The 209,810-nt window shown below is 33.2% G+C and overlaps 20 protein-coding genes and 2 long non-coding RNA genes across 26 annotated transcripts; 12 read left to right on the forward strand and 10 right to left on the reverse strand.

Annotated features, from left to right (window-relative positions):
* Positions 1-3,691: 3,691 nt before the first annotated feature.
* Positions 3,692-9,669, forward strand: LOC110995285. The gene is made up of 5 exons (XM_022262369.2): positions 3,692-4,145; positions 4,721-5,617; positions 5,699-5,977; positions 6,404-6,539; positions 9,453-9,669. The coding sequence occupies exons 1-5, from the start codon at positions 3,759-3,761 to the stop codon at positions 9,587-9,589; spliced, it is 1,836 nt and encodes a 611-aa protein (XP_022118061.2). The 5' UTR covers positions 3,692-3,758; the 3' UTR covers positions 9,590-9,669.
* A 178-nt stretch (positions 9,670-9,847) lies between these two features.
* LOC110995286 (40S ribosomal protein S8) lies at positions 9,848-12,346 on the reverse strand. The gene is made up of 6 exons (XM_022262370.2): positions 12,201-12,346; positions 11,884-11,990; positions 11,690-11,789; positions 11,325-11,500; positions 10,353-10,482; positions 9,848-9,987 (listed from the first exon to the last, which is right to left on the reverse strand). The coding sequence occupies exons 1-6, from the start codon at positions 12,202-12,204 to the stop codon at positions 9,878-9,880; spliced, it is 627 nt and encodes a 208-aa protein (XP_022118062.1). The 5' UTR covers positions 12,205-12,346; the 3' UTR covers positions 9,848-9,877.
* A 1,013-nt stretch (positions 12,347-13,359) lies between these two features.
* Positions 13,360-14,584, forward strand: LOC110995277 (protein mago nashi). The gene is made up of 2 exons (XM_022262356.2): positions 13,360-13,772; positions 14,350-14,584. The coding sequence occupies exons 1-2, from the start codon at positions 13,512-13,514 to the stop codon at positions 14,530-14,532; spliced, it is 444 nt and encodes a 147-aa protein (XP_022118048.1). The 5' UTR covers positions 13,360-13,511; the 3' UTR covers positions 14,533-14,584.
* Positions 14,585-15,052: 468 nt separating this feature from the next.
* LOC110995261 (maternal protein pumilio) lies at positions 15,053-68,967 on the forward strand. 3 transcript variants are annotated; one of them, XM_022262333.2, is made up of 16 exons: positions 15,053-15,906; positions 16,489-16,980; positions 22,873-23,005; positions 23,237-23,383; positions 24,006-24,198; positions 24,818-24,992; positions 25,743-25,815; positions 27,432-27,532; positions 29,109-29,252; positions 62,359-62,869; positions 63,863-64,043; positions 64,683-64,783; positions 65,844-66,036; positions 66,624-66,792; positions 66,982-67,140; positions 67,254-68,967. In XM_022262333.2, the coding sequence occupies exons 1-16, from the start codon at positions 15,694-15,696 to the stop codon at positions 67,884-67,886; spliced, it is 3,618 nt and encodes a 1,205-aa protein (XP_022118025.2). In that variant the 5' UTR covers positions 15,053-15,693; the 3' UTR covers positions 67,887-68,967. The 3 variants fall into 3 exon arrangements, with proteins under 3 accessions (XP_022118025.2, XP_022118026.2, XP_022118027.2); XM_022262334.2 differs by having other exon boundaries at positions 24,009-24,198; XM_022262335.2 differs by lacking the exons at positions 15,053-15,906; positions 16,489-16,980 and adding an exon at positions 21,287-21,578.
* A 1,941-nt stretch (positions 68,968-70,908) lies between these two features.
* On the reverse strand, positions 70,909-76,347 carry LOC110995288 (pre-mRNA 3'-end-processing factor FIP1). Its single transcript, XM_022262374.2, has 9 exons — positions 76,163-76,347; positions 75,858-76,076; positions 75,456-75,636; positions 74,869-75,000; positions 74,622-74,692; positions 74,072-74,186; positions 72,170-72,474; positions 71,485-71,543; positions 70,909-71,133 (listed from the first exon to the last, which is right to left on the reverse strand). Exons 1-9 carry the CDS (start codon positions 76,316-76,318, stop codon positions 70,968-70,970), a joined length of 1,404 nt encoding a protein of 467 aa, XP_022118066.2. The 5' UTR covers positions 76,319-76,347; the 3' UTR covers positions 70,909-70,967.
* A 1,670-nt stretch (positions 76,348-78,017) lies between these two features.
* Positions 78,018-80,410, reverse strand: LOC110995282. The gene is made up of 4 exons (XM_022262366.2): positions 80,032-80,410; positions 79,871-79,960; positions 78,932-79,039; positions 78,018-78,632 (listed from the first exon to the last, which is right to left on the reverse strand). Exons 1-4 carry the CDS (start codon positions 80,260-80,262, stop codon positions 78,492-78,494), a joined length of 570 nt encoding a protein of 189 aa, XP_022118058.1. The 5' UTR covers positions 80,263-80,410; the 3' UTR covers positions 78,018-78,491.
* A 1,420-nt stretch (positions 80,411-81,830) lies between these two features.
* Positions 81,831-82,856, forward strand: LOC110995283 (protein archease-like). Its single transcript, XM_022262367.2, has 3 exons — positions 81,831-82,019; positions 82,141-82,165; positions 82,442-82,856. The coding sequence occupies exons 1-3, from the start codon at positions 81,956-81,958 to the stop codon at positions 82,830-82,832; spliced, it is 480 nt and encodes a 159-aa protein (XP_022118059.2). The 5' UTR covers positions 81,831-81,955; the 3' UTR covers positions 82,833-82,856.
* A 4,440-nt stretch (positions 82,857-87,296) lies between these two features.
* On the forward strand, positions 87,297-102,973 carry LOC110995274 (transcription factor E2F5). The gene is made up of 10 exons (XM_022262352.2): positions 87,297-87,676; positions 88,027-88,232; positions 92,304-92,467; positions 93,249-93,445; positions 95,118-95,362; positions 96,350-96,458; positions 96,765-96,870; positions 97,276-97,421; positions 97,959-98,060; positions 100,032-102,973. Exons 2-10 carry the CDS (start codon positions 88,029-88,031, stop codon positions 100,145-100,147), a joined length of 1,389 nt encoding a protein of 462 aa, XP_022118044.2. The 5' UTR covers positions 87,297-87,676; positions 88,027-88,028; the 3' UTR covers positions 100,148-102,973.
* A 1,141-nt stretch (positions 102,974-104,114) lies between these two features.
* Positions 104,115-109,812, reverse strand: LOC110995275. Its single transcript, XM_022262353.2, has 6 exons — positions 109,636-109,812; positions 105,489-105,581; positions 105,267-105,414; positions 105,000-105,078; positions 104,733-104,913; positions 104,115-104,449 (listed from the first exon to the last, which is right to left on the reverse strand). Exons 1-6 carry the CDS (start codon positions 109,724-109,726, stop codon positions 104,298-104,300), a joined length of 744 nt encoding a protein of 247 aa, XP_022118045.2. The 5' UTR covers positions 109,727-109,812; the 3' UTR covers positions 104,115-104,297.
* A 1,210-nt stretch (positions 109,813-111,022) lies between these two features.
* Positions 111,023-118,588, reverse strand: LOC110995266 (protein takeout). Its single transcript, XM_022262342.2, has 6 exons — positions 118,402-118,588; positions 114,375-114,493; positions 113,796-113,917; positions 112,396-112,529; positions 111,972-112,121; positions 111,023-111,549 (listed from the first exon to the last, which is right to left on the reverse strand). The coding sequence occupies exons 1-6, from the start codon at positions 118,577-118,579 to the stop codon at positions 111,368-111,370; spliced, it is 885 nt and encodes a 294-aa protein (XP_022118034.1). The 5' UTR covers positions 118,580-118,588; the 3' UTR covers positions 111,023-111,367.
* Positions 118,589-119,479: 891 nt separating this feature from the next.
* LOC110995264 lies at positions 119,480-121,991 on the reverse strand. The gene is made up of 3 exons (XM_022262340.2): positions 121,787-121,991; positions 121,332-121,594; positions 119,480-120,600 (listed from the first exon to the last, which is right to left on the reverse strand). Exons 1-3 carry the CDS (start codon positions 121,854-121,856, stop codon positions 119,548-119,550), a joined length of 1,386 nt encoding a protein of 461 aa, XP_022118032.2. The 5' UTR covers positions 121,857-121,991; the 3' UTR covers positions 119,480-119,547.
* Positions 121,992-122,732: 741 nt separating this feature from the next.
* LOC110995265 lies at positions 122,733-125,020 on the reverse strand. Its single transcript, XM_022262341.2, has 3 exons — positions 124,931-125,020; positions 124,312-124,565; positions 122,733-123,906 (listed from the first exon to the last, which is right to left on the reverse strand). The coding sequence occupies exons 1-3, from the start codon at positions 124,989-124,991 to the stop codon at positions 122,854-122,856; spliced, it is 1,368 nt and encodes a 455-aa protein (XP_022118033.2). The 5' UTR covers positions 124,992-125,020; the 3' UTR covers positions 122,733-122,853.
* A 2,509-nt stretch (positions 125,021-127,529) lies between these two features.
* On the forward strand, positions 127,530-132,171 carry LOC110995291 (protein takeout). Its single transcript, XM_045632321.1, has 6 exons — positions 127,530-127,612; positions 128,994-129,136; positions 129,671-129,765; positions 130,113-130,246; positions 130,855-131,004; positions 131,993-132,171. Exons 1-6 carry the CDS (start codon positions 127,546-127,548, stop codon positions 132,145-132,147), a joined length of 744 nt encoding a protein of 247 aa, XP_045488277.1. The 5' UTR covers positions 127,530-127,545; the 3' UTR covers positions 132,148-132,171.
* Positions 132,172-135,585: 3,414 nt separating this feature from the next.
* LOC123689995 (protein takeout-like) lies at positions 135,586-145,504 on the forward strand. The gene is made up of 5 exons (XM_045632323.1): positions 135,586-136,020; positions 136,445-136,536; positions 140,690-140,838; positions 141,445-141,578; positions 144,612-145,504. The coding sequence occupies exons 1-5, from the start codon at positions 135,966-135,968 to the stop codon at positions 144,908-144,910; spliced, it is 729 nt and encodes a 242-aa protein (XP_045488279.1). The 5' UTR covers positions 135,586-135,965; the 3' UTR covers positions 144,911-145,504.
* Positions 136,626-138,681, reverse strand: LOC110995263 (sporozoite surface protein 2-like). The gene is made up of 2 exons (XM_045632320.1): positions 138,581-138,681; positions 136,626-138,224 (listed from the first exon to the last, which is right to left on the reverse strand). Exons 1-2 carry the CDS (start codon positions 138,626-138,628, stop codon positions 136,824-136,826), a joined length of 1,449 nt encoding a protein of 482 aa, XP_045488276.1. The 5' UTR covers positions 138,629-138,681; the 3' UTR covers positions 136,626-136,823.
* Positions 145,505-151,251: 5,747 nt separating the features above from the next.
* Positions 151,252-155,998, forward strand: LOC123689994. The gene is made up of 5 exons (XM_045632322.1): positions 151,252-151,405; positions 152,857-153,097; positions 154,282-154,421; positions 154,888-155,031; positions 155,213-155,998. Exons 1-5 carry the CDS (start codon positions 151,348-151,350, stop codon positions 155,368-155,370), a joined length of 741 nt encoding a protein of 246 aa, XP_045488278.1. The 5' UTR covers positions 151,252-151,347; the 3' UTR covers positions 155,371-155,998.
* Positions 155,999-158,877: 2,879 nt separating this feature from the next.
* On the forward strand, positions 158,878-160,787 carry LOC110995269 (the record flags this gene model as incomplete). Its single annotated transcript, XM_022262344.2, has 4 exons — positions 158,878-159,131; positions 159,596-159,729; positions 160,077-160,217; positions 160,435-160,787. Coding segments are annotated over 4 exons (681 nt in total), but the record flags the coding sequence as incomplete, so codon positions are not given.
* Positions 160,788-161,970: 1,183 nt separating this feature from the next.
* LOC110995276 (circadian clock-controlled protein daywake) lies at positions 161,971-165,324 on the forward strand. Its single transcript, XM_022262354.2, has 6 exons — positions 161,971-162,044; positions 162,440-162,529; positions 162,959-163,106; positions 163,936-164,069; positions 164,497-164,649; positions 165,128-165,324. Exons 1-6 carry the CDS (start codon positions 161,972-161,974, stop codon positions 165,277-165,279), a joined length of 750 nt encoding a protein of 249 aa, XP_022118046.2. The 5' UTR covers position 161,971; the 3' UTR covers positions 165,280-165,324.
* A 1,368-nt stretch (positions 165,325-166,692) lies between these two features.
* Positions 166,693-178,829, reverse strand: LOC110995267. The gene is made up of 5 exons (XM_022262343.2): positions 178,523-178,829; positions 170,499-170,739; positions 168,850-168,983; positions 167,723-167,872; positions 166,693-167,077 (listed from the first exon to the last, which is right to left on the reverse strand). Exons 1-5 carry the CDS (start codon positions 178,620-178,622, stop codon positions 166,926-166,928), a joined length of 777 nt encoding a protein of 258 aa, XP_022118035.1. The 5' UTR covers positions 178,623-178,829; the 3' UTR covers positions 166,693-166,925.
* Positions 169,332-170,240, forward strand: LOC110995270. The gene is made up of 2 exons (XR_002600243.2): positions 169,332-169,496; positions 170,173-170,240. It is a non-coding gene; the product is annotated as an uncharacterized LOC110995270 (long non-coding RNA).
* Positions 175,056-175,932, reverse strand: LOC123689996. Of its 2 annotated transcripts, XR_006750836.1 has the most exons (3): positions 175,723-175,932; positions 175,189-175,390; positions 175,056-175,084 (listed from the first exon to the last, which is right to left on the reverse strand). It is a non-coding gene; the product is annotated as an uncharacterized LOC123689996 (long non-coding RNA). The 2 variants fall into 2 exon arrangements; XR_006750835.1 differs by having other exon boundaries at positions 175,189-175,932.
* An 859-nt stretch (positions 178,830-179,688) lies between the features above and the next one.
* On the forward strand, positions 179,689-201,565 carry LOC110995306 (MFS-type transporter SLC18B1). 2 transcript variants are annotated; one of them, XM_045632372.1, is made up of 11 exons: positions 179,699-179,743; positions 179,870-179,922; positions 184,643-184,812; positions 185,782-185,929; positions 186,369-186,555; positions 187,467-187,588; positions 198,003-198,196; positions 198,426-198,521; positions 199,085-199,253; positions 199,942-200,090; positions 200,658-201,565. In XM_045632372.1, exons 1-11 carry the CDS (start codon positions 179,716-179,718, stop codon positions 200,827-200,829), a joined length of 1,488 nt encoding a protein of 495 aa, XP_045488328.1. In that variant the 5' UTR covers positions 179,699-179,715; the 3' UTR covers positions 200,830-201,565. The 2 variants fall into 2 exon arrangements, with proteins under 2 accessions (XP_022118083.2, XP_045488328.1); XM_022262391.2 differs by having other exon boundaries at positions 179,689-179,922.
* The last annotated feature ends 8,245 nt before the right edge of the window (positions 201,566-209,810 follow it).

Genomic DNA, 209,810 nt, shown 5'->3' on the forward strand with positions numbered 1-209,810 from the left:
ACATCCTACTGAATGAAAACCCAGATGAATAAAATGTACTTTAATATGTTAATATGTTACGTCACCATGGGCTTAAGATAATATCGAAAAATAATTATTGTTTATGGCCTCGTGACAGGGCCAGTATAGTCCGCGCCACCAGTGAATGGCCGATGGACGCGGCGCTAGCGCGGTGTACTAAGATGCTCCTAGTGCTAGACGTATTTTATCCCAACGTAACATAAATAATATGAAATTTGTGAACATTGCTTCAGATGTTTTACCATAAAACGAATAAAATAATATTTCTCTGTCTTACTGGTATAGGCAATGTCTGTCCGAAAATATCGGTGACAATGATTAGGTGTCAGAAACTTAGTTCTTACTTGTAGTAACCTAAGGCATAGATAAAAAATAAGATTTATAAAACAAATTTTATGTGCTTTTCATCAGTGTTTAATACCAGATCTTTTTACAATAAGTATGGTCATCGTGATTTAGTTCCATAATATCACAATCGCTATAATTTATATCCTGAACTTTACTATTAGATTCAGTGTCGCTAGCACTCGCTGTTGATAATAAGAATCTCTCCAATTCCACATCAGTCATTCGTTTTTGAAGTATTCGTCTGGTATATGTTCCACGTGCTTGCACTGAATACGACAATCTTCAGGTATGATGCTTTCAAATGCGGCTTTTGTCAGTTCCATTATTTGCTTTGGGTCTTGATATTTTTAGCCAGACTCCATATTTTTCCTATGGGATTTAAGTCGAAAAGGTAAGGTAGCTCTACCACTTCGTGATCGTGTTACTTTAACAATTCATCTGCTTTATAAACCGGTTGTTCATTGTTGGTTTTATGATAGAAAATAGATTTTCTTTTGTTTGTCTCTGTTTTCGTTGTCCATCACCACCAATGATTTCTCAGGCAAGTTAGATACTACTTCTCAGCCATCCATTTCATAATGTTTTGACTATTCATGTCGTCGTGATAATCGGCTGATTGCGACTGTGAACGAAATATCAAAAGCGCATTGTCAACGAACCTGTGCTTAGAACTGGCATGCCCAATTATAAAATTTTTCGAGCTGATTCGGACACCAACAACCCATCTTCCTCTTTAGTTTGCCAACAACTGGATGCATGGTAAGTGGGATGAATGTAGGTTTCATCCAAGAATATCACAGGTCTCTTGTCCACTACTCTATTTCTTCTCATTCTTTCGATATAGGTATCTAGCACGCCAGGCAGTAATATCGTACCAATCAATTAAAAACCTTACGTTTTGACTGCGGTGCCCGCTTGAATCGGAAACCCATTCTTTTTGATATCCGTCGTAATGTTGTATTGAATTGAAATATATAATTAGTAAATACAATAGTATTTACTAATTATTTATTTATTTACATACGTTACGTACGGTAATAACCGTCGTATATGAAATTGATTTAAAAACACCAAAATAATAATTATTTATTTATTCACACTGTTTAATAATTTTCTTTGTTTCTTTTTCTATATTAATATTTTTAGAAATATGTATTATACCTATTGGAAATTAGCACAAACGGTACATTTAAACTCTTTATTTAATTGCAAACACATTCATTGCATTCAATATTCTCATCGTTTCGGTAGTATGTTTTTCATATGATATAATTACATTATTGTTTATTTAAGTAACAAAACTAAAGTATAATAAGTCTTTCTTATTATAACACCTCTTACTTATTTTAATACAGCATATTTAGTCAACTATACCTCAAAACCTTGTTCTTCAAAATAACGAAACCCATTATTAAGAGCGCGTAGGCTAGCAAAATATTACCAGCCCGAGGGCATTTTGGACGTTGCATGGTATATACAATACATTAACATAAAAAAATATAACTGTATAGGAAATATATACCGAGTGCTTAAGATTAAGATGGAAAGTGTAGCCCCTTACTAAAGGGAGAACCACGTATGCAAACCTACTCGTAGTGGGCATAACTCACCTGGGCCTAAGTGTATTTATTTTTAATTGTCAGACCCAAACATTATCTATACTAATCAGCCTAACGTATTTTCGTTTCAATGGAGCGAGGGCGTCAGCCTGACTAGTGAATCAAACGCCTGAAGTTAGCGAAAGATGAAGCGGGCGAAACAGTGTTTCGCGGAACAAAAATGTAGTAAACGCCAAATGCTATTCATTCAAATATCTAGTACAATTAATAAAATTGAAAATTAAACAAAATTCGCTCGTAATATATCTCGGTCAAACTAATGGGATGTAATAAAATTTTATTTTCTATAAAACTTGCCATGATTGAATTAGATAAAACTCAGAGGTATTGTATTGTGTTTTTAATAAGAGTCAAAACATTTAAAGTATAGTGATATATCAATACATATTTATGGTATTTAATTCAAACATCACATGAAATCTACGATGGGTGTTTCGGTTATATCCCGCTCCTAACGGCAAGTTCTTGAGATATCTAGACGGCTTGTAGCTGATTAGGGATGGTCACTATAACTTACGTCGTGGTCGCTCAGTTGGTGACATTCTCGTTTACCTTACACATAGGCGCCCCTAATGCAGAAGCAATTGGACTCACCAAGGCGTAGGCGTTGGCAGTCAATTCGGAGATAACGATAGACATTGATTGGGTGTGGCAGAGAGCGGTTTGAAATTAGAAATCGTTTATTTGCTAGAATAGTCTTACAATTAGTAACATAAAAAACAAAAATCCGCCACATATGAATAGGCATGCAAATGTCATCTTAATTTTATTTATTTATTTATTTGATCTATTGAATAACAAGACTAGTTATTAAATCTTACATTTAGAAAAATTACAGCATAGAGTTAGTTAGACACCAATATTTGTAAAAATTCTTATCTAAAAAATACAACGATTTAAACGTTAGGCTTCTTTTTCTTGTATTTAATAACATCTGAAGTGATGTTCCCGCGTTAATTTCAAACTTATGATCTAGGTACCTGAAACCTCTGAGGATCTGAAACCTATGAACTCCCTCCCTTATGAAGAAATTGTGCAACGGGACTTTCAGCTTTCTCTCTGATTGGAGCATCAAGGTCGTCAATGATGGAACCACAAGTCTGCGGCCTTTTGCCCGACCTATGTCCCAGCAATAACAATCACATTTTATCGCCGTAGATCTCTTCAAAGGTTTATTTTTTCATAAATCGCTGGTATAATATAATGGAAATTTGCGTTTTTAGTGTAATTAATTACTTGTCATTTTATATATGTACCTGACAATACATGATTTCATTTATATTGATTTCAGATCAATATTAAATATGCGTGATATGTTTTTATTTGAATATATGTACCTAATTAATCCAAAACCATAATATCCTCTTCATCTTTCTCTCTGCATCTTCATATCCTTCAGCATTAGGATACAAAGCAGAAAGATCTCACTTGAGTCATTGTCAGGCAAAGTGTCATGTGACTCATCTGATGTTACGTGATACTGCCGCCTGTGGATATTCACATAACAAGCAAGTCAAGGGTATTTTCTGGAGTTATTGTAATAAGTCGAGAATAACCGTCAAAGCCGGTTAAATAATAATATATTGCGAGTTCAATCAAACAATGTTAAACCTGTATCATCCTTGTGGTTGAAGTTCACACGAGCCTTTAGAGGGCATTCACCGAAGCTCTGTATCTTGCACTAGAGCTACTAAGTAATAATAAGCAAGATCTCGAACCCACCGGCCCTAAGCCTGTAGGCAGCGAACCGCAGACAGAATCGCGTTTACAATGAACTGCACCGGACGTATTAGTTTTGCCGCCACATTCTGGTTTTTAACGCATTTCGTATTTGTTCAAGCATATACCACTTTCACTCCCGGGGCAATTTCGCACCATGGAACTCCTATAGAAGTTGAGTATTGGGATTTTAAAAGAAAACCTATCGATCAGATGGTAGACATTACTAATGAACTTGGTATAAAAGTACTGGCGGAACATAATTATTTGAATTCAAATAACATAGCATTTTCTCCATACGGGTTAATGGGAATCCTAGTGGCTCTATATGAGGGAGTAGATGGTGAATCTTCGTATCAAATACAACGTGGTGTGCCATTACCAAGGGATCGAAGAATTATAAGGATAGGTTTCAGAGATATACATCGCGCACTAAAGGTAAGTTATTACTATAATGTTGAATGAAATATACACTATAGGTTTTTTTTTAAATCCTAATTTTATATTCAGCATAATCAAAAAGTGCAATATGTAATAAAACGTTTTTATGATTTCAATTTATCATTGTACACTTGAGCCACTTAAAATTAAAAGTTTAATAAGTACCGTCTCACGTTTAGAATTTAATTAAATTTACGAAAAAAAAGGTTTTTCCTAACTATTATTAACGTCACATCTATTTTTATTTGCGTATAAGGATTCATAAGTGGTAAGTAACGTTGGTTAATTGTAACTCTATTTTCTTGAAAAATACTGGTTTATTACGACTTACGTTGATACATATTTTTTAAGAAATAAGTATACAGATATTTATTAGTCTGCTAATTCTGATTATTAATCTGTTATAATATAATATTATTTCTACACCAGTCGCTAGAGTAATGTTAATAAATTTTAGCTCCGGCAGTAAATTGTTAAATCTAAGTATGTCATATATTATCTGCTATCAGTAATAATAACACGTAGATATATGTAGTATAGAATTCTCTTTATTTGTTTTAAATATATTTCAGACATATTTTGTTCCTGAAGAAGGATTTTTGGCAGGATTGGCTTTAAATAATGAAAATGTAACATTTACGGAAAGTTACAAAAATACTTTACGATTTTATAGTTTTGAGTTACAAAACGAGCCCAACGCTACAAGTAGTGAAAGCACAAATGTGACATCTCCAATGGCAGACATTCCAGTCACAACAACAGCAACAACTCATACTAATACGACCACAATGAAATCTACTACGAGAATTAAAGAAGAAATTACTACAAATCACGTTTCGGATTCATTGGGTACCACAACTGCAGCTACCATGGAATCAACAACAAATGTAGAGATAGTTACACAAACTGAATCACCTACAACTCAGAGTTCGAGTCAAACCTTTACTACTGAAACTATTACAAAACAAACGGAATCTCTTACCACAACTGAACTGTTAACCACTCGTGATTTAACTACTACCGAGATCGTATCATCACCAATTTCAACGGAAAGTACCTCATCACCAACTACGACTGAAATTGCATCATCATCAACTGTGACGCAAACCACATCATTACTAACTACAACCGAAAGCACATCACCACAAACTACTGTGGGAATAGAATCTTCCTCGACAACTGAAACAATGACATCACCAACAACATTTACAATTATAGAGGATGAGGCAATGTCTACTGAAACGATGCCTTTGATATCTGAACAGGCTGAAAATAACACCGCAACATCTGACAATGATTCCACGCTGGAGACTCTGCAACGAAGGAAAAAATCATTGTTAGATTTTTTATTCACCAATCCACCTGACATGGATGTCTATGAAGAATACAGGTCTTTTACAATCGGACAAGAAGGATCTGACATTGATATAGATACGCAGTTTGTGGTTAATGGAAACCGAAGAATTGAGGTATATAATAAAACTTCTACCTTATACATCTTGTCTAACCAATACGATAAATACAGTTTAACAAATGTATGTATGTTTCAGGTACCGTATATGTATTACGATTCTGTGTTACACCATGCCTACTTACCACATTTGGAGGCATCCGCCATTCGTCTGCCACTGGATAGCGACCGTTATTACTTGCTAGTTGTGCTACCACTTAGAGCAGGGTATGGGGAAATCGAACGACTGCTTGCGCGCATGGCAAGGGAGTCAGACCTTTCTGACGTTTACGGAGCTCTAAGACCTCGGCGTGTCAGAGCGAAAGTACCCAGCTTTGTTGTGAAGGGTCACGTTATTTTAACAACCGATCTACAAAAAGTAAGTTTTTATATCCTTTATATGTCGATGAGCGACAAATGTATGAGTGTGTAAAGAATAAGGTTTATATTTGAAGCGTTTAAAAATCGTTTTCGAATATCAAAGATACGAAGGACACCTTTTTACTGTTTAACCGAAGTTAATTTTTATAACAAAATCGTGAAAATTTATTTTAGGTTGTTTTGACCTACATTTTTATGAACACGGCAAAGTTGTAAAATCAAAATTTTACACAAAAGTTATGTAATATTTCGAGTGTTAATACTTCTAAGGTGGTATTTTAATCACATATCTTGTTCGTTTAAATATTGAAAACAATTGTCATTCATAAGTAATAAATGAATATAATTTACAACCCCGATGACTGGTTTTATATAACACTTTAATGTAAATAAGTAATTATTAATAAATTTAATATCGCTATAGCTGGGAATTCGCGACGTCTTTGAGCCTCGTCAAGGGGATTTTACACCTATGACATCGCAGACTGGGGTTTACGTGCGAAGCATTGAACAAGCGGTCTCCGTCTCAATGAGGAAATATCAACCAGATGAATCTAAGAGTGGGTATTTCATACACTTATATATTTCTATCAGTCACCTACGCAAGTCGTGAAAAATTTATCAGAAAACAGACACAGAAATCCGAAGCCCAGGTCTAAAAGGTTGTGGCGCCAGTTTTTTTATGTATAAACATAACCGCATGCATATAAAGCTTAATTAGGCCAATGAAGCTGTTGTAAGCCCAAAGGCTTTATACTGCCCTATTAAAAAGTAATTACAGAGAATGTTCAACATAGACGATAAACGTAAAGTATTATTCAGCCATACTTAATACAACAAAAAATTTAATTTCATCTTATCAAAAAAAACGTAATAATTGTATTTTGATTAATTGAAATAGCCAAATTAAAATTTAGTAAGCATAATTATACTGTAAATAAATGCTCGGACCTTAACAAGCTGTACCTACTAAGCTCTGGGAACACTTCGAGGTCACGGTGGTAAACCATTTAATTGGCCAAAGGTGCGGTCAACGTTTGCGACGATGTGAGACAGCAAAGTAACGCGATTTATTTTATTAAAACAAACGAGTAAGGACTAATATTCAAATTAATTTATATATGTATGCGAAGATGTAAACCGTAATATATTTTTTTAAATAATTTGAACTACCTATTCCTCGCGGTTACACTAGAGTTAATTTAAAAACTGTGCTTGTGGTGTTTGACCATGATTTTTTTCACATTTATTATAAAAATGATATCCAAATCCAAAATCGAATGCTATGAGCCTTTGATTTCAATTTTGTGCAATTACACTAAAATTAATACTTGTGATAATTAGCTTTTTTATTTGGATTAGGATGAGTATCATGGTTATAAATAAAGAGCAGTGAGGGGCCGCTCGAATCGATCGAAGATTAAAGCGACATATTTTTAGTGAGATTATGACAGATGCACTGTCGGATATGCACTCAATACTAAAGTTATTATTAATTCCTAACCGCTGCACGGCTCTGGCTTCGGTTAGAGCCACACATTGACATTGAAAAATCTAGCTGTGTGTGCCTAAGGATAGGTGTATGTTGATGTTAAGATCAAGAGAGAATATGCCAGCGCCTGAGCCACACCCTGTCTTGAGCCATCGGTATGGGTTAGTTGACTACCACCTGCTACAATGCAATAATTTTGAGATAAGAAAACAATAATTTAATGTTTTATACCGTTTCACCAAATTTTCTGGTTCGAGAGTAAGATAACTTTAATTGCTAAAAGAATACAATTCGCAGTGCAAAGTATGTAAACGTCCGTTGTCTATTGTCTATGAGCGATGTTGCAACGACACGCGCATTTGAATCAATTGATGCGCCCCCGCTGCTCTGCGCAGGCAGTGACGGTAATTAGGTAAATTATTGCACAAATATTACTGGATAATGGAAGTTATGATTCCTCGATAAATAAAGTTTTCAATTACATAAGTGGACCAAACTGAGAATAATTACGAGTTGATTGTTTCCTGTTAGTTGTCACCGCAAATGATTTAGCTATTTTGTTTTAATTTTAATGGTTCGCCGCATTTTCATGACGAGGTCGAATTTTTACATGATATTTATTTAGATTAAGCAAATTAAGCTATTTAAATTTAAAGTCATGCACGCGTGTATTTTACTAAGCATACAAAATTAACGTTAATGTAAATCAAATGTAGCTGAGAAAATATATACCTTTTGTCATCTTAATGTCAAGCGTGAAAAGGGAACAAACGAATCTGATTTTTTTAGTAGGTATATAATTTTTAAGATATTACCCTTATATTATCGGCGCGAAATCCCGAAAGCTTTCAATTTAATGTGCAGCCAAACCTTAAGATTTAAAATCACTTTCTTAAATTGTCGATTTATAATAAAACATTAGTGCGGTCCCATCTATGGGCATCTAAAGTATTACAGATACACTTGCATATTTCCATAAGGACTCTCGTGTTCTTAGCTTGTTTGCATTTTATCGAATTAAATGTTAGATGAATATTAATATTAAAATAGTAGCCATGCCCCGCGGTTTCACGCGCGTAGATACCGATCTCATGGTAGTGGAAAGTCTGTAAAGTCGGACTATATATATTTTTTTGTTATCATGTTAGTTAATTTTTCATTACTTCTATTTAGAATATTAGATACACACTTAAATTCAATAAATAGATTTTACTTTACATTGAGACGAATATAATATACCAAATACATTCGTAACAAACATGTATTTTTCTTTATTTCAAGTATATATTGAAATATTTTATATCTGTCCAGAAATTTTTAGCTTGATTAGCTACAGCTTGATATTCTTTTATTATATTTTTGAAATTGGTAAAAGAAAAACAAAAATTCAAAATGCAATACTTTCTTTAATATTAGGCAGCGAAAAAATTTCATGTTTTGTCGTTCCGACTCGGGATAGGGTAACATACATAATTGCCCATGGGTAAAACATTATACATTTGTAAATAGTGATACATTCTACAGTATTGTACCACATTTTATGTTTTATTATCAATAGTTTCCACAGCGCACGCGATAGATTTTTGATGACTACTTTTTTCACACCTTGGATTATATTATTGAATTTATTGCAGTGAGATGCTGTTTCTTTTTAGATAGAATATTATAAAAAGAATGTTTGAAATCAGTCCAGTAGTTTTTGTGTAAAAACATTACTAAATACATGACAAAAACAAATCTTTCCTCTTTATACATACCAGCACATGTCCATACATGTGATTTGTGAATTTTCTAATTATTCTTGTCTTATTAGAGTTCCAACAATTTACTTAACAAAATAACATACAGAAATTGGTTGTTTGTTGAATAAATTACGTTTTATACACTTTATTTTATTTTCAACTGAATTATAGTTATAGAAGGCATTAGTAGTATTTGTTTTAATGTACTGACTTTTATATAGATATTATATTTATTTCAGAAAACTTATCGAAACGACGCCGACCCATTACTTTCACAGCAACCTACCCATTTCTGTACTTCGTCATGGACTCAACCATACATGTATCTCTGATGGCTGGCAAATTGGTCGACCCATTGAATTCAAGAATTTTATAGAAATACAAAATCATACACGTCATTTACGAGAAGAAACCTGTAAAGATTCTCAGATATAACATAAATGCTCTTTCTGAATACACTCATCATTTATTAGACCCTTGGTATTCATTGAGATTTGAGACCCATAAACAGTATGAGTAAATTGGTCTTATAATTGTGTTTTGTTTTGTACATTCAGAAAATGCTTTGTAGGTTATTTGACCGATAACAGATGTAAAGAAAACGACGCCAATAATGGTTAATAAATAAAACAAGTGATTTTTTTGCGTTATTTAATTACACATATCACTTCGCCCTCTTAGACTTGATCTTTCTTAAGTAGAACTCGAGCTCTTTGCCTTCCAATACGTAACCATCGGCACGTCCACACTGGCCTGGCCGACTCGACACGCAGGCTATCAGGAAAAACATTTCTTGATTACATAGTGAAAGCAAGCAAATTAACATCTAATTAGATAGGTTAAAATTCAGAGTAACTATGACAGATATCATATGACTGCTAGACAGTTCCCAAAACGGTTCCTGTCAATAAATGCAGCCTCACAACTTCTCGATTTCATCATTAATAACCAGTATGGATAACATGGTTCATTCAAGAAAATAAAAGCAGTGCGCATTCTGGTGTCTAGTTAAATCATAACATATTTAAAAAAGTCCTATCTCAACTGTGCATCTGTTTGATGCACTAAAAACTACAAGAATTTTCAATAATAATGATTATATTCATTATAGAGAAATTAAAGGACAGTAAATTTTTTACCTAATAAACGTCCAGTGTGGAATTGTTCTTCTAGACCGGCTTCAACCTTGGAAAGGCGCTGTCTGGACAAATATTTCTTTGCGGTCTTCTTACTCCTTTTCTTATTAATAATGGCTTCCTCAGCTTCAGTCTTTAAAAAACGATAGGTATTATAATAATTTTTTCTTGTGGTTAAATACATTTTTTGTCAAGAATCACAGAGCATAATCTGACAGTGTCTGTATAAAGGTTGATTTACATCAAACAAACGAGCTAAAGCTAGAACATGCCCATTTTTTGTAATCATTTCCTGTAAACGAACACTATTCAGCATTTACATCAAACAAAGAACTAGAACAAATACTAGGATACAAGAATGCTTTAAGAAACCGTTTGAGCTTGGTTTTTTTTTTTTAAATAACTATTTCCGGCGCGTGAAAGTGGTTAGGGGTGATAACTATACCCCTCCTCCCAGCAACCCCCAATTCGGGGGACGCATTTCTTAATTGTTACCTCTGATGTAAATCAACCTTAAGTAGAATTGATATAATATATAAGTTACAACAATTTTAGTGACATTTCGTTATATTTTAACTACAATTATTTTTTAAATTAGGTCAATATTTTAATAGTCAAATTATCTCCACATACAAATACTGTAACTAGTAAAGTTGGAGTGACATTCTAGAATTGAATTTGATGGATGAATATGAAATTTAAGGTAAGTGAACCATCAGAAGATTGTGCTCTAATAACCAAGCAACACAAAACAACATTACACTTACACTACAACAGGTCATTCAAGAATTCTTCAATAAAAAATGCTAATTTTTAAACATCTTTTCTTTAAGGATCTGCTTTTATTTACTAGTGAAATATGTGGACCTAATTTATCTTATAAAATAAATTTACCATATTTGGCATAGGAGAAGGGAAACTACGACATTACTACAACAAAATATTCAATATTTGAGTGAGTTAAGATAGGCTCACCAGTTTAGCACCCTTCTTTCTTCCAAGAGGCAGAAGGTAGTGGGATTCATACCACTGGCGGAATGGGGTGGCATCAACTACCACTATAGCATTCTTTACTAGAGTCTTGGTACGAACCAACTCGTTGTTAGATGCATTGTATACAACATCTATGATACGAGTCTTACGAGTTGCACCTGGAAAACCCAATAATAAATAGTTAGTAATAATGATGTTTATAAGATGCTACATGAATAATAATTTAACCTCGTCATAAAACCGTTTGTATTTGGTTCCTCTTTCACCTGAGAATTTAAACGAACTTGTGATTCAATCATTTACAACTTTAGTTAAAAATTAAGTTTCTGATTTTGGTAGTTACTTACATTCCGAACCCCAAGCAAAGTTACCGGTGTCAAGACGTAGTGCACGGTATTTAGTATTTCCACCACGAGAACGGACCCAATGAATACGTTGTGGGCCAAGCTGAAAGAAATCATTTCACAGTTAAAAGCAGCTCACCAAAATAATCACAATAGCACTATAGCACTAAGAGGTTATATTATAAACACGTTCTTACTTTAGTGTTAGCAGCCGGGCGACCTAACTCGTACTTCCTCTTCTTACGGATTGGGGCGCGCTTACCGCCCGTAGCTCTCCTTTTATGCCAGTGATCACGGCTGATACCTTTACAAAATCAAAATTGGATAAGTTGAAAACTTATGTTCACTCACTTCACATATTTGTTAATTAAGATTTAGTACACTAAACAAAAATAATAACAGAAACAATTTTTCACATCCTTATATCACTTAAATATAATAGTTTTAAACTTAAACGTATCACCAATATATTGATAAAATTTGATTTAATTTCACAAATTACAATTCTACTCACCCATCTTGTCTGGGTCAGAAAGAAAAGATGTGTCAAAAGTACTAAAAGAATCTCGTAACTATTTGTGTCAAATGTCATTAACACTGACATTGACAAAATATCGTAGATGAAATATATATTAGCCCTACCGTTCACACCGCTTGAAATAGAAAGACAGAAACAGTTTAAAAATAAGAGTGAAAGAACTGGCTGTTTAGTAATAAATATTAAGCCATTAAAAATAAAACGCTAATGCTATTTATATTATATGAATTATTACGTATGTGAAGAGCGATTGAAGAACCTAATTCACACTAAAATTATTATCTAAATTAAATTCTGGTGCTGTTAATAGAAAAGCATTTAAAATTAATATATAATATAAACAATGACATAAATTTATTATTATTTCTTAAAACTTTATTTACTTGTTTCTTGAGAAAATATTTCGTGTCTGGCTTGCTCTGTATATCTATGGAGATTATAGCACTATTATAGAGTAGAACCTAGAAGTCAAATCTTTGTGCCGCTATATTTACTTTGTTATTTTTAATAGATATAATAGAATAATCAGTTTAAAATATCCTGTTTTTATGTTTTATCCAATTGTTTAGTATTTGGTTTGGAGTAATATCAAGTGTAGTTTAAATCTGTTTTTGACAAACACCTTTGTTAATAAGGCTTTTGTAAGTTAAAGATCTTTTTAAAGAGATTTTAACAACGTAATGTCGGTTTATGTTTTTAAAATCTCTTTGTTTTATTATTAAATATTTGTTTCTATGCTAAAAAGCTTAATAGATGCTTATACATGTTAAAATTATCAATAAATTGACAAAATTGATGTCAATCAAAAAATATTTGAATGATACAAAAATTTCTTATGTATTGAAATAACAAAATATAAACGTACACATAAAAGATCTTTTTACTTTAATTGTTTGGTTTCAACATATGTGGGATTTCCATTACCCAATTATACAAACCATGTAACAACAACATCTCGTCTCATGATATCACTTAAATAACTACTGTACAAACGACACACTTAATTTCATAAATTTTTACTCACATAAGTCATTCTGTTTACCGCCAAATAGCTAGGTGTCCTCTCATATTTTATAAGCTTTAGTTCCCATAGAGAATACAGTATTCACAAGTTAAAGATATCTGTGAGCAAAATTCAATTGTCAGAAATGTCAAATGCGGGACGCTAGTTACTACCTACTGTTTTCTTGATGGATGCTGTATTTTAACATGAAATATCCAAAAACAAAGTGAACTAAATAGGTTTTTCTTTTAATTCATTGACTTTGTGTTTCTAAGGTTATCAAAATGTCGTCGACAGATTTTTACATTCGTTATTATGTGGGCCACAAAGGCAAGTTTGGTCACGAATTTCTTGAATTTGAGTTTAGACCGGACGGTAAATTAAGATATGCTAATAATTCAAATTATAAAAATGATACTATGATTCGCAAAGAAGCGTATGTGCATCCTTGCGTGATGGACGAACTGAAACGGGTTATAGTAGATTCAGAAATTATGCACGAAGATGATCGATTATGGCCTCAACCAGATCGAGTCGGAAGACAGGTAATGCGAAACTGATTGATCTTAATATTCTGAGATTTTTCTTTAGTACGCTATAGGCAGTCAAACGCACCATGCAGTGCTATGTAAATTGCGCATAAAATAATTTCATATTTTCAGCATGAGGTTATACAAGTTTGATAAGAATTGTAGAATTGTACGGTTCCTGGGTCATCAGGTGGTAGAAATAATAGAAGATTTGTAGATTACCTTATATTCACCACTTCCGTATAATAATAGACTATGAGCGATATAATAAAATTATAATTAAACAATCGAAGAGAGTGCCGACGTCTGGCTATGCTTGGGGTGTAACTCCCATGACTTTAGTTAAATGCAGATGAAGAGAGTGCCTGCGGACGGCTATACTCTCGGGACGTGACTCCGACGATTTAGGAAATCGTCCTGTTTGTAGCTGTGCATGATGTATGAGCCTTGGCATGTATATAGAGAAACATCACGCTTATAAAACTAAGAAAACCTAAGTGAGCAAAATGTACAGCCTTGGCTCGTACATACTCCCACAGGCAAAAAGTGCAAGATGAATATGTAGTGCTTTACAATAATTTGTTTGTTACAGGAATTGGAAATTGTTATTGGGGAAGAACATATATCTTTTACAACTTCAAAGACCGGCTCATTGGTGGATGTAAATCAGTCACGTGATCCAGAAGGCTTGAGGGGCTTCTATTATTTAGTGCAAGATCTTAAGTGTCTAGTATTTTCACTGATTGGTCTACACTTTAAAATTAAACCCATATAAGTTACTATTAATATCTTTGCCAACTGAAATAAAAATCTTTTATACAGAGTAATTGTTGGTTTAATTTGATAAAACTGCACTTCACTTATAGGGTTTATACCCTTAAGTATTCTGTCATTAATTACAAATGCATTCAATCAAGGCTGTTTGGAATTTGCTATATTAAAGATATTACTGTTTACTATTAATTATTTATAGAATGTGTTAATACCACTAAACTTTATTTGTAAATAGTTTATTTTTCTATACCTTTTCACTACAAAACAAAAATAAATATTCAATGCACAGGGTAGATGCAATACAAAAAACATTTTCACAGATAGCTATTTGCAGTATATTAGGTATTTCCTAAACGAAAACTTAACTAAACATTCATACTATATTATAGACTACCTTTTAAATGCTATATAATACAATACTAAATATAAAACACTCAAAAATTTTCTGCATACTAATATGCTTATAAAGAAACGTATGTTGCTGTATTTATTTATGTTTATAGCATAGCTTTGCGCGTTGCGCGCGCATCGCATCTGCCCGACGGCGACTATGGCGGACGAGCTGTGAAGTATGGTCGAAGTCCTTTTAAAATCAGAAAGTATCGACTGTTGCCAATGGCATAAACGAAGTTTTCTGTAAAAATTGTACATTGTAAATAGTCCTGTGTACATATAGTAATTATATTTGTGGTCGTTTTGTTTAGAAATTGTGTGAATAGTGTATTATTTTGAGTGTTTATTGAATACAGTTCTCGACGCCGACAAGTCTAAAATTTGTGTGTTAATACAGTGGCACGTAACATAAAACAACATAATAAGTGATTTCTCTTTATCTCGTCTTAAGATAATTTTGTTCAACCTCTTTGTTTCAAAACTTAACGAATAAAGCCATTGCTGATCCTTGCAATATTTTGGTCCTTTAGCGGCTGTCATCGTGCCCCGATAAAACTAGTAGCTGTCATTACAAAGACAAAAAGAATACAAAAGTCACTAAATGGCTTCTATTTTGAATAACGCTAACCACAAGTAATATGTTTGATGATGTAAATCGACTAATTAGAATATAGATCGATTATTATTAGTAGCTAATCGCCGTAGCTCCCTAAAACAGAGATTGTGATTGTTGTTTACGGTTTGTGGTTCTGAAGCGTGGTAAAACTGAATGCTCGAGCCTCACGATAGCCCAATGAAGTGGCCAGGCACAGGCGGTGAAGAAGAGGCCGGAGAAGGTGGATTGCAAACGGCGCGCGCGTCTCAAAACCGCGCTCAGGACGACGCTGCCGTGCACTATATGTTTCAGCGAGAAAATCAAGAAACCGAACTGTCCTTAGCTTCTAAACAACGGTGGGCCGTTGGTGATGATAATATTGCTGAGGTATGCATATTATGAATAATCATAAGTACCTAAAAACATTCTAATCAATTTGAATACATACTTAATTGTATAACTGTTTTGACATTTTGACATTAAAGAATTTGAAATTGTATATGTATGAAATGCATTCTTGAAGTATTACATTTGCAGTGACATATAACCCTGGTGGTTGAGCACATTGAATTAAATACCAAAAATAATTTTCATTTGTACTGGAACATCCTGAAAGAATTTGTTTATGCTTAGGGAAATATTTAGACTAGAGACAACTTTCAAGCTAATTATGACTCCTGTATGTCAAATTCATTACATTCAATGTAATTCTGATAATGATGATTAACACTCATTCAAATTGAAATCACCCTTACTTATTACTTTCTTGTTATTGCAACTAACACCTTTTGAATTATACAACAACTACCATATCATCAAAATAATATATATTTGTATGAAATGAAAATTTAATTTTCCAAAAACTGTTTGAAAATGTTTTAATGGCCTAAAAATATGTATATTATTAAATATAAAAATTGATCATATAATTTTGAAAGTAAATTAAAAGTTCTGTCTCTTTTATTCCAGAATCAAGATAAATGGAAACACCCTGCACCAATGGCAATGAATAATATGCAACCTCAAGGACAAATGGTGCCTTTAAAAAATGCACAGGTTACACCACAACAATATATTAATCAAAATATTGCATCATCAGTGGGGCCGCTGGCTATCAATCCATCAGTTATTGGTAGTCACCCACATTTAACAACCAGCATGGTTCACACTCAGATGGCACCACTTCAAAATCATGCCTTGGGAAATAATCTTATTCAAAATAGTGCAATGATGTTACCACCATTACAAGGCATGCAAAATGCTCCACAACTTGGACAGCAAGGAATATATGATATGCACCAACATCATGCAAATCCAATTCAGGCAATTAATGGTATAGGGAAAAATGAACACATGATGTACATAAGCCAGGCTGGTATGCTTGCCCCTGGAACTAATCAATTTCTCCAGCAAGGACAAAATCAATTAGGACTCGCACCAATGCCAGCTGTCAGAAATCAGGTAAGTCTATCTAATTACTCCACTGGCAACAGATTAGAATAAATACAATACCTCAATGTGTATGTAATTTTGAGGTGTAGTTATTAATGTAGATACATAGTTATAATGTAACTTAATAACAATCTGTAATGTAAGAGATGTAACATGGTTCAAATCTAAATCCACAACAGCTTTTTTAAACTATGTAGGTAGGTAAATCAAAACATTAACTAATGTTGTATATTTCATTTTGCAATTATTAAATGTTAAGAGGACAATGGCTATGCTGTTCAAGATATGATTATGAGAGAAATCATTAAGTAAAAGGTATTTTTGTTCTCATTAATTATCTCTGTCTATCCTGTCAAAATAATTAATAGTACAAAGAATAGCTTACTTAGGTAAATGATAAATGAAAGTTACACTTATTTCCCTATGCTTTTATATTTACTTTTGTTTGAATTATACTACAACAAAATTAAGATTCATTTGTACAAGCACAAGTTTTTGAAACATTAAAGTTATTTAAATAGCAACTTTCAATGAATTCTCACAATCAGTTTATTCTAACAAAAATAGTTAAAATAGTTTTGTTTAATTTACTAAGTGGCTGATAGTTAATGTTGAAAGCTGTATTGTATTTGAAATAAAAGAGGGTTCTCTGTAAGAAAATTAAGGTACCAATACTAAATCCTGCAATACTGTCAGTATATTATGGACAAAATATGTTTATACATATTTTAAAATTCAGTTGATTAAGTCAGTCTTTTTTGCTAACCAAATGTATGGTTGCTATCATTATATTTTAAGTATGAAATACCATCAACATTATCTTTCATTTGAACACTATATGTTGTTTAGTGAAGAGACCATATTAATCAAAATGTGTGATTTGTTCTCTGGTTCTGTTCAGTTGTGACAAGGATCCCTGGGGTGAATTAGTAATGTGGGATATTTTGTTGTTTATATGATATGAAGTAAAATATGCACACCAACCAGTTATTGTATTATTATAATTAACTAATAAAATATAATCTTAATATATATATTACGTCTCACATTGTTTGTGATTATGAAGTCCTAAACTACTGAACCAATGTCAATCAAATTTGCACACTGTGCAGTTTGACCTAACTTAAAAGATAGCTTATATCTCAATTTATACCCGCAATATTTTTGTATTGCAAATATTTGTTTATTATTAGATACAATTCTAACAGATGGCGCTTTGTTAAAAGTACCTATGTTTCACATAAGCTATCTACCTTTCACATAAGTTCTCCTACGGTTTGAATAATTTACTGCTATGTAATATAACAAACCTCAGCCACAGCAACGCTTGGCCGAGTCTGCTAGTATTTAATAACTAAGAAGTTTATAGAAGAATGACTGTGTCTTCAACAACTATTTTCCCTAAGACTAAAGACTTTGGTTATTATCTCAATGATGGTGACACTAGATCCTTATCCAAAATACAGTTCCTGCCTCAACTCTATTGTTTTAAGGACTGCTATATAATGATTAAAATTGGTAGAGTTATGAGAGATAATGTTGTAACACTAATAAACATGAGTAAATATACCACTGTATACTATGGATATTATAAAATACTAGCTGACCCGGCAAACGTTGTTTTGCCATGTTTTTGTGCCAAAAAATTAAAGTTTATAATTAACAAAAAAAACATAAGGGATGTTGTAGAGGGGTGAAAATTTAGGGTTGCATGTATTTTTGTATGGTGTATCGTAAAAAAATAAAAACGAAAAATTTTGTCTAAAAAATAAATAAAAAAATTTAGGGGTACCACCACCCTTAACATTTAGGGGGATGAAAAATAGATGTTGTTCAATTCTCAGACCTACCCAATACGCACACAAAACTTCATGAGAATCGGTCGAGCCGTTTCGGAGGAGTTCGGTTACTAACCCCGTGACACAAGAATTTTATATATTAGATTAAATTTATATTATAAATTAATAAATATTATATAATAAATTAATTATGAAAATAATAATATTTAAATTGTCAAAAATGTCATAAGTTATTTCAGTTGTTAAAATCACAAGCTATATTTTATTTAAAAAGTAAGAGATTCTAATATAAGAAGAATGATTTCTTCCACATGAACAATAATTGGTTGAGGTACCTGCAAGCAAATTCCTAGGGGGAAAAGAAAGTACTTTTTAATACATATTGTAACATCTGGAAATCTAGACAAGATGCTAGAATTATATATTTTTTTAAATAATAAATATCCAAAAAAAAGTGCGGCAGTGTTTACAAAGTTTTTTAAATCATAACCCCTTCGTAACATGCGATGTTCCAAAGCTAGCATTTAAGATACGTTTTCGTAAAATGGTCGAAGACCGGGTTAAGCCTATTCGTGACTAAGACAAGTTAATAAATTTATATTGAAAAACACTGTTCCTGTGAAACTTCGCATAGCCTGGTTCCTATTGTTTAGTAATTGGCAAAATCATTTAAAAATTTAATAAATAGGCATTTAATATAAAATCAATTTGACAGTGCTCAAAAGTACACACTTTAATTTTTTTAATTAACCAATAAATTCATTTTGATAGTATATTAATATATTAATTGATCGTAGTAAATATTGTAAAGTTTTGTGTAATGTATATATATATATATTACACAATAAAAAAAGTAAAATTATATATGTTGGAAAATTAATATAATTTATGAAATAAAAATATAAAAATTTTAAGAGCTGTCAAACTATTTTTTGTGTATGAAGTTCCCCATATATTTCACAGACGATATTAGTCATCTTGAGCGTTTGAACTTTGAAGCGCGCGAAGACAATTGTCTTGGGATACGAATTATAATCACCATTCACCATCGTCTTGCTCCAGTCGCCCATTTCCATAATTTGACGTACACTACTAGACGTACTAACTCTATTTCGACTACGAGTGTTTCTAAATACAAATATGATCGTGCTGAGTCTTGTCATTGTTGTATTTCTCTTGACTTTTAATGACCAATGTAAGCCAGTCCTAATCAGTCGACGATTGGATATAATATTTTAAATTTGTTTTCATAGTCCAAATTTCTTTTATTTTGCGTTCACTCATTGAATTAGTTTGATCGTGGTCCGTGTGTACCTGGTGCGTCGTCGTTGTTTTTACATACCTTCCCTATTTCTCCATCCAGTATCATTGGCTCTAGAGATTTATTTATCTCTAGTGAGATATTGTGGATGTTTTTGAAGATTACCACCTTAATGTTTCGGTCGGCTAGAAAGCTAGAGATCCAGCTGGTATTTCTCAGGAAGACCATAGGCAGGAATCTTCGGGAGAAGCGCTTTCTGCCATAGACGATCGAAAGTTTCGCTATATCCTACTGTCGCATATATTAAGTTTATAAGACGTAATACATGCGACAGCTACAATAGGACTTAATACTGTCAACCACCATACTGACGTAGGTGACAGTAAGGGAGAAAAGACTAATCGAAAACAATTTAGATATTTCGCAACAACAAGCATATCTGTCATCATTCACAATTACTAAAACAGCAAGAATAAAAAAATCTCTCACTCTTCTTAATAGTAGTAAAACCAGAGGGTTCACATTCCCTCTTGAATCAATCTTCGAAATGATACATTTTAACCCCTATTCTGTGTGTGTGCATAATAGTTTCTCCTGCATCGTTGCTTCATGAATTTCATGTTTCATGAAATGTTTTGGTTATTCATTCTAGCATTCTATATTGGTAACTCTTCATTCTTTGACTACTGAAATTTCTGATTAGATTTTTAATTTCTGAACACCTAGAACTTACATAGAAAAAACTAATCAGATGATAATTTAATCTGCTAGTCTACTGCCTAACTGGTGCCTGTTATTAATTAAGTTTAAATATGTTTGGGAATATTTAAAAATGTGTTATTCCTAATTTATCAGATCTTACTTAATTTTCAACTAGCCATTTTTAAAGCAATGTCAATATTACATAAAGCCCCTGAATAATATATGTACAAAAACCTTTTTGTATTGTCTTAATAAATAATTTGAATAACTTATCTTCATTTTAATATCTGATGTTTGATATAACTTAGATCTGCCGCACACACATGAGACAAATTGTACCTACTTACCTTTTGTGAGTGTATTAAAGTCATTTAATTGAATTGCTGCAAAAGCTTTCAATAACCTTTTGCATACATTCAAAATTAAAAATCAATATATACTGCGATGCTCTATGGTCAAACGATTGTGCAATGTGCGCCATCTATTACACGTTTAGTAAAACTTGAGTCCTTCCGCGACGCTCCCCAGAACGGGGAGAAGTTTACGCAGGCGCTCTGTTCGCCGCTCGGCGTATGTCCTTTGTTCGAAACAAGTCAACATTGTATTTCAAGTTAAGATTTCCTACGTAGAATTTGCAGCAAATAGGCAATTTAGTGTAAGAGATGTGTTGTGTCATTGTTGAAATAAGTATTAATATAATTTAGATGAAACATCAATGTGTAGTGTTTCGTATTTCGATAAGCTTTCGTTGTGGTACATGATTGAGCTTTAGGTGGATTGTACGCATGAAACCTTTGAGTGACTTTTTTTTCGAACCTAATGTTAAGGATATGGGCCCCGACATGGTAAGTCTTTGTGTTTTACTGTGTAGATATTTGATATAACTTTCAGTTTTAAGTCATGAATTCGTGGAAATCTTGATTTTTCACAGCAACAGGTCCGTTTTTGTTTTGTTTACTTGTCACCGGCGTCCGCCATTTCTGAATCGTAGTTGCTCACCGGTCGGTACCTTTGACTAATTTAGAAACCCAATACATTTGAAAGCTAATATTATAAATCCATTGTTAAATAGATGTCATAGTGTGTTTGATTACTCTTATACACTAATTTTAAGTTTCCGATATTAAAATTCTTACAAGTTAGTAAGAAGCTTACAAGGCCATGTTCACTTGATAGGAAGCAACTAGAACTAGTCAGTATTTCTATTGTAAAAAATCACTATTCCAAATAACAAAAATACTTAATAGGTTACTAAATTATTGACTAAAGTATATATTCCAATCTTAAGTATAAGATATTAAGCTGGCTAATGCAACAGTCCACATAGAAATATGTCTAGAACAAAACTGTCAATCCTTATTTCTATATCTACAATTCATAGATATTATTTTTGTCTGTTTATTTTAACTATTTCAACATATATAAATATAAATATGATTATTGTTTTTGACTTATGATCGTTGATGTTCAATAAAATTGCATGAATTCAATAGATAGTGTGTATGTGTTAGGGGACAGTGGCTACATTGGATTCTTCGGCTAGCAGTTTGCTGCTAGACATTATCAAAGCAGAATAAAGCACAAAGTGAGCGGGTAACAAGATTTCTATCACTGCTTCTACTGAATGTTCATGTGCTTTAAATCATTCTAATAATAAATGATGGCCTTATTATTTTGCATTGTTATTCTATCTCTGAAGCAGTAGGATATAGTTATTGTTTTCTTCAAATTTACAACATGGCATCCAAAATGTGCTTCAATTATGTTTAATTAAAAGTTTCAATGCTTTTCCGCACAATTCAATGTGTTTTCTGTTAAAAGATACCTATTTTATTTTAAAAATGTAAGTTAGTTCATCTCTTTGTTGCATGATTTGGTGGAACATTGAAATGAAGCATGTCATGTTATAGCGAATAATCAATAATTTAAAGATAAAAATTTACAAACACTAAGTTAAGCTGTTGTGGGGATTTGAATTTAAGTATAAAATTTATAGGATTATACAGTTATTGTTAAATGAAATTACTATTATTTTTTTTAACCAATATTTGGCTTATCATTGTTATTAGGACCATATGAGTATATATTATTCCTTTAAGATTATACAAAAATAAAAATTTAAAGGTTATTTTTATTTAGATTGCACCTGCTGCAAAAAAGCTATGGGATAAAGGCCCAGGTGCGGGAGGAGACAGCAAGGGTCCTCCTCAACTACCTCCTTTGCAGCTTAATCCTGAACAAATGTGGCGTGACTCCACCTGGTCTGCTCAGGGTAATTTCTCACAGTTGTCTTTCATTCAAATAGAGCCAATATAATTCCTCACTTAAATTTATTTGTATATTATAGCTCCCTTAGTTGTTACTTAATTAATTTCATTCTGTTGATGTATCATCCCTTACAATTAATATTATGTGTTTGTAAACATATTAGCTTATTTCTATTACTCTAATTTGTCACTTTCATTTCATATAAATAACTTAAATATATAAATTGTAATGACAGTGGAACACAATGTTGGTGTACCAATGATGGGTACACGACGTGGTGTGGCCTTTCCTGGTGGAGATGCGAGCAGCATTCTGTCACCAAGGGACACAGCTGGCCTGGGAGTAAAGATGGTTGAATATGTGCTAGGTGGATCACCTACAGGTAATTGGATTACATTAGAACCAGTACATAGGAAGTTGAATTATATTTTTCGGAAGGTTTAGGACAGTTTGAATGATAACATCTAAAGTTGAAATCAGCTATAGTCAAACATATACAGAAGTTATGTAAATTTCTAATCTTTATGCTGAGAGAAGTAACTGTTTACATTTATTGCTTCTTGTTCTTGTATTTTCTTTACTTATAATTAGTAAGTCATAAATTATTTCATACTATTTATTACATGTTTTTATGTGTTTATTTAATGTATTTATTACATGTTTAAGAAAAATGAGTAAAACTAATGAAGTTTTTGGCATCAGATCTTACTAGAACATTTATTTAACTAAGATAGGAATAGTTGAGACTTGAAACAAACATCTAACATAATCATGTTGAACATGATTCTTATAAGAATAAAATAGACATTATAAAAACACTTATTATTATGTACTCTAGTTGATCTCATAGAATTTTACTAAAACTATAGTGTGCGTCCTTTAAATGCTATAACATAAATTGGTAGTGCAAAAAAATTATTTTAGAAACTGGTTTATTTACATATTGTTACTTGACCATTTCAAGTCTGAATTTTTTTGAGAGATTACATGATGTTTTCGAATAGAAGCAGGTGGGGTTGCTTCCGGTGGAAACGAGAAAGTCGCTGGCGTAGTGTCAGGACTGCGAGGCATGGTCCTCGAAGAACGCAATGAGGAGAAATCAGGCTCACCGTTTGACAAAGATCTGCATGAACTACATGACCACGGGCAGTTGCCAAACGGCCTTCATAATGGCCAGGAAGACGACAAAGCTTTTAAGTAAGTGCTCGTTATATATAGTGTCTTATTTTACTATTTCTTTAATTTTTCCATTCACTCATAAGCCATATTTTTGTTCTTGAGGTGAATTTCAATTAGATAAAATACCATATGGCAAAATGAAACAATTTTTATTTTAATAACTATTGTAGCTTAGTCAATGCAAATGCAAGATTCTATATGATGTTAATTAGTAGTCCTAAATGAGCTCGATAAAACGATATGGATAGATTCGGCTCCGCTGACTGCGATGGGGCGAGCGTGAAGGTCGGTGGGAGCTCGAAGCGGGCCGGCGCGGGCAATAACCGCGAGCGATCATGGCCTCTGTCAATGCCAAGCGCCCCACTCTTGTTTAATTTTTAACGTCTGCGCCCGCGCAGCCCTCCCCACTGCATACGTAATACTTTATCATACTTTCCAACATATGATTCGCAAGAGTAAACAGATGTCCTTATATAAACATTTATTGTAATTGTATTATTGTAAATATCAAAAATCATTCATCGATATGTACTTAATATTTTACGAATATTTGTAACGTCAAGTGTACGATTATTTATATATATATATAAATAAATAAAAAAGAAAAAAAAGCTAAACCGAGTCGTACACTTTGCAGTCGCACTCCGGGCTCTCGGCAGCCGTCTCCGGCCGAAGAGGACGGCGGTGTGGGCGTTAACCAGGGCGTTGGGGTGCGCAACGGCGAGGCCGCCTTCCCCCTACTGCCACCGCACGCGTTGCCCGCGCACCAGCCGCAGCCGCTCCACCACCTGCCGCATCTGCAGCACCCGCAGGTCTCGATTCTCAAATTTCCGAATATTAATTTAGGCGCTTCTTACGAATCAATAGTGATAGCACCGTTTTCGTTTACATGGTTACGTTAATAGTGAAATTGTCATAATAAAGATATTGATTGTAGGAACGTAACTTATACAATGTGAACTTGGTGTAATAGTGTTATTAATAAAGCTATATTTTTAGTTTATATTAAAATGAAAATAATAATAATAAAAGCCCGTGTAATTACCAATCTTTAAGAAAATAGAATTTACTTAGATAATCAGAGAAATATTATAATTTACTTGGATATTCATACATATTTTTTTCTCGTCATCCTAACTTCAGTTACATTGATTGGAACCCATTCATGGATATCCAGCCTTTTCCAATTATCTCTGTCCGTTTTTATCTCCATTAATTTTTATGCAAGGCTATTGTACTATTTGTTTTGTAATCTTTAAAATATTAGTCCTAGAAATTTATATCCTTTAACTATCCATTGTCAATTCATATTCACGAACGGGAACATAATTTTCACTTACACACAAAAGCTGTACAATTTTAGGCATTTATGTAATAATAACTGTAGTACCACAACCCCATATGGGCCCTAGCCTAAAATTGCTTCTGTTTTTCTTTTATGAATTATCTGTGTTTTGTATGAGATACAAGTACATCAACAGATTCGCTTATCTAAATCAGTATTCCTATACTTCATATTATTATGTCATAAATCTAACATGTAAATATATTTTGTATTTCAGCATCACCCAGGAATGTTAGGTGTGGCTCCGCTACAGGGCCTGCCCCATCCACAACATCCACAGATACATCCTGGTGAGTTTATTGTGATTTTTGGTAATATTAATTAGAAAAGTCACTCTAATGTTACTATAGAATCAATTATTTTAGATACTACATACAGGATACAATTAAGAAACTAATTTGAAATATAAGAATGTAAATGAGCAATACTCAAAAAGGCAGTGACACACCCGCGAGCCTCTCAGGTTGGACCTGAAGCAAATTCATGGGCGCGGTATCACTTAACATCAGATTAGAGAGCACCCTGCCCCTGATCTATAAAAAAATATGTTTTATTAAATCTTGAACGGTCCTATGTTTTATATGAGAGAGAATATCAATATTAAAGGGCAGAGATACTTATAATTTTTAATTAAACATGGAAAGATTGTTTGATAACACACTATATTTAGATAGAAATAACATACTTACCATGACAGAAAACATGGTACATATAATATATACATATTTTGTTATTGGGTCTCGGACATTTTCACAAATGAAATTTATTTCAATCACATTACAAAGAAAAACGTAAACTAAAAGTTATACGATATAATATATCTTAAAGAATTAAAATAATTTGAAAATGTTTTTCAAAGCGCTAAAAGTATACCAAGTAGAAGATTAAACACGAAAATCTAAATACATATAAACATTGGTAAAACTTACGACCAATTTCGACTAATATTAATATAATATATAGAATAAACAAAATCAAACGTACTCATACGGTTTGCACTTTTTTGTTAATTGAATCCCTCTTAAACACTGGTTGCCTGGGACGGATAAGCCCGTTGAACTCGGCCATTTGATTCATTATAGAATTAAATATATTGTTTTCTTGTGTAAAAAAATGTATGAATACATAAAAAAATACGTGAAACCGGTGATAGGGATTGAAATTTTGTAGCTAATTTTAATATATGACAAAAGTAAAATATTTTAGGACATTAATATATTTGATTTGATAAAATAAGCTCGCTGTTTTTTTGGTATTTATTATATTTTAATGGGCGATTTGAATCTCCTTGGAAGTTGGTTAAATAAACCAGTTGCAAATAAAAAAGTTCTATAAAATTAATATTTATAAGTAAAATAATCATAAAATATTATAAAAAGTTATAAATAATGTTTATAATAAATAAGTGGAAAAATGCTAGTGTGGGTGTGTCATCTTTACTAATCTTAATTTATACATATTTTTAAAATCAGTCTTGCACTTATAGAATTTCTTGATTAGAAAAAAATATTTCATTATTTGAGTTGTTACATAGAAAGATAAAAAGTGACACATAGTATCCAGAAAAAATAATAAAAACAAATTTAAGTATTTGTTAGGTTCTTCTTGTTTTTATACAGACTCACCCAATTATTAGTACAAACTAAATCAGTCTAATTACAATATTTTAACTATATTTCTCTACAACTTCTCTCTTTTCGTAAAATTGTGTTTACACTGTGTGTCATAATTCTCTCTCTGAGGAAAACAAAACCATTCAACTTTTATATTTTTACGGAAATCCGATTAAGAATTTAAATCTTATCGCCTAATGTGTCTAAAATGTATATAAAAAGTTGTTTGAACAAAAAATACACTATTGTATTTGGTTTTTAATTTAAAACTACTTAACATGTTTTGTTTACAGGCATGACCCTGAATGACTCCATGAACCAACACATTGAACTTGTTCTACAAATGGAACAGCATCCTCAATTTGACAACAACAGCTTTGCAAATACACAACAGGTAATAAATAATAAAGTCAAAATTATAACAGTTTATTTATGAAAAACTGCTATTTATCAATTACACATACATGTTACTTATACATTACTTCATGTGTGTTAGGCAACAGTAGGACCACAGACTACAGACTACAGTTAGGACTAACTTTCTAAAGCACATGCTGCGTTGTATTAACTAAACTGACCTTTTTTATCGTCCGTTGAGTGAACTTCTATTACTTGGTGACAATAGTAGTTATTTCTTGTATATTTTTTAGGTAATTTGGTTTTTCCTAATTAATTTTATTATTAATTTCTTGTTTGTTTTTTTTTGTTTAGTGTGTAATTATTTTTCATTTGTGCATTCTTATCGATTTATAGTCGTCTGTTAAAACAGGAATTGTTTCAAAGTCTATTTTAATTTTTGGTAATGAAAATAAATGTTCTTATGAAATAAAACGTTAACCCTGTTTTGATAATACATATCTACGCATAGTAATAATAATAATATATTATTAAAAACGTTTATTATTTGGATTAAGTTAAGAGAATGAACGAAATAAACTCCTCCCTGAGGTCGTGAGTTCGTACCCTTACAATACAAGAAACATACAAGCGCAGTCAGTATAGTCCCACTGTTTTTTCAAGGGGTTCCTACAATACTTTGTCTAAAGAGTTTCTCAGTTAGTGGCTTGCATAGTGGTAAAGACGATGATTGTAAGCGTCTCTTGAATTACAATGTCTTCATTAAATGCCAGGTCTACATCCCACGAGAAAAGGCGGCTCCACTTTCTCCTATATAAAAGTTGTAGCAGTGCCAAGAGTAATAATATGCTAAATGATTATATGCTAATAATGGTATGGATATGTCATAACTAAGTGATTAAGCCGCCTTTTTATAACATCATCAGAATTTTCTTAGTATAGCATTTATCATGAGAGCAAACTACATCAGCTATCAACTAAATATTATGGAATTGTGAGACAATAGTAACTTTTCTTTTGTCTTGTATGCCGTATAAATAGGCTATTTGACTAGGTTTTAAAAACCTTTTCAGTTTATTTATTAGTCAATATATAACAAATTGTTATTTTTAAATTTTTAACTGTTATAACAGTTCAAATAAAACATTCATAATTTTCAGAATGTTAGCCACTAGGCTAACACTCAAAAGTAGATAATAATTTATTGTCTAGTTGGCCTTTCCGTCTGCTGCCTTGTAAAAAAAATATTATTCTGTGAAACTGCCATACAATACAATACCTACCATCACATTTTATCTCTTCTTTTTGTTTCTAATAAAATCATGTGTGTTTGGTTTCCTGATTAATAAATTTATTTTATTTTATTTTTAACAGGCTAAGGATAAGGTTTTAAATGAAATAATTGTTTATAGCTGATTTGCTATACGTCCTTCTTATTGGTGTATTGTAACCCTAGAAATATGAAACCCCGCGTTCTAAGCCGGCGTTTTTTATATACCATTTTTATTGTCTGCTTCACTAATAACGCGCGCTAACTGTCGGCGCCGACGATCAGCTTGGTATCAAGGTCTATCTACCTAAGCTAGTTTACTATAATAGCTTTATTCTTACAGTACGCTGGTGGCGTAGGCGTGGGGGGAGTAGGCGGCGGCGTGGGCGGGGCGGCCAGTGGCGTGGGCGGTGGCGCCCTCGTTAACGGCGCTTCGGTTCAGCCCGCTCCCGACTCCACGCAGCACCATCAGCCCTTTGACGTACAGGTCAGTTGTAGATTTCATTATACTCTTCATGCATGACATGTTTATTTTCAACGTGTTTGAGGTACCAAAGTTAGAACTAACTTCTGGTTTCTAAAAAAAAAACTAATACTTCTTTAAAAAAATGGCATTCAACTTTGCTTTCCATATAAAAAGCTGCGACCGTGATAATCGAAAACTTATCACATTATGCCTTTAAATTTTTAGATTTTGAACGCTGAACTAGATTAATTTGCTATACAAGTTAAATGTGTATCATGACATGTTTATTATCCAAGAAAATACCATAAAAATAAACAGTTTTTGGTTGTTTATCAACTGGTTAACATTGCAGTTATAAAAGAAAAAAATCATTTCTCAATTGTAATAGGCATAATAAAAGAACAAAATTCTTTAGAAAATATACCAATCGTACGCAAGATGAAGAACAGATTCCTATACCGCTATCTGTACAATATATTTCAATCTGCAGTTAACTGTACTCCAAAATCCTTGATTTCTTTCACGTGTAGTTAGTACGAAGTAATTAGTCTCGTGTCAAAATTAAAAATAATCGGGAACCTTGCTCTAATGAAATATCTACAAACTTTTTGATATTCAATTGCGAGTCCATTTCTTTCGCACAATTTACGTGACAGTTTTCATGCTGCAAACATAAACATTTTGACCCTCTTATAAATATGGACGTTTTAAAATCATTTGCGAACCTAAAGCCATCAGTCATTTATCATTAACAAAAATCCTAACGGCCCCAAAGTACTGCCTTGTGTTACACCAGACCTGGTGGAATATTTTTTAAATCTTACTGAAGCGTACTGTTAATATAACTGTACGCCATGCGACATGCTATAAACTTCATTTAAGCGCTTGTGAAACTTACTTCTGAATATTTATCATTGTCAGCCAAAATCAAAATTATTTCTTATGTATCAAAATATTTAATGTCCTCTGCTGTCTACTCCGAAATGTTCGACATGTAGCTAAATATCCCGGTACTTCTTATATGAATGTTAATCGTATCATGCATATGTAAGCATGGAACTTGCACAAAAAACGGCGGGATTGGTATCGCTGTCGGTGTTGGAAGTACAGGCCTTGGTTTTTACGAGTTTTCATAGATGAACACGGGCTAGTGGGGAATCCTGTTTTTTTTTATCTGAACGAAAAATCAAGTTGGTTGTTTGTCGGCCTGGTCTATCCTATAAATCAAGTAAATACTAGTTAGTAGATAGATAGCTACAAAAAATGGAAATATTTTATGCTTAGGTATATCAGATAACGTTTTTAAAGGTAGAAAATTTTAATAACAATACAATAAGATTCCTATATGCATTATTTTAGTTGGTTGCAATGCTTTTTTAAACACGTACAGGCATCTTCATTCAGGCTCTTTTAAGCACGTTGGAACACATAAACAAATAAACATAAGGTTATCGAGTACTAGGAAATAAATTCTTAGCTGTGGTAAAAATTGTTAGCATAAAATCACAATCACATCATCGGTCAAATTTTATGTTTCATTACTTACATAACAATTGTTGCTTACTCCTATATTCTATGCGGACGTTAAATTTTAGTAGGATGACCTTTTTGACGGGATTAAATTGCGGTGTCTTATTACTAATGGGATTTAGTTTAAAAAGAGTGGCGGAGAGTTTATTGCCAGTTCTTCTCTTCCGTTCTACGCCCTTGATTTGAGAACTGGCAGTAAATGTAAAATTAAATTCATTTAATATTTCTTTTTTTGACGTTTATAAGTGTACATTGTTACCTACATGAATAAATAAATTTTGAATTTTTGAATTTGAGTTATGTTCTCTAACTATAATTTTGATAGAATTTTAGCCTTGAAGAATCAAACCTTAATTGATACAAAGTAAATAAATAAAACTAACCGAAGCCGTTAGTCGAATATTTTTTATTTATTTAATGTAATAATTTGTATGTCATGTGTATTTGTATGTTTTGTAGCATTAAAAAAACACAAATAACAATACATCCATATTATAAGGGACGCAACGAGCAGCCTTATAAAAATACTCATTAGATACTTTTATCCCTCTTTATTTCAAAATCCAATACTGAGATATAAAAAATACGCCCTAAAAGAAACACTAATATAACATGTTTCTTTAAATATCATTCTTAAGAGCAGGCTATTACCAAAATCAGTGATCGTAGATATTACGGAAGATTAAATATGTGATGTTTAAATTTAAACAATATGTATGTATTGATCCTTTACTTTTATTTAATGGTTGTCTAAATAATAAAAACACAATATAAATTCCACGATACAAAAAAATCAGAAAGGTTAAAGTAAGTTTTGTCTAATATCGTTTTTATTGAATCATGAGGAGTATTAATTAATATGGAGGCAAAAATTAATTCAATAGCATATTAGTTTGGCCGAGAGATGTTACTAGCGATTTTATGATATATTGTATAATTTACGAAGTATTTAAATAAAAAGCATTTGGCATTTAGTTCAATTTTGTTCCGCGAAACACTGTATCATTCGTCTTATCTCACGCGAACTTTAGGCATTGGCATACCTTTGTTTCACTAGTCAGTCGCCCTCGCTCCATTGAGACGAGAACACTACGCTTATAAGCGCCAGCGCTCTATAATATATTTACCACTAGTAAAATAAAAATCATTCCCAAAAAGTAAACTAAATATGTAATTATTTCATTCATAGAAACAGATTTTATGACTTTTCTTTCATTATTTTTTTATTTTGGCTGAATTAATTATCTAATAAAAATTGTTAAAAATATTAGTCAAAAAAACTCGTTCTTATAATTTTTGCTAGCATATATTAAATAAAACACGGACAGTCATCATTATCGATATAATTTTTAGAGACGACTCTTCAGACATATTTAAAAATATATTAGGTTTAAGTTTTAATAATATTTATTATACTAGATTATTTTAAATTTTTGTGTAACATCTATAATCTTGATTCTATGGCAACGTCTGGTTGGGCCCAAGGTTAACGTCAAATGGTTTTACAGAACATTTACGTAAGGCGTTAGCATTGAATTTAAAGTTTCAGTGAAAAACAATTGTAGTAATACTCTTAACTATAAATAGAGAGGAAAGGTTTTAAAGACTGGCACTCCATTGTTTATGATTGAAGCACATTCGTAACCGACGACGTCAACAATGAAAAAAATTAAACCTCCATACCTCCGTAGAGCATTTCAATTACAATTTTGACATTGGTTGTTTTTTAAGGTTATATTTCATTACATAATAGTTACTATATCGCAATATATGTTATACAGTTACGTAAACAATCTGAGTTTTTTATTTATTCAAATTAGAAGTAACAATTAATGCCCTTATGCCCATCTATAATACCACCTGATATTTTCTACAATAAAACATTATTGTAGAAATTGTTTGCTATTTATTTTCTCGCGTAACTGAAGATAAGAATGGAAATATTATTTTTGTGGATTCTATAACATTACGCAAAACTCTTGTCTTCATGGGTTCCTTTTATAATAAATTTCGTTGTCTTAAACATATACTTATAAACATACGTCATATTTAAAGCTTTCCGCCTTCAGTTTCTTGAAGTGAAAAATACGGTTACTAACAGATTAATGTAATTTTTGGTGTAGTAATAAATCATTAATTAAGGGGCTAATGATCATTTTATAATAAAATAGTTAAATTTTCACTACCCCGTAAAGTATATGAATTTATTTGGGGATTAATTATTATCTGTAAATCACGAGTTTATTATAAGAAAAATTGTTATAAATGTACAGAAACAAAAATATTTTCTGTATGGAAATACGAATTGGTATGGCGTTAGCGTTTGAGTATTTCAATCTGCGTGAGTTTCAATTGAAGAATCTTATTCAAATTCCGAAGCGTTTTTTTTTTGCTATTCTAATGCAATCGATAAGTATCATAATTTCCACCTGTTACTTTCTATTAGCGTCACATAAATTAATGTCGTTAACCTTACGTGGTCACGCATAGAAACCTACGTAATTAAATATTAAGTAACTCAAAACTAGCTACAGGCTTATATTTGAGTAACGCCTAATCGAGCTCGTGAAGCCTCTACGCTCCGCAATTTACATGGAGCGTTTATTCATGTATGTAGGTGTTACCGTTAGTGTTATATAGGAACGCGTGCTTTTAACGAGTGACTATCTCCGGAGCTGTTCTCACGATGACTAGGAAGCAATAAGCGTACACCCTAACTGCACACACCATTACCGATTGTAACCGCGCAAATATGCGATACAATCTTCTCGGATGGAGGCTGGCGCGGCGTAGCGTCCATAAAGCCTTATCGAATACAAACTGCCGAACCAATGCTTTCGTAACGCTTTTGTGCTTCTTGGATTGATTTAGCACGAAGCAACTGTTTCACTAGATTATTCCTTATTTTTACAGTCCAAATGACTTCACGTATAGAGAGATTTCTTAAACTTTCGCATCGTACTCAAGTCTAATATAAAAAATACAAAATTAAATTTATTTATACATACATATATGAACTTACCATATGAAGTTATTAATGGGTTATTTTTACATTAGATCCGTGAATTCGAATAAAGTTCTATTTATTTTTCATTCGCGGTGTCGGCATAAACAAGTAGCACGTTACAAGAGGTGAATGAACGTATGACAATGTCATGTTGTAACTTGGGAGTTGCTCCGATTTGCGAATCGTGTGAAAATTTGCAATATACTGTTTGCACTCTTGTGTACGTATGCTACATGTAAAATAGTAAATGTTAAGAAAGGAATCTAAACTTAGTGTTTTCGCATATGACTCAACTTTTATAATTAACAACTTAAAAGAACATCTTAAGATTTCTACGTGAATGCTACGCGAATCTGGCTTAATTTGTTAATTCGTGTACATCCATACATAATTAACGGATGTTCACTTGACTATTCATTACTGGCAATTAATTCCCGCGGGCTATGCGCGCGGCGCCGAGATCGACCTCGTGGGAAATTAAACTGTGCTCGGCCCGTCTTGCGCCGCCTCCGCCTCTCGCCCTCCCGCCACTTGCACACATATGAAACACTTTCTCTTGAGCATTTTCACATTTTTCTCTTCGTGCACTTTGAAATAGCATACAAGAATGTGTAATTTGTGTACCACAAAGATACTCTTATGAGGAAAAGCTATTGTCTCTAGAACTAATTGCCGTTGTTTTCCTTTTGTTTTACTGCGCGTAACGCATAGCACACTTTATTAAATAATCTAGAGGGTATTGAAATTAGTCTGCCCCTGTAGTGAGCTAACGGTGAGTAGCTCATTAAATATGGAGCTGTAATCAGTATGGTGTGGTGAGTCCGCAAAGTCCTCTACGCTTTGTTATCAAACAAACAACGTGGCTAGCTCACTTTTGTTTAATAAACTTCTAAACACTATAATAAACAATGTAATTTCTTGTTACTTTCGTATAAAATGGTTTTGTTGTAGTTTCACAAATAATTTATCATTGAAGTAAGCGTGGTTTCATTGCGAGTTCACGTAAAAAAACGTTTTTTTTTTGCGGAAGAAGTGAATAGAATAATGTTGTAATCGAAGTTGCTGCCGCGAATCGGATCAGAACCGCTCAGCCGCGCCCGATTGCGCCGATCCGCATGGATGATCGCGGAGAAATTGAAGTATACCTGTAACGGGGAAGCCGTAACGGCTTGCATAAAGTTTCGTGGCTTATTGTCTCCGCCATGTTTTTTTATCATGAAAACCACTGTGAACTTAGCAATTATTTCTAGTAACGTTTTTTTGCCTGTCTATAGAAGATTTACTTCCGATCTATAGAAGTTTCACCAGTGTGAAAAGGTTTTCTCATGTCCACACGATAGTATTATATACTGTATATAGAAAGGAACATATTTAAATTAAATAACTTTATGATTCTTATAGTAAGTATGCATATGAATAAGTTTTGGTATTCTTAATGACAAATATCATGTGATCGATATTATGATATATGTATTCTTATTTGTTCTACACCAAAAGTGTAGGTAAAAGTTATAAACGCTCTAAAATAATTATTCAAACGTAAAGCCTCAGGTATTATCCTTGTAAAAAGTACCTTCTTCTCTCTCTAGGTATAAATAGCGGAATAATTAGCCATTATGAGTACGACAACAACAAAATTTAACGCTAATGGATACGAGGACGAAGCGACGTCGGCTTGGCACAGTGATGTTTGCTCAAAGAAAATCTCACTAAGCCCGAGGGCGCTCAGCTTAAGCTGTCCGCGTCGTCCGGACCGCGGTTATGAGATTACTCTCGCTTTGACGAACCAACGCGGCTGCATACACTACACTGCATTTTAAAGGTTCACCACACTTGAAATCCTAATTTCCTACTGAAATCATTCTTTCTTTGTAGACCCGTAATTCAATTTTTATTTATGTACAATACATGCTGAAATGGAGTTTGTTGTATTGACAGCAGCAGTGTGGTTATCGAAGTCGATAATTCATGTCCTAATTGATACGGCGATGGCGTTAGTGAACGTATTCGATGAATAATAACGTGTCAGCCTGTCTAGTGATTCTGGATAGGTGAGCGATGCGAGAGCAATAATTTGTAGGCTGTAGCCGCGATGCTACCGGAGATAAGTCGCCTTATTGCCAGATGCGCCCCAGCCCGCTAACTAACGCTTATTAAACTTCAACAACGCTCCCGCTGATCACTTCACCTTCTTCTTGTTAGCTCACTAAACTTAGATTAATCGTTCGCTCACCGCCAGTCACCACCCGTACTATCTATTTTTATTATTGAAAGCAATTTTGTTTTAAGGATATAAAAGTTTATTATTATTGATTGTTGTTGTTGTTGTGAATTATGAAACGTACCATTATCATTTTAACAATTACAAGGACTTACGAAGAAAAAAATACATTTCATAAAAAATTAAAATATAACCAGTGGCGCTACGTTTGTAGACCCACTCACATTTCTGGAATATATGTATATATGTATCTGTTTCGTGATCATTTGTTTTTAATTTGGAAAGTAGATATAAGCTGTATGTGTGTAACACATGCCATGCTTTTTGGTCTAAGGAATATTGGTTTCCTCATATTTTTTTGCTGTGAGTGAGTTTTAAATGCGCACATATAAAGTCAATTGATGCACTGCCGAAGTCCGAACGAACCTACGACCTAAAGGAAGGAAGGATTCATGCTGAAATTAGACCAACACTGCAGAGCTGGTTTTTTGTTTAGTGAGACTCATCTTATATTCAATTTACTATTAGCCTAGGTGTCTGTCGCAGGATGATATTACAGGCCTATAATATTAAGTGAAACCACGCGAAATATAGCTTGATTAAATTGCATCGCCGCTGACTGCTACTTCGTGACAATGATGGACGACTTCTTCATTACAAGGTGTTTTCTACATGTAACAATTTACACCATCGTGCTATACATTATAAAAAAGTTATTAATGTCCGTGCTTAATGCTGACGACTTCGTCAAATGGTATAATTAGTTGAACTTACATCCTATTATGATGTAACAAACTTGCTTTCATGCTCAACTGCAACTTAATGTAAATATCATTAATTGCCATGAATTAAATAAAAGGCTTGACGATAAATAATTATTGTAATCAAAATTATTGATAAATAAGCAAATACCATTTAATAAACAAGATGCGCCGACACCACGCGACGCGAAATACGTGAAGAGACAAAGGAAGCCATACAAACGTTTCGCGAAATAGTCACGCAAACCGCCATATGCTCAGTTGTTCAGCCGGAAGGCCCTTCTTACTAGAATTTTATTATCCCCTCCGTAAATTACGAGTGTTAAATGCTTTATATAGCTTGGCAAGTTGTGGAATACTTTATTAGATCATAAATGTTCTAACGTAAGTACAATCGCCCTGTACGCACAATAGCCAGTTTGCCCTGTCATGTATACTGCTACGGTTTTGTGAGAAATTGTTATGAGTTGTCGTAGTGGTAGTAGCTAATTAAATTTCAAACCACACTATAAAATTGGTCTGAGAGTTGGTGAGACACATGATGCAGACACAAAATAATGGCTTGGTGATAATTTTTCCATCCATCCGTTACCATCATTCCTAATGAATTTGAAATTGCGTGACTGAAGCATTAACTGATGCAGGTATACACGCTATGCATTCATAGTCAAAAAAGCATCATTGCACCACATGATTTGTATTAAAAGTTTATCAGCCAAAGTTGTTTTTATGTACTTCAACACAATTCTATTTATATTAACTCAAGTTTCATAAATAAATCTTACCCAAAGTTTCAGATTTCATGAAAGCAGTTATCTGGTAATTAAGTCTATCTACTTTTCGTTCCTCTTTACAAGATAATAAACCTAAAGATATCGCACCAAAAAAAAGACATCCAATGTGTAATTCAGCATAAAGGCTGATTTCTGAATTACCCGATTTATTTCCTGACCTCGGTGACCTTAAAGGCTTGCGAGTGTCACCATAGACAAATTTTGGCTTAGTAACAATCCCGAGATTACAACGGTGAAATCCTTTTGAAATGTGTCCAATATCCATACCGTATCATTTTAATATACCACTAATTACACGTTGTTTATCGTTATTTTTGATTTATCAGATATAGCTTGAACATATTGTCTACCTAATAGGGGTAACCTTTTCGGAAAACTATCCCATTCTTCTCGGCTATTGTGTTGTTGGAAAACCTTTGATTGTTAACACAATCTGGGACAATGTTTACAATGGGGCACGTGAAAATGTGAAACGTTTAGCTTTTACGTGTCAAATTAAGTGGAGAGCTTGAACAATAGCGCCAAGGGTACACAACAAAGTTAACAAACTAGTAACTACAATTCGATGTATGTACATATAAACATGTAGTAGAGACAGCAATAGCAGTCTACTCTAATAGAAAGAGGCTAGATTTCTTGTTTGTTTGCATTGAATATGCTTCAAAAGTATTGATTTGATTTAAAATACAAATAAGATATTGAACAAATCGTGTAACCAAAGGTGTGAAAAAAATACCAATAAAAGTTGGTATATATGTATGTTATAGGAAGATACCATTATTTACAAAAGGTCCCTAATACCTATATAGTCTATGAAATTTAATTAAATAAATATCCAACTCTCATATTATAATGTATATTTTAAAAATTCTTCTGAAATTTAATATTTTAAATCAAATCATATACACATATTATTAATTTAATCATATTGGTAACAATGTACGATTATGAACGTTTATAAAAAAAGACGTAAATTAACATTTCCAAAACAGCTTAAATCAAACTTTTGAATTGAAGATATATCATAGATATCTCTCTAGATTTGTTCTTAAGGCAACGGCTACTTAGGTGTAATGCTAGTCCCTTTTTTCTCATTTGAGCCAGACCACAATAACACACACACATAACACACGTCGGGCTCCATATCCATGTCTCCGACCCATCTATAAAATTATTATTTTTTTGATGGGTCGGAGTCTTTCAATATTTTCTATATTTCATCGTGTCAACAATATTCTATCAACATTTGGCATTTTTAAAAGTCAACTTTTGTTGTTTAGTCTATGAAATATAATACCCCGCCTTTCCAGGAAATTACCCCACTCATTTACGCTGACTTTTAAAGTTCAATATGATAATTTATGGAAGGAACAAGAGACATATCGTTTTTACGCAGTGTATGCATAATTGTTATTAGGTAATAATATCATTTGAGCAAAGACCATCCCATCAACCACAACTTAGGCTAGTACCTACTGGAACAAATTTATCAAATTTAGTATACTAGCTTAACAAGGTGCAGTTTAACTTTTATTTATTATTAGTTTTAATAATAATTTGTTTATAAACAAAGTGTGACTCAAATCGGAAGGGTAAAGCTAAAGCGTTAATTCTGTTGCGGCTTTAGATCCACGTTGCCTAATTAGCTCGCCGTTTGTATCGGTCTAGGCCAACTGGTCAAAGGATTTAGAGCTAATTACTAGCTCCGAAATAGTTGTGCATGGTCTAGTTTACATTATTAAAAGTGAATTATTGGTAAGAAATATGCTGTGTCAACAAGTTGCCAATGTTTTGTGGCTAAATTGGCAATAGTTCCTTTTCAAGACTTTGATTAACAAAATACGTAGTCAATAATTTATGAAAAGATTTATTTTAAAGTTTCTGAGTAACATCGTTATAAGATAGCAGCAGCTCGTCTAATAATGTAGGGAAAGTTATTGCGGAAGAATGTTTGTATCGTGTGATATGTTTAAGTTATTCAAAAAATAGAGAAGAGCGGGCAGCGGCCGCGATGTTCGCAAGCACGATAAGATCGCGTGAGAGGCGTGCCGGGGCTCGCGGCCGGGCACGCTTCGCCGCCCCGTACCGATGAACCCCGGATGATTCGTCACGCTGCGTTAATGGTCACCAAGCACGCTACACTTGACTATCTATTTGCGGGCGATAGCTACGACGTAACTGCTTATCGCTTACATAATACCTGGTTATTGTAATTATTAGTGCGTTTACGTGTTGTTTCGTTGTAGTTACGACTCCAACCTCGTACACACGTATACAACACGTATCGAACGTATAATTATGCCCTTTTCAAATAGCCCTTCTGTTTACATTTTTATTCCTTCTTGCTAGTAAATGAGGTTGTTTTATGTATCAATATCTTTATCCTATTCAATATTAAATTTCGAATTACCATCTTTTCTGATCAATTCCTTTATTGTATTCAATCGGTACATTTTACTGTAAAACAATTAACCGTGTTATGTTTTTCTAATTCGGTGTAAGGTTTCGGTGATAACAGTCCATACAATTTGTAACAGAATATTACGAGGGCGTTACCCGCGTGGCAGATGGTCGTGGCTCTGATTAAAGTTAATTAACTGAAGCCATTTATAGGCGACGGGGACGGGCGCGGCCCACTGTCGTGCTTGATGCGCTGTCGCACCCCTATATGTGACCACCGGCTACGGTTGACATTACATTATAAAGTAGATTAGCTCGTAATACGCTTTTTATAACTCCTTAATTGAATTGACATGAATAAATCGCATTGGAATGTAATTGTACTACCAACTAAGCCTATAGCGGTAAGACACGAGTTCTACCGCAGTTCTATCGACTCCCATCGTGAGTCGTCAAGATTTATCGTGCGCCCACACGCAGCTGGCTCACGGCCCATCGTCCTCGCACCCTTTTATCACCAGCTAAAACACAACGCTTGTGTTAATTTGTTTGCTTTGACGTGGCCAAACTAATGAATCGCCTTGGGCCTGACCCATGTCCGCGACCCGACAGAATTAAACGCTACACCCCTTAAGTCGTTACGAGTGAACAAATAAATCGTAAATCGTCGATAAAACGAGAGCTAATTTAATGAATACGATAATTGTTATCGTTCTCGTAAAAAATATTCACAACTTACACGACACGTTTACGTAATTGTAATAAAATTTTTGTATCTTGTAAAATAGAGCTGTGAGGATTAATGGATGTCTGAAGAGTATGTGGAGCGCACTGATTTAGCACGAGTGAATCAGACTCGTTCAGGTGAGTGCGCATTCCGCACGCTCACAACTCTACCTGCACGCTCAAAATATCTGCGCGTGCGCTCATCGACGCACACTGAGGTAGTCGGCGGTGTGGACTGTTTATTTTTGTAGTACTTACGTTATACACTAGTTCCTTGAATTAAATTGCTCTCATTTCAAGTATTTTTATACTTACACCTGTAATACAAATATCTTATGAACATGGTATGAGCTAACAGCGGATTTATCATATTATGTTTCTTTTATACTACTTTCAAATATTAAATAGAATAATTAACCGCAATTGTACAATCGTAAAGTACGTACTTATCACTACGTAAACGGTTTGTTTTTTTTTGGTTAACCACTTAATTAGGTACTGCTCGTAAAACTGTCTTCCTCATCTAATATTTACCGCGTTTGCCCTTTTTATTATCCGATTACATGAGCCGCGCGGTTTGTAAAGCGTTTCGTTTGGCGAGGGGAAGTCGTTTCATTTGTTTCTTCACAAATTACTTCAAACAATCTTAGACCTTCTCTCGCAGCTTCCTTTATGCATTGTAGAATAAATTATTTGCAAGCATTACAATATCATATAATTAGCGTGGGCTTTTGTGTTGTTCATCGGTCGTGTCGTTTCCAATAATTAATGTTTCGACCGATATCATACTCATAGCTTATCAGCGATGTCCTTTGGGTAAAATTTGTCGTGCCGCGCATTTACTTTGCGTTTATAATTTATTTTTGCTTTAATGTAAAGGTATTGCAACTCGTATGAGTGCCTACATGATTTTATAATCGAGAATAGTAGCGCAAGTAGAGATGTTGAGGATAACGTGGCGTCGCAATTAGCAGGGCACTCGACGCGTCGCCGCCCGCAAACCAAAGCACGGACTCCACTCACATGTCGCCGCGCAAATTAAAACGCGACACTCGACCCGATCACACTCAAACAGATTTGTTCTATCGACTGAATCGTTTTACAACTCTGGCGGCTATAAAAATATGAGCCTAGATCTCTACTTAACAAACACACCATGTGCATTATACAAATTAATAAATTAGCTTAGTGTAATAAGTTGTAAATAAAAAGCTGCTGCAATGTTGAAACTATACGCGAATGAACGGCAAAAAACTGCTATTGTTTACATAAAACAGCAATGGAAGCATTATTCTAAAAACTTTTTTCAAAGGTTCGGAAATATTTTCTGTTTCGTTATTTATTAAACGAGTAGTGTCTATTTCAAATCATAGGTGTAAATTGTTTTATTTCTTGAGTCATAGTATTAGTTAATATTTATTATGATAACGATCATAAAACTTATAATGTAAATTCCTAATCTATTCCTAAGACTGTATAAATAAACACGAATTTTTGAGCATACGCAATATAGCTAAAACCAAATCTTCTCCCACCAAATGAGTCCAGTCTGACATAGTTAAAGGTGCAATCCCACGGGAGAGTCTTGCCTCTTTGTAATTGAGAGCGCCAGCGGGCCGATAATTGAGCCTACCCTACGCCCGCGAACCTAACAGCGGCCGCGCTCCCGACCGCTGAGTCGAGTAAATCAAAACCATTACTCTCCATTACCTCATAATACCAAATTGACTCGCGAGGATTTTGCAGACTCCCTACGGCTTTTCTTGCTTTGCCAAACTATTCTTTTCGTGTTTGTATTCACATCACAGCAAATGAGTGTGAATGTAAACAAAACGTACAATAACATTTTTTGTAAGCTTTTAAAGCGATGAACAACCTGACTCGTTTACTAAAGACTCAAACGTGCCCCATTGCAAAGGGTTTAATAATATGTAAATGTACCGATATAAAATATTGTGTAGAAGTGTTACACCACTCGTCACGACAAGGACGTCTATTTAGTGAAGACATGCGAACTTTTTAAACAAACTTTGTTTTATCTGCTCTATAAAAGAGAAAGAAGGTGCGCGATAAAACGATCGCGTGACTTTGTGGAGAAATGTAGCTTCAGTGAATGCCTTGATTAGGCGGGTGTTATGTAGCTGTAGCTGAATATTTTTTTTAACAAATTCTCTATAAATTACCAAAGTAAATTCAAATAATCGGATCGAATTAAACTGAAAAAATTAGTACGCAGTTTTGTACTAAAATATAGCTGGCACTATTCCCTTATCGGCAATGACGTAACCATAGGCGGTGCCGACGTAGAAGCATGTAGATCGCGAAATTGATTGCATGTTATCAGATAGGGCACGGGTTCTTCGCTAGCGTTTAATACTGGCGTCGGACTAGGCACGCGATCCTTGACAGGAGATCGCCCGCGCCCCCATCGAGCGTGGTAATTACGAAGGGCCGTGTGCTCCGGCGACGTCGCCGCCGTCGACTCCGTAGCACGGCCCGCAATTACCCAGCACACCTAATACTTGTCTGTTTGTCTACCTTAATGCATATCGCTTCGTTTGTTCTCAAACGTGTATTTAACTTATTTCCCGTCATGCTAGCTGAACTGAATTATCGTATTAATATTTTCTTTGTGTACATTTTCATTACATACAGGTTTAAAGAATCGCTGCAAGTATTTACACCGTATACATAATAAGCAATGCTTTGAGTTGTGATTTCATTGTAAAATGCGTAATTGTATATTTTCTTTGTTTTATAGCAACGGCACAACAACACTTTCTGTTATACTTTAACCAGTTAAAAATAATAATTTATGTGCATAATTAAACGTCGTAACGAGCTGGAAATCAAAAATATGGCGAGGAACTCGTTTCTTTTGTCCATTAGTTGAAGTGTTGATGTTGCGACATGAAATTGGAAAAGGTTTGTTAAATGGTTCGGTGGTGAGGGGGTGTTTCTACGCGAAGCCCCGTAATTTGATTGGGATGTTCCGAGAGCCGCTAAGAATCGCGCCTCGTCCGACTTGCACTAATTGCCCCGCGCAATATAGAAAACAATGACAAAACTTGGAACCGCCTCGGTCGATCTCGGCCTTTAACCTCCGCTTTTTATTTAAAATTCGTTTACTCGCCTCGCAGATTGTAATTCAGCCGGGTTAGTACGCCTGACGTTATGCAAACATTGTAGACTTAATTTTGTACCTATTAAATGTTTGATAATAACTTTTTTGTAATAAATAATACGCGGGTTAAAGCGCGTCTAAAGTCCTAATGTACCGAATGAGCGAATAGAGATATATCAAATAACATCAGAAATGGATGGTATAATAAGGTTGGGCTCGGAGTTGGTCGCACTCGGGGTCGCGCGAGTAATTGATTGTGACATTTGATGGACGTGCAGCAAGTGTATATTGCATGTACAGCACCGTTTACTATATCTATGTACACTTGACAACTTCATAATAAAGTTCGTTTATTTTTCACCCCCACTGAATGTAAAAATTTAACATTTAAAGGATAAACATGTTAATTTGTAACATGTACCTGCCTCGATTGTTGAGGTCCGCACTATAGTCAATACGTTGTGGACATTACTAACTAAATAAACTCACCTTTGCAACCTCTGCAAACCAACTCCGCGCTGAAAGTTTTAAGGTCTGCTTAATAACGCAAGCAATTTGAGGGTCGGCTTTTGTTTGCTTTCTTGTTTCACTAAAATGATTTGATGATTTTGACTTTTCAATTCTCGAATTTTCGACCCTTCTATAATATTTCTACGTCGCCGTTTTGATTTGTAATTGTTAAATTACAAGTTGAACAGCAATGAGAAACGAAGCCTCTGATTAAGTAGCTAACATTTTTTTTCTTAGATAATGTCCATGTTTATGTATAACTGTCAACTTAGTTTTTCTCTGATGATAGCAAAATGACTACGTTGGTGAAACTATAAAGGTTTCTCTACACTCTAGAGAAAGCCACTTAACCACTCTCCTAGATAGTACTTTAACGAACAACTTATGTGATATTCAGTATTAATGTCGCTTAAAAGATTAAAACGTATTTCTTATTGCTTAATCATTATTATTATATCATTTTTACGTGTATGTAGTAATTTCTCAGTAATACGACATATAAAATTGCCATAACGTTCACATATAAGAGGCCACCGTTATTGCTAAGTAATATTGATTAGAGTGTCTCTACGAGTCAGAACACGCGAGGTGAGATGTTTTTATTCGAGCAACACGTCCTCGAGTGGCGACTGCCACGATGTGTCGTCCTCCCGCGGGACACGAGCCGCACTTTCGAATGAAGATATTTATAGCCGCCCCAGAAGACGCCGTTACCTAATGCTACGTTTTATGGTAGCCCTTATTACGGTTCTCCTTTAGATTCCCTTATATTACTACACTCCGAACCCATACCACAATAATCCTATTTTATAATATGAACCCAACTACCAGGTTTAATATTTTAGAGGAATTCCGTCTATGGTCACTAGTGACTCACAAAACCGCCACGTGAAAGATATTCTTTGCGGCAATCGTAAATTGGGCAGGTCCCTGGGGTGAACCGAAAGGCTACCTTCTGAGTTTGTGCCGCATATACTAATCGCTCCACCCGTTCACTTCCTTACACCCGCTATAGCCTCTAGATCTATGCATCCCGTCCTAATGGCCGCGAAAAGCCTCCATTGTTGCGACTCCTATTTGTTATATCTCGACGCGCTTTACCAAGACACCGTCTTTGACTAACCTTATTGTTCTTTCAAATCGACTGTTTTGTTGCGCATAAATGCTTTGTCACCTAAATCTGTTAAGATGCTCTCCTTTAATCAAGCTTCATTGTGAGGTAAATGGTGATTCCTGCCGGGATTTATGTAACATTATAACAAAAGCATCAAATATGATGTGCAATGTAAAATAACACTAATTATGTGCATGTGTAGTTTAAAATTATAGTTAAGAATAATTTAGTTGGGAAACCATATATAAACACAGTGTTGCCTTTGCCATGCTCTGTTGCATTTAGTGGCGTTGAACTTGAGATCATTTTATACCTTCTTGATTGTGACTATTTCTTCCGTGGCTTTTTCATTACTCTATTATGGAAAACGTTATTATAAATAATCACTTGTTTTGTAAGATAAAATAATATACGAATTTTTGTTTGTTTCTTTGATTATGGCATTGAGAGGTTTCTATTGAAACTGGTTTTTAAAACGATTTTTGTTCACGTTGAAGGTCAGATGAAGCTTTTAATATATCCTCAGTACATAATATACATATAAATAAAATAAAAACGTAATGTACCATTGTACTTTCGAATACTTATAAACTTTTCTAATGCTTCTTATCTAAAAGCAACATACGTCACACTATCAAAATAATGACCCTGCCTCTGACATACTTTGCTTTATGTCAATTTTCGCTAAGGGGCTACTCTTGGAACCCCATGATGACTGCGGTCCCTCGTTACTATTTCTGTCTAACCAGACGCTAAAACACACAACGTTTGTCACTAATGATGGCGCTATTTATTTCTACTATGTATATTGGATATGTTTTAGCCTTAGCATCAAAAAATAATTTCTTGGCGTGAAAGCAGCCATGTAATTCATGTTTTTCTATTGTTGCCATGGAATATGCATATGAAGTAAATAGACTTTTTATTTTGCGCTACCATTCATCCAGATTCATTGTTCTTTGAAATTGCTCGGCGCTGGGTAGCACACTACGGGTCTCGGTGTTTTGTGTCTATTATTATTGTTGCTAACCGGTCTTGCCAATCGAGGATTTTTCAATATTCGGATACTTAACAATAGAGGTTTAGATGTACTCTCGTCCAGAATGAAAATAGCTAATTTTTTATCAATCTCCACTACTTATAAAACTATTTATTTATTTATTTTACGTTTGCGGTCGGTGAGACTAGCCATATTATCTGTATTGGCAAATAGATAGCCGATAAAATGGTAGTATGTTTTAGTTGTAGTTGTTTACTCGACAGCGGTAAAAGGTTTGTGAGTCCCTCGCGGCGCGGATGCGCTTGTTTTCATTTCGTTATTTACTTTTAATTTGGCAGCAAGCGGATGATGCGGCCGATGTAGGGACGTACCGTGTGAATAATTGAGCCGATACTTGGCTATTTATCAGGCCTGGTGTCGAGGGTCATATTTATATTGTCCATAATTATTTTCGAACCTACACCTTCCAGGATGATTAATAGCAGGAATCGTAAGGGAAGAAAACGTTAATGAATAGGGGAAACCTATAGCGAGCCAAAGGGGCAGCACTTTTACTTGTACATCCCAAAAGCTTGAGCGATAGTAAATATTTTACTACTTAATTAACTGAAGGACATTACAAAAAACAGAATTCAAAAAAAGCAAAGCCGGGCGTGGAAAACGGCGTTCGCACTTTGCGACTACATCGCGTGCTTGGTAACATTACCGGTGACTTGTGGGGTCGCCTTATTGTCTTGACTCTCTTTGTAGCTATCAATAGCTGCTAAAGGGAATTAATTTTCGCTTTTATGTATTTTCTGAAAAGCTTGTAGAAGACCTAATCCAGAAAATCTCTAAATTCACAATTTTTTTCAGCAAATACGTAATGTAACTGCAACAAAGGTTTTTTTTTTTAATTTTCGTAGATAACGTGTGCAGAAGACTGTTCCAAAAATATATCAGAAATTGTCATTGTAGTTTTGATAGCTTTTTTCACAACTTTCATTGTTTCTGTACTTATCTCCAGGGGCCATTCTTGTAAATTGGATATGACTTAGGTTTGTGTAGTGTTTATTTTATTTTCATTGTTGTCTGCAATCATTCTCTCTTACAATTACATATTGAGCGAACAATCTTCCTAAGAACTTTTGCGTTCTTCGGCAAAGTTCACTAATTGTTTAAAAGTTGTTTAGCGTTGAAACATTTGATTTATTCAACGTGGAGGGGTAACTGGATTTATAAAATCATTATATTACGTAATAAATGTCGTAAGCGACAGTATACACAATCTTTGCATTAATACAATTATTAAATGTGGTAAAACTCTCTGCCAAGTCATCATGCAGACTAGGTTGTATGTGTAGTGCAAGGAACCGAGTACTGGCCCTGTTGTATGTATAAAATATAACAATGTTTACGTTAAGCCTATAAATCGATTTAGTCAAGTAGGTACTATTTGGGGAAAGGAGTTGAACTTGATTATAAATAAACGAGATATCATGAGTCGTGGTCGTGAAAGTGGGACGACTGTGGTGGCGAGTTTACTAGATGCAGGTCGACCGCTGCAACAACGGTGTTTGTTGAGGAGGTGGTGGGCGGCACGAGGGGCGCGGGAGCGGACGAGCGCGCTCACCTGCGAGTTGCGACCGCCGCGGCAGTTCCGCGACTATCGCCGATCACGTTTCACGTATGGCTCGATAGACATGAAGCTTTCAACTCGTGTTTTCACGCTCTGTGTCGTGTTATCTCTAATGTCTGTGTTTTAACTGTGATTGTGGTGATAATATTTTGACGATATGGTGGTGCTCGAGGGTGGCGGAGCTCTACTTGAGCCGGCACTAGCCCTCGACGGCGCTACTGCGGCCTGCCTCGAGCGTGCTTATGCCCAAGCAGACGTTTCGCTTAAGCTATTACCAAAACGGTACATTAACCTGCATCAATGGTTGTCTCCGGTCACAACTTCAGTCACTGCGGCCTCCGCTGCTGGAAAAGATCTCAAATTGCAAATCGTAAGTGTATTTACACGATATGTATACAACTTATTTATCACCCTAAAAATGATTGTTTAACGATGTGATGTGACTTGGTTTTATAATAAGTTACGGTAAAATACACCTTTTATGTCTTCTTTTAAATATCTCCTATAGTAAAAAACAGTAACCTTTAAGTTTTTAATAATACTTTGCATATACATATTTTTTTTTACATCGGGCGAAATATTTTATACAATCAGGTTTTGGACAATTGGTTGACTGACTTTGACATTCTTGTTTTAACTACTTGAATCATTATCTTATTGGAATATGTATATAATTATCTGTAATTACAACAATAGAGGCTATCTTGTTAAATGCTATACTTTTATACTTCGGGTCATTCCTGCGATATTTGAAATACCACTACAAGAAGCAAAAATCACTAATTTATACATTAAATAGTAAATTATTGATGAACTTAATGTAAATCAAATATTAAAATTTAAGTTTATCGATAAATTTATATATTATTAGCAGTTAATAAATTGTAATACATTTTTGACATTACATATAATAATTAAATACAAATAAACTTCTAGGACTTATTAACATTATAGCCATATATGTTATTTATTTATTTTATAGGATAATAAATTCTAACTTATGATAAGTTACATTTAAAAGCCACTGTGCTAAACTACAAATGCATATAAAAATAGGTTTTCAACTTATATACTTTGTATTATTCTTAATTTTAGGCATTTTTAGCCGAGGTAAGAAATACGTCAACGTTCTCTTCCCATAGACGTTGTTGACGTTGCTTGTTGATACATTTCGATGTGTTTATGTTGATTAACTGACCACCAAAACCTGATGCGGTTTTCACTATATGTATAAATGTATTCGTAAACATACATATCATTATAATCTCAGTTTTGCAGACATTAATAGACGCTAAAGTCGAATTGGAAAGCGTAGCCTTTTGCGCGTGGAGAGACCGCCGCGGTCCGTCCGTAGTATCTCGCCGCTCGATCTTCCCGCATTCATACCGTATTCCTGAAATACCCAAATGAAAAGATTCGGTTTTACAAACCAACTCACCTACGGCTTTTGAAAGTTCGTGCTCGGTCTAAAAGTTTCATTATAGAGATTGAGTTCGCCTTTTATAGTGCATTTTACAGTAAATTACCATAAAATTTACAAAATTTTGACGAGCTCTCACCTAGAGATTACAAAAAATTGTATTTTACTTTCGCCTTAATAGGCTATTTTACATATGTTCAATAAATTTATAACGGTGCCTTTAAAATTTGTAGTTTCTTCTCAAAGTGGCGTTTTGTTAATTTACCCAGATAAATTATGTCTATGCAATTAAATTATAAGGTTTACGGATATTTTCAATAACGCCTCCGGACCAGATCATTCCTTGTGACTTTGAATAAAATTGGTCTCCTTTATTTAAACTGTAAAAATACATTTAATAATACTATAAACTGTAACTACTATAAATTTATTATAATTTACCACTGTAAAACAATATTTTATACAGATGTAAATTATGCTTAGTTAATACAAGTTGGCTACTTTACTTCCAAATAGTTTGAAAAACAACTTGGACTAGTTACCTTACATTGATTACATTGGTTGACTGCAATTCAATAAACATAGTAAATTTGTCTTCGACTGGCACTTGACTACAAGGGTAGATTTACTGCAGAACTCGTTTGTTTGCGTCTTTTCACCTCTTGTTATATTTTGTTCCTAGTACAGTAGTGAAAAATTGTAATGTGCTAGAATTGTAGAAACGACACGTTGCTATTGTGCTGAGCAACTTTTTCAAGTTTGCCATACATATTATTCTAACCAGATTAAAGTATTGTAATGTTGTGGGAAATTATTACATCAATGTATTATTCATTCTGAATTTTTTATTACTATAAAGTTCTGACCTTATCTAGCTAATAGATTTTGTCGCATTGTTCCTAGCTAATTTACATGTAACGCGTGGTGTATAATAGGCGTCCGTAGCTTGTAGTACTATTACACGCTAAAACAACACAAAGACGAAGGGTAAGGTGGAACATACGAGCCGTGGAATACATTAGCCGCCTCCAACGGGGCGGTTAGTGGAGCGCAGTAATATATTTCACTAGCGGTCATTTTCGACAATTAACCACATAAAATAAGTGAAATTATGCATACGGTCGACGACGGCGTATATCACGTCCAGTTACGGGGCACGATACCCACCCACCTGTTTATTCATTATTCAAAGAAATGTTTCGCTCTTCCATGCCGCGTCCCGGAAGTACTGCCTCTGTTACCGTGATTGATGGAGAGTTCTTTATATTTATTGTTCTTTTTACTTTGGCATTTTGCGTCTCTTTAACGCTATGCTTTCATGAATGTAATTTTATGTCATACATATTTCATAAACATTAGATATCAATATTTCAATGTTATTTAACTCATATAAAAGCCTAAATGGCTCTCCTCGGTAAGCCTTTGCTTCAGCCGGACCTCACAAGCCGTCGGATTCATTTTCTGTTGCAATTTCCTACAATTTCCGGGCAGCGTTTGGTACCCTCGACGTGTTGGAAAATTATTTTCACGCAGATTGCACACCGGATTTAAAGATTCATATTCAAGTTTTATTATCTGTGAAGGTTTCACATACGTTACTTTGCATCTAAAACTTCCGTATAAGGCCTCAATGATAAACGTGGTTCAACGACCTGTTTGAACAAGTTTAGTCAACAGCTAAGTTAGGCATTTTGGTCTAGTATGTCTTCACGTACATTAACTTCTAATTAATTTGCTATATTTGTTTTAAATATGTAGTATTGTTTGATGATTTGCTTTTTGAAGAGTACCGAGAGATTTTTACGCTGGCTTTTTCTCTCGGCCTACACCCTCTGTATTCTTTGCCGATGAGTAGGGATGCCTTCAGGTTCGAATTTAATGACGTAGTGATCCCTTGATGATCTTATGTTCCAAAATAAACGTATTTTTTTTCATAACATAATGTGTATATAAATTCGAGTTGATCGTTGCGAGTAGGGCAATATTGAACACGACGTGCGCTCAATCCCATTCGGCATCACCTTGAGGTGTGAATCAGCAGACGGCTTGCGGCGCGCTCACCGGCACGATCTAACGGGGTAGTTCAAGAATAGCATGCGGTCTATTTAGGAATCTTCTCTGTTTGTTTGCCAGCGATATGTGTCATTGTTAACTAATTTAAGTAACATCTTCTGCCAGCTGTTACGACATTGCAACCTATGATATCACTTAAGAAGGGAACTCCGATATGTCAATACATATTTCTAATTACCATTAAATTTATACGTGAAAGGAACTTTGTGAATATTACGATTCTATTGATTTATGTCCTGACTTAAAGCAGTAACTTGCGGTGTCACATACGTTTTATTGCTCTTACATCTTAAAGGTTTCGTATAGGTAGGTAGTAAGTCTGCAGAAACATAATAGTATTTTTAGAAAAAAGGAAATGTCTCTATCCAGTTTAGAATTATAAAAATCCTCATTTTATTATCCTGATGCCTTTTAATTAGCAATTTATATGCACTTATTCATTGTATCAAGAACGGTTGACGTAATAATGAGCATTTTAATTTTTTAGTGAGGTCGTCTGCGTTAATAAATACTTTATTAATTAACGTGGAGCCCGGGTTTGCAACGTCCGATAGCCGGGGACATTATCGCTGGAGAGTTGCGTAAACATCACAATGTAAAACACGATACCGTTTAGCCAGTTAATTAATTGCTGGGACTGGGAGCCAGGAGCTGCTAGCCTAGCGTCGCTCGTCGCGGGCTCGTTATGGAAATAATGAATGCGATCCGAGCATAACGAACAACCGATGCACAAGTTGTTAGTTGTTGGGACCTCTAATCGGTAGCGCTCTTTTCGATTTTATTGTTAGCAACATTGTTGGTCCATTTTTATCGACTGTAAGTTGTTAATTAAGTTATTATATATTATTTCTACCGCTTTACGGTTTATAATCGTTTCCTTTATGTTCAGCATGTTTGATTTGATGAATTTGTCTTATTTTAGAATTGCTATTGGTTTTATTTTTAATGTTTTATAAAGCACTAAAGCTACGAGAAAGAGCAAGTTCAGTTTAGCGTACGGGTCTTACAGGAGTTATAGGGGTCGTGTGATTGAAGCTACGAACGAGACATGTCACTTGATTTAATTAAGAGTCGCTATACCTACCTCCATATCGTCGCTCCACTACCTAACACCACCGTATAGTACCTTTGGGTTAATTTCCAACCGAGTCATTCTGCACGAGATTTATTTCAATATTAAACCTTCCTGACGACACGTTAACATTCGCCGAATTTTACTAGAGCATGCAATTAATATCCCTCAGTTGGAAATCGTTTTTAACGGTAGCATTAATAATAAGTACCAAACGCATTGCTAAAAAGCGTAAGAGGTAAGATCTTCCAAATCCGTTAGTGATTGCCTCATTTGAAATAAATTGCTCTCATCTCTCATTGTTAGCTCCTGTCAAGTTCAACGTATGTTTCGGCTCTTATCATTTTCACCTTTCAAAATTGTTTTATGCGTGGCAAAGAAAGAGTAAAAAACTTAAACAATTATAACATTTTTAGTACATGTTATCTATTTTTACGACATTTAAATATAAATTTCCAAAGAAAGGATAGCATTAAATAATTAGAAAGAGATTTTACGAATTTTCAGTGTCGACGTAATGGGCTACTCTTGTCGGCCGTCATCACGCGTCGCGGGAGAAGTTTGTTATTAATTCATCGTTTCACAACTCGCTTTTCCTCTATACCTCTATAAGTACAAAATTTCCGTTAAATTTAGAATTATATTTGTTTATAAAACTAAACATATTGTTAACGTTGAAAAAATTTATATATATTTCATCAGTATTGAACTTTCGAGGTCGAGTCTTATACGGCTCGCGTGGTTTTATATGACAAAAACAATAATCTTATATTTTATTTCTAAACTAAGCGAAACACAAATCTTATATTTTTTTTCTGGATGGCCGTAGATTGCAACTAGAAATGAAATCTTTGCCACAATTACGGCGAGTCACAATCGGCAATCACAATATGATGGCCAAAAAGCGTCCACGCGATGTTGATTGTGACATTGTGTGATAAAAGCAAAGCTCGTATTCCGTGGTCGGGCGAAGGGCGAGCGGGGCGCAACACGCTGCCACCCGCATTTGTGATGCAAATTGTTGCGCCGCGGCGGTCGCGACGCAGAGCGCCGATGCGCTTCACGCCTTACCTGCTTCGCCCGACATAATTATTTTTGAAAAATATTCATTTGTTCGCATTTACCGCCTTTACTCTGCATCACAGACATTATGAAACTTTGCGGTAAACTTCACAAAACCAACCTTTGTGTTCATAGCTTACTTTCGTATACCAAGTTAACTAGATTTTTGCGCGAGTAAATCGACACCTTTGTTGATACTTCAATTGTAATAGGGGAATTCAATAGCTAACTGACTGCAAGAAGTCCGTGTGAAGTTTCGTGAGAACTTACGACTCTCGGTGCTCGATTGAACGTTATCATATTTCAAACGATTTCGCAAAACGAATAAGAACGAAGGCAAGAAGCGTGCGGTGAAACCAACTCTAAGCGTGGGTATTAGAAACGCTCCGATTACCACGCTACCTATCTATAAGTATACTCCTGTTTTGTCTTTTATAATGCTGCTAAAATAGCTCATATTGCAAAAGGAAAGCCTTTCTTCTGCATCTATTTGAGTTTTAATTTAGTTTGAGTAAATAACTACGTTATTAGTGTTCTGTTTTCTTATGCAAAGATATAACTAAAATCATAAACTAAAATCTAAAAATGAATAAAAAAAATGCTCAATGTTTTGTTAGATAACATTTACGAAAACGAATTCTACTAGTCTACTTTTCTCATTTGGCAAATATTATAAGTAAAGATATTGTTGAACTTCTTGCGTGCAAGTACATTAACTCAACTAAGTTCAATGTTACAATCTGTGTAATAGCTAAGTCTAAGTTCTAAAGTCATGAATGACAAGTTAAGACCAGTCTAACATGACCTACATTTGTTTACGAAAATAAATTACCTTTATAAGTACCGTTGTTTATTAAAAAACATTAAGATGAAGTGACATTTATTTATTTAAGTATTATTACATTTGCGCAAACATACCTTGAAAATGAATATAGGCTATAGGAAATACAAACGTTGGTTTATTAAAACAACTTTCTTGTAAGCCTCTAAAATAGAAAACAAAATACGATATTCAAGAATGTATGGTGACGTAGCCTCAGCTTAAGTTGACATTGACTTTACAAGATCGGAACACCACCTCTGGTATAACCGCGTTCCAGTAACGGTATCCATTCGAAGGTTTTCGCTGGCGCGTGACACACTTCGTGCGTACATTCACCTCTGCCATCTCAGCGCTATCGTTCTTATGTTTATATCCACTTCAGTTAAATCGTATGTATATAAAACTAGTGTTTTATTAAATAACGAAAAAGCTTATACGGAAAATATATAAAAAAACGAGATCAACCGTTAGAGTTCGACGCACTCGTGTCCGCGATAAGTAAAAGCTAACAGTTTAACTAAATTACTGTTACTATAGTTCAATGTAATAAAATATTTACCGGATTTAAATTATGCGTTCAGTGTCTAGATTATTTGAGTTTGATGAGAATTAAAGAGAAAGGTTTTGTTATATATAGGAAATAAAGTATTCACTTTAAGGTTTATATTAATTTCAATTTCAGTCATATTTTACTTAAGTTCAATATTGATTTATAATTTACATCGTATATTAATATTATATATTTATGTAGATACAGAATAAACTTTTGGTGTCATAGATCTATTCTGTATATAATATTATAATGATGATGTATTTCGCCAAATAAAACAAGTTACAATCTGTTTGGTTCACAAAAAGGTGCTAAATAAATCTATAAAATGACTACCTAATCAAATTTTAAACTTTTAAAGCCCCTCAACAAACAGGTTTTAAAGAAGCTATTTCGCTATCCTTCTACCACTTCGAGCGGTATAATTACATCGCGTTGCTTATTTTCCTTTCGCTCGTTCTATGAAAATTAATTTTAGATTTTAATATAAAACGGTATCTTTTGTTTAGTATTTCGGGGTTCGAAACGTTTATCTATACATATATGGCGTGGTTAGTTTTCTGTTAGCGTAGTTGGTACCTGAGGGGTCGTAGGGTTATGTGAGTAGTTAGCCGAGAAATTAGAAGGAGAGTGGCCCTGGGCCTAACGCGCCACTTCATTATACCCTCTCGTTACCGAAAACTTGTTATGGTATGCGTCGTATCTTATGCATACAGCTCTAAATCAAAAGTTTTGTTCCATGCTACTGAAATATACTTTAATATCTCATCATTAATTTGTAATGCCATATTTTACCCAAATTCTACCTAAATAGCCTGAAATTAACGTGTACGTACGTGAATTATTGGCTTTACAAATAACATTTTTGTACGTGCACAAGGCGTAGATCCCGGTTTCTTGCGTGCGTGTTATTACTTGGCCCGTTTTATTCAGTAATATATTCATATTTTCACCACCTCGGCATCCTTAATATTCCGTTTCCTTCTCTTTGCACCGTAAATCCTATTGTCGGCTATAACGCTATTTTTTATTTAGATAATTATTGCAACCGTATACATTATTTGAGGAAATTATTATCATTTGAGAATCGCTCATGATGAAAATGCTCTCATGTCATCTAAATCCTACGTTCAGTCTTAGGATCTTTATAGTCAGGTTTGTACTTAACATATGAAATAATTAAGTCCTTGACTAGCGTTACATCCGTGACCCAAAAAGATATAAGCTTAGTTAATGACTACTTGAAGAGGAAAAAACTTATAAGTAGCAAGATTGGTAATTATGACGCAGTTTTATTTTGGAAATTTCCATTGAATAAATCCAATAAAACAAAAAAACATCACGTTTTGTGAATAACACATTAAATGATTAATGTGTTACCATAAAACTATTAATTATTTAAAATTGTCAATGTACAACAGGCCAATAATAGATATATAAATATTCCTAGTACCAAACTTAAGCTTGGTATTTCTGATAACAATTAGAAATCTAATCGTGTTTCTTCTGTTGTGCCAGTGTCCTTACTCCAACCGCCTGACCGAATTGATGTGTTGCAAACTGATTTAAAACCATTACCATTCCATTCGTTCACTAAAGCAAGTGCTAAATGTTACGAAATTTATAGTTTAACTAACCCTATTTCACTTTCACTAATCAAACGCCGAGAACCTAAAATATTTAATTGGCAAATGAAATTTGAAACAGAAACAACGACAGCTCTTAAGATGCTTTATCCACAAATACACGCTCCCGACTCCCAGCATCCAAATATTTACTATTCTGTGTTGTGTCTTCAAATGGCACTTGCAAATCTCATCGGACTACGCTTATCCCTATGATGGCCATTTTGGATTATTGTGTGAAATATTTTGTTGTGAAACCCTCTTCTCAATTTACATAAGTTTGGCATTGGATTCGTTGGTTTTGAAGGGTGAAATAAGGGTGATGGGTGTGACAGCTAGGTGTGGCACAGCAGACGTTGATGTGGCGATGTCCGTGCTGTTTTATGACGGGGGTGCGCCGGGACGCGGGCGTGCCACTAATTTTGATAAAAGCCTCGTTCGGCCGCACCCGTGACACCTTCAAAGTCGCTCAAATAACTCTTGATTAATATATAATAAATAATAAATTTATATAAATGAATTGCTGATGAATGAAATGAATGATCGCTGACCGATTTGGCTAATTATGATTTTAAAATATTTGTGGAAAATATAAATGATATGTAACGAAGAAAATAGCTGAGAAATATTTGATTTGTCTTTAGTGTTCTTTAATTACAAAATATTTCTGAAAGAAATTTGTGTTTTTAACACAAATATGTGTGGGTGATACGAAGTGCACCGGATCATTTAGTTATTGTAATGATTAATTCTAAGAGATTGAGGGATACTTATCATGTTTAATCTGAAAGGTATGTTCTACTGGTCCGTAGTGTTACATAAAAACTTTTTTTTAAGTTACATTTTATACACACATATTTTTCCTGTTCATTGTCAAATTACAATATGGAGCTTATAAAGAAAATATGATTGCAGTGATCGCCTTGCGTAAAGTGACGCTTCAAAAGCTTGGTATCAGCCGTATGCTCGTATATCATAAAACATACAATTACGCTTCGTCTGTCAAAGATCGAAAATATTGCTACGGCCGCATGATATTAGAACTACAAAGGCTGGTCATTTTATAAAAGCCAGAATTCATCGAAACATCTTTATGAAGCAAAATAATTTAATATCTAATAACAAGACTTGAAGCTCAGCGCTTATCGGCGTTATACAGGACTTGCCCTAAATCAATCTGTACAATTAAAGAGAATAGATAGATCAAAACACCTGTCGCGATACGATACGATACGAAAAGCACATAAATATCCTCTTTACCAATAAAAAAAATTTCGCGATTGAAGTCCGAACACCGAAATGAAGTTCAAGTGGTCGGAAAGGTACAAACAACGTGGTCATCATCCTGCGTCAGTGATGGTGGGACGTGTGTTATCAAGGAATCACAAAACTACATTTTTGTGAAACAGGAGTGAAAACATCAGCCAACGCGTATCAAGATACAGCTTTGATCATGTTATGAAAGCAGCAATACACTTTTTTTTAATACCGTGGACTTTCCAGCAAGATTTTGCAGCAGGACCTCAACCCTTTAGACTTCAAATTATGGTCAGTTTTAGACGACATGGCCTGCTCTATGACACGGCGATATTAAGTCTCTTAGAAAATATTTGTAACAAGCTGTGACAATTTTCCTTGGAAAAATATTAAAGGCAATATTTCTAATATCTATTATTTATTCTAATATCTTAATAGAATATTGTTTTATTTTTTGCCGAGACTTCAATAAATAAAATCATTAATTTGAATAATTTGTTATTTAGTCGTCTTAATGGTTTTAAAATCTGCTTAATTTCTTTATTTTGTTGTACCTGTAAAGTCTACATAAAATGCTTCATTATCTTGTGCGTTTTGTTTGAGACATAGTTCTTATACGGGTAGAACCTGTTATTGTTCAGACTTGATATTTGATTGGGAATGTCCGAAATATGTAGAAAATATATATGCCCTTGATGTAAATAATGTTTTTTAGTTGTGACTATTATAATATATAGTTTTATGAAATGTTTAACCTCAAATATCTCTTCTCTGGTTAAGACTTTCAATATAATTTTTTACAGCTTTATTTTTCGTAAACCATGTTTAATTTTATTTATTTTGATTTTTTTTTGATTAATCATCCGTATATATCCATAGAAATCACAGTGCGTTTTAAGGTACATCGTTTTCGTTCTGGATGAAAAGTGTATCCTGGACCCAGCCGAACCATCCAAATCGTGCCTCCGATGAAGTTACCTTTAGGCGTTTGGTGGACTAGTAGTGCTGGGCTCGTTCACTATAACTTTCTTAATTCTGGCCAGACAGTTATGGCAGATGTCTTTTGTCGGAAACTGCAAACCATGATGGAACAGCTAGCTGCTTAAACAGCTGTTCAATCGCTCTAGGCGACTGCTGCTTCACGACAACGCTAGACCACACAATGAACAACAGACTCTTAGTATGCTTAGCTCTGAGGAACTTCACTTAGAATGTCTAAGACATCTGTACACCCCCGACCTTGTCGTAACAGATAAAAAGCAACATTTCTCGTTTGAACATTTTTTTAGTAAAGGGATCAATGAACAACCTGTAGTATATACTTTGATTAATTAAATATATTATAATTGTATAAATCTACTTTTTGTTTCGCACATAAATACGGCAAATTTAGATTTGGAATTTTTTGTTTTTATGTACATTAATGGGCATGACGTGGTCAGTAGGTCCAACTGGTTGATCTATAAGGGGAAATTATCGCTATTTCTGTGTATGTTTGATACAGAGATCTGAGGCCTTGGCCATGTATTTGGACTAAAACAAAACTAACATTAGACTTCAAAATATACTTGTTATGGAATTATCTAAGTCAGCTTTTAGTAAACGATGTACATTAGATAGCTGTAATTAAAAATAATAATAATTCACATGTTGTATGTCTAGAGGTCTGAGGCACAAACTTCGAAAATAAATTTATATTATGTTTTGATATGTTAAGTATTCATCAATATATAAAGTTGTAGTAAGTACTGACAGGGCGTGGGCGGAGTAGGCGTGGTCTCGCCCCGCCCAACGTATACCCGCCTTCGCCCTTTGCCACCTTTTCGGTTAAATCTACAGGCTTTCTACTCCAAAGGTAGCTGGCAGGAGCTTTCCAATCAAACAGCCTAATTAAAAGAGGAAAATAACTTTTTTAAGCGGAGTAATAGTTGTATACACCTACACAACATTTTTAATGGGAAAAGTTTAAATATGAAAGAAAATGAGGGGTATATTCACGTGACGTAAAAATGATTTCGTCGAAATTGATTACATTTAGCTCGAGATGACAAAAGAGATGAGTATTAACTCAGCGGCAGCCTGGGGGGCAGATAAACTTGTTACAGCAAGATACACGCTAACCACGACCGAAGACACTGGAAAACGACAAACAGGAAATATCTAATCTTGTTTGGCCTTCCGAACCCCGCGAACATTTGTTACGATATTTATATTTAATAACAATATCATGAATTTATGAGTTCTATGATATCTTTTATTTCATTTATTCATCGTTGTGTTTGCAAATAGTGTAACGTGAATGAGTGTAGGAGAAACAGAATAAATGTCATTGCAGGCCGTACGCGTTGTGCAAAAATTGTATTTGGTAAACAGTAAAAAAAAGTCGTTTAAATTTTACAACAACTTTATAACTATTTTTATAGTAATTCGTTGTTATTGTTCAGGTCGTACGTAGCGGGACCATCTCTTTTCTAGCGCTAAAAGGTTCTTGTTGACGTAGCGTTCGATTTAAGAGGCACGGCTACATTCACGTTCTTATAATTGATTGCTTTGTCGCGTAATTTGTTTGCCGACGCCTGGAAAGTGCTATTCTCGCGGGAACGCAGAGTTGTACCTCCTCTCGTCATCAGGTTTGTAAATAATAAATGCTATCCGACGTCAAAGCGCCACGCTCCTTAGTTGTTCTTACCTACCCAACGTGACTCGACATAATAATAATAAACTAATATAAAATTAATTGCTGTTACGATGACATGAAAACTTATTTAGTTCTTTTTACTATACATAGCTACAATAATTACTCCTTACAATAAACTTTAATCTTTGACTTTTAACCTATGAATGTAGACAAACGTCGTAGCGTGGATATTTGTAGCTTTGTAGCAGCAAGCAATGTAGAGCCGCGCACGTGTCTCACTAATAACCATGTAATTGGTATCGAAGCTCGCCGTAGCCGGATTAGTGAACGTCTAATTGAATGCGAGACGTTTCCTTGCTTCCACCTACCTTACTACGACGGCGACGACTTAATTTTGTTGCGGTCAAGTTGCGCCGTGTACGTGCGGAAGCACAGCACGCCTCACAATTAGAACAACCAGATGAATTAAATTGCCATGGAATCCGGGCCTTAGCTAGAGATCAAAGGCGACACCCCGCCCGAACGAGACTTTGGATTTACCCGCCGCAAAGTTACGACGCTAGATAATCATTTCGTGTCAATTAGCTAATGAAAAATTAAATAGGCAGGCGGAATGTGGAGAAGCTCTGTAATTAAAATTACGACGGTGGTGTCTGGCATCTGTAAGGGAATTTCGTCAACTCCTAACTTACTGTCAAATATAAATTTGATATTTAATTTTTAAGAACGAAGAACAAACGAAGAAGTTCGTCGTCAATAATAATTCTCTTGGACAGTTAATGTTTGGTTTGGGCGATGTGCGCGATTTTGTTCAGAATAACTAGATGTTTTTGAAACATACTGAATTGCTAACGCCATGGAATTTTCACGGTTAAAAAGGACCATGAAAATAAGTTTTTCTGCGTTTTTGTTATAAATACATTGAGTTTCCAATTAGTAGGCCAAATTTTATGTTTAAAAAGTATTAAAACACACGTGAAACTTCGCAGATCACTCTTTTAGCAAAAATAAATATGTACACAAACGGATCGACTAGAGTTTATCATCTATTTAAATAAATATAGTGTGCGTGGGAGTTCACTACTGCACCATGGCCACAGAAACAGTAGCACGAACGATGTATGTACGACCAATGTATCATCGCGTATACTAGACCGCACATGCTTCTGGAAGGAAGCCAAATAACCTCTTCCCAACAGGTAAACCAAACGGCCCCTTTTAGATGACATCACACTCGCATTTAACACCTCAACATGTTGTGATTCATCTGATTGAAAATATCCCATTGACTCGTTAATTTTATGGTTGCATTATGACTTCATATATTGGATCAGAAGATGCATCGCGACAGATTTGTAATTCGAAATATTATTACCAAGATGTTTTTGTAACATATTCCGTATCATTTCAAAATAAATTAATGTTAGGTTCTTTTTAATTTTATCGCGCCGCTGGTGTTGTACCGTTAACGTTAACATAGTTTTCTAATACAATATAATATTCTTTTCCACTGGTTTTTATTTGCGAAAGCTTCAGAGAAGATAATGCCCGTAAGCCGGTCGAGGCACATGCGTCGGACAGCAACGTGCCTTGTTATTAAGTTTTTAAACGATTGTGTTAATTAGCGCGCTTCACGGCGGTCAGCCCTCGAGCGGGCACTATTGAATAAAAAAAATCTTTATGGAATTAATTAAGTTTGCAACGTAGCTTAATGTTTGTATTAAAATATTCTTTTGCAAGCTCGATCGTTAAATGCGTAACAGTAGTTAGTCGGCTAGTAATAGATTTTTATATTGTTACAGCAATTGTTCCGGACTCAACAGGCGGCAGCGGCGGGTGGACAGGCGGCGGCGGCTCAACTTCAGCTCCTGCAGCAACAGCAGCAACAACAGTTCCAACTACAACAACAACTGGCCGCGCAGCAAGCGTTCACACAAGCGCCGTATGTTATAAACGCGGGCCAAGAGGGCGCGCCCTACGTGAGCGCGTTAATCGCAGGCGTGCCGCCGTACTACGGTGTAGCAGCGCCGTGGGGGGTGTACCCCGGGCTGGTAGCACAGCAGCAAGCGCAGCAGCCCCGACGGCCCCTAACACCGCAGGCGGGTGAACAACAGGTGAACGGGCAGGGCCAGTACGTGATCCCCTACTATGACCCGAGTTCCTTGGTCATGGGCGGCCGTAACGGCACACCGCTTAGGCTGGTATCGCCTGGTGGAGTGCTGGCGCCGCGCCAGTACCCACCGGCACCCGCACACGCGCCTGCCACTCCGGCCCCGCCGCAGCCACAACAGCCGCAGCAACAGCCCCAACCCGGTAAGACTATTATCATTCTACAGAAACAATAAGACAACTATTTACATTACATATATATATTTCACCTTCGTCTACATTACATCCTAATCAAAGCAGACTTAGTTGTATTTGTAATGTAGACCGATTAAAACACTTTATTTTTCATTAGGTACTTAACAAGGTTGTACATGTATATTCGAATATTACAACTAGAATAGACCTGCAGTTAAGATTATTTTACGTTTTGATTATTAGCTGAAAGTAATAGTTTTTTTAATTTCTTTTATGAATTTCATGTTTTTGTATATACTATTCATACATTTGATTATAATCACTAATTTACGATATGTTTTGTACATGAATTTAAGAAATATTTTTCTGTATATATTATTGCCTGTATCGCTCAAAAATGTAGTTTTTTTTAGATCCTAGATGATTTCTACAACCGCAGAAATTTAAGCAATGAGTTGTTGAAAATGAGGAATTTCTGTCTTATTTATATTACATTCGCATTGTTTAAGTTCTATGTTGTATAATAACATTCGATACATAGTTATTTATTGTCATAGTGTACATACAAATAAAATATATTGTAAATAAAACTATCGTATTCATTATGCGAGCGATGTATGTTTACTAATCTGCCACATTAACGTTTTCGTCTCATAAGAATATTGTTCATTTTAATACTCCTGCCCCCTTATTATATAAAAAAAACTCGCCTTAAGCATGTAAGGCACTATAAGTACTACTAATAGCCCTCTGTTAATTTTTAAGACCTTTTCTGCCCTTTGTATGTTAGGTAGATGTAATATGTCCATCTTTCATTTCTATCGCTCTATTCCACATCGTCTATTTATACTGATTGTAGTAGCGTATACATCCATATTCATCTGCATCGATCAATTAGTTGGTCGTAGATAAGAACCTACATCGCTAGCTAGTGATAGTGAGTGAAGTAGGCTCGGTAAGGGCCTGGCGACGTTAGTGGAGCGTGGCGGTATGGTGTTGCAGGCGGCGCTGTGGGTGCGCGGCGGGACTCGCTGGAATTCGGCGGCGGCCCGGCGGGTGCACTCCAGGAGTACGCCCGAAAGTGGGGACCCTCTCCACTGTCTCCGCCGCTCGGGGCCGCCTTAGGTCCGGTAGGACTTAGGACCGTGTCAGCTGCGCCCGGCGCTGAAAACGCCAAATACAGGTGCCGACACACATGCACTAAACACACACAGATATTCGTGAAAAAATATCAAATACATTACAGTGCTTTTTTCTATGCGCGACTCTCTATGTGTAAAAATTAACGAATATTAATTCTGTTGTGTATATTCGATTTTATATTAGCATCATACTCCACTTAAACAAAGATAATAATTAATAGTAAATTTTGGAAAGTAAGGAAATATGCTTTAAAAGAACATTGCGTGACGGAAAGTGATTCCAAGTTGAGGAAATAAAAGAGAAATTTTAACTAGTAATTATAAATTTGATTCGCGTTTCTGTTAGTGATATTGTGCGATTTAGTTGAAACTAAAATTAAAGAGAAAAAATATGAAAGTCACTACACTCAAGTACCATTAAACATTATTTAAACAATTCTATAAATAGGAACACAAGCAAGGAGCAATTTTTGATCCTAGTTCCCTCTATCATGTACAGATACACACAACTATAAAAAAGCATAAAACATTGTAAATAGCTTTGTATATTTTGATGCTGTTTGGTAGCCGTGTACAATATTCATTATAGCATGTCCACATTGACCATTGCAATTAATACGTACGTGCTTCAATATTGTCACGTGCTTATTGTATGCTTAAATTCCTTATTTTGATTTCAGAGCCGTCAGCAGTTTAGCACAAGGTTTAACGTCAAATGGCGGCATGTTTGGCTCATCATCTTCGCTATTGAGTAAACTAAGTGGCGTCGGAACTATCTCAGGTTGGTACCATATTGATATACCAACACCATTTCAAACAATATACCGACAGTTCACGCCGTTACATGATAATATCACATTTTCTCGTGTGAACCATACTTTTTCCACTAAACTAGTGCAGTTCTAATCGATCTTATTGCGGTATTCTTGCATCACATTTGAGACTTACGTAAACGATATTCCAATTAATCATAATTATTTTATGCGCCACGTAGCAACTGGTGCATCGCTATGCATAACCGTTTGATAATAACGCATATGATTTTATATTGATTAGGTAATGATACTGTTTAAAAATAATACTAAACTTATCTCGGAACAAAAGTCTCAGTATTTGGCGTTATATGAACAAGTTTCAGCCTTTTTAAAATCCTTGTAATTGAGGTAATACATTAAATACAAAGTTCGAAGTCAAATTTTATTAAATGTCAGCTGTTTCGCTCTAGTTTATTATTTCTATCATATTCAATGATTTATTAGTTTTTATTTAACGCGTATCTCCTAAAACAAACTTTATTCTGTAAATTTTGATCGTTAATACGATCAAAATTTACGCATCCATTCCAGCGCATGTAATCATGCGCTTGAAATTGCTGAATGTTTTTTTTTCACGCGAGTAGTTCGGGAAAAAATAATACCAATTTGGCCTAAGTTGACCGGTTCGGTAATTGTTTTATGACAATTCGCTCCTTAGTCGTCTTCTCGGTGTGAAATGCTTATTAGATTAGATTATATCGATTTATCGCATTGAGTTCCTAACCAACAGATATTTCAATAAAAACACATTTAGACATTATAATAAAATATACAAACATGGTGTCGTCATTCCAGGTAATATAAATGCACGCGAAAAATTAAGATGAGCGTATAAAAAGATTATGATTAAACAGAAAGAAAAAGTTGCTATACCTAATCATAAATACGATTAATTAAAGGAGAATTAAGTATCTCCGTATTCCCCTAATTCTACTTTTAGCTTAATCTTTTAAGGATATATTTAAGCTAAGTGCATTGTTTAGTGTTGAGTGAGTTTAATTTAAAATCTTTGTTATTGCATGGCAGAGCTAGTGGGCGGCGGAGTAGGCGTGGGGGTAGGAGTGGGTGTAGGATCAGTGGGGGCTCTGGTGGGTGAGAAGCCGGCAGCCGGAAGGTCTCGTCTGCTTGAAGACTTCCGCAACAACCGTATTCCCAACTTACAGCTGCGGGAGTTGGCCAACCACATCGTGGAGTTCTCGCAGGATCAGCACGGATCCAGGTATGTCAATTACCTAGCATTTTTTTATAATATACCACTCAAAAGTTATGTGCACTGTGGTTGTAGCATTTGTAGCATTTTATAAACATTTTGTTAAACATAAAACTTAGCGAAAAAAATGTCTTAATTTTTATGTGTAAGATATTATGTTATATGATTTATTCATTAAAATCAGCAAAAGACAAACATAAAATTCAAAATATAATATATCATAAAATTCAAAATATAATGTATCAATACAACAAACACTCATGTAACTTTATTCTGTAATATTTATTATAACCCTTTTCATGATATAATTGACGATTTTAAATAGTAACTGTCATTACACCTCAAACAAATATATTTAAATTTAGACAAATCGAAATTGTTTGCTTAGTACAAAATAAATATTTTCGGATATTGAATACACAATTATTTGTCATAAAAAGTAAATATTTATTTATGTTGTATAAAAACTCGTTCATGCGTTGCAGCAATGAATACAACAAACATAATCTGCTAAAGAAATTGTAGTATATATTGATAAAATAATGTCATAATATTATTCAAATATATTGTTTTAATATTTTACTAATCTATTGCAGATTTATCCAGCAAAAGTTAGAAAGGGCGACTGTACAAGAGAAACAAATGGTATTCAATGAAATTATTGGAGCAGCATACAGTTTAATGACCGATGTTTTTGGAAACTATGTGATACAGAAGTTCTTTGAGTTTGGAACGCCTGAGCAGAAAACGACACTAGCGCAAAAAGTAAGTTTTTAGGTGATTTTTGTTAGTAACGGTTTACTAGAATGTAGTTTATCTATTGAATACTTAGCTCTCATTTTTGTAAAATATCGATTTCGAGGTTATGATATGAGGTGCTTTTTTACACATGTGATCCTTTGTTAGCAATTGTAGAACTGCAAAACTGTAATTATAACAACGTGGGGTTTTCAGGTGCGCGGTCACGTGTTGGCACTGGCACTGCAGATGTACGGGTGCCGTGTCATCCAAAAGGCGCTCGAGTCCATCCCGCCCGAACAACAACAGGAGGTCGTACGCGAATTAGACGGACACGTTCTCAAGTGTGTCAAGGATCAGAATGGAAATCATGTGGTGAGTAGGATTGCATATTTTTTACTGATTGTAAGCTTATAAAATTATATCAACCGGATTAATAAATTCACCGAGAGAATATTGCTGTTTAACATTTAAAATCTTCTCTTCAGGTGCAAAAGTGCATTGAGTGCGTGGAACCCGGCGCGCTGCAGTTCATAATAAACGCATTCGCGGGGCAGGTATACGCTCTGTCGACGCACCCCTACGGCTGTCGAGTTATTCAGCGCATCCTGGAGCACTGCACGGCCGAACAGACGGCGCCAGTGCTGGCCGAGCTGCACGCACACACGGACCAGCTCATCCAGGACCAGTACGGCAACTACGTCGTGCAACACGTGCTCGAGCACGGCGCGCCCGACGACCGCGCGCGCCTCGTGGCCGCCGTGAGGGGCAAGGTGTTGCAGCTGTCGCAGCACAAGTTCGCTTCCAACGTGGTCGAAAAGTGCGTCTCGCACGCCACGCGCAACGAGCGCGCGCTGCTCATTGACGAGTTGTGCGGCTTCAACGACAACGCACTGCACATGATGATGAAGGACCAGTACGCCAACTACGTGGTGCAGAAGATGATCGACGTGGCCGAGCCCACGCAGCGCAAAGTGCTGATGCACAAGATCCGGCCGCACATTGGCTCGCTGCGCAAGTACACGTACGGCAAGCACATCATCGCCAAACTCGAGAAGTTCTTCCTGAAGGCTCCCGAGCTGGGGCCCATCGGCCCGCCGCAGCCCAACCCCGGCTTGTAGTCGGCCGAATGATGACACGACTTGTACATTGGGAGCGATGCGACGTCGGTCGGGCGAGGCGCGGCTCTCCGCCTTTATAAATTTGTGAATATTGCGATTGTACATTTGTAAGTAATTAGGGCCGCGGCCCCGGCGCTGTACATACTGCGGCAGACTGATGTACAGAATACAGATACGATTACTGTGTACCATAGCGGCCCCGCGTCGCATCTCCGCGCCGCGTTCTCGTAGACTTTTAAGTGTTCTAGTATTATTCCTTGTTCGTATGAATCTATGTATAAATATTTGAACGTCTCTCATTCTCGTGTAATTTATGAATCGAAGGAAAGCAGCGGTCCGATGCACCCGTGCGTTTCCGTTATTTTAGCTCGTCGTAGATTTACTGTTAGCTGGGCTAGGGGACCTTGAATCTTGGAACGATGAACGGATGCCGCAGGCAGTTCTGGACAATCGGCACTATAGTCGTGATTTATTTTTATCGTTTGTTAATGTTCGAGTCGAGCTCTCGTTTACGTTAGTTAAACCGGCTACAATCGTACATAGCTTATCGAATATTTTTGCGCCGGTGTGTATAATTTGTCGATTATGATTTGTGAAAATGATATTTTTGTATATTTTTATGTAAGTTAAAAGTTAAGTTATTTAGTGCAAGTGCGTATCGAGCGCCGCTTATGTTTCCGTGTAGTGAAGCGTGCCGTAGGTTATAGTGATGATTGTAAAGTCCTGTACTGATAGTTGTAGTCCGAGGTCTGCCTTGCCGATCGCACGTCACGAGCGTAGCGTAGCCTCATTCCCCCTTTGTAATTATTTTTATAGGAAGCGTAGTTTCCTACGACACCTCAGATTTTCTACGTTTAGATGTAATTGAAAATAAAATTATTGTATATGGCTGTACAAAAATGAAATAAAATGATTTGTAAAACCTGTAATGTGATGGAACGGGGCGGCGCGGGCGCCGTGGTCGGTGTTCGATCGACACGCGCCGCGCCGCCCTCTAGGTTGTACTAGATAACATTTATATGAGGATCCATCTATTTAGACATTAATTAATAAAGCATTTCTGTAATAATATTACAAATGACTTGTTGTTTTATTCAAACATACCCACATTTCCCAGAGAACATTTGTTTTATATGAAAAAAATCTGAGTCGGGATTTATACAAGTTAATCAGTCGTCGAATCACAAGTGATTAACGACTAAACCTAAAAACCTATCTCAATACATTTTTGACCATCTGTGATAGACATCTTAATCCAAATAATAATAGTGTGCCAATCGACGGATTGTAATAGCCATGGTAGGTCGGATCGGTGTAATCTTAAGATTTTGACTTACACCAGTTTTTAAAATAATTAAAAAGCTATTTGATATGTTTTAAACATGGACATGTAGATTTTAATGCTATTTGAACAGTTTTATTTACTTAAGTTTATATTGATTATCAAATATGAGTCTTAAGAGCGAAGAGATCGAATTCTATCCGTCACCAGTAATGGATTATCGTCGTAGGGTTTGGATATGGGGATGTAAATAGGAAATCGATCGACTGACACGATCTGAAATCAATCTGATTATGGATTCATTATTGCTATTATTTAGACCATTCTCATTTTTTACCATATACCACTTATTATACATATATAGCATTTAGTTTAGTATACACTTATCTCGTCTCACGCTTTGAATACCTCTATCATATTTCAAATATCAAACTATGCCAAATTAGTGCATTTAAAAGATTATTGTTATAAAGAATTATGATGGAAATCAAGCATAAGTCAACGTACAAAATATACCCGGGTTCTGGTAAGATTTTTGAACATGTCGCGCTGATTTAGCATTTATGATTAGTGGTGGAAGCCCGGTACTACATCATTATTAATACCCAGGTGTAACTTAAGTTAGATAACGTACTGATCGCTTACGTTAAATACTTCCTTTCGTCTGTGTCAAACAATTCTTAAGTGCCCCTAGTAAATTTTATTTTAATAGATGAGGTCAGACAGTCAATAAATATCGTAATATTGGATCGCGGTCGTACTACACTTTCAATAGATACATATTGATTTCAATATCTTCAGTACCTACTCAGTTCTCAGTAGTCGTAATAGTAGACATGTTTCATAATAATGGTCTATAAAAGGAAGGCCTGTATAATGTATTGCCACAATACAGTCCAATTTATAACTTACCTTAATGCTTTATTAAAGTTAGTTTTGGTAGATTACAATCATTGCTATATTTCTTTAATTTTATACTTAAATAAGAATAAAAACAAAATAGTTTACGTAGGTTTATTTTGTAAAACAGTCATCCCACATCTTACTCCGAGTGCTCATCTAAATCAACACGCACACACACATTCAATAAATATTGACAGATATTGATGGATCACTAAAATCTAGATATTATTTAAATAAACTTCCTGCTGTGTTTACATACTTTAAAATTTAAATATATGCTTATATACTTTAAATATTGACGAGATCTTAAAGATTACGATAGTGACCGCATGAACCCTACTATCTATAGAAGTAAATAATTTAAAAAATTACAGTTGCATTTTCTTTGCATATTAAAAACCGGTATTTTTTAACAAATTCAAATGCAAAAATAATCTTATGTTATATGAAATCTTTTAAAGCAACAAATCGTTTCTAAGACAGATATAAACAAACATGGCACGAGGCACCGCATTAATTCATGCTTAGTGTTTAACTTGCCATGACGTGTTAAACTAAAAAAAATATATTGAATATTTCATTGAATATATTTTTTTTCGCCACGCGAATTTAGTCACGACAGCTATCATAATTCAAAATTTATTAAACTAATTAAAAATCTGAATTGAGTTGGAACAAGCACATTCATTAAAACAAAAATGCTTAGAAAGAAATTCTTAATACGTAATTTAAAGAATATAATTTTTGGACTACGCGTATCCATAAGGAAATTAATTCTATTAGAGTTACGGTTATACCTTTTCATATAATGTGAAAAAATTAAATAAAACGACCAAGAACTCTTAGTACAATTTATTATAAGCTTAAATCGTTATAACAACCACCATAGGCTAGGCCTATTTATCGTCCTCCTTTTCCTTAGATTCCTTAGACTTAGGTTTAGTGCTACGTTCACGGTCGCGTGAGCGGTCACGATCACGAGAGCGCTCACGTGGTCGCGGTGAACGTGACCTCGATTTGTGGCGGCGGGATCTCGATCGGGACCTTTCACGTCTGTAGGATCTGCAATTATGTCAGTGAAGCATTTAGTGATTATTGATTCTACGTTCGATAAAAAGTATAAATACATAATTGTATAAGGGACTACTTCTATATCTTTAAATAAGGTAGTGATTAGATATTAAATAATTAAACTCACTGGAAAATTTAAAGAGATTAAAAATATTATTATTTAAAATAAAATATACTATATACATAATTGTCAAACAGTTGAAGAAAAAAAAATGTAATTTATTATAAATATCGATCGAAACTCTTATAGTTCAATTCGTAAAACAAGTGGAATATATGTGTACGTATTTTATTTATTTATACTTAATTAATTTAAGAGAATGATGGAGAGAGATGTCTTACTTTTCACGAGACCTATCCGGTTTGATTGATCGCGATCTTTCCCGATGTTCTCTTTCGTCCTGCAAATAAATTAATAACAATTACAACTCTATATAGCAATGATGAAGTTGTCTCTTTTCTAAAGCTAAACAATTATGGCCCCTAAGATGTTGCTTTGGCCGGAGAAAGAAGTAGAAATCACTATGAATCTGATGAATCTTAAATGGCAGCCATCGCAACTATGGAATTGTGCGCGGGGTGTCTTTTGGTAAAACAAAACAGTTTTAGCGAAGTTGCCAAGCCATTCCTCATATCAAAATTGTATTTTTTTTTATAGAACAGAACAAAAAATTCGCCATTTTATCTGCTATAATTTGTTTTACGTAACAGTGACACGACGATGCGCCAAGACAAACTTTTGTGATCCTTTCGGTCTGTCACCGCGACCAAAGCTGTGACTGTCGTGAATTCGTGAATCGAAGTTCTTCACACCAACGCGTCACCACCGTAGAATACGAAAGAACATGAACCCTTTCTGTTACTCTTAAGTCTTGATCTACCAGCTCCATATTAAAAAATCTCAGCAGAGATATTTTATTACCCCGCGTACTTCAATTTTGTAATAACACAAATACGCAAACCAATGACACGTATTTTTTAAAAAAACAAAAGAATAAATAACAGGAAAACTAATTGCAAAACGTACCTCCTCTCTTCTATCTCTCTCGCGACGGTCCCTTTCTTCACGTTCCCGAATGCGATCACGGTCACGGTCGCGATCACGATCTCGATCTCTGTCACGATCACGATCACGTTCACGGTCATGAACGTGCATGGGCGGAGGCCTATATGGGGAAAAGGGGGCTCCCATCGGGTGCGGCGGAGCGCCCATATGCGGCGGAGCCATGGTGGGCGCAACTCCTATCGGAGGCACCATTGCCGGAGGAGCCATGGGACCAGGAGTTAGCTCCTTTATTTCAGTTGGCGCCCATCCAGTCTGTTCGGGTGCACCTGGAAATGTTAATGACATGATTTAATGCTTTTCAAATAAATATGTGGCTTGATTAATTATATGAAATTAATAAAATATTTTTTCTACTATTGTTTAACTTACAAATTACAATATTTATTTATTTATAAAAACAATTATCTCCTAAACACAACAATGTATAAGCAATATAAAAAAACTATATTTATTAAGTAAAATAAATTACTTATATTAAAAAAAAAATATGTAAAAAATATACACACAACTGTAGGCACTAACAATACGCATAACGGACTTAGTGCGGAATCGGAGTCTACCAACAAACTAATAATAATAATATAAAAACACAACAAAATAATAGAACTTTTGTAAGTTCACTGAACATATGTAATTGGATACCTAATGTAATATGGCGAATCATATGAACCCTTTTCAGTAGAAACTTCCTATCTGTGGGCACGTGAAGTAACGGTGATGGCAAAGTTGTACTGTCGAAGTATTGTCCTTGCTTTGTACTTGTTTGTAGCCCTCAAAACCACGAATAAATAAAGTTGGACACATGAGTGGGTAAAAACAGTACACAGCCCGGCAACGCACTCGTGAGCTCTCTGCCAGTGTCCATGGGCGGCTGTTTCACTTAGTATCAGGTGAGCCTCCTTCAAGTTTGCCCCATGTTCTATATTAAAAAAAAGAAATATGAGCCTCCAACATTTATTTTCTACCTGCTCAGTCCTTATACTTAATGTGATGGGAGGCCAAATCGCGGCATTACGCTCCATACTTCTGACCAGCGCATTATTAAACACTCACAGAGTAGTTATATTCGTAAAAACCTTTGACTCTCTCCGTTTAAAGCCATATTTTTTATAGCACTTTTGACAAATCTGTCTAGTGTTCACGATACATCAAGTTCAGTGTAAACACAACGCCAAGATCTTTTACTTGCGTCGCCCATTTGATTCTGATCCCAATGTGTAGTTGTATAGTACATATAGGCAAGTTAGAGCGGTTAAAACTCGTCAAGAAACACTTTGCAGCATTAAAACTCAGCATTTAGATGTAAAAACAAGAATCATAAATATATAAATATGTAATAATAAATGTAGTCTAGTGCTACAGTATACATAAAAAATATTTAAAGACCTCTTCACAAAAGACCTGTATCTCTTAGTTAATATAACTCTCTTCTAGTAGTATACCATGAATTCATGCATGAGAAACATCTTAATATTCTTGTCTTACGAGAGTGTAAAGATTGATAAGTATCCAAACCTGATAGTTCAAAGGCTATATTAAAATTATTATGTATTAAGAATATATATAGCGCAAAATCATCTACATCATAAGCACGGCCCACATACACACCATCACGTACACCCACACACCATTACACAACACAACCAATTTAGGTTTAATTAATTAAATTTAATCAGTTAATTGTATTAAATACCTTGTTTGTTTGTTCCCTTTTTTTAAATCTTTTTATTACAATGTATCATGTATTCCGTTTGTGGCTATGTTCTTGGTGTATTTGTTTGTTATTATATGTATTTTGTGTTAGCTGTAGGAGTACTATATAAATAAATAAATAAATAAATAAATAAAATATGTGAAACATACCCCACACTGGCTCCTGATAGTTATGAGGCGGATAAAAGTGTTCTGGCGGTTGGAAGTAATCCGTGGGTGGAGCTCCTGTGCCTCGACCGTACTCACGACGCTCGGCAGTCATCACCTGCGTCAAATGTATCATGTTAATAATAATAAAAACATATTATTCTTAAGACTATAAAAGACGATATAAGTTTGGAGATTCTCAGAAAAATCAAAATATTTTATGATTAAATAAGCATTAAAAAGATTATTATTATTATTATTATTAATCTAAATAATAGTTAGGTTTAATGAAATACTAAATAATAGTTATGTATGTCGTACTCATTAAGATACAGAATTCAATAAACATATATTAAAAAATAATATCTTACCATTGTTGACTTAAAACTGAGATTGTAATGTGGCATATTAAAGATGACGAAAACTGGTGTAATTTATTGAAAAGTTTATATGTTTAAAAAAAATGATTATGTAGGTACTTGGAAAAAAGTTTGATCATCCAAATTTTTATAAATACAATACTAGTATATAAATGTTAATAAATGTTTCAAACCTGAATTGTATTTTCTCTAGATTGATAATTATTCTGCATTGGAGGTGGGCCATCATCGTGTCTTACTGGACCTGGTAGTAAAATAAAACTAAGATAAATCAAAAATTGTAACCTTAGATTAGAACAAGTTAATTTTTAAATGCATATTCCATTTCCATATCTGATCATAAAATAACCTACGATATGCTAATTCTATTATTAAAAGCATGCAAATTTATTTAAATAATAATTTTTAATAAGTAAACACCTGTGGGTCTCCTCATTTCAGGTGCAGTGGGTCCAACATGCAAGCCCACACCAGCTTCATTGACCCGCATTCGCCTCTGACGCTCACAATAAGCACTCCATGTAACCTCATTGAAACCATAATTGAAATAATCTGTAATTAATGTTTCGACCATTACTGACTGCAAATCTTAGACTGATGTCAGTTTAATGTGAGTTATCTGTTTCTACTATGCCCTATGCAAATTCAATATTTATTCTTTAATGATATTCATATGATTAGATATTGTTATGTATCCCATACTATGAGATATATTATAAACCCATGATCACTTACTTGAGCGCTTGAAATGATAATGAGGTTCACCATTTCAAACTCTCAATATTTAAAAGATTTGGGATAGGGACTACTACCATGTATTAAGTTTTTACCCTTCTATAAACATAATACATGATAGTTGAGAAAAATGTCCATTATAACATACATTAAATAAACCACATATAGAGCCTGCAGTTTTTTGCACTCTTATTTTTAAAAGAAATTTTTTGTGAGAAAATTTAAGCATTATCTGTTTCTAGTTATAACAATAGTTTTGATAATAGGGTTACCTGAGATATCAGCACCAGGTTTGTTCCATGGTTTATCTTCAATAGTGTCAATGTTAAACTCAAGTGCTGGCACTCCATTGATGCTACCAGGACCCTCAAGGTCTTCAAGATTGACTTTGCCTCCAGCTGTGGGGCCTGGTCGTGTTTTCTCACCACCTGATGCTACTAATCCAACTCCTCGCTGAAATTATTTAAAGTTTTTTCCTCATCTCACAACTAAATAAAATTTATCTACATATATTACGAGTTAAAAATATTGTTTGTTTGCCTAATTGGTTATTTAGAGGTAGATAACTTAGTTACTGAAACTTTAAAAGAATAAGCTGATTTTAGCTGGAGTCATCATCCGAAAAATTTACCGATTTTAAAAAGAATTGTTATTGATTTTAAAAGAAAAAATACCTTTATATTTAAGCTAGCATACGCCTGAGGACCAGACTTAATCTCTCCAATGGTAACTTTAACATCGTCACTATCATCAGAGTCAGAATCTCCATTGTCTTGACTATCGGCATCTCCATTTGTCTCGCCACCTTCCTCACGTTCCACTTCACCAAAATGCTCATCATTAAAATGTGAATCATCATTACCTTCTTCTTCTGGTTCTTTATCTTCTTGCTCCTACAAATAAATTATTATATTTTATATCAATACACTAGTAAATAAAGATGCATTTTAAACTTAGGTTATAAAAAATCAAAACATACCCCAGTTTCACCTATAGAAGTTGTTTGTTGTTTAGCACTTTCAGGAGCTTTTTGTTGCCCTTCGGCATCTTCATTTTGGTCAGTGTTAGAATCACCGTACAACCACGAATCATCATTTTCATCATTATTTGTTGTTTCAACAGCAGCGTCTGCCATCTTAAAACGAACACAGAATACAATGTAATATATGTACATACATTATGCGACAAAAAAGTCACAGTCACACTATAGAGGCACAGATAACAAACAATAAGAACAGTGTATACCGCTATAAGTCTTTATTTTAAAATAAATGTTTTTTTCAAACTTAAATAAATCCAGTGATGGGTGTGTAGGTGTTGGTGTAATACATTCTAACTACAATATTGTCCAAAAAACTAAACTCCCTCCTGAATCCTCCGTGTTCACTGGCGAATGTATTGGCCTATTCAAAGCTATAGAATACATCCTTCTACTGAAACTTCAAAAAACTGTAATTTTTACAGATTCACTTAGTTCTTTAAATGCCCTGGCCCGGTTCCCATTTGGATCACATTATCAATTCCCTGTCATTTCCGAAATTAGAAACTTACTATTGAAATGTTTGAAAGAAAACTATTCCGTATCGTTTGCATGGATTCCTGGTCACTGTGGAATATCTGGAAACGAAAAAGCCGACCGTATTGCCAATGAGGCAGTGGATAGTGGAGATGTGGATATTTTTGGAAACTATGCGCATGACTTGATGGCTCTTTCTGGGATTTATCTCCGGAATTCCTGGACTGAATCCTGGAATCAAGATCGTTCAAAAGGTCGCCATTATCGTGCTATTCAACCTTCTATACCCATTAAGCCCTGGTTTTGGAGACTGAGATTCGGTAAAAGAGTTACAACAATACTGTCTCGTATGCGTCTGGGACACGTCTGCACCCCAGCTCACCTTGCTAAGTTTAATATTATTGACAACCCTACGTGCGAATGTGGATATGCTGAAGCTGATTTGAATCACATCATTTTTGTTTGTTCTCGGCGCGAACGGTCGGCTCTTATCGACGGTCTCATTTCCCTTCAAATTCCTTTCCCTTCATCCATATCCTGTTTACTTTCAACAATGGACCCACATATATATAAACTTTTAGCAGCTTTTATCTTAAGTAATGATATAAAAATTTAGATCCTATGAATGTGTATATATGTAAATATCTTTTCTTACACTCCTTTTATATCTATCTCTATAAGAATTGATCTTTTATTTTATAGATTATTTTCCTTTCCTTAATTCCGTTTCATCCGATACATTTATTTTTTTACCCGTTTCCCTGTTTTGACCCTGGGCCACAATGCACAAACCGTGCGGGCCATAATAAAAAAAAAAACTTAAATAAAACTTTTTTATATAGGTCTTCCTGAATCACATGCCATAAAACTAAAATAAAAAAATCAGATTTTCATATGCGAATGTTAAGAAAGTATACCCATTAAATCTAAGTACGAGAATTTTTGTTTTTAATGTTTATCGTAAAATAAAGGTGTGAATCAAACTCAATCTCTGATTTTAAAGTGCTTAGTAGACTTGATCTTTTATATTTTCTTCGGTACATAATTGCAACTTTGTAGGGGTTTCCAGTACTACTATCCGGCAAATCGTAGTTGAGGTGCACATCGAATGATAGTGTTTTTTAACACATTATTTGATAATATGAAAAATAAAGTGTTTCTTTTTTATAGAACAGAAAGTAAACGGGCAGGAGGCTCACCTGATGTTAAGTGAAACCGCCGCCCATATACACTCTCAATGCCAGAGGGCTCGCGAGTGCGTTGCTGGCCTTGAGAGTAATTCGTTTAAAGATGGCACAAAATGAAGAAAAAATAATAGGAGGGTAAAATAACTTGTAATTTTTAATAAAAAGGTCACGTTCGGTCAGTCGAATGAACGATGACGTACATCCTTGTAATGTCTTTTTGATCAAATTTTACTGTGCAGTAGGAGAGTTCTAGATGAAAAATAAGATCATAAACGAACAGAAATATGTATGTGTAATTAAACAACAGTAATTAACAGAATAAAGCTTGACATGTGTTTACATTGCCAAGTGAAAAAAAAAATTTCTTGAAATTATAAAGGTTTAAATTGAATTTTTAACGCATTTAACAATTTGTATATTTAATAATAAAATATAATCTTATTTTACAGGGTTACTTCACTTTTTAAAGAACTTTATATAGTACAAATAATAATATCCAGCTTTATATAGCATAATTATATTGCAATTACACTTTTCTAATTTATAACATGAAATAAATAATAATATAAATAATCGCAAAACTTTAAAGCTATTTATAAAATGATTTAATCCAATCCATTTCGTCTCCTGGGAAACAATTTTTGTTCAACTTGCTCAACTTTTTGAGCAACATTAGCCAGTTGCTCAGATGCATTTGAAGCTGCAGCACCACATGTTTCTGCTAATTCATGAACTCCTTGAGATACCTAAATAAAGAGTATAAAACTTAAATTCTAATTTGTTTGTGTAACACTTAATTACAGAATTAAATTTGGAGGAAATACATATATTTTTTTTTAATAGGGAGTAAAAAAAATGCATCATTTAAAAGTCATCTGTCTCTTTTGAGTTACAGTTATAGCAGAAACAATTAGGTAGAAAAGAATGAGATTAGATTAATTTAATTTTGTACTTCACTAATTTCAAAATTGCACTTGCTAAAAGTAAACTACATAACTTAACAACAATACAAAATAAAAATGTAAAACAGAAAAAGTTTACATACAACATCAGCTTCAGCTTTGACTTCTGCTGCTGCAATGTGCATGTTGTTGACCGCTTCTTGAATTTGTGGGACTTGCTGTAGAGCTTCAGATTCCAATACCGGAGCAGCCTTCAAACAAGAGATTAATAATATGAATACTTAATAATAATAATGTCTTCATCTTCTTCGGTGGGGCGGAGGGCGTCCACAGCGAGTCTCCTTCGCGTTCGGTCTTGCGCCTCGTGTTTCACCTCGCTCCAAGTCTTACCAGCCCTCTTTGCCTTGTCCGCTACTGTACGGAGCCAGGTTTTGCTTGGGACGGCCATGCCTTTGCTTTCCTTGCGGGTTCCAATCAAGCGCCAGCTTGGGAATATGATTGGAATCCCTTAGAAGTGTATGGCCTATCCAATTCCACCTGCGTCTTGATCTGCTGACTGATCAGGGTTTCTCAGCAGCGCTCCCAAAGTTGCTTGATGGAGATTTTTTCAGGCCAGTAGATATCCTAGAATATCCTAGACCACAATAAACTATTGTGGCCTAGGATAATAAAATGACAGAAGAACATATGCAGCTGCACAGTTACTTATTTTATCAACTTTATTATTCAATTGTAGTTGTTATTGAGAGTGGGAGTAATGCTATGTGACACCAAAAATATTAGTGTGTTATGGTATGGAAGGCCAGCTAAACCAACCAAAGCCTAAAGCTTGGTAATTGGAGAGCTTTAGGGAGTTTCTCATTAAATGAAGGGATATTACAGGGAGTTTACAGATTATTTTTGTTAATTTTACACATTCACTTTAGAGAATATTTCATATCAGGTGAAGAGGAACAGTTGCTGCTTTTCGTCTAATTTACAACCAGATTAAGTCATTGACTCACTGGCCTGGATACACCAATGACTAAGGTCAAGTACAGTACTTTAAGTAATTAGATAAGATTAAAAAAAAAAATACTTGCCTGCTTACATCTATGCATACAGTGACAATGATGTTTAATGACTGGCTCTGCAGCGACTACCTCATGCATGTTCATATTGTTTTGTTGCATCTGGAATATAAGTACATTTTTTTAATAATAAGTGCAGATGAAATAAGAAATCGAAGAGATGGATAACTTACGTTTTCAACGAAATTAGGGTCAGTATAGTTGTTTAGTTCATTGGCCATGTTTTTAGCTTCAGACAACTTCTCGTGGCCGGCAGTAGCATTATTTATTGCTTGAGCGGTATTTAACAAATTTGCAGTAACTGTATCACCTTGATGTTGGCCCTCCAGTAACGAATTTGGAGCCAAGCCCAGTTTAGCTTCCAACTGCTCTATTCTATTTTGTAAAACTGCAATGGGATCCATTATAATTTCAATAAATTATTATTTGTAAAAGTTTTCAACAAAGTAAAAATGACGTTGTGTAAAAACAAAAGAAATTCAAACGTAGATTTGTTTTCAAATTTAGAACTTATAAGCAAATGAAGTTTTATGTCTAAACAATTATGAGTAATTACATTAATACCTAAGACAAATATCAATATAGGTAAAGCTAAGGATTATAATTTTTTTTTTTTTTTTCCCCTTTCTTGGCCTGCACGGTTTGTGCGTCAGCCATGTACAAAAGTTAGGAAGTGCATTATTAGGTTTATTGGATAGGAAATTAGTACGGAATTTGGAAAAGGATCAGATAATTTTTTTTATAAGTACGTATATACATAAAACATAGGTTATAATTTTATATTGTTATGAAAAATGAAACTAGCTAAAATTTTATATACATCAATATTTATATTAGATAAAAGGACAGAAATAGAAGTAGGAAAAGGAATATTTATGGATAAAAGCGAGGATATAAAAGCGGAACGGTCATGTCTATTACAGGCAAAAAATATATGGTTAAAATCCCCAACGTCATTGCCACACTCACATGTGTCGTCAGGCAAAAGGTTAAGCCTTGCCAAATGCAAGGGTATGCACGCATGGCCCAGCCTCATACGTATAAGGGTCGAAGTAATATCTTTACCAAGCGTCAAAGTAGAAAACCATGGTTTAGGAGGTATATCCCCCTGAATCATGTTGTAATACCGTCCTTTCGTCTGACTTGAAGAACGCCAAATGTTTATCCAAGATTTTATTAACTGGGATTTAGGAAGGAGAGTTAAATCACAAGAAAAATTTTTGTATGGAACCAGGTCTCCGTCATTGACCGCAGCTTTGGCAAGCCTATCAGCCTTGGTATTGCCAAAGATACCTGAGTGACCCGGAATCCAAGCAAAAGATACAGTGTACTTTTTGATGAAGCATTGATATAATAAATCGCGACATGCAATAATTACTGGGTGATTATTTATATTACGGCTAAAAGGAAATCTTTTCAACGCTTGGAGGACACTTTTAGCGTCAGTTAAAATTATTGACTTTTTAAGCTTCATTATTAAAATGTACTCCAGAGACCTCAGCAGACCAAAGCATTCTCCAGTAAATACTGAAGTCTCTGGAGGTAATTTTATTTTCTGTACAATGTCAAACTGTTGATGGAAAACGCCAATTCCCACACACTCCTCGGGACCGGGTTTGGAAGCATCACAAAAAATTAAATGGTAATGTTTCCATTGGCTGTCACTGTCAATAATATCAGTAAATTTGGCATTTGCAGAAAGATCTTGTTTACTTATACCGAAGTCAAACAAAATAGTAGGATCTAATGTTAATGCATCATAGTTAACACAAAATATAGGAAGGAATTGTGATCTGTGTGTTGGAGCTTGAAGAGCTAAGTATTTTTGGAGACTAATAATAAGGCATGGCGGCGATTTATGAGCCCAGTACGGGTAATTCATACATTCCAACAGAGATAAGGATTATAATTTAAGAATAAAGAGTAGGCAGTTAAAATTGTCAATGTCACACCAGACTGTCAACTAGACACAAGTATCAACTATCAATTACAGCTGAGAGGTGTACTATAGATGATTCATAAAAAAAAACATAATTTGAAATTTTGAAATCCCATTGATATTTTAAAAATATAAAATATTTGGAGTAATTGGGAATTATGGATGAAGAGTTAGGAGAACTAACAGAAAATGACTTTATAATAGCTCCAGTAAAATACGAATGTAAGTTTCCTCTTACAGTTATCAGTTATATATATTTTGCATTTTCTATTACCATATATTTAGATATTTTTTAGTTAATAAGTTGTACGAAGGTAAACGTTTATTTGTTTGTTTGTTTCAGATTTAGATCACACAGCTGATGTTCAGTGAGTTTTTAACTTGTAATGTATATTATTTTTTCCTTATCAGTCTATCTAGTATCTACTGTCATCTGGCAACGCAACGCCTTTTCAAAGGGTTAGAAGTAGTTTGATTTGCCTATCTTTAATCAAAATATATAGATATGCCTGAAAATCATGGATGGAGATAATATTGAAATAATATTTTTACTTATGAAATTTATTACATGGAATTTATAATATAGTGAAATTATTAAGTCGAAATACTTAAACCTTAATATTTCATTCTGTATAAAATTTCAGGTTACACGCCTGGGGTGACACCCTGACTGAAGCTTTTGAACAATGTGGTATGGCAATGTTTGGATACATGACAGAACTTCCCTATGTTCAAATAAAACAAGTGCACACAATAGAAGCATCGGCAGATGACATGATGGGGCTCTTATATCACTTTCTTGATGAGTTATTATTTTTATTTTCTGCTGAACCATATTTAATATGTAAAAAGTTAAAAATTATAGAGTTTAATACAGAAGAGTTCAGAATAGTTTGTAAATGTTATGGTGAAGAGTTTGAGATTGGAAAACATCCTCAAGGATCTGAAGTTAAGGCAATAACTTATTCAGCAATGCAAATAATTGAAGAACCAAAAGACAATAAGTTTGAGGTATTTGTGATCATTGATATTTGAGAAATTATTATAAATTTCATAATATTTTTAATTTTTATTTATTATTCTACTTGATCTACCCATATTTTTTAAGTTTGTAAGTGTCATAATTGTAATACATTTTTTAATAATGAAAAAATTGTCTTGTTTAAAACCACTCATCAGAACAATATTACAGTGGATTTCATTTATTACGACCTTTGTTGGTTAGATAAACAATGTTAAATATAGCATTCTTTAGTATAAAATTCATGAGGCTGTAGCTACTTTATATGAAACACTGAGTTTGGGTGTAGAGACTGTTCCTAGAAATCAGATTTTGCAACTGGAGTCAGCCACCAAAGCCACAAAGCTGTATTTCTTTCACAAACATTTCTTACCTTTCATTTATAGATAGATATAGGTACGTAAAGCGTTTACGTTACGGAGTTAAATTTATGGGACAGTTTCAAGGTGATATTCTGGGTAGCAACAGGGTAAACTTTTGAGTAAGTATGGCTACTACGTTTACTGTTAAAGAAAAGGTGGAAATCTTATCACCAAATCAACTGAAAAACGAGGAAAAAAATGCTGATTTGTGCAAAGTTTACAAAGTTTCCCATTCAACAATATCTTCGACGTGGAAAATGATAGCAGAATGGTTTGTATCAAAATTCTTAAAAATTAAGAAAAACCGCAAGCTGACGCATCATGACGTCGAAAATACCCTTCTAATGGTTCAAAGCCCAAAGAAGCCGAAACATACCTTTGAGTGGTCTGTTGCAGCTGCTACAAGGATGGGTAAATCATTTTGCCCCAGACTATTTGAAAAAATGGATTTGTGTGTTCGGAAACCTGGAAATATCGATTTCGTCAACGACCGGATATTGCATCACACTCAAGATGAGGAAAATTAGGAGGAAGAAGATTGCAAAGAAGGGGAGATTTCTACAACTGTGGATGTGTTACGTGTTATTACAAAGCTTAAAAGATATTGATTATATGACGATGGAAAGGATATTATAGATATTAAAGTAATGAATATACCCTACAGTGTACACTAACACAGAAAATAAATTGAAACAAAAAATTTACACAATTTTTTAAATGTACGAGTTTATTTTGTATTTTTTGTAATGTTTTCAATAATAAATTAATATCTATACAAATGTACGTGTCTTTATAAAACTTTGCCTGTAACGACTTCCAGATATCACGGCGAAAGTAGAGAGGTCCCTTCATTGACGTTATACAGGAAATCCACTGACCGTTTATGTTTTCATCTCAAGGAAATTGTGAAAAAATTTAAATAAACATAATTATGCCTGCGTTGCGCAATAATTATGTTTAATAATTATTGGTTACAAACAGCTATCAACATTATGTTTAAAGTAACTCGGGCAAATAGGAACTTCAGCAAAATCTGCTTTTCATTATTTTTTTTAGTAATTATAATTGATTCATTGCATATGGCATACAGTGACAATTATAAGAAAAAAAAAATTTAACCAGTTCAAATTTAATGACGTGGAATAAGTGATATCTTATGTGCCATAATAAACGTATTTTATTTTTACTAGCTCAAGATTACGGAACTAATTTTGTTGAAATTGGAAGTTGGAATATTCCCTAACTTGAAGTATGCATTGGTGAAAAGAAGTTCCACAAGGTGCCAGGCAATCTCACCGAATCCTGGATTTAATCATACTATTCCTCTGAATAGTATGATTAAATCCTTGGTCTCTACCAAGCTGGATTCGACAGTTTGGGTGTTACAAAACGGGTCCGACTTCGAACTTAAAATAAATAAATATATTTTTGAAGTTAAGTTTTTATTCCTCCTTTTTTCACTTTGTATATTTTTACAGTCAATTAATAACGTAGTTATTAGGACACAATTGACGTTATTTTCTTATGATTTTCTGAACACTCTCAAGGCTTAAAAAAACATGAATTACACCTACGTCCGAGGTGTCTACAGAGAGGTCTTTAAAATCGCATGGATTTTCCTCTGGCCGTTTTTGCTTAATTTAAAAGATATACAAAACGAATTTAATGTCGTTGTATCCGATGTATATGCCGCAGACAACTAGGTTAATAAGCCGTTCAATCAACAGCTTAGCTTTTTAACTAAACAGCGCCGTTTAGCTAACGTTCTGAAAGATATTCAGCCGTAGTGTTTGTAACAATAGTCAACCAGTTTGTTGGTTGTTAAATTTTTATTATTTAGGCTATTCGTAAGATGATCACTCTAGATCATGTGGCAGAAATAAAAGAGATGAAACATCTGATATAAAAAATTATTTCTTAAAATACTACCACCATCACCATACTACTCTTCCATTGTATTTGTTATTTTTTATAAGTAACTTTAAATTAACAGACAACTTAAGTCAGTAAATGAAAACCTAACCAGTTCTTGTAAATTTCAAAAATTCAAAATGAGACAAAGTTGCTTTCTGTTTGTGTGCGAGCTTTCTAGGCTTATAACATTAAAATAACTGTAGATCCTTTATGTAATGTAACTAAAATTTCAATTATTCTTGGCTGTAGAATATCTACATATGTGTTATACAACCATTGTTTGTAATTTCTCCTTCAGAAATGATAAAACTGAAATCAATGTTAAATGATTCTCTTAAAGAAATTAAGTGGCAACACCTATTTATAAAATAATATGGCCGTGCCAATGGACTTTGTATCCGGCTAATAAATATTATTAAAAAAATATTATAATAATATAGCCACACCAAAGAAGTAACAACATTAAGAATAGTGTATTGTTCACAATTATTGAGTTTCTAAAAAAATGCTTGTTTAAAAACATTTATACATTAACTTATACTTATGCTATAAAATAGTAAATACAAGGTATTGATTAAATTATTTTTTTAATATTTTATTTTAATTTAAATTCATAAACCATGGTTTTATTAGGGAATTCGGCACTGCAAATTTAATCTCGTACATAGAAAAAAAGTTACCTCGAAATGATACGGTTATGTTGAAGTCGGTAAAAAACCAAGAACTATTAGCCAGAATACTTGTATTCAAATAATTGTTTTTATTTTATTACTTATTGCTTCTATTTATCTCATTATTTTAACTCTTGAACTATTATGTCTGCATCACAAAATTAACTTAGAATATAATATATTATAGTCTATAATTATTCTACTAAACCTCCGAACAATAAATAAAAAAAATTAAACCATAGATTATTCAAGAAAAAATATTTTTAAATTATTACGAATACTTAATTATCTATGTATAAAATATCTCCTCAAGAAAATGTCTTAACTAATCTATGATCTTACTTTGCTTCCGCCTCCGTGAATGCAAGCATTGCGCGCTTAGTTTAAAAATATAATACGTTTTAATGTATAAATCTCAATCATCTTCGAGATCAATATTTATAAAGTTTTTATCAATTGGTTATGTAACGTTGAATTTTCTCTAGTGCTTGCATTTAATGGTGATGGGTAATCCTTTTAACGATGTGATTATTTTGTTGCGGTTATAACTGGTAACAGCGACATAATAACCTGTGTCGTCTATAAGAAAAACAGAGAAAATTTTGAATTTTTAAAACTACACTATAACAAAGATTAATATGTTGAGGTTAAAAATTCTAAATTCTGGAGATAAGTAAATAATATTCCGCATAAACCAAAAATAATAAGAATCGACGTTAACATTAATAACATGTTCTAGACCATTATAGAAACATCTATCGAATTAAAATCATTGCTTGACCAGATTAGATTGTCTGAGCTTGCAGTTAAACTTCCCTACTTCTAAGAAGTTTATCTGCAAGCTCAGTTGTTAAATTATATATATGAAGTATCGTATCTGGACATTAAATAAATGTAAAGTTCAAAAATAATAAAAAACAACTTAATATGAAACTGTAACGTTCATTGACCAGAATCGATTAAAGAATAATTAACCAAATACCATTTTAATATGTTTCATTTTAAAACATCTAACTATAAACAAATTTATTTAGCAACTTTAAACTATGTTTCAGAGAGTATAGGTACTCTAAATTAATAATTATTATAATTAATCAGTTGATATGGAGTATCAGAAACCTAAAATACGGCTCTTCAGTTTATTTGGATTGTCATCTATGCCATGTTTTATCAAAATTCATCTTGATCAGCGGTTTAAATACGACTCGTATATTTTTACATAGTTTTCAATATAATAAGTTTCCTAATTGATTAACAACTTAACTTTTAAGTAGGGAAAAAAAGTAATTCATTTTCCAAGTATCATTAGAATCTTTTGAAAATATGAAACGGTTTCTTGTGTATATTTTTGTATACATATGTTCAAATTTTTCCTCTAACCAGTCTGATTCATTCTTGTCATGCGCAAAGGGCTAAGCTATCTACAAACCGGTCGTGCAACCAAAATTAAAAAATTCGTTATTTTTTTATGGCTTCTCAAGCGAGGGGAGGAATTTAGAAAACGGCGTCTAGGGGTTGCTTGGGCTTGTACGGTCGCTTCGCGCTTGCGCGCGTAGTTCGCGCCACTGCTACGTCGCTTGGTAGCCAGATGTTCTGAAAAGCTTCCTGTCGTCGTTTGATACCTCTGCATTTTTAACTTGTTAAAATATTGTAAAATGTGGACTAGGGACCTTATTTTATATCTTTTACTAGTGATTTATTAGATGTGTAAATTGATTATGTGTTTTTGTAAAGTGTGACAATTAACTGAAAGTTATCGGGCGTCTCGATATCCACGAGTTCACTCGAGAGACGAAACCAACAAAGCGGCGGACATTTTATTTTGAGTACTCGATAATGTAGCGTTTGCGTCGAAAACATTAAATGTCGTTTTATGGTTCTGCATTCGAATATCGTTCGCTTACACCTTTTGTAAGTATAATTTAAATATATTAAGTTAATTATATGAAAAAAATCATGTTTACGCAGTACCTGATATGCGGTTATGATTACGAATTACCGCTAGGTCGTCGATATTTTTGGTAAAATGTCGTTGAAATAATGACGTAAGCTAATTTAGACATTTGCTTACATTTCTGAAAAATATGGAAATGTACTAGAACTTATTAATTTTAAGAAGATTCGTGTCAGAAGAAATTTGATAAGTTGTGATTTCCGCGCGCAAGGCGCCCCTAACCTCTTCCAATTTCATTGAACTGATTACGTTTACTTAAAAAGCAACTAAAACGTGTTGTATAATATTGATGTTATTGGGGTGACAGCGATGCCGAGGGGGGTGAAGCGAGGGCAGGCGGAGGGCGAAGCTGAGGTGGTGGTACGCGTCGGGGCGTCTCCGTCGCAGACCACGCTCCTGGACGACAGCCCGAGCCAGCCTATCAGCTATCACCTGCTAGATCATGGCTATGGAGCCACGCCACAGCATCAAATACGGCGGGAGGCGCCCTCCGCACCGCCGAAGACTTCAGAAGTAAGTCTAAACTTTAATCTTTATAATTTGGTGATTAGTTTGAGGTCATGATGGTGTTGGGTACAGTTTTGAGTTATGCCAGAGTTCTATACTTTTGCCCATTTCCTATACTCTAAAGTAAGTTGTATTCATGTCTTTTATGTTAATGAGATCATGCTCTATATATCAGCTGTTCACAGAATTGTTGTTTTCACAATGATTGGTCATTGAGAATTCTTCAGGAAGAGTTTCACTAAATGAATTTTAATTAAAAAAAAATTAACATTCAAAATTTCATGTAGGTATGAACAGTTTATGAGCAATTTCTACTAAAGTTGATTACAAACAACTTATCACACTAATTAAGTAAGTAGATTTATTAAGGTGTCCTTAGGTTGTAAATTAAACAAAATCAGCATTTTAAGTTATCTGTATGCTGAAACATTATGTTAATACTAATCTTAGAAGTTCATGAAATATTTAACAAAGGACATAATCGTACATCACTTGTATGCTTAGATGCAACTTGACTGTATAGACAATATGTTTAATTGCAGGATGAACGAACATACATTTAATTATTTATCATCTCATAAGTAATCACAGACAATCATTAACATATTTAAAAACAAGAAGGTGTTACTGTGATTTTGGTTATGGCAAAGTTTTTAAAAACAAAACTTAAGATATTTTATTAAAAAAAACAACTCAATATTTGAGAGGCTAGTTTTACATTTGCCAAACATCTTAATTAATCTCAAATCAATATCCTACACCAGGTATTGATTATTGACTGTACATACACTAGGTATGTAGGACAAAAAAAGTTTTTGTAAAATAATTTATTACCCATTTTTGGACATTTTCTTTATGGTCACAAGCATGAGGGTCAAAGACCTAAATATGAGGTCAATGGACCCAATAGTATATGTGGGGTGTATTATTTATTTGTTTCATCATATGTTAAATACTGAAATAAACAAAAGTTAATAAAATTAAGTACTAATAATTAAATATTAATTTATAATATAAAATGCAGTATTACTGCTAAACTGCCAAAATACAAAGCAACATGCAAATGGAATATTGTTTTTTGTATAAAATTGGATAGATTTATTTGGTATAAATAAGACTTTGGAGTCTTATTTAGGAGTTGCAAAGAGATACCATAATGGTTGGAGCTGTCATATTTTTAACAGCAGAAATGTTTCAACTATTTTGTGAGAATTTGGTTACACATTATTGAAGCTGACTTGTGTAACAATAAATAAATTTATAACTCAGATATTCTAGACTCTTGTTAAACTTCAAGACATAGTAGTGTTGATGTTTCTCTATTTAATCATTTAATTTTCTTAATATCTGAAATCATACATGTGCTTTCACTATGTTAAGCCAGTTTAATATTCGGGAAATTATGGAAGAATGTGGTTAGTCAGTCAGTCCATTAAATAACATGCTTGTGTTGAATTTTAGTGTCCAATCTCATTTTATAAAGGTTGTGTATTAATAAACGTACGCCATTTTGTTGAGATTTGATAGAAATTATCACTGACTGGATAAGAAGATATTTCGTGTCGTTTAATTTTTTATAATTATGGATGTTTTCCATTGTACTTTCTTGTCGATTTGCATCTGTAACGACGCATATCGTAAATTTAACAGATTTTGCATATAAGGATATACTTTTGTTAAAGTTTTGTAAGTTGGGTTGGTTTGGTAAATGGGATGTTTGGTAACAAATGGTAGAAACCATGGTCATTAAGTATATTGTAAATATACTATACCAAAACAATAGCAATTTTCGTAAATTCAATTCAGTTCAAGTTTTCTTAGTTTTATTCTCTATGTCTTGGACCTGTAATTATCTGTTTGCTTGATAGACTTTTGATTTCGTCAATATTGATCAGATTATTTGAATTTATTCGAGTAATATACTGTTAAATATGTTGAAACACGTTCACAATTTGTCCCGAGTGGCGATTACCCGCGTGCGACGCCATGTGGGCCAAACGCCATGGGGTCACGTGGGCAGGTACATATTTCCTGCGCTCCTTTATTGCGCAATTCAACTTTTCTGTCACAACCGTTATGGGTACTACAATTTCATATAACTTTCTCTATTCTCCATTACTCGAACTAAAGCCAGCTGTGGTCCTAGATGTTGTATTATTAAGTTATTTCTAACAGATCAGTCGAAAACTATGAATATTTGTCGACACGAACTGTCATTTTCATACAAATTAAGATTTAGACTTTCTACATACACTCCTGTTACTGCATCTTGACTAAGCCCCCAGAAGGGATTTGATTAGTAAATAGTGCAAACGAAAATTTTAAGGCAAGGGTGTCGAATGAGGTTTTATCTTACTTGTCGCGCTTTAAACATCTGCTCTGATTTAGATGATACACAAAGACGAGCGGAGTCGAGACCCCGCAAAAGCGGCAAATTAACAATAGTCTTGTCAGTTGACTATTAATAATAACACAAGTTTTTAAGATAAGAAATTGGCATTCTTTTGCCAGAGGTCCCTTCCGAGAGCTCGGCGCTTTTGTGTTGATTCTAATTTATGTTTTGTATTGTGTACGGGTACCCTCCCCACACACTTCCTTCAAGGGGGCTTTGGCCCCGCGTTGCTTTAAGTTGAATTAGTTGCATCGGTTCATTGAAAAATGCTTCATGCATTTATCCTGTGATCTACTATCCGCAAATTGTTTTACTTCCTAATTTTACTGTTGTGATATTTAATAAAAATGGACGTAAACTATGGAGTTACGATGATTGACTCTGTGATATAGATGTGTTCTGTGTCGTGATTAGGTGTTTGTGCGCTATACGTAATTGAAGAGAGGCGATTAATAATGACGTACCTGAGACCGAATATTCTTAGAGTGAGTCGTGATTTTTGTCACGTTTTGCAGTGGATGCAAGAGTGGAAGAAAAATCTCATTACACCTCAATAATTACGTAATTATCTAGTTATCTGACAATACAATAGCTACTTGTTTAATGTTTGTTGCGGTCCTGCCACAATTGCGCTTAAAGATATGGCTTCATTGACTACATTGTAGTAGCTGGCATATATTTCTCAACTAATTAACGATATAATTTAAATTTTCACATATCATGTCTTGAGGGGTGGGGTGAGTGAGATAGCTGTCATCGCCACTCGCTATGGTATCGACCTAATTTAAAGAATAATTAAGTATATTAAATATTTTATGACTGTCTTTTGATGCCATGGGATGGACATTCTCTGAAATTCCGTTTTATACATGTTCGTACAATTACATTTCGATACATACATTATATTTACAATTGTCTTTCTTGCAATTTGTACATTAAGGGCCTGTTTCACAATGTATAGATAAAGTACCAAATTGCTATGCAACACATAAATTATAAAAGTTCCAAATAAGATACTTCGCGTTTCATGATGAATAGCGCTATCTGACAGTCGTGAAACGCAAAAATACTGTTTATCCTACCAAAAAGTAATAAATAACTTATTTGAAACTTCTTCGGACATTGTGAAACAGACCCTGAAGATAACAATTAACGTGAGGTAATTATGCGTTATGGACAACATATGTATGTCTTCCAACATAGCAGTTTAATGTTTATAGCAGGAACGAATTAATCTCACGACAAACTGACTTCAAGCTGTTAGATACGCCTTTCGTCGAAGAAACAACAACTCTCTTATATACTATTACCTGAGTTCTTTTCCTGATTTTTACAGAGTAAGATTATTTGTTAGGAATATTTTTCAGGTCATATATCGTGTTAGTTCCTCTAATAATATTTCTTATTAAAACGATCGCTTGAAATGTTTACCTACAAATAAAATATGTATTTTGTTCAAACAACAATTCTGCAGGGTCAATTTATACTTTTGACAAGTTGTAGTTTCATATTTAGGTTAGGAACTAAAGAGATGGTCACAAGTCGTGTATTGAGTACAGTAGAACTAATTTTGTACCTACATCATTTAATCTTGATGAATCAGACTTCATTTAAGGAGTTCGTCGTTTTCGTGAGACATTTATAAAGTTTTACTTTCAAAGTTTTAATGTAACGAATTATGACAGACGGTGAAACGGAGACTCAACCTTAGCGAAAGCAGTTCAGGAAGTCAGGGGCATGTGGTGCCCATGAAGGCGGACTTCAAGACACCCAAACAGAAACGAGTGAAGGTCCTCACGCCGTATAGTCGCCCGTCCAGTTCTATGAAAAAATACACAGAACGCTCCAGGTACAAATTTATTGATACAGGTAATTTTGGGTTCGCGATTTTTTGCTTATCATCCCATCTCATTTTGTTGATTCTGAATGGGTTCGAATGCAATTTATGTTCGAATGTACTTTGATGTACCGGAAGTTTCAAGATTTAGTGTGCCCAATGACAGTATTTATTGATTCGTTTGTTGCAGTAATGTTTCATTGGTGAGGTAATATCAATGGTGTTAATAGGTTTTGGAAAAATGCATTCTTGCATATTCTGCATTGAAATGTGTTTATTCGTACAATCACTATTTCACGTATTTTATTGTGAAAGAACCTAAGGTTGTTTCGAATAAGTAGCGAGGCCGTTGATAATGCTATTAATATACATATCGCAATTTCGTTGTTTTGTCCCAATTAAAAATAAGTGAGATAATTCGACGCCCAAGTAAATACCAGTATTTTTGAGCAATACAAACATATGGTATTGATTTTGTTTCTCTCTGGTTCAGAATCTGGTATTTCTGGTTCCTGAACAAGAGCACTAAAACCCTTCGCCAGATTTTTCAATGAAATAGTCTTTATCCTATTGATCATACTATTTAATGACAAATCCTGACGTCTTTAGTGAAAAAGTCGTATCACGAAAAACTATATATCTTTGGTGGTTGAAGATTCATACCTGCATAAATTTCTGTTAGTAATAATCATTAACAAACAGAAATTTATGCAGGTTCTTAAATGTGCAAATATTTGTATTAAAATTTTATTTTATTAATAACGTTATTTAATTGGTCTGTGGTTTGTTCCAGGTTTGACACCTCATTAGGTTTATTAACAAAAAAGTTCGTAGCACTGCTCAAGTCATCGCCTAACGGAGTTTTAGATCTGAACGTTGCGGCGGAATACCTCTCAGTACAAAAACGTCGTATCTACGATATAACAAATGTGCTCGAGGGCATTGGGATTTTAGAAAAAAGGTCGAAAAACAATATACAATGGAAATGCGGTAAGTGCTTTCAACCCCTTGCACAGGGTATTCCGACCGTTAGACTACCTGGCTTAAATGTTCCCAGTATTGTTTTGTTCCCAGTCATTATACACACATTACCATAAAAACCGATTTATCTTTGCTAGAAACTAAATACCTGACACGGGTATAAGTTTGCCATGTTAGAAAATAATAATAAAGACACTTTTATTCCATACTATAAATATTACTTATCAAAATATGTTTAAATGTTTTTTATTTTTCTTAGTCCTAGATCCTAAGTTATTGTTATTTCCATTAATTCGTGTTCTGAAGTATGAATCCCGTTTGGGTAAAGAACTCCCGCTGAACTTTCTGTTTAACTCTGTTCTTGCTTCCATCATCCATTTCTCCACAGAAACCTTTATGATGTCGTAAGCCTATCGCGTTTTTGTTGTTCCTATTTTCCATTTTCCTGGAAGTCTCCTCGGAGTCTTTGGTGGCTTTGGCGATCCATTCTTTATATGCACCTTGCAATATGGCCTGCCCATTTAAATTTTTAGTTTTCGGCCTGATGTGGTCTCTCAGGGAGTTAGTTCAATTCTTAAAAGGTCGGCAACGCACTCGCGAGCCCTCTGGCATTGAGAGTGTCCATGGGCGGCGGTATCACTTAACATCAGGTGAGCCTCCTGCCCGTTTGCCCCCGGTTCTATAAAAAAAAAAAAATAGTCACCATCCACTTCACTCTTTCCGTAATAGACCCGTAGACCAGGCATGGGATTTGCTAGTCTCCAGAACAGGATTTTTTAAATCTAGGCTGTAGTTTCTTTTTAAAACTTTTAATGTTAGCTGCACTGATTATATTCGTTATTTTAGTATTCTATTCTATCTATATAAAAATATTTATTTTAACAATTCGATACCATCTATCTAGCTATATATGATATCATCTAGTATAAATGTAAATAAATAGGACGTGGGTTATATGCAATTAAAAAACATAACTTGGCCTGTTGTGGTCTGTGCTATATTATGAAAAGATGGCGTCCGACGATGGAATCGTTTGAATCTAGGTCCCAATTTCTGTTTGTATCCGACTATGCTATATACTACATAAGTCGAAGTCAATTTTTGGTCTTTCCGGCTTTCTTTGACTCATCTGCTACTGTATGACGCCATGTTTGCTTAGGACGGCCATGCTTCCACAAGTACCTGCTATGGGATATAATTGGAATCTCTTTCTTCTTTCTGTCTTCGTGTATGGCCAATTCAACTCAGCTTATTTATGTAATTAGCTAGTCTTTGTCCGGATATATTTAGTCGCAACCACCAGGCTAACCACGCGATTTTGTTGACGTTGAGGTCGGCTGATATTGAAAACAGACTCGCATGAAAGGGGCATTAGAAACACATGTGCAAAACTATGGTTCTAAGCAGTTATTTAAAAAATATTACCTAACACAAAACTTACATGGCAACAGGGGAATCTTTAATCAATTACGGAGAGGAAATGGCAGAATGTCCTGAACAAACTTAAACACAATACAGAATTGTTAATATTTTGGTGCTTATTAATGGATGCGAGGGAAATGTTAAAATTAAATTTTTAAATATTGTTGTGATGAGTATTGATGAGATGCCTGTTATGAGCAAACATGAAATTTTGAAAAATTGCTTGTATTTTAATTTTTACAACTTGATTTCCTATTAGGTATAGGCGCAGAAGGGTTAGGCGAAGAAAACCGCGTGCGTCGTTTGCGACGGCAAGTGGATGCTCTAGGTGTGAGAGAAGCTCGGGTGTGTCGGGCGTTGGCAGTGGCCGACCACGCACTCAACCGTCTATCGGAGGAGCATGGCCAAAGGGCGTATATAACGTACGCGGACCTCCGCTCTATACGCGAGTTTAAGAACCAAACCGTCATACCTATAAAGGCACCGGCGGATAGCAAGCTTAATGTAAGTTTATATAAGGTTATATAGTCTTAAATATGAATACTTAAATGATCATAATCCTTGGGATTGATTTGCTCCAGTTCAAACAATTTGTATTAAAAACTTGGCGATTGAAAAGAGTGGAGGAAAGTTTCTAACCTGTTCTTTTTGCCCGCTCTACGCCCTTGACTTGCGAACTGGTAGTAAATGTAAATTTACAATTAATTTAATTTTTTTGACGTTCATAAGTGTACTTGTTTATCATATAGGTATTTTTGAATAAAATAATTCACATAAAATGACAAAACATTGTAAACAGTGAAAACTTTGAAGTTCTTTTTTATTTCATCACTTTAGACGTAACTTTGATCATACAAGCGGTAGGTGCTTATGATGGGAAACTGAGTTGCTTTCTAAATTAATAACGACTTAGCGTTATTTAGGAAGTTGGACTTTAATACAAGTGACTTAATTAATTCATATGATTATAAAACAATTTTGAGTTAATCACACTGAGTTAATCATGGCTGTCTCTGAAACTGGGGGTAGATTTAATGATATGATCTGGTAAACAGAAAATGCCTTTCATCTTTCTTGCCCTTTTCAAAGATCTATACTTCTATCTTAAAGAGAAAAGATTAGTATATAAATGACTCAAAAAGTACTGGACCAATTTTAAAATTCTTACACCATTTGAATGCTACATTATCACTGATTTATATCGGCTATTGCAAGAATTATATAAGGATTTCTAAAACTACAATAATGTTCGCCAAGGTGTAAATAAAATGCCTATAAAATATCTTTCGTCGCATGCGCTACGAAAACTATTGATGATGAAACAAAAAATGTTCTACAATATTAAAGAACATATGTATCTATAAAAATGTTTAAAAATTAAATGTCCACCAGTGCGAAGCCGGGACGGGCCTCTAGTTAACCAATTAAGTTGGCTAAATTTAAAAAGTATTACAAAATTAACGCGTCATATCAACATTAACATAATTTCAGGTCCCTCATCCGGATGAGGAGAACGGCTACTCCATCCACCTGAAGTCCTATTCTGGGGAAATAGAGGTGTACCTTTGTTCCAAGGAGCGGTCTTCATCGTCATCCCCGGGTGAGTTTAGTAACAGCAGCAGCTTGGCCAGGAAAATCAATAGTCATTGAACCTGGATGTTAGATGTCCCATAACCTGCTATGGGGTATGGGGCAGACGTGTTATATTAGTTATTTTAACTAACCATGTTACTTTATTATTAAATACATATGAAAACGGAATAAGGCTAATAATATTTGATACGGAGGCGGGTTTGTATCAGCTCAGCTTTTGTTGGTTAAAAGTTAGTAGAAGTCTCTAGAATCGGGTGATAGTACATTGATTCTGTTTGCACACAGATTATTAATAAATTATTTTCGTCAACAGTAATACTACCAGCGGATCCGTTACTGGAGGATAACAAGGCGTTACTCGCGCCCCTCGTCGCCCAAATGCAGGCGATGCCTTCAAGCTCTATTAGCGCTAGTTTTACGTAAGTATATTCATAAATACATATTTAATTTTCCTTAAAACTGTCGTATTTAATTGTAGTAAATATTTGATTTAAAATAAATGTATGTTTTTGTAACAAAGCAGATAACCATTTTATTGTTAACGTTAGTTTTAATAAAAAATCTATCAATACAGTCTTACAAAATAAAAATACCTATAAATTATATTATGCAGTAGTATTTATAAGACTTTTGAGGAATCCATAATATAACTGTTTCAATACTAAAGTGAATAAGTTTCTTTACATTAACTGACAACTAGTCTACTAAGATTTCTTAGTTAAATTATTTAGACATACATTGTAACTTTTCCTTAAGTACTTTTGGTGATATTTACCATTGATAAACGCTTACTCTAATTCGCTATAAAATCGTTATGTTTTTAGAACTCCAATTAAGCGTGAGCCGGACAGCGACGATGATCAGGCGAGCATGTCCCGCAGCCTTCCCGTACAATCGCCCTGCGTTACGGATCCCACTCAGCCCTTGCATTCGAGGGCGTTTACGACGACTGTCGATGTGCCTGCCGATCGTGAGTATAATAAACTAGATATAACATATTTTGATCGCATTTATTCAATTAAAAATATAATGTATTATATACTTTAAACAAGTTTTTTGTTACTTTAGAATCGTTATTTTATTGTAGGAATAATAAGATTTTTACGCTGCATAATTATGAACTAGATAATAATTATAAATTTTAAGTATGTTTTTATTTCAATCTTTGACTGATAAAAACATAATTTATATCGTCAGTTAGTCTAACATTCCTTTTTACTTAATTAATGTAGTATTAATAACTTTTGAATTGCATATTTTCTTATACCTAAAACTTGCAATTTATAAAAGAGACGACAGAGATATGTGTAGCTAACGAAACGGCATTGTTTAATGTATGTGTTTAACGAAAATGCATGGGATGCATGATTTTTAGTTAACAATGAAATAATAAAATGGTTGTTAAAAGCAACATTCCAGAGAAACATATTATACATTATAACATATACATTTATTTACCGGCAAATAAATAGACGAAAATCCACTGATTGTAAGTGAATAATTGCAGATTCCGGAGCCCGAGGCAGACTGCGAAACGCCTTGATCTCAGACAGCGACTTCGCCCCTATGTTAGGTGGAGGACGGCAATTGCTTCACAATGAAGAAACGGGTGAGCTTATCTATTTTAATTATGTAAAATATCAAGCCTTTGATGTTTGTCATGAATTCCATAATTCGGGTATACCGGTGAAGGAATACACTATAACTAGCACCTAACAAAACCAAATATGTATAATATAATTCAATACTAGTTTATTACCTCTTTATTAGAATTTGTTTGTGTATTTTTTATATTTCCTTGGAATTTCCAATTTGTTTCATATTCGGTTTAATCAGGAAACTAAACTAATTATTCTAGTAATTAAAAACGAAATCTTGTTTTGTATGCAATTTGCTATGTAAAATGTGCTATGGTGTTTTTTATTACCCTGTAAATTAGCAAACTACAAAAATTATAATATCTCAGCTTTGAGGGTATTTTGGGCAGCTTCGGTACCGTATGGTTTAACCAGAGTTGTCATTTGCTACGGATTCTAACGTCGTATAGGTCACACATTAAACTTGGCATAGTAAAGGGCTTAAGCTAAGCTTAAAGGATGGAGGGCAGAAGAATGGTCGTTTCGTAGCTAGCACTCGGCCTGTGACTTGTGTTGCATTCACATCACAGTCAGAGTTCTAGCTACGCGGCGTCCGAAACGACGAATTTTTCACATTCTCATCGTGTAAGTCCATTTTCTGCTTAATTGCGGGCGGACATCATCAAAATTGAACTAAAATTTCGATATCGATATGATGATATCGCCTATTAAACACTGTGTGTTCTAATTATATATCTATTAAGATAGATCTAGCAGTTTTAAAAGCAACTTTAAAAATAAATGCGTCTATTTTTGATTATGTCCGCACTAAAAATAACATTGGTCTCACATGCTTCCATTCATTATGTCATCAGTCATTGGGCTTCAAAAGCTTAGTAATGCATAACAAAAAAGAGTTTTCTCAATGTAATTTAAATTGTTTTGTTTCTATTTGATTAAGGATAATAAAAAAGCAGTATTATTACATTTATTAATCACTTAATAACTTTTTTGTTGTGTGTTATCTGTGACTTTTTGTTTATATTAATGGATAACCTATTTTTATGTTTACATGTGTAATATAAAAGGAAATGTTTTTGCTATTAATCGACAGAAATTATGGCTTTATTTCAATGTTGTTATAACAATGCAATTTAATAAACATAAAATATTTAAATTTACAAAAATTAATTAAAATTGTCTTAACAAGTATTCAGCTTGACTCTGGACATAACTATTGCTCAGTTTTCAAAACAAGTCTCCTACAGTTGTACATTACGTTGTACATACTACGTCTTTGTAAAAAAAAATAGATGATGTGTTTCCAATAAAACATTACAAATTATGTTCTTTGCAATACTAATAATTAAATAAATAAATACTAATAGATAATAAAATAACAATTTAATGGTCTAATATTGCTTGCTACAATATACTGTGGTGTTAGCGTAAGTTCATAGCCGTGTGGGTTGGAGCCGGGGTTTGTTGTGAGCTGTATCCCGTGCGGCTGCAGTTTTGCTTGTAGCACCATGGGATTCAGCTCAAACACTCCCCACTAACATCATCTACTAATACCGCATTCCATCGATAACCAGCGCATCTAACCGTACCAGTATGTGTTTTTGTGTGTACCTGTGATAATGCATTCTATCACAGTTGTGATCGCAGTGTGAATTCTAAACGTGTATAAAATAGCGGAAAATACGGACAGTGTATTCATTGTATTCGGTGTTTTTTTTTGTTGTATTTTAGGTTTTATCTCTGTCTTGGAAGATCTTAACTAAGAGGCTACAATTCTTATCTTTATTTTACATCTAAATATTTTTAATATGCCATCAAACATTTGGTTAATAAAGAATAGTAATAATCAGGTATTTTCATATTAGACATTTTACGGTTTTTATGAATTGTGATTCTACCATTTACCATGCAATTGTTATCAACAAGATAACAGGGCAATGAATTACGATACCATTTTTGACGTTGACGTCGTAACATTTCAGAGCCGATGGAGTTGGAGCCATTCCTGGCCTTGGAGCCTCCGATGTCGGCGACAGACTACGGCTTCTGTCTCGATAACGACGAAGGTCTTTCGGAGCTGTTCGACTTTGAATTCTAGGCCCTTTCGAAGACACAATCCTCAATCTATCTTCGAGACCTGTCACTTTGCAGAAATCACTTTCAGCTCTCGAAGCTGGATTATGATTTGAGTCACGGAATGAGCGGTGTTTGTGTCACGTGTAAATATTGAACTATTTTTACCCGGATCGACGAAAAAGTTTGTACTTTTTTACTATAGTAATTTACGGGATAGTTGTGAACTCTTGGAGTATCTCAATCGGAATCAACGAGTGTTTGCGGTTCGAATGGGAATGTAAACGCGCGGTCGTTTGACGCACATTGAGCAATAATTTCGAGGCTATTACGGACGAGGGGTCAAAGCCAAATTGTCAAAAGATGAAATCAATTTATTCCAAGCATTGATAACACGATTAATGCCGATTCTAGATTCAACTTTCATTTTTTTTTAAATATGTAAATAAAATTGTTTTTTTGTAATGTTTAAGTTTGCTCTGTTAACACGCAGCTATGTATTCCAACAATACGTATATTGGTGGAATACATTGCTGCGCTAATATTTATCACGTCCGGCCTTTTCATTTCTTAAAGTTCTCTATAGCGATATCGCTTCGGCATTCAATATATAGTTACCCGATTTTGATATTTTTTGTAGATCAAAATTTTCAAAATCTACATATTGAAGTCGCTATTGGGAGTTATAGAGTACCGCCGCAGGTCAATTGTCCGTGTTAGTTAATGCCACAAGCGTGTATGTTCCCTTCCGCGGCCGCACTGTACATAGTCTCGCTCAAATCGGCCGCGGCTTGTACATATAAAGTAATGAACGGTGATATCTTAGCGGCCTTCGAATTTTACTTGTAAAGCTAGAATAGGAACCCGTCAATGCTACGTTTGTTTGCACGATGTGGGACGCACCTGTTGCACGTATACGCACCAGACATGTTTATATCATTTCATTATAGAATCTATCTTCGACTGACTTACAGAATACACGGGTAAGATGTGAGTTGGGAATTACGTATGTCAAAATCTAAGGGTCATAGCCAAGTTAGACTCCGGTATGTAATGTGTGGGAGTCATACTTTGGACTAAGTTTTGATTCTGAATCTCGCCCTTAGTCGTAATATGTGTAAGTATTTATTGTTTTTTTTTTGATATTCAAAAGTAGGCTAGAAGATAAAGTACCTCTTTGTGTAAAGGGTCTATTTTGGTATGACATGTAAATATTACTTGTGGGGTCGTTAAGTTTGAATATATATTGAGGCCAATAAAAATAAAAAAGTATTCGTAATCTCGCAGCAGGTGCGTCTCACTTCAAAATATAAGCCACACGCGACTTGTTTGCCAAATATTTAGTTAACATTTCGGTTACGTTAAGCTTCACGTTTAGTTGTCACTGTAAATACGGGCGGGGCGGGGTCGTCGCATAGTTTATTATTTGAAGTATCATTTGTATAGTACAAAATGTAAAAAACTGAAACCGTCTCGTAATGTAAGTACATTCGACATTTGCGGATATAAGGTTTCTTTTGTCTATTGGTTTGTGAGGGATGCAACAAAAAGCAAAAGCGAAATAGGCTTTAAATTAATGTATGTAGTAATAGTTGAATATAGTAGTTATATTTCCTTCATTAGCAAAATCAGTGCATCGATAAAGCGTCAAGGCACTGAAGCAAGTATAATCACTAAAGCAGATAGACAAACATACAATGATGTTTTTGATGATATTTTGGCTTGAAATGTTCCGGACTTATATTCGCAACGTCGTTGGCGTGCGACGCCCTCACTCCGATTAGTGTACAGCACAAAATTGTAAAAAAAACTATAAATAAGTGCATATCAAAATAAACTATTTTAGCGGTAAATGCACGTGCGTATGTTGAATGGGTGAAGGCGCTCATGGGACCTGTGCCGCTACTCTTGGAACTTCCAATAGCGGCCCCAAGTTTGCTTGAAATGATGTCACTGCAATGAGGATAGCATACGTTATTTCTGTTGGGATTTACAGAGTAGCGGCGCTGCTGGTGTTTGAACATAACTTTTAGGTGTCTCTAAGCTCGCTATGTTGAGCCAAAAACTCCAAATTGTGGTATTACACAAATTCTGATGTACAAATACTATTAAAAAATTTCGTAGACATAAAAAAATCAGACCGGTCTTTATTTGTCATTAAAACTTTTTTTTAAGTTAGGGTTAGTAACACCCGAATAATAATTTGCGTTAAAAATAAGAATTTTGAGAGAACATCAGAGTTGCTTTCATTAAAAAAAACTGAGAAGTGTTGGCTTTGCATAGCAATCTTTGATGATGAAAAAGGTTGTTTTATATTCCCTTCAGAGGACTAAATGTTACTAGGCCTTAAGTTGACGTCGAAAGCGATATTGGAGATCGTATTACGCGATTATATATTTGTAAGGACAAGAAAATTCGCTTCGGAGTCAACGATAAGTCTGCAAGAGATGTTAGATTTTGTTGCGATGTTACGTTTTGGTTCGGAGTCCCGCCAGACACTTTGTTAAATCATTTGTCTTCATATCTAATTAAATAAGTAATGAATTTCCACTATTGTATATTTCTCTTTAATTAGTTTAAAATTCATTAATTTTATTTATGAGACCTTCGAATTGTAATAGCAAAGATTTCGTTTAGATTTTATTGTTGTTTTAAAATTTTAAGTGATCGAGTAATGGAGGTCACGTATGCGATTTATTATACTTTTAATTTTGTTGAGGAGTTGGGAGATATTATTTTATTGTAGGATTTTTGCAAATCGTTTGTGACACACATTCAGGGGCCAACGATACGAAAAAGGAAGTACAAATTTATTTTTTTTTTGTATTCTAATACTATCTTCTAATTGGTATCACATTGTATTATTTATTACTTTCGGTGTTTTCTGTTGGATTATTTTAGATCAGTCGGAGCAGAAACATTAATGATATTGATCAAATACGATCCGAAATGTAATGAGGATCAATTGAAAAAAAAAATTTAATATAAATAACTTTCGAGTCAATCAAATTTAAAAGCCGCTGAAAATTGATTCAGGAATCTCTTTCGTTTCTAGCTGTTAAATTTGAATGACTTGTCTTCGAGAAGCTTCGTCTCGATTTAGGCAAACTAATATATAACGCACATAATCAGTTAACAATTGGAATATACTGATATAATTTTCTATAGAAAAAAGCACTTTGAAGAGTTCTACGTATAATTCAAGTGCTTGAAATAGTGATTAGCTCGACCGCGCGGGCGACCCTAAGAACCTTTGAATTGAAACTTTTTGTTGTGGTGATTGATTGATTTTGAAGTGGTTAATATTGAGATTAGTATATTTCGAACGATATGTTTGGAGGCAAATTTTGAATTGTCTGTCGATGCACTTATGTGCGAATCTGTGCCTGGTTGTAAAACCGATTGTCGAGGACCTCATACGTTACGCTTATCTAGGATGTATAACAGTTCATTGAACTATCCGTCTGCAATTAACTGGCAGAGAATAAACTAAACAACGATTTCTTGTGACAAATGCCGTCGTGTTGACGATCCACAGGGTCCTAATGTACATCCGATTTGATATTAACTGTTTGTTCAGTTTTTAAACAATTATTTCTAAAACATAGGCGTGCGCGCATTGTCGAATTAAGAATGAACAGTTATTATACAGATCGTTAGTTTGTAACAGTTCGATTTTGTTTACGTCTGACGCGGGATTATCAATTTGTATAGTTTTGTTCACTGTGACAATGTGTACTTATTTCTACTTCCAAAAAGCCTATCAAATGGTATTTAGTTAACTCGCTTAGTGATGGACAGTTTTGGATGGTATGTTTTTGTGTATAATTTTTTTTCTGGTTTATAAATGGTGCAATGTTATACTGTATTTATGGAGTGCTTGTGAGATGTGTCGTGAGACTGATCCCGTCGGTTTTTGTGTTGGAAGACTGAGATTGATTATTCCAGTATCAAACGTGCGAGTTATTTGTTGATTGAATTTAAATATAAAGTCATATATATAGTTAGGTTATATTTTTTAATAAATATAATATTGAGATATGTAATATACACCTGTTTTTTATTTCCTAAACAATACTTAACAACTAAAGACTTAGAACTTAGGTTTCTTAAAATTTTTTTGGGTGAATTTCTTAGCATACATCCTACACTAAATATTCTATGTCTAACAAATGTCAGTCCCGGATGAAGGCCTCTATTGGGAAATCTTTGAAGGACGTACTCCAGATGTCTGTAAACGCAGTGCTGACTAAGTCGTTAATGAGCGGCCTTATTACCGCGAATCCTGGTTTCCAAGATGCATTTATAATACGATCTAGAACACCTTCTGTAAAGACAATTTATGTTAAAGTCAAAGAATGGTTAGAAAATTAACCTCGGTAGGAAAATTTAGCAAAATCTTCTTTAGCTCTAAATACAACATACATAAATTTTAGTGTCTCTAATATTGTTAAGTCAAATTCAAATCCAAGAGTAAACAAAAACAATTGAAATAAAAAAAATGCACTGAGCATTCCCTACTACCCATTTTTATTTACAAAGAATTTATTTAGAATCATTGGTAAGAAAAATTACTGATGGAGTCTGCAGAACTTGGACAACATTCTTACCCATTATACTCCGGCCTTGCAGCAGATTGCCGACATGAATGTCCATATCGCCAATATGGTCGATCTCAACGTGTACAGCTACGCCGCTTCCATTTCGTTTGATTCTTGTTGTCTGAGAGTAATCACGTAGAGTCAAGTTCCAGTGACCAGTACGGAGTACTCCAAGACCGAAGGCATCTCCCTAAAAATGAAGGTTTGTTATTTTCTACAAGGTACATAGGCTTTATAAAGGAAAAAAGGTGAAGCTAAAAAAATGGTCTGACTTACCTTAAATTCGTAATCACCTTCCAGTGACTTTTCAGGAAAATATTGCGAATAAATTATTCTCTGATTGTCCCAATCTGTCCTATAAAAAATAATTTGTCCTATAAACTATATACTATTTAGCATGCTGTTAAAATATAGATTTCTGTTACAATGAAAAACATACCATCGATTGAAATTAAGTGGATCATTTCAATGTTTTTATCTAAACATATAAAGTAATTAAGTAAACGCCACTTATATCATATATATACTAATATATGTACTAACTTGTATTTTGTGACGGTAGATTGCGACCAACCTCGTTCAAAGACATTTTTTAGTTTCAGCGTATATCCCATACCACCGATGGTACGGACCTGCTTTACCTCACGCGCGAAATGAGGATCAAACGGTGCAACACCCATATCTGGTATACCTAGAATTAATGCCATGTGTGTTGTTAGTATTGGAGGTTTACTGCTAAGCAAATTTCTTTAGCCTAATGTTCACCTCTCTTAAAATATGGCTTCAGTTTATTTAAGGCTCGTTTCACGCATCCATCGAACTCAGGCGATTTCTTCTTACACGTTGCAAATATTTTTTCTGTAAAAAAAACATAGAATCTTTAATATGAGACGTCATAACTCTCAATGTATTTATATAATATCAAATATCGTAAGGTGATGTTATTAAAATGCATTATGATAATAAAATAGACCTCAATACGAGGTACCATAAAACAATCCATAATTCATTTAATTAGTTTATCTTCAAGGCTAGTAACATTTCACAAGCGGTTAGTGAATATGTTGCGTCAACTTAACGACTTGTTGTCCATCCAAACGAAATGTGTGTACGCCACATAGTGATATATCTTGACTTTGTCTTTGTTAAAGTCTTAATAAAAGATTAGGTTTTGAATGAGAATCCTTGCCTTTAATTATTGTCACCGATGGTGCCTGCCACTATATCCTTGAACTTTACGCAATATTCTTAACAACATTGTTGAGAGGGTATTAATTCACTCCGGGAACTCCCATAGTCATCAGAATTCAGATCGAGGGATTTCCTCGCGAAGGGATTTCAGTATTAAGACTATAGATGGTGTAAATTGTTCCAATGCGATTTTTTTATTTCTTGGCATACTGATGTAGGAAGTAATTTTGTATTATTTGTAAATAATAACGACAGGTTCATCGTGAAGTTACAAGAATAAAATCGTATGATTGTTAGTTTCTATTTATATTCCAAAAATGTTTAAAGGTGTTATTTCTAAGTTGTAATCGGTTGGCGATTTCAATATATTAAACAAACTGTATAAGTAGTATGTATGATACAAGCTGGATTAGGATAGCATTTCAAAATTTTAGTTGTTATCTATGGTGATCGCTTACTAAATTCATTTCATCACTTGTTTGTGTGGCTGCGTTCAGCCTTCACCTTTCTCATATCTTGAGAAATCTCTCGATTTAAAATGAGTAAATTTTGAAACAGTGAGGTAAACAGAATCCTTCAAATGTCTAATCTTGAATCTTCGCCTAGAAATTACCTAACGTTTGTATGTAAAAAAGTATGATTATGTATTTATCTTCGATGTTCATTGAAACTTGTTAACTGTCAGCGTTTACCTAAATCACTATGACATTTGATTTTTTTTATCAAATACTTTTTATGATATAATTTTCCTTTAAGGCTGCCAGATTATTATTGATTAATAAGTAGCACAAATCTGTCTTCGCCCTGCCTTATTTCGCATTTACGGGACTACCAAAGACTAAACGCAGATCTCATTTAAAAATACCCGGCTGTTGGCTGACGGTTAAACAGTTTACAAACTGACATACATATTGGAATAAAAAATATTTAATGACGAACAGTGTTATACTTGACAATAGATATAGACAGACATGTATTACTAATAAAACACCAAATAATCATAATATAAAATAAAGAAGAATGAATAGTATCATATTTTTTTGAAGTGAAACTTCTTTAGAATCGTTGTGATTTCAAACCGGATGCAACGAAAAAGCGACAGTAAAAAGAGACAGAAACATTAATTCATATGATTTAACGTGGGAGAAAATGAGATAGATAAACTTCTTTCGAATCGTCGTGATTTCAAACCGGATGCAGCGGTAAAGAGAGACAGAAACATCAATTCATCATATGATTTAACGTGGGAGAAAATGAGATAGCAGGCATTATACAGCCTCTCTTTACTGCCGCTTTTTCATTTGATCGAATTTCAAACTTTCGATGTTTTAGTTTTTCCCAAATTAAAAATTTATATTAAACTTATAAATTAAAATTTATCATTAAAATATACTGTTTTAAAAGAACACACACATTTAGATAATGGAAAATGATTAATTTATATATGATTAATAATAAAAAAAATGTTTTTGAAGGTTTCACTTCTACCATGTGTGAATTGCACATATGTTTTTTTCTTTCAAAGAACAAGTTACGTTATAAGTGTGTAATGCGTGTGTGTTTCGGTTGAAACTGGCGCTGGCTCAGCATTATGCTGACGAGCAGACGTGTTATAGCGCTGGTCATACTGCCAGAGACAACTACAGCTAGTTCTCGCCTCAGTCGCAAAAAAAAGTAGTAGAAAAAATAATAATAGTAAAACTTAACAGTGTAAGTAAAGAAGGCTTGTGTTAAAGTATATATAAAAAAGAATAAAAATAATATTAATTGATAAAAAATATATGTATAAATAATAAGTATTTTTGGGTTGATTAAAATCTAGATTTCTTTAAACTAACATTACTTTTTTAACGTTTTGATTTAAGTACATTATAATATCGACAAGTACTGATGTACTGATATGAATATGATAAAACGTCGTTCGTGAAAGTTAACTTATTCTAGGGTGTACCGTGTATGTTCCGGAAATAAACGTCAATCAGTATCGTATTTCTCGTCGTAATATATTACGTATTCATTACGTAAAGTCCCTTAATTCCCCAGTCAAAGGGCACATATTTTGCGTCTGTCACTCAGCAGGACAATCTCTAAAAAGATCTAGGAAAAAGTTGATGCCGGGTGTCAGCAAACAAGGCTACGTTCTTATCTAAAGAGAATAAAAATCCAGGAACGGTGTATGGATCCTGGCCTCAAATTGCATACGTTTCTTTGATAGTTTCTTATTTCAAGGTTGTACATAGCCTAGGATAGAACCGACGTCCTCAGGCATTTGATTCATGCGCCGAAGCCTTTACATGCTTACCAATAAACGTTTTTTTTATTATACGTAACAACTACAGTTATTCTAGATATTTATGGCTAGGGTAGATTCTAGGCAACGGTTATAGTGGCACTGTTTTAGGTCATATTATATTTATATTTTATAGCACATTGTATAATTAGATATGCTATGCTAGGTAATAACTGCACTGCAATGATCATTTAAAGGTAGAATAATGCAGATGTTTTAACCACAACTACCACGAGTCAATGCAAACTGTGATTGTAAATATTAGTTTACATTGACTTGTGTTTTGTACCGTATAACATTGACATTAATAGGTATTTATTTTGTCATATTATTTCGCAAGTTTAAAAGTCGTACTCACGTCTTTGATAAGAAGTTAAGGGCTATAGGGCTGTTTATAAAAGAATAAATTAAGTCATTATTCTGGATATTTTAATAATATAAAATAATAATTAGCATAATAACGATCTAATTAGATGTTCCCTATGCTTTTTTAACTTAGTCTCGTCAATCAAATAATAGGGTATATTAAAGGAAAGTTGTACCGCAATTAATGATTCCATTTCTTATTTATATTCGCAAGCTTTTATTAATAAAAACGACACATACATTATTTGTTATTATGATTTTGCTTCAAATAACTTCAAAAACTCTCTTCAGGGTTCATAATTATTATGTTTTAGAATCGATTAAAAAAAATGCGAAACCGTTGTTTTTAGTTGGACGGCATTAGCCATTATCACTTACTTGCCTATGAATGGAATATATCGATCTAAGCAGATCCAAGGTTGTATCTGCTGCATAATTTTTAAGGGCTTACGAATAACCATCATATGGGTGAAGTAATAGTAAATTTTGTTAAAAATAAGTACGTACATAAGTATTGCTTGCGACGAGTGAAACGAACAAAATATTTTAATTTTAAAGAAGATTGAATAATTCATGCTCTTTAATAATATGAGATTAACGTTAACATTACAAAACGACCTTATTTGCCAAAAAATTAATTCTTGAATGTTACTTATGTAATGACTTTGCGACCTACATTTGATCTTTCACTGAGTCGAGTATCATTTAATGTTACTTCATATAATCGAAAATTCCGATGTCTGATAATAATTGTGTACAATTGTGTGTTATGTATAAGTTCAAAGTTAATTGAGTTTCCTCGTTTGTATATTGAAAAAATATATTTATCAAATTTCTGGGGCTATTTTTTGTAATATATATATATTGCTTTTATAATCCTTAATATTACATTAGAGTTAAATAAAATTGAATGCTGCTAAAATTATATATAATTAACAAGGTTGCTAAAAAGTCTTCCTTTAATAAAATAATATTTTTTGAACTAACGTGATTAATATTAAAAAAAAAAATAATATATATAAGAAAATTTTAATACTAGAGAAAAAATATTATAATGACACTTACGAATTTCAATTTCTTCCTTTTCCGATTGTGTGACTTGAGATAAACTTAACACTACAACACTAACACTCAATATGTATTGTAAAGAATACATTTTATATTTTTACGTAGCTTGGGGCGCGTAGATGTTTGAGCAACTGTTTTGAATGCAGTCTCACTTGTCATTGCTGAGGTCTGCGAAAGTATCCCTACCGTTGCATTGCAAAATATTGTAAGCTCTGTGAGAGATGCAAACGCGTATTATATTTTTTTTAGTATATGCCATACGAGCCTTCGGGACACCCAAAAAGAGCAGTCATTATAACCCATAGACAGAGAAGTTAATGGGTGCGTTGCTGGCCTTTGACGGACTCATCCATAGGGATATACTCTTTTTTTTTAAACAATTGGAGGTCGTATCTCTCAGGAAGTCGATTACAAAGATTATGTGAAGCGGACCGCAGAAAACTTCTAAACATTAATGTAATACGTATAAAATCTGGAGTTAATACGGTGTACGATTATGAAACGAGGCAGGATGGACCAACCCAAACAACTCGCTAAAACACTCACCATAGTACACTATTTAGAATATGCATAGAGAATCAATATCTACATAGAGAGAGAGAAAATGAATCCCATTAGTAACACATTGGAGATAATATCCACGTCATTTGTTTTTTATGTAAAGAATAAATTCTTGTAACTAAACGTTTTCATTAGGAAACGTAAACCATTTCAACGCCTGATGCTTTTTAATATCCACCTGAATTACCTCGGTGTAAACCTTTCATATTGGTTCCCGGCGGAAGACTTCTCAATGAGATGAAAAAGAAATTTTAGTCAGGTGTAACAAGGCTATTAAAGATTTAATTTATAAAAGTTTATAAATTAGGTGAGCTGTAACTTAGAATTCGTCTAACAATAGCAAATAAATCAAGTTTAAAAGTAATTTTTTTATTAGAAATACCTTCAAAGTTATTTCGACCAACATTTCAACGTCAAATTTCAAGATCAAAGATGTAAATTAGGTAGATAGCCAGCCAGGTAGTTAGCGCCTGGTGATCTCAGAGGTTTTCTCGTTCAGTGAATAAGAGGAAATTCTGCCAGCGTTTAAGATACACTGCCAAAGGGACCAAACGTTTTAAATTTGTTTTAATTTAATATGTGTTATTAATATTACTATGTAGGTTAAGAAAATTTTAAATACTATATACTTGTCAGGTGGAATATATACTATAACGAGAGAAATAAATAAGTTCTTCTATGCGATGTTTTTATTTCCTTATATCTACACCATTTAATTGATATATAATTTACTTAATATTAATTGTTTCTAATTAAAATTATAATCGATAGGTAATTAGGATAATTCAATAAATCACTAATTTCAACTTTAGAATTATATAATAACATGGGTCTTTATAGAAATCTGATATAATGATTATAACAATAATTAGCAACAGCATACAATTATATTTATAATACAATATGTGTTTTACGTTTACGTCTACTACGTAGACTAAATATGAGCTAACTATTAAAATAGGTAATTAGACATTCTTTTTTAAAAACAACAGTGGGACTGTTGAGTGTATCAGATTGTTTTAAAGATTTATGTATAAGACAATAGATTTCTGTCAGAATAGGGTGTAGTTCATTCGAAAATGAACAAAACCATACACCTTACACAACCATATAGCACCTTTTTGATTCTCATACAACTTACAATCTAAATATCTATCTTAATAGGGAACTATTCTTCTTCCTCTTCCTCCTCCACCTCTTCGTCAGAAATCCAGTCATCGTAAGGAATTTTCGCAAGGATCCTATCTAGGAATCTGGACATCTTTTCAGCGAGGTCTCGTTTAAGTTCTGGCTTCATTTCTTTGAGAAGCTCTTGAGCATTCGTATTGATGAACAAGTTCAATGCTGCCTCTGTAATTATTAACTTTACGTTACACCTCCTCCCATGTAATATTATATAGAAGAAAAACGTTGGACGATGTCATAATATTCAATTTAAATAAATTTTCTTATATGAGTTTGGTGGGCGGCAGCTTTAAGTATAAATGCCTATGCCTATGGGAGAAGAATAGGAAGTAGACTTGGAGTGTTGGGAAAATTCACTATATCAAAGAAGGTGTAACGCGTCTTTTAATGAAAACAACTTTTCTTGAGTTTTATGTCATATGTATAGTCGAGGGGCTCTGCGCATTAAATGACACTGTATTAAATGCATGCCTGCAATCCTTACCACAAAAATCTATGTAAGTCCAGTCGAGACCTTTGAATAATAAGTCGATATTCAACGTTGAAGAAAAAAATGTTTAGATAGAAAAAATATCTAAGTTACATACGTAGTACACTACTGCTGTGATCCAAGTTCTCAACACCCATTTGGATGTCCTTCACGGAGAAGTCCAGTTTCAGCTGCTGCAGCTTCAGATAAGTGCGGCCTTTGCGAGTGTAGGGAGCACCACGGAAGTATACTTTGGCTTTAACTCCATCTGCCGAAAAGATTTGATTATTTCTGTTGCTTGATCAGATGCCATGTGCACTGCATTTGTCGTACAGTTTGTTGAATCTGTGTGTGTGTCTATTTAACGTTAATAATTTTATGAACATAATCCCCTTAGTCTTCACTAATACAGGCAAGACTAGAAACTACAAAAGAAATTAACAATGAAATAATATCTATTAATGTAGTCTTTGAAATACGACTTTTTACTCACGAGTCATATTAGGTCTCTATTCTTTTTATCTATTCGGAAAGCTACCAACCGTATTCTCCCCAGTAATCTCCACCACCTGAAGCCCTGACGAGTAGCAGTACACCAGAGGAACGGTAACGGGCCTTAGCACTGATGTGAGGGCCGAATAGTGTTAGTTGAAACTGGTGGGTTTCTAGGTCTGATCTGAAAAATAAGACAGCCATTTATTGCTATACACACAGTATTAATTTAGCGATTTGCCTAACATTTATCAAATGCTTTAGTCAGGATGTTCTAAGATTATATTTATTGGAAGAAAACAATTGAAGAAACATTTTATTTATAAACGTCTTTTAAACTTTAAACATCTATTGAAGTTTTTGTCTTTGTCACTCTCGTTTTATATTGAATAAATGTGGGAATACAGTAAATAGATTACATAAATAACATTTAGGCTCATAGTACGTTTACAATTTATGTAAATTTGTCTTAATATGACGCTTAGGACGAAATAATACCTTTTTACATTAACTATGTCCTTTGACTACTACGACTTGACGTTATTTGAAACATATTGTGTGCTTTAATATTTTTATTTCATTATGCTAATAGTTGACCTAGTCTTACTGAAAACAAATGCAAAACTATTGTTTATTTTTTGATGTAAACATTTTGTTTCTATATAATATGGATTAATAAATAATTGAGGGTATTAACATAATTGTGAAATTTGCCGAATAACACTAAGAAGTTTTAAACGTTTGGTCCCTTTGGTAGTGTACCTTTGAGGCTTTAATGCTAGTAGCATTTCTTCGCTGTATTGTGATATACGAAGAGCTCTGGTACTAATATGTTAATTAGTTTTGTCATTGATTATAAATATAAATCGAAGGTTAAATTTCTACAATCATCTAAGTTTGGTGATTCACAACATTGTTTGAAGTGACTAGTACTGAGACACGGCTTTGTGTGATTGAACTGTGTGTCACTCTACGTGATTGGAATAAATTATTTACATTCCAGGAGTTAACGGAGCTATCTTTATAGCTTCTCAAATTTCTTTTTGCATTTCGATACTCAAACAAAAAATCATACAGTCTCTACTGTTTTGCTGTCATATAAGAAATTAGCATTTGTCGCTCGCTCGCACACGGGTGACTACCAGAAAGGGGTGCTTGATATTTCAGAAAAATCGAAGGTTTCGGCACTAGGGGTCAACCAGCACCTGATAATCATTGCACAGAGGTGCTATTGATGGCTTGGAATTAAAAATATTCAGAGCATAGCGTCTACGTTTTTTCTATGGTTATATTTAAATATTATTCTATCAATTTAAGATACCTTGGCTTATGGGAAAGTATAAATCTGTTAGAAAACAATAAAAAGGGAAAATTTCCAGAAGCAAAATTTGTTTAAGAAGTATATGGGTTTATAAAATGCTAGCTTCGCATAGTGTCTAAGATTCCTAACCTGACATTGGTGATGGTCATATTGTTGACTCCAGTTGCATGGATATCCTTGAAGGAAGCTCGGTATCCATCAGGGCCACCTCCAAGTGCGATAGACAACTCATCGATGACGATTTCGTCTGACTGTAATCGAGATTTAAATTAATATTGTATTTTGTATGATGATAACCATGTACAAAACATAATTCTAGTAACTAGGTTAGTTATTAGATATATTTTTAGCTATTAGGTGATGTAGTTGATATATTGATGTAAATTATTCTAGTAACTTGTGTATTTAAGTTAATATACTTATGCAATATTAAATGTGTGTTGTTTTAAAATTGTGTCATTTTTTGTAACAAACAATCTACTACAACATATTATCTATTTTTTTATGTTTGGTCTCACCCGGGAATCGAACCCGAGGCCTCTTGTGTAATTGCCTTATTTTTTTCATGAAGTTATAGAAGTCAGTTATAGAAGAGCCATTTGTGTTCACATATACAACGTATTACGTAAGGATTAAGGTTAACATACAATAATCAATTAATATTTGTATTCTTCTTCTATATATTCATAATATTGATTAAGAAACTACCTCATCTAGTCCAACTTCCGGTGCTCCACTCTTCAGGTGGTTCAAAAGGTTGTTAAAACTACGAAGTAAACACGCATCAACATTTGGATCTTGTTTCGAACATCGCCCTCCGAATATTTCTGCAACAAGTAAATAAATACAGTGCAACCTTAATATAACGTACCTCAATATAACGACTTCGTCGATTTAACAAATTCTTCGTAATCCCCATGAATTGTCCATAAGAGTCAATATAAAATATACCTTTACATTGCGAACATTCTTTGTGTACAACCTCTTTATAACGAATTTTCAACTATCAAGAAAAAGTATTCATACTTCTAATTAACGAATTTTGCCAACCCAAAACCTTTATATAAAGTTTCCACCAATAATATAGTTCTTAATCTTATAATGTGATTCATGAGTGACTCATTCAATTCATATTGAGGTGATTAAAACTATTATTTTACCTCTTTATAACGAATTTTAGACCAATCTATCCTCAACATAACAAACCTCAGTTCAACGAATTACTTGATATTACGAATATTTTCTTGTTCCCTCCGATTTGTTATATCGAGCTTGCACTGTATAAAATAAAAATATCCTGAGAACTAGATAATGAGGATTTCATGATATTTTGTCACACAGTACACGACCTTCGACGTGTAAAGGCCTCCTCCAAATTCTTCCACTTGTCTCTTATCCTCGCCACCTTTTTCCAATCATACTTACTGTTATATACTACTACCACTACTACTACCCTTATTAGAGACATAGGTATAAGCAGAGATAGAGATATTGGAGAAAACAGAAATGAATTCCGAGCAGTTTTTGAGTTAATCGTTAGATAGACGCGGTGAAAGACTTGTCGTTTTGTAATATAAAAGTGGTATCGCTGACTTATAGTATGGCTTGCAGTAACGTATAGTAAATGTTTTAAAATCATATTCAACAAGTATTCAAAGTTTCTATTAAAAAAAAAAAATAGAAAAAGATCGATAGCCGACCAAAAAAGAAACAGTTAACTATTATCTGTAGGCATTAATATCAGCTGTTTCGCGCTTTCTATGTCCTATTAGTATGCGTCTGCGCACTGGCCGCATAACGGTACCGAGTAACAGTGAAAACAATAAACAATAGGAACCTTCAGATAAATTTTATCTGGACGTGAAAATCTTATTTTTCTATTCTTTAATATTCATTCGATATCGAAGTCACACAATTGCAATATTAATGACAGTATAATTATTAGGTTTAAATTTTTCTTCTACTATAATAGGAACGTAGACAGTAGGTATACTTTTAAAATTTGCAAGTTTCAGAACGGACTCAAAAATTCTTATTCGAGAACGTAAATTGTTTTAGGAATATTTAAAACATTATGCGCAATATAGCAAACAAGTGGTAAACTATAATACAACACGCAATAAATCTGTGTTTATTTATTATACTTAGATATCTCACCTTTATCCTTATTATTTACATAAAATATTTATACGCTTTTAAAACGTATATACGTATAAAATAAATAAATATAAATGCGTAAATATAGTAATTTATCAATTCTGTCGCTAAATTTAAGATCACACGGTAATTTATATACATATAATGACTAACCACGTTGAATTAAAAATACTTCAAATTATATATTTAATTTTTGGTTACATAGTCTTGGGTTAGACTGAAATCGATGTACTTACGATGAACGATACAAACGCGTATTTAATTCTGTGCTTTTATAGTACCTACTCATTTAAAAATGTATAAATTCTTAGTAGTAACAAAATAAGTTTCGTATAATTATATTATTAATAAATACGATTTTGTTTTATTTCAAAAATAAATATATTATATTCAGATATGTTGGGAAATACAAATCTTTTTTGTCTTCGGTTTAAGTTACAGATAATTAAGGTTTAACGTTTTGTGCTACAAAGAAAGAAAATGTTAATGCACCTGTTAAATGGCAGGGCTTAAGCTCCTAAGTAAAAATCCAGGACCAGTTAAGTGTATGTTAGAGAAAACGTAGTCAGACGACCATACAATAAAAGTTTCTATTAATGTTTATAAGCAACGTTTTCTTATTATGTTATAAAGCCAGTTATATAATAAATGGTATTCGTTGTATCATTAAAATTACAATATGAAATGTATATGTACTTTAATATCAAGTCATATTCGATGAATAAACTTTGAACAAAAATGTATTACAAATGCATATAGATTTTGAGATATAGGATTATAGGATTTGTCGCGATCGAGATCCGTAAACAGTTTGCGAATGAGTTAATATAAACATATAATAAATTCATACGAAGGTTAAGAGTAAACAAAAAAATACTGACCTATGTGACTTAACTATTAGCAAATATTATTGAATATATTTTGCATCGTGACGTATTTAACAAATATTTTGTCGTCAGAATAATTTAACAGAAATAATAATGTGAATTATTATGAACTCATCTGAAACTAAAAATTTAATTAGAGCTGTCCATTATCTATGGTCAAAAAAATTTATTACGTAAATATGATATTTTTGTAATTAGTAACTTTATATAACATTTCACCAGTACGGTCAATGGCCATTGTTATATAAGTTAAGTCATTGTAGCTCTATGTGGAGATTATCTTAATGATAATTTCGCTTTTTCTTAAACTACATACTTAAATATATAGGCATACAATTTCGTATTTGTGTTGCCGATGGATATAATTTACTATACACGCCCAGCTATTATTTTAACATTTAGTTCATTTATATTAGACATCCCCAAAATTGTGAATCACATTACTATTTATAAATCTATCTAAATAAGTATAATAATGAACGCCTTCAAGTTTTGACTTAAAGTTAGCTTTACTGTGAAATAATTACATAACATCACCTAAAGGTTTCAGTAAATTAGGCCGTAAAATATTACAACTTAATTTAATGCTGAAATATGCAAATGTATAGAATGGCGATGTTATATTGGGAACTTTGGACATATTGTTTTTCAAATAGCACAAGGCTTGTCGCAATTGTCATAAATGTTTATTGAGTACTAAACAAAATATTATTTGTATATGTTGAATACAAAATAGGGATTATGTTGCTTAAATGACAATAAATATTGTAGTTATCCAGAGATTATCTGGATAACTGGTGACAATCAAGTTCCAGAGAGAGAAGCTTGATGCTTCTAAAATATAGTTATCCTTGAACCCCATCTGGGTCTTATACACTTTATCGGCCCGGTTAGTGTAAATCCTTTATTATTTGAACATAGACATAAGACAATATAACTTTAAGGAAATTGGTTTTGTTTAGAAATATCTATTTACAGTTATTAAATTGATAGGAACCGGTTCGTTTAAAATATTTCAATATTCGCGTATGATATCCGCACCCTTTTATTCGTATCGTTTAAAAAAAATATAATCGTTTTTTAACCATAAGAAAAGCGTCATTATTTTTCCATCTATGTTACATTAGTCCAAGATTATACAGTGATTACGACTAAACATCCCATATTACTTAATACGGATATTTCTCTTACAAGAACATTTTATGTAATAATATATATATTACTACCGCATACGTCCAAATAAAAAAAAACTAAATAAACAAAACTTTAACTGAAGTGCTAATCCTTCTTTTTCATTGCACCGTAAATAAAAATTGACAGAAAGAGACAAAATAGTGCTAATTTAATTTTTATAAATAAGGGTAACTTTATAACTGGAAATCCGATGAAGAACTGAAAATTGTCTTTGAAATTGTTACTGTCAAATTCATATGCAATAATTAAATATTTCACATTATTCTTGGCTTGCTAAGCCAAACATTTCAAACCTATATAAAAAATTCAAAGCTATAGAAAAATATTTTTATTTATGTACTAACCAAAATTCGTGATTTTGTAGTTGTTAGAATATTTGTTCCTGGTTCTACTTTATCGGTCAAATCTATATGGCTAATACAATATATTAAACTTTCTTTTTTCTACAAAAAGTTAAAGGCTAGATAAATCAAAGTTGTATTTTTCAAAAGACTTACCTGAATTTGATTTGCTCGGTGTGATCACAGCAGCGAGAAACAAAAATAAAATTTGATACGTCTTCATTGTAATTTGATATAATCCAGAGATAATTTTCCAAGCGTGCGCCAAGTTCTGCCTCCGGCACTGCAATGTTGGGAGTTTGCGTCGTTGAACAACTTCCACTTTCCATAACATGGTGAGACCGGCGACCTAACAGCCTGTCATCGTGTTATATTTTATTATAATATAATTATTTAATTTGTGAGTCAATCAGGTTTAAGACAGCGGTCTTTGAACTCTCCAGTGACAAAATCATACTTTTTGACAAATTCGTTTTTTAAATCGGAAGTTTCCTTAGGTGCCGTTAAAGTCTTTTAAAAATGAGATCAACAAAACGGATTGTCTGATAAGAAACCAGCTTTCAATATGAGGAATACACCGTTATCTACCGGTTTGACGGCGCGAACACTTTTGTTGGACTAACATGATTTTTATAATAAAAAGCTTCTTCTAATTACTGTTAGTAGTCTGTAGCCTTAACGAATAAAGCTAAAGATAATATAATATAAAAAGGATGCACTCCACATGTTATTCGGTAGAGGTTAACTTACGTATTCATTTACGTTTAATTAAAGTACAGGACAAGATTAAATATGCGACTGGAATATATGTATATGTTTTAGTTTTTGATATTTTTCATTAAAAAAACACATTTCAATGTGTAAATTTTACGAAAATTAGTGAACTTAAGAGTTTATTTACCATGTTATGTATTTATTTTATTTTCTATAAGCGTAATTGAACTTCAAGGAACTTCCTTGTTTGTAAAAGGAATTATTTAAAATAGCAAATAACAAACCTTAAAAATGTGAAATTGGTCAGTTCTTTATAAGATACTTTATCTTATTAAATTATAAACATTCAAAATCGTGCATATTTTCTAACCGTATTACAAAAAAAACTACTGGACTTAACTGAAATATTTTTACGACATTAATAAAAAAAATCAAATTAATATTATTTTGAACGTAATGAACATATGTAATAATTAAATAGAATTAGAAAGGTGATAAGTAGGATTTGATTAACGCGAACTAATTTGTTTTATACATTTATTTCTTTTACTGCGGTCATTAAAAGTTACTTATGTTGTATGAGTTATATTAAAAATTGAAAAAATCATCTTCATCGAACGGTTCCTCCTTTTTATCGGACACCAGGGCCGATAGTTTGAAACCACCTTCTTGCATTTGATCCACTTTTGGAAGTTCATCTTTAATCATTTCTTCTACATTTATTTTGTCTAACTCCTGTTGAACCTTCTCTTTTATTGGTGTCTCCAAAGCATCCATTATTTGATATCGAAGAAGATTAGGAAGTATATTAACAGCAAATTCAACTACATAGTCTAATGTACCAGCTCCATCGAATCGCACTTGTATGTTACCAACTTCTAGGTTCAAGTCTCGGAATTCTGGTTTCTTTCTAGTGTCGAGAGGTTGTGCTAGTATTACTCTTCCGCTTATGTATTCAACCGAGAATGAGGCACTTCCTGACCTTGATAAAAGACCATTTATTGCTGATATATCCCAAAGAGTATTACCCTGTAGTCTCTGTGTCCCGACTTCAAAATCGGCTATGACGGTATTATTGTCCATTATTAAAGATATATTTCCTACTCTGTGGAATGATGATATTCCTGCTGCCCATGTTTGAGTTAAACTTACTGTGAAAATACTGACAGTGGTATTATAATCTTTTATTTTGTAAGGATCCATTTCTAAATCTCTGACCTTTTTCCTAGCGTCCGCGATGACCATATCTAACGGAGATATTGAATTTGGAAATTGCATGTCCCCAGCTACCTCGTCGAGTTTCTTGTTAACCTCTTCTCTAGCTTTTGTATAGGCTTCTTTTAAAATATATGGTTTAATCGAGTCAAAAAGTACAGGGCCTAAAGAATTGACGACTCCCTGTAACATTCCTCCAAAGAACCCTGCATTTTGGAAGTTCATTGCTATGGTGCTAAATTCTATATCAATATTGATATCTTGAGTTCTTAATTTTCCATCTCTCTCTACGCCGATGTTTGCTTTAGCAGTTATTTTTATTCCTGTGACGTCTACCGTGAAAGGTCCTTGAACCTTACTCAGCCACGTTGTCATGGTATAGTTGCCACGAGCTTGTAAGGTATCGATGGCTAGGGCTGCATGTACCTGAAGTAAAAATAATAAAAAATAAAAAATTGCTTTCATAATTACAATCATTATTAAGATGTAAGTAAAAAAATGTTTTTTTACAAAATCATCCAAACATCACATTTTGGTTTTGTTTTTCTGTTTATGTGTATGTGTACGTAATTTTACGAGGACTTGTATATTGTAAACATTTTAACACATAACTTTGTTTTCGAAAATTAAACCCAAAATGCATCCTTGAATTTACCAAACATACCATCTGAGGTCACGAAGGCCGTTTCTGGTCATTAACGGTAATATTAAAAGGACATACACTTTTAAAACCGGTATAAGCAACTTAATATTATACTAACACATGTGTTTGGCACTAATTATAATTTACAGAAGCAAGCGACTACTAAGACAGATACTCAAAAGCACGACCATAATTTGCCTATTGCGTCCATTCGTAAATAATGTTTATAATCGCGCAGCCCGTGCACATAACGACATTAAAAGGAAATTAAAAAGATTCTTAATGCTAATAATCATAACGGTTTCATAAACTACTTAGTTGATTTAATTTTATCAAAACTCCTTACATTAGTTATAAAAATATCTTACGTAAGCTCGTTTATTGCACTTGTGTCGTTTTACTTCTAAGTTAGTATTTTAACAACTGTGTTTTTTTTATTTTTATTTTACCCAGTTTTAGACATAATATTATAAGTATGTGAATATGATTCTTTTATTAAAGAATAACTACAGACCTGCATGGCTCCAATTTCAGCTTCTACATGCAAAATGCGAAATTTGCTAATTCCATAGACAGCGGTGTTTTTAAAGAACATAGTTCCAACAGAAAGTGATTGTTTCATGTCTGGTACGTAATATGGTTCTGGAATTTTAGCACCTGGTATTCCAACTGGGCTCGGCTTCTTAAAGTGTTCTAAAACCTGGAGTATGTAGTCACTCATCTTTTCTTCGCCCTCGGCAAGCTTAGATACTGTTGTTGTCTCGACATGAGATGCAGCTAGAAACAAAATACCAATTCTTGAAATATGGAGTAACTTACATGGTTTATAGTTTTGCGCTATTAGCTGTGAATACTTTATCGTTTATTAACGTAACCTCAAAGTATTTCGTCGTTCTATTAATACGACGTAAATAACATCGAACACACAACATTAAATCACAATCATCACAAATATAAAATGTAAATCACCTTCACTGCTTCCATAATTGAATGTTGCGTATAAAATGAGAAATTTCAACCACATTGTTGAAGTTAACATATCCCCTTAGTAAATGGTCATCTCGACTGTATGGGGTCACAGTTTATCAGACTATTTCGTTGTATGAAATCAATTCTCGGTACTACGTACTCGCTCGTTATCTAATTGTTTTTATTTGTTTGTCGTCCCGTCTACCTAATTATTTGATGTTTACTCAGTACGTTTTGTCTATAGGTTAAGTTGTACCTGGTAATGCGATAGGTGGGTTTGGATTTCTAATGCTTACCAAACAACTTTTAAATTTATTTGTTTTATAACCGTTATACCAATTAGAGTCATTTAGTCCTTGTTATTTTTCGTTGACTTGCATACAAAGGGAGTCGAATGGGTAATTTACTTTGAATAAGTAATGATCTGATTAGCCTTACTGGTTTAATTTTTAAAATGTTTTAATTGTATTGTTATTATTTAGGTTTTGAAAAGGAGAGTTTCCCGCCGTTACATACAGATTTTATTGATGCCAAAGTAGACAATTCAAGGGCATAATAAAACCAAATTACAAATTTAAAAGCCACTTCCCAATGTCTGTACGTTTAGATATAAGTTAGTTATACGCTTTTCTTTTTTGAAGAAAGTAACGGGCGTGTAGCTCTGTAGTTCGATATTTTTTACGTACATCACTAACAGTATGGCTTAGAGTGTACTATTTATAACCGTGTATAAAATAAGGTCTGCGGTTTAATTCTTCGCTTATGCTAATTAATGAAATAAAATTAATAATTCGTGTCTCTAACGAAATGATTTTCAAGACTTTTGGTCTTAGAAATACTTCAGATTTTATGTACTAATACCGTTTAATATTATTTTATGTGTTAATACCGTTGAAGGAATAAATAAATAAAAACTATAAAATATTTTATTATAATATTTTTTCGTTTTGTAAATACTATGCGCCTAGCTGATAAAGGTAAGCAAATAGTAAGAAACACATTAATGATAGACTAAATTCAAAGTCATAGGGTGGGATTGTTTTAAATACATGTATGTAATAGATAATTTAAAAATTAAAGAAATCGTCTTCGTCATAGCGATGTTCTTCTTGAGTTGGGAAAAATTTACTAAGACTAAGTCCTTTTAATTGTAATTGATCTACTATTGGCAAAAATTCCTTAATTTGATCTTCCACATTGACTTCATTTAACTCTCTTTGTACTTTAATCCGAACCAGGTCGTCAATGGCGACGATAATTTGATTTCTTAAAATATTGGGTATTATATTTATGGCCAGTTCAATTACATAGTCAATTGTTCCTGCTCCATCGAATCGTATTTGTAAATTACCAAGTTCAACATCTAGATTTATGAATTCAGGTCGTTTTCTTGTGTCCAAAGGCTGACCTAAAATTATTCGTACTCGTACGTAGTTGATTGAAAAAGACACAGTTCCAACTTTTGTAAAGTATCCATTGAATGTAGACATTTTCCAATTTGTGGAACCTTGTATATCTTGAGTACCAATGCTCAAATCGATTATTATTGTATTATTTTCCACCTTTAATGTGGTATTTCCATCACGATAAAAGGAGGATAATCCAGTAAGCCTCGTTTGAGTTAATGCTACGTGGAAAATACTAACAGAATGTTTGTAATCCTTTATCTTGTAAGGATCCTTCTCAAGTGCAATAACTTTATTTCTCGCCTTTATTAATATCATGTCAATGGGTGATATTGAATTCGGAAATTGCAAATCACCAGCAACAATTTCAAGTTTCTTGTTAATCTCTTCCGTTAGTTTCGTATAGGCATCTTTAAGAATATATGGCTTGATACTATTGAACAAAAATATACCCATTGAATTGAATAGTCCCTGTAAAACCATGGCTATAATTCCCGAATTTTCAAATTGGACTCCAATGTTATTGAAACTTATGTCCATTGATATATTTTGTGCTTTTATTTTTCCGTCTGTATCCACTTCAAGTGTAGCTGTTGCAATTGATTTTATACCTTCAACATCGGTTTGGTAATTGCCGGGGTAGGTTCTCAACCAGGTACTTAATACATATTTTCCCTTAGCATGTACTTTATCAATTGATAAGGCAGCAGTAGCCTGAAATTAAAAAAAATTATTTGAATCAAAACCATAAATTTACAGTCATCAATCATTTAGACTATTATATTTTAGATAATTCTGCAGTATTTATCCTACAAAAAAATGTATCCTGATGCACTCATTCAAACAAAGCGTTCTAAATTATGTGTAAAATAAAATTAGTTTCTGCTTTGGTAAATTTTTTGTTATTGGTTTCAGTGCTATAAACAAATTCTGACCCTTGGTATCGCAAACAACTTTGGCCGTGGCCTTCGCGCCTAGGTATAAAGAATCCGAATTCTTGGATTGCTTATAATTATAATTATTATTAATATAAAAATTAGATTATTATTTAATTTATTGCTTTAAAACGTTTATTTGATAACGATAGAAAGCGTTGAATACGTATCTAATTGTGTTTACCTCCATTTTACCGGCTTCAATATTAACATAGAGCAAACGAAATTTACTTATGCCATATAGGGCAGTATTTTTAAAGACTATGGATCCTCCAAGAGGCAGGCTCTTCTTTATTTCTGGAACATGATAAGGGTCGGGTATTTTTGCCCCGGGAAGGCCTACGGGATCTGGCTTCTTGAAATGATCGAGGGCGTTTGTGATGAATTCGCTTAACTTTTCCTCCTCTTTCACAGTGAGTGAGCTTTTAGTAACGGCATCTACAAATATTTATTTATTAATTAATTTGGAAAGAAAACAGATACATACATCTTTACATAAAAAGTTAAAAATAAAATATAAAATTAACACATTCGGTGTATACACAATAGGTTTCATTAATAGATAAATGTGTTACTTATATGATGCGGAAGTAAATATTTCTGCATTTGACTTTTTGCCATTTTTATTGGTACAGTTGGTTATGTAAAAGCTTTAAATACAAACGTATAATACAAAATTCATCCAAAACATTACCGTAAGAAACGGATTTCTACAAAAACATTACCATCATAAATTTAAAAACACATGTAAAACCACAGTTGTAATAAAATAATAAATTCTCTTATGTGGAATATACATATACCTTGAGAATTCCCGCAATTTATATAATGAAATATAAGAAAAAATCCTATTTTAGTCCACATTACGACAATTCCACTTCACTATACTAAATAGATCGGATTACTAATTTGGCAGAGCAGAGGTCACCGTTTTATCGTAAATACTGTGACGTACCTTTATACTTATCATAAGATTTTTAATAATACGGCAAAATAGGGGGTTTTGATTATATTCAAAGCGGAAATCAGTTTTTCTACATTTGTATATTTTATGGCTTTATTCGCGGTGTTAGTCTCGCCTGTAAATCAGCAATGTTAAGATTACTCGGCATTTGATCTCAACATATTTTTCACCAATATCATGTTGACGGTAAAAATATTTTCATGAAATTAATTAAATTAAATCTAATGTTGTGTGGATAACTACCTAAAAAGCATTATATACATACATATATTTCAAAAAGTCAGTCCTTAAATAAATAAATAATGTTCGAATGAAAATATATTAAAATGTTCAACACGATTATTAGTATAAATATCACTTAGCTGCGATAACATTAAACGGATGAGAACAGTAGGCTTCAATAAAAGACATAAGTCAAATGAGTATTCGCTAAATAATTAATTGTTTAGATAGACTGATAGAGATTACCATCATTTTTTACATAAGAAATGCATAATAGTAATAATGTTTTTAATAAAACATTCAGTACAATTACGATTTGATCGATACACATCGGAAGTCAATAATATCCTCATCCTATACAAGGTTGGCGTTGAGTATTGATCTTGACACTAAAACCTTAATGACGCTTGTCTTAAGATATTATTGAAAGCCTAGGTCACCATATTGTATTTATAATAATATGTGTTTTTATACGAATGGGGACCAAGCGGGAAGGAGATGGCTGTCTGTCAAGTACATTGACGGTTAATTAGGAAATAGGAATTAGCTGATCTTGAAAGACCCTAAGTTGAATTGGTTTGGATATTCTTCATGGAGTGGCTGGATCTACATGGTAGTGATAGAGATCGGCAAGAAGTGACTTCCTGATAGTTCGATCGTATCGTTAATTATTAGTTTTACTTAATTTACCAAAACTATAACATCTTTTTTGCTCATTTGTTTTGCTTTTACGAATGAGTAATTCACTGAGACAGGGATCGAACGTTTTATTTTTTTTGTGTGTTCGTTTTATTTATTTATAATTATATTATGTAGTAGTTAAAAAGACGGTGAAATCCGTAGTTGTCAACAGATGACTACATCAGCAATTACCAACTTGACCAGAATATGGCAAAACTGAAACGTTTTGAAAACAACCAAGAGTAGGTTCGTCAGAACTTTGGTATTTTCCATATCGGATCTGAGTTTTTGTAGAGTTTTGGTCAGTTCGCAAAGTAGACCGTAAAAATTATTAGACTCTTTAAGTTAGAGGCATCCGAGATTTGGTGTTGGAGGGGAAGGAAGCGAATCGACATGGAATGCAAAAATATCCAATAAGTCCATTCAACCAACTAACGATCAGCACATCACTTACATGTTATAAATCATATGGTATGACCATATTAATACAAATAATTATCATTTGAGTTACACGAGATACATCTAAAGTAAACAATCATACATTGTTTATAAGAATGATAATCGTTCAATCAATTAACTATAATTGTTAAGTATCATGGTTCCCGTTCAGCAAATAAATATTGAAATATAGCATTACAAAGGCGTGGTAAACTTGCCACCAGCTGCCTTAGTAAAGTGTGTCAAAACAAGCCGATTGTGAGTTGAAATATGTACACTAATGCTAAACTATTTTGTCTGGCAAAGCAATTAACTCACGCTTTGTCACGTGACCATGTTCATACAAATTCGGTGTGGGTTACGTCCGCTAAAAATTTTCTAGCTTCTATCATTCCATTAATTCCATCCTCTTTATCTTGACGCCTGGCATTCCACAACACAGCGCTTTTTCAGGCCCTTTCAGCCGCACACCACCTCTTTGTGGAACCAGCTGCCAGTAGAAGTATTTCCAATTTGATACGAATTAGAAACCTACAAGAGAAGAGTGTACACTTTCCTGAGACCCGCATTCTCATTTGCCTTCTGTCTCACAGTAAAAAAACTAAAATATCCATTATATACAAAAAACGGTAAAAATATTTAAAATAGATTAAAAAATTTATTTTATAAATAACTATCTGATTTTCTCGGTCTATGGTCCCACATACACTCTGAAACCTCAGAGTGGTACTCAGAGCTGTCAATTCTTGTTCTAATTTTAGATTAATTATATTATTGTAATGGTGTACACACATCGGTGAAATTCTGAAACAAAATTTAATATATTTGTTAAATATAAATAATAGATATAAAAACCTGAATCTACTGATTGAATCTACGAAAAACTCTTAACGATTTTTTTATCCGATTATCGATAGCGATACTACTAAAACTATAGATTTTAGCGAGATAATATTTTACTTCGGAAATCATATAATACGTTTGTCCCATTTTCTAATAAAAAAATTGCTGATTTTTGCATAATACTTACCTTGATTGAATGATTCTTGACGTCAGGTATATAATGTATTAATCAGCATATAAAATTACAGTCTTAGAATACTGTTAGATAAAATGTTACGTGTTACGTACATATTTGTGGTGTTCTGTTTTATAAATGTAGTCTTATTGTTTGAAATACGTAAGTAAATATATATTAAGGCGAATGTGCGATTCATCTAGTTTTAGGTTTGGGTGAATAAAAAGTTGCTAGATAGCATAGTTGATCTATGACATGTTTTTTTATTCAGGTGCGGTCTCTTTAGGGAATTATGAAATGTTTAAGCAGAAAGTTTATTTCCTTTATGTTTAATTTGTGGCACTATTAAACAAATAGTGAATATAAAGATTCTATTCACTTACTAATTCATTTATAATTTACTTCAACACGTTGTGCTTAAAAAAAACGTTATGCGTTGTGCTTTCGTGAGGCTTAAAATAGTTCTAATCTCTCAACAGTGGACCATTGAAAAATAAATATACCATTTATTTACTGAGAATTACTTTTTATGAAAATTTAATTATAGTAATATTAACGGACGATTCGTAGAACATTTAGGGCCTGTTTCACAATGTATGGATAAAGTGCCAAATTGCTATGCAACACATAAATTATTCGAAAGATAAAAGTTCCAAATAAGATACTTCGAATTTCATGACGTATAGCGCTATCTGACAGTCGTGAAACGCAAAAATACTATTTATCCTACCAATTAGTAACAAATAGCTTACTTGTAACTTATCCGGACATTGTGAAACAGGCCCTTAATGAATCAAAATTAATAGTTTGCATGAAGAAGACGTGCTTTAATTCTAAAAACTTTCCCACCGTACAAGCAACTCGATGTATGTGCCATTTGATAAACCTAAAATGCCATTCATACGTGTTCATAAATTTTTCAAGTACGTGCAATTCATCGTACCTAATATTTTGAGACTGACATGTCATTTTATCCTCTAAAGTGCTGTGAAGGCAATTATCGGTCTGCAATGCATCTATAGATAATTAAAAAAGATATGGTGGCCCCTAATTTCTGCCTAATTTAATAGGTATGACACCATCATATTTTGAGCAGTCTTGGCCTAGTGTCTTTAGCGTGCGATTTCATCCCTGAGATTGTAGGTTCGATTACCGGCAGTGCAACACTGGACTTCCTTTTTGTATTATGTATCGGGCGCGGAGCGCGCGGGTCTAGGCCGCGTGAGAGGCCGCTACTTCAAGCCACACACGGTGCGCGTCACTCAACGGGCTATGGAGACGGCTATGGTGTTCCTCTGTAAAACCTTAAAATATGCCCTTTACATATTAGGAATGTGTTTAGCAGTGAATTAGTTTTGAAGAAGTTTATTCTTAACAAAAACATACACGTCATAAGAAATTATATATCCTGCGCAGACGTATTCAGAACGGGTCCACTGCTATATAAATACCTATATAGTACCTTTTATATCATGTACTTATCGAGAAATAATATTCCTATGTGGCTTTTTGCACTTAAATTATTGTAGATAACGATTTTCAGCGAATTATATGAAAATATGCAAGCGAGATCAGAGCACTATCAACGAGTGTGTGAAGGATTCTGTACAGAGTCTGCGACCACACCTCGTCTCTGGGATACCGGAGTTCCAAGTTCCCAGTATCGATCCATTTTACATTAATGAAGTAATATTTTTTCGCTTTTTTTAGAGTTTAATATTGTGAGTAATGTCAAGAAGAAACCGATTTTAGCAATAACACCGACCATTTACTGTAATCTTTTGTCTTCATTTATTTAAATTTAATTTTCTCTTGTTTTGTGTTATTGTGATGTAAATTGTTATAACCCGAAATATTTATCCATCGGTAATCCAAGGCTTTTGTGCGATAAGCACTAACGCCCTTACCCAATGACCTATCTCAATCCATTTATTGACAATCCGAGATAGATCATAATCCAAATATTGGATTCTATCCGTCGTCAAAAATGGATTGTCTTCGTAGGGTTTGGTTATTGGGATGCAGATATAATATCGATCGACTGTCACGGTCTAATTGAAAACCAATAGTGATTAAAAACAATCTGAGATTGTGGATTAATTATTGGGTTCGAGCGTAAGTCAAGAAAGCTGTAGATATGTTAGGAATACATAATTATATCAAGTGATGTTGGGTAATTCATTGTTTAGTGTTCTTTTAATTAATATTATCCTTTTCTAGATAATAGCAATAAACGGTGAACTGGCACCTCTCAAAGCTAAAGCAAAGAACGTAAAAGTATCAGGCGCTAGCAATTACACTGTTAAGAATGTTAAGTAAGTATTTTTTTCAACATAACCTTTAACGTAAATTAACGCAAGATTTGCTTACCAAAAACTCTAATAACGCTTACATTACGTATGTTTTAATATTTCAATGAGGTATATGTATTCATTTTACAATTAGTAAATTATTCCCGGGTATTCTCCGTTTTTACCGACGATATCTCAGTGATAGTTTTGTGAAAATATTGTCCATAAGGTTACTTATGTTTTTGTTTAGAATAAAATGGCAAATATAGCTATTTTTCCGAATATTGCTTTATTTTATATAAAACTGCTATATTTTTCTATATAGAATAGACTATTTTTCTTATCAAAATACATCTTAATTTTTGTTACAGTGTAAACTTAGATACATTTGCGATACGAACCCTTTTCCGGTTCCCTAAACTACATTTGGAAGGTCTCTACCAGTTGGACACTCAAATCTTGCTGGTACCGCTTCGTGGTCAAGGAAACTTCGTGGCTGATGCGAGTGAGAAATCATTTTCATATGTAGAAAAAATTTAATTTTAAAATTCAGACAAAACCTCTCAAAACAAAATTCTATGACTATTTCACAAATGACATATTAACTTGGTTGTAGGTAACTTAATACTCGTAAAACCATTATAAGCCGTATGAAATGATGATTTTGTTTGTAGCAAATGTTATACCCGGGCTTTTTTTTTCACCCACTTTTTTGAATGATATATGATATTTTTTTTTACTAGATGTCCCGATGAACTTCGTATCACCTACACATATGTCTAAACTAAAAAGTTAGCATTAGCACATTTTTATAACAGATCAGATTGGACCTTATATATATATATATATATATATGACATATATATGACATAGTGACAATTTTTATTTATAAAAAGTAAAAAGATTTAATATATTTCCCGGCTAGGAACAGTTTTTATTAGAAAATTTTCGTTTTCAGTATTTATGTTAGTCCAAAAATATTTCAAGAACAAAATTCAGCCAGGTCTAGTCATTCTCGAATTTTAGCTAAATAAACGAATAACAATTATAGATATAGGTCATCTGTATTTATAACAAATAAAACATATTCTTATTGTATTACGTAAATTTCAGTACAATGTGACGCTGACATGCGAATAACTAACAAAATATATGAGAAGAATGGAACGCAATATATCAAGTTCCAGAGTGTGAATGTTGAAATAGACATGAAAGACTATCATCTTAGGTTGTATGGACTGTTCAATGGAGACAAAACATTGGGTAAGATAAAGTTATTCTAATAGTATGATTAAGGTTTTTTTTTAAGTGAAAACTTCTTTAGGGGCGTTGTACACTTTTTTGCAATGGATAAAAAATGTTAAACTCGCGTCAAACGAAAATTCGTAAGACGGATAGAGAGTAGACAGCTGGCGCGAAGTATTTAATGTAATATAAATTGTCATATTTGTGTACGATAGCGGTATTAATAAATATTGTATTCTACCACATAAATCAGAGTACTCTTATACTGATAATAATTAAAGCAATTCGTACAAAATTCCCTAACTATTCTAAAATATCAAAAATGCACAACGTTAATATTCAATTGTTCACTTCTGCCGGCACTCCCGGAGTGCAACCTGTCGTTTTTTTAAAAAAGCCATTATTGACCTTTATTAAAGTGTGGAGAACCTAAAAATGGAGTGACTACAATAATTTTCAAAAGTTAGATCAAATGGCTATCTAACTTTAATGCTAACAGCATATCCACGCTGCCAGCGTCCATGTTAACAATTAATTTATAATACCTATTGAAAGGCCACGTCCACACTTGGTAACAACTTAGTTGTCATTACTATAACTTTTATTTCTTCTATCGTCTATTGTGTTTACACGTAAACTTTCTTTAGATGCGATATGGGGATACCATTGCTAGGTCTGTAAAACTAGTTTAGTTAAATTAATAATTTATTATGTTTATTGTTATTATTAAAATAGTATTTAAATGTGGTTTTATAATAATAACTTCCTTCTTAGGTTATAACCATATGTGGTTATAGTTTGAGTTAGTAAAAATTCAAGTAAATAAAACAAAAACACTGCTATCGTACAACATCCGTAAAAGTTTTATTTAAAGTTTGGCTAACCTAACCTGCTCACAAAAATGACTAAACGTATTATAAATAAAACTTGTTTGTGCCGTTACGCACATATTTCTATATATTCTTTATGTTTTCTTTCGTTTGTAATCGTGAATAACCTTTTGCAGAAGAGGCGACGAACGAGGCTATAAATCAAAATCGTGTTGAGTTTCTGCAAGCCATGAAGCCTTATATTGAGAAGACCACAGCAAAAGTCCTCCTGGATACAGCTAATCGCATCGTTAACTCGTTACCGTTGGACCAATTTTTTCCTAAGCCATAATTTTTATTAAAAATAAAATTGGTATTTGGTGTTTTATTTTTGATTCGAAGGTTTTGGTGATGAAACGAATTTGATTGTTTCATGATAATTATGACTTGAATTAGCATTTTTTTCGCAAGTTACTTCCTACTGTTGCATTTTAAATGTGACACAATGAATTATTATAAAAATCAAGTAGTTTTAGTTAAATACTTATAAAGGCACGTATTTTTTTTACTAAGTTGAAATCCCTACAAGAGCTGCAACTCTTTTGATATGACGTCTTCATTCGATACTTTTCCATCGTTTAATAAGATACAGGAGATAACGTTAAAAAGCACAGTATGTACTCAAAATCGGTTTATGATTTGAGTCCAAAGGTATACTACTTAAATAGTGAAAGTAAATAGGAATTTTCACACTTACACATCAGCTTCCTTAATCTGTTTATTGTCTGTGTCTTGTTATTTATATAATTATATAATTATATAAATAACAAGGGGTAAACGAGCAGGAAGCTCATCTGATGTTAACTGAAACCGTCGGCCATGGACCTGATATTGATTATTTTAGATATATATATATATGTATATATTTAAATTGTAGCCGTCGATTAAACAAAAACAGTGACCAACTCTTACGTAGGCTTGAGATGTATGTATTTGTTTCATGATGATATTAATTATTTTAGACATGTAGGTGATCAGCCTATGCATGATACTGGCTGTCATCTTTCGTTAACGGCATGCCAGTTTCCTCGCGATGTTTTCAAAGACAGGAAAGTCCATACGTTCACAGCCGTTGGACCCTACGGCCTGTTAGATGAGAGACGGCAACACTGCTTGGCCTTATTTTAATTAAAACAATAAATCTTTGTAGCAATTTCGAAACATACGACAGTTTGTTGAACCCGAATGTTAACCGCAGCGCCCTTGATTGTGTTTTCTAATTACAATTGAACAGCGGATTTCTTTCCAAGCATCCTCCCGATTCTTCCGTTTATAGCGGACGACGTGATAATCGCTGTCGGTTAAGAAACGTTATATTTTCATCACTTTAAAATAATCTAATTTAAAATTAGTTGGGATCTAAATATATGCATTTGCAGTATGTAAAACAATAATCAATATTTTGTGAGCAGTGTTATCTGCGCAAAATTTTATTCCGATCTAAATAATTTAGTTGCAAAAGTTAATTCTACTTACGCCTATTTATTGTAAGAAGGTAATACAATGGTGTATAAAGAACGTAGAAAAGACTTTATAGTATTTTTTCTTGCCAGTATATAATGTCATGCATATTTTCGTAATGATACAAGAAAAATTTAATTAACTCAAACCCTATTTTCACATACAAAAAAATTGACATAAAATCAACGATAAATTTTATTACGTCTCATTTTTTTTAATTTCGTTTCAAAAATTTCAAACACCATAGCAAATTCATTCATAGCAGTCGTCGGTCACAAATGGCAACGAGGCGCATTGGCGTTCTATTCGGTAGGATTTTAATATAAATTACCTACGACTTGGACTATTCTCGCTAAGTTCACTTTTTCGATATAAGAACAAATTTATGTAATTAGGATACAATTGTTTACTTTTTAGATGTTTAGAAGTGTCGTATGACGTCATTTATCACCGTACAGTATCTACTTTTAGGTAATTAAAAGAATCGCAAAACATTCCTTCAGCGAGAAGTCTGCTCCGAGGTATTTTTGGCGTATCTAAAATTTATTACAAAGGTATCTTTGTAATAAATTCAACTATTTTGTGGTTTGAGTTAATTGGGTTAACTCAAATTAAAATTAAGGTAAAAACCATACGTTATGATTTTGTAATCCTACATTTCCAGATGTAAAGTGCAAAGCACTTTTTACTCCTTCGTCCTTCCTTCCTTCAATTTGACCTGTTAACGTTTAGTGATTTATAAGAAAATTATATTTGTTGTCAGCAAACATTAATTCAGATTTATTTGTACCTACAGTTTATTGGTGATTCTATTCCTAGGTTCTTAGGCCACTATAATAACATCACTTATTAATTTATATTAGGTTTTATTAAATCAAAACTTATGTATTTAATAGACCACGGATTAATATTCCCGAATAAGACAAATTGTATAACTAATTACGGTCGCAGCGACAAATCGACTGAGTGGTCAAAACTCACAAGGTAAGCAGAGCTGGGGCGCTTGTCTATCTGATGTCTTCTCTTGTGACTTGTCTAATGAAAATTGTCTATGGGAACTATCTATTGTATTTTTACTATATACAAGTTGTTGTTTGTAGTAAAAACTAATAAAAATTCTTGTCTTTATCAGATGTACGTCAAATTTTGGAAATTGCTTGTGGTCTTTGAGCCCTTAAAAATTATCATGGCAACATGATGAGCTAAAATACAGATTCGAGATATACATATATACGTTGACGGCTATTTTTGTATATAGAACATGTCATAAATATTCATATAGATTGTAATCATAATTTAACTTGATCAACGTGTTAATCTTAAAAATGCAGTTAATTAAGCGTGCGTCTGTCTTTTAACGTTAATAAAATAAAATATAATCAATAATATAATATAATAAAATAAATCATGGTGTAGTAATTTATTAAACGTAAAAAAAACAATTTTAATATCAATATATTTATCCTAACTATGAACTGAGTGTCAACTGACCGCATTCTCACTGCAATACCTGTTTGTAATTTGCAGTCTTAAAATTTTCCGTTCTGGAAAAATCAATATTAAAGTTAGCTTTGAAATTTTATAATTAATAATATTCGAATTCTTCCAGAACGATTTTATTTATTGTTATTTTAATAGAATTTGTAAATATATCTGGAGCCGCGTTAATTCAGCGGGCGTACTCAAACTAGCGTGATTTGGAACCCAAAGAATCTTTCCTTGTGTTAAGTTCCTCGGCTTTTAAAGTGTGTATCAGGAGGCTACATAAACTCACCTATAAGAACCAAATTTCAATGTCATAGATCATCTGACCGTATGTATATATAACTTTGTAAGCTTTGTAAATAAAGGGGTTTCTAATATTTTATGGAATCAAAGGAAGGAGGCATAACACGAAGCTTGCGAAATGGTACATCTTCGTAAGTACTGGAGCTCGGTAGCTCGCCTTGACCAAACATTGCCCAACTCGCAGGAAACGGAATTAGTGTCATAGGTACACCCATATCCCGTGCGGTTTAGGTGAAAGGAATTTACCGCGTAAATCTAGATTTTGAGCTTATTAAAATTTTCATATATTAAAGATTTTTTTTCTGTTTTTATATTAAGTAAACATTAATAAGTCCTTTTGAAACTCTAATAATTAATTATATGGATAAAGCTTATGATTATACAATGGATAAAGATATAAATTTTATTATAATCAACTTATCTATAACTATAACTATATAACTATATATTATCATATGAAAACAAGGGAAATATAACTTGAAGTATATTGTACATTCCTTACAGCCAGTTAATGGACAACCACTTATCTACTGTTTAATAGTAAAACGTTGTACATGATTTCCTACTGAAAGTATTACGTTAGACGTAACGTCTAATTAATCGTTAGGTTATACGCGTGTCAATAGGAAATTTGGCAACGGTCTCGTGCTAAAACGGATGCCAGGATCACGCAGTTTCCATTCCTGCATCCCGTTTACACCTTTACCATTAGAGGGGGAAGGTGGATGTTTTCGAAGGTGGTAAATCGGTGGACGTTCACATGTCCTTAGGCTGGTGGAAGGTGGTTTAGTGGCGGTCGAAGCACCGAGCCGGCCGGTCGTCCACGCCGTTTAATACACTTCTGTTGTGCAAGATATCGAAATGTTGACTATCGCTTCGGTCCTGTTTATTCTGCACTTTGCTGGTGCTGAAATACGTAAGTATTGCATGGATTGAGAAATCATTAGAGTTTTCTAGGGCTCTCAATATTCCCCATATATTTTATGTATTGATTAGAGATAAATTTTCGAAACCACGGATTTCTTGTGGTAAGAAATCTTAATAAGTTATGACAGAGAATTTAGTTTGAAATTAACTAAAACAAAAGTTGGGGTTAAAATAACAGATTGGATATAGTTCCTATTATCTATATATTTTTGAAAAAATTAGTTTAAATTATAAGTAATTTAAACAAATTTTTTGATATTGCTTCAGTTTGAGAGTCTTTTAAACGTTTATTGTATATTAAAGTTATGCTGTTATTTTATAGTATTCAGTCAGTATTACTCGCCTTTTAAGGAAAGTGATGGGTACAAAGACTCCGAAGATTCTTTTCACTTATTATTTTTGTGTCATTTCAGCGCCTTATATAAAAATATGCCATCGAGATGACCCCAATGTGGACAAGTGTATTATGAATTCTATAGAGGAATTACGACCCAAACTCAAAAAGGTAATTTAAATACATATTACTTGTTAGTGTTAATTAGGTACCATATTCCTTTTCTATTTTAATAATTTATTAAAAAAGAAAATGCGGTATTATATATAAGAAGTGATACTTTTATTATATAAAAGTCTTTTATGAGTAGTTCAACAAAAAGATATACGTTTCGACAATTTCATATTTTTAATCTGGACTACGAAATCATTGTTTTAAATAAATACTTAAAATCCCTTTTTTTGAATTTACTTGTAAAAGGTCTTAAAATTCGGAGTGTTCTTAAAATATTACTAAGACTAAGGATTGCTTTGTGGATCATTGTCTTCAGATGGTGGTCCTGGGTCGGCTCCCTTTGCATCGGGAGCTGTTGAATCGTCTCCGCTTGGAGCATCATCATTTCCCGTAGGTGAATCTTTCTGATCCGATTTGTCAGAAATGTCTTTGCTGTTTGATTCATTGCCACTTTTTGTGGAATCATTATCAGGCGATTGATCTCCATCGTCTGGAGATTTGTCATTATTTGATGAATCGGGAGAGTTGTCATTGTTTGGAGAATCATCGTTATCTGGGTTACTGCCACTATCTGGAGAGTTGTCATTGTCTGGAGAGTTATCATTGTTTGGAGAATCATCGTCATCTGGGTTTTTGCCGTTATCTGGGGAGTTGTCATTGTTTGGAGAGTTGTCATTGTCTGGAGGGTTATCATTGTTTGGAGAATTATCGTCATCTGGGTTATTGCCGTTATCTGGGGAGTTGTCATTGTTTGGAGAATCATCGTCATCTGGGTTATTGCCGTTATCTGGGGAGTTGTCATTGTTTGGAGAATCATCGTTATCTGGGGAATTGTCATTGTCTGGAGAGTTGTCATTGTTTGGAGAGTCATCGTCATCTGGGTTATTGCCGTTATCTGGGGAGTTGTCATTGTTTGGAGAATCATCGGCATCTGGGTTACCGCCATTATCTGGGGAATTGTCATTGTCTGGAGAATTGTCATTATCTGGGATGTTTGGTTGCGTTGGTTTATTACGAGGCTTTTGAGGGCCTTTTGATGGGGACGATTTTTGTGGTGAACGATTTGAAGAAGGCTTAGAAGGTGCATTTTGGTTAGATGAAGATGCTTTTGCTTTCGCTTGTCCGCCATTTGAAGAAGATGATGCAGTAGCACTTGAGTTGGATTTTGAGTTATCTGCTATAAATATGTCCTCAGTGTCCTTTATTGATCCATCTGGAGCCCTGTCTTCTTCTTTAAAGTCAGCAATAAGTTGGTTTTCTGAAGCTGACGATGAAGCAGCGGCAGCAGAATTCCCATTATTTCCATTAGCTGATGCAGTAGCGTCACTAGATGCAGCCGATCCGCCTTGGACAACGACAAGAGTCCCTCGCCGATTTGGGTCAGATGCATGATTAACCGGTTGGTCTGAATTAGGTTTAGATCTTGACCCTTGAACATCTATGATGATGTTTGTTCTTGTTCCGGGAAGTAGAGTTGGCGACTTTACTTGATTATTGCATTTGAAACATCTTGAATTTTGGCATCTATAGCAAGGTCTTTCACGTTTGTTCCCGATTGAGTACGGATACGGAACGTATTCAACGGGACTACGCAACATCGGCGGATACTTAACAGTCACGTTAGTGCGTTGGGGAACCCTGACTTGGATAACTGTGTTCTTGCGATTGCAAACACCAGCATCAGTCTGTAAGTAAACGTGTAAGCTATAAAAAATATTGTATCATAAAATTATTTCGTAACTCATTTCAGTCGTCAGTGACCTACGAAACGTAAAATATATTCTTATAAAACAGTTTTTGTACTTTTCCACATATCACAGAAATTTCTTAAAGACATATTTATGTTTTTATAAACACTTCAATAACTTGAGCTGTCTTAATGTTTAATTTTTTTTTCTTATTTAATTTTTGTTTTGTAATATTACGATCTTAAAAACATAATATCTATGTATTTAATACATCAAATCTAGTATTTTTGAAGTATTGAAAAAAAATATTGAGACTGTTCAAGATAAATTATATATAACACAGTTTTGCTCACCTGTATTATAACAATAGCTATGAAGGTGACTATCTTATACAGCTCCATATTGTCCTTTTTTGAAAAAAATACAAAATAGTTGCCTTATATACTGCGCTAGGCACTGATAGGATAACCAATGTTCGTCATTACTTCTGGTACATTGTTGAAAATTTATCAATTAAATAAAAAGCACGTAGGTTTTACGTAGTATTATGTATGTGATATGGTTTGTCAGGTGTAATGGACATGTACGTAAATAAAATCTTTGTTTACTTATTTGTCTGTTTATGTATTAAGACATTTGAGAACTATAAAACTTTACCCTTCTTTAACCCAGTTTGCGAATATTTTGTCATATTTAATTGTTAACGCAAGTTTAAGGATTCAATAGAAATACAATAGGTATTTTATTGAATTATAAATTGGCTATGTACGGTAGGTATGCTCATTTGCAGCCAATAGGTGGCGTTGACAGCCGATCTTCACGAACCTTTGACAACAGCTATTGTATTTATTAAGATAAACAAAGCATTGTTTTAATATAAAAAAATAGCGTTTGATTGCGTTGCATTACTGATTTGTTTCTAGTATTAAAAAAATAACTGAAACATACATTTTATTCTTTGACGAAGTTGTGAGAATTATCTTGTTTCATATGTAATGATATATATCACATATTGTAGACACGCGTAAAATGACTTATTACCTACTTCTGTAAATCGTTATTTTGCAAACGGAACAAAGTTGCCATTACGCATTCTTGCATAACACTGATTATTATCGAATATACATGATTTCTTTGCGTTAATTGTTATAATAGGATATCCTTTACAATTTACGAAACAACGAAGTTATTCTTTTCTGTTTAGTGACTCATTAAAACCCTTAAATGTAATGCCAAACATATCTTGACCTACTAAACCACACACCAATTAGTATATTATTTTTATAACGAATATATAACTAAAATTTTCACTAATAAATCTGAAATATGTTTTAGGAAGTTGGGAAGTTGCCTAAATTTTATTTGAACTAGATTTTTCCACAGACTTTAATAGAAAGCATATTACTTCCTAGTCCTTTTTTGGTTCAGGTTTGATTTCCGATCGAAAATAGTAAATTATATTTTTATTTCTGTGCCTAGTGGATGTAAAGGATACGGTATAATTAATACTAGACTTACGCATAAACGAGCCTTTAGCGGCCTGCAACATTAGAACTCATAAACCAAGCACTTGACCAAATAAAAGTAATAATAAAAGGGAAGTAATTACAATATATGCATTGTCCATATAAGTGTAGCTATGTTAATAGAATTTGATTATGGTACAATAAATATTGCAAACATAGTAAATTGATTTTTAAAATGAATTGGAAAGTATGTCATTGTCAGGTAAGTTTCATAAGACCGAAGCGTGTCAAGTGGGTTCAGAAGTAAACTTTTAGATTCGCACTTTATGTTTGTTTATTAAACACGTCCTTGCTTAAATGCATATAACGACGTATGACTATAACTATACTAATTTACTACGTCTTGTGCGAAAGTAGTTTTGTATATAATTTAAAGTTTACAACGCTAAGCGTATACTGCACTACTGAAGTCATAAGCTGTGAAATTTTATTTTGTTAGTCAAAACTAAATTGTTATAATTACACAGTTTAAATTACTCTTTCTGGTAAAGTGTGTAAAGCGGTGTTTAGTGTGTGTGCTTGCATGAAACAAATCAGAGAATCAACGAAAACAAAAAGATAGGACCCCAATCTATTACTTTCGTTATTAATAACCAGAATTGAATCTTTATGCCATTAGGACTTTAAGACGACAGAAAGAAAATATATAAGTTATATGCTTCTTAATCATCATTCAGAATTAGGATTAGAAGTTAGAATAATATTAAATAAGCTTCTGATTGTATTATTTCTTTATTCTTCGTAATTTTCTTTGAAAAAAAATATCATTTTTCATTATAGCTCGAGAGAGATCAGTCACATAATTGCTATTTTATTAGAGGTTCGGTTCATTATGTTTATACTGGAGAGCTTAAAGCGATTCAAGTATTGCTATTTTAATATAAAATTGAGGCTCAGTTATTATCAGTCAATAAGAAGTGTAACTATTGTTTCCAGGGTATTCCAGAGCTGGATGTGCCTGGGATTGAACCTTTGAGCCTGGGTCAGATCGCACTCGCCAGGGGACCGCAAGGTGCCAAGTTGACGGCGGTTGTCAACGATGTCAAGGTCCGGGGTCCTAGCAACTTTAAGATAACAGAATTGAAGTATGTATATATCATATCTAGAATTTTAATTTAGTGGTATTTTAAACTGTCTCGGGTCCGGCGGCGTCCGCAGAGGCGACTTATGCGTACATTTATAGACAAAGTAAGAAAACGAATAAAATATATTTCTAACACACAACATAATTCGATAACATTTTTAATATCAATTTACCTCTGGTTTGGCTAGACTTTAATATACTAAATCATTATATTGAAAAACAAATTTTTAATAGTTGACTGATAAACAAAATTACCAAAACCAAATAGTTTTTTAAATCCATATTTACTTATTTATTCAAGGTCACTACATCACTATACTACTAAATAATATATAATACTATATCTATGGTATATGCTACAAACTCGTTTAACACAAAAGTAATAAGATAAAATACTAGAAATTTTGGTTAAGCAGAAAAAAATACCAGCGCAACAGCGGCTTATCTAGTTAAACGGCGCTGATGATTCATATGTCAATTTATCTAGTTGGCTAAATATATTATAAACAATACTTTATAAAAGGGCTTAGCTATAAAGAAAATGAATTATTTATTCAAACAATACCAATTTGTTTAACAACATTAATTTTATGTTTATATTTTTCAGATCTGATTTAAACAGAAACAGATTTGATTTCAAGCTGCTGCTACCGAAATTAGAATTCGCGGGAAAATATAAAATGGACATTCAAGTACTGCTCCTGCGTCTCCAAGGAAGAGGGAACATTACAGGGTCTTTTAGTATGTATTATTCGTGTAGAACAAATTTATTTTACCCCGTAGGCCTAAATAGAAACAATGCGTCTGTTTATTTATACTTAAGGCTATTAGGTGCTTTGTCTACCTAGCGGAATGTATTAGTTTGGAATCAAATCTAAATTTATCTGAATCAGAACATTTATTCTGAAGCCACAAGGCCAACACTTCTAGTATATAGCAAATCAAACCTATATCTAATTTACATAAGTAGTTAAATCCAGTAGTTAACTGGAGTATTTTATGATAATAAAATGTTACATTACGACGCGTCTTAAGACGTTCATAAGTTTGTCCATTAAATCAACCACAAAAAACGAGTGTGTACTTATGTGCGGCAATCTTTTACGCTAAACACTAACAATAGAAATAGGTATTTAATACATTGAAAGTATTATCATAACACATTGTCTAGTTAAATAAATATAATTATCTTTATTCGATAATAAAAAATACATTTAATTATATCAATATACAATTACAAACTAAAAATATATCTAATAACTAACCTTAAAATTTAATTATTAAAAAATATTATTAAAAGGAGTCCCTTTAGGCAAGGTTCCGAAGATACTAGCAGCGTTCCCTCTTTGAATAGCTAGACTAATTCTTTGTGCGAGGTAGCTGCCAGCTCTTCGTTCTCCTGTGATGTCGACACAATTGTATTTAAATATCACAAAAAGACTTGACTTGACCATATCTAACTGCAGTGTCGGTTTTTTTGTGATGACGCGCTCATCGTCAAAATGTTTTCTCATCATTTTTCCCTAACGCACCAAATGAATTACTAATTCAAAAATTCCATCAACTACAAATGTTTTACATTTAGTCAAAATGTATCACTTCCTGTACAAAACTAGAGCAAGCACATTTCAAGTTTATTTGTGCAACGTGTGTTTCGCAAAGATTATATATTTTTTGTATCGAGATGTAGGTTAGACTGTTCATTGAGACACGAGCAATAGCCATTATGTTCTTGTAACACGTACCTATTAATAATATAATTATTGTAATTATCGCAATAGGGTGCAATGGTTGGATTGGTTGTTTATTGTAAGCCGTCAAATACAAATTATAAAAGTTTACTAGCTGTATGACCCTTACTAAGTATGGTACTCGTGTGTAATGGGTCCATGGTAAATGGCAGATAATTGATTGACATTTTTCTGTCAAAAAATATTAAGTACATCTAACAAAAATATACATTGCGTGATAATTACGTAAAAGAATATAAATAAAATAAATCCCTGGTTCTTGATTGTGGAAGTCTGAGAAAAATAATTTTACATTAAATCCATTTCATTGACCTTTAAGACGATTTAGATTTTATATGTTTTCGATTTATCTAGTCATGTATAGATTTGATCAATTTGATGGAAGTTGATTTTGTAGGAAAGAATAATATTTATTTGTTTAAAAATTTAACCAAACATGTGCCCAATTATAGTTGTTGTCACCACCAATACAGATTTGCAGCGGGCCTATAGGCCCGGCCCGTATATCGTATTAAATAACGAATGGTATACCATCGTGACGGCTTCACGTTATTCAATACACATTAGGAAATGATTGAAAACAAATTACAGACAAACGTAAAATATGAACATTAAACATGAGACAATGCAACAAAATCTCCAACCCTAGACGAGTTAGATTTACTAGTAGAATACTAGACCAGTGTCGATAATTTTTGAAACAAAAAAAAATTACAGTAGGATGAAACCCATTAGAAATGCAGGGGAATATGATCAAAATGAAAGGAAAAATAAATTACGGTCGATCCGAGTTCGGGAAGTGGGAGGGGGGTGACTTTTAAGGGGGAAAAATTGTTTATCTTGATTTCCGGCGAAACTACCAGTCCTATGGAAAAAAGTTATATGGCAAAGTTGTAGGTCATAAAAAGATCTACAACTTTAGTATTTACAATTTTTTCACATAACCTCAAAATTTAGGTGAAAAATTCAAAAAACCAAGTTTTTGGTTTTTTATTTATATCTTTTTTTAAAAGTTTTTTTTTTCTACGAAATTTGGTGAAAACTTACCTTCTTATGTCCCAAATATACTGTAATTTATTTGATTAAAAATATTTATTTTTTCGCCTCATTTTAACTTAATATCAAAAAAGCACCCTAATTTTCAATCGAAAATTCTGACGTCAAAATTTCAGCTTTTTTCAAAAAGTTTGGGGGCTTTTTGTTCGTTGAAATATCTACTTTCTGATGGTGTAAAAAAAAATATACATTACTTTAGGAAATATTATTAGAAAATGCAAAAAATTGAAAAAACCTCAAATTCGAAAATTTTCTTTTAATTATGTACAATTTTGAGGTATTTATTAAAATTTACACTGTAATTACTCAAAAAACGTAAGATTTCATGCTTCATTGATAAACGAAAAAATTGCAAATTAAAATATACTTCTATAATTAACAAACAAATAAGTTAATAAAGTTAATATTTAATAAGACATCTACAATATTTTGAAAAAGTTGTAGAATCTTCTGTAAATAATATTTGTAGATGCCTATTTATTGCTGTTTTAAGATAATTTATATACCTGATAAGAAGGTAAGTTTTCACCAAATTTCGTAGAAAAAAAAAACTTTTTAAAAAAGATATAAATAAAAAACCAAAAACTTGGTTTTTTGAATTTTTCACCTAAATTTTGAGGTTATGTGAAAAAATTGTAAATACCAAAGTTGTAGATCTTTTTATGACCTACAACTTTGCCATATAACTTTTTTCCATAGGACTGGTAGTTTCGCCGGAAATCAAGATAAACAATTTTTCCCCCTTAAAAGTCACCCCCCTCCCACTTCCCGAACTCGGATCGACCGTAATTTATTTTTCCTTTCATTTTGATCATATTCCCCTGCATTTCTAATGGGTTTCATCCTACTGTAATTTTTTTTCATTTTTTACTATTTTTGAAGGCTTCGGCACTGGTCTATACCAGGAAAAAAATTCTCGTATATTTGTGTTACCAAAATTAAGAACAATTTAATTTTACTTTCACAGAGGACTACGCCTGCAACGTAACAATGAGAGGCCACAAAGAGATAAGAGATGGAAAGGAGTACCTAAAATTTGAACCTATGAAAGTGAAACTACGGGTTGGTGATTCATCAATCTACCTGACAAATCTCTTCGACGGAGATCCAGTATTGGGACCAGCTACCAACAGGGTTATCAATGAAAACTCCCAAGTCTTCCTCTCAGAAATCAGCCCAGTCATGGAAAAAAGTCTAGCGGACATCTTTACAGAGATATCGAACAAAATAACATCGAAGTTTACGTATCAAGAATTATTCCCATAATTGTTAATTAGTTGTAAGTTTGTGATATGATGAGTATAATTTCGTTTTTAGTAAGTTTCTCCGGTCGTTTTGGACATCTGTCGGTCTTATTAGCAACTTAAGACCGAATTGGCAGGAGGATTTTTTTAAGATTACATCAGAGATTTATGTATAATTTATATGATATAGGATTATTGTTATGTTTACAATTTATAAACTCTAAAAAGTATGTTTTCTGGGTTAAAACTTCTATGATTGGAAAAACTAATCTGGTATTCAGTGAGTACATATTCATACTTGTTTATACAGTTATTTTTAAACTTATATATAGGCCTTCGTTGTCTGAATAGTAACACTGCTAATTAATATACTTTTTAAAAGTACATGATAAGTAAATTTTATCGTGACAATAAATTTGGTTTGTATAATATACGGAAATTGGTAAAGTGATATTTGTTTATTACTTGTACTCAAATACATCCATTTTATTATCAAACTTAAAATAACTTAATGATAATTTGCCAAAAACGTGATTTTGTAAATATTGCTAATATAAGGGATGTAGTGTACGGTGTACGGTGATTTGTACTGATTTAATTATAATTATTTTAAAATTATAGACTTTTATTTTATACAAGCCTTCTTTTGTTGCTACATACGATATGAACACTGTTTTTCGACCTGAACAAAACTGCTTTTGCTTTCTCACCATAAAAACATTATATTCTTAACAGGTCGAATTTTGCACTTAGCAACATATTTTTATTAATATATAAGCCATATTATAAAATATTATGAGGCTCAGCTGAAAAAGGATAACTAGATTCTGGATTCCATTAAAAGCGAAAATAAAACTGATTTGAATTTAAAGCATAACGAACTAATCATCTAGTTGACTTTAAAGAAATGTACACAGACGCTGAAATTTCTGTGACAAGGTAATATATGTATAATAGAAATAATAACACTAATAACCCAAACCTCATTATTGCAATTTGAGAGGCTGTCAGTATCTTTGTATAGTAACAGAGTATATGCCCGGTCTATCCACCGTCTATGTGGTCTCCCTCTTTTCCGTTTACACCTTGGGTAAAAGTTTAGTGATACAGTGTTGTTTCTGTTCCTTTGTATAGACCAAATAAAAAAACAGTAGGTGCAGAGAATAGCACAGTGCAGAGAGTAATGGCGGGATTTGGAGGAGGTCTTTGCCAAAAAAGGGCACATACAGACACTAGAAGAAGATTAAAATGGAAATGTTAAATGTAATGAAAAAATAATTGAAATGTAAATTATTCTCTACTTCCTCTAAATAATTATAATAAATCGTCTATATGCCAAGAATGTACCACACATTCAGATTGATTAATTACAAAGAAACGCACAATCAACCATATAAAAATAGATATGCGAATGTTAATTACTATATGTCATAAAAATATTTTTTTATAGTTGTTCTCAAAACTTATGTTCTAATTATACTATCATTGTATTTAGCTAAAGAACCTTTTAAACCTAGGCAGGACAAGTTTGAGGTAATAATTTCAATCTGGCACCGATTATCAAGTAACTAGTCGCGCTAGCTGTTACGAAATATTACCATAAAATTACTTACTTAAAGGGAAGTTACCTAAACTATCGTTTGTCACAGTTTAGTGAGCATTTAGCAAAACAATTATCATCCCATGTAGGATTTAATTTTTTATTGAATCACGAAAGTTTTTAACTTTTTCAAAGTAGAAATATTAAAAAACTAATGCCTCGTTAAGTAAATTAGTGTTTTGTTGTTTATTGTGTTAAATTTAAACAATACATATTTTAAGGCATTCAGTTTACTTTGTCCCTATTTATTATATAATTTATCTGTAATAAGCGGGTATTCGTCGGAGTGACTACTTAATGAAAAAGAAAAGTACTTAATAAAAAAAGACTACTTAATATTATAATAAAATGTACAATATTTTCTATTCTTTACCAAAGCCATTTTTTCAAAGTTTAAATTTAAAAAAATCCCCGAAACAAAAAGTTACGTGTAACAATTGTATAAACCTATTATTAACTATCATTAAACTTTATTAGCCCTGAGGATGTAACATAGATTTTATGTAAAATTTGTGTTATGTAAGTCTATTTCATCATTTGAACTAGTGTTTGTTGACAATCTTATTAATTAGGGTACGTATTTTTACGACTCCTTCGATACAAGTAAGATACTAGTTATTACTAAACTTATTACTATTATCATTATACGCATTTATTACTTCAAATTATTGCAATTTCTTTGTGCTGTGATTACTATGCTAATGTCAAAAATAACATGCATGGTCAATGGTTATATGACGTGTCATATCATAATTTATTCGTTTCACACGGTTTCATCTTACGTGTGTTTTTACCCTTCTAAAGGGAGTGTCTTCGAATGTCAGCAGTGCCTTATTTACTGATCTTTAAACTTAAAATACCTAAGCGAGGAGTACTTAATTATTAAATCGTCAACAAAGACTGGAAAGATACAACGTCTTTTTTTTGGAATGGAATCTTACTGTTGGCCTTAAGGGCTTTTACAGCTCCGCTCGGCCTGAATAGGCGGTTTTCCCGTGACTAGCGCAAGGGCGTCTCCTCTGAGACTCGAACCTCAGGTTGGGCCGTTGCGGTGGTCAATCTCCGGAAGGGCAGGACGGATTAGTCTAATCTGTTTATGACTACAATTATTATTACTGGCCGCGCGGGTTGATGTTAATTTGTCATTGGCTGTCGTTATTACTTCGTCACCTTCGAGTTACATACATACATGTATTTATAATAATTCTGATTGTAATAAAATTCTTTACTTATCAATTATTGAGATTTTTACTTTAAATTAAAACACGAACTTACTTAGCAGCTTCAGTCTATTGCTAATAAAATATAATGTTGCTTAAGTTATATATATAAATTTTAGTTACTAATTAAGCGTAAACAAAACAAGTGTCATTTAGGTTTATGAACAAATGTATAGGCTGATATTTGTTTTGTTAGCGTCGCAACCCTAGAGTGGTTTATTAATTTAGTGCAGTGCAAATGATTCCTAAAACTGGGTCACATTCCTTTAAAGTAAACATACAATCCGTTACTTACAAAGCCTGTGGTCATTCGTCCATGTAATTATTGTCTGAAGAGGAACCATCCCCACACATTATCGCTAGAAATGTGCATCATTTGCAAGGCCACCTAAGATACACGCAAGAGCATCGTTAAGATACAGATTTTATTTAAATAACTTTTTTTTCCGGTAAATAAAATGGAAAAAATCATCACACTGGAAGGCTCTATGATATAATATCAATCGTTGTTCTTTGAATTTAAAGAACCAATTTAAGTTTTATGTAATTTAAAGGCGTTTTATGCTTGTACTTTATTCCAACAATGAATTAGCGAAACAGTTATTTGTTTTATTACAAACGTTACTGATTAAATACGCATTACCCAATTTGTGAACGATTTTGAAATAAAATGAAAAGCAGGACGCAGTGCGCATATATGGCTCCATGTTTGCCACTGTATTTATAGAAATCTGTTTCTATTAATATATCAATTAAGGATTATAAAAGCTAAAATAGTTTCTTTGTAAATATATCATTATAAAATAAACAATAATTTTGTTGATAAAAAGGATCTTACCATTTCAAATAAAATTAAACGGTGGGAAATGTTTAACATATTGTACTTAAATATATACAAGATTTCCGCGAGCTAACTGCCAATTTTCCTTGAACTTGAATTCAACTCAAGACTCTACACGAAAATAAGGAATTCACGTTCAAGAGTTATTAGGGTAAAATGCAAAATCCTCCTCCTTCGGTAAAGCCGGTTAAAATATCCGATTAAACTTTTGAACGATTTCACAGGGATGTGCGGCGTGGCATATTATAATTATGTATATACTATCTTCACTGTATATACACCAGCAAAATAGCCCCGCTTATTTTACGGGTTTTACTTTATTATTTTTTGGTCACCGAAGTTCCGATTATTTTCTAAGAGAATTATACGATGTTGTGCAACGAGCTTTTGCGAGATTTTTATGTAACGATTCACGGAAACGCGGGCAATCGCGCCGCACACAATTTGTGGGTAACCCCAAACGTGAATGGAATTATTTTTATCATTATGTCATATAAATTATCGGATAATATATACAGGGCGTCCCAAAGTTGTGGGACATAGAGGAAACGTACCTTAAATATCGTAATGTTGTTAAAATCAAACAAATACTATGTTACTTAAGTTAAAGAAGAGTTATTAGTTTTTGTGCATACTTTCGATAGGCGTCATAAAACTAGGGTTATTTTTTTACATTACAGTCGGTTTGTTTCCCAGATGAAGGAAAAGTAATTTTTAGAAAATGTTTGATTGGAGAATCACTATCTTGTAAAAATAACATAAAGTCTTCTTTAAGTAAAATACCCTAACTACGATATTTAAGGTACTTTCTCTTCATGCCCCATAACTTTGGGACGCCCTGTATACCATCTTCGCTGTATTTAGCATTGATAGAAACGAAGTGACCTATTATATGTCCTGCATTTTGTTTTTATTTAGTGAAACGTCGAACATTTTCAAACTTCAAAGACATTTAATACTACGAAAATCAGTTGCTTTATCAATATGTAACACTAGTTTACTCATAGCAGTAAATATTCCTATTATAAAGATATATTTTACCAATCGTACAAAACAAGTCATACATACAGTACAGTAAATAATAATAATACCCTCTTTTATCAGTTTATATCCATATGTACTATGTAGCTTAGTTAGAGTTATCAATTCGGCCTAAACACAAAACACTCCTATAGTGATGCATGGATAGCATAAAAAGTTAGTAAGAGTGCATGCTCTGTAATCAACACATTCAGGCTACCATTAGTGCTATGCCTACCACGATGCAACAGGGATGCCACTCTTTTCTGAATAATGGTATTAAAACCGCCAGTAAGGGCCCTGGCATACACACCTAACGTACTGCAGAACTTCGGTAAGCCCAATAGCAAGCTCGAAACGTGTTGTTATACTGAATACAGAGAGCATTTTTGCCTGCTGGGTAAAAAGGGCTGCACGAGTATATGACTGACAATACTGCTTACCTCGCCAGCATAATTACCCCTTGCGGCTTGCTCTCTTCTTTCTCGCTCCACATCAGACAAATACTTAGCAACCCGTTGACACAAATCCTTCGATTCCGTCAAATTAGTGTGGCACACCCTGTGGCAAAGCGATATTAAAAAACCTTCCTTTCGCTAAACTTCAAAAGTTCATAAACAAACGTTCGCGTAATTTTCCGTGGGGTTTTACAAAGTTGTCTAAATACGGCGTTAATATATCACCGTCAAAAAGGTTTTTAATAATGAATTGTTTATTTCCAAAGAAAATGTTACATTCAGATTTATTATTTGCGATTGCGACACAATTAGCGATATTGTTAATCATAGTAATAAATGGGATGTAATATTAAAAACAGTTTAGATATTTATTATTGTTATCAAAACTTATGATCTAATAATCTTTCCTACATAAAAGCCTATAGAAACTTATAATCTTTCCTACATAAAAGCCTATAAAATTCTAATCACCGTCCCCTTGTAAGCCTTTATTATTTTATATTTATAATGATTATGGCTGACAATCTATGATATACAATGTGTATCATACTTAAACTCGAATTTAGTTTTGATTACTTTTGATTTAAATATGATTTGTAAAGGTGAACGTCAGAAGGAATTTAAATATTACAATTATTTTAGTAAACTTATAAGGAAACGGATTAAGCTTAACTTCAAAATATTTCTGACCTTTATTTTAAAATAATTAAGGGAAAACATTTGAGTAAAAGTATAAAATCCAAGGTCTATAAAACAACATTTATAATATGGTTTGTTTACTACTTTTTATTAGTATATAGTAAGTAGTAGTCTGATTATTATCAGTATATAAAACTAAAGGAATTTGTGTAATGCCTAAAATTTAGTTTTATTGTCTGTATAATGTTTTTTTAAATAGTCAAATTAATTGTTTTTAGAATTTCTGGCCTAATTACTGAAATGCGCGCCTCTAAACCCTGCAGAGAAGCGTTCAATTTGAAGCTGTATACTAAAGATTTCTTTCTGATGAAAATGCCCATCACTAACATGAACAAAATACATACAGAAATTACCTAGAGTTTTTTTATTATTGTGCCTTTTCTGCAATCAAATATTTATCTAGCTCATATAAATAGGATACTTAATTAAGACAAAGTAATACAAATTAAATTAAAAAATCTAATATAAAACAGTTTATGTTTTATATATAAATATTCGCACCTATGACTATATCCTCCAGTTACTCAATAGTATTGCGATCTCTTCATACAAATATAAGGTTCGTGGCGACTCCCGCGCACTCTGGCATACCCCTTCACCGTCGAAACCGCCTGATATAAAATGAAAGTTATATTCGCTTTATTGTTTTGTGTATTTAGTGTTTATGGCAAAATATTACGTAAGTATATTTTTCTATTTATTTCATAATAAAATAACAAAACATCCTACTCCGTAGCTTCCGGTACTGTATCGTGTCAGTCTTGTTATAATATAAATACAATACATTAATTATCAGTTTGGCAGTAGTTATACTAGTGTATAGCATGCGAACCTAAACGCTCGGGTCGTAGGTTTGAAATAAGATGCGTTTTAAAGGATTTTACTGCGTATGAGAGATGTGACATTGGTGAAAACAGGCTCGTTTAGGGGTTCTTTGTCAAGCTACCATTAAAAAGTATTTTTGGAACAAATGCAGAAATTTCAGCCTGGAACAGTTTTTGGATTCAATTATTCTCATATAGAGATTACTATTTCAAGGCATAGAAAGAAAAAAGGAATAGTAGTAGTAGCAAATAATCGTAGAATAAGTATACTAATTCTAAAAAGGTTTCACTTATAATAATAAATAATCTGAAATGGAATGTATGCGGAATACAATTATTACAATAACACCATATAAAGGATAAAATAATTATTTATGAGATTATTTACGAGATCTTAAACGGTAAGTATTTAAATATATATGTCAAATCACTGTATAATTAAACACAATTTATTAACGAACATAACACAATTTATATTATTTCTAAAAATCATTCAGCATAAACTTATCATTATTAAAAAAAAAATATTTTTAAGTCAACCACTGTCGAGCCATGGGGAGAAATTGGCTATCCCAAAAATTAGTCTGGCAAAAATCCCTGTGTATGACAATCAAGGTTAAGAATAAAAACATTAAAAAATCTTCCAACAAGACTTTTTAAAAATCGACCTACTGAAACTTATGGAAAAAAATTATCATTCTATTAATGATTATTGGCATGAAACATTATTAATATATATTTGAAACGGACTCCCAATTAACTTTGATTTAAATTCTACCTCGTACCATATTCTTGAAAATAAGTAACTGTTAATTATTTAGTAAAATGTATGATGTATTCCATCTTTGGCTATATTTTCAGTGTATTTGTTTGTAATTATTAAATATAATTTATGTTAGCTGTAGGATTACGAAATAAATAAATATGGCACTTATATATAAAGTTTTAAACTTAAGACTATATATATATAGAGATATACCTATACAAATCCATTGAAAAAATTAGATTTATATAAATCCTTTGTAAACAAACTGTTGTCAAATAAATGTTTTAGAATATGAAATTAGTATTGGCAAAGCAGATACTAGTGACATATGAGTCTTGGCGGGAAATGTCGAAACTATTGCGTTGCATTTTGACTGCAATAGATACTTTACGATTATAAAACAACTAAGTATTTTTTGATTGCTTTGAATTGAAGGCGAAGAATTAGTATTCTATAATTACAAGATATTTGTTGGAAATCTCTCTTTAATTTTTTTACATAACATAAATAAGGGTTTTGATAAATGACTTGATTTTACAGCGGATTACTTCCCTCAATGTAAGAAAAGCGATCCGCAAATCGAAAAATGCATTCTAGAGGCAATAGAAGTTTTAAGGCCAAAGTTACTAAATGGGATACCGGAAGTGAATGCACCAGCGCTCGAACCTTTCAATGTACCAACGTTGAAACTTGACAGAACGGCTACCAACCTTCGTTTAAAGGCAACTATAAAGAATATGAAAGCTTACGGCGGAAGCAACTTTAAGATAGAAAAGTTAAAGTAAGTAAACAATAAATTTTTATTTATTTTGAAAAACCTTACAGCTATAATACAAAATATTATAATAATACTATAATACAAAATATAAATCAAAACAAACAGAATGTTTGTAGAGTGTGGGTGTTTATTTGCATGTGTGTGTAACTGAAGCCTGTGTGTTGAAATCGGCTTGATTTAAGGTTTTTACATGATTAAATTATTTATTCTATTATAAATATTATTTTCTTAATTTAATTATTTCAATCACAGCCTACGTAATAAGAATGAAAATTTTCATTAATGTCATCAAAGTAATGATGGTACGAGAAAAACTATTCAAATCGTAATTAGAATTTTGATAAACAGATCAAAACTTTTAGTTAAAACAACTTGTATATAGCAAATTCTCCTCAGCAATATTTCTTTATTAAAATCACACAAGTTAATAATATCTCTAAAACTTGCACTCAGGGAGTCTATAAAATTTGTAAAAATTAAAGAATTAGTGTTTCCAAGAAACTACAATAACACTATGTCGTAACGCTCATTATGTTACGCCTCAACATACAACCAACAACAAAATAATTATCATTGTGTTAGTTTAACCCTTTTAATTTTTTTATATATTTTATGATATACGCATTGCGTTGAAAAATAAACCCTGACATGAATTTGTAACTGAATTTCTTAATTTTTAACTGCCTAAAGATCATGGTCTAGTAAAAAGTGACGTCAGAGTTTCAAGCAGGTTTATTATGAAACTGGGTTTTTTTCCAATAAAAATGATTTATTCGCACATACCTTATTTTGTTTTTAAATTCACAATGAATGAAACAAATGTGGTAAATAGTAATTTTGTATTAAATATATTATCATTTTAAGATATTTAACCGCTTCTGTGTCTGTCTTAGTAATTAACACACGTGTCAGTTCCTGGCGATGGATTTTTTGGAAAATGTTTTTATTTATTTTAAAAAGTACAGAAATGTATGTAAAGGTGAAACACATATTGGGTAATATTTCTTCGATGACATTGATTATAATAATGTCAAAATTGTACTTAAATTCAAACATAGAAATAATACATACATAAAAATAATTATTTATATCTATTAAATTAATTGGAAATAAGGTTCAGTTTAGTTAAGTTAATAAATTACAAAACTTATAAAGAGTTTTATATCGAAAGTTATCTTTTTTTATAGATTAAACCTAAATGGAAAGTATGAAGGGCAGATGAAGCTGACATTGCCGAAGCTGTCTGTGACAGCCGATTATGACGTGCGCGGCTCCAAGATCCTCACTTTGGACATTAGTGGCAAGGGGCGGTTGAGGAGTAATTTCAGTATGTATTTTTATTTCAGTATATATACATTCTAAAACAATGTGTATGCCTAAAAATACAAGGAAATATGACATCACAAATTTAACACACTTACACATACACATCAAGTACATTAGAACTTAAGCTATATCAAAAGAAAAACTAAAGAAACGGCCACAAAATAAACAAAAAACCAATTACTAATATTAACTAATAATATAAATAAAACTAAAAAGATAAAAATAACAGTAATAAACAAACAAAAATTCAAAACTTAAAATGTGTATTGAATGTAGTAATCTCAGCTGAAAGCAGGTGTACTTGGTAATGTACAATACCTTAACCTGTAGGTCATATGGAAGTTTTTTAACACATAACGATTGCTAACAAATAACTAATAAATACAAAGAAATACATTAAAGTTCATATAAACACCATCATTGATAACTCTACAAGAATAAATTATAATTCTAATATAACATTTTAGCTGGAATAACAGTAGTTGTAAAGGGTGCAGCGAAGGTGGTCGAGCGTGATGGCGTGGAGTACTTGCAGGCTGAGAAAATGGTTGCCAAACTGAAGATTGGCCATGGCCAGCTCGCTGTCGATGATACCGAAAGACCTGTTGCTGGTAAATATATATCGCAATTAATCATACTCAGATTTCATCAATAAAAGAATTTTATGAACAATTTCTATGAGATATATAAAAGCTAATAAAGTTAATTAAGAGGGCTACTTGAATTTGATCTTATCTCTACTTACCGTGAATCTTTATTTAATTAAAATTAAATATACTTAATTCCTTATAGCTACATCAGCTGCTGCCTTCTTCAATGCGAGTCCAGGAGTGGTGTTGGATATTCTGAACCCACTTATAGAAGAGAGTAGCGCAGCGATCTTCAAGGCATTCTTCAACAAGGTTCTGTCTGCCATACCCCTAAAGGAGATATTAGTTGAGGATTCTTAAGACCCTTTGGGTTTCTTGTACATATTATACTTACCTCTATATTCATAAAAATCTATAGTTCTAGTTGCACTCTTTAAGTATTCTATGTGTCTCTTTTCATCACAGCGTAAATACAATTTGGCAGAAAGAGACGAAAATACCTTAGTCAAAGAGTGCTTAGACTGATTTTTAGGAATAAGTTTCAAATATCCTGAACATTGGTACAATATTGTTTAAAAACGTGTGTTCAGAAGTTGATCACAATACTATTTTATTCAAAGTGTTGTTCTGATATGTTTTTTTAAGAATCACCTAAAGAGACAATTAATATTTATTTACGTACTGTGGTATCACCATTTTCCAATACTTGCATATATTGTATAACTTTAATGTAGGATTTATTTATTATCGTAAGGTTTTATACAAAATTTTACACCAAAGAATGTGTTTTCTATTAGAAATAAGACGTTTTGGTTATTATAATTGAAACATGTATGTTACATGTCAACCTCCATTCGTTATAAAATGTCGTTTCCCTCGCATCATTATTTCCTTGTTGTTAAGTGAATGCAATTAAGTTTAATGGGACTTCAAAAGGGTGTAATAATAAGGAAAGCTTCATATGAAAATATACCTGTTAAAATGTAAACATCTTTGCTTTAACCCTACAACGCGATTTACCCAAAAAACAAACTAGAAGTTTTGGTACAATTTGGTTGATCTAAAACATTACTAGTTACATGGCTGATAATTAGGTCTCAAACAAAGAAAACACCGAAAGATAGGGTCGTCTGTATTCCGGGCAACAAGATGTCTTGAATTAAGAGAAGATTGACAGTTGATTAATTCTTTATAAGTTTCTGACAATGTTTAACACTGGCTCGTAAGGTGAAGGAAATCGATCGATCGAAGCCGACAAATGTCACACAGAAGTATGATCACCTAATTTGCTATGAAATAAAAATGATTGAATAAAGTAAATGCCACCTAGGGTCTTGACCGGGTTATTATTATTATATATTGCAAATTGTATCTGCAAATCATACAATCAACAAATCTATTTGATGTATGATAGTAGTACCTGACAAGTGTTTTTTCATTTAACATTGAGAAACTTTTTTGTGCTTTATTAATAAAAATAATTAATAATTTCGTAGGAAAGAGCTGCTTCGGATGATGGTAATCAAGAACAACGGTCGTATTTCAGATTCAAGAAAATTTAAGACACAATTTTCGGTAACTTTTAAATTTGAGTTTACTTTCAAACAAACAAACTATTATTATGATTATTAAACAGAAACTTTCTGTGTGTGTTTAATAATCTGAAAGTAAGAAAAGCAATATCTACTAATGTAAGTACTTAATTACTATTCAAGCTAAGGTCATTAATCCTAGAGTTAATTTATGTCCTGTAGACCTTAGATCCGAGGCTAAATTACTGCCACATATGGCCTATACGAGTAACTTCAAAGTATTATAAAGGCAGAATGCCTCAGAAACCTAGATTATTCTAGTCGACAACGACAGTGAAAATGATTAGTTCAATAGTGAAGTTTTTAATGGTAGTAGTATTAAGTGTTGTTATAGCGAAACGGTTACCCCAAAATGATACCACGGATAATATGGAGGAAATTGGTAAGTTTTTGTCCACATTGTATTGAGTTCTCATGGTAATATATCTCTAATAGCAAATATGCAGTTTTAGTAGGGAATCCATAACTACATTTTAATACGCCATAATACAGTTTTATAAAATATTAAATTAAGGCTTTGATCTATAAATAATTAGATAGCTTTGAATGAAAGCAATTGATATACATGAATTGATGTAGTGAACTTTTAATTTTATTTATTTAGAAATCTGTATATAAATATCTGTATCAAGTTCTTACAATTAAACATTACAAATGGTTTAAATTTAATTAGACAGTCTTTTTCCGAAGGGTTCTTTGTGCATCATCTTAAAGCAGAGCATCTCCTCTTAACATAGACTGAGGCTTATTGTGATTTTAATAATAATAAAAAATACGTTTATTTTGGAACATAAGATCATCATAATAATAATAATAATAATAATAATAATAATTTATTTATTGCACGAATATGGTATAAAATGTCAAGGTGGTACAATTGTCAGTCGTTCGCATATTCTGCCACACACAGTGGCGCGCAAATTAATCTTAGTTTAGATTTTACATTATTAGTCAGATTCATATCAATTAAGTCAATTATCATACATAATTAAATTTATATAAATTACCATGTCTCACACAAATAATCGTTTATTGAGTAGTACGTTTTTTCTAAAAGTAATGCACTAAGTCGCTTTTTAAAGATTCTTGTCGGAAGATCTTTAAGTTCTTTCGGTAATCTATTGTAAATTTTAATTGCCATACAGAAGGCGTTTTTCCGAAATAATTCTAAATTTATTTTTGGCACAGCCAATTTCTCCCCATGTCTACTACTTACTACATTCGATTTAAAAATATGTATATTTCTGTGTACGAACAGGGACATTTCTAATATATAAATACATGGAAGAGATAACACTTTGAGTCTCTTAAATAGAGGCACGCAACTATCGATGCAATTTGCTCCACAAATTGCTCTAATACATTTTTTTTGGGCCTTAAATACCCTATTCACTTCGACTGAATTTCCCCAAATTATAATTCCATATCTAATTATAGATGCAATATATGCATGATAAGCAGCTAATACCGCAGCATGGTTAACAGTTTCCCTTAGTCGTTTTAACACAAAAACAAAACGGTCTATTTTGTTCTGTAATTTTTCAATATGTGATTTCCAATTACAAAATTTATCTATCGTTATACCTAAAAATACACACTCGTTCATTATGTCCAGTTTATTGTGTTTATATTGTACGTCTATTAGTGTTTTAGAGTTATATGTTTGAAAATGAATTATGTTAGTTTTGGTCATGTTTATTTGTAGGTTATTTGAATTCATCCAGTTGATGGCGTCGTCTAGAGATTTAATTAAGTTGTTTTTTAAATCTTGGTCGTTTTTGCCTTTTATTATAAGTGTAGTGTCATCAGCAAATAGTATACAGTTCTGGTGTATAGCATCTGGGAGGTCATTTATGTATGTTAGAAAGAGTAGTGGGGCCAAAATACTGCCCTGAGGTGTTCCGTATATAGTATCACTTATTCCACGTCATTAAACTCGAACCTGTTGGCATCCCTACTCATCGGCGAAAAGGCAGAGGGTGTTGGCTGAGAGAAAAAGCCAGCGTAAAAAACTCTCGGTACTCTTTAAAAAAAAAAAGCAAATCAACAAACAATTCTACAATATTTAAAACAAATATAGCAAATTAATTAAAAGTAGCCTGACCAGCACTAGTCCCAGGCCCTTTTATCAACAACATAATCACTAACTTTATAGTAACCCTTTTTACACAGCTTTTCATATAATACCAATAAAGGTGCCATATAGTCCATTTAATTATATGAATAATATAACACTTAACATTAATACTTAACCGTTCTAATAATAACATTTTCATTTATAGCACAAAAACCAATATGCCACTACAGCGATCCTAACGTAGCAGAATGCATAAAGCGAGTTGCTGATCAAGCCAGAACACTCCTTGCTCACGGCATACCTTCGTTTGGAATACAGCCTCTTGAACCACTAAAGGTTCCCAGTATTAGGCTTAGGCAGCACAATATGCCTCAGAATAAGTTCAAATATGATGCTTGGTTATCGGATATGGAGCTTAGTGGACTTACCAACTACACATTTAACCAGTTAGAGTAAGTATTAGTTCACTTATCAATACAATATCAAAATTTTACGTTTGGAATATATGGTCGAAACATAAACGTTTTATTTGGATGACTTCATAGTCATATTGACATGTATTAAAGTCTGTTTATATATTAAAAGTTCATTACACTGTTTTATTTACAAGATGATCACTTTTAGCCAAACAGAAAACAGCAATGAAAAAGTTATAAAACTGCACTTTACAAGACTATCATTTTTATGCAAAAAATACCTTCGATCTTCAGTTATGTGTATGCATAACAAATAGTTGACTAAAATTGTGACGGCTAATGGCGACGTGTATCTCGCTCGTATATATACATATTAATATTAAGTTTCTCATGTAAATAAAATATTTCTGTTTTGTAATGAGAAATAAAGTTCTTTAAATATATAATTGAATCGACTGTAGCGAACATTTAATAGGAATTTAAATTTTATTTGATTTTAGTGTTTATCCCGAAGAAATGAAAGTAACAGGAAATATAAGTTTACCTCACTTGGTGATGTCCGGAGAATATGTGGTTATTGGGGAGTTCCAAATGTTACCGGTCGAGTCTACTGGATTCATTGCTGCAAACTTTAGTAAGTAAATGCTACATGAAATATACTATAGTCACTATTTTGTTTAACAATTACCTATCCTAATGCCAGCCTTCTACTGCGTTTGGGAACGTTTAAGCCTAAGCTTTGTTTACTAGTGTGTCTGTTTAAGTTTTTAGTAATCCACACTCACACTCATAAATAAAATCTATATTTATCTATCCGATTGTAACATTGATACGTTAATGTCACTTTAGTATTGTGAAACCTAAGTAAGCTTCTAGTCAAATTCACCATGTAAGACTGAAGATAATAATACCTAAGTTCTACTAAAACAAATATTTTCATTTTTAAAGTCACGAAGGCTATATAGCATATTTTTTTTGTAGCACAATGCTCAGCAGCCCTGGAAGCACTCGGGGCGAAGGTTCATAAGAGAATCGTGATTAAAGACGCAAATGTAAAGCTCCGATGCATGGGGCCTCTTGATGCCAGTTTAAAAGAAGCACATTCAACAACTGGCGAGATGGGTAAATTACAAGAAGTTATATTTCATCTATATAATAAATAAATATATTTCAGTGTCGTCACAATCCCATACTAATAGTGACAAAAAACCAAAACTTCTCCGAAAATATATTCCATTGTTATATATGTTGATAATGTTACTCCCCGCAGAAACATTAAGGCCGCTTACCATTACGGTTTTCTTCTATCGCCCACTATAACTAATATGTAAATTTTCAGAAATGGTAACAAAACACATCGTTCACATGCACGCGAATGAACTAACAAAGGAGGTACAACCAGCCGTTGAAACTGCGCTTGCGATGGTCCTTGAAGACATAGCGAATAAGTTCCTCAAACATGTGCCACCGAACATGGTGTTCCCGGCTTAGTGCCATTTGTTTCTCTCCTTCTGTGTTGTCTCTTTTGTTATCTGTGCAATTGTATTATGTATAGTTATAAAGAAATGGAATTGGTGTTATCAGTAACGCAGAAGGTGGCTGTCAAATTTTAAATTAAATTGGAACAATCAAAAAAGGGTGGGTGCGATTTAATTTATTTATAGATTATAGTTAGATTAAGTTTGAACAGTCGTAGATTGTTAAAGGCTTCATATTAAATAATTTATTTTGTTATTTTTTGTTTTACTTTGAGATATTTTATTTTTTGAGATATGTTCATTTCGCCAAACGACGCAATGTATTCATTGCTCTAAAAATCGTTTTAAATTGTTCTCGCTGAAATAATAGCGGTATTAGTACCCTGGTATAAGTACGTGCCGGTTATCAGGCTGTAGGTTCAAATCTTAATTAATTTTACTTTCCCCAAAAATTCACAGAGTCAGCTATAGAAAAGGTCTATAAGAGAAAATTATCAAAGAAAAGATGCGATCTCAGGCCAAGCGGTAAACAATAGGCATAATCCCCGACTTCCTTACATTTGAGAAAAGTTTTATTAATGATATAAAGAAATGTCCAATTACTTGATTAATATTAGTTCACTAAACAAATGTTAGCCAATACGTTAAAGAAGCCGTTCGTATACTTGTACTAAATAAAAGTATGTCAGCAAGTCGCTTGCGGTCGGTAACCTACTAAAACTTACGTCACCATTACAACATTGCACTTCGAATATTTGCTTGTTGATTCAGTTAACTTAATTAAAACCTACGATTAAATAACTAACGTGCTATAAAATCTACTAAATTTTAGTTTAGTGACCACAAAATGTGTTTGCTACAAATACTACCAAACATTTTGATTCAATTTAAGAAGACAATTTGGTAGATGTTATATTTAATTATTACGTCTTCCATTTATTCAACATTTTTATTTTAATAAAAATTTTGGATCGTTTTTAGTATGTTGTCATCATTCTGTTTACATTTTAAATACTTTGCGACATACCTGAATTATGACTTATGTGTTGGAATTTGAGTCCTAATAAAACAATACCGCGTCACCTCTAAGAAAAGTGAACAATCTAGAAACATTCGGAAATAAGTTTACAGAGACAAGCAGCCCGGAGGTTAGGGGACGTCAATATGGACTTATAGTATTTTAGACCTGTAAATACTATAAAACATTTATTGAAAATAGAAAATTTGCTTGGATGTTGTAAGGAAATTTTGTAAAAAACATTTCAATATTTTATCTCAATCCAAAACGTGAGATTACAAATGACTGTAATCAATTTCTACCCTATCATCACGTTTTCAAAAAGATAAACTTTAATTATATTATTGACTGAATGTGTACTTTCTTTATTGATGTACACGATGCGGTCATCTGTAGTTATTATTTTTAGTTTAACGAGTGTTGTGTTATGTCATGAAAAAAGTTATATAAATTGTAAGTTTTATTTGTTTACATTTTAAAACAAAAAGGGTAAATTATTACAGAAAGCTAAGTTTAATTCTAACTAGGTTATAATTAAACGATGAATGTAAAAGAAACACATTCACTCCCTTTGAATTATACATCTTGAGAGAAAGTCTATTCGAAACAGAATTAAAAACTGTTTACACTGCTCAAAGAAGCTGCATTTTCTTACGTTTTCTCATTTAATCATGAAACTTTTCCACTTAGTTAAATTATTCCTGTCATTTATATAAATCAGTTGTCAGATGATTATTTGCTGAGAACATCGTTATAATTAATCACTATTCACTATTCACTATTACATTAAGATTTTTTAAGAAAGTGTATGTAAACACTAATCAAATCAAGAATAATTTGTAATATAGTTGGTGGGTTCATTTGTCCCCGAGAAGAAAAGGCTCTCGGAAAATGTCTGAAGGATGCATTAAATACTTACATTCCACAACTTGCCGCAGGTAATATTTTTTCATCTTCCGATATGTGAATTATTTATATTGATAAATATTTATGCCGTGAGAAGCTTTGAAACACGTTTATACTGCTGAGTTTATTTGGATAAACTCGCTTATTTCAGGAACTACACATCTAAATGAAAGGTAGTTGTTGTTTTCAATAGCTTATTAATCATTTATATCTAAAAGGAGGCAGGCGAAATCGTGGGGCACAGCCAATATAAAAAATACTTTCTGAGAGTATTTATATTTCTTTAGGGGTAAATTTTTGCTACTGAGGTAAATGTGTGTTATTTGTTCCTTATATTAATGGTACAAAGGGCAACGGGAATGACACGTTTCAATATTTGTTTGAATTGTGACTAAACGGAACTCAAGCTTCTAAAGTTATAACATATTTTGTCCTAATTTACAACATTATTTCCCATATAGGTATACCTAATTTAAATATACCATCATGTGAACCACTCCTAATTCGGTCCCTCTCGGTAAAGCAGACGACTGGACCTCTATCTGTAACCTCATCCTTCTCAGATGTGTATGTGAGAGGGCCTTCCACTATGCGGATAAAAAGCATTGAGTGAGTTACGTCATTTTTCCTTTCTATATTTAGGTTATTATAGTCCTTCCTTCTTGTCATGTATTCTGTGGAGGTATGTGCACTGCTCCTCCAATGAGTACATCGTCGTTCTTGTTTGTACAACAGAATGTAGATGTCGCTACAATTTGTCCGATGAGTAGAACTCTTTTAATGATTATTTGTTAAAGAACAGTGCGTACATTGAACTCCATCATCCACGCTAAATCTACGACAAAAAAATGTGTGTGTACGTACATGAATACACGCGATAGTAGTTATACTTCTTTGCGTAAGAAGATAAAAATCTTTTCAAAAATTGTATCTTTACCCTTAATCTACGTTAGTAGAAAACTCAGACACTAACTAACTTCAGGGTGTTGATGTTTATGACGGTGTGCGCGCGCATCGTAAGAATTTACTCTCATCATTTGTCCCTAACGCACCAAAAGAAGTATAACTTTAAAAATATGCCAACATTTTGAAGAGTAAAAAGCTTAACTATCGGTTTCCTAAGAAAATTAATACTTTCAAAGCCATATCACTTAACATCAGGTGAGCCTCCTGCGCGTTTGCCCCCTGTTCTATATAAAAAAAAATAACGTTTTCGTACTATTTATACGTATATAACAAATTATAGTAAAACAATGATAAAAAGAATAATGTTTCTATAAAGATCATATTCGCCTTAATAAGTGTGTTTTATTTATTCTCAAATTACTATATGTTTGATGATACATATCAGTACAGCCTACATTTAATAGTTGTCATCGGAAATTATGTTTATTATACTGCGAATTTTTTTCTGACAGAAAGATTTTCGATTTTCTAGCATCCACGCCATGGATCATGAGATAGTTGCCAGACTACATATTCCAGAGTTGAGGATGAAAGGACAATACACATTGAAAGGAAGCCTTCTGATGATACCAGTGGAAGCAAATGGAGACTTCACATCAAAATATCGTAAGCATATTTTCATGATTTTTAGATATCAATAACAACGATGATATAAATAACGAACTACGAAACAAATAGGTCATATATGTTTTAGAAAAAGTGTAAATTATAGCTTTCTTTCTTTCACACTTGTCAGTTTATCGTTTATCGTTTTTTTGTTAAATGATGTTATTTTTTTCATGCCTATTAAACACCTATGATAAACGCATCCTATTCTACGCGAGCTATAACAAAATTTGGTTTTAAATACATATATACATAACTTCAGACTGTTTTTACAAACAAGTCTGTGCCTTATTGATGTATAAAACTGAGTACCTGGGTTCGATTTAACTTGTTTAGCTATCTTAAAAAGATTATAAAACAAAACTACTAGACTTATCTTCCCCAATTTTTTTAAATTTTGAAATACATAAAAAAACGTCTTTTTCAGGCGATATAAATGCAACAGTTACTATAACATTAGGTAGAAGCAAAGTATTGAATGGACTAGACGGTTTATCCTGTGAAAAACTTGATGTACATTTCCAGGCTGGAAAAGTAACAATGGATCTGGAGAACTTATTTGGTGATGATAAAGATTTAAGTAAGCATTTTAGTTCTGTGAATTGTTATAGTTATATGCCTAGTCCTCATAAATATGGACACTTACGATTGCTAAATAAAATACGATATCAACGATTTTCGGTGGAAGACTTAATTTGCTTTAAAGAGTCACACAAATGTTATCTTTACATACATCTCATTTCAACGTAGTAAAGATTTAATATTTGCAATTTTACAAGGAGGTATATTTAATTCTAGAATATAATTCTATTTAGTAAATAGGTTGTATATTCAAAACTTTAAAAACAGAGCTCTTTTATAACAAACCCTTAAAGTTCCTGAGTAGTCGACGTCATCTGACTGATCCTGACGCTCAGCAGACTTCGATGTGGTTCACACCAAAATATACTCCAGCCCATATAGTACCTTGCACTTTTTGTCTCGTAATTACTATGACTTGAAGCAACTAACGGAGAATCAAATCACTTGCAATATCCACATAATATTTTAATTTACAGGTAAAACAATGAACAATTTCCTAAATGAAAACTGGCAGAGTATGTCTGGAGAATTACAGGGCCCAATTGAAGAGGCTCTGCGTGACTTCCTAAAGCCTTTAGCAGACCATGCCTTCGCAACTCTGTACGCAAATGACATATTTTTATCATAATAATAGTTTAATTTATACTTTATTTATTAAATCTATATTAAAGTTTTTAGTTTTATTCAGTTCTATTACGCTATCTTAAACTAAGTCAGAATATAAACAAGTTTTCAGCCAAGTAACTTTTCGTCAACACGATAATTCTTGAAACTAATAAAACTGGAAGAGATATATAATATATCTTGGCAGACCATTGAATTATGAAGAGCCTTAAAATTCCGACGATATATGTCATATCTGTATAAGAGGACATCTCTAGCATATGCACAAAAATATTATATGTCGCAAAAGCATTATTTAAAAATCTGAATTTGACACCAATCTACATTAAACCCTTTACAAGACATTTTGTTTACTCTTCACGATTACTACATACCTGGGTCGTAAAATTATACGTTGTAAATGAGTTTATTACGAGATTAGATGGCGAAAGTTCTGTTGGGTAAGTCCCATTGGACGTGAGAAGTAGTAATACTTAACCATCGCGAAATTACGTTACTTAAAAACCATATTCTTCTTATTACAAATCTAGAGAATTTTTATTGAAGTCGGTGTAATTCTGAACCCTGATATCATGTCTTCGAACACTGACGAATACAGAATAAATTTTTATTCCTTTGCGTGAACCTAAATAGATTAGACCCCAAGACTTTCCCGATTAGGATACATAACCAGGATTATGTGTGGGCTTTGTGTATGTAACAATAAAGTGCAATTATCATAATTCCTGCCCAATTCTCTCTAGTCTAGAGATTGAATAAGTTCATTCAATTAAAATATGAGAGAACTATAATTCGAGGACATTTAATAATATACGAATTAATATAATTAATTTCACTAAATATTTTAAACGTATATTCTAGTTTCTTGAAATAAGTTATTTTATCAAACATTACTTATTTGACATAATGTTTTATAATGAAATCTATTTGCATACTTATTTTAACAAATATTGAATAAAAGTTGAAATTAAATATGGATAATACAATACTTTTATTATAATCACATTCGTCACTTATATATCTAAAATTACAATCACGACTTATAATTAAATAAATAATACGAGTTACTAGGTCCAAAATACGTGGGGTATTTTCGTTGTACGAGTATACATATATCCTTCATTTATTACACGGTATTGACATCTCAGGTCAAATATCAATTCAAATATAGAACAGATTTACAAATTCAATACTGTTAACTATGTTATTGTTTACAATAAGTTCCTTTTAATAATTTAACACTATGTATGTTTTTTTGTACTATAATTATTTTGTAATTCGAAAATTAAAAAAATCATAAAATCCGAAAATATTATATCACATCTGACTGTTTTAATTATTGAGAAACAGATTTTTTACATCAATTTTAAAATTTAATTTATTTGTAATGTTGAATTAACACAGTAAATTAATAAAAGAAGTCAATTGGCACATTTTAATTCGATTTTTTTTATGCAATCCAATTCGGTTCTAATTATTTGGACTTCCATACACTTATATGCTCGATGCATGTTTATTCTTACATTTGACGTATTACATTTCTAGTTCGCTTTTTAGTCTGTGACTTTTAACTACACTATTTTTATTGGGAAAAAATACACGCACATTTCCTATAAAATAGCTATAGCTAATAACAATCTCACCACAGTATTAGGGTGTCAACCAGAGATCGACTGGAATTTTCTCAAAAGCTGCATTAAGGAACACCTTGAAGTGCTTGCCGATTGCCGCCGAAGCAGCTGGACGCATTTCATCGATGATTTCAGCTGCATTGTTGTTCAGGAACTGGTTCATTGCTTCACCTGGAAATTGAAAAGAATTTTTCTAACCTATAATAAGATTGGCCTTGTTGCCTCATAAGTAATGGAATCTTTTTTGTATGTATGTCTATGGTAACAAATGTTAAAATATTAAAAATTGAGTTTCTTAAAATTAATCGTTAGTTAACAATTTATATCGTTGTCAAAAAGTGAGTTCTAGCAACCTACCCTAAAGACCTAGACACTCTTATGGTTTAACATAAATTTTTGTTGTAGCGTAGAATAATTATCATAGTGGAATAATCAAAATAATTTTTCTTTATTCTTCAATCAATCAATCAAAATTTATTTATTCAGTTTAGATGCGACTTAAGGCGTGCTCATGAATGTCAAAAACGTTTACAAAATTCGCGAAAGAGCAAAACTACGCCATCCGTTCGCAAGACTACCAGGATGTCTTGTTCTGAGAAGAACGGGCAAGAAACTCAGCAAGTTTTATCCTCCCTTTACATACAATAATTCAAAAGAAAATGTCATAAATCACAACGTCATTTAGGCTTCCTTCAGCCTAGTTCAAAACATACACGGAACGGTGTATATATACTGGTTGTAATTAATTGCAATGGGTTCAAACTTATTATCACAGATAAACACGAAGAATAAATTTAAAATATTAAAAATATGTACCAATAACACTGCCGTAGTTGACGGTATCCCGGACTTTGAATCTGGAGCCCCGGAGTTTGAAGTCTACCAGCATTCGATCAGCCGTCATGTACTTCGTGTCTTGGCGAAGAAACTCCATGCCAAAGATTTTCACTATAGCAGCAACGTCAGCTGTAACGTATAGGGAATTAATATTAGACATATGTAGGGAATTCGTTTTAAAAATTCGTTTTCTAGGCATCAAAATACAACATCAATTCAGTAAGAATGATGAATTAATAGTGTTTTATAAAATAAATATGTGGAGATTTTTATATATTAACATAAAAAATGTATTAAAATTTTATAAATATAAAACACAAGGCCTCCTTCCTTTCGAAAACGAAATTCCGCATTCTGAAATTGAGTGGTATTGCACTTGTAAAATAAAATTACATTCGATATTAAGTGATATAACGAAATGTCGTTATAATTATTTTAAATGTTATATTACACACTTATTATTTAAAAGAATGACTGATGTTGGATATAGCAACCAGTGAATAATAATATATAACAAGCTGACACGGCAAACATGGTTTTGCCATGTATATTCTTTCAAGGAAAAATTTTTTAGTTTAATGAAAACAATTATAGGTCCTAAAAAATATAAGTCGTCAATTAAAAGTTGTATGTATTTTTTATAAAAATAAAAAGTTTTATCTAATAAATAAAAATGGGGTTCGACCACCCACTAAGGGAGATGAAAAATAGATGTTGTCCGATTCTCAGACTTATTGAAATATTTCTAAAAAAAATCATAAGAATCGGTTGACCCGTTTTGGGTCAACCGATCTAATACATAAAATTCTCGTGTCACGAACATTGTGACACGAGAATTTTATGTATTAGATATTGAACAGCTCTTGTTTCATCTTGAAAAATTTATTTATAATATTATTGTTAAGATCGTCATTTAAAAGACTCTAGTGATAAGGAAACGCTGATTACGAGCTTGTGAGCTTCTTGTAGTATCTTGTTTTAAGATAGAGTTAAAGTCCAACCGTGCGAACTGTTTATACAAGAATAACAACGCATTGTATGCATTATTTCTCAAAACTCAGAGAGAAGTAGCAAACTTAATGTACAAATAAGTATCTAAGACTTACTAAATGACGCCCAAAAGTCACCCTGGGAGCGAACAGGAAATAGTAGAACTTGGCCGGTTACTTCGTAGCGGCCAGTAACTTCGATGCGAGGCAGAACGAGTCCCAGGTCTATGCGTAACTTCTTTAAGTCAGATCTGAAAATAAATGAGTAGTTATTATTTTAGTTAATTCTACCCAAGTATGCAATAAATATTTTTTTAAAATTCACGCGGTAGGTAGGGCCTTGCCTTACCGGAGTTTATTTGAACATGTTTATTCTTTGGGTTGAGTTCCGGAGCACACAAAGTTTTGGTTACAGGTGGTTCAAATCATTTATTAAATCGTATAGAGTACAAGTAAAGTAAATGCTAAACAATTTATGAATACTGAAATAATGAATAAGAAATCATGAATTTGAAAAGAGAAATCTTTATCATAATCTCCATAATATGTATAATCATATGTACATCATATCATACACATAAATATGGATAATTCGAAAATATGTGGTTAATTTATTGAGATTTGTAGTTTACATTGCTCTACGATGAAAATTATAGAAAACAAAAAGTGTCTCGTATTCAGGATTCCCTGTCTCGGTGTAGGCTCTTCCATTTGACCCGAGTCATAAAGTTGTTGCAATAATATTTAAAATACAAATTAAACGGGTAAATACTTCCGTTCCCAAGAAACTTAAAACCATTAACGTGGTCAACATTGAAGTTTTAAAAAAATAATGATCCCCAATTTAGTTTTGTCTTGACATACATTTGAAAACAACTAATTGTGGTTATTATATGGATACATTGTGTTGCAAAACATTTTTGGACATTTTCATTTAACATTGGCCAACGCATTGTGTGGTCTCTAAAACATTAAATATTCCATTCAATGGAGTTCTGTATTAAAATAAAATAAAAAATAAAATAAAAAAGCCTTTTTATTTCCTACAAATATAACTTTTTACATTGGCGCATCTCCAAGCGCTTACTTATCTAATTAAAATTAATACCATCTACTATATATATCATATTTACTACTAGATTATATTTACTATTACATTTTTTTTTGTATTATTAGCTAGCTTGGTTAGATTTTAGTATACTTAAATAATATAATTTGTAGGAACCCCATTATTGGGTGAAGGCCTCCTCCAAAGATGCCCATTTGTCTCTGTCTTACTTTGTTTTTGTTTGGCTATTTTTAATGTTGATTTAATTAATCGGTGGTCTGACGGATAGTTTAAATTCAGGGCTTCAAAGTTATTGAATAGTTTTGGTTGGTTGGATAGTATATAGTCGAAGTTCTGTATTATGGGTACTAATATCTCGAAAAAACCGGTAGATAGAGCGAAGTGGAGGCAGCAAGTCGATCCTGTGAAGCCTGCAATGTACCCAGAAAACTTTTAAGCTTCTGGAAGGAGCAAGGCTGGCTTAATTAGCCAGGACTTTACGCACAACGGATATGAGTGTCTAATGGCGAGAATAGACACCACACTGTACACTAGACACAGAACTCGACAAGATCTAGACCATGTATCGTTCTTAATAAATTACTTATTTTGTAATAAAAATCCAGTTGTGCTAGATTTTTTTTCGTTCTGGGTCTCAGCTTTGCGTATCTATTTTTATGAACAATAAGTAGGTCAGCCTTTAAAAAGAAATACTGACCTTATTTTGGTAACTGTGTAGTTACTTGGCCCGATCACAGTAATGTTACTGAAGGTAGCTGTTACTCGAACTGGTCCAGCAGCATTTTCCATCACCAGCCTGTCTATGAGGAGGGGTTCTACTGGTGGTACATCAAGGTCTGTTAAGCCTCTTGCGAGATATGGACGTAGGTGGTTAAAGGACCTTTTGATGCAGTTGTCTAATTCAGGATCGCTTCGGCTGCATGGTAATAGGTATTCCGCTGAAAAGAAGGAAAAAGGTGAGTAATACTCTGCTGGTAATGACTCGAGCTGGGAATTTCATTGAAACGATCATTTTTGGGGTTTAAACCCCCAAAGACCGATCCACTTCTTCGTATATCAATAACTTTATTAAAATCTACAAATTTACATAATGTATGTAAATAAGAGCTCTCCCCTATCTGTTTAATTTAAAAATGTTTTGTAAGAATGATAATGTAAACAACATTTTAGCTTGATAACGCTTCATTTATACCTTTAATAATAAACTTTTATGCAAATTAATCTCTGCAATTACGAAATAAGTAACTAAATCCAAAATGTACAATGGGAATATTTCTACAAAATAAGCCAATTAGTACAAATTACGTTGCAATGAAAGTATATTGTATTGATGAATTGTTAACGTCATCAAATGTATTGTATTATTTGAACAAGAAAATCATATTAAAATTCGTGTATTCCGATAAGTATTTTGTGTATAAAGCAAAAGCATGTCATGTTATGTAATTGATCACGTGACAAGCGGTCAGTGTGGCAAGGTGATCTGCTGTTCGATGACCTACAGTGAAAAGCGGGAATTTCGTGTGTGTGTATGTGTGTATGGAACAATTAAAAAAAGTCCTAAATTATATCTTTTATTGGAGCTATAATATCTATAACTATATCCTTGATGTGACAATGACTTTTTAGAAATGCTTATGTTTAAAAATCTACGATTAAATCACAATTTATTTCTGAAATTTCTAATATCAAAAATTTAACGAGTTTTAATATTCAGAATAAATAATGAAATTCCTCCTAAATTGTTTATTATCTAGAAAGCAGAAAGCCACTTAAAGTCATTATGTTGAAATTCTTAATATTTAATTATTTAATTAACAGGATAAATATGAATTAATAATAATAATAATATTGTTTATTTCAAAATACGAATCTGAAGAATCAACCTAAGAAGAAAGAATTAATGATGTTCATTTATAGGTATTTAATTCAGGTATCCCCCCAAATCAGGGGAATGATGATGTCCAAGGTTTATGGGGTTCATTTATTTAGAGAACTTCTTACGAGATACTTTTTTCAAGCATTTTGTTTTGTACTAAAAATACGAACAACAGACAACTTATAACCAAATAACTAAATATTCAAGCGTGGCGGTAACTGAATTATCAAAAAGCTATAATACTCTTAAATAGAAATTGTATACTATTTATACAACTTTAATGTACTTTGATGACCTCCCAACGCGAGTTAATGTACAAACAGAATAAAAGTTATTTTAATTGATATTTAAAATACTTTAATTTGCCAGTGGGAACATTCTGTAGGAGTTGGCATCCCTGAATGACGTCAGTATATCGTATAGAAATGTGAATAAGAAAATTGTGCTAAGGTATCTTTTGATATAAATTTGACTACACGGCGATTATAATTATTTTTATCTTAACTGTATGTGTAAATAAAATGAAAAAAGCTACCTTACCTTAAAGTCAAAGCCTCGTTAATTTTAAGGTCGGTAATTAAAGTAGTATATTTATCGCTTTTTGGTCAATTGTAAATAAACGAAATATATTTAAGCTATAACTTGAACTTGAACGGCGTTTCACAGCTCTTGCACAAGGTCAGTTGCATTATGTAATCCACAAAATTACAACCAATTAACCTACTTTTGCAAATTGACAAAAATGTTAAGTTTACAAAATACTAATTATTTTTGTGCGCTAACTATTATAAATCTCTAGAGGGGTTTTTTTATTATAATCCGGCACTGTCACTCTTCATAGATCTTTACATCACATATAATAATCTGTTTCCGTCATTATTTAGAGGCAACATGTAGGTATATCTACAAGTGGAGGTTATGTGTCAAGCAGTAAATTATGCAGAAGTTCCTTGATGTATTTTTATCATTTAATAATATATAGTGTTTATATATGATATTAATAAAAAGAAAACCTTAATGTTTTTCTATTAGAGTCTATTTTTAATAACAAAGTCGCGGCACTACGCGTATATGAAGATAACCTAATAAAGTTTTGAAATTGTGTAAAATCTTTTATCAAACATAATCTTGTATATGCAATAAATAATAACATATAATAGTTATGTGAAGTATACTAGCATTCTCGTAAAGATAATATCGCGAAAAGTTATATCATAGTACCCATTGTTTAATTACATAGTCTGTGCAATATATTAAGGGAAATAGAATTTGTTTCTCACAAATTGCGGTAATTAAAATTTCAATTACTGTTTTACTAAATACTAAGACTTCAGATTCACGATGTTCACGAGTACCTTTCCGATTTCCTTTAAACCGAACAGTCTCCGGGGTAGCATAGCAAAAAGGTCCATGTTGGTGTATGTATTATACAGGTAGGCTAAGGAAAATTTCGCGGATCTTATATATATACCGGTGCATAATTTATATATATATATATAAAATATGCGTCACTATGTTTGTCCTGTAATCGCTTGAAATATCATGCAAGACAACGTCTGTCGGGTACGCTAGTTTATTATAAGTTATAAATTACCGTCTGTGATACATCACTTCTTGAATAAATTATTCCATAGATTAAAAATGATGAAATGTCAGCGCTATATTTAGTATTCATCAGTAGTAAACAATTGAGTCGAAACTAGTTTGAACGATGTTTTTCCTTAAACGACAGGAATATTTTTTTATTCATACATTATTCATTATAAAGTTATAATTATTGTAAGATTTGGTATAAAGAAGTTTTACATATAATTTTTAATAACAACCCAATCAACATACCTATATTTATCTAATTTGTGTTTTAAAAAATAATACACAGTTTACGTTTTAATAATACAGTATGTTAACTGTCCAATAGAAGTCTGTTTTTGTTTTCTATGAACAGACAGTTGGGTAAAGTTCCAGAAGTCTCAATAAAACAGAATGTTTCGCGCTTGTTTTTCTCAACTATAATTGTCCATAAATAAACGTGTAACAACACATTCTTTAACAAATTAACTCTTATATATACTATACTTAATGTAGTATTTAAAAATCATACTTATGAATAGACCTCGTATCAACTCATAGGTAGCATATTGGTATATCTTTTAAGTTTGTAGAAAAAAAAATTAGGCGTATTTCACGGTAAGATAAAATAAATCTAGCTCTATGTTAGGCCAGCTCTTGTCGGCTATTCCATTTGTTTCTCAGATATTAGACAACGCACGCCTCGAATGTCCGATACATCGAACTTAAGGCTACTACCAATGCGTTTCGCAAACTGACGCAACGCGGTGTCAAGGCCTCAGCGGATTGCGGGACAGTTCTGCTGGTCAAATTACAGGCTCATTTGGTAATGCCGACACGAATCAGCCTGAACGAACTATATAGGGGATTCCTTTTAATTGACAGATTTTTTCAATTTTTTTTTGTACTATTTTTGTTTTAATATATAGTAATATAATCATTATTATAATAGAATAAAAAGCTATCAAAACTGTTTAGCTTACACGCTAATTATAAAGTAAATGTGCCTACGCTAAATATAAAAGAAATATAATAGTCATATCAGTGCATATCTAGGGTAAAACCCGGATAGTTGCCCCACTTTTCGAAAAAGCTTTATTTTTTAAAAATATGAACTTGCTGAAAATTATTCAGTATGTATCTCACAAGATAGGTCTTTTATCTTCTATAAAAGCCTATTTTTGTATACATAATTAACAATGGTTTTGAGTAAATACTGTTTTATTTTATCTCTCAGAAGAGGGATAGTTGCCTACTATGGCGGATAGTAGCCTAGCGTAGAAAATGCTTCGGGGGATACTTGCCTCAGTATGATTTTTATTTTGGATAGAAAGAAATTTATATCAATTAGAGTAATCTTTATTATTCATTTAACAGTTTTTAAAACTTTTTCGCCAGAAGTAACTGATTTAACTGCTTTAGCACCTTTTTTAGGGCAAGTACCAATTTTATTATTGAGTTGGACACCGCTTTCATCCATGTTAAATATTCTATCTGGCTTATCCAGCAAATTATTCTCCGTTAAAATAGTTGTTAAGAGTTTGAAAAAATTTGCAACTTCTGTTCTGTTAAGACCCATCGCTCTGTCAATTGATAAGCCCTCAGCTTGTCTCAATGCTATTTCAGGATTTCTTTCAAGAAAGCTTCTAAGCCATTGCTGTCCAGCCATCTTACTCTCATTATTAAAGTTGTGCTTTAATCCTAACTTATCAGCAAACTGATAAGCTAATTGGCGAATCACAATTCTGTCAGGAGGAAAACCGGCGTCTCCGAGCTTTAATATATGAGCTACCAGTCTAGTTTTTCATTCTCAAAGCCAAGAACAGGATATTTTCCTAGAAAAGACAAAAAATCCAATAAGGTCAGATAAGAAGGTAGGTATGTAGATAGAATTTTGTATTTATACTGCTAAGTATACACCTTTAAATCAAAAATATACCTTGAGTTAGCAGTTGCTGGTTACTCTTTTCATAGCGTCTTCTTAAGGTTCGAGCGGATATTCCGTATGTTCGAGAAATTTCATTGATACCTTTTTTTTGTCTCAATTCTTCGAAGGCAAGTGCTAAGCTCTCTTCTGTCCAGTTGATGTTGCGTGGCACCACGCCTGATTTTCGCTTATATTTGCGAGGCATTTTGCTTATCTAGAATAAATATATAAAACTATGGTGTAGATATTTATTTAATTTACAACAAGTTAGAGACAAAGTAAATTTAAAAAACAGCAAAAAAATAAAATCCGTCTTTGCTTGTTAAGAAATTTTTTGTCACTCTAGGGGCAACTATCCGCGACAGTAAGTAGGGCGACTATCCTTTTTGATGCGGATACTTGCCCTTTTTATTTGCGAAATAAATAAAAATTATTCAGGAATAAAACATAATAAACAATGGAATTTAAACTCTAATGCATGCAAAAAAGCAATAAGTTGACTGAAACCACGATCAGTAATAAAAATATTCAATAGAAATTACTTACCAATATAATTATAACGCCCGTCAAAGTTTCGCCGCGGAAGATTTTTGCTCACACAGACAAAACAAGTGCGCCTATTCCGATGGCTTATGCGGCATTTAGGCCTTCGGGGTGGTCACAACTTATTGTAGTAAAGCGCTAACACAAATTATAATCGTAATATAGTTTATTAAACACCGGGGCATGTATCCGTCCGAGGCAACTATCCGGGTTTTACCCTATACTTTATCCTTCGTCAAAAGCGGAGAAGAAGGAGAGAAGGAAAGGAGCTAAAATACTTTTTATCCAATATGTATGTACATATATTTTTACTTATTGACAATATATTTTATTTATTTATTAACACTTCGTTACATTACAATATTAAAATTGAGCATAGATAAATGAAAAGGAGAGCAACTGGCGGCCTTATCGCTTTCGAGCGATCTCTTCCAGGCAACCACTCTATAATGACTTAAAAGTAAGATTAACTATCAGGTTCACCATTGGCTCATAACAAGAAAAAATTCTACTGTTCTAATTTATTTTATGTTTTTGCTGAAACTAAATTTAATTTAAAATATTTAATTTAAAATATCATTATAGCTGAATAATCAGTTTACTATTAATAATTGTAATTAATATATGTATTTTCAATCAAGCATAACAAATAAGAATTGATGTACGTAATGTGAGCTGCGCGGAATTCGCTGCACGTATGCGATAAAAATTTATGGTTCAATACAAAAGGAGATGCAAGGTTAGAAGCAGTCATCTCTTACCAAAACTAGATTTTAATGTATTCAAGGCAGGCCAAAATTCAAGGATACAGAATAGAAATTACCTGTTGTTGTATCATTCGTTTATATACAATAACTTCCTCATTAGTTGACAGTTGACAATCATCGCTAATTTAGTAATTGACATTATTTTTGAAGATGTCAAGTTGTTAACATTAATTCCGGTAAACGTTGACATTTATGTTTAATCATATATTTATTCAGCAATTTATTTTTGAGTTGCTTTGAGTACTTTGATAATATTTCAATCATACATAGATATAACATCATTTAAAGAATGCCATCTAAATAATTCCAATTCCAGAAAATTGAGTTGCTAACAAGTCAACGTTTATTTTTGATTACGACAAAAATTCAGTAGGAAGTTGCCATTATCAATTGATTAGATTCCTACAGCAATGTACAAATTTTGATCGTTTAGACGAGGTCAAAGACCAATGAGTTTAAGGTGAACATAAAGATATTTCGAAGTATTACGATCTAATAAATAGCATACAGTTTTTAACAGACACGCAAGTTACATAAAACCAGCTAGTCCCAAAACAAGACATGCCTTTGGAGTACAAATTGAGCAGTAGATAAATGATAGTATGAATTGGGACCCACATACTTTTTAGTTAAATAGAGACTAAAATAATAATACCTATTAGGCGTATATTTTTTATAAATTAAGGAGAATATAGCAACAGAGTAACTACACAATAAGCAAATGTAAATACATTTTATATACAAACGAACATTGTGTGCTAGACAAGTATATTTTACATTGCTTATTTCGACACTCGAAAGTGACCATGGCATAAATGACAGTTTACTTTGAGGGCTATCTGTTGATTCATATATTTATATAGATGATTTAATATTTTCTGTATGACATAATATTTCTGTGCATAATAAATATTATTATTATCTAAGAAATACGTTTTAAAATAGCTCATGCTAGTAATAGAAAAAATACCTTTGTTCGTTGTCTATACATATACATATTATAAATTTGAAATTGGAATGTTTTTACAATTGTGGTATCGCACAAGCCACTGCGAAGTGGTAGGCTCACTATACTTTGGAATGTAGAAAATTACTTAAGCCTATGTAATTATTATGATAATTTTATTACAAAATATAATATTTGGAAATTTGTGCTTCCGGTCGCTTTGCTTTGTTAACTCAATTCAACTATATTTTATTTGTGTAAGGTCTGTGTATCAAAAAATCATATTACAGTGTCGTGCCTATCAACTATTATGTCAGCGTTTTAATATCAAAAAGATATGGGAAAAGGCTATTCAGCTCAGATTTAGCAAGATTTGAGCAATATTCACAACATTCGAACGAGATAATGTAGAATGCGCAATAACACTTCCTTTTACAATTTATCACGCATGTTTAATTTCTGAGGTAAATATTTTTTTTATGAACAAACTTCTTTCATTCAAGGGCATTGGAGCGATATTAAATCTCATTACCCTCTAAACATTTAGACACATTTTTGTTTTCGCCGGGAATAAAACCTCAATTATTATAATTCCTCGGATACTTTTCGTAAGTGCAGTTACTCGACTGAAATTTCAATTAATAGTTGTGATTCGTAGTGATTGATTCTTATTTAAATAAATAATATAATTTAAAGTTATATTAATAGAAGTCATTAATAAAAATACGATTTAATTTCACCACTTGACCGTGAACTTAATATTTATTAATTTGCCAATTGATTTTAAACATAATTAGCGCACGCGATTAAATTAAATTATTGTCACAAAAATTTCAAAATAGATCGTCGTAACCGTTGTATAATAATAAGATATTAACGGAATAAGGCAAAGGTCGCTTTTCATCACAATTCGAAGCATTGCTAAACGATAGTTTCAACACTTTAGATACCGTTGAGATGAATGCAGATGTCTGGCTTTTTCAAGGCCGTATTTAACATACAATATCATTTCAAACGTGTTCCATTGGTGCAAGAATACATAATATGCTCATAATTAAAAATAATATAATTAAAAAAATGCGATACTTACGCAATGTTGTAATAATTTCATCCGCTGCTTCTCCAGTATGACAGATTACAGTCAAACACAAAACAAACAATATTTTAACGCAACTTTCAGCCATCTTCATTTTATTTTAAATATCAAACACGCGTCGAGTTTAACACATTCAATTTAAAAAAGAACGTTCTATGCTGATTTTAATATTTAATTTTTTTATGTATTTATTTTCTATTTTTTTTTAATTTCCCGCGTCCGACAGCTGTCAAGTTTGAGGGGCAATAGGCGCCAATTCGGTCGGCCGGTGGGCAGGTGCGCGTTTCATATTGTTTGAAGTGAAAGCGTGGATGTTGTTTTATTCGGGCCTGATTTTCGTCATCCCTCAGCTGTTTCCCCACTCAAATCTGCCATTTTTGAGACGCTGTTTACTAACTCCACGTGCTCTAAATGATCTTGAGGTATATTAAGATTTTCACCAATATGCATTAGTTTTAGACAATACTGGCTCTAAATTAATATAATTAATTTGTTTTAGTAGAGGCAGTTACTTATACATTCGTACTAACTTTTATTAACGGAATAAGCAAGGAACGTTTTTAAGTAATTACAGAATTTATTTTTTAAAATTAAAAACATACATCTTAAACCACTTCAAAAACCTGAAAATATTTAGCGTATATTTTACCTTCCTTTTGTTAGGCATAGACCATTTTTAAATCAGTCTCATTGATAATAAGGCAAGTAGGTGATCTGAACTTATATCTTACATAATATAACTCAGTTTCATCGAAATTTGTTTGTAGCCGTTATCAACTAAGCTTATGCCAACTTGATGTGAATTCCAATTTATTTCATTATTAATACTTATTTTTCTATTAAAATATGTTTGGTATTAACACGTCTTAGAATGGCTATTAGTCAGTCAATGAACTCTTACACTTGATATAAATCACAAATTGTTTACGTTACTTAGCAATTAAAAAGGTTAAAACATTTTATAATATCATTATTATCAGTTGCCTTGTTACAATTTAAAACAAGCGTTAAACGGCCATTATTTCTATGACATTATTTGCCGTTCATCGATAGATTTATGAATACCATATCAGAATCACTATTTGCACAAGAGTAATGTATAGTGTTCAATTAGATAAAAGCGGTCAATAGTTCAAATAATTAATATAATAATTGGATCTTACCCTCTTCGTACACTCAGTAAATTGATGGCCTCAAGAAAATTGACACGCCCGGGTATTAATTAAATCATTTGTGTTAAAGTGATATTTTTGAGTTATGATAGTGATTTTTTAAATTTCAAAATGCGTTTTCAATTCACTAGAAGGCAGTGGTCCACTATTATTGTTATTTCAATTGCAGATTTTTGTAATGCTATCTGTGTTGCATTGCAGGCGCCATTCTTCCCTCAGGAGGTACGTATAAAAATAAATAAAGGCTTTCTTTCTAACGGTTAGCTTCAGCTGCTGTATAAACCTATATATATCTCAGTATAAGCCGTTTTGCTTGTATAACTTAAACTCGTTGCCCAATTATACAAAAAGTGCACTTAATTTATTATTATATATTATAATTTTTATTTTTTATATATTATATTTTATAATTTTTACTGCAATATTGCAGTGGAATATCAAAATATATTTTTCATTAAATTAGTAGTATCAGATGTATGTATCTATGTCCCATTTGTGGGTCTTTTGTACGTGTTACGAGATACGATCTCTTCCCCAACTTGATGAAGAGAATATTGGCTATTAGCCATATAATATTTTTTTTCCATATGTAACTAGTTTAGTTACAAAGTATTAAATATTAATAAAAAATGTTTCGCATTTTGAATTTAAAAGTCAATGTTGCTCAGTACATACAAATTTTTAGTCATGAATCCATCGGTAAATATTATTGTAAGGAGGATTAGCTCCATTACAACTAATTGCAGGTGATGTTTATATATTAATTAACATATTATGTAATTAACAAACACAAATAGGTAAATGCGGAATATTTGTCATTACTTATAGGGGACAGAGAAAAATATATCGAAGTTAAGTTGAAGAGGCGTTAGTAAACGAAAAGACTAAAAAATATATTGAGAGTATTTTCTAATTAAAAAATAAATAGTTTTCTTTTTGAAGTATTTTTGTGCAGCAGAGCAATGTTGGCCTAGTGGCTTCAGCGTGCGACTCTCATACCTGAGGTGGTAGGTTCGATATCGGGCTGTGCACCAATGGAATTTTGCTCGAAACGGTGCAGGAAAACATCGTGAGGAGACCGACATGTCGTAGACCCAAAAGGTCGACGACGTCTCAGGCACTGGAGGCTGATCAACCTACTTGCTTTTTAGATTGAAAAATGATCATGAAACAGATTCAGAAATCTGAGGCCAGGACCTAAAGGGGTTGTAGCGCCACTGATTTTTTTAATGTTTATTTTCTATTTTCGTAAATTACCGTGAAATATAAAACAAATAAATATCAGGAAGTTTTCAGGAACGTTGTAGCTAAGACGATTAAAGTCTTTCAATTTTAAGCCCCGTCTATTAGTTCAGACTTTTAAATCGCTACTAAAATCAAAACTATTTTTAAACCTTATAAATATGCTTGAGATATAAAACAAATGATTGTCTGTGAATGTTTTAAGAAACGTTGTAGCAATAACGAATAAACTAATGAATTGGTAAATTTTTCAAGACATCGTAATTATTTGGTTGTGCCAGACGAAAAAATTAACACTTATTTAATACTATTTAATCATGAAAATAACACTTTTGATATTTCGTAAGGCTTAGCATTATTTTACCAAAATATACCCCCTACTAGGCTCAAGTATGACCTCATATGAAATACTGCTGAGAAATACCAGCATCTTCCCTTTGACCAAATTCAGCTAAGAGCTTGTCAAATTGTCAATCTCTAATGTATTACTCGCCTCGATATTCTCTTTCTTCGCTACTTTCTATTCGTATTCTACAAAGCGTGTTATGTAGCATGTTCAGAACAGTTGTTTAGGTGATCCCTCCTGCCTCGTTTCAACTTAAATTAACTCCAGAGTTCAATCGCATCACCTAGATGGCCGTCTTCCACGGTTCGGATCACTGGGCACTTTCTTTGCTAACTAGCGAATTGTAGAAACGGCCCCTGGTGGAAGTTTTCCCTGGGAGATACGACATTATTAAAAAAAAAAGAACATACATGCGCACTCACTATAATGAATGTACACAGATTGCGATGACGGTCGCAACCTGCTACAGGCTCATCTACTCCCTTTCATATAATAAAAAGAAAAAAACTAAAACATTTAACAATAGCTAATTTTAGGGTGTCGATTTTTTGTGACGGTGTGGGCTAATGCGACAAAAATAGAATAACTTCAAAAGTTCTACTATAAGAGTGGATGTTAATATAAAGTACTTTTTCTAATGTTTAAAATGACACCCTACCGACCGTTCAAACGAACACATAAGGCATGTAATATTAAGTTTACAAACTGTACAGATGACATAAATATATATACATGTATGTATATTTTATGATGTTGTGTGTGATTTTACGCAAATTATACTAAAATTATCACATCTTAACACACATGAAAGAATATGTAAATCAGGTTTTGATACGACCTTCGTTCGTTCCTTTTCCTCCTTTTCCCAAGAAATTGAAAGTCACATTGCGTTTTTTCGTCACTTCACATACGTATAAGAGAAAAATCATGGTACATCCTGACTTAAAGGTTATATTAATGTGAAGGGTGTTGAGATTCAAAAAGCAAATTGTGTCTAAAGATCGTCGTATTTTTCCATATACCTTTATATTTCCTTAAGAATGACGACATACTTTTTTAATATATCTCTTGTTTTAATGACGAAATAATAATAAATTGAGTGTTAAAACAAAGTATTTCGATATACTTGAGGTAGTTCATTTATATAAAAAAATATAATATTCATCACCATATTAATAATTACTCATTATTAATATGGTGGAATTAACTAAAAAATCGATTTCGATTTTTTAGTTAATTCCATGGATTGCGTTTTGGGGTCGTTCTTAAAATGTAATTGCTCCGTATTAACTAAAGTATTCATCACAGCGTATACACAGTTTGGTTGTTTCACAGAAGACGACAGAGTGCTTCAATTAAAAGAGAAAATAATCTGATTTTAGGAAATAGTAGGCCAGTCTTTAAGCTCACTTTTGGTGTACTAAAATCACAGCCTTAAATGTAATCTCATTACTTTTATTAAAATCACAGACATTTTATAAGTAAGGTGCGTGAATGCGTCAATGGTTAGCGTCGTAGAACCGATAACCCCAGAATACCGGGGGTTATCGCCTGGTCATAATATTACCAGGCGCCTTATATACCAAAATAGAGTTTAGATATAATTTTTCACGTGTTCACACACAGAGCATACATAGGCATATTCATTGCATTTTTCCCTTTTTGAAACTGCTCCAATGAACATTTTTTGAAATAAGATCAGAAAAATTAAACAGCCAAAATGGCAAAACGAATACGGTTAACACAATAGTGGAACAAATATTAATTTAAAATCTTGTATAAGTATTGATACAAAAATATAATAAAATATAAGATGTCATTGTAGAGAAATATGTAACGAAAAGCATTTTAATTATCGGGGGGGTCTGCTACGAAATCGTTCATCTTTGGTTTAACTGTCTACTTATTTTTAGGCAAAACAACGAAGAGGCGAATACAGCAATCGTTTAATAACTAACAACATAATATATTAAATAATAAATAACTTAGTATAGCAATAATTTTGTTGTTTAATATTATTACTTACTTTTAATCTCTCGGGAATGGAGCGGTTATTTCTGGTTCCTATCACAAAAAATGCTACTCTTGGTCGTAAATGTATTTTATAAATGTGTTAACAAGTATTAAATATAGAGATAACATGATTAAATTATGATACATTATGATACATTTAATTGTTAGTGAAATTATTACTGCGTATTAAAGCCATAAACAATTTAAAAACGTATAACATTTTAACAAGAACTAGGTTGACTGGGTTTCGTACGTCCTTGCCAGTAAATATAATGTTGCTTTGTTTTCAAGTTGCTGCATAAGCAATTTTTAATACGCCATCATATTCATTTAAACACTGCTATCTTGTCTTATTTAATAATTTCATATGGACACGCTGAAATTATTAATAAAGTATAGACAATTTAAAATAGTTTAAAAAAAATATACATTTCTGAATAAAATCCTTTTTGTTCTTCAAGAATTTGTACCAAAACGTAAAATTACAAAATTTTACAAGAGAGCGCTTGCAATTGTTACGAATACATGATACAGTTGTCCGATGAAAAAGGTCATTATGTCCAATCTATATATAAATTGTTTTTTGTTATATATCTATATATAATTTGCCTAGTGTTAATAAATTGTAGAATTCATTACACAAAGTATTCCTTATACACACCTTATCTCATTGTCTGTTAAACGTGTTATCTTCAGACAACATTTTATTCTTGCTAAAATAGCTGTGGGTGGATCTTAATTATTAGGCTGAGAAAATCTGACGCCTATGGAGAGAGATCATCAATTCCGTGTTTGAATATATAAACCTAACCATAAAAACAGTCTTTAAGCTTAAGTAACGTGAAGTTTCCACTACGCATACTAAGTCACGGCTTAGAATAACAATTACAAAACCTGCGTTGAATCATGATGAAATATATTAAAAAAAAACCTGAACAAAATTTTCTGTTATGTATTATTATTATTTTTCTACCCACTTCACTTACATTGTTTGCAGTTGACTTGATATTTGATACCATTTTTTTCAAGGTCACTTCCATTCTTATTTTTTACGACATTTGAGTGTACATAATACTTTATGCGTACTATCATAGTACGAGGAGGATTGAGTGAGGAGAATTATTTACTAGTGTTTTGAATAGTGTAACGAAAGATTGGATAGAATGGTTTTGACGTCATATTTTCTTGACGTCATTTTATGTATTTCTTGTATGTATGCGCGTCTGGGTCACTCAAAACTATATAAACTTAGACAAAAGCTTGCTTAAAAGATGATTATTAAAACTAGCTAATAGCTTTAAGGCCGACAAAGCCTGTTGTCATATTTTATTAAATTTTCAGGCAGAAAACAAAGGATGTACAGCAACAGAATATGGACTTGTATTTGGAGTGTTCGAGCTTGTGGTTTTTATCATCAGTCCCTTTTATGGGGCTCATTTGAACAGGCTTGGACCTAAAGTAGTCTTCAACGCCGGAATACTGACTACCTCAACATGTGCTATACTATTTGGGTAAGAAATACTATCTAGTACTCATTATTATACGTTACGTTTATCCTGTCGGTACGGGCCGTACGGCCACTCCTCAATCGACAAAATATATCCAGAATATTCGAAAAGTGACGTATTTTAGATTTTTTAAATGTAGAATGATGTTGGTAATTAAATAGGATTGACATATATTTTGGTTGTTAAATATTTATGCGTGCATTCTGAAATCTATGTGAGGAAATTAATTAAGATATGCTGCATATAAATAATATTCATATTCGAGATAGCTTAATACACAATTGGTTTTTAAACGCGTAGATACTATACATACTCACTCTTTCAATTCTAATATTAGCGGACGATATGATCGATTGTTTTTATTGTAACAAGAAACAAATAAGGTTTAATTATGTTAAACAACAAGGCTCAATTTATTTATAATTATCATTTACATTATACTCATTTATTATTATTGTTGGTATATGTTTTGAGCTCTTTATGTAATTTAATATTATTGTAAAAAAATAAATTAATCTTTAAATCTCACATTATTTCCTGGACGATAAGTTTATTTTTTGATATTCCACATTTCCTTGTTTATTTATTTACTCGATGACATTGGTTTTACTTAAAAAAAATATAGATAACTCCAAGGAACACAGAAATAACATTGAAGATGAATCTTATTGTTTTTTTTAAGCATATTCTACTATGAACAATCTTAATACCTTTATTATAACTTTATACTAGTTTGTGTCACTATATTACGTGTGGTAATAAAATCAGAAAATCCGTCATCCCCTTTTAAGCAAGGCTCACCTGGTAGACTGGAGTATCACACCTTCGTGGTTGACATCTTCCAGCTATCCCTCCAATAGACCGTAGCCCACTTAACATCAGGTGGGATTGTGGCCAAATGTCTTTATTGCTCTATATAAAAAATATAAAAAAAGTCAAAGATGGTTTGTAAGTAAGTTTATATGATTTCAGGTTCCTAGACAAAATCGATGGTCACGTACCATTCGTGACTCTAGCATTTGCAATACGTATAGTAGAGGCTTTGGGTAATGCGGCGTTTTTGACAGCTTCCTTTGCCATAATTGCCAAGGAGTTCCCTAATAATGTGGCTACTATGTTTGTAAGTGAATCAAAAAATTATATTACTTCTCTAGCTCTCTCAGCTAATGTTGTTTTGTCATATAAGAATTATTGCAGTACAAGTATCGCAATTGAAAAATAATGGTTGGTGGTAAAAGGATGAAATTGAGTTAGGCTTTCTTTATCGCTTAAGGTTTAAAAATTTTTTTTACGACCTAATCAAATAGACCGAATATACACGAAAATATCATAAAATCTACGAGATTTTATAGATACCTGTAACAATCACAATAGTTAATCAGGATATTTTAATAGTTATAAAAATCAATATTTAAGAATATATTTACGCAATATCAACCAAATTTGCCTAAATAAAAATAATAAATTTTAATGAGATATTCGCTTTGATGTGCGAAGGATTCGCAGGCTCCAGGCTCAGGTATACAATTGGATACCTAAGAATGTCTTATGTGTTTTAGGCATCCTTGGAAACATTTTTCGGGCTCGGATTAATCGCTGGTCCAATGATAGGAGGGGCCCTCTACGCCGTTGGAGGTTACTCTCTGCCCTTCGCTGTGCTTGGAGCCACGCTCTTCTGCACAGCATTGTTGTGCTACATCACTTTACCAAAATCCTCCGACGATGAAGATTATAAGCATTCAGGACGTAAGTCACAAAATATATTTAACCGATCATGTCACTGAACAAAGGCTGATACAAAAAATAAAAAAAAACAATGTTACATCCTCTTCAGGCTTGGGCCTCAGATTTCTGAATCTGTTACATGATCATTTTTAAATCTAATAGGAAAGTAAGTGATCACCCTGTGCCAGACACACGCCGTCGACTTTTGGGTCTGAGGCAAGCTGGTTTCCTCGCGATGTTTTCCTTCACCGTTTGAGCGAATGTGATATGCACATAGAAAATATGCATATAGAAAGTCCATAGGTGCACAGCTAGGGATCGAATCTATGACAATAAATTCATATTACTGCAATGAAACAAATTTCCTAATAAAATTGGGTATAACTCATCCGGTTCTCTGAGTAGCAGCGTACCTGAAGTAAGTAGGTTCCCACCCACCTTGTCTCTTTCGGTGTGGGGAACCTTGGTATAAAAATAGATGTATAGTTCTTTGTAATTTATCAGTTACCCTGCCTCAAGTTTATTCATGAAATCACCGATACATTTGGGGCAAGATAAACGCCTGCGGAGAATGGGACGAACATATCATATAATGGCTCAACATCGTTCACGTACAAGCAAAGTTTAAGGCACCAGTGGCTGTTGTTAAAAAGTTGCATCTTAGGGATCACAAAAGTTTTGATAGCGATTCACCTTACTAATTGTAGCCGCAGATTGTAGGGATAACAAACACGACATCTTCATATTGTGTTAAAAACGTACATAAAAACAAGTAGTTAAAAGTATTTCTGTCCGAAATGTGGTTTGCTTTCTCAAAGTTCGTAGGCGTAAATACAATGGATTTTAAATGTAACATTACCATTTTGTTGATTAGCAAATGATTATTTATAAGGTGCTACAAATGGGAAGTGAAAGAGCTCTTCTTCTTTCAGCATCGATGCTTACTCTTCTCCGCGTGCCTGGAGTTCTGATAGCGTCTTTGAGTATAATATCAACCAGTATGAGTATTGGGTTTCTTCAAGCAACGTTAGAACCTCATTTTCGACAAGTTCATGTAAGTTTTAACATCTATTTAATGTACACATACAATCATTTAATCAAAATTCGTTTATTCAGTTAATATGCGTCTTAGGGCATGCTTATGAATGTCAAAAACGTTTACAAAAGTTAATAGTTAATTTACTTACGTACACTCAAGACAGCAATGGGTTGACTATTTAAACATGTACTGTAGTTAATTGTTTAGTTTGGTTTAGTTCAAAGTAATGAAGGAAGGTTTAGCCTGTTTATCTTTCTCTCAATGCGTCTTAAAACACATATATGTGCTTTAACATATCGATGTCCAGCAAACCAAACCCAAGCCACCCATTAAATATTCCTGTTTGAAGATTCACACTAACTGCAACTGTACTTTTCTGGAATCCACAAAACAACGAAAATCCTGGGATTAATTATTGTTTCAGTTATTGTTGGGGGGGAAAGGGTATCAAGTACACGGTGGTGTGCATCGATGCTGGATGCATGCTTAAAAAATGCTGTGTTTGCTAGCGTACGCCTTGCGAGTGTGTAGCTTGGCTATATTGCGCGCACCCGAAAGCCCGATTCACGGGCGTCCTCGTCGCCTCCCCTGGGTACTGTACAGATCTGTTAACGGGTTTCACACAAAACATCCTCCTCGGGGTCTGTACTGCTGACTGTGACGGGCGAAGGCGAGTCATCGGCGCCTCAAAACCGATCAAGCATCAAGTGTGTCTCGAAAGAGTCACCTCAAACCGTAAACCTACGGGAACGGGAGTCTGGACTTCATCATCTGGGCCGCGAGGAAGAAAACCTCTATAATAAATTACCCCTATCCTACGGTGGGAAACGTGCCAAGGGATGTGTATGCCCCTACATGGGGTGTATATGGCTGATGGGATAATTCAGTCTCTAGCGTCCAACTTCAACGAACCTGGCAAACGTTGTCGTAATGTGCCTTCTTCTGGGAAAAAGGGCGTCACCCTAGAAGCGACCAGTTTATTCGACCCTACTCGTGGGAATGAGGGTAGTGCGTGCAGCAACCGACAACATAAGCTCCGTCTAATAGATATTATTATAAATATAATCAGTGAATAATACAGTGCACATTTATGTTTAAAAATCGTAAATCGATACAAACTAACGGCCTACAAAATGTTTAATGCATAAACTTCGAACAATTACTTGAAAAACAACATTCTGCAACGTACCGAGTGAGTGACACGGCCACGGACCAACCTGCTAATTTTAACTTTCCTATAACCTGTGAAGTCGGAAGTGTAGAAGAGAGACAAAAGTGAAACATTTAATTGTGGAACAATAACTTAATATATTTTGCAGTGAAAGTGCATATGTGGCTGTAGCGTACTTATATTTACCAGCCTTTACGTCAAAAATCACTCGCAAAACTACATATATAGAGGAAATTCAAACATTCCCTCGTACTACTAGTTGGCCGCTTCCGTACGAAGACGGCACTCAATTAACAGAACCAAGATCAAATCCCGACACTCAGGAACATTTTTATTTTATTTCTATTTCTTTTTTCTTTCGATTCAGAGTAAAAGGACAGATAGAATGGAAGAAATAAAGAATATATTACAAACAATGCAAGAGGCAATTTACCAACAAAAACTCGACATGCAGGATATGATGGAAGGTATTAAAGACACAATTAATCGAAGCTTAAATGAAAAGTTTAGAGAGCTGGAAAACCGAAACAAAATCACAGAAGAAAACCTTGAAATTCAAAAAAATAAAATAAACCAACTAGAGCGGAACTCTCGACGTAAAAATCTACTTATTTTTGGCGTCGAGGAAAAAGAAAACAGCTACTGGGACCTAGAAAAATCCGTTGTAGGAATAATCGATAAATGCTTGAACATTAAATGCGACAAAAACAGCATCGAATACGTGAGAAGATTAGGAAAAAAGGGGGAGAAGACGAGACCCATAATCTTCACACTAGCAACGATGGGACTAAAAATAAAAATCCTTAAACAAAGGAAAAATTTTGAGTCATCACCCTATTACATTAAAGAAGATTTTCCTCCAGAAATCATTAATAAACGCAAGGAGTTGCAAATAATAGTCAACACAGAACGAGAAAAAGGCAGACTAGCGATTCTAAAGTACGATAAAATTATTTATTTAAAAAATCCAAACACTGTCTCTGAAAGGTCAAGACCAGGAAAAAAGAAGAGAAACCAGTCAACGTCACCAGAGACGAAAGAAGACAACTGCGAAGCCGATACAACAAGAAAAGCAGCGAAAAAAAAAATTATATAAAAACAATCACATAGACAACTACTTGACAAAAAAAACAAACTCCAAACGTCCCGCTCTAGAAGAATCTACAGCATGTCAATAACAATTACAAGCGCCCCCTCCACCTCTCCCAAGCCGGCTGGTCACCGTGGGGGAAAAAGACTATTACCCTTCAAATCCCAAAATAAAAAATAATTCCCTCAAAATAGTCAATCGCCAAAAAGACAATCAGCACCTGTATATTGCAACAATTAATACTCTCACTCTAAGAAAGGAAGAAAGCCTTACTGAGCTAATATTAGCAATTGAAAAAATTCACTGGTCCATTATAGGCCTTAGCGAAGTTCGGAGACTAGGAGAAGAAATAGAAGACCACGGTAATTTTGTATTTTATTTTAAAGGCGAAACATCAGGCAAATATGGAGTCGGATTTCTTATAAAAAAAGAACTTAAAAAGAATATCGAGGAGTTCTTGGGAATATCTGAACGAATTGCTATTCTGAACATTACAATGCCACAATCGAACGCAAAATGGTCTATAGTACAGATTTACAGCCCTACGGAACAAGCCAGTAACGCCGATGTAGATTCCTTCTACGCAGATCTTAGAAGAGCTATATTAAATTATACACATAAAAATCTCATTGTTATGGGAGATTATAATGCGCAACTAGGTAAGAGAAGAAAAGGAGAAGACATTATACTAGGCCCTTACTGTACAGGGAAAAGAAACAGGAATGGAACTAAACTTATAGAATTAGCATACGAAAATAATTTAAAGGTTCTAAATAGTATGTACAAAAAAAGACCGTCAAATAGATGGACATGGATTTCACCAAACGGACTCTATAAAAATGAAATCGATTTTATTCTCACAAATAGGGCTAACATGTTCAGCGACTGTACAATTCTTAAGAATCTAAACTTCAATACTAACCACCGTATGGTCAGAGCTAATCTAAAAATAAAATTAGATAAGACTAGACCTTTTAAAGCTAGGACAAGCGAATCAAAACACCTTATCGGTAATATCAGCGAAATAAAAGAACATTTAATCCAACTAAACTTGGAAGAATTATCAGTACAAGAAAAATACAACAATGTTTTAGAAGCCATAACTTACAGTTCAAACAGAGTGCCTCCAAATAGAAACAAGTGGCATTCGGTATCAGACGAGACGTCCTTACTCCTTAAGCAAAGGCAGGAATTAATTAAATTGGAGAATAAAACGAAATCGATCAGAGTAGAAATAACGAAGCTTAGTAAACAAATTAAATTATCACTTAGGCAAGACATACAAAAACTAAGATTAGACACACTTGAACGGTACATAAACAAAACTGGTGGCATCAAGAAAGCTGTCAAAGAACTAAAAACTAATATTAACTGGATCCCAAATATAAATAACAAAAGAGGATATAAAATAACCAAACGCCCGGATATTGTCTCAACGGCGACAGATTTCTACAAACAACTATACTCTACCCAAACAAGCAGAAAGAAAGAAACGACGCTAGAAGATGGAGAAGAGGTACCTGATATATTGCCAAGGGAGGTAGAAAGGGCTATCGAGACTCTGAAAAAGGACAAATCACCGGGTCCAGATTACGTCACCAACGAGCTTTTGATAAGTCTAAAGGAAGTATTGGTACCTACTTTCACCGTTCTCTTTAATGAGATAGTTAGAACGGAATCAATACCGGAACAATGGGCAAACTCGACGATAACACTTATACACAAAAAAGGAGACAAGAGTGACATCAACAACTACAGGCCCATAAGCTCTATAACGAATATATACAAAGTCTTCGCTAAAATAATTCTACATAGACTTGGTAAAATCTTAGATGACAACCAACCTATAGAGCAGGCAGGTTTCCGGAGTGGATATTCGACAATAGACCATATCTTCGTAGTAAGGCAAATCTTAGAAAAAAGCAAAGAATATAATCTCCCAATCTACCTATGCTTTGTTGATTATTCTAAGGCGTTTGACTCTCTGGAACATGAAAAAATATGGCAAGCCTTGCAAAGTCAGGGGATAAACAATAAATATATAAAAATAATCAGGAATATATATAAAAATGGAAAAACTAGAATAAAAATGGATAAATTAGGAGGGATTATAAATATTGAACGGGGAGTGCGACAGGGAGACCCTCTATCACCTAAACTGTTTTCGGCTGTTCTGGAGGAAATTTTCAAAAAACTAAGTTGGGATAAGTACGGACTAATGATAAACGGCGAAAGATTGAACCACTTAAGGTTTGCAGACGACCTAATTCTATTTGCCTCAACACGCGATGAACTGGAGAAGATGGTCTCAGACCTTGACACAGAAAGTAGGTTTGTCGGTCTGAAAATGAATACCGAGAAAACCAAAGTAATGACGAATTCCAGAAAGGAAAAAGTACTGTTAAATAACAATATTATAGAATACGTAGATGAGTACTTGTACCTCGGGCAGACAATATCTATGACCGATTCAACAACAAAAGAAATCGACACAAGAATAGCAAAAGCATGGAAGAGCTTTTGGGCGCTTAAAGAAGTCATGAAAAATAAGAAAACAAGCATGGCAATTAAAAGAAAGGTCTTCAATACTTGTGTACTACCTGTACTAACATATGGATCACAAACTTGGGCGCCTACTAAAGCGCAGTATACAAAGCTACAGGTGTGTCAAAGAGCGATGGAACGATGTATGATAGGGAAAACAAGAAGAGACAAAATAAAGAATACAGTATTAAGGAAAATAACTAAGGTAACAGATGTTACAACAACGATCAAGAAGCTAAAGTGGAAATGGGTGGGACACATCGCAAGAGGTACAGAAAAGTGGAGCAAAAAACTGCTTAACTGGTGCCCAAGGTACAGCAAGCGCAAAAGAGGGAGACAACTGAGAAGGTGGATTGACCACATTAAAGAAACGGCAGGTGGTACATGGCAGAGAGTGGCACAGTGTAGAGAGGAATGGCGGGATTTGGAGGAGGCCTTTGCCAAAAAAGGGCACACAGATGCACCTGAATTATATTAAAATGAAAATTTGTTTAAATGTATAAAATATGTAATGTAGATTATCTGAATAAAGGCTATTATTATTATTATTATTATTACTCGTGGGAACATCATGCAAAGAACACCACCTAAATCTTCGAAAATCGACATCTCAAAGCAATCCCCAGGCTATCCCTCGTATTCTGGGGAGGCAAAAATTTTGCCACACCAAATGTATAATGAAAGCGAATGTGATCTGTCTTGCGATCCCGCTAACCCCCGGTGCCTTCCACCCGGGCTGGAAGACAACACGAGGGTGGGTACTCAGGCAACCGTGACAGTGAATGCAACTGGTCAAAGTAAGAAATATGTACAACAAGCCTTCCATCCAAGCCTGTTTATAAGACAGAGAAGTGTATCGGTTGGGAATTTACTGCCTACCAGAAATGAGGAGAAGGCACCACAGAACTCTCAAGAAGTAGCCTGCGATACCAACTTACCTGAGTGGCAAACGGCTCCAGTGAATAGAAAGCCGAATAAAAAAAGGAAACTCTCAAATCAGTCCCCCGAAAGTGTAGCTACTTCGAATATGTTCGACGGACTACCTCTAGTTGAAGATCCTATTCAAACTAAAGGAAAGAAGCCCAGCAATCCGCCTCCAATCATATTATATGGAGTCCAAGATGTCAATAAACTAACGGAATTTCTTGAATCTGCAACTGAAAGATCCACATTCAAGTTTAAGATAGTAAACAAAACACAAATTAGAATTATTAGTGAAGATATAGATGTTTACAAAAAACTTATTACAGCTGTAAGAGAGAAGGGTCTCATTGGCCATACATTCAACCGAAAAGAAGATAGAAATTACAGACTAGTAGTAAGAAACTTGCACCACACTACTCCACTTGATGTTATAAAAACTGAATTTGAGAAAACGGGAAACATAGTAGTTGGAGAGATTATCAATGCCAGATTTGGGCCTGATAAAAAACCTACCTCAACTTTCTTTGTTAACCTGCAGCCTAGTCAGCATAATAAAGCAGCCAAGGAAATTAGACATATTTTCCACCAAATTGTTACTATAGAAGACCCAAAAAAGAGGACCACTATAGTTCAGTGTCAAAGATGCCAGCAGTATGGTCACACCAAAAACTACTGTATGAGACCAGGTCGATGCCTCAAGTGTGCAGAATCACACTTAACTAAAGATTGTCCTAAAGTGGACCGCAGTACCCCTGCGAAATGTGCACTATGTCTCGGCCCTCACCCTGCGAATTATAAAGGTTGCGAGGTATATAAAGAAATCCTAGCCAGAAAAACACAGCGCTTGTCTGTAAGCACGAGAAAAACTGCTACGTCACGCTCTCCCAATAATGTTATAAGCCCAAACTCACAACCTACAAACCAACCCTCGAACCCACCAACAAGTAATACACTTAAGAGGTATAATGAAGTGGCTAAAAGTAATCCTTTAGATCGATGCACAAACCAACAGTCTGTACTGGATCATCAATCACTGAATAACAGAATTGAGGAAATATTTATAAAGCAATCACAAAAAATTGATACAATCCTACAACAAATGAGCACCATTCTGGGGCTCTTGACTACTCTAGTTACCAACTTATCACAAAAATAAATAAACTCAAAATTGCTACCTGGAACATAGATGGCCTATCGCCTAAGAAAAGTGAAGCTGAAATCCTACTAAAAATGCATAATCTGGATGTCTTGCTTATTTCTGAGGCGCACCTTACATCGAACAGCCAAATTCATATACAAAACTATAACGTGTATTCAACAAATCATCCCGATGGCACTGCACATGGAGGCACTGCTATTATAATTAGATCATCCATAGAACATTATGAACTCCCACAATTTCGATCTGAATTCATTCAAGCCACCTCAATAAATATACAGGATGAAAATGGGAATTTCTGTATCTCCTCGGCTTATTGTCCTCCAAAGCACGCTATAACAGAGAAACACTTCACCACATATATAAACAGTCTCGGTCCAAGGTTCATAGCAGGTGGAGATTGGAATTCAAAGCATCTGCATTGGGGGTCGAGATTGATTACCACGCGAGGTAGAGAACTTAAAAAATGCGTTGATAAAAACCACTTAACAACAATCTCCACCCCCGAGCCTACCCACTGGCCAAGCGACCCTGGAAGATTGCCCGATGTCCTGGACTTCTTTCTAATGAAGGGTCTCTCACGACTCTTTCATCACATTGATGGCTTTCTCGATGGTTCTTCAGCCCACATCCCAGTGATATTAACTATTAGTACCAACGTCCTGGAGTGCCAACGGAAACTAGTACTGTATAACAATAGAACAAATTGGCAAATGTTTCGTGAACTCGTTGAGGACGCCCTACTTCTGCGGATTTCACTAAAGAATGAGGAGGAAATAGATGAGGCAGTCTTGGCATTTACGAAGGTGGTGCAGGATGCATGCTGGAGGAGTTCTGAGGAAGTGGGTCGGAAAAACACCAGACAGCTCTCTGTACCCCACGAAATTCAAGGCATGATCCTAGAGAAGAGAAGATTACGTAGAGTGTGGCACAATAGTCGTCATCCCGCTGACAAAACAGCACTAAACATCTACGCTAAACACCTTAAACAGGCTATAAAAGATAATCTAGATGCTACTATTGAGGAAAACCTGAAGTCGTTAACAGCTACAAAAGACACCGACTACTCTCTCTGGAAGGCATGCAAAAATCTAAATCAACCAACAAACCCTAAACCACCTATACGTCTAGATAGAAGCAAGTGGGCTAGATCTAAACTAGAAAAAGCAAATGCTTTTGCTGACCATCTAGCTAAAGTATTTGTACCAAACGAAGCCACTCCAGGGTCGGATGAAGCAGAAATAGATGATATTCTCCAGCAGGATTTCCAATTGGATTTGCCCTTGAAGACTGTAACACCAAGGGAGGTACAAAGAACTATACAACAAATGGAGAATAGAAAGGCACCAGGTTTCGACCTCATTGACAAAAAGGTTCTTTCCGAATTGCCTCGTAAGGCTATAACCTACTTGACAACCCTTTTCAACCGGATTATAAGTGTTGGATACTTTCCAGCGCTATGGAAGGTTTCTCAAGTGATTATGGTCCATAAGCCCGGGAAATCGCCACATGAAGTCTCATCTTACCGACCTATAAGTCTTCTCCCGATTGTCTCTAAAGTACTAGAAAAGATATTACTACGACGACTCTTGCAAGCTATGAATGAAAATTCTGTAACTCCAGATCACCAATTCGGGTTTAGAGCACAACATGGCACCATTGAACAAACTCACAGGGTGTGTAAATTCATAAGCAATAGCCTCGAGCTAAAAGAGTACTGCTCCTCAGCTTTTCTGGACGTTCATCAGGCATTCGATCGGGTATGGCACAAGGGGCTCTTATGCAAGATCAAGTCACTTCTGCCTCATAGTTACTATGGAATCCTAGAGTCTTATATCACCGATAGAATATTCCAAGTGAAAGAGATGGATTGTACATCAGGCTTTCATGATATACTTGCAGGGGTACCTCAGGGCTCTGTACTTGGTCCAGTGCTGTACACCATATATACCTCAGATCTACCATGTACCCCTGGCGTCAATATTGCAACCTATGCAGACGATACCGCAATCCTGGCTTCGAGTAAACAACCGGAAGAAGCCACGTTAAAGCTCCAGCGAAGCCTAAATGAAATAAGCAACTGGTTCGATAAATGGAGAATCGGGGTAAACACGGGCAAGTCAGTGCAGGTGACATTCGCTCTGGGAAGAAGGACATGCCCGCCTGTCAACCTAGGAGGAAGGGAGCTGCCTCAAAGTGATACAGTCAAATATCTTGGACTGCACCTGGACCGTAGGTTGACATGGCAAAGGCATATCGAGGCAAAACGGCTTGAAATAAACTTGAAATACAAGAGGCTGCACTGGTTATTGGGTAGAAATTCGAAATTGTCCATCGACAACAAACTCCTTATTTACAATTCTGTTATAAAACCCGTGTGGACCTACGGAATACAATTGTGGGGAGCAACATGCGACTCTAATAAAACTAAAATTCAAAGAACACAAAATTACATCCTTAAACAAATAAGCAACTCGCCGTGGTTTATTAAAAACGCTGAAGTACATGAACACCTGGGCATACCTACAGTTAAAGCAGAAATAAAATTGTATGCCCAGAAGTACAAGACTAGGCTGGAAAACCATCCTAACCACCTAGCTGTTCAACTCACCCTACCCGAGTGTATAAGCCGTCTCAAAAGACGAAGAACCCTTGAGCTCGGCAACATTGTCTGAGCTAATATTATTATGGTAGATATTCCTATTGAGGAATGTCTCCACCCGTCAGTCTTCCTACAACTCATCTGCTCATAGTCAGAAGACTGATTGCACGATGCGCTCTAGAAAAAAAAAAAAAAAAAAAAAAAAAAATTATTGTTTCAATGCTTTGTTGGGACCCTCAAATAAACTACCTGTGTTCTCGAGTTCGTAAACTTATAAATCTATTTAAACTTCTTAGAAAACCTTCTGATCCACAGAAAATCCAGATAGTTTATAATACATTATGCCAGTCGATATTATTTTACTGGATCAGTATGAGGTACATAATTGGTTTTTCTGACATATATGTGTGCATTAAGCTAGCTACAGGAAAATTATTTTTATTTTGATTTAAACGTGAGCTTAGCTTTTCGTGACTTTTTGTGTCTATACATAAAGTCTATTTATATCTATGTATACATACATGCTTAACACAGCCACTTCTTTGGGCGTATGAGGGTTTTTTACGGATGAAACATCACGAAGATGTGCAGCGTTTTTGTCGTAGAAAAGGGAGAAAGCTCTTGAGATCGATTGAGAGAGAGTGAGAAACGAGATCGAGATAAACTTAACGCTATTGGTTGATGTATTCGTTTAGTAAGTACATAATAGAACTTAAGATGGCAATTCTGTCGCATAACGTCTTGTGCAGGTTTTTATTTATTTATATTATCATTAGCACGTATACAGTGTGTTAACAGTGTAAATATAGATATTCAATCATATGGAGTTATCATATAATAGTACTAGAAGAACATGATTTTTGGGAGTTTTACCTTATTAATAAAAAAGTTTCACTTCTGACATGTGTACTTTTTTTTATATATAAATCATATTTTCAGTTCAACTTCTCTCCAGTGATTTTGGGTTTAATATTCGTGATCAATGGGGGTTTTTATGCGGTATCTGCACCAGCGTGGGGTTGGTTATGCGACCATCCCGCGGTTAAACCCAAATATATAACCAGTATTGGGCACATATTTGTGGTGGCCGCTTTCTTGTTGATTGGTCCAGCACCGTTCTTTGATATGCCAACGTAAGTTTTCTATATCGTTCATTTAATTTGTGTACGGGGATTACGTTCTGACTTCTGACTGACCTCAATTATAACTGAGTTAATTTCACACAGTAAACATACAAAGAATTAACAAATATAATAATAAAATAGTCATGAAGTAAATTTGTTACCTATTTATTTCTGTAGTCAACATTTTTTTTTTCTAAAATATATTACAAATTAAATACATAGTATTTGTATATTTCAGAATACTGTGGGTGACAGTTTTGGGATTGGTGCTCCACGGGCTTGGAATGGGAAGTCTCCTTGTATCGTCTTTCTCAGACGCCTTAAGTACTGCTATGTAAGTCCTTACTTTATTCAGTCCTAATATAAAATTCAAAACAGTTTAAATCGATTCCTGGGTATTTCAAATAAAAAAATCAATTATACAAATAATAATATTTATTTATTTATAAGTAATCTTACAGATACAGATATGCATATTATAAAACAAAACACTTAGACTATTTTCAATTTCAAAACAGATAACATTTTTAAACAACACATATGAAACAGAAAATTTAAATAATAAAAAAAAAACATAATTATATAAAAAAGTCCCCTAATCTTAGTATGTAATTTCAAAAAATATGACATGCTATCAATATCAAGATTTTTACCTTCAACCAAAAATAAATATTAAATGTTATCTCTATATAAACGACCTTTAAATAAATTTCAACCTTATATAAATACTACTTACATTAATAAATTATTTATGTCTTCTATATACTTCTAGAAACTATTTATACAAATATAATCTATAAACTATAGTTTACAATAGAAAATTTTATTTTACCACAAATCAATCTTAAGGTCAAATGAAGCCATATACAAGCAGTGTAACAAATTTTTTTTTTTTAGTGCAAATGGCTTCCCTAACTCAATAGAAACATATGGTTTAGTTTCTGGTTTGTGGACCTCGACTTTCGCCCTTGGAGCCTTTATTGGTCCAACTGTGTCTGGAGTACTTTTTGATTCCATTGGGTTCAGAAGTAGCACTGCGTTCATTGTTATACTACATATCATTGTTGTGAGTATGCGTATTTGCATAAATATTTTGTAAGGCGCTAAATAATTACAAGGGAACTACGTTATTATAAAAATATATTGAAAATCTGAAGACTTACTCTGATATCTCTCATATATGATAAATAACCCAGAGCAAGGCGTTATTATGTGGATCCAAACAAAGAATATTTTTCTCATGTCCAGGTATATAAAGTTCAAGGAAATGTTGACCCATAACGACACCTATACATCTTTGCGTATGCGCCTCCGCAAATTATAGTTTACAATCATTTATAACAGATATATAACTTTTATAATTATGTAATAACAATACATACAAAAAAAGCGCAGACACGCGTTAGAAGTTATAATTGTTTGCGTATGGAAAAAAAATAACTAAAATGCAGTAGTTATTAACGATAAATATTAAAATTAATCAAAAAGGTTTTATTAAATTAAATAAATTATTAGTAAATACTATCACCGTCGTATATCAAATCGATTTTAAAACACCAAAATAATATTCAGACTGTTTATTTGTACTGTTACGAAACACGTGTTGTAATTTATACATAAAAAAATACTAGAATATACAACTACTTATCGATTTCTATGCCACCTAGACCTAACTTTACGATGTTGAATTTAGGTGTCGGTGTGCGCGCGCATCGTAAAAATTCACTCTCATCATTTTTCTCCTAACTTTCCAGTTGTTAATGGTACTGGTATACATGTGGAGCTGTGACCGCTCGAAGATGGATCTCTCAGTGTCTGCTGGAGACCTTTTGCAAATGGATGGGACTCTTGACAAGGGCGTGCTTACTGGGGAGGACTTTATACCCGCTACTAGGCCTAAAAGGTATTTCTTTTGTTCTCTCATATTTGGACGATATGATATATGAATGTATTTTAAGATTATCTTATCTTAAATTCTCTGTGAATAACTGTCTAAAACGTGAATGAAACATTCCTTTTTTAGTTCTAACTACGTTTTTGTTAATACTTTTTAGAGTTAAGAATGTGTGTCTATTAATAACCTACCGGGTTATTACACAAATATTTTTCTAATACCAAGCGTAAGGAGAGTTTTAGAAATTGCATTTGGCTCCATACCTACTTTGTGTAATGCAATCACAGCGATTAGGTTCTCTTCATCACCCCACTGCATTTTAATATCGCAAAATATTATTCAAGGTATTGGCGCCAAAATGAGAAAACTTAATGAACAATCATATAAAAATCAAAAATCAAAATTCCAAATTCAAATGTAATATTTTGTTTATTTTTAATTGTATCTGTATTTATGGCCAGACTAAGTATTATACAAAAATAAAGTATACGCATTAAAGATTTACATCAAATTATATTAACAAAGTTTTAATTATTATGACTTTAAGATAGTTTACGAATGTTTTTTATATTGCAGTCGTCGCTATGGCATAAGCCTGGAGCGATCTCGGCCTCCAGCGATGAACAGTCTTATCGCCTGTTCGAGTTATAAGAACCGCCGCAGCCCCTGGAGTCAGCGTACTCCACGGTACAGGCCTTCGTATGGTAGCTTGGATACGAGGTTCAGAGGCACTGTATCTGTTACATAGCGCACTTAACAACTCGGTTATTAAAATTAAGCCGGAAATTTTTTTCCTATCCAAAAATTACTTTAAGCTTGAAGCAATTATTTTACTGTTATAAAACTAATTATATACTTTTAATGATGTTATTCAATGTTAGTGAATTTATATCCCATGCTCTATGTATGAGTTGAATGCATTTAAAATTTGTTTTAATAAACGACGTAATAAAAAAAATTTGAGCGTCTGAGTACAGTACACTGAATTTCTGTTGTACGTTCCTTTAAAACTTACAATGTACAAAAACCATTACTAAATGAAAAAAATAATAATAATAATATCGATACAAATAATTTTGTATTTTAAACAGTACATAGTTGGTAGTTTTTAAATATTATATTTTACAAAATTGCTCAATAAAATTGTCAGGCGTTTTAATTTGTGGTTTGTATTTTGAAAGCGTTTATTCAATAAGTAAACTGCATTCGATGTAAAAATAAATGAAAGAAAATGTTGGAAAAGCCGATGTTATAGCATCAAAAATGATATTATATTTATATTAATTGGAATTAAGTTTGAGTTGAGACTCTCCTATTAAGTTCTATTTCTGGCGAAACATATTAATTTAGATATTACCAGTTACCTATATAGAATAAATATAGCTAATGTAGATATCTACTCAATTTAATCAAACAAAGTCATTAATATGAACTTCAAAATGTTTACTCAGGAAAATTAATTAGAATAACTTTTACATGCTATGTCACTCTCGCTTTATATAATGTACATATTAATTATACTGTATATATTATTTTTAAGGAGATGTACTACTTCAATATATTTTATAATTTTCAACTTTTAATAAAGAGTTTTTGCTATTTACTCTTTAAATTTAAATAACTCTTAATCCGTAGATTTATACTAACGTACTGCAAATTTAAAATGGCCAAAGATAATTTTATCTCCTGCCTATACCAATCATCGCTGCAGCGAAATCAAAAGGAAATTAAACACCCGCTGGGTTGTTCACATCAAAGATGACTGCTGGTTTTGTCACAATAGAAAGTACAACTGTCAAACCACGATTTTAATATGTGTAGATGATACGTAAATAGCACGGTAAAGTCATCATAAAGTTTTTACACATTATGAAAAATTGTGAATGTGTATAATTGGTTAGGACGGCGTTGAGCAAAGGTACAACTTAAGTTGAAAGATTAATCTGTTTGATACACAGAAGGCAACAGGCAAACAGGAGGCTCATCTGATGTTTAGTAAGATTCGCCTACGAACACTCAACTGAGTTGTGATTTAAGAATCAGTACCCTCTTTTCTTGAAGGATGCTATGTCGAATTTAGTAGCTGGTTCCACATAGTGGGGCTCGCAACACTGCCTTTAAGTTGTGGAAGGGATACGGGTCACAGTATTAAACTGAATAAATTCAATACTAAATTTTTATACAAATTATATCTCAAAGTTCACGTAAGCGAATGGTGATTAATTATAATAAAGTGTAGTATAAACTCGTCAAACCATATTTTACAGTACTGAAAATAGTGCTTTTGAATCTGTATAAAATATGGCTATGGCGTTATAGAGTAAATAACTATAGATCTATCAATCAAATATTAATTTTCATATTTGCATGACACCAAACAGTAACATATTAGTCGAATTGACGATGATGTAGCATACTTGTAAATTATGTCTTCGCCTTTCTAATATGAATACTGCGTCGGAGTTTATTTTGTCGGAGGCTAATTTTGATCGTATTATATGTATATGTATATCACACGTAAGAAACTCGATATTTGTAATAGGGACTAGTGCGACGTAATCTTGCTTAGAGAATCGTTCAAGAAAGTTAATTTTTAGTTAAAATTTATGAACAATTTTTCGGGTTGGTAAATAGCCTATTATGATATTTGATCAAATTGTAACTTGATATAATAATTGTAATGAATATATCGCGTAAAACTTTGAAGTTTTAATGATTCCTAATAAAACGAATACTGTTTCATTTCAGTGGCAGTTATTCTTTATAGAACAAGTATAACCTTCAATGCTTTTAATTTTATTGTACAAAATATAATTTGAACTCTTAATGATTCAAAAGATTTGAACCTTGAACTCCATTGAACTCGTGTAATAATGAGTCAGACAGAAAATTGGTATTTTAAGTGTGCTTTAAACTTTTTAAATAAAATATAGAAATGTTGAAACAAATGATAAAAATCTCTACGCAAGTTTGTTTGAATCTCTGAAGTTATGAACGTACTGGTCCTCTGACTAAAATATCCTTCTTTCCTCTGCCAGTCTAACCACTGACTGAGCCGATGACCCCAGTGGCCAAGGTCTAGAAGTTTTATGAATCCACGGTCGGAATAAGTTCTATAGTGAGTTACATAACTAACGTAACGTATACGTATGACGTATATAACGTCATTGACGTTATATACGTCGAGAAGTCGCCGCAAAGTATTCAAAAAAACTTTACTTTTAAAAACATTGAAAATTTATTTTCCATCTTTCTGTTTTCAACGCAAATCGGTAGGTACGTAGTCCTTGAGTGCGAGAACTGTTCTGATGTATGCTACATATGTCAGAATCTTTAAAAAATACAGTAATACATATAATATTGGCGTTCTTGAAAGCGTCGCTCATCATTCAGTTCATTTTCTTTAAACTTTTACAATAAGTAGTGCTACACTTAGGACTGGGCCTCAGATTTCTGTGATTAGTGATCGTTTGTTTTTAATAGATATTTTTTAATACATTGTCTCTTCACTGGGCAATCATGAGAAAACGTAACGGTCTTAAGACTTAGTAATTCAAATCTTACTTAATACTAACTGTTCTTGGGTTCTCTTTTTTTAATTAAGTAGATTTAAAAATTTGCCCATAGGCTATACGTAGGAGACATGTCGGTTATATATAAAATTATCAAAAAATAAAGTTGAGGATTCCTCGATTACTTCCTTGTTATTCTATTAAACCGTTTGACATTCCCTTCGGCGGAACTGTCCTGGTTTCTCAATTCTAACGGTGCCATTACTAGTAGGTATAAGTTTGATTTTAAATTTTCCCACTAAATTGATCCCTTCCAACCTCTCTGACTCAGTATCTTTTCCAATATAATAATTATCATTTATATTTTTCGCTTTTTTAGATTATGTAATATTGTTGGTAAGAATTCTGTTAGTTAGCTATAGTTGTTAAATATAAAGAATACCGTGTTTATCTGTTAAAGGGTTTTTGTGTGCTCTTGTAAGCTTTTAATGTATTTCCCATACATCAGTCTTGTGACACACGACGTCGACTTTTTGGGTCTAAGGCGTGTCGCTTACTTCATGATGTTTTCCTTGACCGCACGGGCGAGTGTTCCCTTGTTGAGAATGTCAGAAACCATTGGTGCACAACCAAGGTTCGTACCTACGATATCTGGGATGAGAGTTGCTCGTTGAAGCAACAAGGCGGTTGACCTAACGTTTTAAATACTAACAGAACTGAACTATTATAACTTGTGTTGTTATTAGTAACAGCAATGAACATATAGAAAGCAGATGCCACCACTAGTGCTGGGTTTTACTTAACAGTCTGTTCAATGCCGAGTTAACACTAAGAAACACGTGTGTTATGACGTCATTACTTAGTCAGTAAAGCCTGATTCAGTCAGCATACCTTTAAAATATACTATTCTCTGGACTAACGGATATGATGCAAGAATTTAGTTTGACATGGAATGTCAAAATTCTAAATAGTTCTTAGTTTGGAAAGTATAGGTCTCAAATAATGATTTTATAAAACTTTCACGTGACTATTTTTAATGCTCATGCGATTAACAGCTCTTTTTACACCAATAATATAGGACATACATAAAACATTTTCCTTTACAATATTATATAAGACCGAGGCTGTTGAACCCCTGTTCCTGTTCTCTTTTCTTTTTTAAAATAGTATCTTATCCTAACACGGAAGAGAATTTAATATAGACTATACCTCACTATTTGACTATAATGCCGCAGTCTGCAAGACTGTATTTTTTTATGAATTTGCTTAAGTATCAATTTACCTTCTAGCTACACTCTATGTTCGCGGTGTAACATTAACAAAAGCAGCTTTTGTCAGAACTATATTTTAAAGTTATATGTGAGTGACAAAATTGTGAAAATTTTATTTTGTAATTCATCATACCTTTCTAATTATCTAAACTAAGTAGCAAAAATTCATTGTTCTATTAAAATATCTCAGACATTAAACAAAGCTTTAATTTACTGGTTTAATACAATACAAAGAATTCAATTGACAAAAAACTTATTCATAGAACATGTAACGGCTTCGCGATCAGATATAAATGTTATTTCAGATGATCCAGATAAAAAGTCATATTACGAGTGCTAAATAAAACTGTTGAAGCTGGGCAGTGGGTAAGTGCCGCTACAAATGGGGTAAATGTACATGTTATTGGGCCTATATATTTTGCATATGTGAATAATTTCTTAGTCTGGCAGTATGAAATTTCTTGCTTGATTCGTTGTAGTCATTCACTAATGTTCTACGGATCCATATGGCTTTGATTAAAGTCTAGCATAAAGTGCTGACAAAACTGGACGTTTAAAATAGACGTTCCTAACGCTTCTTAAAAGAGATCAAGACAGCATGATTTGTTTTCGTTTTTACTCTATTTACCTCACTTTAAACACTGAAACACCTTTGTTGGTATGTCGGGAGAGAGATCATTTGTTTTACTTAAAGTATTTTCTATAAAAATACTATTTTTATATGTGTCTCATCAAATTAGGGCTAAATTGAGATAAATTAATATTTGATATTGATAGATATCGTCGTTATTCCTGATTCAGAACTCTATTTAAAGATATATAGTGACTAGAAAAGGAAGAAAAAAACTAAACAAAACTTGGGGGGAAAAGGAAACGGCAGACGATCTTTGCTGCACACAGTTACATATTACCAAGTTAAGAAAAAGTTTGTTGATTCATATCATATTACATTTTTTGGGCTTTGTTGATAACAAGGCATGTACCTTAAAATTACATAACGTAACTTAATATACTAGTCTGACTCAACTTTATAGCGCCTAGCTATATTACCGTCTCTTTCGTGTAGCGTACAATAAAACGAATCGGAAAGATTGTTTCTCAGAGGGCAAAGATGTTTATATGAAACCAGTCAAGCCAGCTTAAGTCACGACTTCGGTTCAAATTTCGAATAACTGACTTTCCGAGATTGAACGGAACAGTGAAAAGAAAACTTTCTTGAATGTTTTAATTAATTTTATGTTGTAATACTAGTTCAAAAACAATATAATTCAGTAATAAATTGGGGTAATAAGAACAACTTATAACTGTTTGGTCCAGAACGGAGTTATAAGGTAGCATCCTAAGTCTTCCAATTAAACGGAAGACAGTTTGAAACAGTTGGAGCTAATGGATAATAACAACGACGGAAAGAGGAGTAGGAAAGAGCCTTTGTGTTTCAGTGGCGAAATCCATTACGTTTTTTCTAAGCATATGTCATTCGTGCTAGGTTTGTCACGCATCGAAATGTATTCCTTTTACATGGGACCCATAGATCAGTCCCGCTTCTCTATCCTGGATGCTGTGGGGTCAGAATCAAGTAATAGGTAACTTTTTTGAGTTTTTCTTATTCTTCATCATTTAATGTATATTAATCACCTTTACCAAGTTTTTAAAACCTTTTGTTCAAAGAGAACCTTGGAATGGAAGAAGCGATTCTTATAGAGTATGCTAATCGATTTTGCCGTGAAATCACAACAGAGGTCTCCTAATTATGATCGGACCAATCATAAGACGCAAGGTGCGCGACACCCCTGACCTCGCCTCATAATATCCTCCCCTTATACCAGAGATCACAAACCTTGTTCAGTAAAATATTTTTGAAGTGAAACTTATTTAGACGCATGAGGTAAGAATTTTTACGGAACGTCACGAAGATGTGCAGCGTTTTTGTCGAAGAAAAGAGAGAAAGCTATTGAGATCGTTTGAGAGAGTGAAAAAGGGATATCGAGACAAACTTAACGCTATTGGTTGATGTATTCGTTTAGTTGGTACATATTAAAACTTTAGATGGCAATTCGCATAGCGTCTTGTGCAATAAAACGCAGATTTTTTATTCATTTATTTTTTTATTAGCACGTATACAGTGTGAATATAGATATACAAATACATGGAGTGATCATATACTGGTACATGATTATCTATTGGCGCATTTACTTTAGTAATTTATTTACAAAGCAGTTTCACTTCTGATATGTGTACTGTATAGGTGCTACTTCCAACTTAAAGGATCGACCAGCCTATGATGAAGGTCTCTACACAATTTATTATATCTTCTCTCTTTATCTAATTAGTATGTTTAATAGTTTTCATGCGCCTTTAATATAATACAGATTTATGTCATTATTTTTAATTAATTGTGGAGGAAGGTGCTACCAAGGTAAATAAAACCTTCAACCAACTGTACCAACTGGCCGACCTAGAGGCCCAGTGGCTAAAGTTGAGAAGTTGTATTGAGACCCTTAGCGCCTGGAATAACTTTGTTACGGCGCTTCGTGGTATGACGTGTTCGTTTTGCAGCTGAAGATTACAGATGTCGCTACACAATTGATTCAAATTTATTACTTATTATCCAAATGTTTATTCCATTAGCGTCCCTTTATGGTGTCTTTAGATCAATACATTGCCGAATTTAAATTGGTAATGGATGAAAAATCGTAAAATTTTAATGAACCGGTTGATAAAAACCCGAATCACCTTGACATCTAAACTAAATGCCAGATCAACTCGAGCATCACATAGTCTTATAACAAAAACCACCGAGGGCCATACAAATTAAGGTCTTTTACTCTTTGGTAAAAACGTATTACATTTTCGCAATATATAATATATAATACCCCAATAAAATTTCGCAATATATAATACCCCAACTTCTCTTAAATAATCTCTGTTACAAACTCTTATCGCCGATAACGTTTCATATTATTGCTATGTATTACATAAGAACCTACATTATATTTCTCTATATCTCACACTACGAATTCTCTTTAAAATAAAGTACTATTTTGTCTCGTTCCCTCACATTGTGTTAACTCTGTGGAGAAAAGAGATAGATGAATAATTCAGTAACTTTGCAATATATTGTACTTTGAAATCCTGTTCCCATAACTTTGTACCTACTTATATATAATTTTATAGCATGGTTACTAAAATATATAATATCCTCGGATCTGTATTGTATGTGTTTTCTGTTTTTCGGGAACATTTGTGCCTGACTCGCCGTACCCTTTATGGTAGACATGCCGGTTTCCTTGCAATTAAACAAAATTATTATTAATTAATTAAACTAAATTTGTATTGCAGTTATGTATATATTTAACCATTCATTTCACATAATTTACATATGCGAGAACACGAGGCGACAAATACATAAAATATATTAATTATTATATAATCCTTCATTCTTTATCTAGTATTTTGTAATCATACATTAACAATTTTATTGTAATGTAATGCGCATATAATGGTAATGAAAATATTGTAGTAATGCCACGCTTTAAGAATTTTAAGAGCATAACAAGGATAAAATTGCTGAATATCTTTCAAACATTACGTAACTATGTAATTAAGCAATTATTTTATAAAGCGTGGTAGTAAATAGTACATATAAACATATAACCTGTAGTAGATAGATAGATAGGGATGGGGCAATGTAGGCACATTAAAAACATAATTCAAACTTTACCCATATGCTCATTGATTTTTATATAAGTATTTATTTTAATTCATCTAAATAGAGAAATGCACAGAGGATTTAAAACTCCACATTACTTAATATTATGTAACAAGGTTTATAAACAAGTATTTTTTCTATCAAAACGTTGAACACCTCTGCCTTAATGTATGTAACCCTGCATTACCCAAAAAGCATCACATTAATTTCCCTTCCTTGTATCATTATGTCTTTTTACCATTGTACATACAAAAATGTAAAATACTTATATGAGAGACACATGATTGCGCGTAAATGATATTGCATTTATTGCAATCCTTATATCCTATGTATAATGTGTGTAACTTTATATTACATTTTTTTAATTTGAGTACTAATTGTTTTAAATATAAATATACGATTATTTCACCATATAAGCGTTATATATGTATATGCAGTTAATGTCAAGCCCCATATTCAAAATGGAGTGTTCTGTGGCTAACACACTCAGTAGATTTTCTGGAATTAAACATTTCAGTTTCCTCATTATGTTTTCCATCATCGTACGACCAAGTGTTAAATGCGACCATAGGAAGTTTATTGGTGCACAGGTGGAGATAGAACCTAAAATCTTAGAGATGAGTGTCACATGCTGAAGCCACTACGCCAAGACTGCTCAATTTGATATACAGGAGACATACACTCTCTTGCCTCTGAAACTAGCACAATTAATCAAATTCCTACGAAACGTACTTGTTTTTATTTAAGTTAACAAAGCATATAACATCCACACTGGGTCTTTGATAGCGAAGATTTGCACGCGCATGGACAATAAATTTTAATACTTTTTAGCATACAAATCTAATTTTACTCATGAACCGTCTAGAAATGTCTGGAAGAGAACAACTCAACAGGTATTCGTAAAATAGAGGAATATGTTAAACAGTGCTTGATTTTGAGAATAGATTGATTTTATGCATTTTCACGCTTAGCACAAATCTAGGGAAATCCAGCTTCAATCTGTCACGAGTTGAGTGATGTAAGCGTTAACCACAGGTTTTCCGATGTCTCACTAGTTTGTGTGACTTATTTTTAAACCGATTTCAAAAAGAAGGTAAAATGTTAGACCTGTGGTTTTGTTTGCATTTGTTATAAATTGAGCATGATGATTTGGGTTTGTGCTAAATACAGCATATTCACATATTTTTTGAAATTCAATCGAAATTATTCTTATTGATTAACAGGAACTTGGGAAACA

The sequence above is a fragment of the Pieris rapae genome, chromosome 19 (assembly GCF_905147795.1).
Source record: "Pieris rapae chromosome 19, ilPieRapa1.1, whole genome shotgun sequence".
Lineage (NCBI taxonomy): Eukaryota > Metazoa > Arthropoda > Insecta > Lepidoptera > Pieridae > Pieris > Pieris rapae.

Excerpts from the sequence above, each read along its gene's own strand:
- LOC110995275 (XM_022262353.2), bottom strand. The coding sequence starts at position 109,726 with ATGTATTCTTTACAATACATATTGAGTGTTAGTGTTGTAGTGTTAAGT. Across the intron at positions 105,415-105,488 it reads GAAGCCATATTTTAAGAGAG|GTATACCAGATATGGGTGTT; the intron begins GTGAACATTAGG and ends CATTAATTCTAG. Across the intron at positions 104,450-104,732 it reads GCAAGGCCGGAGTATAATGG|AAGGTGTTCTAGATCGTATT; the intron begins GTAAGAATGTTG and ends TTGTCTTTACAG.
- LOC110995288 (XM_022262374.2), bottom strand. The coding sequence starts at position 76,318 with ATGGCAGACGCTGCTGTTGAAACAACAAATAATGATGAAAATGATGAT. Across the intron at positions 75,637-75,857 it reads ATGCTAGCTTAAATATAAAG|CGAGGAGTTGGATTAGTAGC; the intron begins GTATTTTTTCTT and ends AAATAATTTCAG. Across the intron at positions 71,544-72,169 it reads AGAGAGATAGAAGAGAGGAG|GACGAAAGAGAACATCGGGA; the intron begins GTACGTTTTGCA and ends ATTTATTTGCAG.
- LOC110995277 (XM_022262356.2), top strand. The coding sequence starts at position 13,512 with ATGTCGTCGACAGATTTTTACATTCGTTATTATGTGGGCCACAAAGGC. Across the intron at positions 13,773-14,349 it reads CAGATCGAGTCGGAAGACAG|GAATTGGAAATTGTTATTGG; the intron begins GTAATGCGAAAC and ends TGTTTGTTACAG.
- LOC110995291 (XM_045632321.1), top strand. The coding sequence starts at position 127,546 with ATGTTACGTGTTACGTACATATTTGTGGTGTTCTGTTTTATAAATGTA. Across the intron at positions 129,137-129,670 it reads ATCCATTTTACATTAATGAA|ATAATAGCAATAAACGGTGA; the intron begins GTAATATTTTTT and ends ATCCTTTTCTAG. Across the intron at positions 129,766-130,112 it reads TACACTGTTAAGAATGTTAA|TGTAAACTTAGATACATTTG; the intron begins GTAAGTATTTTT and ends TTTTTGTTACAG.
- LOC110995276 (XM_022262354.2), top strand. The coding sequence starts at position 161,972 with ATGCGGTCATCTGTAGTTATTATTTTTAGTTTAACGAGTGTTGTGTTA. Across the intron at positions 163,107-163,935 it reads ATGCGGATAAAAAGCATTGA|CATCCACGCCATGGATCATG; the intron begins GTGAGTTACGTC and ends TCGATTTTCTAG. Across the intron at positions 164,650-165,127 it reads TGGTGATGATAAAGATTTAA|GTAAAACAATGAACAATTTC; the intron begins GTAAGCATTTTA and ends TTTAATTTACAG.
- LOC110995265 (XM_022262341.2), bottom strand. The coding sequence starts at position 124,991 with ATGTGGACTAAAATAGGATTTTTTCTTATATTTCATTATATAAATTGC. Across the intron at positions 124,566-124,930 it reads AAATTGCGGGAATTCTCAAG|ATGCCGTTACTAAAAGCTCA; the intron begins GTATATGTATAT and ends AAATATTTGTAG. Across the intron at positions 123,907-124,311 it reads TTGAAGCCGGTAAAATGGAG|GCTACTGCTGCCTTATCAAT; the intron begins GTAAACACAATT and ends TTTTAATTTCAG.
- LOC123689994 (XM_045632322.1), top strand. The coding sequence starts at position 151,348 with ATGAAAGTTATATTCGCTTTATTGTTTTGTGTATTTAGTGTTTATGGC. Across the intron at positions 151,406-152,856 it reads TGTTTATGGCAAAATATTAC|CGGATTACTTCCCTCAATGT; the intron begins GTAAGTATATTT and ends TTGATTTTACAG. Across the intron at positions 154,422-154,887 it reads GCGGTTGAGGAGTAATTTCA|CTGGAATAACAGTAGTTGTA; the intron begins GTATGTATTTTT and ends ATAACATTTTAG.
- LOC123689995 (XM_045632323.1), top strand. The coding sequence starts at position 135,966 with ATGTTGACTATCGCTTCGGTCCTGTTTATTCTGCACTTTGCTGGTGCT. Across the intron at positions 136,537-140,689 it reads TACGACCCAAACTCAAAAAG|GGTATTCCAGAGCTGGATGT; the intron begins GTAATTTAAATA and ends TATTGTTTCCAG. Across the intron at positions 140,839-141,444 it reads TTTAAGATAACAGAATTGAA|ATCTGATTTAAACAGAAACA; the intron begins GTATGTATATAT and ends TATATTTTTCAG.
- LOC110995282 (XM_022262366.2), bottom strand. The coding sequence starts at position 80,262 with ATGGATCCCATTGCAGTTTTACAAAATAGAATAGAGCAGTTGGAAGCT. Across the intron at positions 79,961-80,031 it reads ACCCTAATTTCGTTGAAAAC|ATGCAACAAAACAATATGAA; the intron begins GTAAGTTATCCA and ends CTTATATTCCAG. Across the intron at positions 78,633-78,931 it reads TCAAAGCTGAAGCTGATGTT|GTATCTCAAGGAGTTCATGA; the intron begins GTATGTAAACTT and ends CTCTTTATTTAG.
- LOC110995286 (XM_022262370.2), bottom strand. Across the intron at positions 11,790-11,883 it reads GCCCGGCTGCTAACACTAAA|CTTGGCCCACAACGTATTCA; the intron begins GTAAGAACGTGT and ends GATTTCTTTCAG. Across the intron at positions 9,988-10,352 it reads CCACACTGGACGTTTATTAG|CCTGCGTGTCGAGTCGGCCA; the intron begins GTAAAAAATTTA and ends TTTTCCTGATAG.
- LOC110995264 (XM_022262340.2), bottom strand. The coding sequence starts at position 121,856 with ATGTTAACTTCAACAATGTGGTTGAAATTTCTCATTTTATACGCAACA. Across the intron at positions 121,595-121,786 it reads CAATTATGGAAGCAGTGAAG|CTGCATCTCATGTCGAGACA; the intron begins GTGATTTACATT and ends TTTTGTTTCTAG. Across the intron at positions 120,601-121,331 it reads CTGAAATTGGAGCCATGCAG|GTACATGCAGCCCTAGCCAT; the intron begins GTCTGTAGTTAT and ends TTTTTACTTCAG.
- LOC110995285 (XM_022262369.2), top strand. The coding sequence starts at position 3,759 with ATGAACTGCACCGGACGTATTAGTTTTGCCGCCACATTCTGGTTTTTA. Across the intron at positions 4,146-4,720 it reads ATATACATCGCGCACTAAAG|ACATATTTTGTTCCTGAAGA; the intron begins GTAAGTTATTAC and ends AATATATTTCAG. Across the intron at positions 6,540-9,452 it reads TCAACCAGATGAATCTAAGA|AAAACTTATCGAAACGACGC; the intron begins GTGGGTATTTCA and ends TATTTATTTCAG.
- LOC110995261 (XM_022262333.2), top strand. The coding sequence starts at position 15,694 with ATGCTCGAGCCTCACGATAGCCCAATGAAGTGGCCAGGCACAGGCGGT. Across the intron at positions 24,199-24,817 it reads GAAGACGACAAAGCTTTTAA|TCGCACTCCGGGCTCTCGGC; the intron begins GTAAGTGCTCGT and ends TACACTTTGCAG. Across the intron at positions 27,533-29,108 it reads GCTTTGCAAATACACAACAG|TACGCTGGTGGCGTAGGCGT; the intron begins GTAATAAATAAT and ends TTATTCTTACAG.
- LOC110995263 (XM_045632320.1), bottom strand. The coding sequence starts at position 138,628 with ATGGAGCTGTATAAGATAGTCACCTTCATAGCTATTGTTATAATACAG. Across the intron at positions 138,225-138,580 it reads TAGCTATTGTTATAATACAG|ACTGATGCTGGTGTTTGCAA; the intron begins GTGAGCAAAACT and ends GTTTACTTACAG.
- LOC110995267 (XM_022262343.2), bottom strand. The coding sequence starts at position 178,622 with ATGAAGATGGCTGAAAGTTGCGTTAAAATATTGTTTGTTTTGTGTTTG. Across the intron at positions 170,740-178,522 it reads TGAAATTATTACAACATTGC|CGGAATACCTATTACCATGC; the intron begins GTAAGTATCGCA and ends CCTTCTTTTCAG. Across the intron at positions 168,984-170,498 it reads TACACAGTTACCAAAATAAG|ATCTGACTTAAAGAAGTTAC; the intron begins GTCAGTATTTCT and ends ATTTATTTTCAG.
- LOC110995306 (XM_022262391.2), top strand. The coding sequence starts at position 179,812 with ATGCGTTTTCAATTCACTAGAAGGCAGTGGTCCACTATTATTGTTATT. Across the intron at positions 179,923-184,642 it reads CGCCATTCTTCCCTCAGGAG|GCAGAAAACAAAGGATGTAC; the intron begins GTACGTATAAAA and ends TTAAATTTTCAG. Across the intron at positions 186,556-187,466 it reads AGATTATAAGCATTCAGGAC|CATCGATGCTTACTCTTCTC; the intron begins GTAAGTCACAAA and ends TTCTTCTTTCAG.
- LOC110995266 (XM_022262342.2), bottom strand. The coding sequence starts at position 118,579 with ATGTTATGGAAAGTGGAAGTTGTTCAACGACGCAAACTCCCAACATTG. Across the intron at positions 112,530-113,795 it reads ATGACCATCACCAATGTCAG|ATCAGACCTAGAAACCCACC; the intron begins GTTAGGAATCTT and ends CTTATTTTTCAG. Across the intron at positions 112,122-112,395 it reads AGATTACTGGGGAGAATACG|ATGGAGTTAAAGCCAAAGTA; the intron begins GTTGGTAGCTTT and ends TCTTTTCGGCAG.
- LOC110995283 (XM_022262367.2), top strand. The coding sequence starts at position 81,956 with ATGGATGAAGAGTTAGGAGAACTAACAGAAAATGACTTTATAATAGCT. Across the intron at positions 82,020-82,140 it reads AGCTCCAGTAAAATACGAAT|ATTTAGATCACACAGCTGAT; the intron begins GTAAGTTTCCTC and ends TGTTTGTTTCAG. Across the intron at positions 82,166-82,441 it reads GATCACACAGCTGATGTTCA|GTTACACGCCTGGGGTGACA; the intron begins GTGAGTTTTTAA and ends ATAAAATTTCAG.
- LOC110995274 (XM_022262352.2), top strand. The coding sequence starts at position 88,029 with ATGCCGAGGGGGGTGAAGCGAGGGCAGGCGGAGGGCGAAGCTGAGGTG. Across the intron at positions 88,233-92,303 it reads CACCGCCGAAGACTTCAGAA|ACGGTGAAACGGAGACTCAA; the intron begins GTAAGTCTAAAC and ends GAATTATGACAG. Across the intron at positions 96,871-97,275 it reads TCTATTAGCGCTAGTTTTAC|AACTCCAATTAAGCGTGAGC; the intron begins GTAAGTATATTC and ends TTATGTTTTTAG.